Here is a 288358-nt window from a genome sequence, read left to right on the forward strand (position 1 = left end):
TCATTCTTCATCATTAATGCTTTATTATACTAACTCCAATATCTAGCAGCCTTCCTCACCCCACCCCAGCGGCCAGACTGCCCCTCCCCGGGGCTCGCCCGTCTCCTTGCAGCGCCTTCATTAGAGCACTTTCCCAAGGCTTTAGGTGATGGTGTTTTGGTTGTTGCACTGGTTGGTTGGTTGGTTTAATTTAGTTTTTTTTTTTTTTCCTGGAGGAAGTAGGAGGACGTTGTGTGACCTTCACCACACCCCCTCCCCCGCCAGCTCCTTGTAAGGAGACTCTGGCTCATTTCTTCAATTAAAATGAGACATAAATTCTGTCCCCTCCCCAACCCTTTGTCTTCTCGCTGCCAGTGTGCCCACTCATTACTGAGACAAGCCAGGGCTGCTTCCTTTTCAGGAAGCATCATTTTCCCAATTAGCCTTTGATTGGAAACAGTACCATTGCAGCTGGGCAGCTTTTCGTGCCTGCTGCTGACGGGCAGCCTGATCATATGGAAAGAGCACTGGCCCCAGGGCAGGAGTCCCCGGTGCTAACCCATCTCTGCCTCTACCCAAGGGGCTGAATGTGGGCCACTTCCTTTCCTTCCCTGGGCCTCAGTTTCCTCCTCTTCTGAACAATCAGGGGTCAGAACGTGCTATTTTGCTACTTAAAGTATGATCCGTGGACCAGAAGCGTGGAGCATCTGTGGGTAGCTTGTTAGAAATGCAGAGTCTGAGCCCCACCCCAAACCTTATAAATCAGATTCTGCATTTTGACAACATCCCCAGGTGACTCTATCCACAATGAAGTTTGGGAAGTGCTGGGCACTTAAGAATTTAAGAATCACTGAGGCTCTTCTTAAACTCCACTGTCCTGGAGTCCTAATCAAGTGGGACTGACAAGGGTTCCCAAACTGGTACTTGTGACAAGTACCCCAAATGAATCACACCCCTGGGGAAGTTTGGGAAACATTGGACAAGCTGTTTATTTATTTCTATTTTTATTTTTTGCTTTTTAGGGTTGCATCTGTGGCATATGGAAGTTCCCAGGCTAGGGGTTGAACCGGAGCTGCAGCTGCTGGCCTAGACCGCAGCCACAGCAATGCCAGATCCGAGCCGCGTCTGCAACTTACACCACAGCTCACAGCAATGCCAGATCCTTAACCCACTGAGCAAGGCCAGGGATCAAACCTGCATCCTCATGGATGCTAGTTGGGTTTGTACCGCTGAGCCACAAGGGGAACTCCTGGACAAGCTGTTTATAAGGGCCCTTCCAACTTTGCCATTCTGCAATTCCATATGTAAACTGGGTCACTCTTTGTTTGTTTGTCTTTTTGCCATTTCTTGGGCTGCTCCTGCGGCATATGGAGGTTCCCAGGCTGGGGGTCGAATCAGAGCTGTAGCTGCCGGCCTACGCCAGAGCCACAGCAACGCGGGATCTGAGCCGCCTCTGCAAGCTACACCACAGCTCATGGCAATGCTGGATCCTTAACCCACTGAGCAAGGCCAGGGATCAAACCTGCAACCTCATGGTTCCTAGTCGGATTCGTTAACCACTGTGCCACGACGGGAACTCCAGGTTCACTCTTAAGGATAGTAAATAGTGGTACATAGCGCACTAGGACTTAGCCCTCTTTAAACTGGGTCAAGTATTTTCAGAAGCATCTAGGGCTGGGCAGGTTGGGGGTGGGAAGAGGGATTACAACAATTTAAGCCAAGTCTTCTTGATTGGAGAAAATCAGCAGCCTCTGGGATTCAAAGAGAAATTACCTGCTTCCTCAAGACTGTCTCCTTGAAGCAATCAGGCTTGATATAATCAGACGATCCAAAAGACCCTCGTGGAGTATTGAGACGGGTGGATTAGAGAGAGAGAGGGCAGCGTCTCTGCATACTGGCAATGGGATCGAGGAGACTGGGCCAAACAAGCTGACAAGGAAACCCGGGGCAAGCCTCTCCCAGAAGGGAGTCCGATTTTCCAAACCCTCAGTGCGGATGTATGTCCTGAGTTGGGATGTTTTCCCATTTGTTTAGTGTGTGTATATATATAAAACGGACATTTTAAGAAAGGTCTACAAACGACATCACATTTAGTTCTATGTTTAACAAATCACCTTTATTTGGAAAAAAGAAAACAAAATTTACTTACGATCAGGACGGCCCTGGAAAGTCCAGGATAGAAAGTTGCCAGTTTTTCTCCATGTTTGGATTTGTTTTTCTTATAAATACGCCTTAAGTTCCGTTGCTGGTAGGTTTTGGCTACATCTGAGATTTAGACAGGTGGAGAGAATGTGGAAGGGCATTCAGAGGGTATTTTTCTGGGCAGAGAAAAAGGGTAGACTGTCAGTAAGAGTGAAGTGTGAATGAGCATGGCCTGGCCAGGGCCCCAGTCAGGGGAGGAGGGGGGTGGGGGAGGCCACTGGACTGTCCGGAGCAGAGGGCCGGGTCTGGGGACAGAGGAACTGCTCCAGCTGAGTCGGGGCTTTTGTTCTTTCCCATTAGCCCAGCCACCAAGCCTGGCACTTCTGTCCCCAGCCCTCGCTCCTCTCTACCTCCACTGCTCTGGACTTACGTTCTCTTCACATCCCCATCTGGACTCTTTTTTTTTTTTTTAATTTTTTACTTTTTTTTTTGTCTTTTTGTCTTTTCTAGGGCCCCTCCTGCAGCACATGGAGGTTCCCAGGCTAGGGATCGAATTGCAGCTGTAGCCGCCGGCCTACACCACAGCCACAGCAACTCAGGATCCAAGCCATGTGTGCGACCTACACCACACAGCTCACGACAACGCCAGATCCTTAACCCGCTGAGCGAGGCCAGGGATGGAACCCGCAACCTCATGGTTCCTAGTCGGATTCGTTAACCACTGAGCCATGACGGGAACTCCCCCATCTGGACTCTTGCAACAGATGCAAAGACCCATTCTCGGTATGTCTTTATCTAGGCAAGTTTTATTTTTTTCCCTCAAACTTGAAAAGGCAGTCTTTGGAAAACTAAATACATAGGGATCTCACCAGTAGGAGGTGCCTCTTGAGTCCCTCTATCTACTGGGCAAGATGCAAACTCGGATTCAAATGGCCCATGAGATCATGTAGGTCTTCACTGGGTCCTGGTGAAAAGGAAGTGGGATTCACGAGAGCAGGGGGTTCTCCAACAGGAGAGGTTCTCAGACTCCCCCGGAGGGCTTGTCCAAACATGAATCACTGGGCCCCACTCCCCCGTTTCTGATCCAGTGTAGGTGGTGTGGGACCTGAGGATGCGCATTTCTGCTAAGTTCCTGGGTGGTATTGATGTGCCGTGAGCACCTTGAAGGTAGAAACCCTATTTTATCTCTATATCCCCATGGCCTTTGCCTAGAGCCTGGAGCATGGAGGGGGGGAAGGTTCCCATAGATACTGTTGAAAGAAACCATAAAAGGAGAAAAAAAGAGTAGAGAAAAAAAAAGGGGAAGAGAAAGAAAAAGAAATTGAGCAAGAGAGGGAGGAAGGGAAGGAGAGGGAAGGGAAGAAGGGGGAGGGAGAAAGAAAGGGCAAGAGAGAAAGAAAATGAGAATTTAGGGCTCCTAGGAAGAACTTCCTTTCAATACCAAACACGTTTTGTCTTTCAACTTAGTTCATACTGGTTTCTCCATTTCTCTACTCTTTGAGTCTAAGCCAGAGGTTGCCAAACTTCTAGAGTTCACGGATTAGCCAAATTATAAAAGGAAAGAACTCTAGATTGGAGCCTCCCCTAGGTTTACTCCCCTGTTATCTTGCTAGGACACTAAAAGACACACACATATGTCTTCCACCATGACCAACATCTCATAAAAGAAAGAACATCTTTCATAACAAAAAGGTTGAATGCATATGATCTCAAAACAAAAGATAGTTCTTTAAATGGAGTACATTTATTTCTATGAAAAAACATCCACACTGTATTTCCTTAGTTATCTCTTTCTACCACATCTGGTGAACGTTTTTTTACAGACGACCATTGGGCGCTATACCGGCTTCTGAGAATGCCTGGTCTAACCACCCAAACTGTAATTCCAGACTACGCACTTGTATTTTCCTCCCAGAACCCTGTGTATGGGGCTTAGAACCTTGCCACTTCAGGTAATTTTCAGTTCCCAGACAGGGCCTGGGTTTTCCGGCCATTTCTCAGGCTATTCCATCTGCTCGGAATGCTCGCCGCCCACCTGGAAAGCCCTTAATCTGTTTTCAAATGCTGCCAGTTCCGTGATGTTTTCCTGACCTTTATCATCCCGGGATATTAATTGTCTCATCATCAGTGTTTCCGTAGCATCTGCTCTTTTGCACTGGACTCATTTATCAACAGGTTCACTAGGCTAGAATTCCTGGGGAGTCCTAAGCCCGAAACCTTGGTTTTGGCAGGTACCTTGGCAGGGTATCTGGAACATAATGCTCTAGAGATGTCTTAATAAAAACCATGAAAAAGGAATTGGACTTGATCTGATGGGCAATAGGCAAGTACCATGAGTTCCTGGTCAGAGGAATGACATACTCGAACCCATCCTTTAGAAAGATCTTACTTGTGGTAGAGACCTAGATAGACCAAGGTGAGAGAAAGTGACCGAGAGAAGTCAGCAGTGACAAGGGCCTGATAATAGTGGGGATGAAGACTGGCCTGGTCGGTCTGATTCCTATATCCAACTTTCCTTTGGATGAGGAACACTAAGAAGTCCTCCCCACAGACTTTCTCTGTTTCCACCAGAGTGATGGTCATGGGGCTAGTTGATATAATACTGTATGGAGGGAGCATCCCTAATCATCTCAGTCCTTGGGAATACCTAGGATGCTGGCATCTTTGCTTCTCCAAACACAGGTCAGGTGGGAGCTGCAGGGTTGACCCTCATTATGAGGTGGGTCAAACTCTTCCAGGATCTCAGCCTCCTCTTTCAGTGCCCTTTCCTCCCTCCCTCTCCATCAACTTCATCACATGCCCATGTACCTTGTCCTCTGTTAATAAAACCTTATCTGATGACACTTATGCCTGAGGGTGCATAAGAGATTTAGGTGTTCCCTCTTCCGGAGAGTAGCTGTGCCATCAACCTATGGAGGGAGAGGAGCTACACCGTCAAAGGAATTGCAGGCAGTGGGTAGAGGTATTTTCAAGGAACCCACATGGAGTCTTTCTTGGGCCTCTGAAGTCATAGTACTAGAAGTGACCACCTCTTCTGATGGCACAGACTGACCTCGGCCAAAGCATCATAAGCATAAAGAGGCCATTTGATTCCTGCTCAACTCTGGAAGGGAGCGCTGAGATCTTAGATGTTGCAAATGTGCCGTATTGTTGATTATGGCGTTTCCATCACACATGGATCCTCAGCTTCCTCATCTAGAAAATTAAGGGGTTCGACAAAATAACGTCTACGTTTTTCTGCCAACTCGGACATTTTGTGGTTATATGATCATTGGTTCGATGCTTTAAAAAAAAAAAAAAAGGAGAATGTCAGCCAGAAATATTGAAATCAAATTTTATTTTTGGAAAATGACATTACACACATCTTGCAAATGTACACAGAAATGAGAATGAGATGAAGAGCAGAGCTTGAGAGCCAAAATGATTGCAAGAGCAGCTCCGTGGCTGCCCGGTATCGAACGCTGTGAATCCGCAGCGTTCACAGTTCACAACACGCTATACACATGGGGAACTTCTCTAGACTTTGAAGTCCTCTGACCAAAGAAAGCCCTCATCAAATTGTGAAGGGAGGAAGAGGGATATTAACAGGCACAGGAGATGAAAAGGGTCTGCTCCAGCTGGTTTACGTGGGCCTCACCAAACCTACCAGTCCAAGTGGGAACAGCAAACCAAAAAGGGGGCCGCCTTCTTGCTTTTGAATCACAGCCTAAGAGCAGGCGAGGCACTGCCTGGGAAGCCGACAGCAATACATATAAACCCATGTCCTTGTCTTTTCTGGCCATAACTATCCTAAAGGGGCAACTACAAATCCCTAAAATATCTGTTGTCTTGCTCTGCTTTTCTTTTCTTTTTAAAAAATAATTATCGATCATTGATCGAGCAGAGCCTTCTGCGGGCCCCTGAATATCTCAAAACTGTTGCAGGGCTAAGGGACATCTTTGTCCACTGACTTTCCATTAGGTGTGATCCTGAGAATTATTTAATTCTGCAAGGCCATCAAATAGCCCAAGAGGCGCCCAATCTGCCCCTGATTTTTATGCAAAGGGGAACGGAGTCTTTGATTACAATGCCATTCCTTGAGAAATGGTTAATAACTGCTAAGAGGCTGTTGAGAAATGCCTCCCCCCTTTTTGGTTTGTTTGTTCTTTGCTGACTTTACTTGGCAAAAATTATTGGCCCCTAAATCAGTTATTTACAACTGCAAGACACCAGGGAGCAGGGGGAGGGAGAAGGCGAGGGAGGGAAGAGGGACCACAAGGAAGAATATATTCTTTTCAGAGGTTAGAATGAGTTATTTAAGAAATGTGATGTACAATACCATGCATTTACTCTCCAAAGCTAGTCACTAGCAAGCTAACGCCTCTAACACTACAACCACCAATTACAGCTGTTTTGCTACAGTTACTGAGTTCTAACTACAGCTATAGGGCAGAAAGGGTGGGCTGTTTCCATTTTAAACTTTCTCCCTTTGAAAATGGCCATAAAAGCGTTTTCTGTACAAGTTTAATGGCACCAAAAGGTGAGCGAAAACGTTTTAAAGAACTTACCACACATGAGAAATGCAAAATTCAATTAAAACATGCATTAGTTGTATACAAGTCATAAGGGATCATTGGCTTCAAGCTGCAATATATTACAGGACCATAGACTGGAGACATGTAGGTAAAACCTCTTGCTTGCTCAGATCCCTTTAAGAGAACTTACAAAGAAATGGCAATGGAAAGGGCATTCCATATGCTATTGCTAAGCAGTGACATTCCCAAGGGCTGTGCACCCTGATGAATAAATTAGCACCTGCAGGATGGCTTCTTTAGGTCTAGTATTACTCTTATATGGACCACGTGCACAGGATCATGAACAGTTGGTGTCAATAGGAAATGTTTAGCTGAATTTAGTAACAGAAGGAAAAGCACAAGTCAATTAAGTGAACGTTTCTTTTTATGGAATTGCTAAATACCCTGAACATTTAAAGCAACCCCAATTGCCTATCAGTTCAGCTTGAAAAAGTCAACACTCGGCAAGCCCCAAACATACTATAGAGGGCTTATGGTATAATGGTCAAACTTTAAAGAAACTGTCCCCCCCACCCCACCCCCAGCTAAACCAAATGACAGGAGACATTACCTCTGGTCTCTCCTTATATTATATTGCAGCTTTTTAAATTATGAGCAAATTAAACAAAATCAACCACTAGTATTTAGCTGATATGAATCCCTAGGTGGATCTTCCAGTTCAGCTGATTACTTCTCTGAGCACGTTTCACTGCTCCACAAGGTATTCTGTACAATACTTGGAAGGCGATGACCCAAAGATACGTGAGCAATAAGGAACCTGCTTGGGAGGATCTGCTTTGGGGAATTACAACTGAAAATGTGGAAGAAAGGGCCAGGATCGGATTGATCCCCACGAACATACTTCTGACTGGACGTGGGCAGGCTCGGGGCTTGCTGAGTCTGGAAACAACTCCTCATGACCAAGGCAAGGTCAAGGGGCTAAGAAGAGGCATAGGCCTAACACCTCAATAAGGAGGAAGGTAAAACATTAAAAGGGAGAGAAAAAGAGAGAGAGAGAGAGAGAAGGATTGCAGAGGACAGAGGAGAGAGGTTTGTACTGCAGAAAGAGAGAGGGATCAAACAGAGAGCAAATATGGTGAACCGGAGAGAGAAAGAAAAGACAAGAGATACAAGGGGAGGTAAGGAAGAGAGTGGCAGAAAGCCGTGGATTTCCTCGTTGTTAACCCCTGAACGAAAAGTTCCAATCCCTCCCAGTCTTTGCCTTAGTTCACAGGATGTCTGCTCTGACTTCTGTTGTGCCACTGATCTCTCCCAACTAGCCTGTCCTGGTAATCAGGAGAAGAAGATGCCTTAATTCCCAATGAGAATTCTATACTCCCCTAGCTTCAGGTATCCAAGGTAAGACAAGACTGCTTCTGATTCCAGAAGATGGTGAAGCCTATGAGCTAAGGAATAAAAAGTTGGACAGTTAGAAGGGGAGGTCCTAGAGCCTTGTCCTATGACAACAAGCGTCTCACTGCCTAGGCCAGATGGGAGGCCTACATGGCTTCTTAACAGAAAACAGGCAGGAAGCAACACCAGGAGGCTGGGTATAAAGACCACCCCAGGTCTTTTGGGGATGGAGACAACCTTGGGGACCAGGGTGGGAGAGACAGAGGAGGAAGTCATCCTTTCCTGAAAAGATAGAAGGAGAAAATTCTCTAACCAGACATACTGAAAGACAGGATGATGGAGAAGGAGCCTCCTTGTCTCTGGAAAGAAAAAGTGGAAGGGCTAGAAGAATCTGCTAAGTCTGAGCCCACAGTAGCTTGCCCATTGGAGCCAGGGCTCTGTGGGTTTAGAAATGCATTGTCCTCCCTGAATATATATTTTGGCTGCTGTGTGGCAAGAACCTCCAGCCTTTTCCCTGCTAGGGAAGTGAGTTTTGATAGCCAGAGGAAAAATAAAATCAGGAATTTATTTTTAAGAAGTGATTCGTGTTGTCTTGGTCTATGATTACAGTGTTCAGGGCCAAGGCAATCCATTGAGTGCTCATGGCACTGGACTGGATCTGGGCCACCAAAAGTCAGAGAACCTGTTGGCATGGTGTACCTCCAGCCAAAAGGTACGCAAGAGGAATCGATGCAGTCTGCTTGCTCCAGGTGGTCACACCTGCAAGGAAGTGGAAACCCCAGATGGAATCATAAAAGAGTGGATAAGGCAACATATGGCGTCCCCTTCTTGGGTGGAGGCAGGAGTGTGACAGCCTTGAACTTCCACACCTGGAGAGAGACCCAGGAAGCCCAGCAATGGCAAAGCTCCAGACAAGAGGTCCCGGATCACTTCTGGCATATCTATGGCTAGGCCTTTATCCTCTCTAGGTTCCTGGTTCCAAAATAGAGAATGCTAACTCCTCTTCAGTCCCAGATAAGCTTCAAAACGCCGACGGTTTACTTAGGAAACCAGCCTAGGCCTAGAAGCCAAATCCTTTCATGCAGTGAAGGCAATATACGAGTGAGGCCTGGTCTTGGAGATGCAAGTGGCCCCATGTGGCCAAGGACAGGATCCAATGGCCTTTTTTTCTTTTAAAGAAATTGCCAATGCTTTTTATTTCCATAGCAAACTGGACAGTGAAGGAGGTCATTCAAACCCCATTGTCTCAGTGCCTCTGTCTGGGGAGGTCTCTTGGCATAGATGTGTTTGAGGTACACTGCTCTTTGGGAACATTCTCATCAGTGGGCTGGAGCTTGTTTTGGAGATATGGGCATGCTTGCTCCCTTGTCCAAGGAAGATGTATTTTTTTTTTTTTTTTAAAATAAGCTCTTTAGAAACAAATCTGAGGGGGACTAGGGACAGGTCCATCCAAAGTACCAAAAGTTCTAAGAAGTAAACAGAGTGTTGGCCAAGGTAAGCACTGGACTGCTGGTCTGACTTGGGTTGGGTGATTCAGTGAAGGCTCTAGAGGCTCAGACCCCTTCTTCTTGCCTTCTTCAGATACAACACATCCCCTTGAAGGTTCCTTGGTTACTTCTGACTGAGGAGGAGAAGGAGGAGGGAGAGCGAATTTCCTGAGGAGTGGGGTAAGCCCAGACGGAGGTCTTTTGGAACTGAACTAATGAATACTGGTTCCCAGGAAGAAACCTTGTTGCCCTGTTTCTGCCCTGGAAGGGCCCCGGGAGCCGTGTACACAAGAAGACGGACATGGTGTGTACAGCACGTAGCTTGCTATTTTAGTGCAAACTCAAGGAGCCAATGTTTAACATCAGGCAGGGAACATTTGAGTCACAAAGCCCCTTGCTTATACCTGGAAATTGTTCCCATTAGGGCAGGACGACTATGGACACATTGCGGATGAGGGCAACCACAGTAAGACCAGGTTATTTTCTCTAGCTAGTCTCACTCCCATATTTTAAAAGAAATCACTGCCAGCGGAATGTTAGGCACACTCATTTAAAAACTACTGAAAAGTCATCTCAGAAAGTCTGGATGAACAAAGCTACTGTTTCCTTCCTTCCTTCCTTCCTTCCTTCCTTCCTTCCTTCCTTCCTTCCTTCCTTCCTTCCTTCCTTCCCTCCTTCTTCCCTGCCTCCCTGCCTTTCCCTGCTCTGGGAATAAGAAACCTTTCCTTCAGCCTACAAAGACCAACCAGCATGAGATGAGGTGAGCTGACAGAGGAAAGCAGTCTTCCCCATCCCATTCGGACAAGGTAGCAACACAGGGGGCTCTGCTCTGAGGGCGCCTCAAGGTGGGGCAGTGATCCCCTGTGTTGTATGGACAAGGTCAGTGACCCCCTTGTTCCAGTAGGTCCTCAGTGCCTCCATTTCTCTGGGGACATCTGCAGTCCATGTGAACGGGAACCATGTGAATAGAGGGAGAAAGAGCCGTATTAGGTTGCTCGGTGGATTTCCCGCTGACATCAGGGCAGCAGCATATGGCTCCAAGATGCAACATGACCCTGGGAAAGAATTCTCAGGAGCCTGGTGGAAGGCAATACAGTTCAATGGGAAAAGGCTTTGGAATAAGAGCCAGGAGCTGTGGGTTCTAATCCCAGCCCTGCCCCTAGCCAGCTGTGTGACCTTGGGGAAATTACTTTACCTCTGCATCTCCGTTCCTGGCCTGAAAATGAGGAATGTGGAGTAGATGATATGATCTTAAGGTTCCTTCCAGCTAGAAAACTCTATGATTCAATCTAGGCTAATACTAAAATCCGTAAGGACACAAAGCAGTCATGCTAATGGCTATCCTTTCCAAAACAGTGAAGAGAAAAGGAACTTTTCTCTCAATTTACCCCTAGTTAACACTACTTATGAAGTTGTTCAGCCCAGCCCCCATATATACATTTTCCCCTTCTTTGTCCCTATTTCTATTCCTGTAAGGGAGAAAAATCAGGAGGTAGGAACAAGCAACAGATGGATGGTGTGTGTGTGTGTGTGTGTCTCCGTGTGTGTGTGTGTGTCTCTCTCTCGTGTGTGTGTGTGTGTGTCAAAGAGGGAGGGAAAATGGAGAGAGTGACAGTAAAAACTTGCTGAATGGCTCGCGCATTACTGACTATGTAGGAGAAACATAATGGGACTTTTGTGGTAAAACTGGATTGGGTAAGATTGGGAACGAAGGATGGGGCCGAAGGTGCTCAGTTTCAAACGAACTTTTTTTTTTTTTTTGCCTTGAAAATGGGCCAATTTAAAATGTAATCATTAAAGGCTTGAATTTTGAACTATACCGAGTCCCTCTGAAGCGGGACTGTCCCTCTGAAGAAGAAACAGTTCCTTATAATCAATTTTTTTAAGAAGGTGGAAATCCTATTATCATTATAGAAGATTGTTGGTTGAAGGATCATTCTAAAAAAAATATGTCCACTGAATATTTTCCTGGTTTTTTGGGGATTTTTTTTTGTCTTTTTGTCTTTTCTAGGGCTGCAGTGGTGGCATATGGAGGTTCCCAGGCTAAGGGTCTAATTGGATCTGTAGCCACCAGCCTACGCCAGAGCCACAGCACTGTGGGATCCAAGCCGCGTCTGCGACCTACACCACAGCTCACGGCAACGCCGGATCCTTAACCCACTGAAAGAGGCGAGGGAACGAACCTGCACCCTCGTGGTTCCTAGTCAGATTCATTAACCACTGCTCCATGACGGGAACTCCCACTGAGTATTTTCTAACGGTACATATTCCACAAGCAAGGAAATGCTCAGAGTGGTAGCATAGGGCCTAGACATAAGGAAATCTGAGTTCCTGCACTGGTCCTGGTCTTGATCAGCAGGTCATTTAGCTGCCTCAGCTTCGGGTTCATCTTAAATAGAAGGAATTAGACTAAATGAGATCTAGAGAAAGACAATGGGCGAAATCTCTGGGGATCTGGCCTGAAGTCTGTTTCTAGACTTCCTACTACTCTGTACATCCTTCATCCCAAGTACCACTTTTTCCCAATTAACTAAAAATTGCTCTGGGAGGCACTAAGCAAATCTTGAGCTTCTAGGAAATAGGGGGACGTAAAATGGACTTCTCAATGGTTTCTAATAGCCTACAAATAATGGAGAGGGGCAAAAGGAGCTTCTCACAATTTGGGGTTCTTTAATGACCAGTTTTACCAGGAATCAGTACTACCATCAACTAAACTTTCCTTGAACCAAAAAATGTTTCTTGTAGCTAAGCATCTCTGAAGCTTGTCTAGGGGCATCTGGTCTCCCCTTCCACCACTGAGTTTCCTCCTACACAGTACACATCAGCAATGCCAAGTTGCCACTGATCTATATTGGGAGTGTCCTGTAATATCTCCTAATTATGAAGCAGATGCACACACACACACACACACACACACACACAAGTGCACGCACGCACGCATGCACACGCACACACACAGTGCAAGCTCATTCCAGTTAAAGTGGAAGAACAAATGCAAGTCATTCAATAGCCAAACAGAAGCTTGGCTGCGAATGTTGCACTGCTCCAACTATTTGAAAAATTACAAAGAAATAAGGACATCTTCATTTTATCTGCTAAAAGTAAACACGGAATTGGCATGCATGGCTTTCACTTAAATTTAGTTGTATTTGCCATTATGGGCTATGATTAGAGACAAAAAGCAGTGTTATAAACCTGTACCTCAAAGACTGAGAACTATTTCAAATGATCAGTCCTTAGCAAAGAGAAATCCTTTCTAGTGTTAAAGACAAGTGAAAGGACTCTGTGTCTTCAGTATGAAATATCAGGATTATAGATAAAAAAGAGCTGCTTAAAATATGCCATAACATTTCATTTAAAATATAATTAGAATGTCTGGTCCACACTGAAATTATTAATGTAAGCATAGCTGTTAAAAAGTTATCAAAAGTCTGATTCTATTGAATTGGCCTCTGCTATTCATTTTGATTTTTCTGGAGGTTTCTGTTTGGCAGTGACAGCATGATTTCTAAACTACGTTATTCTTCTGCATTTTTTTTTTTTGGTAAATTTTCTGCATGTGTTTTTTAGACAAAAGAAAAATCACCAGTTTATAAAAAAGGAGCCTGAAGAGTATGCTCCTGAAATACAGACACGAGGTTTTATAAAAAGGATATTGGTTTCTTGCTATAAAAAGCGACCGAAAGGTGTCAGACCTGAAAACAAATTCTCACAGTGTTTTCAGTGTTGGCTGTTTACAAGGCATTCAATAGAACAGAGATAGATGGATACCGTACAGTTTGTGTCGTAACTCGCTATGTGAGACAGCCTCCTAGAGGAATCAGGCATATGAAAAGCCCCTCACCTCCAGCTCTTATTAATTGCTTATTGATTCTAAATTGCCCCAGTGGAGATGCCGACAAGGAATTCACTGTGCTTTATAAACACTACTGAAATGTCTACAGTGTTTTCCAATTTTGCCCAGGCTCTTTCAGTTAGCCCTGCACCGAGGTCCTAAGCATCTGGTGTCAGAATGACAAGTTGCTGGTGTTTCTCCCCCTTGACAGCCAGAATTGGTGCTAGACAACACACTGGGGGCTCAATCAGGAGTGAAGAGCCAGGCTGGGGAGATGCCTTGCCGTCCTCTCAGCATCCTCCAGCATTCTTGAGATGGGGAGGCAAGGGACACTTGTGTTTGTCACTTTTGGATTTGCCAATGAGTTTTTTTTTCCACACACATATCTTAAGTGCTATGTATAGAAACAATCCTCTACAGAAGGAAGACTGTCGTGAGCAAAGCGAGGTGGGAAAAATAAAGCAGGTGCCTAAGCATTCAATAGAAAGGTCATGGACTAGCATAGTTTGCATCCCTGGAAAAGTTACCCCAAAGGATGGTTATCAATCTATCTCTTCTAATTGGTAACTGTGGATCAGTGGCCCAGAGGAGATATCACAGGAAAATAAACCCAACCTATTACAGTGTGTTTTAAAAAATAACAACAACAACAACAACAACAAAATAAAAACTTGAAAGCACCAATAGCCCTGTTGGACACTTGAGCAGAAGTACCCTATTGTAATGGTAAGCTTGGATTTGTACTCTGGACTCTGAACACTCTCCTCCTTCACATGGAATCTCCAAGTGAGTCTGAGTCATCCAAGGACAGAGGCAGGTACAGGTCCTGTAAGAAAATAAGGGATAAAGTTAACTCTCCTTTTCTTTTCTTTCTTTTTTTTTTAATGTGTGTGTGTGTCTTTTCTAGGGCCGCTCCCGCGCGCGGCATATGGGGGTTCCCAGACTAGGGGGCTAATGGGGGCTGTAGCCGCCGGCCTACACCACAGCCCCAGCAACACCAGATCAACACTTCGACCTACACCACAGCTCCCGGCAACGCCGGATCCTTAACCCACTGAGCGAGGCCAGGGACGGAACCCGCCACCTCATGGTTCCTAGTCGGATTGGCTAACCACTGAGCTACAATGGGAACTACCTACTCTCTTTACATCTTGGGTTCTGAAATGGGCAAGACTATATGATTGCTATTTTTTAACTTTTAAACTAATATTTTCTCTAATTTTTATTTTGAAATAATGATACACTCACAGGAAGTTGAAGTACATGGTGAAATGTACCCTTCCTTCAGCTTCCCCCAATGGTAACATCTTAGTTTTTCCAACACTTGTGTGTGTGAGAGTGTGTAGTACAGTCCTATGCAATTTTAACCATATGTCTATATTGGTGTGACCATCATCACTGTCACGTTACAGAACTATAGGCTCACCAAAGGGCTCCCTCGTGCTCCCCCTTTGTAGTTACACCCACCCCTCCCCCATTCCCTAGGCCTTGACAACCAATATTCTGTTTCCCACCTCTACAGTTTTGTCATTTCAGGAATGTTGTATAAATGGAAGCATACAGTATGCAATCACCTTTTGTGATTGCCCTTTCCCATCAGCATACTTCCCTGGAGATCCATCATGTTGTTGCCTATATCAGTAGTTCACTCCTTCATATTGCTGAGCAACATTCCATAGCGTGGTTGTATCCCAGTTTAACCATTCATCGCGTGAAGGCCAGGTGGGATGATTTCAGTTTTAGGCTATTACAAATAATGCAGTTAGAAACATCCACGTACAGGTTTCGGTATGAACAGAGTTGTCATTTCTCTGGGATAAACGCTCAAGAGTATAACTTCTAAGTTGTATATTAATGGCATGTTTAGTTTTATAAGGACGGCCATATTGTTTTCCAGAATGACTGTGCCATTTACATTCACACCAGAGAATTATTAGTGATCCAGTTTCTTTATATCCTCACCAGTATTTGGTGTCTTTGCTACTTTCAATTTTAGTCAGTCTTGTTGGTTTGTAGTGATATCCCACTGTGGTTTTAATTTGTATTTCCTTGATGACTAATTACATTAAACATCTTTTCACATGCATAGTTGACATCCATAATTTCTCTCACGTTCAATTGAAGAATATTCCTCAGTAATATTTCTTCATGTCTTTTGTCCATTTTCTAATTGGATTTTTCTTATTGTTGAGTTTTAACAGTTATTTTTACATTCTATAAATGGTATTGCTTAGATATGTGACTTGCAGTCTGTAGCTTGTCTTTTCATAACCTTTGCATGGTCTTTGACAGAGCAAAAGTTTTTAATTTTGATGAGGTCCAATTTATCCAGTATATCATTTTTTTTTCTTTTACAGATTGCATTTTTGTTGTCAAATCTAAGAACTTCTGACCTAGCCAAAGATCAGAAGATTATCTCCTATGTTTCCTTTCTTAAATGTTTTACATTTACACCTGCAATCCATTTTTGAGTTAATTTTTATGTAGGATATGAAGATTAGGTTAGGGGTCTTTTTTTTTTTTTTTTTTTTTGCCTAGGGATATCCAATTGCTCCAGCACCATTTTTTGAAAAAGCTATCTTTCTTCCATAGACGGACTATTGTACCTTTATCAAAAAATCAGTTGTGGGAGTTCCCAGTGTGGCACAATGGAAATGAATCCGACGAGGAACCATGAGGTTGTGGGTCTGATCCCTGGCCTCACCCAGTGGGCTAAGGATCTGGCATTGCTGTGAGCTGTGGTGTAGGTTGCAGATGTGGCTCAGATCTGGCGTTGCTGTGGCTGTAGCATAGGCCAGTGGCTACATCTCCAATTTGACCCCTACCCTGGGAGCCTCCATATGCCATGAGAGTATGGCCCTAAAAAGCAAATAAATAAATAAATAAAATAAAAAAATAAGTTGTGGATATACATATGTGGGTTCATTTCAGGCTCCCAGACTGCTGCCAGGCCCTGAATAAATAGCTAACCCAGAAACTGTACCCCATTATCTAATTCCAATTTATTTCCTGATGCTTCCATATCCCACCCGGAATTAGGATTAATGAGTCCAATACTGCCCCAAGAGCCTTGTCTATGTCGGGAGGAGATGAGATGGTATGGCATTGGTTTTTTTCCCAATGTTCCCACAGCTCTATTTGGAGATCCTTATGATTACTCTTGGATTTACTTCACCCACTGTCTAAATAAGTACTTTTCAAATATCTCTCTCAATTTCTCTCTTGCTTCTCTTTAAAATTCTCCATTCAGGAGGTACCTTAGAAATCTATACATAGAACTACCGTATGACCCAGCAGTCCCACTCTTGGGCATATATCCAGACAAAACTTTCCCTAAAAAAGACATATGCACCCGCATGTTCATTGCAGCACTATTCACAGTAGCCAAGACATGGAAACAACCCAAATGTCCATCAACAGATGATTGGATTAGGAATATGTGGTATATATACACAATGGAATACTACTCAACCATAAAAAAGAACAAAATAATGCCATCTTCAGCAACATGGATGGAACTAGAGACTCTCATACTGAGTGAAGTAAGTCAGAAAGAGAAAGACAAATACCATATGATTTCACTTATAACTAGAATCTAATACACAGTACAAATGAATATTTCCACAGAAAAGAAAATCATAGACTTGGAGAATAGACTTGTGGCTGCCTGGGGGGAGAGGGAGGGAGTGGGAAGGATCAGGAGCTTGGGGTTAGTGGATGCAATCTATTGCTCTTGGAGTGGATTTACAATGAGATCCTGCTGTGTAGCATTGAGAACTATGTCTAGATACTTACATTGCAACACAACAATGGGAGAAAAAAGTATGTATACACGTATGTATAACTTGGTCCCCATGCTGTACAGTGGAAAAATAAATAAATTAAAAAAAAATTCTCCATTCGCTTGGAAGCCAAATACATGAAATAAAGAAAAAAAAAAGTGCAGCTGTTTTGAATGAACCAGACATGGGGGAGGCAGAATCTCACTCATCTGCAAATGAAGCAGGGTTTGAAATCACTGTTTTCATTCACATTATCAGCAAGGCACTAAAGGAAACTGGAAAACTTAGGGTCAAATCTGTGGATATTTAAGAGACTCTCTTTAGAATCATGGAAACAGAGAACTTCAGTAGAGGATTGTTCATGAAAATTAGAGAATGCAGCTTCTCCCTGAAGTAGAGTTCGAAGTGAAAATGAGGAAGGAGCAGGAACTATGTTAGGCCACTTAGAATGGAAAGAAGAGCAACATATATTCAGAAACCTGAGGTTTTAGTCCTGGTTAAGTGGTACTGGCACATTGCACGAGTCTTTGAGTCTTGGTTTTCTCATCAAGAAAATGCAGAATGTACAATCTATAAGGTCTACCAGCTCTGAGGATGCTCAAAGAAAGACTGAATCATTAAAAACCACAACAAAGTAACTATAGCAAATAGACTCACTTCTCACCAACCTACCATCCCTACACTGTAAATCAGGGGTTGGCAAACTTTCTGTAAGGAGCTACACAGTAAATATTTTAGGTTCCCTTTGATGGACACATATTTTCTTTGTTACACAGTTTATTTATTTGGGTTTTGTTTCTTTTACAACCCTTTAAAAATGTAAGAAACATTTTTCAATCTTTATTTTTAAAATTTTTATTATAGATGATTTATAATGTTGTATTAGTTTCAGGTGTCGAGTAAAGTGACTCAGTTATACATATACCCATTCTTTTTTCCCATATAGGTTATTAGAGAACATTGAGTAGACCTCTCTGTGCTATAACAGTAGGCCCTTGTTAGTTATCTATTTTATACATAGTAGTGGATATGTGTTAATCCCATCCTCCCAATTTATCCCTTGCCCCCACAGTTTCCCAATTGGTAACCATAAGTTTAATTTCGAAATCCATGAGTTTAAGGAAATATTTTTTTTTTTTTACATTGGGTGGCTGTCCAAAACAACCAGGCCATACACAGGATTTGGAACTGTAGCTCTATACAACCAAACAAAATTTCTTAGAAAACTGATTTGAAAAGAGATCAGTAACTTAAAATAAGCACATGTAATTACAGACTCATGGTAACAGCAAAACAAAAGTTTATAATAGATATACACACAAAAAAGAAAAAGGAAACCAAACATAACACTAAAGATAGTCATCGAATCATGAGAAGAAAACGAAAGGAGGAAAACAGACCTACAAAAACAAATCCAAAACAATTATCAAAATGGCAATAAGAACATACCTATCAATCATCACCTTACATGTAAATGGACTAAATGTTCCAACCAAAAGATATAGACTGGCTGAATGGATACAAAATGAGATCTGTATATTTGCTATCTACAAGAGAGTCCCTTCAGATCTACAGACACATACAGACTGAAATTGAGGGGATAGAAAAAGGTATTCAAGCAAATGTAAATCAAGAGTTACAATACTTATATCAGACAAAATAGACTTTAAAATAAAAAGATCAAGAAAGATACAACACGATGATCAAAGGATCAATCCAAGAAGAAGATATAAATACATCTGTACTCAACATAGGAGCACCTCAATTTATAAGGCAAATGTTAACAGACATAAAAGGAGAAGTTGACAGTACACAACAATGGTGGGGGACTTTAACACTCCACTTATATCAATGGGCAGATCATCCAGACAGAAAATTAATAAGGCAACAGTGGTCTCAAATGATACATTAGATCAGATGGACTTCATTAATATGGACAGAACATTCCATCCCAAAGCAGCAGAACACACATTCTTTTCAAGTGCACATGGAACATTCTCCAGGATAGAACTCATCTTGGGCCAAAAAGCAAGACTCGGGATAATTAAGAAAACTGAAATCAAATCAAGCATCCTTTCTGACCACAATGCTATGAGGCTAGAAATCAACTGTAAGAAAAAAAAATTTCAAAAACCCCCCAAAAACTAGTGGAGGCTAAACAATACGCCACTAGAGAACCAAGGAACAACTGAAGAAATCAGAGGAAATTAAAAAATACCTAGAAACAAATGAAAATGAAAACACAATGACCCAAAACCTATAGATGCAGCAAAAGCATTCTAAGAGGGAAGATTATAGTGATACAAGAAAAATATCAAATAAACAACCTAACCTTATGCCTAAAGTAACTAAAGAAAGAAGAACAAACAAAATCCAAAGGTTGTAGATGGACAGAAATAAAAGATCAGAGCAGAAATAAATGAAATAGAGACTAAAAAATAACAGAAAAATCAATGAAACTAAACCTGGTTCTTTGAAAAGATAAACAAAATTGATAAAACTTTAGTCAGATTCATCAAGATAAAAAGAGAGAGGGCCCAAATCAATAAAATCAGAAAAGAAAAAGAAGTTACAACCTACACTGCAGAAATACAAAGGATCATAAGAGACTACTATGAGTAACTATACATTGATAAAATGGACTACCTAGAAGAAATGGACAAATTGTTAGAAAGGTACAATCCCCCAAGACTGAACCAAGAAGAAATGGAAAATATGAACAGACCGATTACCAGTACTGAAATTGAATCAGTAATTTAAAAACTCCCAACAAGCAAAAGTCCAAGACCAGAAGGCTTCACAGGTGAATTCTATCAAACATTTAGAGAAGAATTAACACTTATCCTTCTGAAACTATTTCAAAAACTTTCAGAGGAAGGAACACTTACAAACTCATTTTATGAGTCCACCATCACCCTGATACCAAAACCAGATGAAGGAATCACAAAAAAAAGAAAATTACAGGTCAATATCACTGATGAACATAGATGCAAAAATCCTCAACAAAATATTAGCAAGCTGACTCTAACAATACTTTAAAAGGATCATACACCATGATCAAATGGGATTTGTTTCAGGGGTGCAAAAATTTTTCAATATCTGCATATCAGTGTGATACACCACATTAACAAAATGAAGAATAAAAACCATGTGATCATATCAATAGATGCAGGCAAAGTTTTTGATAAAATCCAACACCCCTTTATGGGGCATAGAAGGAACCTACCTCAACATGATGAAGACCATATATGACAAACCCATAGCTAACATCATACTCAATGGTGAAAAGCTGAAAGCCTTTCCTCCAAGATCAGGATCAAGACAAGGATGTCCTCTCTCATCACTTTTATTCAACATACTTTTGGAAATCCTTGCCACAGCAGAGAAGAAAAAGTAATAAAAGGGAACCAAGTTGGAAAAGAAGAGGTAAAACTGTCACTCTTTGCAGATGACATGATATCATACATAGAAAATCCTAAAGATGCTGCCAGAAAACTATTAGATCTCATTAATGAATTTGGTAAAGTTACAGGATATGAAATTAATACCCAGAAATCTATTGCAAATCTATACACTAAACATGAAAGATAAAAATGGAAATTAAGGAAACAATCCCATTTACCATCACATCAAAAAGAATAAAATTCCTAAGGAATAAATTTACCTAAGGAGGCAAAAGATCTGTACTATGAAAACTATAAGACATTGATGAAAGAAATTAAAGATGATACAGACAGATGAAAAGATATACTGTGTTCTTGGATTGGAAGAATAAATATTGCAAAAATGGCCATACTACCTAAGGCAATCTACAGATTCATTGCAATCCCTATCAAATTACCAACGGCATTTTTTGCAGAAGTAGTACAAAAAAATTTTAATATGTATGGAAACACAAAAGACCCTAAGTAGCCAAAGCAATCTTGAGAAAGAAGAACAGAGCCGGAGGAATCCAGGCCCCTGACTTCAGACTATACTACAAAGCTACAGTCAATATATATTAATACAATGGAATATTACTCAGCCATAAAAAGAATGAAATAATGCCATTTGCAGCAACATGGATGAACCTAGAGATTATCATGCTAAGTGAAGTAAGTCAGACAAAGACAAATATAGGATTTCACTTATATGCGGAATATAAATAAATGATACAAATGAACTTATTTACAAAACAGAAATAAACTCACATAGAAATAAACTTATTGTTACCAAAGGGGAGAGGGAAGGGTTGGGAGATAAATTAGGAATTTGGGATTAACATATACACACTACTATATATAAAACAGGTAAACCAGAAATAGCTACTGTAAAACACAGGGAACTATATTTAAAATCTTGTAATAACCTATAATGGAAAAGAATCTGGAAAAGAATATATATATATATCTGAATCACTTTGCTGTATACTTGAAAGTAACACATTGTAAATTAACTATACTTCAGTAAATAATCAAATAAATTTTAAAAAGTAGTTTTTGTTAAGATGTTAATTGCAATCCCTAGGGCAACCACTAAGAAAATAAATCAAAATAAAATTAGTAAAAATACTAAAATGGTACACTAGAAAAATATCTATTTTAGGCAAAAAAGGCAGAAGTCCAGGCATCAAGGGATGAAAAAGACACGACATACAGAAAACATCAAATGGTAGATCTAATTCCTACCTTACCAATAATTACATTAAACATAAGTAGATTAAGCACTCAAATGAAAAGGCAAAGATTGGCAAAGTGGATTTTTTTTAAAAAAATACATGAATCAGCAATATGCAGTTTAGAAGAGACATAATTTAGATTCAGAGATGCAAATAGGTTTAAAGTAAAAGTATGAAAAAGATTTACCATGCAGTTAGCAACCAAAAAAGAGAGATGGCATGGCTATACTAATATCAGAAAAATTAGACTTTAAGACAAAACTTGTTACTAGATACAAAGAGAGATTTTATAATGATAAAATATTATATATATGTATATATATATGCCTTGACAACAGAGCACCAAAAATACATGATGCAAGAAATGATTAAATTGAAGAGAGGAATAAACAATTGAACCATAATAGTTGATAACTTCAATTCCCCACCTTCTGTAATGGATAGAATAGGCAGAAGACCAAGCAGGAAAGAGAATGTCAGACACAAAAATAATTACACATCTAATCTACTGCATCCAACAATAGCAGAATAAATATTCTTCTCAAGGTCCTATGTTATGCTCTGCATGACAGTTCATATGTTAGGCCATAATATTAGTCTCAATAAATCTAAAAGTACTGAAATCATACAAAGTACATTCTTTAACTACAGTAGAATTAAATTAGAAAGCAATAACCTAAAGATATTTGGGAAATTCACAAACATGTGGAAATCAAACAACATACTGCTAAATAGTCAATGAGTTAAAGAAGAAAATCACCAAGGAAATTAGAAAATACTTTGAGATAAAGGAAAATGAAATAACAATATACCAAAAGTTATGGGATGCAGCTAAAGCAGTACTCAGAGGAAAATTTATATGAAATGTTCAGACTATGTAAACTCATAGAAACAGAGAGTAGATTAGTAGTTGCCAGGGGGTGGGGTGGACAGGGAAGGGGCTGTGACTACTAATGGGCAGAGGATTTCTTTTAAAGGTGTTGAATACCTTCTTGCACATCTTTGTGATTATTCTAAAAACCACTAAACTGTACTCTCTGAAAAGGTGAATTTTATTTCAATAAGATGTTATTTTTAAAAACAGTACCTTTGAAAATCCTTTATATTGACAACTGAATACTGTTTATAATGATTCCTGAGCTGGTAACCCTACACAGCAATATGCCTGTAGCAGTGTATAGTGTACACAGTAATAGTATGTAATGATGTGCACAAATGTAAGAGATAGTTTTGTAGTAGTTTTATGACTAGATCATGACCATTGATGAATTCCGTAAGTTCAATCTACACATAATGCAAATCCACTGTAGTAGAAAGAGCACAGGATTAAGAGTCAGGAGACACAGGTCCTAAACCTAAATTCCCCTTTCAGGGTTTTTGCTTCTATATCTGAAAATTGAGGAAGATGTAGACTATAATATCTTTAAGGTTCCTTCTAGCTCTGAAATTCTATTAAAGATAACTTGGATCATTGCATTTTGTTCTTTCTCCTTATACCAAAGCAAAGGAAAGAAGGCAGGCATTGCCCAGTCAGTGAATTCCCTGGGCATTTTTCAAGCAGCACACAAGGCCCTTTTCATTACCGAAGCCACTTTGAGTCTAACCACACCAAACCATTGGCCTTCAGGATTCACCCTTGGTCCTTTTTTTTTTCTTTTTTCTTTTTATGGCAGCACCTGCAGCATATGGAAGTTCCTGGACTAGGGGTTGAAAATTGCAGCTGGATCTCAGTTGCTGGCCTATGCGACAGCCCCAGGAATGTAGGATCCGAGCAGCATCTGCAACCTGCACCACAGCTTGTCACAACACCGGATCCCTAATCCACTGAGAGAGGCCAGGGATCAAACCTGCATCCTCATGGACACTATGTTGGGTCCTTAACCTGCTAAGCCACAGTGGGAGCTCCCACTCTGGTCTTAGTCATTCGTGTAACAGACCCTTCAGTGCAATTCATTGGTTAGTGGAGATAATTATCAGAGAAGACTGTTATCTCAGAGGAAGAGGGGACAGGCCTAGGGGTAGAAGTGGGAGAAGACTTCACTTGCAGCTGCTTTGACTTGGAATGGGTTGGATGAGACACAGGCTAAGGAGAGAATCCAGAGAACTAGGCCCCTAGGTATGAACTTTTGTACGTCTGCCCTCCATTAACTTAGTATTCAAAAGCTATTTTCTTCTATGGGTACCACAATGTTCAACATTCTGTTTTTGTTGATTGATATGTAGAAATACAGAAACACACATATTGCTTAACAATACAAATAATTTGCACCTGAAATTCATTTGCTTCGTCCCCTGGAGCCTTACAGAACAAAATGTTTGTAACAGATACAGCTGTGCTGGCGATACTATTGCGTTAGAGAAAACAAAAACTTGGTCTCTGGTCCAAGAAGCTTATAGTCCAAAGGAAGTCAGAGAGAAATTTTGAGAAACCTGGCTTCTAGTTTGGGTTTGCTTTTTCCCAAATGTGCCCTGTGCTTTTCTGTTGGTGTGGCTTTGTTCTTGTAGATTTTTTTTTTTAAAAAAAAGCTGGAATGCCTGTTCTCTTCACCAGCCATCAAGAGCCTACCCAGGCTTGAAAGTCCCACTTAAATGTCACCTAATCTGTAAATCGTTCCCCATCTCCCCCCCTCCCTCAGTCAGATGTCTTTTCCACCCTCTCTGTGCTCCTACAGTTCTTTTGTTCGCTCTTGATTACTCTACCAAAATCCACTTAGACGGGTGCCTGTGATTTAAGGATCAGGACCCTGCTTTGTTCATGAAACTACCTCTCTAAGCACTTATAGGAGGGCAGAAAAAAAGTCTGGAAACCCAGAGGAAAATGTCTATTTCAATAATGTTAGGTATGTTTTCAAATAATATGTCAAATATATTTTCCTTCAATCTCCAAGCAACTTTGCAAGCAAAATGCCTCCACGCTTAAAGCCATGAGGGTAATCACTAATCTGGAAAAAAATTAAATAAATCAGAAATTTCCCTGTATTTCTAGGCATCTTGAACATCTTTAATACAGTACATTCTCCAAATCGTTGAATCATACTGGGGTCTTTAACCTCAGCACCTTCTTTTTCTCATCTGTAAAATGGAAACATTAGCCTGTCCTGTCTCTTTCACAGGGTTATCACAAGGGGAAATGGGAACATGGCTATGCAAAAAGATAAAGCAGTACGGAAGTGCAAAATGTTGTTTTCATTAACTATACAAGGATTTACTTCGTGTCCATATTGTAGCACTTGAGTATGCGGACTTTGGCTAACCTCGTTGCAGCTGCATTAAAAAGGATTCTCCATGAGTTGCTTAAGAGAAGAAGCCAAGAGGCTGATTACAGCCTAGGGCCCTGCCACAGCCATCAAAAGTTACCAAAGGGATGCTGGGACTTCAAGTTTGTTTCCAATTGCGCAGGAGGAAAGTCATGGCCTTGGCCACCTGCTTCCTGTCTCCACCATGACTCACACCTTTCAGGTCCACTTGGATGGGAGTTCAGCTGAGATGTGCTTAGGCCCACTGCCCAAGGACCTTGATTGTGCTAAGGCTCAGGTAACTGTGTGAAGGGAGAAGCAAGAAGCGGAGCCTGAGCCCCAAGGGGACTGAGCCAAGGTCACAACACACTTTCTAGCTTATTCAGGAAAGCCAGTTCATCCTGCATCATTGGCGGTGTCAGCATGAGGCTACTGCCTCCTAATGGGATGCACTAGGAGAGACGCAACATCATTTCTCTGATACTTCTGTCCCAGATGCATGATCTGAATTTAACCACAAGGAGACATCAAACTTAAATAGAAGGATATTTTACCGAATAACTAGCCTGTGCTCTTCATTTCTACAATACATTGTTCTAAAAGATAAAAAAAGACTCAAGAACTTTTCCAGATGAGAGAAGACTAAAAAGATAGGACCACTGAAGGCAATGTATGATCCTAGAATGGATCCTGGACCAGAAAAAAGAATGCTTTTAGGGCAACTGATAAAATTTGAATATAGACAGCAGAGTGTATAATAGTATTGAATCAGTACAAATGTCCTGATTTTGTCATTGTACTTTGGTTACGAAAGAAACTGTCCTTATTCTCAGGGAATACATACTGAAGTATTTAGAGGTAAAAGAGCATGGTGTCTGCAGCTTAATTTCAAATGGTTAAACAAATTTTAGTAACGTGTGTGTGTGTGTGTGTGTGTGTGTGTGCAAGAGAGAGCGAGAGAGAGCGCGAGAGCGAGAGAGCTCAAAAATAAATGGGGAAAATATAAGCAGCTGGTCAATCTTTATAAAAAGTATACAGAAATTCTTTGTATTATTCTTGCAACTCTAAAATCGAAACAGCACAGTTAAAAGTTAAAAATTAATGAGAATTATACCAAAAACCTCAATATTTTTATTTTTAAAATTTTTATTTATTTTATTTTTACTTTTTTGCTATTTTAGGGCCGCACCCACAGCATATGGAGGTTCCCAGGGGTTGAACTGGAGCTGTAGTTGCCGGCCTACACCACAGCCACAGCAACACGGGATCCGAGCTGCGTCTGCGACCTTCACCACAGCTCACGGCGACAACGGATCCTTAATCCACTGAGTGAGGCCAGGGATCGAACCCACATCCTCATGGATCCTAGTTGGGTTCGTTAACCACTGAGCCTAAATATTTTTAAAGTTTGCTCCAGAAAATTATATAATTTATTCCTTAATGTTTGTTTGCTTAACTGTCGTAAAAAGGGTAATATGAAAGATAAAATGATACACCCCAAACTCCACAGTTAAGAGAGTGAAGCTCTGACAAGGCTGTCACCTGTAGCTTGTTCTAGTCCTTCAGTGGTTAAATCTGTGTTTTATTTTATTTTTAAAAATTTTTTGTATTGTTATTTCCCCAACACAATTTTTTTTTCCTACTGTACAACATGGTGACCCAGTCGAATTGAGTCTAAAGCCAAACCAAACCAAACCAACCTCCCCCCCAAAAAGCCTGCAAACCCAGTGCCAGCTCTCATCTCGATGGGCTTATGGATGGCGGGGCCTCAACCTAAATGAACTATGTCCACTGAAAAGTGGAATGACTCAAGTGTGCAGGCTAAATACATGCCCAGGCTGCCCCCAGCTCCCTGGGGGAAGGCACCAGGGTAGGTCACACTGCCCAGAAGGAAACTCAGGGCAGAAAGGCACAGGGCCAAGCCGCAGGAAGAAACAGCGTAGCCTCCATATGAGGTTCTGTGTGGAGAGTAGAGCAACAGAAGTAGGCTATTCCTGTCTTCGAAGGTCCACATTAGCAAGCTTTGCTGCTCAGAAGAATCACTGAAAGCTGATTGCAAAAGCGATTTGCATCCATCTCACAGTCTCTGGGTAATGTTGGTTACACAGTCCATTGAGCAGACCCTCCTTTGGGGAAACCAAACAGTGCAACAGAACAATTCGAAGGTTCTGCTCAGGGTCGGTACCGGAAGTTGAAGGAGTCATTAAAGGAGTGGAATGGGCATTAAGAATGATGGGGCACGCTGTACAGCGGGAAAATAAATAAATAAATAAAATAAAGTGGGGAAAAAAAAAAAAAAAGACTGATGGGGCAGGTAGTGGTCAGGTTAACCAGAAAATTAAAATCCTCATGTAGAGAAAAGGAAATGAAAATGCGTGGCAGGCAGCGGTGTGCCCTTAAATGTGTAACTTGACTGACTTTCTCAGGGAGAAAACAACAACCTCGATTTGTAGAATCTGCTGAATTCCATGGTGTGCATATTCCCCTCACCATGAGTTCTAGTTGCCAATGCGATGTCATTAAACGCAGGGTTGGGAAGCCACGTAACACAATCAGCTCTCATGAGCCAGGGTGAACTGGCTCCAGCAGACAGCTGGTCGTAACCTGGGTGCCAGTCTTATACCTGCTGCTACCTAGCTGTGTCACCCTAGTAGGTAATTTCACCCTTCTGGGTCTCAATTTCCTCACCTGTAAAATATCAATCTCACAGGATTATTGAGCGAATCAAACAAAGCTACTTTATCTCCAGCTAAGATCTCTTCTAGCTTTCACCATCCCTGGCCACACTGGTGGCTTTTTGCTTTTTTCCATCCCGTGCTAAGTCTCATGAGCCGGGCAAAAACAAGAGGCTCGGAGAGGAAGCTGCTCTAGGGTGTGGTAATCAGAGCAGAAACCACATTCATATCACCTCAGAGATGCAGTTAGAGGCAGTGGGCACTCCAGCTTTTTGACAGGGAAGAGACTTCTGGGTGGGAATCAGTTTGGAAAGCAGGGTAGAGAGTTTACGCCCTTCCATTATTTTAGTGATATATTGACTTGGGATGACTTAGAGATGTAAACGTGCCCAGGGCCCATGCAATGTCTATATGCCCTCTGCATGCCCTCCCTTCCGACACCGGACCTTCAGACTCTGCCTGGTAATGAAGACTACACAAAGAAACTAGGGGCTGTTCACATTTTGATGTCCCGCAGACTTAAAGGGAGCAACTTCGGGCTAACTTTCTTTATGTCACTTACTGGAGCCTGGAGACATAAGTTGCCCTCGGCTCTTTGCCGTCATGCCTCTGAACTGGAGGGACGAGTGCTCAACTCATGCCCTGAACCATCCCTGGGTGATGCTATTAGCTCACCATGGGTATTTGGGCCTTTGTACCCCCTCCTTTTGGTTCAATATCACCAGAAGTACAGAAACCTGGGGGCAGAAGAATAAATAAAAGGGACTGGAAGCTCGGCCCCTGCTGGGATTCCCAGGGCGTCAAGCTAAGGGACCGAATGAAGGGACATTCTGGCCTTGATGTGCTGCTGAGGGAGACGGAAGAGAAAACCCTCACCAGCCATTCCAAAAAGTCCGAGTGCAAAGGGGTTTAGTAAGGTATAAGAGACATAATACCTTGTGCTTCCGGAGGCTGCCAGGACTGGTGGGCGTAGAGATGGGAGACTGCTTAGACTTGGGGGTAGAGAGCTGGCTGCTGGAGGTTCCGTTTGCTAGCCCGAGGCAAGAGAAAAGGAAGGGATAAAAATCAACAGCATACAAAGGAACACGTTAGCCTTCCCCTCCGAAGCCACTAAGAACATTCACACGAGGTACACGGACAACCAAGCGATTTGATGAGTAGAACAAAGGTGAAAAGAAACACATTCCTCAGAAAGGCAAGAACAGCAATCCTCAGTTAATTAGATCCCCTCGCAGTGCAAGGCGGTAATCCACCCACCCTTTTCGCCGGAGTGCTTCCAATTACAGAGGTCTGGTTCTTTTCAAACCCTTTTCATATTCATTCCCAAGTTTGACCCTAGCAACATCTCTGGGAGGTAGTCTGGGCACATATCACTTTGTTTCAATTTTATAAGTGAGACAAAAGTGAGGCACAAAGAGGTTCTGTGCCTTACCTTAAAGGGGAAGAAATACGGGTGATTTGGACCAGGGCACATCCCCCGTGGTGGCAGATGATGTGGCAGCTGCAGGATAGCCAGCACCATTGTCTATCTCCACGTCCCCCGCCCCTTCCCTACCTCATTCTTGGTGAAAAGAACAGAAGGAAAGAAAGAGCAAGGGAGCTCATTAGGAAGAAGAATGAAAGAGAAAGTGGAGGAGAAACTGTATGAAACACAAAGTGAGGCTCAGACAGCAAAATGGGCAGAGGAGAGAATCAAAAAAGAGGGAGAGAAAGAGATCAGGAGTGGAAGAGAGAGGAGATGAGATTCTCGGGAAGAGAAGGACGAAGTTTGAAAAATCCAGAAAAAGGCAGAGAGAAAGAGAAAGAATGACAGGGTGAGAGTACACTTCCACTTGTCTCTAGTCAGTAAAATTCTGAAAATGAGATGCTTTCGTATTTAACATCTTCATAGTCCACTGTGTTTGCAAATTGTCTTATATTCCCTGGCTGACAGATTTTTTTAAAGACCCAATCATGTAAAAAGAAATGAGGTGCACTGATGTGGAACAATTAAACAGCTTTCAAAGGGGATTCACGTTCAGACATCTCATGCTAGAGTTAATTTCTTTTAAAATCTAAGGATCCATATTTTTCATCAGATTTTCTGAAATGTGCTTGAAAAATAAAGGCAAATAGCCCAAGGCTGTGGAAGGGGAGAGAGAGAGAGAGAGAGAGGGAGGGAGGGAGGAGGCAAGAAGAAGGAAGAGAAGACAGTAAGACTGAGAGGAGGGAGGAAGAGAGAGAGAGAGAATAGAAAACTGAAAAAGTTAAGCAGGAAGACGGCCTGAGTGTGTTGCTGTTAGTCCCACAGGTAAAGCTTAAACTGGTATATCATGAATATTTTCTGAGGCTATCTTTTCCCTGTACCACTTCCAAGGTAATGTTTTCCTAGGTTCTGAGCCTGTATATCAACTGTAGAGTTGAAAGAAACATCACTATGGTGGTTGCCGAGTTTATCCAAGTGCAAGTGAGCTGAAAAATGGGCACTTAGGCATCCACCTTCTGGCTTTGTGTATTCACTCATCTCTAAGCCACTCGCCGAGAGGCCTTTCTCCCTGTCATCGCCTCCTGAAGTCACTCATTCATCTAATCAGTAGTTACAGAGTATTTTCTCTAAGCTAGGCTAAGTACAAGACATTGAGGTTTCAGAGATAAGTCACTTCCAGTGGGGAGGCAGGTAAGAATACGCCGGGAAAAGTGTGATGACAGAGCCATACAAGGGGTACTACCGGAGCCCAGTGGAGAGGCTTTGAAATCAGGAGCGGGGGGGGGGGTGGGGGTGGGGGGGGGGGGGGGGGGGGGGGGCAAACAAGAGGAGGTAACACCTGAAAAAAAATCTTGAACAATGACTAAGGAATAGCCAAATCTATAGAGACAGGAAGTAGATCAATGGTTGCCAGGGGCTGGCCAGCAGGGGGCAGGGAGGAGTTGGTGGGGGGAAACAGAGAGGGTCTGCTAAGAGGTACGGAGTTTCTTGGGCGGGGGGTGGATAAAGATGCTCTGCTGTTAAATAGCGGGGATTGCTGCACAACTGTATGACTAAACTAAAATCCAGTGATCTGTACATTTTAAATGAGTGAATTTTTTGTTATGTGAATTATTCTCAATAAAGACGTTTAAAAAAAGATGAATGGAGCGAGTTAGGCAGAGGAGGTAGAAAGTGTCTTCGAGATTTTGGAATTACACCAGCAGGGGCAAAGACATGGAAGTGTGAAAGAACACAGTATGTTTACAGAAGTGCAAACAGTTCCAAAAGGCTCAAGCATAGGATGCCAGCCATGAGTTCTAAGACGTGAGACTGGAGATGGGGGATAAAGACCAGACGCGGAGGATGGGGGGGGGTGACTTTATGGGGCCTTTTGTGAAGTTTGGCTTCGATTTGTGAAAGAAATCTGGGACTGCTACCATCAAATTTGCATTTAAAAACGATTACTCCAGTTGCTGTGGGCAGGCTGAGGTGGGGTGGGGTGGGGTGGGAGGGGGTAAGGGTAGAAGCAAAGAGATTGGTCCAGGTGAGAGGTGGTGATGGCTTCAATGAAAACACTAGGGAGAGAAGAAGGCATAGGTAGAAGATAGGGACCTGGAGGCCAGACAAGCTTAGGATGTTCTGTGCACATACCACGTAAGCCACCCAAAGAGGAACATGACCTGTGCCAAACAGCACAGAGACTGTGGGAGCTCGGCTTTGCCAGGGTGCCAGGGTTTCTGGTGAATAAAGGAGGCACTTTGGAAAAGTCGAGAGTCTGTGGAGCCACAGTGAGGCAAAGTAGTCAATTGCTCTGCCGGAAAAGGAAGGAATTACTGGACCACCCACAGTGCCTGAGGGTATCCAAGCAGGACCTGGCCCCTCGTATTCCAGACAGAGAGCAATCTGGGTGATCAGTGTGAGCCGACGACATAATGCAAGTCTTCCAAAAAGCCCTGACCTCAGCCAGGAAGTCTAACAGATGGCGGGCATCTCCAGGTACATTCTGGCATTTTGTTCCATGCGGTCGCTGTATCCTTCGGCAACAACAGATTCTAGTTTCCCAGCCTTTGTCAGCCATGCTAACAAAGGGATGGCTACTATACTTCCAACGTGAAAACTGTTTTTCACCTACCCTCTCACCTAGCTTCTTATCAGACTGAGAATGAACCCACTGGTCTTGCCAAAATGTGGAAAATCGTTAACGACAGCATGCCTGTATGTGAGTCAGTTTCCACCCCTTGGCCATAGATCTGCGTATACAAGTTTCGTTTGCAATTTCCAGTTCCTTTCTCAATATTCTCTGTACCTCTCTTACTCCCAAACTTTAGGGGTAATGAACAAATACATATGCCATCTGTACTTCTCCGTATTCTCCGTTTGTGCACGTATGTTTACATATATGTCACTACCACTCCCCTAGCTAAGCAATATTAAGCTACCTGTAAATAAGATTTAATGTTGTCATCAACATTCAATAAGCATTTTGAAAATCAGTTTTTAACCATTGAACTACCACTCACTGCATTGTTGAAAACATGCAGACACTTTCCCAGACTTCCTTGATGGAATCAAACCCAAAGACGGACATAGAGAAACGAGAAAATGTAGACACGTACACGCAAATGTCAATTCCTTACAAGCTGAGGGAGCGCCTACGTTTACAGGCTAGATAAAAATATAGTCACATATGCATTTCTTCTATGGGTTCTGTGAGAAAAAAAAAATCTGGGAGGGTGCCATTTGATATGGATTCTAAAGCCAATTCGCATAAATGTCAAGCAAAAGAAGTAGCAGGAAAGGATGAAAATAGGGTCTGACGAACTGCAAAGTCTTGGATTGGCAAATCCACATGGACAACTGTCACAGTTCATTTTGTGAGTGGCTTTAAAAAATAACACCAGTTTGATAGTCCTCATTTTCCTTTATTCTGCTTTACATCTTTAGCTTCTGTCTGTGAGTTTCCATTTCTCAACTGCAATTTGAGAAGGTATTGGGAGAATCTTTGCCCTGTTTTACTTGTCTCTCTTTCTCATTCCCTTCTGAGAACCACAGCACTGTCTCACTGTTGTCACCTTTTGTTTACTCTTATCCTTGTATTCCTGTCTTCTCATTGTACAGTTCAATCCCCCCACCCCCCACCCTGCCACAGACACACAACAAGGTACTTCAGGAACTTTCTAATCTCCTAGGCCACCTTATCAATCTTATCAATAAAAACCAGGCTAATGAGATTTATTGAGTGTCTGAGATAAGCTAGGCACTCTTTTCTCTCTTTCCATGTTCTCTCTCTCTCTCTCTTTCTCTCTCTCTCTTACACACACACACACAGAGCCTTATTTAATTGTATTCTTTCTGATGGGAAAACAGCCTTGCTCCAGTCAGAGGTAGCAAAGTCAGGATTTGAACACAGGTCTCTCTGATCCCCAAGCCTATGTGGATGTTTATCAGGTTTTGATAAACATCCACATAGGCTTGCTCTTCCTATTTTACATGACCTGCTTCTGGGACTCTTTCCTATGACAACTTTCTGAGGAGGGTAGGAAGGAGGGAAGGAGAGAGAAGAGTTGGAGCAGAGAAGAAAAAAGAAAGACACGGGAGCAGGTAGAAGCAGACACCAGAGCCCATCTTCTAGGCTTTTATCTTGCTTGATCTGGTTTAGATTAGAAAGTGATTAGCAAGAGCTATCTTTCATTCACACAATCAACTGGGTTTCATAGATGATGTCATGAGACAACAGCAGACAGAGAAGCCAGCCAAGCATGTAACTACCTTCATGCCACTGAGCCCTCTGGGAAGATGGTATCTGTGCCCTGTCTGTCACTCCCCTCAGCTATGCAGCATGATTGCCAAGCTTGGCCTGGCACAGTCTTGGCTTACAGGCTTCTCTGAATACTTCTGCCTGCCCATTCCCCAGAGCTTGTCTTTAAATCCTTGGCTCTATCATCATGGAACAGGACAAGCCCAAACAAAAGATAGCTGGTACGTTAACTAGGTTGACTTAACTAGATTTATAAAAATTTCAATATATGGGGAAATAGGGGTTCCCAAGAGTGAGGAATAAGATGGAGGGAGTCAGCTCCCCAAGAACAAGAAAAGAGTCCAATTTCTGGCATGTGTGGTCAAGAGCAGAGTATGGTCACCAGCCTGGCAGAGGTGATGCTGAGCATTTAGATGATAAAATTCCCTTGTCTGGAGACTGGACTGATCCTGGAAATCAAGATGCAACTATGTGTAAGGTGGGTGTAAGTAGCCACAAGGAAAGCAATTGAACTGTCTTAGACAAAGCATTATACTTTCCGGGTTCAAGTTCACATGGCAGAGGAAGACATACTTTTCACCGGACCTTTGACTGGAGACCAAACCGATTTAGTAGTCATTCACTTAGCTCTGGCTTTTCCCTTCCTTCTAATTCCAACACTTGAGCTCAACTTAAATAAAGTCTACTGGTTTTGGTTTGATGTCTACTTTGAAATATTGCTCACTGAAAATAAATAAGCCCATCTACCAAAAAAAAAGCCATGGCAATAATTTCAAAACCACCTTAATAACTGCAGCTATATTTCTACTATTTTTTAAAAGCATTTGCCATATATGAATTCACATGATTCTCCTGATAACCCCAAGAGATGATAGCCAAGAATTAATGGTCTTTTTTTTTTTTTTTTGGTCTTTTTTGGACTGCATCCGCTGCATATGGAGATTTCCAGGCTAGGGGTCAAATTGGAGCTACAGCTGCCGGCCTACACCACAGCCACAGCAACACCAGATCTGAGCCAAGTCTGTGATCTACACCATGGCTCATGGCAACGCCGGATCTGTAACCCGCTGAGAGAGGCCAGGGATCAAACCCGAAAGCTCATGGTTCCTAGTCAGATTCATTTCCACTGTGCTACGACGGGAACTCCTAATGGTCTCCTTCTGATCACAAGGATATAGAGGCTCAGAGAGAGCAGGACTCTGTGGACTTGAGGATTTGCTCACAGATTCATTTCAAAATTTCCTCAAAATTAGCATATCTCATACCTTCCACTATGACTTTTAGTGGCTCGTTCTCTGTCTTGTCTTTTCTAATTCCGTAATGCCTTGCTGAGGGGGATCTCAATACGCAACTCAGCAACTTTCTTATTTTTTCTCACATTGAGATGCTCTCAGTGTTCCTTCATTCCAGTCCAAAGACACCCTGTTTTCTCCTTACTTATACAGGGAGTTTTTCTGGAAGCCCATCCAAGTAGAACCAAGGTGGTTTCAACTTACTTCAGAACAAGGCCAAGAGACAGGGCCTGTGGTTTTCACACATTCATTCCAAAGAGCCCTTGGGCGGAGTGTGTGGATTGGTTTGGCTAATTGTTTCTGCTCAGTGGAAAAGCTTTTGTCCTTCACCACAGAGCCATCTAATAGGGAAGCAACAACTAAGGGCTTAAGAACAGTTCTTCACTGATTTGATCATAGGGCTGGCTCTCAGGCCAAATGCAATCATAGGCTGTGAGATATTGTAGCTTCAGAAGTTGGAATTTGAATTTTAAATCTATTCCCTACAGAGTCTTGGACAGCATGTAGTGGTGAATCTATTAAATAAAAGAGAAAAGTAAGAGTCTTCCCTGTTGCCAAACAAATATGTGTACCCATTTCTGCAATATTTTGACACGGATCAATTTCCCTCAAGAGGAGGACATCTGTAAGAAGGTGGAGGGATATGCCAGGATTGTTTTCTCAGGCTTTATAATGCTGACCACATTTATCTCCAGTTTGAAGGTGGTTCTGTGGAGAACATGTTTCTGGTGGAGTAAGCCTGTTGTCAACCCTCGCTACCAGTTTTATGGGGCAGGAACTAGAACAAATGCCATGGCTCTGAATTTGTGGAAAGAACATATGTTCTGGAGCAGTCAGGGTTTTAAACCCTGGCTTAGCCATTTCCTAGATGTGTGACCTCCGGTGGAGCCTACCCTCTGTGTTTGTTTCCTCATCTGTAACATTTGAATAAAAACAATGCATGTGTCAACGGTTGTTGTTTTGAGGATTACATGACAGACTAGATACACAATGCTTAGCCAAGTGCTAGTAATGACATCTTCTTTGCTATTACTACTGCCATTACTAGAAATGGAAGGAACTGAAGCAATGAGTTAGAAAATCCCCTTCCACAAGGGATAATTTATCAACCCACACAGGCTGAGGTCAGGCAGTAGAGGACTGAAGTTTTCCTGAGTGAAGCCCATGACTCCTGGTTTTGGCATGTTATTGCCGTGCCCCCCAAAACAGTGCCCTTGGTTCTCTGCTCTTCTCTCAGCATTACCATGGGGGCAGGGGCAATCAACGAACTCAGTGTGGAACCATTGACAGTTTGGGAGCAGGAAAGTAACTCAATGGCACCAGATGTATTAAGTGGATAGAGATTTGAAGCAGAGATACTACGTAGGAGTGTGTTCAGTCATCCAGGCACCAGGTGATAAAAGAAAGGAAGAGACTTCTGTGTGAGAAATGTGGAGATGTTGCAAAGGTTCAACAACAACCACAGTAAATGGTGGATGGAAATTAAACAGTGGGAAGAGTCAAAGATAATGCCAAGGTGTCGGGCCTGGGGAATAGAACAGAATCAATCCTGATGTCAGGGAGTTGGAAGGAGGAAACATTTTTGATCTTTAGACACACTGCAGTGGGCACATATAAACAGAATTGTCTGGTAAGCACTCATGGCGCTGACATCCAGAGAGAAGGTTGGGGCTGGAGATGTAGATTTACCAGCAGCCTCTCTGCACCCTGATACACTATATTCATCACCACCTCTGCTCTTTTGTTCATGCTTTCTCTGTTGCCACAAATATCCATTTCCTTATCAGTTGAAATCTAATCTTCCTTCAAGCCCCAGTTCTTCCAGGAAGCCTTCCCCTACCGTCTTACCCTCTGATGAACTCTCTCATGAACTCTAAAACTTCTAAGAGCACTTACCACCTGTATCTCTCATGCACTTGGATTTAAACAAATCATTATCATTAACTCTTATTTAGCACCACAGTGCAATGGTTAAATTGTGGACTGTGGAGTCAGATTCCCTGGGTTCAAATCCCAGCTCTGCCACTTCCTAGCTGTGTGATCTCGGGCAGATCACGTAACTTTCATATGCCCTGGTTTCTTCATTTGCAAAATGGGGCTAACAGTACCTACCTCATAAGGTTATTGTAAAGATTAAAATACTTAATGCATGTAAAGTGTTAGAATGGTTGCTTGTTATGTAAGAACTGTCTTTACATAATTGTAAATAAAATTTTATGTTAAACTTACATGCATACTGGTTCCCTAAATAAATCACAAGCTTCTTGGTGACAGGGAATTCATCTTATTCTTTTTCCTCATACCACCTAGCATTACTAGGTACTCCACTAAAACCTTGGAGAATCAGTTGTATTTTAAACATAAGTCCCAGGCTGTTGCAGGTTGCCAGCCCTTCTATTGCAGGCGATGAGTCAGCACTACCACCACATCCCACACCCTACGGAGTGTTAGTATACTGCTTGCTCCAACCGTTTCCTAAGCGGCTCGTCAATGAAAATGGAAAAGTTGCCTTAGTTATAGGACAGTTCTTCCACTTAAACTAGACATAAGCTGTGGTCTTAGAAAGAATCAGAATTGGGGAGGACACAAGAAGTTTTTCTCTTCCCATAGATTCACCAAGGGCACCACTTCCCCTCAGATTGACAGTAGGGGAGCAGATAGAGTGGCTAGGACTGGACACTAGAAACAAAGGTGCTTAATTACTCACGGCTGTGCTCTATGAAGCACCAAGAGAATGACAATTACTGCCCCACCGCCCTGCCTCCCAACATTCCCCTTGTGGGAGAAGATGGAAGGAAGCAGAGAGGCAAGGATCCTCCAACAGAGACCGTCTATTCACTATTCTGGAGCTTCCACATTCTGCCACAAGGACAAGGCAAGGATTGCCTGCCTGGAAGTCAGTACATCTGGGCTCTGGTTCTCGAGTACTAAATAGACATTGGAAAGACTGCAACGTTACATCTTAGTTCTCTAATCTAAAACAAACAAACAAAAAAACCCCAAACAAAAAGCAAAACCAACTGGATAACTTTCCTTTCCCAACTTAGTTCATGGTGCTCTTACCAGTGACAACTGAGATGATGGATTTGGAAATATTCTGCAAAGTAAAGATCATTTAATTCATGTAAAAGATCATTATCTTGAATGTCTCTCAGATGCAGAAGGGTATTGTACTGTCTAATACAATAGCCACTAGTCACATATGGTTATTGAGTATTTGAAGTGTGGCCAACCAGAACTGAGATATAAGTGTAAAATACAACCCAATTTCAAGGAATGTGAAATATCTCATTAATCATTTCTTATATTGATTACATGTTGAAATGATAATATTTTGGATATATTTACTAAGATAAAATATATTATCAAAACCAATTTCACCTGTTTCTTTGAACTTAACTGTGGCTACTAGAAAATTTAAAAATTGCATACAAGGCTTGCACTTGTGGGCTTGCATTATATTTTTATTGGCCAGAGCTTGTCTAGACAGTCATATTTAGGAAGGTCAGAACAGCCAGGTCCCTCCATCTTGGGCAATCCAAAGCAGCCTGTTTGTTTCAGAAGAGAACAACTCCCAGATACAATTCTCCCATGGACACCCCCAACCCGGCTGTTGTGTGGCCCTTGACCTCCTTTTTCAAAAGCTGTATATTTTGATAGAGAAGATATTTGTTCTTGGGAGTTTGGGAACAGAGAAGATCTGACTGTCAGGAATAGGTGCACAGAGGTTGGAAGAAGGAGGGTGGGCAACTTTGGGTTGCTACAACAACAAAGACTTACTGTTGAAGAATAGCAAACTAATTATCACATTACAATCCTCTCAGCCTACCAGGGTGGGTAACTAGCTTCCTTGGAGACTCCTTAAAAAAAAGGGGGAAAAAAAAGATTCCTTCCCAGCAGCTAGCTGACTTTGTCCTTTTAATTCAATTCAATTCAATTCAATTGGGTAGTTGCATAAAGAGAAAAATTAACACATTAATGGCTGAAATGGAAATAGAGACACAGAAATGTCTTCCTTTAGTTCTGAAGCCAGGCTTATCTTTGCCCATCAAAATGGCAAGTCCTGGGTTAATCAAAATGGAGCACTGCACAAACTTTCTTCAAACATTCCATAATGTTTCTGGGCTCAGGTTTCATCTGTTTACCACACAGTCGCTTGTCCTACTTTAAAGACAAACTTGGCTAATGGGACTTGGATTCCAAGAGTCCATCAGCTCGGCACAGTGAAAATGAGAGCTCCATATAGCAATATTATGTAGACAATCAAATTCTTCCTTAAGTTGGGGGCTTAGCAACAGACATTCCATTTGGGGCAAACTCAGTATTGGCAGGAGTGGCGATTGAAATCCAAGGGAATAAAGCAGGAGATTTTGATTTATTCATGGGCAGAACAGGAAAGAGACAACTTAAGGACTAAGGAACAAGAAATCAAATTATGACGCAAATTACAGACCAAATAGCATCAATTTACTAAACCTCAAGTCAAGCTGAACCCAGATATTAACTGAACCATGAATTGGACCAAATATATATATATGAAAATCTAACAAACTTTTTCAAACCAGAATCAAACCTATATATTTTCTAATGAATTGAACATCAAAACATTCCTTTAACTGAACCTGAACTGAGCCAATGTTTCATTTGGTTTGAATTCTGGCTAAAGATTAACATTTCTGGCTTTACCATCAAAGGAAGGTAGTTAAAATTCCCTGGAAATGGCCTATCTTCCACAACCTTTAGTTACTCAGGTTGAATGAAGAAATATGGATCCATCCACAAGTATTAGACCCAAGACAGATATACACAGAATGAAAACAGGGTAGTACTATTGTATACCAGAAAAGAACAAAGAATTTCAACCCTCCTCAAATGCCATTATTCTTTTTCTTTTTGGCCGTGCCCAAAGCATGTGGAAGTTTTGGGGCCAGGGATTGAACCCGTACTACAGTAGTAACCCAAGCCATAGCAGTGACAATGATGTCTCCTTAACTCTTTGAGCCACTAGGGAATTCCAATGCCATTATTCTTTGGCTAAATGCATATTAACCTGTACATGTCCCTTGTTAATAGCTTGGAAAACTTTGACATTTTGTGAAATAATTCTTTTTCCATGTTTGTAAAGTGAAATTTATGCTAATGCAAAACTGTGCATTGTCTGTGGCTCATCCTTTTGGTGATCTGATTCTGATTTTGTGGAGCTATTATACAATGCTGGAAATAAGTGATAACAATGGAAAATGATTTTTGTCTAGACATACAAATTTGGTCTTATCCAAAATGGAAACCAAGACTTAGAGAATGTAAGAGACTTGTCCCAAGTCACAAAGCTGGAAAGTGGGATAGTTGGGTTTCCTAGAGAGATATCTTTCTATTTCCTCTTCTATATCATATCCCTCTACACATTCCAGCTTGGAAAGGTCAAGAGTGAGGTGGGGGTGGAAAAAGGAAATGGGTATGTCAAATCCAAAGCTTACCTAAAGTACTGTTTTGCCTGAGATCAGCTTTGTCCCTGTGGAAAGTTCACTGAACGGATGCCCTAGACTTGGCCCTAAACTGCCATGTAACGGGCAAGGTTGTGTTTCATGAATCCTTTTACCCTTTGGGGCTGAAACCACGTGGGGGCTCTAGACACCTCATCTAAGATCAGCTCAAATGTTTTAGAACTTGTCATGAAGTCTAGCTAGACTAGAGTTTGACTTTGTTTATGTTCCTGAACTATCTGAAATGAAAATACAAATTCTCTCGACTTAGATTTATTTACTAGTAGGGAACAGGGGATTTGCCTTGATCTGCCAATTAAAATCTCATTTTCCTACCTTAAATTGGTTACTGTGTTTATCTTGTGTGTGTGAATACATCCTCATTCCTTCTCATTAGCAAGGGAATTCTGAAGGAACAAGAGTGGATCTTACCTGTCTAAGCCTAGAATGGGATCCATTATAACTCCTTTCAATTTGACCAATATTCATTGAGTTCAAATGCATTCCTTCTCTGTTTCTAACATCTTAGAATCAGTGAAGTGCATATATTTTAGAAGGGAAATTCCATAGGTGGCATGCTGGAGATCAATTATTTGACATATGCTAAAACTGTGTTTAATTACAGGTAGTTGTATTCATGTATGCTGGGTAACCCAGTTGGCGAGAGTCTGCAAAGAGGATCTGTTTACTTCAGACTGCTGCCACCCCAGCATATCTAACGAATGGGTTATACGGTGGTTGAAAAACAGGTCCACAAATTCTTTGATACTCCTCCCTTCAGGAAATGGAACCCGATTCCCCTCCCCTTGAATGTGGGCTGGCCTTAGTGACTGCTTCTAATGAACAGACTAAAACCAAAGTAACTGTGTGTGGCTTTGGAGAGTAGGTTATTAAAGGCACTACATCTTCTTATTTATTCGCTCTCTTGAATTGTGAAAGAAGATCTGCCAACAGCCATCTCGGAAGTGGATCATTTAGTCCCAGTTGAGCCCAGTTGACTGCAGCCCTATCTAATACCTTGACCTCAACTACATGAGAGATCTTGAGCCAGACAGAACCACCCAGCTAAACCACCCCAGAATTCCTGCTCCACAGGACCTATGAGATAATAAATGTTTGTTACTTTAAGCTACCATGTTTAGGGTAATTTGTTTTATAGCAAAAGATATGTAATACAGGTTAGAAATCCCAGAAGTAGCCAGTGATACTTCTGAACAATGACCAGCTAATCCATTATTGCCAGACTATGAATCTTGATCAAGTGTTTAAAGTCCATTTTTTTGGTAAGGCCCTGCTTAGAACCTGTACAAACAATTTCATTCTCAGTCCAAGTGTTAAAACCTAGGTCTTTGTAGTTTGAGCAATATACATTTGCTTAGATAGACTGATGTGCTGTTTTGTATACTTAACCAAAATATTGCCAAATGCATGCATTTTTATTCCTTCAGCAAATACTACCTATGTGCTTGGTGGGTCTCTAGCACCATTCTGGATGAAATAGGTGCTCTTATGCATCTATTCATTCACAAGCACTATTTGAGCGTCTACTGGGACCTGAGCACTCTGCTTAGCACTGAGGATTCAAAAATGAACATGACACCTTGCCCTTGAGGGACCCAGTATTTAGTTGAGGAAGTAAATACATAGAGTAAATACATACTTTACAACACAGTTGTGGTGAATATTACCCCAGAGATATGAATAACATGCTATGATATTGTGGAGAATGGGACAACTATTTCTATCTGAGGTATTGAAGGATGAATAGGAATTTTCAAGCAAAGAAGAGTGGTAGGTTTGGGGGGCGGCATTCCAGGTGCAGGAGAACAGAGTATGCAGAGACATGGATATATGAAAAGCCTGAGCTCCCTCTTCTTCACAGTTGAGTTCCTTCTGCCTGAGAATAAAGAGATGGCCAGTGAAGCACACGGTAGTATGAGGCCAGCAGGACTAGCTGTTTTTCCAGGCCACAGGCATGTCAAAGCCAACAAGCCGGTCAAGCTGCCTCAAATTGAAGAAGCGATAAGAGTGTTTGTGCTCTCTGCCCCAAAGGCTCTCAGGCTAAAAGAATTCTCATGGTGAATCCTGAGCCTTGGGGGGACAAATGTGTAAGTTTTCAGAATCATATAATTTCTTTACCATGAAGAACTCAAATGGTCTGTGCATGAGTCTCCAAAGCTTCTAAATTTGGACATCTGGGGCCTTTTGTCCTTTAGATCAGTGACACTAAAACTGCGGGTGCAAGGCCTTGCACCAGAACATAAACCGACACACTGCTGCCTTTATCAACATCGTGCTATGAAAAAAGTCGGCTGAAGTAAATGGTTTGCTCAGTGACATGATTTACCTTTTGGCGCAAGCTCCTAATCTCATCACAGACTGATAAGTAGTTCATGGGTCAGTAATGATCCCTAGACCACATTTTTTAGATTGCTAACTAACTATCCACTAAATAAAATCCTATATGACCAATTTCTTTCTTTTAGACCCTGACCTATACTACCTTTTCTTTGTGAGAATGATACAATTTATTTTGTTCCTCTTTTTTGTTTTGACTTCTAAAAATTTCAGAGTCAAATTTGAAGCTCAGGGTCCTCCACTGTTTTGACACCTTAGAGTACGAACTGGTGTTTTTTTCTTTGTCTTTTTAGGGCCGCACCTGCAGGATATGGAAATTCCCAGGCTAGGGGGTGGAATCAGAGCTGCACCTGCCAGCCTATGCCACAGCCACATTAGATCCAAGCCACATCTGTGACCTACACCACAGCTCATGGCAATGCCGAATCCTTGACCCACTGAGCGAGGCCAAGGATCGAACCCGTGTCCTCATAGATACTAGTTGGGTTCATAACCAGGTGGGCCACAATGGGAACTCCCTTTTTTTTAACCTTCTGACTTTTTATTCTGATTTTCCATTTCAAATTTATGCTTGACTAGATTTTTTCACTGAGTATGCATTTGCTGGATGATGTCGAGAATGATGGCAATGAGGACGACCATGACAATAATCATTACAGCCAGCATGACAGATGGGCCACATTTATGATCAGCAACCACTTGATTAGAATCAGGGTTGTAGCTGTGTCTCCATGACTCCAAACAAATTTAACCGGTTAGTATCTGAATGGAGAGCAGTGGTGTCATGGAGACACATTGGCGTTCATGAGGAACTCATTCCTCTGCATGCAGAGGGTACTGGTCTCCGTGAATGAAGTCAGCGTGCACAGTTAGGAGAAGAGCACTCACCGTCTTGGTCGTTACCTGAGTCAGCTGGAGACTTGCTCCGGCGCATGGGGCCAGGGCTCTTGGCTGAACTCTTCTGAGGTGTGGGGGATGCCTTTGGGCCAGCTGCGGCCGACGGGTTTCCCTTCATGACTCGGCATTCTGGTGGAAAAGGACATAGCTGAGGAGAGCTGGGGAGAACCAAGACTCAGCATATCACCACCTTCTGCAAACTGCAACAACCACTACATGCCAAAGCATCTTATGGCTCAGGACGACAGGGTGGTCTTCACCGTTTGAAGGAATGATGGCACTGGAGAGGGAGCCATGGGAGAAACTTTCAAAAGTCACCTGGGCTAAGCCAGGTGTTTAAATTCCTGGATTATGGGAACAAGGGAAGGAGTAGGAAAGCAGTTCGGGCAGGTAATTAAAAAGTCGACTCAATCACTTTTTGGACTCACCCAGTCATGTCTCAGAATAGCACCTGTTGACATAATTAATTTCCTTGGAGAAGAGATTGACAGCTCAAAGGTTGCAGCCACACAGATGAAACATTCATGGGTAATTTAAAGGAGGGGGGGAGAGCTACTCTGTATTATTCAGCACATGACCTGTATTGTAATGGGCATATTAGGGATGTCATGTCACTTTATAAATAAGCACTGCGACTACCAGCACCATCTTGCATTTATAGAGCTCTTTCAATTTGCGATGTATGTTATCATGATCCTCTATGCTGGTTTAATGAATAAGTAGACCAGCAGTGACTATGCTACAGAGGACTTACAGAAAGCTCATGGGTGTGTAGTAGAGTCTGTCAAATGTTCTGCTACTTCTCCAACCCCAGTCTGCCATGCTCAGAGCACCTTTTCGATGCAGGTCACTGAGCATCTCTACCATGGTAATCTGGGGCACTGATTGTGCTGATGTATTAGGAAGATTATTATACTCATTTTGCTGATGAGAATACAAAGTGCTTAAGTTTCTTACTTAGGGCAACAGAGCAAGAAAATGCCAGCAGAAGAATGAGTGGCCAAGTCTCCTGAGTCCCACTCTAGAGCTCTTTCCACTATACTTTTCCCAACCCTGTGCTATCACGCTCAAAGTGGAATCAAACAGCTAGGCAGAGGGTAGTCCCTTCACTGGACACCTCCTTGTCATCTTTTTCTTAAAGATACACTGAAAATATCAGTTACCCAGAAAGATCAGGGGCTCTTTTGCGGAAAACTAAATTTTCTAGGAGACTGAGTTAAGCAGAAAGCTCCTTTTTGTTTGTTTTACCTCTTACTGTGGTGAAACGAACTGTAGTGATCACTGTCCAGAGCTGGAGATGTAGAAGATACAGAGAACTGGACACAGCCTGGGATTTGTTTCATTACTTTATGGTCATTTACCTCTTCTCAAAATGAACACGTCAGAAATGCCACCTCTTTCAGGGTCCTTGTCACTTGAGTTGTTTGTAAAAGCCTATATTGGTACTACTTGATTTGTTTTTTCCCCACACTTTACCTCTCATGATTGGGAAATATGTTTTGAATGTGTCAGGATCACATCCCAACCCTCTGGCTATGTGAGCTAATTCACCATGAACTTACACGTGGAGCTTGGACTCAAGCAAAGGGAGATGGGCAGATGTTCACCTCCTTTCTGAGATTAACAATCTTCTGGAATCTTGAGCTACAAAGCCGGGGGCAGCAAGCCAGGAGGTGGGAAAAAGGAACATGTTTGACACTAAAGAACACAGTGGAAAATAGTTCTAAAATGGAACCATCAACATGGGCCAAATAGCTGAAGGATATTGACTAGAAAAAAAATATATATGCATACAATATCTAAATTCTGACTCCAAATGTTCCTTCCTCTAGTCTGATTGAGCCTATTGGCCCATGTGACATAATGCACAGTTCAAGAAATAAGGTCACTTTGGGGACAGGTAATGAGTTTTATTGAGTTTGGAGGCTGAGCATCTGAGATATGCAGTCAACCTTCACTTAGTGATGCCTGTATCCAAATATACAGGAGAAAGGGAGCCTGCTTGGATGTTCTCTAGGCCATACAAACTCTTGGAAATCCTAAGGAAGAGAAGGAAGGAGAATAATGAAACAATAAAATCCAGTGTTTGTCCTTACCATTTTCATCCAGAGAAAAGTCATCCTGAGCATAGCGAAATTTTTCAGGACCACAGGCAATAAACACATCGTCGTCACCAAAAAAATCATGAAGACAGGTTACCTATGGAGAAAGCAGAAACACTGGATTGATATTGGACGGTCTTATGACAATGAATTTCATGCCATGCTGGCAGGGGGGAAGAGCTTCACATCTGGACCATCAGTTTTAGCCCCCAGGGATCTCTTTGTTCTCAAAATACCAGGCTTATAGTCTGTACCACAGCCCCTAGTGAGTGAAGATACACGGAGCGCCTTTTCCTTTCCACGTTGTATATATGGTTTCTTGTTTCCATTTCACCAAGAGTAACTTTAAGATCATGTCCAAATGGAATGCTCCCCTCTGAGTAAAAGTCAGCAAGCAGATAGCCCTCTAAATGTTGCCTTTCCTCAGAGCCTCAAAGACAAGAGTACTGCTAGCCTAACTCTGGGCTAGCAAGGGCGTAGGCCAAGGAAGGTAAGGTCTTCTGCAGTCTGAGGTGGACAGTCTATGGCTGACCAAGATGTAGAAGTCCCCCTCTTCATCTTCATGACTTTTAAAGGAAGGACACCGGTTCTTAACTGCTTTGGATCCACAAAAACTGGACTTTTTGCTAGAAATGGACCAAAAACCTGGTAATAGCCCAGAAGACCATTCCTCCCCGAAGAAAAAGCAGGGGAAAACTGTCCTGACCACTTAAAATTTAATCAAGAGCAAGGGGTCCCCAAAGACTTGAGGTTCTGCTGGTAAAGCCATGTTCCCAGGATCCTTCCCGCCCTCTAGTGCCCTATGCATTGCTGCTTCTCCATAATAGAGAGACAGTCTCCCCAACCCCTTTTCTGCACAAAGAAACAAGGGTCCCTGGGAAAGGATGCTACTCCCCGCGGTCTCCCCACTTCTCAGCTTTCCTAATTACAGCTGTTAATTAGTCCAGCACTCCATGGAAACCCCAGGAGAAATCATAGAGTCAAAACATTCTTATCCCAATTCTTAACTTGAAAGTGTTCAGAGCTTCTAATTGTCCTAAGCTACCCATTCAAGCTGCCAGCAATGGCTTTCCAAAGGCACAGTGCTCACAAACTAAGAACAGCTTGCTGGGTGCAGAGAGCAATATGTTACATTTGAAAAATGTTTATATTAATAACATCATCCCACCCCCTTGGGTCTATTCCATCCCTGTTCCCCCAGCCAATATGATTGCAAGTCTTACACAAAGCGAGAGATGCTTAAAGATTATCCCCATTGTCTCAGCCTCCCAATCACCCAAAGGATGCCAAGAGAAGGGAGGGAGACTTGGAGGGCTGCCAGGTTCACTCCTATTAAACCTCTTCCCAGCCCTGGGTCCTGACCTCAACAAATAGGCCACCATCCTTCTTCAGCCCACTTGTCCTCACCCATTCATTCCACAATCATGTAATGACAAACAGAGCTACCACTAATTGAATGCTTACTCTGAACAGGCACTTCCACTAAGTACTTCCAAATCTGTCATCCCATTTTACTCTCTCAACAAATCCTAGAAGTCGGCATTATTGTCATCACGATTTTACAGATGAGAAAACTGAGGTCCAGAGACGATAAGCTGATTACTCAGGTTTAAAGTCATGAAGCCAAATAAATGGAGATCTATATTACTCCAAAGCCTGTGCTTTTAGCCACTCAGGAATACAAAGCACTTACATATGGTTCAGGCACTAGGGAAACAAAATAAATAAGGCCAAGGCCATGACTTCTTGGAGCTCATAATCTGATGGAGTGAGATACATTGAAACAGCGCATTTCAATGTCATGTCATGAATGCTAGGAGTATCTGTAGGTGCCATGGGAGCTATTTAGTACCACATCCAAGTGACCTGGTCACTAACTGGCACTGTTAGTTCAATAAGCATCCTGGATATTGCCCTGATAGTGGATCCAATGATAGAGGCTACATACATGGCTTCGATCCCTGCTGTAGACTCCCACTGATATCTCAGACCAATAAATGTAGAGCCCCTAAATTTGATAGGTTGCGTGTCTCTGAATTGTTTATTCCCTGTCTTTTTTTTTTTTTCTTTTTTAGGGCCGCACCCGCAGCATATGGAAGTTCCCAGGCTGGGGTCGAATTGGAGCTGCACCTGCCGGGCTACACCACAGCCACAGCAATGTGGGATCTGAGCCCCGTCTGCGACCTACACCATAGCTCATGGCAGTGCTGGTTCCTTAACCCACTGAGCGAGGCCAGGGATCGAACCCACATCCTCATGGATACTAGTCAGGTTCTTAACCTGCTGAGCCACAATGGGAACTCCTGTTCCCTGTGACATCTTGACCCTGAAGATCTCTGCCATGCTCTGTGTCAGGAGTCACTCCTGACCCTAACTGCCTTCATTTAGTTTTGGTCATGAGTGAGGGAAGCCTCTGCCTTGGACATCCCTCCACTAGTGGTCTCTAGCATTTAGCACTTTATTTCAAAACCTGCCTGTATTTTCATGAGTACTCACTGAGTCCTCCCCATTAAATCACAAGTTTCCTGAATGTAAAAATCAAGTTTCTCCCTCCCTCTATATCTCCCCGTGGTTCCTGGTAGAGTGGTTAATCACAGCCAGGGCTGTTTTTGCATCAACTGACTGTGAAGAAAATAAGAAGGAGGTTTTGTAAGGGTATACAAAGGCAGAAAAGTAGAAATAAGAAAGAAGAAATCAATGGCGGCAGACCATAAGACCTAGCATTTGAGGATTTTTGAAAGGTAGCACAAATACATACATTTAGGAACAAGATGGGAGGAATGACTGTGAATTGAGAAGTTATTCTTTGCATAACTACGCCAATTAGTTTGAAAACAGATGAAATGGGTCGTTTTTTAAGAAAAATCTAAATAAAGAAATTAGCTCAAAAAAGAAATAGAAAACCTTAACCAGCTACTGGCCATAAAAAGAATTTAGTAAATACTTCAAACAGCAATACTTCCCCCCAAGGTACCAAACCATTCATTTCAGAGGTATTTGTGGAAATCACTTCCCAAGAAGAAAACCCACAAGCTCAAAAGCAGCCACCGCAGTGATGTGCCATGCTGCCCTATTGTAGGACAACAAAGCCTTCACAGATTGCTCTGGGGGCTGCTGTTACAATGACCCACCCTCCTCCAACTCCAGGCCTCTCTGCCCCCACCCAGGCTTTGGGAAAAGCCTTTGGATAACCCCTTCTCTGGGGAGCTTCTAAGAAAGGCAAAGCCCCTATGCTTCTGCCAAACTCACAATGGTGTGGCTGGCTTCAAATACATTCATTGTGCAATCCAGCTGTTCAGCATCAGGTTTCTTGTATGAGCCCACCCCACATTTTACTGGCTCCCAAATGTAGACAAATTCACATTGTGCATGTGGATACCCAGCTTTCCCAAGTGCCTTGGATATTGAGACACAACAGCCCGCCCCTGCTTAGTTCCAGAGTTGGGAAAATAGAAAGACCTCCATCTTAAATACGAGGAACCCAAAACCCAGAGTGTCAAAGTGGCCGAAGGATACGCAGACAGATTATGGCAGAGTTGAGACTAGGGCTCAGGTGTCCTGATTCAATTCAGGACAGAACAATTCAATTGCCTAAGAGAACATGCCTTCTTAAGCCCTGACTTCAAAGGCTTGTACGGAGCTTAGGCAGGAGAGTCACCATGTGTCCTCATTGATGGCCGATAGGCATTAGAGAATTTTACTGGACTGGAAAAAGAAAACACCTTTATGGATCACCATTTCAATCTATGGAAATCTCCTACTCATTCCTGTAACTGGTAACTAAGTATGCAGTGGAGAAAGAGGATGAGGAGAAGGATGTGGATAAGGAGGAGGAAAAGAAGAAAAAAAGAAGAAGGAAAAGAGGAAGGAGAAGAAAGAAGTATATAAAAAAAAACAATTCCCCAATGAAACTCACACTCACATCTGCTTTTTAAAATTCCATTTGGTGAACACGATACAAAGCCCACCTTAGGTTATGTTGCAATGTATAATTTTTCAAATCGCTTTTTTGAGATAAAATGTGTATTGGGAGGTGGAAACGAAAGTGGTAAAAATAATAATCATTAAGATACCACTTACAGCATCCTCAGCAATCAAGGGTCTTGCTGACATCAGCCTTTGTTTGAGCTGATGTCAGAGGAGAGAACACAAAAGCCTGACACCTGTCTTTGTAATTAATCAACTGCCAGCACAAAATCAATAAAATCAATCAACTCACATTAACATTGAACCATTAACTCAATGGTCTTCCTTTTTTTAAAAAAAAAAAAAACACAGCATGAGCTGGGGGAAGGGAAGGTAGCTTGGTTGCGCCTTAGCAGGAGCAATAGATTATATGGACCATCCAATGGCTTAAATGTCAAAGTACAAATGGGAAAATGGAGACAACCGATCACTGTGTGCAGGCAGTTTGAGTCCATTAACTGCAAATGGCAAATTCACTCTCTGACTTGATTTAAGCTTGATTAGACTCTGCAGCCACATATTACAGATGCTGGCAGTTCTCATACGTGCCTGCGGCTGGTAGATTCCATGTTCACAATCTGTTCAGAAAGAAATGTTACCTCAGGAAGTGAGATCTTGCTTATATACCTCTGAGACTCACTTTCAATGTGCAAAATATTTTCATTGAGAGTTCAGTTCCACTAATATTCATTCATAAAGCACTTACTACGGCAAAGGAACTATGTGAGGGATACAGAAATGTACAATAAAAGGCCCCTGTCTTCAGAGTTGACAGCATAATAAGGAAGTCAGAACTACACAAATAATTGGACTACAAGGCAGACTGTTGTTAGGACTATTACAGAGGCACAAAGAGCCAGAGGAGCACAGGAGACAAAGAACAATTCTAATCAGGAGAACTGGGGAGGCTGCACAGAGAAGATGACACAAAATCTGCCTCTTGACAGACCTGTGGGATATAGGATGATGGAGATAGCAATAAAATGTATTCCAGGTAATTGCATAATTAAAGGCAGAGAAGCAGGGAAAGTGCCTTTTTCTTAATAGCCCTGAAAAAAGAACTGCATCTTGTCGACTACAGTTACAGAGGTTTTTACTCTTCCATAGCACAATTGCTTGGACCCATCTGCCAGCCTTCTGCACAGACAAAACATACAGGTGCCGGGAGTTCCCCTGTGGCACAGCAGGTTAAGGATTCAGTGTTGTCACTGCAGCTGCTCAGGTCGGTGCTATGGGTGTGGGTTGGATCCCTGGGCCTGGAATTTCCACTTGCCATGGGCACAGCCAAAAAAACAAAAGAGTACAAAACATACAGGTGCCTACTGGTGGAATTCAGGGTGAAGAGAAGGGTAGAGTGTGTCTTTGAGGAGAGGAGTGGCCCCAGTGGTGAAGAGGGAACCCTGTGGCAAAGAAGACAAACCACACTGATTTCCCAGCCTTGCCCACGGTGTGCCCTGCCTATGGAGTGCAGCTGGCAAGCTTTGTAAAAGGAGTGAATGAAAGCTTCAAGAACATTATGGAAGAGGCTTTTTCTCAAAGTTATGGCTACTCTCATTCTGGAATATTTCCTGCCTGATTGCCCTGGATGGGTGCCATTCAGAGGCTGGCACAGGGTTGGTGAGGTGAGCGAAGATGCTGTTTCTTATCTTCAGACTCACATACTCAACTACCAGCTTAACAGCTCTTGGGCATCTTGAATCTGTTGCAAATGGCAAAATCTCATTTTTTTTATGGCTGAGTAGTGTTCCACTACTATGGATACGTGATATACTATATATACCACATCTTCTTTTTCTAATCTTCTTTTTGTTTTTTAATGATTTTTATTTTTTTCCATTATAGCTGGTTTATAGTGTTCTGTCAATTTTCTACTGTACAGCAAGATGACCCAGTCACACATACATACATACATTATATTTCTCATATTATCATGCTCCCTCATAAGTGACTAGATATAGTGGGGTCATTTTAAAATTAGCACATGTTTGGCCTTCTTTATTTTCCATATATCAATCTCGCCTTCATATTTTCCATCTTCTTATCTCTTAGTGCTACATTCTGGAGAATATCTTTAAACCTGCCAAGGTGCTTTTTCTTCAAATGTATTTAATTTGCTGTTTAACCCAAAGAGCTTTAAATTTCAGCGATTATAATTTTGATTTTTAGGAATTCTATTTCTTCTTCTTCTTCTTTTTTTTTTTTTTTTGCCTTTTTAGGGCCGCGCTTATGGCATATGGAAGTTCCCAGACTAGACATCCAGGGCTAGGGGAGCTACAGCCACTGGACTACACCACAGCTCATGGCAACGGCAGATCCTTAACCCATGGAGCAAGGTCAGGGGTCAATCCCATCTCTTCATGGATCCTCGTCGGGTTCGTTAACCACTGAGCCACAAAGGGAACTCCCTATTTCATTTTTTTATCTGAATTTGCCTGGTCATAGCTGATAGTCTCTTTTACTTATCCCACTTTGATTACATGTTTTGTTTATTTAAACAATCCATATTAAGTTGTTTTAGGTCCTGTATTTGATCATTCTAATATCTTATATCCTTGAGAATCCGAATCTGTTGTTTCTGCTAACTCTTCCTCATGGTGATTTGTTTCCTTGTGTGTTTGATAATTTTTAAAATTATGAGTTCATATTTGATTAAACTAAATCTTTGGGAATCCTGAGGGGTCTAGGATGTAGATGCTTTCCTCTGAGAAAGATGTGTTTGTTTCTTCCAGGTGCTGGGGGAACTAACAAAGTGGGAGGCACCTTTTTTCAGCTATGGTTTCCCTTGTGACATGAGCGATATAAATTCGAATTCCAGACCTATGTTAGAACAAGCTCTGGGTTGCAAACTCTCAAAGGAATACTTGGAGTAGCACCAGCCACAGCAGCAGTAAGAGTAGTGCTCTTGTTTAATTTGTTTCCTCCTTGGAGGTCATGACAGAGACAAACAAGTTTACAGGTAGGTTTTTGGTGTATTTCCTTTTAAGAGTCCTGGCTTATTACAGAGGTTGCAGCTTCAGCTCCCTCATATATTTTTTTTTTTGTCTTTTGTCTTTTTAGGGCAGCACCCAAGGCATATGCAGGTTCCCAGGCTAGGGGGTTGAATCGGAGCTGCAGCTGCTGGCCTACACCACAGCCACAGCAATGCGGGATCTGAGCCAAGTCTGTGACCTGTACCACAGCTCATGGCAACGCCAGACCCTTAACTCACAGGGAGGTCAGGTATCAAACCTGCAGCCTCATGGATACTAGTTGGGTTCTTAACCTGCTGAGCAACAATAGGAACTCTAGGTCCCTTACTTTTCAAAGATCCTGTGTCAACTGAAGGAAAAAAAAAAAAACCTTGCACAATGTAAAAGCTTGAATCAAGTTTATTCAGTGTCTTACTAAGGACTACAGCCCAGGAGACAGCCTCTCAGACAGCTCTGAGCAACTGCTTTGAAGAAGTAAAGTGGGAGGTCGATATATATGTAATTTTGGTGAAGGAGGTACTTAATTGCATACTAAGTACACATCTTGGTAGCTAGTTGCTGCTAGTCATAAGGAACAGATATCTAAGTTAATGGTTTTAGTGCTTTTCTAGATATGGGAAGATGCAAGAATCCAGGTTCATAAAAAATTTCTCCTGAAAATATCTATATGAAGGCCTGTTCTGCCAGTTTTCCCAGAGCACTGAGTGCCTCATTCTTGATCTCTGTCATGAACTCCTTTCAGGGTGGGTTGAAGGTCAACGACTGAAATGGCTAATGACTCAGTCCTTGTAGAGCTGGGTGATGAGTGACATTCTTTAATTGGCACTTGCATGCTCTGCATTTCTGATAATATACAAAGCACCAGGCTCTCATTATGGGGTTTTGCCCTCAGGGAAGCTCAAACTTTTACATATTGCCTGCTGCTCTAGTTCCAACTTCTGGTTCCTTATTCCCCCATACTGCCTTTCTTTTCTGAAAGCTTAGAAAAACATTTAAAAATGTTTGTTGTAAGTTTTTCAAAACACTACACATAGAATTGCCATATAACTGAGTTCCCGGACCCAATTTCAACATGTTGAGAGTGTGTGGTTTCTTCACACCTCCAGTAAACAAAGCTTGGGTACTAGCAGGGTATCCCACAATTCAACTCAATTCTGACACTATCTATCTGGAGATCGCATCAGATTCCCTGGGCTAAAGGTTCAGTCCCACAAGACTGCCCTTCACCTTTCAGAGGTCAGTCACAAGCCTAGGTTGTTGTTAACTGCACTTTTGGCCAACTGGCTGTAAGTCAGAGGTTAAATTTCTCCAAATTGCAGTAAATAGAACAGACTTGTTTTGGGTCCTTTAATGTTGGGGGACCAGAAGGAGGACATTTTGTACCATCCAACCTTTGGTAGTGCTGTATTAAAACCTTTATTTTAACCCCATCAATGTCTAACCCCATTTCTTAATAACCATCTAAATATTTCCACCTTGCTGGGATGAGTCCTGCAATTCTTCCCTCTCTGTCTCCTCTTTGTTTCACTCCTATCAATATTTTCTTTATTCATCTTATTTCTCAATAACCATCTCAAAATTTCATCTTGTTGGAAAAAGTCCTTCCGCTCTTCGCCTTGGCCCCTCCCCATTCCCTTGTTAATTAAACTAATGTTTTATCAGCATCTATGAGACCCCTGAGAGGAAGCTAAGATAGCAAGTTCAGTAAATCTTCCAGAACCATTTTTATGTTTTGCAACAATAAAATTACATGGGGTGCCCATGTGAAAGGGGCCCCCCTTAGCCGCAGCATTTACCATGAGCTAGGTAACTGGTATATTCAGTGGGTGAATATCTTAGTCATCACAAAGCCAGTCCCACATGGCTCACATCAAGCATCAGCTGCTTCATCTGGGGTGCTCTACTTGGCATTCATCAGGGGAGACAGACAGCCTCTCTTTTCAGGGTAAACAGACCTCACAGTGGCGTTTATCCAGCCCACCAGGCTGGCTGTTGCCTCAGGAATAACCTGCTTTGTGTCTGGATCACATATAGCCATCTGTGATGGTTCAGTGGTGAGCTCTAGGTCCCGCATCAACCCAAACATGGTCTTCCACCAAAGCCAAAGACACAGCTCCTACATTAGTCACTCTCATGATCCATTTTGGTAAAGGTTCTTCAGGAAGCTGATGATATTCATCCACAAACAGAAACAACTCCTTCACACTATACTCCCTGCTTTCAGGAGTTTCTTAGTTTTACCCTCTTCCCATGTTAACTTCTTGGTAACCAGAGATCTTAGAGGTACTTTCTGTTGTCCCTGCATTCTGAACCACTGAAATCTGCTTTTGGTCCAGCACCAAGATCTGACACATTATTCTTTTTTACTTTTAGTTTATCTATTGTAGATCACAATAACCAAAGGAGTGAATATTTTGCCTCTCTCCTATTAGCTTACATTTCCTTATGCATCCAGTGAACTAACTCTCCAGGAGTTAGATCCACCTCTAACTTCCTTGGTAACTTTTACCTTTAGTAAGTGAAGGCAGCACAGCTGCTGTTCCATATCATGGGTGACCACGCGGCCACCGAGGAATCAAAGGTCCTTTCATCCTTTCTCTCTCCAAACCACACGTTTCCATGAACCAGGACTATTCTAACAAATCCCACTTCATTGACACAGTCATCAATTTCAATGTGAGTGTGTGTGTGTCTGTGTGTGTCTGCGTGTGTGTTGGGGGGAGGGTAGGGGGTGGTTCTTTACACCGAAAAACAATTCTTGGACAGCAGCTCAGTGTCCTACAATTTAACTAAATTGTGATACTACCTACCTAGACATAGTGTCAGATCCCAGAAGTTAAGCCCTGGGTCCCCCAAGACTGCCCCCCCGCCCCTCCAATTTCAGATGCCAATTACAAGTACAGGTTTTTACTTTCACTTTTGATTGTCCTTCCTTGAGTTTAATTAATTTGCTGGAGTGGCTGAGAGAACTCAAAAAACCCATTTACGCACTAGATTACCAGTTTATTATAAAAGGAAATAAGTCAGGGACAGCCAGATAGAAGAGATGCTTAGGGCAAGGTATGGGGAAAGGGCATGGAGCAACCATTTTTTTTCTCCTGTGTGGGTTGATCTCCCTTGTTGTCCATGTGTCCACCAATCTGAAAGCTCTCCAAGCCCTCTCCTTTCGGTTTTCATGGGGCTTGAGTATATAGGCATGATTAATTAAATCATTGTCCATTGGCGATCCATTCCATCTCCAGCTCCTGTCCCCTCACAAGAGGGCCAGGTGTTGGACTGAAAATTCCAATCATCTAATCACATGATTGATTCCCCTGGCAACCAGCCTGCCTCATTAGGTGCTTTCCAAAAGTCCCTCATTGACATAATAAACACCTTTATCACTCATCACTTGGAAAATTTCAAGAGTTTTTGGAGTTCTCTGCAAGAAACAGGGACAAAGACCAAGTATATATTTTTTTATAACAAATCACAATACCACATCATAAGACCCAGCAATTCTACTTCCATATACATATATATATATACACACCAAAAAATTAAAAGTAGTGATTCAAATAGATACTTATATGTAATATCCACTACAGCATTATTCACAACAGCTAAAAGGTAAAAACAATCCAAGTGTCTACCAACAGATGAATGTATAAACAAAATGTCATTATACATACAATGGAGTTGCATTGTATTCATGTATTCATTGTATTCATAAAATTCAGCCACAAAAAGAATGCATTTTTGATACAGGCAAATTGGACCTTGAGAACATGCCAAGTGAAGTAAACCAGACACAAAATGACAAACATTGTATGATTCTACTTAGGTGAAATATCTAGAATAGACAACATATTGAGACACAAAGTAGATTAGAGGTTACCAGAGGCTAGGAGAAAGGGAGCTGGGGAGTTATTGCTTGAAGGTTACAGAGTTTCTGTGTAGGGTGATGAAAAAAACTTTTTGGGGGGTCTTTTTAGGGCCACAGTGGTAGCATATGGAAGTTCCCAGGCTCGGGGTCAAATCGGAGCTATAGCTGCCAGTCTGCACCACAGCCACAGCAATGTGGGATCCAAGCCATGTTTGAGACCTACACCACAGCTAATGGGCAGTGCCAGATCCTTAGCCCACTGAGCAAGGCCAGGGATCAAACCTGCATCCTCATGGATACTAGTCAGGTTTGTTGCTGCTGAGCCATGACAGGAACTCTGAAAAATTTCTTGTACTAGGTGGTAGTGATGGTTGATCATTGTAAATATAATTAATGCCACTGAATTGCACACACAAAATGGTTAAAATGACAACTTTTGTCATATATATTTTACCATAATTAAAAACATTTAGTAATGGAATATATGGAAAACCACTGAATTTCACTTTAAATGGATGAATTGTATGTTTATGTGGATTACATATCAATAAAGTTTTTTTTTTGTTTGTTTGTTTGTTTTTGTCTTTTTGCCATTTCTTGGGCCGCTCCCGCGGCACATGGAGGTTCCCAGGCTAGGGGTCCAATCGGAGCTGTAGCCGCCGGCCTACGCCAGAGCCACAGCAACTCGGGATCCGAGCCGCGTCTGCAACCTACGCCACAGCTCACGGCAACGCCGGATCATTAACCCACTGAGCAAGGGCAGGGACTGAACCCGCAACCTCATGGTTCCTAGTCGGATTCGTTAACCACTGCGCCACGACGGGAACTCCCAATATAAAGCTGTTTTAAAAAGAGAAATGTAAAGAAAAATATTGCTATAATTTATCCAGGATTTACTTGTATTGTATGAGGAAGACATTTTAGAAAACTTAGTTTGCCATATTGCAGAAGCAGAAGTAAAATTTCACCTATTCAGTGAGGTCTTCCTTATCTCCCAATCTAAACTAGAACCATCACCACCACCATCACCATATAAGATCCAAGAGAGCAGAGTTCTCATCTGTCTTGTTCACCATTGTATCTCCACTAAATTTAAGTGTAAAAAGTCAAATAATTTAAAAATATTATTATCATCAGTTGCGACAAGAGTAGGAAGAGTCTAAGAACCATAATAATTAAATCTTGGTTTCATAATTAAGGATGTTACATTATAATAAGTTACTTTACACCACTAGTGATCATTGTCACTGTGCCACATATTAGAGAAAGTCATGAGAGATAAAAACTAACTTGTTACTAAACTCTGGATCTTTTTGTTTTCTAATTATATGCTTATTAAAAAGCGCATTGGCAACCCCTCCTCCACTAAAGACCATTTCTTTAAACACATTGGTCACCCTATGGGTTTTGTCTTCTCTCTCTCTTTCATCCATCAGAGCTTGCATTTCTTCAAAGCACTGACCTTGATTTGCCTCCTAGTGCCTTAGGAAAGGTCCCAGGACTTTAGGAAACAGAGTTGACTGGCTGATAGCACAGGGAGGGATTGATAGTCTCTTCCCACTACCTTGCGCCACCCTCTGGAAATTCTTGGCTACTCTGAAGGCTAGTTTATTCCTATGGCAAGTCATGTAGAGGCTGACTCCCTCTAATCCTCTAGTACTAGAACTGATTGTGTCTCTTTTTTTCTTTGTCTGGTGAAGAGTGACTAGTCCTTATAAGTTCTTCTCATAGATTTCTAGGATGTAAAATGCCATTTGGAATATAGTTGGCTTACAAAGTTGTGTTAATTTCAGGCATACAGCAAAATAAATTAGTAATACATATACATATATCCGCTCCTTTTCAGATTCTTTTCCCATAGGGTTTTTACACAGTACTGAGTAAATTTCCCTGTGCTATATAGTAGGTCTTTATTACCCGACTATTTTATGCAAATCAAAACTACAATGAGGTTTCACATCACACCAGTCAGAAGAACCATCATCAAAAAGTCTACAAACAATAAATGCTGAAGAGGGTGTGGAGAAAAGGAAACCCTTCTACATTGTTGGTGGGAATGTAAATTGTGTGCAATCACTATGGAGAACAGTATGGAGGTTCCTTAAAAAACTAAATATAGACCTACCATATGATCCAGCAATCCCATTCCTGGGCATATATCTGGAGAAAACCAGAATTTGAAAAGACATATGCACCCTGATGTTCATTGCAGCACTATTTACAATAGCCAAGACATGGAAGCAACCTAAATGTCCATCAATGAAGGATTGGATAAAGAAGATGTGGTATCTATATATAATGGAATATTACTCAGCCATAAAAGGCATGAATTAATGTCATTTGCAGCAACATGGATGAACCTAGAAATTAACATACTATGTGAAGTTAAGTCAAAGAAAAATACCATATGAGATCACTAACATGTTGATTCTAATAAAAATAATACAATGGAGCTTATAAAACAGAAATAGACTCAAAGATTTCAAAACCAAACTTAGGTTTACCAAAGAGGAAACATGGTGGGGGAGGGATAAATTAGGGGATTGGGATTGATATATGCATACTCCACCGGTCTTCTTAGTCTCAAAGCCAATGGTGACTTTCCTTCCCACTTCATTCTTGAATTTCCCCTAGAAAATGCAGTTAGATGGAAATCTAGGCAGCCAGATTGCAGCTGGGCTATTGGCTCTCAAGGTTATTTTTTTTCAACATTTAAAATAATTTTTTCTTATTATTTTAGGAAATAAAGACAGTGGTGAAAGGTCATAACGACCCCACATAGCTTTTGTTGTTTTGCATGTGTCAAATGATCTCACCTCCATTATCTCATTTGGTTCATTAACCCTATTTTTTTTATTAATGAAGCATGAAAGCTTATCAAGATTAAGTGACTTGTACAAGATCACATTGCTAGTTAGTTACAGAGCTGATGCTAAAACTCAAGGCTGCTTCTTTCAATCTGCCACATTGGGTACTGAAGCTATACAGCAAAGGCACTCATTTCCTAGATGGGGAGACTCAGGTAAGGAAATACAGTAGGGGATTCTGGGTAGTATGAAAATACCTGTGACCTGGGAAAGAGAGGCATAGAAAGGGGGATGGGAAGGAATAAGACTTTCTACCCTATTTTACCAGGAGCTAGTGTGATTTCATAACATGAGCGAGGCTGCACCAGCTTCCCTGGAAGCCTGGCAACCCCTCAGTGCTCAAGGGTGTTTTTTCCTTAGCTTTTCTTTGCCATTTTCCAAGAGTCTCTGTGTCAGCTCCCACTGGAGGCCTCACAGGGATGAGAACAGCTGCAGAGGCGCTGGAGTTGGGCTGCTGAGTCCATGCCCAGGACCGACACCTGCCCCTCCACAGGGCCCTGGGGACAAGTTGGCTCAGAGAAACAGGGACGAGACAGAACTCCATTCATCAGAGAGAACTGGGGTGGAAAAAGCCTGCTTGATCCCTTGGCACCACTGAGCTCTAAGGTTGGCCCTGAGCCCCACACAGCTCCAGATTCTATTTAGTAGGGTCAATTAAAATAAGCAAGTGTGCCTATAGGGCCCACTGCAGTTATCGATTGCATTTAACAGTCATCTTGTATCTACTGTGCACAAAGTATAGTAGGACTATGGCTTTGGGATTCAGAAGAAGGTAGCGGAAGGAAAGGTTTGTTTAAAAAAGCAGGGGAGTTACCCTTTACCATTGTTCTAGGTTAAACCCTGCCATTGCCATACTGTGAAACTTGGATAAGCTGCTCTCTCTGGGCCTCAGTTTCCTCTGCTGTAAGGTAAGGGTGCTGTCCTAGAGCCATTTAGGGTCTACGTCTCCTTTGTGTTAGAAACCCTTTTGAGAATTTAATGAAAGCTATGGATCTTCTTCCTAGAAAAATGCATATGTGCACATAGATAGCTAATTTTCCATGTAATATAGAGAGTTTAAGGACTTCCCTGAAGCCCATTTATAGACCTTAAGTTAAGAACCTCTGGACTAGCTGATTTCTGAGGTATCTTCTAGCTCTGACAGTCTATAAAACATTCCAGGTTGGACACAGTTAACAAGCAGAGACACCCGGGCCAGAATGCTGGCAGCTGTCATGGAATCCCAGAGGCTTAACTGTACCCCCCTTCCCAGGCTTCCTGAGACTCTAGTCCAAGGGAAGCAAAAGGATGTAAGCTCATTCTCTGCAAACTTAGTCCAAGGGAAGCAAAGGGGTGCAAACTGATTTACAGCAAACCAGAGACTGGAGTGTGCATCAGACAGTTGCCTCCCAAGTTGCTGGAATTTAGCAAAGATACAAACTTTGTGGGAGAGAGCAGGCATGAGAGTCCTGGCCTCTAAATGTTCCTCAATGGTTGGTTGGAGATAGGACAAAGAGAATGGACTACCCAATTGGTAAGGAATATACAGCTTGATCATAGATGTGCAGAGGTGGTGACATGGAACTAATTCTCAGCATGACTAGACAGAATACTAATGGCCCTAACTTACTACATTTCCTTACACAATGTCCCCTCCTTTATAAATATATATTTTACTACAATAAAAAGGTCAAGGGAGAAGAAAAGAAAGAGATTTAATAGGTACATCATTCAGGATGCTAGTGAAAACATGTGACATACTTAGAGTGGATTAATTGAGTAGAGTTTTATAAAGACAGCTGATTAAAAAACCATGGGCAGGGTATAAAGAAACCACAGGAAATACTGAAGTATCCCAGGACTAGTAATAACAGGGTCCATTACCACCCTTAGGCCTGAAAGAGGGAGGAGAGGTAGCAGAGGGAGGAGAGAACATGAAAATTATATGAAGAGAGCTCCCTGATAGGAGCTGTGATCTTTGGTGAAGGGATGCCCAGCAACCTTGCAGACAGGGTTGCAGGGAATAAATAGCCTAAACTCATGCTTCTTTTCTCTGCTAGTGCTCCCCATTGGCCAAAAACAACTGGTAGACAAAGGAGTCTGATGATATGAATCAGCCTCCCAGCACACAGAGCAGGGTGGAATAGGGGAGAAAGCAGAGAACAGATCTGGAGAGGAAGGCCTGGTAGGTTTATCACTGGAGGCAAGAGAAAGGAACGGTCATTGTGGCCTTGAATATGCCATCTATCCAGTGGACATTGTGACACTTGGTCAAGAATAATTGAAGAGGTGTGAACTGCAATTAAGCAATAATAATAACAATATTATTCTGTATTTGTAAAAAGCCTTTACATTGTTTCATGCCGCTTTTACCCCCTTGTCTCTTTTGAACATATAGTCACAATGGAGGCAAACAGGTAGTTCTATTTTACACATGAGGAAACTGAGGTTCAGCCAAGGTAAGGTGATTTGCAAGATCAAATGTCTATAAAGAGGGAGAGACTAGAATTCCTGGTCCAAGGCCATGTCCATTATATCCTATCTTTGCTCTGTCGTGTTTCAGTCCACAAAACTGTTCTGACAGGCCTTCGGAGGACTCCTACTTCTGACAGTCATAAAAATCCACCGTAAGAGCAACAGTGATGAAAAAGAGTACATAGACTTCTTCCTCACATTTTAAAGAAAGGGTCAATATGACGGGTGCTAAGAAAACAGGCTGAGTTGGAAGAGGGGTAAGTGGGTACAATATTCTTTGCAAGTATTTCCCGAGAGCAGAAGTTCTTGCCAAATGGCCCTAGTCAAAGTTCTCTATCTTTCCTTCTTCTTCTTTGCTCCTGGCCTCTGGGTGCCCCACCTCATCAGTACAATCAATATTGTAAAGGACATGGTTGAATGAAAGTAGAAACGAAATGGAAGTGAAAAACATAAAATTCAAGGTAAAAAGAAAACAGAAACTTAGCATGTTTTTTAGAACTCAATTGCAAAAAGTAAAAAGTATTTTCACATTTGTCCCAATTTGCATGTAAACCAAGAATGAAAACCATAAGGAGATCTTCCCATTTGGTTTGCAATTAAGTAGGAATTGAGGAAAATTCCAAGGGCTCAATGTTTTTAGGAACTGTAATAGTGCCTAATGGGAGAGATGAACCAGGCACTGGATGTAAAAGAACATTTGGGAAGGATGGGATTACCCTCCCAACAGATGCCTATAACTGCTACTTTAGATGCCCTGCTGTCAAGGTAATTTAGAAGTTCATGCATCTCAGAAGGCTCAAGAATAACAAGCTTTCACAATCTACAGCTTTTAGAGCAATGGTTCTCAACCCAAGGCCATTTTACCTTCCCCTAATTCCCCAAGGGACATTGGCCATTATCTGGAGACATTTTTGGTCGTGACAACTTGGATAGGTGCTACTGACATCTAGTGGGTAGAGGCCAGAGATGCTGTTAAATGTCCTACAATGCACAGAACAGTGTCACACAACAAAGAATTGGGCCAATATATCAATAGTGCCAGGGTTGGCCACTCCCTAGAATTATTAGCTCCACTTCAGCAGGCTTCTGGGCAAAAACAGAATTTATCTCATTTTCCAGGGTGGTATCATTGTTGTTACTATTATCCATTGCTATTTAGTTTTTGACCCTTGGCCTTGAGTAAGAAGCTTATTTCCTAGTTCCTAACTGCTTTGTTGGTTAATGACTCATAGCCTGCCTAGACCTCTGGTTTTTGCAAAGCCCTTGGCTCTTCCAGTCCTGGCATCCTTCCCAGGCTCTGAGGTCCAACTTCATCCATGGTTTCAGCACAACTCTGCCTTACTCATTCCATTCTGGGACACCAAATAGGGTTTGGGTTGGTAATTACACTAGACCTGCTGCCTCTTGAATCTGTGTGAGAAAGTTGCCAGCTGCAGGAAGGAAAGGACTCAATGAAGTAACAGCCCATATAAGAGGTCCTCGTGCTGTGACTGTCAGAGAAAGCTATAAGAGGAAGAGAAGATGCATTCTAGGGCAATACATTTCAGAAGACTTCTGGATCAGCTGGCTTAAGCAGAGACAGAAGGACGTCCTACCCAAAGTTGTTTTAAATTTAGTTAAGCTTGCACTTCATATTTGAAGGAAAAAAAGATGAGGATAAACTGAGACCCCACAGTTAAGATACTGTCTGATCTGGCCATTTCTCAAGTGTCTGCCTCGTACACCTAGAAAAGAATATAAAGAAGGAATTCAAAACAACATAAAAAGTATGAGGATTATAACCATGAAGGCAGTAGGACTAATTGTTTTCCTAACAAACCTCTCTTCCTGAATTTTGAGACTGGGGTGATATTATGCCAAGGGATTGACTTCTGGTTCTGGTTCAGTTCCACATTGCTATGTGGTCCTGAGCGAGTTACTTAAACATTCTACACCTCTGGTTCCTCATCTGAAAAAGTGGAACCACTACTACTATGATTGCCTCATCGTGGTTTTTTTTTTTCCAATTTGGAACAAAAAAAGATAGGGCATATGAAAGAGCCTTGAAAAGCATTAGTGCCGTTTGAATGCAAATTATTATAATTACTTTGCAAAAGCAGTGTGACCTAAGGGAGAATGAGGTGGATAAGGTGGGACCAAGAAAAGTTGGTAAAGTAAATCAGGTTTTGGCAAAGAAAAAGACACAGAGACAGAGAGAAACACACACACACACACACACACACACAGAGTGAGAGACAAAGGGAGAAAGAGAGACACAGAGAGAAACACACACACCCACACCCCCCCCACACACACACACAGACAAAGGGAGAAAGAGAGAGACAGAGACAGAGAACCTGTCTTAATATAAGACATCTGAATAATCTTCATCCTGTTTCAAAGCCCCCAAGGAGTAGAAGGAAAACCCGTAGTCCTTCTCCGCCCCTGTACTTCCACATCCTGGGCATAGTAGTATCTACTTTACTTCCTAAACCTTCCCCCCCCCCCCGCCCACATTATTTGGTAATGTACTCCAGAATCCATCTTTTAGTCAAGAAATTGTTCTGAATTTACTTATTGAATAGCTTTCCCTGAGTACTTCTGAGAAGTCAGCTACCATGGTAACTGTTAGCTATATAGAAAGAATAAGACACAGCTCCCATCCTCAAAGGAGCTGCTAGTTTGGTGGACTTTTCTTGGTTGAGTCCTGTCTGTCACAATTTAATTCTCTTCTTGCATCTGACCTACATTAAATAGTCTGAAAATTTGACTTTTGGACCTTGTTTATACAATCATCTAAACTGCTTAGCCTTTCCAAGGTTTGACTCATACCAGTTGCTTTTTGAGCCGGTTAAGATTGCGAACTTACACAATTAAATTAGCTTCCCTTAAGAATGGGGGAAATGATCCAAGTCAAATGTATTGGCAGGCAACGCCAACTGGTTGCTGGGAAAGGATCAGTTGACTGCAAATTTCTGATAAGCTAAATCATGCTAGAGTGCTCATAGTTTAATCTGCATCCCACGCAGGGTTGGAGATAATGCCTAGAGATGACCATAACTGAACCCAAAGAAATAAAGCTCTAATAGTGGACATCTCATGTCCCTTACAATTTGGTGAAAGATAGTTAAAGGTTTTTGATGGCCCCTTCAAATCACTCTCTTCATGTAAACCATCTTTAAAGTTCTGTTTCCTCTTTCTTCTTGCCATTCACCTTCCCATTATGCCAATCACTATTTTTTTTAATGAGCCACATTGGTTCAAATTCAGCTAAAAGTCAGCTACACAAAGAAGTAAAACTGATGTCTGTGCTAAAGGAGAGCTTCTTTGACAACCCTCAAGGAGGCCAGGGGACAAAATGCTTCTCTGAAGATATCCAGGAGGAATAGCTAGTGAAAGTCCTGTATTCTCCCCCTCCTCACAAAAAGGCCTTTCTTTCCCGCTTTTCAAATCCAATCCACCTCCCACACAGTGAGGCAGGACTAGTGGCAAGTTTAAGCAGGAATGCAAATTGAGGGATGTGTACAGGAAGACAGAAATAGACTGTATAAAATGGCAGCCAGTGTGATCGCCTGGAAAGAACTCAACTCAAACCTTTCCACTGAGAGCAAAGCAGCTCCTGTTTACATTTATCCCTTGCATGGGCTGCTGGATCAGGAGTCAGGCTTTCAATGGTTTATAGCAACAGGACACAACCCCTTGGAGGGCTGAAGGCCCACTTCTCACTGTACCTCTGACCAAATAAGTGGCAAGATCCACACTGAAGGGGCAAGAACCTGAGGCGGAATGGATCTGCATGATGAGATTCCCCAGTCCCAATAAAAACCAGGCTTGCTGCAGCTTCTATGAAGCAACCCATGGCACTGGGTGGGGTTACAAGCTGCAGTCAAATCCATCTCATTTTCTTTGCATGTACAGTAGATCAACGGTCATTTAACTAATGCATAGTTGGAACAGAGAGTTTAGATGAATTTCATTTTCCGGTTATTAAAGGTTAGCCTTTTTAAAAATTCACTTACATTTTGGTTCCAATCTTGTTAAAGAAGAGGCTTTTTTTTTTTTTCCCCAAAAAAAGTCTGAACACCAGATTTTGGCTATTTATCATTCTCTCATTAAAGTTGAAGGTTTTAAAAATTATTGCAACATCTTTAGGATCATGTCTTTGCATCCTCTCAGTGTTTAGCATGGGACTGGGCACATGGTAGGTTCACAAAAAAATCTGTTGCCTTTAGTATTCTAATGAGTCGTCATTTTACTGTATTCTTTATGTGTCTCCATACATATACACAGCCGCAATGTATCTGTTATTAACCTAGTAGCTGCAGTTTCTTGAAATTGTTTCCTGTTTTGTTTATTATCTCTGTCACTAGCAGTCACTGACCTAGGTCCTCATCAGGAACTCAAGGGCAGATGTGCATTCTTCTGGTCATTTTTGTGCTGAGGTTACACTTTAGCCATCCAAATTCAGCTCAGAGGAGACAAGCTAGAGCAAGAGGAGAACATGGAGCCAAGAGAAGGCGAAGGGAAGAGAGACAGGAAGAGCCATCTGAAATGCTTGCTGGGCCATGGTTCAGAGAAAACTGCCTCCTTAGACTTGGCTGTCTTTCTAGGCCAGGCCTCTGTCAATAACACATTTATTGGCCATCCTGACTTCAGCCTCTGATTTGCCCAATTCAAATAGACTTTTTCCAAGAAACAGCTCTCCTAGTCATGGCCCCTGACCATTACAAACAATGCTGTTGAAAGGTCCGAGTGAAAGGGGCCATTTTCTCCAAATGAGTCACCACCACCTGGAAAGTTCTTGGAAAATGGAAGAGGCGCCAGAAGGCTAAAGACAAGGAAATGTTGTCCTACTTTTTGAAAAGGGGAAGAGGTATATCTCAGAAAATATAAACTGAGAATTAAGTTGATGCTGATACCCAGAAAAAAATATCCAAAAAGGGTTATTAAAACATTGTTTGTGAATTTTCAAGAGAAATTATGATCAGTGGACACAAACAAGGGTTGACATCAACCATCGCAGCTTACTTTTCTTTTCATAAAGCTACTTGACATCTCAGGGTGGAGGTGCGAAAATACATTTAAAAACATATTTTGTGTACTGACTGTGCGCCGGGCCAGGATTAACGAAATACTTGGCTCCTGAGCTCATGGCAGAAATCATTAGCTCATAATGATCTTTGCCCCTGAGTTCCTATCTGACCTCACAGCCCTCCACAGGAGATAGTCCCTATAGTCCACCTGCCATCCTAGGCTCAGGTCCTAGGGATTCAAGGAACATATAAGACCTTGAAGGAATTCATAAAATAGCAGAGGAAGTATGTTAGATATTACAATTCTATTGTATAGAAATGGAACCTGTCAATACTGTTTCAAGGATGAGGAATGGGGACCCAGTAACACTTCACAGAGGAGGTGACATTTGAAATGGGTCTCAGTAGATGAGTACGAATTCTCCAGGTATAGGAGGGGAAATGCCATAAAAACAATATATGAGTCAGAAGTTTGTAAAGTTAGGTCTTGGTTATAGATTTGTTGGCAAATTGAAGGACTGGGGGTTGAATGTCAGTACAATGAGTCTTACTTGAAAAACCCTGATAAAATAAATTCATTGATGTTGGACAACAGAAAGATTTAGAAAGTTTTTAAAAGGCAGGACTGATGGGCCAAAACAAAAGATTTTTAATGTTCCTTTGAGTCCTAGGGGATATATATTTAATACATTTAATAAATATAAAGTTGGAGTTCCCATGGTGGCTCAGTGGTTAACGAATCCGACTAGGAACCATGAGGTTGCAGGTTCAATCCCTGGCCTCGCTCAGTGGGTTAAGGATCCGGCATTGCCATGAGCTGTGGTGTAGGTTGCAGACGTGGCTCAGATCCCACATTGCTGTGGCTGTGGCGTAGGCCGGTGGCTTCAGCTCAGATTAGACCCCTAGCCTGGGAACCTCCATATGCTGCGGGAGTGGCCCAAGAAAATGGCAAAAAGACAAAAAAATAAAATAAAATAAACCAGTAAATATAAAGTTCCACATTAGATCTCCAAAATTCACACAAAAAAAAAGACCAAAAAATGGAGTTCCCATCATGGCTCAGCGATTAACGGACTAGCATCCGTGGGGACAGGGGTTCCATCCCTGACGTTGCTCAGTGGGTTAAGGATCTGGTGTTGCCATGAGCTATGGTGTAGGTCACAGACATGGCTCAGATCCTGCATTGCTGTGCTTTGGAGTAGGCTGGCAGCTATAGCTCCAAATGGACCCCTCGCCTGGGAACCTCCATATGCCGCAGGTGTGGTCCTAAAAGACAACAACAACAACAAAAGAAAAAATTCAACTGTATAAGATTGAACAAAAGGGATATTAACAGTGGCCTCAGGATTTTAGTTGATCCCAAGGTTAATATGAGTCATTAAAGTGGAGGGTTAATAGAGAGGAATACTATGAAACAGTGAAAAGATCTCTGGAATGGAAGTTAGAAGACCCAAGTTTAGTTCTATCAGTTTTGCTAAGTAACTGTGAGACCTCAGCAAGTCATTTCTCCTTTCTGAGCCACATTGTTTCTGAAGGAGTTTGACTCAAGTCGTGGTTTTCAAACTATATTCTTCAGATCGTCAGGATTCTCCTTGGGCTACCTTGGAGACAAGAAGAAAATTGAAATGATAAATGTTCTATAACCTCTCACGCTCCTTTCATTTGAACAAAAGAAACTTCACTCTAACTGTTTTAAGGCTTAGAGTTCTGGCTAAGATTTCTTTTATAAAAGGATTCCATCACAAAAAAAAAAACAAACAAACATTTTAAAACCATTCAGCTCTAACATTGCAATATATAGTTTCTCTATGTCCTGCAATGGTCAGACAATATCTGAACTCTCTTCTACTCTGGATGCCATGATTTAAGAGATACATTTAAAAAAAATGGAGTGCATTTCAGGAAAGATGACTCAGAGTGGGAGAGGCCTATATACTGAAGATAGTAGAGTTGCTTATCTTGGAAAACAGATGTGGGGAGCATGATAAACATATTTAAATATTTGAAGGGTTATCCTGGAGAAGAAGGATTTATCTTATTCTGTTTAGCTCTAAAAACTGAATTGGAACTACTGGAGAAAAAAATTTCAGAAGAGATTTTGACTCATAAGAAGCAGCTTTTAAACATGTAGCTTACAAAAAGTGAGATTACAGTACGAGTAGAAAATGAGGTATACATTTTGGAAAATAAAAGCAAAATTATCACTATTTTCATAATGTATGATTGTCTACTCAGAACATTTCAGAAAAAGAACAAAAAAACCATTTGTGGTCCTAAAAAGCAAAAAAAAAAAAAAAAAAAAGGAAGAAAAACAAACAATCCTAAATAATCCAATGGAAAAATGGATTAGCAATGAGATCCTGCCGTGTAGCACTGAGAGCAATGTCTAGTCACTTATGATGAAGCATTATAATGGGAGAAAAAATAATGTATACATGTGGAGTTCCCCGTTGTGGCGCAGCAGAAACGAATCTGATTAGGAACCATAAAGTTGCAGGTTTGATCCCTGGCCTCACTCAGTGGATTAAAGATCCGGTGTTGCCATGAGCTGTGGTGTAGGTCGCAGATGTGGCTCAGATCCTGCATTGCTGCGGCTGCGGCATAGGCCAGCAGCTGTAGCTCCGATTTGACCCCTGGCCTGAGAACCTCCATGTGCCGCGGGTACGGCCCTAAAAAAGAAAAACCCAAAAAACAGCATTCTTAAATGCTGTTGATGGGAGTATATATTTATAAAGCCTTTGCAGAGGGAAATTTGGCAGAATTATCAGAACAGAAAATACATGCAATCTTTGATCTGGTAATTCTCCTAGGAATCTATCTAACAGATGATATATATACAAAGATGCTTACTGCAGTACTGTCTGCAGTCACAAAAATTGGAACCAGACTAAATAACCACCAATAGTGGGATTGTTTAATAAACTACAATATATCCATACTAGAGAATACCATGCAGCTGTTAAAAGGAATGCATTGGAAACATACATACTCACATAGAAAGAGCTCCAAATAGTGCAAAATCAGGTCAAAGAAAAATGGAGATTATGAAGTCCTACTTCTTTAAGAGAAAAAGTTATATTTATAATCTCCACCTCCATCTTTATGTATAACTCAGGTTTTCTCAACCTTAGCACTATTGACTTTTGGAGCCAGATCATTTTTGTTTTGTGAGGTGCTGCCCTGTGCATTGTGGGATGTTGAGCAGCATCCCTGGCTTCTACCCACTAGGTGCCAGTAGCATCTTACCCCCAGCTGTTTAAACCATAAATGTCTCCAAACACTGCCAAATGTCCCCTAGGGAGCAACATCGCTCTAGTTGAGAACCACTGATAAAAATGTGTAAATATGAGAAAGGGCTAGATGAAGAGAGAAAGAGGGTATGGAGAAGGGGAGAAGAGGACTTTCATGTATTCTCTATATGCTTTTAGGTTGACTGAACCACCTAAAAATGATAATGGACTGATATATTATGTGTGTGTTTTTAAAAAACAATACAAAGCAATGAGTTTCCTACTCCAGAGGTGTTCAGAGTTTAAAAGGTCATAAGGAAGAAGAGTTTTTATTTTGCATGGGAGATGAGACTGGTTGATTCCATAAGGTTTACTCTTTGGTCTGAGAAAGCTTCATGCTTCTAAGAGGGGAAATTGTCAGTATCTTTAAAATAGCTAGACTTCAAATTCTTACTTTCATTTCAATACATTTCGAAGTTCGGTTTTATTAATTTCACCTAAGCTCCGAAACTGTTATTATAAATCCAGTCTTCAAGCCTATTGGGAACTATCCCCTTATAAAATGTGAAAAATAAACCAATCCCGAATACCCATCTAAGGAAATAACTTAGTTATTTTCCATCAAAGGCTCATTCGTAGCTTGTTTCCTCTATAACTGAACTCAAATCATCCGTACATTTCATTTACAGTAAAATTTACAGCTACAATACACAATGCTAATCCAGGGTTTACCCTTATCATAGCTGACTTGTTTTTGTCCCTCAGTGAATGATGGCAAACATAAGCATGAAAATGAAATTAGCGATACCCAAGCCAACTGCTTTATCTTCATCTTGAGTTTATGGGATTAGCAATGGTCTCTCTGGAAATCTGAGTTTAATGAATAAGAGTTATTCCAGTTAGTAGCAACTGTGGAGCCGATGTGGTAAAAGCAATCATGCTTTCAGTTTGCTCTTCATTTCTGTGTCAGGATCCTGGGTCATATGGGAGAGACTGGGGATTCTGCTAAAATCTTATTTTTGCTGTCAATGGGCAGAAATATAACAAAGGCCTTGCAAGAATTCAGGATGATAGGTAAGAGGTCAAGAGAAGGATTGTGGGAAAAGAGTAGGGTTTTAAGAGGTATAATGGGATGGTTGAGAAGAGGTGGTGAAAGCATCACTGCTTCAGTTCATAAGAATTCTCTAGAATCAAAGTTTGAGTCAAAGTTTGTTCAAAATGCCATATTTATTCCATTGCCAGCATCTTTGCACCACCCTTCATCTTTTTCTCCTTCCATGTCAATCCTCTTTGAGAGGCAGTGAGTGATAGATTGGCAGATTCCAGGAGCAATTATGATACAAGTATATCAGCATGTTCTTGTTTCAGATTTAATGGAAATACAGTCCCCAAGCTATTCTCATCCCCTGAGGCAGAAGGATGGCAGTCAAGCAACATGTTGGTAGCAGTAATTTGAAATATTTTCCATTCACAGTCCTCTAACAGAGATCAGGGCCCCAGGGGGCAGAGTGGGCCGGTGTATGGGATGTGGCAACAAAAGAGCCCAAGGAGACCAGAAAGGCCAAGGGCCAGTTTTGATTGAGTCTTTGGAATCCCTTTTTTGTGATCTTGAAATTAACAGGACTAAATCAATCATCTTCTTCATCACAAAGGGCCATGGTTTACATGTGCTCTGGTTTCCAAAAAATGCCTAAGAGCCTTGAAGAAGCCTTACCTCTAGTTTTATTCCTTAGCCATTAAATATCACAGGTTATATTTTTCCTTCCCACATCTCTTTCAGTTTATGCCTGGGGGGCAGGAAACTAGTTGATACAACTACTTATTTGTAGTAGTCACAATCACCCAACCCCATCTTTGGTTTTCTCATGTAGGCTAGACAACAGATGTTCTTAATGAAGATTAACTGATATTTAATGGTCCTAATTGCCATTTGCACGGGCTGCAGATACCATTCAGTTCACATACTGCCTTTCATGGTCCTTTATGCTTCATCACATATCAGATTTGTATTTGACTGGAGTGAATCTGACTGGCAGTACCTGCTGGCTATTCAGTGTCAAGATGCTGGCATAGCAAAGGCTCACAGTCCAGGGAACGGTAGTGAGAATGGGCTTCACTAATTCGTTTCCTAATATAGTTGCTTTCTTGGGTTCTCAATAACAGCAAGATAGGGTCATTTTGGTGTAGGTGGGACTCAGGATCTGTCTTAGGAAGGATAGACAAGACACTGGGTAGACTGACTTCTGTGTTTTTATACAACCTGGTCCTACTCTTTTCCATTTTTTTTTTTTAACTACTGGAAAAATCTCATAATACAAAAGTGAGCAATGGATGCGAATACCACTGAAGAGAATATATGACAGGTTCAACAGATACATGGAGAGGTACGTAATCTTATCAGTAACAAGGGAAACGTAAATTGAAACAAAAGCAAGATACTATTTCCCAACCACCTGATTGGCAAAATGAAAAACAAAGTAAATATCCAATGTCGATGAGGTTTTCAGGAAATTAAATTTGTGGACCCTATGGAAGGCAATTGGTAGTAGATGATCAAATTTTAAATGTGTGCTTTTCATAACTCAGCAATTTTCATCCCCTTACCCACTTTTGGAAACCCCGGCAAGCATGTTCAAGGAGGCAGGTGTGATGCAGCATTTGTCATAATAGCCCCAAACAGGAAGTAAACTGAATGTTCATCAGTAGGGAAATAGATAAACTACAGAATACCATGAAACTGTGAAGAACAATGAGATAGTATATTAATTTCCATAGTTTCATATAACACATGTTTATACATGTGTAACTAAAGCTCTGAAAAGTCATATCCACAAAACTGATTATCTCTGGGAAGAGGGCTGAAGTGGAAGACACCAGGTTAGTCAAATACTATAATATTTTACCAGGAGAATTTGTTCACGTATTATTTATGTAATTAAAAATTAGGAGTTTCTCAGTGGGCTAAGAACCCAACACAGTGTCCGTGGGGATGTGGGTTCGATACCTGACCTCCCTCAGTGGGTTAAGGATCTGGCACTGCCACAAGTTGTGGGGCATTGAGCAGCATTCCAGGCTACTACCCACTAAATGACAGTAGCACTCCCACAGTTGTGACAATCAAAAATATGTCTGGACATTATTAACTGGCCCCTGGCAAAATGGTTGAGAGCCACTGACTGACTATATCATTAGCATAATATTATGATATGAATCTTCATCACTTATCCTGTGCTTCCAAACTTAATGCCAACGTGCTGCCTGTATTCTACTCTCAGATCCTGGCCTGTGGGTCTCAGTCCTGGCCTTGATAACCTGACCTTGCCTTCTGACGGCTCTTGTTCTAGGTAAGTTGACTTGGGATTCCTTAAGCCAGAACCGTACTCTGACTTTTCACCACGAAAGCAATTAGACAGTAAAAGCCAAGCCTCTTTCCCCGACATCTGTGGACTCATGTTCAGCTCATGGGTCAGGGAACAGGGGTAGTAATCAGGAAACTCAATAAGACTGCAGCAAGCAATCAGTCCAGAGACACAGCTGTGGGTCAAAACCACCAGGCTAAGGGCCAAGGCCGAGAAGAGGAAGCCAAGGAGATCTCACCCCAGAATCAGCTCGCAGAACAATTAAAATCATGGTTGCTTGGCTAACAATGCTTTTCTCTTCCTGTCTGTTTATTATATAGACATTGTCCAGGCTCCCAGGGCATAATCAATTCAAAGGGCAGATAAAGGCCTTGGAAGGGATGGCATCTGCCTGATGAGGTCAGGAGACAGAGACCCTTATGCTTAGTATTCCAAAGCCACAAGGAGCGGTTAGTGCCAGCAGTCAGGGTTATTCTTTAAAGACATTTACTGAGCACCACATATCAAACACGACGAGGTGTTGAGGATGCCAAGATGACTCTGGAATGATTCAGTCTAAAATCTATTGCAAAATCGCCAGAGAAAAACATCTCTCAGGAATCAAAATGTGAAAATAGTCAGAACTCCTCTCAATCTGAGCCCTTAGACCACATATCATGCCAGCCATGCCTAGACCCTCAGTATTTCACTTTACCTCCTACAGGGTATGGGAGTGAAAATTGCATCATGAGGCTCTGAGGCCCCGAGACCCCAATTCAGAGAGAGGACTGAGTTCATTTCCAGAGCATGGAGAGGGTGGTATCAGATTTCATCGTGCTAGCTTACAACATGGATGTGTGAATTTCCTGCTCCCCAAACTCCAGAAATGCTCGTGGGGCCCAGGTTCCTGGAGCTCCGAGCTAAGTCGGAGGTACCCTGTCCTGCATCACTGTCTGTCTGGCTCCTCGCCCCAGTGCCCGGAGGGAGTGGAGATAGGTTGAGCATTTTATTTCCTTGGAGGCTGGATCTCTTCCCTGCCTGTCCATCTGGCCTTTTCCTGACAAGATGTTCCCTGACAGTTTGAGATCTACAGACACAAAGAAAATAGAGCCAAGTGAGGCTGACCCTGGTGTGAAATCTGGAGAGATGATAAAAATCTCTTCTTAGCAGGAAAGGGAACATCACAGGATATCATTAGGCCTTGTAAATAACCCACTCTCCTCTAAAAAGCAAGATGAGTTCCATCAGAGGAGTTTCCACAATGCTTTCTTAAAAATCAGGCTTTTATTGTACCCAGGGTCAGTCACAGGCCAAATGCTGGACTACCTCTAGTTGGTGTCCCATAGAGATCATCCTTGGATGTGAAATACATATTTATGTCTTTTATTTTTAAGGGCTGCACCTGTGGCTTATGGAGGTTCCTGGGCTGGGGGTCTAATCAGAGCTGCAGCTGCCAGCCTACACCACAGCCACAGCAACATGGGACCCAAGCTGATCTGTGACCTACACCACAGCTCAGGGCAATGTCAGATCCTTAACCCACTGATCGAGGCCAGGGATCGAACCTGTGGCCTCATGGATACTAGTAGGGTTCGTTAACCACTGAGCCACGACAGGAACTCCAAAATACATATTTAATAACTCTAGTGAATGCCTTTTCCCTTTGTCTTCTTGGAGTCTTTCCTTTGTCCTGGGTTTCTTTGGCACTAATGGGGCCTAAGGGAGTGACAAATAACAATGTGCTGTGTGGCCAGTGCCCAGTGGCTGCTGGAGGCAGATTCACAGTCCTGGGTCCCAGTAAGAGCCCCTTTCTCAATTTATATTTCAAAGTCTAAGAATTGCTGGTCACAGTCACAGACAGGGGAAGCCTAGAGCAAAACTGAGAAAAACACCAGTTTGTTTTGTTAGCCCCCAAATTCCTAATTGTCCTTCCCTCCCCCCCCCCCCCGGGAGGGGGCTTTTTTTTTTTTTTTTTTTTTTTTTTTTTGTCTTTTTGCTATTTCTTTGGGCCGCTCCCGCGGCATATGGAGGTTCCCGGGCTAGGGGTCCAATCGGAGCTGTAGCCACTGGCCCATGCCAGAGCCACAGCAACGCGGGATCCGAGCCGCGTCTGCAACCTACACCACAGCTCACGGCAACGCCGGATCGTTAACCCACTGAGCAAGGGCAGGGACTGAACCCGCAACCTCATGGTTCCTAGTCGGATTCGTTAACCACTGCGCCACGATGGGAACTCCGCTTTTTTTTTTTTTTTTTTTTTTTTTTTTGAGTTGGCCAAACCATCATGCCCCACTCCCAAGACTTTTTTTCATAGCAAGATGTAAACATTAATAATAGCTAAGTGTGCTGTTTTTCCTCCCAAGGCAGTGGGGGGTGGGAGAAGAGCTCTTTACTACATTTAAAACCATACTACTTGTGTGTTCGACTAGCCCTAGGAATGGGGATTCAAGGTACCAGGCCCTGCCATTTCTGTTTTTTCAAACAGATTTATTGAAGTGGCCCTGCTATTTATGCTACCATTGTGCCATGCCAAACTATTCAAATTACAGTGGGTTCATGGAAAGCCACATGTGGAGAGACAGGGGATCTCCCTTTGTGGTTTTGGAGCCTTTGGCCACAAGGCTATAGGAGATAATTGTGGTTTTAACCTCACCTCTTCCAAAACCATAGTCTCCATTTCAATGAAAAAAAGTCCATTTTTCTCAGGCCTCAGGTCCTGTAGCTCTCTGCAGAAAGCAACAGTGGTTTAAGGGGCTTGATCTAATTTAAAGAGCTTCCAGAACCATGGGACAGTGCCAAACCCTATGCTTTATTCATTATGCCATGATTATGTTATCTTAGGGGACCTGGCTCTCTTTGTTGACTGCATTCAAATATTTCCTGGCTGTTGTTCCAAGCTATGAATCTAATGTTGAACAACTTGATAATGGTTGGGATTATTGGCAATTGGATTCAAAAGGGTAGAAATGGGTTCATGGAGAGTTGAAAACTGAAGAATCCAAATTCCTATCCTGTATCTCTTGTTTCAGTGTTTCCTTCCCTGTTGATGGAACCATCCCTTCTCCCCTCTCATGTGGTTCTCCATGGCTCCCCCCGTTATCTCTTAGATTAATCTGTCTCCTAATTTAATCTACATATTTATATATTTTATAACAGTTTAAGACATAATTTATATGCCATACAATTGCCTATTTTAAGTAGACAATTCAATGGCTTTAGTGTATTCACAGGGTTGTGCAATCATGACCATAATCCATTTTAGGACACTCTCATCGCTCCAAAAAAGAAACTTTGTACCTATTAGCAATCACTTTGTTTCCCTCCAAACTCTCCAGCCCTAAGCAACCAATTGATGTACTGTCTATATATACAGTTCCATATATTTTAAACAAGAAGCTCTAGAAAACCTGCATTATCCAAGGAGATGGTCCCCAAAGGGGTGCTTTCATGTATGTGGCAGGCCCTTGAAAGGGAGCATGTGGATCAGTGGTGGCCCTATGGCTGGCTCACCTCAAATCACAATCAATTAGCACACATTTCCAAGAGTCCAAGGTAGTGGGAAGAGGTACACTGACAGATTAAGCCAGCCCAGCTGGATGATTCCCCTCTTTGGCCCTGTTGCATCTCCTAGGTCCTGGGTCTTCAATCCTTACCATAAAGCTTCCTTTCTAACAAAGGAACAGGTAAAGTGCCCCACCCCTCCCCACATACCACACTCACCCTGCTCTATAGATTTCTAACTTACAACAAAGGAGAGTAAGAACGAGAAACTTTTTAAGTGATCTTGCTGCCATCCAGAGGGTAAGAAGATGTATTCTGGGAGGATGCGTCCAATTTAGGGCTACCCATTCGAATAGAAAGATGCTGAAGGGCATTCTTTTCTGGCCTTGAAGGGGTTCACAACAGTGGTCCGCCTGAGTAGATACCTTCCTTTGTGGCTCTAGCAGCTATCTACAGACAGCTCTCTGTATTTGTGTCTGTATTTGTAGATATCTATAGATAACTTGTCAATCTGTTCAAGAAACACATTTTCAGTATCTGCTTTGAGTATGGCACTGTATTAGGTACAAAACATACGAAAATCAATAATAGAGCTTCTAGCAACCCAGCCTGGGTGCACCTGGTTTCTATTTAAAATTCTATTTTTCAAAAGGTATCTCAGAACAAAATGCACTTCCCTTTTTGGCTACACTTAGTTCCTGAAAATACCATCCAAGTTAATCTTTGGTTTAAGGCTTTGATGGCTCTGTTAATTGCAAGAAACACATTCATCTATTTTCAGTCATTATTCCATAGTAGTTTCTCAGTATACCTAAAGCCTGAGCAGAGCCTTGAGAGGATGGAACTCTATAGACAGGCAGGGTCTGGTAGAGGGGTAAAGAGGGAAGTTATGGGTTTTTGTTACTCAATGTGTGGTCCATGGACCAGCAGCACAGGTATCACCTAAGGTCTTGTCAGATGTGCAGAGTCTCAGATCTCACCTCAGACTTCCAGAATCAGAAGCTGCACTTTAACAAGATTCTTAGGTGACCCATATGCACTTCTGAGAAGCACTGATGTAGAGTTTCTGGTCTAACGTTTCTCCACTTTAGCATTACTGATATTTAGGATCAGATAATTCTTTCTTGTGGGAGGTAGGGAAACTGTCCTAGGCATTGTAGTATGTTTATTAGTATTCCCAGCCTATACTTACTGGATGCCAGTAGGACCACTCCCCGCTCAAGATGTGATAGCCAAAAACATCCCCCCAAATTGCCAAACATCTCATGGTTGATGGGGGGAAATCATCCCAGATTGAAAACCACTGGTCTACAGCAGCCTTCACTAATTTTCAGTCATTTGAGAATCACCTTTATAATTTTTTCTTTTTTGTCTTTTTGCCTTTTCTAGGGCCGCTCCCTCGGCGTATGGAGGTTCCCAGGCTAGGGGTCGAATCGGAGCTGTAGCCACCGGCCTACGCCAGAGCCACAGAAACTCGGGATCTGAGCCACATCTGTGATCTACACCACAGCTCATGGCAATACCAGATCCCCAACCCACTGAGCGAGGCCAGGGATCAAATCCACAACCTCATGGTTCCTAGTCGGATTCGTCAACCACTGAGCCATGACAGGAACTCCCACCTTTATAATTTTTAACCATCTCCACATATACTTTTTTAAATGACTATTTTTGTCTATAGAAATTAGCCTTATCTTAAGCTGTAATACTGATAAAATAATAGGATTGATGTGTCATTTTTTCCCTAATACATTTAAAGCCAAATATAACTATTAAAATATAAAATGCATTTCTAGGAAACCCATAAAAATATCGTGCACCACTGGTGGAATGTCTACCATATTTTCGAAAACTCTGGCCCAGGGTATAGTTCTGGAGGAGGGCAGGCCCAAGGCATTGGGAGAATCTGTGTTGCCAGGAATGTTAGCGGGATACGTGGTGCTTTGAAGTAGAGAGGAACCATTAAAAGCAAATTTATTTCTCTATTCAACTTTGTTTTTGGTCAGGCCAAGTAAGTAGGTTTAGATATTGGAATACCACACGTACCTACACTTTGGAGACTCCAGGAGTAGTCATTTTGACTTGGTCTAGTGTCTGGCTCTAATTTCTTTTCCCTCAGAACTACTGGTGACTGCACTGGTTCCCAAAATGATTACACTGTAGTCTGACACATATTTCACATAACCCTTCTCTGGCCATATATCAGTCTAATTAAGGAGTCCCCGCTTCTCCTGGCAGGGGAGAAACAATCCCCTCCATGAGTTTCATCAATGATAAAAAGACTTGGTTCACTGCTTCTCAGCTGAATCAGCAGCCTGTGACCCCTGGCACACTGATTGCTGAAGGAGAAATTTTTTTTTTTGTCTCTTTGTCTTTTTTTTGCTGTTGTTGTTGTTGCTATTTCTTGGGCCGCTCCCGCGGCACATGGAGGTTCCCAGGCTAGGGGTTGAATCAGAGCTGTAGCCACCGGCCTACACCAGAGCCACAGCAATGCGGGATCCGAGCCACGTCTGCAACCTACACCACAGCTCACGGCAACGCCGGATCCTTAACCCACTGAGCAAGGGCAGGGACCGAACCCGCAACCTCATGGTTCCTAGTCGGATTCCTTAACCACTGCGCCATGATGGGAACTCCTGAAGGAGATATTTTTATGCGACTTTAACTTATGGGTCATTTACAACATGAGTTCCTTCCTACATGCAGAGAAACAGGGAGAGGAAGAGAGAGAGAGAGAGATCCTGAGTAGGGTTAGCAGAAAATACATGACAGTAAAATACATGGCACTTAGGAGAGCCCACAGACTGAAACTCTGGGATCCTGGGGCTTCTACTCCTTTGGAAGAAACCTAAATAATGCTTGTTTGATAACACAATCCCAGACCAGCTCCTTATATACAAGAAGCAACAAGACAAAACTAAAAATCCAGGCAACCTTGAACTCTTTCTTCCATGGTCCCACACTCTGTGTCCCACTCTAGCTGTCTTCCAGCTGTCTGGTCTAGCCAGAAGATTGGCAGCTGCAAAGTAGAGGCCTAGAGGCGGCAGAACCTGGGGCAATGATCTACTAGATGGGAGTGGGTGACAGAGGTGGCTTCCACCTATAATTTAGCTGACACTGTTCATTACACTTCTTCCCAGGGCTGCTTTCGGTTAGAGGAAATGTTTGAAGCTTGGGAGTGGAGATATAAAAGTGAGAAGGAGGGATGGGCTATCACTGACTGACATGTCATCTTAGGACATTTTCAGTTTTGGACCCAGGGACACTTACTGTGAATTGGTTTTGAGACCCCAGAGTACACAGTGTTTGTTTTCAACGCCCTTTAATTTCATCTTGAGAGGTTTTTTTTGTAAAAAAAAATCCACACCTGGGCCCCCTACTCTAGACTAATTTATTTCTGAAACTCTGAGGGGATCATATACATTAGTTTTTTAAAAAGCTCCCCAAGTGATTCTAATTTATTTTTCCAACATTTTATTATGAACATATTCAAACATACAATACCGTCCATTTCTTCTAGATTCTACAATCAGCATTTGCTATATTGCTCATAACATACCTATCCCTCTATCAGCCCATCTCATTTTTGATACATTTCAAAATAGGTTGTTGACATCTTCACACTTAAACACTTCTGCAGACATCATTAATTAGAGTTCAAAATTTGTTTCAGGTTTCTTTTCATTAGATCACATTTACATACAGTGACTATAAATTGTAAATGTACCTTTTGATGATGTTTGACAAATGCATACACCTGTGTAACACAAACCCTTACCAAGATATAGAAAAACCCCCTCGTGCATCTTCCCAGTAAATACTTACCCCCACCTCTGAGGGGCAATCACTGTTCTGTTCCTGATTTTATTTCCAGATGATTTCAATTTGCAGCTTAAAGAGAGACAAATTCCAGCTATCCAGCCCTTCGTAATTGAGGCAGTTGAACTTGTTGGTTAACAGCGCTGGAATTAGCTAGCTTGAGGCCAAGACCAGCTCAACCAATTGCTATCTGTGAGATTTTAGGCAAGTTAACTTCTATAAATCCATTTCTTCACCAATAAAATAGGGATCATAATAGGAGCTAACACACCAGGTTGACTGGGAGACTTAAATAAGATAACATAAATAAATTAGTAACAACCTTAACATTTATTAAGTTAACGAGCTTACAACAGGCTAGGCACTAAGCTCACTGCATGGATTATCTCATCTAATCCTCTCTACTGTTAGGATCCCCATGACAGATAGGTAAAGAGGCTTAGGAGGGGTAAGTGCCTTGCCCAGAATCATACAGTTAATAATTGGAAGAGTTAGAATATAATCCCAAAGTGCTCTGATTTTAAGGACCACATTCCCACACTGTTAACCACCACACTTCCTTCTCTAGGCCTAACACACACAGTAAGAGCTCAAAATGCCATATATTTAGTACATACACATTGTATTATTATATGTATATGTAATTACCTATTATTTATAATTTACTCAGTTACAGAGTCCAAGTGAAGGCATGGGACCTTTGACCCAACAGAAAAAGCTTAAATATCTCAGTAGCCCAAGTTGCTGGGCTCTATACCTTGCCAAGAGCATCTTTATCTATTGTGCTCCTAATAATGCCTTTTCCGTCATGACTTTGAGAAACACCAAGACCAGCAACTGTACTGACCAACAAACAAAGATCCCAGTGACAAGATCCCTCTGGAAGAACACGAGGGGAAGAGCTTTTTTCCCATTAACACATTCAGCTCCCTGGCGCTCCGTTCCGCAGCTGTGCTGCAGTCACTCAGACAAAGGGAAAATCAGTTACATCATCCGCTTCGGCTCTGACAGATTTGCCAGGAGCTGCGCGATTAACATCTCCACAGAACCAGAGAACAGGCAGGGCTCGCTCATGCTACATTATGCTACTCTTCCTCCTAATGAAAATCCCATTAAATTGGACAATTATCCACACCCCATTCAAGGTGGCTTTTTATGTGCGTCAGAGCCCATTTTCTTCCTAAGCAAGGCAGCTTCACACAGAGCCATCTTACCCCTCAGTCTCCCTTATTGGGCCACTCATTTCTAACAGGCTAGATGATGCTAGTTGGTTGGCAAAGGGAAGAGAGTGGCATGCTCTGGGCAGGGTAGCAGAAGGGTGTCTACTAGTAAACTCTGTAGCTGAGCCTTAAGAGGAAGAGTGGTGACAGCTGAAAACAGAACAGTACTTCTTTTATCATCAGCGGCAAACCTATGAATGGCTGGTAAATCCATTTCAAAGCTTTGGAAGCTCTGTTCAGCAGGCAGGCAGCAAAGAGAGTGGAAAGAAGGCGAGGAGGGGTGCTGAGACTTCAACCTCAGTAGCTCCTTTGGAATCTCAGCTTGCCAGGCTTCTTTTAATCATATGAGGGCTATTAGGGACCCTTCTGCCAGGGAAGGGAAATAGCTGGCAATTTAGCTAAACGAGTGCCTGGGGTTATGATGAAGTCAGCAATCAAGAGACTCTTTCCAATACAATACAATGAAATGAGGTTCTCTGTTTGGAAGGTCAGTGTTCCATTATCATAACACTCATGGGGTTAATGTCTCCAGAGTAATCAGTAGTATGATTTGATACTATCAGTTACTGGACCTGTGGCCAAAACACATCAAGGCTGGCCTTTCTAGTCATTCTCTATCATCCTTCTAGTCCCAAAGCGGCCGAGCATTCCATTTGGGTATAGGGCTGAAGGAACCCAGGAAGCAAGTTCAAGGCACCAGAAATACCTTTCCTGGTTCCTGATTCCATAGAAGGCAGACAAGATATTTGTGTGAATATTGACCAACAATGATTGACTCAGTCCTTTAGGAGATTTTGCTTGCATGGATATTTTGACTCTCAACCTAAGGAGTCAAATATCTTAGGGATTACTCTGGTCCTCATTCAGGGTTATTAGTACACAAAAATGGTGTTTGCTGAGCCAAGAAATGGGAAGCATTGATTGTATTTACTCTTGTTTCTAGAAGTAACTACAGTTTCTGGGACATATCTGCCAAACCTGCTCAGTGCTGACATTAGGTGGCATCTAAAAGAGTCTGATACACCATGCATAGCCCAACTAAATCCAAGTCCTCTCAGATGTAAAGTGAATTTTTAAAACTAATAATAATATTAATAGATGCTATTTTGAGTGACCACTCTGCCTCTGTACAAGCTATATCTCATTATCACAAAAGCCTTATGAAGTAGGGATAATGTCTGACATATTGTAACTACTCAACAAATACTGCCTACTAAGTATCATTGTACCCATTTTACGGATGATAAAACTGAGGTTCAAAAGAGGCATAGTAACTTATTTAGGGTGACAAGCTATAACTGAATGTGACACATTAAAGGAGAGATTTGGAATTACATACCTTCTGCCTTGTTCTCTTCTAGACAAACCCTAATAGCAATAATTATGGGCTCCTTGCATCTGTCTTTTTCCTACTTCAATCCCCTAAGTGACTGTATAGTCCATAAAATTACACTGAAATTTGAGAGTAGGTGCCTATGTGGGATACACCACCACTTATGGACACAAAGGATTTTGCTTCCAAAGTGATCCATTACCATAGAGCCAATGCCATAATGAGAACCTTAAAGGAGGTCAAGAAAACCAAGGCCTATTGCCAGGGCTGGAAGGAGTGTTAGGGTTAGGCTAATCTCTTCTAATTATCTGGGTCCCACTATCTACCCATTCAAGTATAGCCCAGAGTAGATTTAAGAAGCTTTTGGTGAATAAACTATGCAGCACTAAAGCAACATCCTTGAATTTCCTTAACCTCCAGTTTAATTGATGGTGAAGATGATTTATGTCCTACTCTTATTTATTTATTTTTTAATTAAAATATAATGGATTTACAATGTTGTGCAAATTTCTGCTGTACAGAAAAGTGACTCAGTCATACATGATATATTCATTCTTTTTTTATATTATATTCTATCATGGTCTATTCCAGGAGAGTGAATATAGTTCCCTGTGCTATATAGTAGGACCTCGTTGTTTATCCATTCTAAATATAATAGTTTGCATCTACTAACCCCCAATTCCCCATCCATTCCACTTCCTCCTCTCTCCCCCTTGGCAACCACAAGTCGTTCTCTATGTCTATGAGTCTGTTTCTGTTTTGTAGATAGGTTCATTTGTGCCATATTTTAGATTTCATAAATAAGTGATATCATGTGGTATTTGTCCTTCTCTTTCTGACTTACTTCACTTAGTATGATAATCCATAGTTGGATCTATGTTGATGCAAATGGCATTATTTCATTCTTTTTCGTGGCTGAGTAGTATTCCATTGTGTATATGTATCATATCTTCTTAATCCATTCATCTGTCAATGGGCATTTAGGTTGTTTCCATGTCTTGGCTATTGTGAATAGTGCTGCTATGAATACAGGGGTGCATATAAATTTTTGAATTATAGTTTTGTCCAGATATATGCCCAGGAATGGGATTGCTGGATCATAAGACAGTTCTATAATTTAGTTTTCTGAGGAACTTCCATACTGTTTTCCATTAGTGGTTAAACCATTTTACATTCCCACCAGGGGTATAGGAGGGTTCCCTTTTCTCCACACCCTCTCCATCATTTGTTATTTGTAGACTTATTAATGACAGCCATTCTGACTGGTGTGAGGTGGTACCTCATTGTAGTTTTGATTTGCATTTCTCTAATAATTAGTGATGTTGAGTATCTTTTCATGTGCCTGCTGACTATCCATATGTCTTCTTTGGAGAAATGTCTATTTAGGTCTTCGACCATTTTTCAACTGGGTTGTCTTTTTTTCTTTTTGTTATTATTGAGTTGTAAGAGTCTGCATGTTTTGGAAATTAAGCTCTTAATTATCATTTGCAAATATTTTCTGCATCATTTGCAAATATTTTCTCCCATTCTGTAGGTTGACTTTTCATTGTTTTATGGTCTCCTTTATTGTGCAAAAGCCTATAAGTTTGATTAGGTAACTTTTATTTTTGTTTTTATTTCTATTGCCTTTGGAGACTGACCTAAGAAAACATTTGCATGATTTATGTCACAGAATGTTTTGCCTATGTTCTTTTGTAGGAGTTTTATATTGTCATGTCTTATGCTTAAGTCTTTAAGCCATTTTGAGTTTATTTTTGTGCATGATATGAGAGTGTGTTCTAATTTCATTGATTTAAATGCAGCTGTCCAATTTTCCCAGCACCACTTGCTGAAGAGACTGTCTTTTCCCATTTTATATTCTTGCCTCATTTGCCAAAGATTAATCAACCATAGGTATCTGGGTTTAATTCTGGGCTTTGAATTCTGTTCCATTGATCCATATGTCTGTTTCTGTACCAATACCACATTGTTTTGATTACTGTAGCTTTAAGAAACAGGGTTCGTCCAAAGTCTGGGAAAATTATGCCTCCTGCCTTGTGTTTTTTCCTCAGGATTGCTTTGGCAATTCTGGGTCTTTTGTGGTTCCATATACATTTTTGGATTATTTGTTCTAGTTCTATGAAAAATGTCATGAGTAATTTGATAGGGATTGCATTAAATCTGTAGATTGCTTTTGGGATTATGACCATTTTAACAATATTAATCCTTCCAAAACAGAGCATGGGGTATCTTTTCATTTCTTTGAACCTTCTTTAATTTCCCTTATTAATGTTTGATAGTTCTCAGTGTATAAGTCTTTTACCTCCTTAGTCAGGTTTATTCCTAGGTAACTTTTTTTGGTGTGATTTTTAAAAGGTATTTTTTACATTCCTTTCCTGACATTTCATTGTTAGTATACAAAAATGCAAGCAATTTCCGAATGTTAATCTTGTATCCTGCTACTTTGCTGAATTTGTTTATCAGTTTGAGTAGCTTTTGTGTGGAGTCCTTAGGGTTTTCTACATATAGTCATGTCATCTGCATATAGTGACAATTTTACCTCTTTCCTTCTAATTTGGATACCTTTTCTTTCTTTCTCTTGTGAGCCCTACTCTTGATTGCTAACTTCATATCTTAGTGTTCTCCCCACTCATATTTACAGTTCAACACTTGGGGAATGATCCATTGCTCTTAAGTAAACACACACTTTACATAGAGTCCTCTCTGTCAGAATAAAATATAGTTGCCCAAGCTAGGAGCACCTTTCTCTGCTACTCCTCTAGAAAAGCCTCAGGGAAAGACACTGGCCTATAAAACAATATAACTGCCTTGGTCATCTTGACTAAGTGGTATGATGTGATTACCAAATTCGTTAAGTTATCTCCAGTGGGAAATGAAACAAATAAAGGATAGACTACTACAACAATCCAACTTACTCTCCTTTGCCTACACTTTCCACAAAGATTTCCAAAGTTAGGATCCACGACACAATTCAGCACCATGGACAATACCACTGGATGCTCGTTTTTTTGTTTTTTGTTTTTTGTTTTTTTATGAGAAACAGGCTATGGGGCACATTTAGTTTCCCGAGTTTCTCTTCTTGATTCTCCTTCCCTCCCTTAGTAATCAGGTATTTATGAAGACAGTGTGTATGTTGAGGGGGGGGGGTGGTTCTGTACTGTTCTATAGGAAGAACCAGGAATGAGGTGGGGGGGGCTTTATGAAACAGGGTTTTGAGGAAAACTCAGAATTGAAGGCAGCCATGGTTCAAAACAAGTTGATTGAAATGTGTCCTTAGCCAGTTATTCCTGCATACCAATACTCCCATAGACAGAGCCTTTAGTCTAGTGATGAGATGGGGCATACAAGCAGCAGTTGGAAGCCTTGCTGACCCTTGCAAAAACTTTCACCTTGACATTGGCCTCCTGGCAAAATGGTCCTTAGAAGTCCTTGCCAAAGTTGTCTAAAGAGGAGAGGGAATGTATGAAAATAAGAGAGGCTACAAGGACAAATAAAAGTGGAACTATATAACAGAGACTTCTGTGCTATGAAGTAGAGCTCAAGCAAACTAATTTGGAATAAATCCCTAAGGAGGGTGGAATGAGAAGAACATGCCATTTCAAATAACCAGCTAGCCACTGGGACTTTCCAAACAGTAAACAGAACCAATGAAAGTGAGAGGTGAAAGGGCCCTTACAAATGCTCTAGCTCTGTGGTTCTCAAATGTGAGCTTATACCAGAATCACCTGTAGGGCTCGTTAAACCGAATTGAGGGCCCTACTCCCAGAGTTTCTCATTCAGAAGGTGTCGTGTAATCTGGTAATCTGCACTTCTAAAAAATTCCCAAGTGATGCTGATGTTACAGACGGAGGAGAGGGCACACTGAAAACCATGCTCTAGTCCACTGCCTTTTAGACTATATGAAAGGCAACTGAGGCCCTAAAAGAGCAGTGACTTGTCCAAGATGACACAGTTGGTTACGTCCATTCATCAAGTTCCATAACCCAGGTCTCCTGATTTATAATCATGTGTTTTTATCCCAGAGTGCCACAATCAGATTTAGTCACTATAATAGCAGTTGATAGAAAACTATAAGGGAAGGTGACAGCAATAAAAATGGATTCGGCCTTTTCTTTGTGTGACTCTATATAAAACTCCCTCTGACTTGAGCTTCTAACATAGTGCTCAAAGTGCTACCAAGCCAGGGCTGAGGTTGACCCTTCATAACAGCATGAGAATGGGCCTATCTATAATTCTATTACTCTTTTGGTATCAATCCCATGCAAAATTCAGACCAAATTGATTACTAGATAGGCTTGCCAGATTTAGCAAATAAAAATACAGTTAAATTTGAATTTCTCATCATTTATCTGGAAATCACATTTTAACTGGGTGTCCTGTATTTATTCTGGAAAATTTTACCCCTAGGAAACTTCTGGTCAATTTGAAAAAAGGAGAGATTTCATCAGCTCATGGTTTAGCTATGCCTCCCCACCCCAGACGCTAAAAGGATAAGGAATACCTGACCCTTCTACCTCCTGCCTCCACCTGCAGCCTGCTGAGCTGGTTGGGGCTCTATTGAGCCTGAGTAGAAAGGCTGTGATTTGAAGAACAGGAAAAAAGCAGCAGCAGCTGAACTGGTCTCCTCCAGCATTTTTCATTTCTATGAAAAGTTTGATTCTAGTTTCATGCCCTATGATTAACCAAAACAAGAGGAAGACAAATAAAAATTCTGTACAGCTGTTTCACACTGACAGACCTAACCTTCCCAGCTGAGGGTTCTTTGTGCTGGGAAATTGTTACCTAGCAACCAGGCCTTGCAGCTGCCAGACTCCAAACACTGAAAGCATGACTTATAGAAAAGAAGCCAGGAGAAGCAGGGTGGGGTGGGGACTGTATCAATCTGAGCTTTGTCTTAGGGTCTAATACCATATTCCAGTAAGAGAAGATAAGCAGGAATCAAAGCCCCTTCCTGTTGTGATTCATTTGCCAAATCAGGCTGCTTGCGCTCAGCTTCCCATTACCTCCACCTGCTCTAGCAGTCATCCCTGGGTGTGAAAATGGTAGGGTTGGGCAAGGAGTGGGAATGAAGATGCTTCCCAGAGGTGTCAAATATTTTGTGTGGTACATGTGGCTTTTACTCTTTGACAATGGAGCACATCTTCAGTCTTCAATACACATCTTCAATAATTGGGCATTGCTCTACTCCCCTTCCCTCTTTCTTCCCCCCTCCCTCTTCTTTCCCTTCCCCTTCTTTTTCTCCTTCTCCTTCCTCTTCCCCTTCCTACTTCTCCTCTTTTCCTCCTCCTCTTCCTCCTCCTCCTTCTCTCTCCTTCCTTCCCTCCCTCTTTCTCTCCCTTTTTAAAATACAAATGGAAGGGTACGCCATCCATATATTGTACAACTGCAGAAGGTGAAGGATTAGTTCAGAGGATTTCAAATATTAGAACTTATGTGAGTCACCTGGCTAGTACCTTAAAATGTAGAGTTCTGAGCCTCACCCACTGGCAAATCTGATTTAGTAGGTTTTGTGTGGAGCCCAGAAAATCTGCATTTTTAACGAGTTCCCCACATGGATTGGGTCTATGCACCACAAAACACTGGTTTATGGTGTCCTTTGACATAAAAGAGTTTTTTTTTTTAATTTTAGGTATTCAAATAATATTCTTCATACAACCATCTACCCTAATAAATAACCATCTTCCAAATTCATATGTCCAATTAAGTAATGGGCCAGTTTCTGTCTCTGGGCATGGAGAGCCTCTTTAGGGGGCATTACTAGCTTGTCCTAACTAGTATACCTACAGTTGTCTCTCTCTAAGCATCCATTTTGTCTCTGTCTCTAAGTCCACTGATTTGGATCAAGGTTGGAATTGACTGCACTGCCCATTCAGAAACTTCATGATGGTTACATTTTTGTTGGATTATTCAGCTCACAGACCTTTAGCAACAGCAAATGCACAAATTCAGATGCAAAACATATACCCCACGTGTTAACTCCATCTGAGCTGCACCATCCCATTCTCAGCACCATATGCAAAAAAATTAACTCAAAATGAATCAAAGACCCAATTGTAAGAGGTTCCCAGGCTAGGGGTCAAATCAGAGCTGTAGCCTCTGGCCTATGCCACAGCCACAGCAATGCAGGATCCGAGCCGTGTCTGTGACCTACACCACAACTCACAGCAATTCCAGAGCCTTAACCCACTGAATGAGGCCAGGGATCAAACCTCATGGTTCCTAGTTGGATTCCATGGATCTAGAGTCCCTACACAGCTTAACTGGGACCTGTCCTCAAGAGTTTCACAAGGCTGCGATCAAGCTCTCAGTTGTTGCAATTCTCACCTGGGCTGCTGGTTATCTTCCAAGCTCATTCAGGCAATCGTCAGAATTTAGTTGCTGTAATTGTAGGACTGAGGTCCTCCTTTTCTTGCTGACTTCAGTCAGGGGCCAATCTCAGCTCCTAAAAGCCACCTGCTCAACAGGCACTCTCACAAGAGAATGGTTTACTTCTTAACAAGCAAAGGAAAAGCTTTCTGACTTCTCCTATGACCTCCAGGCCCTCTTTAATATTTTTACTTCAATTCTGTCATTCTATGTGACCACTAGGAGATTTTATGTTTCAAATTTAAAACAGTGAAGCATTGAGAACTGTGATATGTAATATTTTTAGTTGATAAGTGTACATTATAATTTGTACATGAACTACATTACTGAACTTGAATATTTTTAAAATAAAAATTTATTTTTAAAAGTAACAGCTTTAAAGAGATAGTTTACATACCATACAATTCACGCATTTAAAGTGGTTTTAAAAATCATTGACTGGTTTTTAGTATATTCAGAGTTGTGCAACTACCACCATTAGAATATTCTCATTACCCCCCAAAATAACCCCATATCTGTTATGAGTCCCTCCACATTTCTCACCAAACCTCCAACCCTAGGCAACCACTAATTTCCTTCCTGTCACTATGAATTTGTCTATTCTGGACATTTTATATAAATGGAATCATACAGTTTTGTGCCCAGCTTCCTTAACTTACCATAGTATTTTCAGAGTTCATTCATATTGTAGTATGTATCAGTATTTAATTCCTTTGTATGACTAAATAATAGTACACTTCATGAATATAGCACATCTTGTTTATCTGTTCGACAATTGATGGGCATTTGGGTTGTTTCCACCCTTTGACTATTATGAATAATGATGCTATGAACATTTGTGTTTTTCTGTAGGCACATATTTTTATTTATCTGAGGTATTCATCTCACAGTAGAATGGCTGGGTCATATGGTAATTCTATGTCTCTACGGTTCCAGACTGTTTCCAAAGTGGATGCATCATTTTACATTCCCACAAGCAGTTTGTGAGGGTTCTGATTTCTCTGTATCCTTGCCAGAACTTTTCATTATCTGTCATTTTGATTATTGCCATCCTAATGGGTATAAAGTGCTATTTCTTTGTGGTTTTAATTTGCATTTCCCTGATGGCTAAGGATGTTGAGCATCTTTGCATAGGCTTATTGGTCATTTGTATATCTTCTTTGGAGAAATGTCTATTCAAATACTTAACATATTTTTAATCAGATTATTTATCTCTTTTTAACACTGATTTGTAAGACTTCTTTATATATATTCTAGATGCAAGTCCCTAATCAAATATATGCTTTCTAAATATTTTTCCCATTTTATGAGTTGTTTTCCCACTTTCTTTATGGGATCAGTTATAATACAAGTTTTTAATTTTGAAGAAGTCCAATTTGTCTATTTTTCTTTGGTTGCTTGTACTTTCGGTGTCATAGCTAAGAAACTATTGCCTTATCTAAATTCAAGATTTACATATATATTTTATTCTAAAAGTTTAATAATTTTTGCTCTTACAATTGGGTCTTTGATTCATTTTGAGTTAATTTTTTTGCATACGGTGTTGGGTAGGGGTCTCTTTATATTTTTAATTTTTGCACATGGATATCCAGTTGTCCCAGCATCATTTGCTGAAAAGAGTATTCTTTCCTCATTGAATTCTCTTGGTGCTTGTTTTGAAAACAATTGAGTGTAATTGTGAGGGTTTATTTCTCGACTCTCAGTTCTATTCCGTTGATCTATATGTCTGTATTTATGCCAGTACCACACTGTTTTGTCTTGTCTTGTTTTGTCTTTTCCTAGGGCCGCACCCATAGTATATGGAGGTTCCCAGGCTAGGGGTCAAATCAGAGCTGTAGCCTCTGGCCTATGCCACAGCCACAGCAATGCAGGATCCGAGCCGTGTCTGTGACCTACACCACAACTCACAGCAATTCCAGAGCCTTAACCCACTGAATGAGGCCAGGGATCAAACCTCATGGTTCCTAGTTGGATTCGTTAACCACTGAGCCACGACAGGAACTCCCACACTGTTTTTTTTTTTTTTTTGTCTTTTTGCTATTTCTTGGGCCGCTCCCTCGGCATATGGAGGTTCCCAGGCTAGGGGTCGAATCGGAGCTGTAGCCACCAGCCTACGCCAGAGCCACAGCAACGCAGGATCCGAGCCGCATCTGCGACCTACACCACAGCTCACGGCATCGCCGGATCGTTAACCCACTGAGCAAGGGCAGGGATGGAACCCGCAACCTCATGGTTCCTAGTCGGATTCGTTAACCACTGCGCCACCACGGGAACTCCCCACACTGTTTTGATTACTGTAATTTTGAGCTAGGTTTTGAAATTAGGCAGTGTGAGCTCTTCTTTTTCAAGGTTGTTTTGGCTACACTGGATCCCTTGAATTTCCAAATGAATTTTAGTATTAGCTTATTAATTTCTGCAAAGAAGCCAGCTAGGATTTTGATAGATATTTTACTGAATCTGTAGTTCAATTTAGGGATTATTGTTATCTTAACAATATTATGTGTTCTCTTTTTCTTCTGGACTGGTTTATAACATCTGGTTCCTCATTAATTATGGGTTAAATAAATAAAACATTTAACACATGTTCCTTTCTTTATCTGTGCAAGAGTCCTGACTTTACCCTTTTTTGAAAAATATCTTTTAACACTTGTGATTATAACAAAAATATTTACAGCAAAAATATTTCCTCCATTTCATAGATGTGGAAACTCTTATCCTGAGAGGTTAAGTGACTGACTTAAGGCTTGAACAGCAATCTAATGATAGAGCTACTACTGCAATCCAGATTTTCCTCTGACTCCTAAAGATGATTTTACCAGAACACACTCTCTTCCTTTCCTTTTTAAATTTTTTTAAAGGGCATAAATGATGTTGTTGAAATAATTATGTTAGCTTTCTGCTTGGAACAAATTCTTTTTTCCCTCTTTCCTTGTCCAAACTCTATTAAAAATAAGAACTTTCTACTGTGCCAATTTTGACGTCCTCATATTTTCAGCTACATATTTCTTTATTTATTTATTGTCATTTTGTTTTTGGGGGGCCGTACCCATGGCATATGGAAATTCCTAGGCGAGGGGTTGAATCGGAACAGTAGCTGCTGGTCCATGCCACGGCCATAGCAATGAGGGATCTGAGTCGCAATCTACACCACAGCTCACGGCAACGCTGGATCCTTAGCCCACTGAACAAGGCCAGGGATCGAACCCACATCCTCATGGATACTAGTCATGGTTGTTAACCACTGATCCACAATGGGAACTCCCTTCAGTTACATATTTATTATAGCCGAATGTATCAGGTTTGAAATATTTGTGTAGCATTTGCTTCCTGGATCAAAAGATATCTGTAGAATCCAAAATATAGTGCAAAGCATTGGTCAGGAGACAGTGTTGAATGAAAGTACTGGTGAAGCACAGTTCATGACACAGGGAACCCCAAAGGGATATATCCTTGGGTGGTGGATAATTATCTGTGTGTAGTGTATGGTGTAAGGTTCTTGTGTGAACAAGTGAGGAAGCTGGCATGGAAGAACACAGAATTGCTCTCAAGATCCAAGCAGGCAGTCATTTATTCTGCCTGTTATGCAGAGAAAACAACTCTGTCCAGAACTTATCTCAAAAACATCCTCTTGAGAGTTCCCATTGTGGCTCAGTGGTTAACGAACCTGACTGGCAACCATAAGGAAGCGGGTTTGTTAACCACTGAGCCATCCTCTTTAGAAAACAAGCATATTTTACTCTTCAGTTTTGTCTATTCGAGCAAAAATATTTCATTCTCTAGCATTTACTTGCAAATAGGAAATGTCTGCGCTGAGATATAAGTCCCAGTAACTGGTTGTCCAAAGCTGAAGCTCTTCAATACCCACTTACTCTGAAAATTAGGCTATGTGTCAAAAAAAGAAAATCAACAGAGGAGAAGAGGTCTCCAGTTTCAGCTTGTATTAAAGGATATAAGTTCTTATTTATAATCCATTCGATGATGCAAGAATATCATTCTGGTTTCCCAATGTAGATAATCTTATGCAAGCCTTTGATTCTTGAAATGTACATGTAATCCAACTGCCTGCCAGCAGTTGATAAGGCTTCTGATATACAGAAATTCAAAACAGAGGAGTTTAGCTATGTTTCTCTGACAGTTGCTGTGTGCTTTAATTCAAGCAGATGAATAAAAGCTGGACAGGTTTAAGATTTTTAAAGAAGGCTTCAGCTTGTTTCACATCTGTGTTTGCAGTAACCTAATTAGCATGGTGTGAATATCTGAAATGACTTTTACTCGATTAGTCAGCATGGTATGGGGGAAAGAGCACTGACCTGGGAGTCAAGAGGTCTGCATTCTAGTTTTGGCTTTGACATTGATCAATTCTATGACCTTGGCTGAGCCCCTTCTCTTCACTAAATATCAGATCCTGCATCTATCATATGGAGATAATCAGAGCCACACAGAGTTGTTGTGAAAATTAAACAGATAATAGAAGTGAAAGAACTTCTAAAAGCATGAAGTATGAGATGTGCAAAATATTTTTATTACTACTTAATTCGTGTCTTTCAACTTTTATCAGTGGAATGTCTGCTAAAGCTTAAGGCCTTTAGAGAACTACTTCAGAATGCAAGATGTTAGAAAAGGGAGGAGGATTTGATCAGAATCATAATTAAATTTGCAAAATCCCTTATATAGTTCACAGAGAACTTTCACATACACTAATCTCATTTAAGATCCACGATAACCTTATTTATTAGTCAAGACAACAGTGAATCCCTCAAAGGCAGAGAATTTATCTTATTCATCTTAATATATCCCCAACACCTATTGGAATGCCTGGCAAAATAAATGTTGAATTAATGTATATTATTTCTATCTCCACTTTATAGATGAGCAAACTAAGGACCAGGGAGAGTAGGGACAGGGCTGAGATTTGAACTCAGGTTTTCAAATACACTGCACCTCTCCCCTGTGCCTCACTACTAGTACTATTTATAATAGGAGTTCTCAGACTTTGGTGAGGATCAGAATCCCCCATAAAAATTGCTGGAACTCAGACTGCTAGGCCTCACCCCAGAGTTTTGGGTTTAGTAGATTCGGAGTGGGAATCTTGTTATTTTCTAACAAGTTCCCATGTAATGCTGCTGTTGCTGGTCCAGGGACCACATGCCAAGAACCACTACCTGATAGACTTGTCCAGTCTTCTGAACAGCAGCATTAATACCACCTGGGAACTTGTCAGAAATGCAAAATCTTGTATATAAATTAGAGTTTGAGAAGCACTAGAGAACAATGAGTTCAGTTCTGGCTGCACATCAGAATCGTTTGGGGGGGGAGCTTCAAGATATATAGAAGATATGTATATTAATTACCCTCCCTGGTAATTCCTGTTCCCAGGTGATTCTGATGTGCAGCCACTTTTGGGAAACACTGCTCTAGGCGAATGGTATCCCAACATAGTTTTAATCACAACTCCCCCACTCTTCCCATCCCCATCCCCACATTTTCTCCTCCCAGCAAAATGAGCCAGTAAATGAGTCCAGCAGAGAAGCATTTTACTGAGGTCCTGGAAGGCCTGTAGCAACTGGCAGTTGCCCAGATAAGTGGCCTAACCACTGATTCTTGCAAAAACAATATTCTAAATACTAGAGTATGCTCGGAGATAAAGCAAGTATAAGCCAGGATCTGCTGCGGAGACAGACCTAGCATACATTAAAATAATTACAAAGGAATAAATGACAAACTCCCTGGCATTCTCAGTATGATTTATATTGAAACAAGATATATGAATTGGAGTAGTCAAGAAAGCTTCACAAAGGAGGTGGGTAGTGGGACTGCATAAAAGTTTATCTTACATTTGTATTGCTTTTTTTCCTCCTTAGGAAATCATTCAACAAATAGTCTCTCAAAGAATAAATATAACTCAAAAACCCGGAGCTAAATAGGGGAAATAGAAAATGCACTTAACACCCAACCTCACACTCTTGTTTCGGATAAATTACAAAGAGTGGATCTGATTAAGGAAAGGGTGGGAATGGAGAAATATATCTTGAAAGGAAATTACCCTGACTTTTTAATCCTGTGCAAAGCAAAGTATCTTCAAGCTCAATGCAAACTGAAGTCTCTCAAGCCAGGAGCTAAAATGTCCAAACCTCATTCCTCTGACTCTAGGCATGACCATGATGTAGGCTAGAAATATGCTAGAACTAGGCTAAACAGCTCCCCTGCTATGGATCCACTTCCTCCTGCATTTATACTAAGCTATGTTTCTTCTTGAAAAACTGTGCATTTTCAGGGCAATGTATGCCATCTTTATTTACCAATAATTCAATCTAATAATCAATATTCTAGTTTGGGGAACGGAACATTTACTCATGTGCAAACTCAGGGAGACCTGGAAAATAAAAAAGAATGTTCTTCTAGTGTAATTTAATGACAGAGGGGATGTTTTGCCAAATGATATTTCCTGATTCTGTTGGTATGATAATCTCTTACAAATGAATAATGTGTTACGTTATTCAGAGCACTTTTGTGGCAATTTTAATATCTAAGGTCCCTTTTACCTCTGTAGTTTTATGATCTAATATTATCCTTCTAATGGCCCTGTGAAGTAGGTTGAACAAGATTCCTAGCTTGCTTTGGGCCTTAGTTTATTCATCTATAAAATGAGAGTGTTGGACTAGAAAACGATGGTTTTCAATCTTGGCTGAACATTGACTTGCCTGGGGAGATTTAAAAACACTGATACTGATACCTGGGCCTGCTTCCAAAGATTCTGATGTAATGGGTGTGGGGCCCAGCCTGAGCACTGGGCTTTCTAAAAGTTCTTGAAGTGTTTCTAATGAGCAGCCAAGGACTAAAACCTCCTGGACTAGATGAGGTCTAAGGTTTCTCCCATCTCACACAGTCTGAGTCTGGATGTCATTTGCACTATATGGATGAGGCAGAGAAGTTAAATGACTGCCAATAATTAAAAATTAAGTCAATTCTAAGGTGGAAGATAGAACCTATTTCTTTCTACTTCAAAACTTAGACCTCTGTTTCAGGCTGCCTTTAAGTTCACCTAATGTCCAAATGTCCTTAAATTGCCCCTGTGTATCTTTGTGTATAGAAATCCAGCCTTACAGAAATATCACCCTTGGGCTATTGGCTTCCTCTGTTGAGTTCATTATACATTCTCCTCCACTAGAAGGCCTTCCCAAATTTGCTTCCACTTGACCCTCATCTAAGTGTGCATGCATTCCTTTAGTCCTTACTACTCACTAAGTCATCTTCTACTCTTTCATTCATTTAACATATATATTGAGCATATACCATGGTCTAGGTACTGTTCTAGGTCCTGAGGATATCTCTATGAACAAGACAATGTCCATGCCCAGAAGAGTTGCTTGTATTTTATTCTATAAAATTTAAGATTTTATTCTAGGTATGGAGCATGACTGCCTAGCTAGATTGTAAGCACCTCAAGACTAGATACTCCGTTTTTGAGTACTTGCATAGAGTACTTCAAACTACCTTGTACAATACTCTACAAATAACAGATGTGTCTCTTCTTTAATTATAGAGGACTGTCATAGTCAGTTATCCTTGACAGAATCTACTATTAAGAAAACCAGGAGCGGAGTTCCCGTCGTGGTGCAGTGGTTAATGAATCCAACTAGGAACCATGAGGTGCGGGTTCAGTCCCTGCCCTTGCTCAGTGGGTTAATGATCCGGCGTTGCCATGAGCTGTGGTGTAGGTTGCAGATGCGGCTCGGATCCCGCGTTGCTGTGGCTCTGGCGTAGGCCGGCGGCTACAGCTCCGATTTGACCCCTAGCCTGGGAACCTCCATGTGCCGCGGGAGCGGCCCAAGAAATGCCAAAAAGACCAAAAAAAAAAAAAAAAAGAAAAAGAAAAGCAGGAGCTCCCGCTGTGGTGCAACGAGATCAGCAGAGTCTTGGGAGCTGCTGGGACTCGGGTTTCTTCCCCGGCCTGGCACAGTGGGTTAGGGATCCGGTGTTGCCACGGCTGCAGCCTAGGTTGCAACTGTGACTCTGATCTTATCACTGGCCTAGGAGCTCCATATGCTGCAGGGCAGTCAAAAATGAAAAAAAAAAAAAAAAGAAGAAAGAAAGAAAACCACCAATAAATTGGAAAGATCAAGTATTTTTTTTATTCTCTGTGTTATAGAAGACTAAAATTTACTGATGTCTGAGATTCTTGCCAGTGTGGAGTAATTTCTAGACATCAAAAGGAAGCAGCTTAAGCTTGTCTATTTGGGATATTTAAAGTTTGAGTTATAGAATCATAGAATTTTAAGTATAGAAAGGACTAAAGTGCATAGAATGTTTGCTTTGCAGAGGGAACTTTTGGGGTAATCTAGTCTACAAAATAGAAACTGAGATCTAGTGAGGAGCAGTGGTTTACTCCAGATGACCCAGGTTTTAGTTGCAGGGTGAGTCTCTGGGTCCCTTGCCCAAGGCACCTTCCCATTATTCCTTTTTCTATGTCATGGGTTCACAAATGTTTTCTGTAAAGGGCCATCAGCATCAGACTCCAGATTGCAACATCAACATCAACAGAGAGAGAGAGAGGAGTTCCCGTCGTGGCACAGAGGAAACGTATCCGACTAGGAACCATGGGGTTGCAGGTTCAATCCCTGGCCTCACTCAGTGGGTTAAGGATCCAGTGTTGCTGTGAGCTGTGGTATAGGTCGCAGATGTGGCTCAGATTTGGCATTGCTGTGGCTGTGGCATAGGCCGGCAGCAACAACTCCAATTAGACCCCTAGCCTGGGAACCTCCACATGCCTCGGGTGTGGCCCTAAAAGGACAAAAGCCAAAAACAAACAAACAAACAAACAAACAAACAAAAACAGAGAGAGAGAGATTCTGATATACATTCTGTTTCTCTGAAGAACTCTGACTAGCACAGGCCATATAATAAATATGTTAGGCTTTACGACTCCAACCGGTCTCTGTTGAATATTTTTCTTCCTTTTAATTTTTAAACCTATAGATTGCTGACCCTTGATCTATTGTATTGTGAGTAATGGAAAATCAAGTTCTCCTTTGTCTTACAAAGAGAAGTTTCCTAGAGACTGCAAACTCTGATCAACCTTAATTCTTTCTAATTATATTTCACTCATTACTCCTGCTTTGCATCCCCGCTTGTTCTGTCTTTTGTGTGAAGAATTCCAGGGTCTGTATTTTTGCATTTATGCTGTATGTGTTCCATGCGCAAACCAAGCTACCCCACACCATTCTGTTCTACTTCAGGCCAGGACTTGACAAGGGCAAGGCCACTAGGGAACAGATGCTGTCATCCTTGAAAGCCACATTCAGCTGAGGGGATGGAAACATACTGATTTTAAACAGAATTTTTGCTTTACAAGAAGGCAGGGAGAGAGATTGCTCAACCTGAACTCAAGGTCTTGGCAAGGTCCCTGTGGAGTAGCCCAACTCCTTACCACTCAGTCAACTGAACCAGAGCCAGAACTGTTAAGCCAAGTGGGGGTGCTAAGAATGTTTAGCCTGCCCAGTAACAACTATTTCCTCTGGAATCTAAGTCCTAGCCTTAGTCTCAGAGAGAAATCTGAAAGTAAGGGTGACTATGTAAAATAAACCCCATGGCGGGGAGCACTCTAACTTCTTATTTTCTACATCAGTTCTCCCCAATCCCAGCCACCATCACCTTCCAGGTGGGGCTTATTGGTAAACCTTTAGCCAACAAACTCTTTAGCTGCCAACATAACAGCAGTGGTTGCATTCAGAACCTCATTCCAGGGTGGGAGGGCTGTTGCTAAGGAAGATTATGGAGTTGAGATAGAGGTGTCTACATTGATTACCACTAAAAAAAAAAATAGACTTGGATTAAAGCCAGCCCCAATGCTGTCTTCTCTGGATGAGCTGCAGTAATCTATCTCATTGCTAATCAACTTCCACACCCACTTTCACTCAGTTGCCTTCTGCAGTGCCGCAGGCTAAATGACAGATGCAGTTCCAGCCTGGAAATGAATGATGCCATTTATCAATCCCAGAAGCCTCTCCTTGAAGATGCTGAGGAGGCAGATTCTTATTCCCATCTCCGAGTCCACCAAGCCAGAGAAAATGCTATCAACAGCATTTTATCATAGTGGGGAAAATGTGATAGAACCCAACTAGGAGAAGGGTCCTACTTGGTACTTCTCAATCATTACTTGGGAGGTCTAAGAAGCTACTGCTCTCTTGGATTGAATCCTCAGCCATAGCATTCTTATTCACTGCTTAGCGCATGTGAGCTCACAATACCAGCCCAGGAAACAGCCCATTATATCTAGGGCTGATTTATCTATTAGGTACAGTAGGCATAGTGCCTAGGGTCGACCATACTTTTATGGACTCATGAACATTATTTATTTCCTCTTAAAATCAGAAAAAAATAACTTTTAGGTTAAAGAAACTGGTTAAATACATAATATGTTCATACCAATAATATGGTAATTATTTTTTGAGTGGAGCAAGGGGTCCACAGAGGCAAAACTTGCCTAGGGCCCACAAAAGTCATAATGCATCTGTAAGTATATCAACTATTACTGAAGATCTGAAAGGGTAGGCTGGCCCACTAGAGATCCCACACTTCTTTTAGTCAGAGGAATCCCTAGGAATGCACAAACATCAATTCCCAGCAGGCGACAAGATGAACACTTAAAACTCCAAGCAAGCAAGGCAAACTCCATCCTCTTTGCAAACAGCAAGAGGAAGTTCACCATCAACTGCCATATTAAATAAACTGTGGAGGCAAAGATTGCCAGAGGGAAACTTTTTATCAAGGCTGTAATGTCTCTGGTGAGTAAGACCAGAAATGTCCTGACATATAAATATTTATATACGACTTCATCAGATGAGACAGCCAGAACTTAAAAGAAACAGGGGTATGCATATGCAGGCATAAAGAGACTTCAGGAGGTACTGTCTCTGGCCCCAAACCTCTTTTAAGGGATATTATCGTGCTGGGTGAGCCATTTAGACTCCTAGGGTCTGCCAAATTGTTGCCAGCTGGAGAAGCACGGATTTGGTGCAATAGAAAGTGTGCAGCCTACATAAATGGCAAGCCCTACTTATAGCAGTTAAGTCTAATCAGTAAACCTACCTGATTCGTCGAGTGAGACTCTGCAGCGTGGAGTAGTGGAAGGAGTGCTGCTTTTATATAGGACTAAATCTACTGTGAAGGTTCTAAACCTGGCAATGGAATTGATGTTGCTGCTTCCTTACCACCGTGGTTGGAGAAGCCAAACTTGAATGCCTATAACCAAAATGATTCTCCTAATCTCTCAACAACTTTGGGGGCCTCTTGAAACATATCAACAAACCTCCTCTTTTGACCAGTTTTTTCTTTTCCCTCTAAAGTCTATATCAGCGATAAGTGCTCTCAAGCCTTACCCTGAACATGGGTAAATAGCTGTTACCTTCGTAGTGACTGTCAACACTCTATCTACAAAGGTCCTCATACCCCAGTTTATCTCCCCTGTCAAAATGTAATGGTGCCTGTTTTCTTTCCATTTAATTATTCCTTTGGGCCTCAGAGGTTTTTTTTTTTTCCTTCTCAAGATTCTCTAATTAAAATGCAAATAAATACCTGAGGCAGAGGCCAGTGATTCCCAAAGTGCATTCCACCATAAGGTCATCATTTTTTTTTTTTTTAACATAGGTTTGGTGTTCAAACAAATTTGAGGAACACGTGGCCTAAACAAAATCAAGGAGGTTTCTCTTGAGAGTGCTTATTGGAGTTTTTTCCAAGAGGACAATATACTATGCAATGTTATTACACTTATTTAATCAAATAACATTTGATTGGACTTGTATTATATACAATATAATTTTGGAATGTGCGCTATCATTATACTGAGGATTGATTCATAGAGCCTTACCAACTGAATCTGTGAGCTGAGATGAAGGCTCTGAGAAAATAAGATTTAAAAAGGTCTGACTTATCTGGGAAGAAGGCTTTAAGTTATAAGATAGGACGGAACACATTGGACAAAGGGCTAGCTCTGCATATTAAAGTGCATACATGGCATGTTATATCAGAAGGGCATTTTCATAACTATGTATAACCCAGGAGCTTGCAGAGAGTAAAGCCTTAGGAAAATGAAACATTGGACAGATAAGTTATGATAGATCTGGAGCATGGGGAACTGCCAAAAAACATAAAATCCCATAGCCTAACCCACTCATGACCCCATCTGCCTGAGTGCCTCAAAGGCCTTCCTGAGCCAGCCCCTGCCTCTGATCTATTGGAAAAATTTGCCTCCTGTTCTCAGCAATAATGACTGTTCAAATAACCTGAATTTGACTAGTTTAATAACCTAAATCTCATTTGAAACAGACATTTTTCTATCACATTTCACATAGCTGCACACTCCTGTCTCAAAGCTTTTCTCTTGGCCTCTCTGGACACATCATCTAGTTCTCCATGGCTTTCTTTAACAATTTCTGGGTTCTTCATTCTATCTATCCCTTTAATACAAATATCCCCCATAGTCTTCTCCTGAAGCAACTTCCCCCATGAACCCTTGGTGATCTCATCTACTTGCCTGATTTTAGCTACCACTGTTTGCAGATTATTCCCAAATCTGTATCTCCAACCCAAACCTCTCTCCTGATTCCAGATCCATACATACCACTACATTCTGGAGACTTCATTTAGATGTAGCAGGCATTCCAAATTCACTATAGCTAAGCTTTGCTTCTTGCCCTGAATTTCCCCACTTTAGTGAATGGCTCTACCCAGAGACCTCAGACATAAACTTCAGAGTCACATGAATCCTCTTCCTCCCTTACCTAGGAATGATCCTTGCCCTTGTATAATCTCCTTCCCTTGAGTATAGTAGGAACCTATGAATATGATATGTTGTTTCTATGATTATGTTATGTTACATGGCAAAAGGGAGATTTTCATATGTAATTAGGGTTAATAATCAGTTGACTTCGGGTTAATCAAGGGGAAGATAATCCAGGTAGGAGCAAAACATTACATGACCTCTTTAAAAGCAGAGAGCTTGTTCTGACTGGTGGCAGCATGAGAAGGATTTGATATACCTTTTTTACCTTTTTTTTTTTTTTGGCCACACTCATGGCATGCAAAAGTTTCTGGGCCAGAGGTTGAATCTGTGCCACAGCAGTGACACAAGCCACTGTGATGACAATGCCAGATCCTCAACCCACTGTACCACAAGTGAACTTCAGGATTTGATATGCCTATGTTGGTTTGATGGAGAGAACTGTGTGAGAAGGGTGTTGGTAGCCTCCAGAAGTTAAAAAATGGCTACCAGCTGACAATCAGCAAGAAAATGGGGACCTCAGACTTATAGGTTCAAGGAACTGAGTTCTGCCAAAAACCTGGATGAGTTTGGACCTGGATTCATCCTCAGAGCCTCTCAATAAGAGCTGAGCCCTTTTGACACTGTGACTTTAGCCCTGAGAGACCCTAAACAGAAAATCCAGTCAAATCTGCTTTAACTCTGACCTTAAGAACTGTGAGATAATAACTGACTGTTGCCCTAAGCTCTTACATTTATAGTAATTTATTACACAGCAGTAGAAAACTAACACTCGATTAATCCCCAAATTCAGTTAATCACTGAGCTCTCCATTTTTTACTTCCCAAATATTCTTGAATCTCTTTCTCCTTTTCTTTCTTTCATTCTTTTTTTCTTTTTCTTCTTCTTCTTCTTTTTTTTTTTTTTTGTCTTTTTAGGTCCACACCTGCGGCACATGGAAGTTCCCAAGCTAGGGTTGAATTGGAGCTGCAGGTGCAAGCCTGCACCACAGCCACAGCAACGTGGGATCCAAGTCACATCTGTGACCCACATCACAGCCCACGGCAATTCTGGATCCCTCAACCCACTGAGCAAGGCCAGGGATCGAACTCTCATTCTCATGGATAGCAGTCGGGTTAGTCACCACTGAGCCATGATGGGAACTCCCCTTTTCTCCTTTTCTATGTCCACTACCACATGGGTTTAGATCCTTCTATTATCCTCCTTCCCATACCACCACACAACCTCCTACCTGGTCTCCCTGCCATTTCTGTCTTCCTTAAATTCAGAACAATAGAGGATTAGTACAAGATGGTGGAAGAGAAGGACTTGAGCTCACCTCCTCTCACAAACACACTAAAATCACAAATAACTGCAGAATAACCATAAATATAAAAGACTAGAACCTACCAAAAAAGTTCTTCTGCAGCTAAAGACATAAAGAGAAATCACAACAAGAATGGTAGGTGGGGCAAACTGGTGATATAATTAAATCCCATATCTTCCAGGCGGGTAACCCCAAAATAAGAGAATAATTATATCACAGAGGCTCTCCCATAGGATTAAGAATTCTGAGCACAACATCAGGCTCTCAGGCCTGGAAGTCTGGCATCAGGAAAAGGAGCCCTGAGAGAATCTGGCTTTGAAGGCCAGCAGGATTTAATTCCTCAGGATGTGGGGAAACCAAGACTGTATTCTTTCAGGGTGAACATATAATCCCATGCACACCAGGACCAAGGCCAAAAGCAGGAACTTCATAGGAGCCTGGGCCAGACCTACATGCTGGTATTGGAGGGTCTCCTGGAGGGACGAGGGTGGGGGGAGCCTATGGCTCACTCTTGGAACATAAAAGCTGGTGGCAGACATATCAGGGACTATTCATCTGCCTCTCATGGAGGCATACATCTTTCCTGGGACACTAGCACCAAGATCTGGCCTCACCCAACATCCTGTAGGCTTCAGTGATGGGACACCTTAGGCCAAACAACTAACTTGGTGGAAACACAGACCCACCCATCACTTCCTGAGCCCACCACTGCCTCTAGTCACAATTCTACACATGGCCCTGCCCACCAGAGGACCAAGACCCAGCTTTAAATACCAGTGAGTAGGCCAGGAAGCTTGCCAGGAAGCTTGCAAAAGCCTCTAGACCAGCTTCACCCACCAAGGGGGGCAGAAACTAGAAGCAAGAAAATTATGATCCTGTAGCCTATGGAACTGAGTCCACAAATGCAGACCAGACCCTACCCTGAGACCAGCTGGCCCCTGGCCCCTGGACAACAAGAGGGGAGTGTACTGCTAGGATACACAGGCCATCCCTTACAAAGGGCCACTTCTCCAAGGTTAAGAAATGTAACTAACCCACCACATACATAAAAATAAAATAAAGAATTTAGACAAAATGAGAAGGCAGAGGAATATGTTCCAGATGAAGGATCAAGCCCAGAAGAACTAAGTGAAGTGGAGGCAGGCAATCTATCTAAGAAAGATCTCAGAGTAATGATTATAAAGATGATCCAAGAACTCGGGGGGGGGGTGAGCAGAGATGCACAGAGTGAGAAGTTATAAGTTTTTAACAAAGATTAGGAAATATTAAGGAACACCCAAACAGAGTTGAATACAAAAACTGAAATGAAAAATACACTAGAAGGAATCAATAGTAGAAGGAATCAAAAGCAGAAGAAAGGGTCAGTGAGCTAGAAGACAGAATAGTGGAAATCATTGCCACAGAGCAGAAAAAAGTATGAAAAGTAATGAGAAAGGTTTAAGAGACCTCTGGAACAACATCAAGTACACTAACACTAGCATTATAAGGGTGCCAGAAGGAGAAGAGATAGAGACAAGGTCTGAGATAATATTTGAAGAGATAATAGCTGAAAACTTCCCTATCCTGGGACAGAAAATAGTCACCCAAACCCCAAAAGCTCACAGAGTCCCATAGAGGATTAACCTAAAGAACACAGCAAGGCACAGAGCAATCAAACTGACAGAAATTAAAGAGAAAGAGAAAATATTAAGAGTAACAAGGGAAAAGCAACACATAACAAGGGAACTTCCATAAGGTTATCAGCTAATTTTTCAATAGAAACTCTGCAGGCCAGAAGGAAGTGGCATGATATATTTAAAATGATGAAAGAGAAAAACCTACAACCAAGAGTACTTTACCCAGCAAGTCTCTTGTTCAGATTTGACAGAGAAATCAAAAGCTTACAGACAGGCAAAAGCTAAAGGATTTCAGCACCATGAAACCAGCTTTACAATAAATGCTAGAAGAATTTCTTTAGGCAGAAAAGGCCACATCTAGAAACAAGAAAATTATAAAATGGAAAAGTTCACTGGTAAAGGCAAACATACAGTGAAGGTAGGAAATCATCTACACATGAACTAGTAGGGTAGTTAAAAGACAAAAGCAGTAAAAATTATCTGTATTCACAATAAATAGTTAAGGATACATGAAACAATTAGATGTAAATATGATACTGAAACTAGAAATTGTGAGGGGAGAAGAGTACAAATGCAGGGTATTTAAATGCACTTGAGGAGTTTCTGTTGTACCTCAGCATTAACAAACCTGACTAGTATCCATGAGGATGTGGGTTTGATCCCTGGCCCTGCTCAGTGGGTTAAGGATCTGGCATTGCCGAGAGCTGTGGTGTAGGTCACAGACATGACTTGGATCTGGCATTGCTGTGGCTGTGGCATAGGTTGGCAGCTATAGCTCCAATTTGACCCCTAGCCTGAGAACTTCCACATGCTGAGGCCACAGTCCTAAAAAAAAAAAATGCACTTGAAAGTAAGAGGTCAGCAACTTAAAACAATCTTGTATATATAGACCACTATACAAAAGTTCATGACAACCATACATGCACAAAATCTATAATGGATATACACACAAAAAAGAAAAAAGGATCCAAGCATAACACTAAAAAATCACAAGAGCTCCAAATCATGAGAAGAGAAAAAAAGAAGAAAGGCAAAGAATGCCTTAAGAAACAAATCCTAAACAATTAATGATATGGCAATAAGAACATACATATTGATAAAATTACTTTACATGTAAATGGATCAAATGCTCCAACCAAAAGCTAGAGATTGGCTGAATGTATACAAAGACCTATATGTATGATGTGTACAAGAGACCCAATTCAGATCTAGAGATACATACAGACTGAAAGTGAGAAGATGGGAAAAGATATTCATGCAAATGGAAATCGAAAGAAAGCTGGAGTAGCAATCCTTATGTGAGAAAAAATATACTTTAAAGACTGTTATAACAGACAAAGAAGAACAGTACATAATGATTGAAGGATCAACTCAAGAAGAAGATATAACAATTGTAAATATATGCACTCAACATAGGAGCACCTCAATATATAAGGCAACTGCTAACAGCCATAAGAGGAGAAAATCACAATAACACAATAATAGTGGGACACTTTGATAACCCACTTATATCAATGGACAGATCATTCAAACAGAAAATCAGTAAGAAAACATAGGCCTTAAGTGATACATTAGAGCAAATAAACTTAATTGATATTTACAGAGCATTCCTTTCAAAAGCAGCAGAATACACATTTTTCTCAAGTGCACATAGAACATTCTCCAGGATAGATCACATGCTGGGCCACAGAGAAAGCCTCAGTAAAAGTAAGAAAACTGAAATCAAATCAAGCATCTTTTCCAGAAACAACACTATGAGATTAGAAATCAACTAAAAGAAAAAAGACTTGAAATAACACGAACCTGTGGAGGTTAAACAATATGCTACCAAACAACCAATGGATCACTGAAGAAATCAAAGAGGAAATTAAAAAAATACCTAGAGACAAATGAAAATGAAAACATGATGATCCACAACCTATGGGACACAGAAAAAGCAGTACTAAGAGAGAAGTTTATAATGATACAAGTTTACCTCAGGAAATAAGAAAAATCTCAAATAAACAACATAATCTTATGCCTAAAGCATCCAGAGAAAGAACAAACAAAAGCCAAAGGTGGTAGAAGGAAAAAATACATAAAGATCAGAGCAGATATAAATGAAATAGAGACTAAAAAAATTGAAAAGGTCAATGAAACTAAAAGCTGGTTCTTTGAAAAGATAAACAAAATTGACAAGCTTTTAGCCAGACTCATCAAGGAAATGAGGGAGAAGGCCTAAATTAATAAAATCAAAAACATAAAAGGAGAAGTTACAATTGATACCACAGAAATAGAAAGGATAATAAGAGACTACTCTGAGCAACTACTGGCCAATAAAATGGATAACCCAGAAGAAATGGACAAGAATGAACCATGAAGAAACAGAAAATATGAACAGACCAATTACCAGTATTGAAACTGAATCAGTAATTTTAAAACTCCCAATAAGTGGAGTTTTCTTGTGGCACAGCAGGTTAAGGATCTAATTAAGGATCTAATGTTGTTACTAAAGTGGCTTGGGAACTTCCATATGATGCAGGCACAGCCAAAACAAAAAACAAAAAACCTCCCAACAAGCAAATGTCCAGGACCAGATGGCTTCACAGGCAAATTCTACCAAATATTTAGAGAAGTGTTGACATATGTTTTTTTGAAACTATTATAAAAATTTGCAGAGGAAGGAATACCTCCAAACTCATTCTATAAGGCTCTCAACACCTAGATCAGGCAATCACAGAAAATTATAGGCCACTATCACTAATGAACATAGATGTAAAAATCCTCAACAAAATACTAGCAAATTGAGTCCAGTCATATATTAAAAGGATTATACATCATGACCAAGTGGGATTTATCCTGGGGATGCAAGGATTTTTCAATATCTGCAAATAAATCAGTGTGATATACCACATTAACAAATTAAAGAATAAAAACCACATGATCACCTCAATAGATGCAGAAAAAGTGTTCGATAAATTAAACGTCAATTCTTTTTTTTTTTTTTGTCTTTTTTGGGGCCGCTCCCATGGCATATGGAGGTTCCCAGGCTAGGGGTTGAATCAGAGCTGTAACTGCTGGCCTATACCAGAGCCACAGCAACGTAGGATCCGAGCCACATCTGCAACCTATACCACAGCTCACGGCAATGCCGGATCCTCAACCCACTGAGCAAGGCCAGGGATTGAACCCACAACCTCATGGTTCCTAGTTGGATTCATTAACCACTGAGCCACGACGGGAACTCCTCAACATCTATTCTTGATAAAAATAAAAAATAAAAAAAACCTCTCCAGAATGTGAGCATAGAGGGAACCTACCTCAACATAATAAAGGCCATATATGACAAATCCACAGCTAACATCATACTCAATGGTGTAAAGCTGAAAGCATTTCCTCAAAGATCAGGAATGCCCACTTTCACCATTTTGACTCAACATATTATTGGAAGTCCTAGCCAAAGCAATCAAAGAAGAAAAAGAAATAAAAGGAATCCAAATTGGAAAAGAAAAAGTAAAACTGTCACTGTTTGAAGATGACATGATGCTATACGTAGGAAATCCTAAAGATGCTACCAGAAATCCACTAGACTTCATTGGCGAATTTTGTAATATTGCAGGATACAAATTAATACACAGAAATCGGTTGCATTTCTATACACTAACAACGAAATAGCAGGAAGAGAAATTAAGGAAACAATTCCATTTACCATCACATCAAAAAGAATAAAATTCCTAGGAATAAATCTACTTAAGGAGGTAAAAGACATGTACCCTGAAAAGTATAAGATGCTGATGAAGGAAGTTGAAGACAACACAAACAGATGGAAAGATATACCATGTTCTTGGATTGGAAGAATAAATACTGTTAAAATGACCATACTTCTCAAGGCAATCTACAGATTGATTGCAATCTCTGTCAAATTACTAATGACATTTTTCACAGAACTAGAAATAACTTTTAAAAAATTTGTATGGAAACACAAAAGACCCCAAATAGCCAATGCAATTTTGTGAAAAAAGAACAGAGCTGGAGAAATCAGGCTCCCTTACTTGAGACTATACTACAAAGACACAGTCGTCAAAACAGTATGATACTGGCACAAAAACACACATACAGATCAATGGAACAGGATAGAAAGCCCAGAAATAAGCCCATGCTCTTATGGGCAATTAATCTGCAACAAAGGAGGCAAGAATATAATAATGGAGAAAAGGCAGTCTCTTCAATAAGCAGTGCTAGGAAAACTGTACAGCTACATGTAGAATGAAATTAGAATGTTTTCTGACACCATATACAAAAATAAACTCAAATGGATTAAAGACCTAGGTATAAGACCAGATGATATAAAACTCATAGAGGAGAACACAGGCAGAACACTCTTTGTAAATCACAGCAATACTTTTTTTGTATCTGTCTCCTAAAGTGATGGAAATAAAAACAAAAATAAACAAATGTGATCTAATTAAACTTAAAAGCTTTTGCATAGCAAAGGAAATGATAAACAAAAGAAAAGACGACCTATGTAATGGGAAAAAAAAACCTTTGCAAATGATGCAACCAACAAGGGATTAATTTCCAAAATATACTAACAGCTCATATAACTCAATATCAAAAAAAGGAACGGTACAATCAAAAAAAATGGGCAGAAGATCTAAATAGACTTTTCTTCAAAGAAGACATATAGATGGCAAACAAGCATGGAAAGATGCTCAGCATCACTAATTATTAGAGAAATGCAAATCAAAACTACAATGAGGTATCACATCGCATCAGTCAGAATGGCCATAATGAGAAATTTTACAAATAATAAATGCTAGAGAGGGTGTGGAGAAAAAGGAACCCTCCTACACATCATTACAACCACTATGGAGAACAGTGTGGAGGTTCCTTTAAAAAATAAAAATAGAGTTTCCATATGATCCAGCAATCCCACTCCTGGGCATACATTTGGAGAAAACTATAATTGAAAAGGATACATACACCCTAATGTTCACAGCAGAACTATTACAATAGCCAAGACATGGAAGCAAACTAAATGTCCACTGAAGAGAAATGGATAAAGAAGATGTGATTTATATATACAATGAAATAGTACTCAGCCATTAAAAAGAATAAAATAATGTCTTTTGCAGCACCATGGATGGACCTAGAGATTATCATGCTGTGTGAAGTAAGTCAGAGAAAGACAAATATTATATCATATCATTTATATGTAGAATCTAAAAGATGATACAAAAGAACTTATTTACAAAACAGAAATAGACTCACAGATGTAGAAAACAAACTTATGCTTACCTAAGGGGAAGGAGGGGAGGGATGAATTAGGAGTTTGAGATTAACATATACATACTACTATATATAAAATAGATAACCAACAAGGACCTACTGTATAGCACAGGGAACTGTACTGAATATCTTGTAACAACCCATAATGGAAAAGAATCTGAAAAAAGGATATATATAAATGTGTATTATGTGTAACTGAATCATTTTGCTGTACACCTGAGCCAAACAGCATTGTAAATCAATGACACTTCAATTTTTAAAACAGTACACTACAGAGTATTTTCCACACTGTTATTTTCTAAGGATCTATTTTAGGAAACTTAAGTAAATAAGACTATATTTCATATAATACCACAGCTGACACCTTATTTGTTCCAATTATTGTCAACATCCAGGAAACATATTTTAGAAAGACACACTAGTTTCGGTTAAACTATAAAATAGAATTTAAAAAAGAAAATTCAATACTTTAGGGGAAGAAAACAACTTTCTTGAATCTGTCATATAAACATATTTAGAAGAAACATACTGAATGAAAGAACTTATCACAGTTGTGATACTTTTATAAGCATAAATAAAATTACTCATTCTTGCCTTGTGTATTTTTTTAAATCTACTGTATTTACTGTGGCATTTTATCTTATATAAAACAAATACATTGATGTAATAAGTTCTACTGTCACACAAAATATCCAAAACGGAGTGACTTACTCAAATTGCAAATCTGATCATGTGTTCCTCTGCTTAAAAGCCTTCAGTGGCTTCTATCCCTACAGAATAACATCCAAACTCTTTAATGTAGTTTACAAGGTTATTCCTTGACTTCTTCTCAGCTTCATCTTCTGCCATATTTATCTTGTACTTTTTCTTGTAAGGCAGTTTCCCAACCACAGCACTACTGACATTTTGGGTCTGATAATTTTTTATTGCTGTTCTGTGCATTGTAGGATGTTTTGCAGCACCCCAGTCCTCTACTGTTAGTAGTACCTCACTCCCATTTGTGACAATCAACAATGTCTCTAGGTATTTCCAAATGCCCCCTTGGGGGACAAAATTGCCGTGGATAAAGACCACTGAGCTAATAATACAAACCTTCTGTGGATCTCTACACCCTAGCTTTTTTTTTTTTTTTTTTTTCCCCTCAGGAGCTAACGTCATAAGACTTGGAGAGGGTAGAGTCTGTGGTATTAAGAATAAAAGTATTCTGAATCTTGGAAAAATAGATGGACTGGGGTTCTGGAAATCCCTTTATATATACCTTTTTAAAGTTAAGAAACTGGTGGTTTGGGAGGAGCCTATAACTCTTTGTACTGGAAGTTCCCTCCTTTTATTTTTTTTAATTTATTTTACTTATTTATTTATTTTGTCTTTTTGCCATTTTCTTGGGCTGCTTCTGTGGCATATGGAGGTTCCCAGGCTAGGGGTCGAATCGGAGCTGTAGCCACCGGCCTACGCCAGAGCCACGGCAACGCGGGATCCGAGCCGCGCCTGCAACCTACACCACAGCTCACGGCAACACCAGATCCTTAACCCACTGAGCAAGGGCAGGGATCGAACCCGCAACCTCATGGTTCCTAGTCGGATTCGTTAACCACTGAACCACAACGGGAACTCCCAAGTTCCTTCTTTTGAGAAAGAATCTTTGACTCTGGAGAGTTAGAAGGGCCAGGGTAGAACTAATATAAAAAGATGAGGGGAATGGATTCTTTTCCTTTGCTTTAGCTTTACGAAAAGTTGTTAAAAGGACCTTCATGTTTCCTTTTAGCATATCATTTAGGTAAGAACTCTGGGCTAAATCTCTCCAAAGAAAAAAGAGTGTGAATTTGTTTGTTTGGAGCATCCTTTTGGGTACATGCTTTAGGAATATGAATTTGGTGGTTATGAGACAGGAGAAACCCCAGCACCCAACAATTCTAGTACTAGGTATATACTCAAGAGAAATAAAAATACATGTCCACACAAAAACCTATATACATATGTTCATTATTAATAATAGCCAAAAGGTGAAAACAATTCAAACACCCAACAACCAATGAATGGATAAATAAAATGTGATACATCCATATGATGGAATACTATCATCTATAAAAAGGAATGAAGTCCAAATACATACCACAACATAGATAAGCCTTGAAACATTATGCAAAGTGAAAGAAACCAGTTGCAAAAGACCAAATATTGTATGATTCATTTACATAGAATGTCCAGAAAAGGCAAATCTACAGATACAGAGAGTAGCATAGTGGTTGCTTAGGGCAAGGGGAAATGGGGGATAGGGGAGTGACAGATAAAAGGTATAAGGTCTCTTTTTGAGGTGATAAAATGTTTAAAAATTGGCTATGGTATATCTATGGATATACTAAAAAATTATTGAACTGTATACTTTGAATGGGTGAAATATATTGTATGTGGATTATATCTCAAGTTTTACCAAAAAAAAGTAATGCAAGCAATTATTGGCATCCCCCTAGTCCTATGCCCCAATCATGCTTAACACCACCGTGAAGGAATAGGACACAGAACAAGCAAGTTTGGATGGGTCTGGAGTGAGACCTTCAAGAGCCTAGAGCATGGGGGACACTGCCATGGAACGATAGGTCCTTTTGACTTCTCTTAAGCCCTCTTGTTTTTTCCTACTTAATAAGGCTTAGCCAATCTCACTGTTGTAGACTTGGATTGAGATACTATTCCAGAGCATCTATATAGGAGAAATTTCTGTGCTGTTAGTTCACATCACAATTCTTGGAAGTTCTAGAAAACTGCAGAGAATTTGGCTGTTAACTTTTGATTCCAGAGTACCAGCTGGATATGAGGATATGGGTCACTGCTATTTCTGTCAGCTTAAATTCAAATTTTTTAAAAACTTGTCATCTTTTCAACAAATGGTGCTGGAAAAATTGGATACACATTTGCAGAAATAAAGAAACAAACAATCAAACTTGACCCTTACCTCACACCATACACAAAAATTAATAAACTGGAGTTCACCACAATGAAAAAAATTTTTGCTCTTGAAAAATTAAGACAGCCATTAAAAAGATGAAAACAAATACTACAGACTGGGAGAGAATATTTGCAAATTACCTAAGTGATAAAGAACTTGTATCTAAAATATATAAAGATTCAATAAGGAGACATTAATAATAACGAGGACATTCAATAATAAGGAGGCAATTCAGTTTTTTAAATGGCAAAAATCTAAATAGACATTTTAACAAAGAAGATATACAAATGCCCAATAAGCATGTGAAAATATATTTGACATCATTAGTTCTAGGGAAATGCACATCAAAAAAAAAAAAAAACACAATAGGGAGTTCCTATCATGGTGCGGTGGAAATTAATCTGACTAGTATCCATGAGGTTTCGGGTTTGGTCCCTGGCCTTGCTCAGTGGGTCGGGGATCTGGCAATGCCATAAGCTGTGGTGTAGGTTGCAGATGTGGCTCAGACCCCATGTTTCTGTGGTTATGGTGTAGCCCAGCAGCTGCAGCTCCAATTCGACCCTTAGCTTGGGAACTTTCATATGCCACAGGTGCAGCCCTAAAAAGACAGAAACAAAAGAAAACCCACAATGGGATACCACTGTATACTCACCAGGATGACTCTAATCAAAAGATAAACAATAACAAGTATTGACAAGATGTGAAGAAACTAGAATCCTCAAACACTGCTATTTGGAACGTAAAAATGGTGCAACCACTTTAGAAAACCATCTGGCGATTTCTTAAAATTTTAAGTATGCACATACTATACAACCCAGAAATATTACTACTAGGTACCCAAGATAAATGAATATATATGTTCACATAAAAATCTGAACACAAATATTCATAGCAGCTTTAGTCATAATAGCCAAAAGATGGGAACAACACAAATGTCCATCAAATGATGAATAAATAAAATGTAATATATCCATACAATGTAATATTATTCAGCCATGAAGAGAAATGAAGCAGTTGTATGTTACAACATGATGAACCTTGAAAACATGCTGAGTAAAGAAGCCAGCTACAATGAATCTCATATGGCATGATTTCATCATATTAAAAGTCCAGAATGGGCAAATTGGTCAAGACAGAAAGTAGATGATTGCCTTAGATAAGTGATGGGAGAGTTGGAGGATTGGAGCATGATGTCCAAAGGGTGTAGGGTTTCTTTCCATGATGATGAAAAATTTTCTAAAACTGATCATGGTGACAGATGCATAACTGTGAAAATACTAAATATCTTTGGATTGTACACGTAAAATGGATGAATTGTATGGTAAGGGGGTTATAGCTCAATAAAGCTATCTTTAAAACTGTATTGGAGACAATGCTTTTTCCTCCACTTTGAGGGAATAACAATAATAGGAAAGATAAAAATAAAGAACTAAGAACAAGAGACCAGTTATTTCAATGCTTGCTAATGGAACAGCCTGCATCCCTGGATCTCTCCCCACTTGATGATCCTCTTCAGTTTACTCAAGACATCACTCTGATGCTAACCTCTCCTATTGGCAATGATCCTTCCCAGGACTGAAAATAGCATCACTGTGGTGAAGACACTTTAAAAATGGCACTGTCAAATGCTTGGAACAATTAGCAGGCTGGCTTTTATCTTGCTTTGTTTTGTGATTCCTCCATCTTCTGTTCCTCGTATCATCCACAATTGGAAAGAAAAGGATGTCAAATCAAAATTGCAAGTTCGAAAATATTCTTTGGTCATGCTATCATAGGTGTCAAGAAAGATCTGAATATAAGAACTATGCAAATACCTTTAGGGACCATCCTAGGAAACAATGTATCCACCAAGGTGAGTACTATATCAGGTTGGAGATCCTAGGAGCATAGAGAGGTGGGGGGCATTGAGAAGAACAGCAACTTGGCAAAAAATATCTAAACAGAAGCAACACTGTGAGATAAATACCCTGTTATCGTGGAGCTAGAAGTGCTTTTAAAGGTCATGTATCTCAAACTAAGGCCCAAAGAAGAGACATGATTGGCCCCATAATACATAGCTAGTGGAGAACGGAGTGAAAACTCAGGTCTTTGAACCTCAGTTTAGGGTTCTTTCCATATGCTGAATGTTGGATATCGACAGACTAGTCAGTGTGGGAGACTGGAATACTATGCCAAAGCTTTTGATTGAAATGATCAAGCCTCAGCTCTATCACTGCTCAAAACCAAGACCATCTCATCAACAATAAAACTCTAAGATGATTAATTATCAAAGAAATAACAAATTACCAGATTACACTTGGTCTTTTCTTTCCAGAAGAACTGTATATTTGATGTTTGACCACTTCCATCACAAGCCTTCCTTTAAAGTACAAAATCTACCTCAATGTGAGACATCTTGAAGTATATACTATATATGTCATGGTGGTTTGCAAGTTATCTCCTTTTGAAGAGCCCCGCCTGGTTTCCTTTCTTTGCTATTTTCAACTTCATGTTCAAGCCAATCCATTTCAAAGCCTGTCTCCAGGAATCAAATCTGTGGAAGGGCGGGGAGGGGGAACTTTTGATAATACAAACATTACCTTTCCAGACTTGGTTTTCTCAAGTGAAGGTCAATGATAAATGACCTTTGGGGGCATAATTTATGTCCATGTGGCCTTTTCTGTTGAGCCAACACTGACTGACAGGACATAGCACTAGGAGGAGAGAGAGAGGTTGGCTTTGGGAGACCTGGAGGCCAGGGAGTATAAGTAAGACCAGATGTGGCTGGAAGGAGCAGAGGTGGGGGCGGGGGCATGGAGAAAAAATGGCTACACAAGTAAAATAAAGAGACATCCACCTTGGGAAATGCACTCAATATTTCCAAGGTTAAATCCAACTTGTCTTCCTGCATTTCTTGTAATTACCACTGTGCTTATAGCACCCAGTTATGTAGCATAGCAAGATGGAAGGGGCAGGTCTTTCTTGGAATATTTAGTAGTAGTTCAAACACCCTTTGTGCTCTTATTTCCCTATTCCAACCTCTTATGGTTCAAAACATTTCTTACAATTCCTGTTCTAAGGCTAAGGGCAATCTTGGAATTAGCTCAAACCTCTTTTCTATTATTCTGAGACCTAAAGTTCCAGGTTCAAGTAGTTTGTACTAGGAAGATACAAACAGAAATACAAAATAAATTCATCTAATTGAAAACTGACCTAACAAAGCTAACACAAATAGTAAAGGCTATACTTATCCCTTAGGCGTAGATCTTGAGGCAATAGTGAATCTTTGCACAGAACCTGGATGTGGACAAAACTGAGACTAGGGATGCCAATACATATAGCATGAAAATGGAATTCCCCAGTGGCCTAATGGTTAAGGATCTGGCATTGTGACTGCTGTGGCTCAGGTCACTGCTATGGCACAGGTTTGATCCCTGGCCTGGGAACTTCCGCATGCCGTGGGCATGGCCAAAAAAGTGGATGATATGAAGACCAGCTGCACCCCTGTATAAGATGCCAAAAAGCTGAAAGTCTATTATTAAACCTCTGCACCTCTAATTGAAGCACCATGCCCTGTGCTTTACAGAAATGAATTTAAGGCTAGAACATGTACCTAGTGAGCCACTATGACAAAGTGAACCAGAATTTTGGGTTCCAGTTTTTATGCATCCATGACTTTTAAGCAGAAAGGTCAATGTGTGGCTTGATTACAGAAATTAATAGTTGGATAATTTTTTCAACACACTGCAACTGTTTCAGCTGTCAAGGAATCCAAAGAACACCCTCACCTGAGAGTGAACTAAAATGCATCATCATTCAACCCTTCGTTGTGTTTTCCTTGACCTCCTACAATTCCATTACAGCCCATGGGAGTAGCCAGTGCCCTACCGAGTATTCCTTATCCCATTAGCAGTTTCTTACTGAGGTAAGGAATAAATTGGGACCTCATCCTACTAGTGATGGCTAGCTTCCCTGTCTACACAGAACGACAAATATCTCAGAGGAAACCGGTCTTCTATACCAGCAAAACATAAGCCCTAAAAAGATCAAAGGCTCCAGAAGCACATCCAAACAAAATAAAAACAGAAAGAGATGAGAGCCACGTCCACAGATTGCTTGTCAATCAGCATAAGCCAATCAGTCATCAAATGGTACACATGAGAACAGAAGCAACAATAAATCTGGTACAATCAACTTGGCTGTTTTAACTGATCATTATTTAAACAGAGTGGGAGAAAACTACTTGATCTGGTCTACTGGGGATCTAGTTAGAGCAAGACTGAAACCAAGTGATGGCCTTGACTTCATGTTTAAAATGTTCCATAACAAATAGCCTTGACCATACTTTGTCCTTTCTGCATGGTGCCACTTTTAGCCAAAGACAGGCATGGGATCTCATCCAAGCAAGTCCAAGATATTGCAACACATGTGCCTTCAGCATGCACAGAGGAAGATCATATTCCCAAGCAATAAGAATACCCACCAGTAATCAAAGTGACTGACAGGTGTTAACATTAGGGCTGTCATCACTAGCACTGGGAAATGGGCTAGGCTCCAAAATGTTGAGTTTGGCACCAACTTTCAGTATACTCAGGACCTATTTTATAATTGGTAGGTTTTGTTACTGCACCCCCAAATTTTGTTATTTAATGTCTTTACTATAACCTTTGTTATTTAATGTCTTTACTATAACCACACAACAATGTTTGATTTGTGGATTACTCCATGCATACCAATCTTACCAGTGAAGTTAGAGTAGTTAGTCCTAATCATTCAGCATGCAAACAGCATTTTCTAGTGTGCTCCCAAGAGGGTGCGTGTGTGTGTGTGTGTGTATTTGTGTATTCCATATAATGCATTTCTGGTTAAATAAGATTGAGAAATTATATATTAAAAGAGTTTCCTTTCTGCAGGACTTCTCAGAACATTTAATGTGCCCGTGAGCAATGTGAAACTCTAAGAAAGGTATATAATTTGACCCCAAAACCCTATTATGAGGAGCTTCTGGAAGTGGGGAGACAAGGACAGTTCTTAGCATATACCTTGGGAAAAAATTGTTTTAAATCTGCCCTCAATGACTTCCAAGTAAGTAATAGATAGGAGCTGCCTGATGGAATATTCATGCCTTTGGAGGTCCCCTATCTCTTCTGATAGACCTAAAGGGCATCGAAAGCAGGGGGCTTCTCAAAGTATCTCAGAACATCTACCTAAGCCATGTGAGAATCCCCTTATGTCAGCCTACTCAATCAATAAACATTTATAGAACATCCACAATGTATTAGGAACTAAGCATTAAAAAAAAAAAAGGTTAAGATTACTTTAACTGGAGTTCCCACCGTGGCTCAGTGGTTAACGAATCCGGCTAGGAACAATGAGGTTGTGGGTTCCATTCCTGGCCTCTCTTAGCGGGTTAAGGATTCGGTGTTGCTGTGAGCTGTGGTGTAGGTTGCAGACATGGCTCGGATCCTGCATTGCTGTGGCTGTGGTGTAGGCCAGTGGCTACAGCTCCAATTCGACCCCTAGCCTGGGAGCCTCCATATGCCGCAGGTGCGGCCCTAGAAAAGACAAAAAAAGACAAACAAACAAAAAAACCCACAAACAAACAAAAGAAAACCTATTAAAAAAAAAAGATTACTTTAACCTGGCACAGTGAAGACAAAGAAGTTTTTGGAAATAACATGATATTTGAACCAGGCCTTAAAAGATGACCCTCCCTGGGGTCAGAGCAAGGAGAGAGAGACATTTTAAAGGGAAGAAACAGTTTGTACAGAGGTGCTGATGCCTGCCAAGGCATTGTCCTGCTCCCTCGCGTATTCCTCCTTGAGTTTCTGTATATGCACCATACCATACACTAACATTTTGTAATGTGTTCCCCAAAGACATGAGAACCAATGTTTGAAGGAGTTGGAAAGCTTGCTGTAGGATGAAAACCCACCCATCACTGACCTGGAGCCTGCTTACCTAAGAGGTGGAGATGTCCCTTTTTTATTAAGAGCAATCACAGAATGCCGAGGTATGGTATATCCCCACAAAATATTGGAAATTCATGACAAGAATGATGAAGGTAATGTAGGGGGAGGAGTGCTAACATGCGTTAATATATACGTAAATTATCTGGACATTTATATATTTTATCTCATTTAACAGTGAATTGCATGCATACATATTTACATTTTGTGTTTTGATTTACAGAGTGTTTTCATATCAATTATTCCATTTGCTTTTCATGAGAATCCCATGACCATGAGTAGGGCAGGTATGATTAGCCCCTTTGCACAGAGGAGAACTGTGAGCCTCAGGATAGTTAAATGATTAGCCTAAGGTCACATAGTAAGTTGCAATATTCAGATTAGAAACTAGGTCTGAATCCCAGGCTTATGTCCTTGATTTGTACTTGTTCTGTATTTCTTCAAGAGGCTGAAGGTACAAGGAAACAGAATTATGCCCAATGTAAGAAAAATCTTTCTAACGATCACTGCTATTCAACAGATTAGGCTGTTCTATGAAACTGAAGTGGTTGTAGAGTATATCCTTGCCATATGTGAGACATTAAATGTCATGGCTTCTAAGGTCACCCTCAACTCTAAGATCCACCGATTGTAAAATTCCTTGGTCCTACATCTCTGAGGTGAGGTTTCTGATGATTAATGCTGTTTCCAGACAGCTCCTGTTCATTATATACTTGGCCCTCAGAAAAGACATACTCTTAGAGGGATGCCCGGGAGTTAGAACATTTTCCATCGCAGATAATCCCATTGCTTTGGTACAACAAACACAACTCACATACAACTAATACCTCCAGGTTTCTCTCCAATCACAAAATGATGGGTAACAGATAGAAGCCACACATTTATCCAAACTACCATGCATATGAGTTTGCATTTTCCCAGAAACTTAAAATCTTATTTTTTATTTTATTTTATTATTATTATTATTATTTTTGCCTTTTTCTAGGGCCGCACCTCTGGCTTATGGAGGTTCCTAGGCTAGGGGTCTAATCGGAGCTGTAGCTGCCGGCCTACGCCAGAACCACAGCAACGTGAGCTCCAAGCCGTGTCTGCGACCTACACCGCAGCTCATGGCAATGCCGGATCCTTAACCCACCGAGTGAGACCAGGGATCGAACCCGCAACCTCATGGTTCCTAGTTAGATTTGTTAACCACTGCGCCACGACAGGAACTCCAGAAACTTAAACTCTTATAGCACACAGTATACATCAGAAATTATGGGAGGAGGCACAGTTCTGCATTTGAACACTCATCATTCTGATATAGTGAATCCATTTTTTTTTTAGAATCTATATAGTTGTTAAAGCACCAAAGGTATTTTAAGAGGTAGAAAGTATGGACTGATAATATTCCGCACTTGTCTTGTCTGACGAGGGACCAGGATTCTCTTTAGAGCCAAAGGAACCAGCCACTGTTCCAATTCCCTTGGAATGTTTTTTTTTTTTGTCATATATTTACAGCTCTCTATGCTCAAGAGAATGGTGCATCTGTCTGATGGAGACGCCTGGCTGCATTCTTTCCCAGATATTAATATAGGTGGCACTTTAGCAGCATAACCAATGACATGAAGAACCTGATTTGGAGAGGAACAGATGGCAGCATCTTTCCTGGGATAATTTTAGGATCCTGAAATAGTCCATTTCTCACACAAACCATCAGTGGAACCAAACTAAGACAGCTATGTCACATGGAAAAGGGAGAGAGAAAAAAAATGTGGTCTAGGGTGAGGCAAAGAGAATGAACCAGAAACCTCAGTGCTCCCCCCATCTATGACTCCTTTCATAGAAGATGAGGGTCACTTCAACCTCTTTTCACCAGAATGGATGCTGCATACCACTGTGAGAGTATCTAAGAAGAAATGAGGGGGCAAATCTCATTTCCAGTCACATACATTGAACAACCAAGGTTGCATCATGCAATAGCTAAATTCACATTCAAAAGAATGTATAGGATCTAAGTTCTAACACATCTTTTCTTAGCAGATAAGGAAGTTAATAAATGACCATTGTCCTTAGTAAGTCAGAAGCAAATTGAATTTCAAAGCCTCAGATTCCTGGTCCATTACTTTGCTGAAAAGCCCCTTCTTTCAAGTAAGACATAATATATCAGGAAGGGATGATGAGAAGTGGAGGAAAAGTCTCCCAACCAGAAATGATGCCTGAGGTCATTTCTGATGGTCATCCAAGGATTGAGAACAAATGAGAAAAGTAATTTGGGAAAAAAGCACCCACCTGTTTTCCATCCAGAGTGTACAGTTTTTTGACAACCCCGGTCTCTAGTTTGATGGCTTCAGTGATATCAGTAAGGACTTGCTCAAAAGAGTGGGCCGTCTTCTTATTCAGAAGCACACGCACAGCCTTCCGAGGCTTCACCCCACTGCGGATGATGGTCACCAGCTTGGGGCGCACAAAGTCCTTGTTCTCTCTGGCCTGGGCACTGTTGCTGCTAGCCAGGGACTGAGGAGCTTTCATATTGGCAGATGTCTTCACATTGACAGACCAGTTGGGATTGACATTCTTGGTGTACTCCACCTTTTTAAAGAAGTTGTCTGAGGAGCAAACATAGCTTTCCCCTAAGGGAAGAAATAAGAGATGATTAGTTTAATAGCAAGTATATGGGCTCTTCTAACCAGACGAATACACACTGACCTTGGAGTAGGACTTTTGGAGAAATGGTAATAATGGCTAACTTCAAGTGCATTCCTAATTAGGCTCTCTAACAACTTGGCTCATTCAATTCAAGGGCAAGTAATCAGCAAAATAGTCTTCATCATGATGGCGTTCTTAGTTGAAAAATCCTACAAAGCTAAGGTTCCCATGGACAATGAACATACCTAATCATAATCTAACAAGTGAGGTTCTCAACCTTGATATGGTTTTATTGGAATTGAAATGTTTATATTAATTTTTAGGATGTGTGTTTGTGTCTAGGAGCATTACTGGGAGTATTTTTAACATGCCTCTATTTCTTAATATTTCCATCCTATTTCTGGATTCATAGCCCCATTCCATCGTTATATTATGAACTGAGGCAAATTTTCAAAATGAACATATTTTAATCCCAAGTTAAAGTGACCAAAGTAACCTTGCCTATTGGGCATATAGTATATACTTGCCAAGAAGGCAGATTGTACTTTGCACAGAGTATATGGCTAAGCAGTGGAATACTGAAATGTGAAGTGTGTGTGTGTGTGTGTGTGTGTGTGTGTGTGTGTGTGTGCCCGTGTGTGGAGGGGTGAATACACGTATGTGTATATAATTTTGTCTTCTACTGCTCACCCCCATACCCAGGTGGAAAAACTGTCTAAATAACAAGCTGTATACACACACAAACACACATACGCGCACACACACACAATTCCCCGGGTTTGCAAGTCTAGCTCTTGCTTGAGACATGCTCTCCCCTATTTCCACCACCCACCCCTCACCTTTCCATTTTCTTGAATGCTACACACTAGCTCTGTGTATTCAGGGCCGTCTTCACCAGTGCTCACCCTTGGCTGCCACAAGTAATGAGGTGGAGATGTGAGAATACATCATACAGTCTGATTTATGGATTGGAGGGATCTAGTGTAATTTTCACATTTACTATGGGCTAGAGGAAATGACTAATACAGCGGAAGGAAGAAACACAGGGGCCAGGGGCAAAAGGAGGGGATTAGACACCTGGGACTAGAAGCTGGAGAAAAGAGAAAGAGAGGTAGGCTCAGTCTGGGGGAGAGACTATTGGAGAAGGTTGAATTTGTTGAGGAAAACACATTAGCCTCAAGGTATACAAAGTTCATCCAGAGGTCAAGCTGCAGAAAACCAGAGTGATTTAATCAGGCTTAACTCATCAGTAATAATGCTAAATAAATAAATAAATCAACCCTAGCCAGTGCAAAGAAAGCATTAGACACAATTATAATCTGATGGCTCTACTTCCTTTGGTCTCAGCAGGACAACGGCGCAGAGACATTCAGGGGCGCTTGGCTGATAATTCACTCCCTCTGCAAATATTGATTGCTTGGCTGTAGCACCAAATCCTTTAAGTCATGTTAATTAATAAATTTCTCTGTTAGCACTGAGAGAAGATTCAGTAGGATTCTCTAGGGCACCTTTGAGGGCATTTATATGTGTGGCGGGGGAAGGTAAGTGGTTATACAAGGTATGCAAAGTGGCTTCCAACACTGTTCTGGAAGCTGCTAGTGTTGTGTCTTGACAAGAGGCCCAAGGGATGATTTGTAGGTGAGCACAGGCACCCTCTTGCACACACACACACACACACACACACACACACACGCACAGCCAGGATGGGGCGCTCTAAGACCTCGGTCAAAAGAAACCCTCATTTCTCCGGTTCCCGCTGGCTAATCCAATCCAACCCAAGTGATTAGAGGGTGTGGTCTTTAATTTGTGACTTAAAGGGTGAAAGGGTCCTTTCAATTCCCCCATGTATGCACAGTCAATATTCCTCAAACCCTAGAAAAGGCCTCTTGCCTTAGCACTCTACCAGATGCAAGGGCACCTTCCAGGAGGTCACTGCCTTTGAGTCAGATGTTTTCCATCACTTGTCATGTACTTTAAAACTCTGTCAGACAACTGGTGGTGTGCAAATGTATGAGGCTATATATTTATGATTTCACTCATCTACAGTCTCCTCAGGAGAGTCAGCTGTGTCGCCCTATTAGGACTCCGGACTTTTTTCTTTGCTCCCATCTCTTAAACCTCTTAAGCCTCTGAACTATGAGTATGATTAAACACCTCATGAAAATGAACATGATGGCAGACGGCTATGGTATCATATGGCACCCAAGAACTTTTCAGAAGGCCCAGCTCTCAGCCAAATCTATGTTGAACACTTTCCAACAGTACATTTTAGTCTCTCCACTCTCTTTCCTTTTTGGCCCCAACATGGAGTAATGGAAAAAGAGCAGCTGAGGTGATGTCAGTCAGAATGGGGTTCCCCAATATTTCCTCGTTGTATGCCCTGGGGCAAACTTCCCTGGGCTTCAGTTATTTGTCTGCAAAGTGGGAATGATGATCACGATAGCTACCTTACAAGGTTGTTGTGAGGCTCCAAGCAGGTGATATATGATATACGGGGCTGAGTCCAGAGCCTGGCTCATAGTAAACACTTGATATATGTAGATATTGTTATTGTTAAGGCCCTAATCTGGAGGAACAGACAGAGAACCAGAAGTAACGAGCAAAGAGGGAAATGAGGAAGAAAGTGTTGAGAGAAAGGAGATGAAAAAGGAGGAGGAGAAGCTGAGGAAAAGAAAAGAAAAAAGAAGCGGAGTTCCGGTCGTGGCGCAGTGGTTAACGAATCCGACTAGGAACCATGAGGTTGCGGGTTCGGTCCCTGCCCTTGCTCAGTGGGTTAAGGATCCGGCGTTGCCGTGGGCTGTGGTGTAGGTTGCAGACGCGGCTCGGATCCCGCGTTGCTGTGGCTCTGGTGTAGGCCGGTGGCTACAGCTCCGATTGGACCCCTAGCCTGGGAACCTCCATATGCCGCGGGAGCGGCCCAAGAAATAGCAACAACAACAACAACAAAAAGACAAAAGACAAAAAAAAAAAGAAAGAAAAAAAGAAAAAAGAAGCAAGGACAGCCATCTTGGAACTGAGCTATAATTATTATATAATATGAGAGCTGCCCGGGACATACTGCTTCAAAATGAGTGTTTCCTGTTAGTTGAGAAGAAGCGTCCAGTTGCTTCAAATGTCAAATGTAGTAGCTTTATAGCTAACACCTAGCAAAGCCACATGCTGTGGCTGCTGATGCACACTGAGGGCAGGATATTTTTTTAAGATAATTTTTTTTGTCTTTTTTTTTGCCTTTTCTAGGGCCATACCTGCAGCATATGGAGGTTCCCAGGCTAGGGGTCTAATCCAGGCTGTAGCCACCAGCCTACACCAGAGCCACAGCAACGCAGGATCCGAGCTGTGTCTGCGACCTACACCACAGCTCACGGCAATGCCGGATCCCTAACCCACTGAGCAAGGCCAGGGATCGAACCCACAACCTCATGGTTCCTAGTCGGATTCGTTAACCACTGAGCCATGATGGGAACTCCAAGACAAATTTTTTTTTTTTTTTAAAGCAGTTCTAGGTTCACAGCAAAACTAAGGGGGAGGTACAGAGATTTTCCATATGCCCTCTGCCCCTACAGTACAGAGCCTCCCATCTGCAACCTCCACCAACAGGCAGGATATTTATGGTGGGTGTGAGCTACACTTGGGGAGTCAGACCTGGATTCAAATCCCAACCAGGCATTTATGAGCTACGTGACCTCAGGCAAATCATTTCATCTCTGAGCCTCGGCTTTTCTGTCTAGAAACGGAAGGTATTGCACTAGGTGACAGCTAAGTCCCTTCAAGCCTAAAGGTCTATAGGAAGGAATGTTCTTCCTTTTCAATTCCAAACAGGCTATAGTAGATAAAGTTGTTATGGTAACTACATGTTAAAGAAATAGGCGCCCACTATGGAGAACTCTCCACTTGTACTACTGTGGACAAGTACGAGCCCGTGGAAGCCGACCTCAGATGTGCTGCTTCTCTAGACCAAGGTTTCCTTATTCTGATGTTGCAAGCGTCTGCAACATGTGCTGCCAGAGCTCAGTGCTTCCTGCACGTCCAGCTGCTTGGCACTTGGAGCCACGTGAAGTGCGTTGCACCTTTACACAGATGGGTTCCCATCCTGCCACAGCTTCCAGGGGCCATTTCCCACTCATTGGAAGCCTAGAAGGAAAGCTGGCTTCAGAGCCAAGCAAGGTGACAATTTGCTGGAATCGACAATGTGCTTCAGGGCAAGGGGGTAAGGAAATGAAATCATGGAAGGCCAGCTGAAAAGGCAGGAAGGGAACAAGCTGTGGGCTCAAGATGATCTAATGTCTACCTCACTTCCCTTTCAGGAGGGCTCCATTTTCAAAAACATTCAACATGTTTATAGTTTCTCAGTGCAAAAGCATTTCTGACTGGGCTTGCTCCTTTTCCCGGGCTTCCTCACTCAAGAAAGAAAATATTAAATGGTACTTTGTTGTATTATCAGATCTATTGGTGATGTAGCACTCTCTCAGGTATCTTAAAATCCTCCTCCTTGACTATGTGCTTGCTTTAGTAGTTAGAGGATAAATTCGTGAGAAGGCGGTTTCGTCTCATTGGAGCAAATGAGCTATGGCAAATAAAGTTGATCATAGCTAGTGCCATCACACAGCTCAGATTTTCCAATGAGAGGGTCCCAATTGTAAATGTTCTGTCCCGTGGTGTACATAAATAATAATACTCAAAATGATATCCCTAAGAGTGATTGGGGTACTTACATACAAGGAAGCGGGGAAAGAATTAGGATGTGAAGGGAAGGAACAATTCTACAATGAAGGACTAAACAAGACAAAAAGAGAAATCACTGGTGGATTTCAATCACTGACCCACTGGGAAGACAGCTAATACATTTATGGCCACATTTCGTATGGCTTCATGAAAACCGTCTGTATACCCGGGGAGCTGTGGGAAAGCTGACATCAACAACCTGACTTTGACCCAAAATGGTCCCCTTGCTGTTTTCAGCATCTAGCAGTAGAGAGTAGACTAGAGACATTAGACAAAGGAGTGTCGCAAGGCCAGAGTGATTTCTAGCCAATTGCTATTTCATTTTATTTTAGGCTAACTATTGAATAATGTAGCCATTTGAAAGCAGAGTAGCAATACTCATATCGGAAACATAGTATTTCTAAGCCCCATTATTCATTCAAGATCTACAAACTAAAAAGAAACAAAACAAAACAAAGATTTCTCTATTCCTAGGAATTCCTACCACTACAGTTAACTGAATGGGGTCCATCAGGATCACTTAATCTAGTACTTCCCAACTTCAAATGCTCATAAGACTCACCTGGGGAAGTCTGTAAAAACAGATTCTAGAGCCCTAGCTTTGAAGATTCTGATTCAGCAAATTTGGGGTGTGGCTCAGGAACCAATATCTTTCTAAAGCTCTAAAAGATTCTGAAAGGCAGCCAGGTTTGGGAGCCACTGGCTATTCCAACCTCTCATGAGCATCATCCTTATTACATCATGAACAATAATAGTCCTCTGTAGCTATAGTTTTACCTCATTGATGTGTTTCCATATCTATTATCTAATTTTATCCTCACAATCACTCTAATAGATAAAGAAGGCAGGTGTTACTAGCCTCATTTTACAGATAATAATATTACAATAGATACACAGATGTGATCTATACAATGAAATATTATTCTTCAAAAAAAGGAATGAAGTGCTGATACTTGGGATATCATGGACAAATCTTGAAAACATTTCCTAAGTTTGGCCAGTCACAAAAGACAACACAGTGTGTGATTCGATTTCTATAAAATGTCCAGAATAGGCAAATCTGTAGAGACATAAAGTAGATAAGTTGTTGTCTAAGACTGGATAGAATGGGGGAAATGGGTAGTGACAGCTATTTGGTACAGAGTTTCTACTGGGAGTGATGAAAATATTATAAAATTAGTTTATAATAATGGTTTCACTACTTGGTAAATTCTCTAAAAATCATTGAATTTTGCACTTAAGTTGGTGAACTTTACAGTACGCAGGTTATACCCTAATAAAGTTTTTTTAAAGTTATTTTAAAAAGAGAAACAATTAGTCACAATGACGATAAAGACAAACCTATAGCCATGTAGCTAAGCCGGCTATAAACTGGGATGGCTCAAATAGTAACAGCTACCCTTTACTGAGTGCTATTCTATGTGCCAGGCAGAATACTAAACATGTCATATCCATTGTTTTATTTAATCCTCAGAGCAGTTATTCCCACTCTACAGATGAACAACTGAGGCTCAGGGAGTCTAAATGGTTTTCCCCAAGTTCACACAAACTAGCAGGTGGCAGATCTTGGATTTGAACCAAATCTGATTCCAAAGACTTCTTTTCCTATTATAATCTTCTGACTTTAAGACAAGAACCCAATGCCTTTGACTCTTCACCCAGGGATCTTTCCAAACTTTTTCAGTTGGAAGTCTCTTGGGAAGCAACATGTTTGAATTATTATTTTTTTTAATCTTTCATTCAACCTCTTTCAAATGTTAACAAAGTAAGGGACTTCTGTCCTCCATTCCTACATGAGTGGTTGCAAGGGACAAAAATAGGAGAGAAAAAGACCCTTTTTCTTTATCCTCTTCATATCTGTGCCTTTTCCCAGCTGGCTCTCTGGTAGTGGAAAAACTGATCACATTTCTCGGTGTTATTTGAGAGATATCCTAGGATTTCCTTGACTGAACAACGGGCAGTGCTCTGGACTGAGAGGGTATTGAGGGTCACTGCAGTTTCTGGTTGTGGATGACATATGAATAAATGCAACTGAGCCTTATTCACACTCTGCAAGGTCCAGAAATTCACCAGGAAGTACTTACTATTGCACCCAGGAGTGGTAGATGAGAGAAGTCCAATCTAGCAGGACTCAAAAGGATCAAGAAGAAAGAAAGTTGCAGTCTTCAAAATTGTATTTGTTACCTATACTGAACTAAGATTAACACAGGACACACACACACACACACACACACACACACACACACACACACACATCCAGGGTGAAAAAAATCCATATCAAGGGCTTGTCCTTGAACAAGACATGTTACAAAATGGATTGGCTGGGGGGATCTGTGCATGATACCGCTCTTATATCAGACACAAGAACATGCTAATCCTTGCTCCAAATACAATGTCACTTGATTCAGAATTTTGCCCAAGCATCTCTCATGGTCTTTGAAAGATCACAGCTAGTGGAAATGAGGACATATTGGGTGATTCAGGGTGCTTTGTTTGTGAAAATTATTACTGAGAAACCCCTCAAATTTGACGGAGATATGGCTTTTACAGTGACAAATGACACACACCCTAACGATTACTCTGTTGGACAGCTCCCTCTACCCAGCTTCAAGTCCTTTAAGTTTGCCCTGACTCTCCTTTATTTTAAAATATTCGCCAGTATGGCCAATCCTTAAATGTTCAGAAGAAGCCTGGGATTAACCTCTGCCTGGCCATCCAGCACATGATCAAATAATCTAAGTCTCCTCAGCACTGTTTTTCAAGGTCAGCTTGGAGAAAAAGCCTCAGACTTGAACCCTGAGACCCAGATCCAATAGCCATATGGATGCTGTCTCTTATTAGCAACTGGCCCCAGATCCTTTGACCTGACTTGAGAAACGGCAGCTACTTGGGAGAACATGGTCTTGTACAAGGGAAGCCCTCATGCTCCTTTGTCTAGGAACACAAGAAACCTAGAAGCAGTGATGCAGAGGCGGGGCACTCCCACACCAAGTCATTGAATGTGCTGTTCCTCCTTCCTTGCCGGGTGTTTCAGAATTTGGTTTCCCTAGAGATCTGCCTGCTCTAAACTCACCTTTGCTCAAGGAATGGAAAGAACGAGGAGGGACATCTGGGGAATGGGAAGAGGTCTGGGGGAGAACATTTTCATTATCACCACTCCTCAGGGCTGTCCTTTAAAGCATTGTCAGGTTAAACGGATCACATAGGTTCTACCAATTTAAAAGTGGGGTAGGGAGGCATCCTCAATATACTTGATTTGATAAAGCAAAATATTAAGACATTAACATTAAATTTCCAAGATCTATTTTCTAAATGACCACAAAAAAGACTCCATGGCTGAGTAAGTTTTGTTAACAGCTGGGATGTTCCCTATTTTCGAGTTGGGTGCACAGGTTGTCAGGATTTTCAGCACTCTTGTCATAAAATTCAATTGCAAAACCAAAATCTAGAAAGGATTTAAACAGATGTAGGTACAGTGAGTCAGTTTCTATTCTAATAGGAAGAGTCTTTATTAAAATACCAGACATACCTACAGCTTTCTTTGGTATTTCTCTCAATGACCTCAGCTTTAGGGACACACCCTGAAGTGGGCTTTTTAGAAGCAACAGCTGAGCAGTGACCACTTACCTAAAAGTATAATCCTTTGTGAATACGTCCAGGAAGTCCTGCTTTTAGGGTGCATATTTCCATGAGTGGCAATTCACAAATAGTCTCTCAGCAGTTCAAAAGATATTAGGGTATAATATTTTCTCTCTGTTAACTGAACCAAACTTCCTTCCTCATTTTAGATCTCTAATGATTTCATGGTCTGCCTCTATAGTGCTATTTAGCATGAATTATGAATAAAATCAAGAGTAAAGGCGCAATTCAGATTTTCCTTTGTATACCCTGGGAGATAAACACAAAGCATTCTCATCACCAGCCACGCTTCAACCCCAGCGGAGACTAAAGACCACGAAGGGTAATGGCTAATGATTCAGAAGTCTCAGCATCAGCCTCATGGTTTAACAAATATATTTCCCCATTTCTTTGAATAAAATAAATGCAACCGTAACTAATGATGCCACCTCCCACCAAGGGCCACCACCCACTCCTTGAATTACCTTCCTCCAGTTCATCCATGCTTCCGATTTTCCTGGATCCATCAATGGTGTAAATGTAACGCACTCCCTGAGGCAGGTTGATGTTGTCGGACAGAGATCGTGTCAGGTCAGCCAGCAAGGCATCGAAGCTGCGAAAACGGTCAGAGGACACAGCGTACACAATGCCCTTGAAGTAGCGGTCCCCATTGCGGTAGAAACGTACCTTCTTGGCTTTCTTCTCGTTGCTCAGTGCCTGCAAGGTTCGGGTTCGGTAGAAGCTACAATGGGCGCTGTGAGTGGGGCTGGGCAGCCCATTCATCCGTGAGCCTCGCATGTTCCTGGATGTCTTATCTCTTTCGTCAAAATGTCCAAAATCAAGTTCCATATTTTGGTGGAACCTCAGAGACCTGAGTGTTGGAGAAAAGGGTGGGGATGGAAAAAAGCAAAGAAAAAGGGGTGAGGAGTGGAGGGGGGAGGGAGAAAGAATTCAAATATTAGCCAGATCCAGATCTGCAATCTGCTGCTTGTGAAAAGAACTGGTTGAAAAAAGCCCGTGACCCATCTGCTGCTTGCCCCTGACCTGCAGGAATATTGATCTTAATAGAGAAGAAGGAGGGGCTGGGGGTGCTGGTGGCTGGGGGGTTGGGGTGAGCAATAGGGAGGGAGGCACTTTGGGCGCTGTTCCAAACAGAGGCGAGGGAGGGATTTTGAAATAGCTTAAAATCCTACTGACAGTGGCTCCTATCAAATTGTAACTTCGGGCTAAATACATTAAAACTGGCATCTGTTTCTTCACACATGCCCACATGACTAACAGTTGTAAATGAATCCATAGCCTGACAAAATTCTCCTTGAAGAGAACAGAAGGACCTAGCCAAGGTTAGCATCTCTGGCTGGGGAAGCAATCTTTGCACCTCAGTAAAATGACTAGGAAGGGGAATGTTTTAATTTTAATCCAAACCCTCTCTCCTGCTCTAATGTGTGCATCCCCTCCCCCCAGAATAAACTGGGATTCTCTTTTAAAGGGACAGCCTCTAGGGAATAGCCAGAGTCTTTGTGCTATTCATCAACCCTTTCCCCACCAAGCTGGTGCAGCTATCCAACATTCATAAGAAATAAGCTGGAAAAAAAGGATTAGAAAAATCAGTTATTTAGCAAATTATTAGTTCTGCTTCACCCCTGGTACCATTTAGCCACAAAATCTCCCTCCCCCACCTTTTCCTAGGCGGTCTACCTCCCCCCCCTCCCCCGCCACCTCTACAATGATGCAGCCCCACCTCTTAATGGAATAATTTAATTGTTGAAAGATTCCCAAATGAGTCCCTGGACAGCATATGGGACCTTTAGAAGCAAGCACACCTTTCATTGTTCTGGGTTTATATCCTGAATGAAGGGTCATTTTGCCCTCACAGCAGGAAATTCACCCCAAATTTGTCTATTCCCCAGGTGTGTTACTGAGGCAAAAGATGGTTGTCTATCAGATTTGATTTCCCCCCTTTTGCAGAAAGAAAGAAAGAAGGAAGGAAGGAAGGAAGGAAGGAAGGAAGGAAGGAAGGAAGGAAGGAAGGAAGGAAGGAGGAAAGGAAAGGAAAGGAAAGGAAGAAAAGAAAGAAAGAAAGAAAGAAAGAAAGAAAGAAAGAAAGAAAGAAAGAAAGAAAGAAAGAAAGAAAGAAAGAAAGAAAGAAAGAAAGAGAAAGAAAGAAAGGTAGATAGATAGATCACAGTATGAAACCAAATACAACAGAAGCCCCAAAGGCTAGCGAAGGTAGTGACAGCCTCGGAAACAAACTATTAACATGCATCACACAGATGGGGATAAAAGGACTCACAAAGCAAGCAGGGCTCAGCTGCTACACACTGCCACATTGAGATATTTGCAAGGGACCAGGAGGACAGGAGATAAAGGAGGACTGGTGCCTAGTAGATTTACCAGGATCGGTCCCTCTAATCTTCCAATGTCACCATGACCTGTGCTGAGCTCAGCATTGTCTCTGTCAGACAACCTGCAGCGTAAAAGACCCCACCTCCTCAAGACAAGTAGCAAGCATTTCCCCGGACGAGCGAGCAACGCTGGGCTCTGCTTTAGAATCTGGGGTTGTATTATTCTAAATCGACATCACAGTGAAAACAAAGGAACATCAAACTCACTTTTCCAAAGCAAAATCCCAGGTAGAGGCTTAGGGAAAAACTCCGATAGAATAAGGGGGGAAAAAGGGTTGGGGGGTGGGGAGAGAGAGAGAGAGGGAGAGAGAACACACAGAGAGAAGGAGAGAGAGTGCTTTGCCTTGTGCTTTCCAGTTTGACATCTGTTACATTCTGCCTGAAAATCACTCGAAAGCCCCACTCACCGGTTTTCTGCTGGTTGGGTGGAGATGCTGAGAGAAAGAAAACCAATCTCTCTATGCCTTTGTTGTCTGAGCTCCAAGCAAGAAATTCCTGCCAGGGTGGATAGATGCCTTCTAGGTCCTAGTGCCTTGTCCAGCTTCTCCCCTATAACTCAGGCTTAGTGAATCCCCCCAACCTCCTTTGATTAATTACATGCTTTTCTTTCAATTCACAGGCTGCATTAATAGCTAGAAAGGTTTCATTTATAACCAACAGGAAATTGCAGGGTAGCAAAAAGATTGCACAGGCAAGTTCAGAATGCTACAACGAGCAATGTACTAGCCTTTTCTTTTGGGGAAATGGCAATTTCACTTGGCCAAAACCTTGGCTTCATCTGCCTGGGGGCTAGACTCAGACACTCGAACCAGGCTTCTTAGCAATGGTAGCTCTCTTCCTTTCACCTTCTTGAGAGAAGAACGGCCAAATACGCAAATTCTTTAGGGCATTTTAGTTCATGCATTCAACAACCGGTTCTTGTGAAATAAGGTTAGTGGAGTAGACTAAGAGAGAGTAGGAAAGAGACAAGGGAAAATCGTTCCAGAATTTCATGGAAGATGATGTTGAAGAAGGATCCCAAAGACCTCTTAGCTTGGTGTAATAATTTTGTCAGTGGGATCTGCAGCATTTGCCTTCAAGAGTGGAAGAGTTCAGATCTAACCTAGAGACATTTCCATGTGATGGCTACAAAACAGACATTAACAGCTGTCAACTCAAACTGCCTATTTGTTACTAATTGGCTTCTTTATATCAAATATGTTCTAAAGGAGGCAACCATATTGAATTCAAGAAAGCAGGCCAAACCATAAGACAAAAGAAGAGAAAAGGTTGAGAAACTCCAGTGGGGGTGGCTACCATCTTCACAATTGAGGCTACATGCATTAATATGTAGCAACTTTGAGCTATCATGGTGCCATTTTTGCTTGGCTTTCAGGAAGCTCAAAGCTAATAGCATGAACATGAATTATCTTCTATCCGATTCCTAGTATAATTAACCCTCCTTTTTAGATATAATGCTAGATGATTTATAGTTAAGCACTCGCTGTGCTCATGTTTTACTGTAAGCTGCCTCAAAGTAGGATAAAAACATGATTTTTTTTCCTCTGGAAGGTGATGGCTTAGCAAAGTCTAAGCTATCTGTGTTACTGGGGTGGTCAGTGTCAAGTGTGCAACCTGCGAAGTCAAGTTCTCCCAACATTTTGCTGCTCTCCTGGTTTCGAAATGAGTACCTCAGGGGACAACATGTGCCTGCCCCATCTTCTTCATTTGCTTCTGCCCTACCCTGTGGCCACCTCTTGAAAATGCAAGGTTATTCAGGTCAAGGGCAGAGAAATAAGAAATATGAAGGAATAGAAGCAGGGAAATATGGAAATTCCAAATGAATGGGTGCAACTCCCTTGTCCAGAAAGGATTTATAATAGATCTTAAGAGAAATTTCCTCCTGATCTAGGCTTTGCAACACTACTACAGGCAAAATGTCTTTAGAAGACAATCTAGGATAGGTGGCTTTGTTTGCTTTATATATACCAGAAAACAGAGAGTGAACAAAATCAGTTTCCCAATGTGAGGTATGTGGATGTTAATAGGTATTTTTTAAAAACAGGAAAAAAAGGTTCTGTGCTCAAATATGTTGAAAAAGTGATGGCCTAAACAAAATTAATTTTCTTTATCATAAACTTCTCAGGGCCTTTAATATACTTAGAATATGGTGAAATTCTCCAAGAGAACAATTTAATATAAAGAACATCCTCCTTTTTCTTTTAACTCAGGATCTTTTCTTTCCCCTAAGCATCTCATAGACATATGCTTTGTGGGAAAACTTTTTACAAAAACTGGTCTGGTTTATCTCACCAACGTAATTCTCCTTAAAGACTTCTCAGCTACTAATCAAGACATTTTCTCTCTCTGACTTCCTCAAAGGAGAAGGATCACTGGCAGAAGTAAAGGTCTCAGGTACAAGTCCAGAGGGAAAATGCATCTTTCTGTTTGGAAGTCAACTTTGAAGGTCAAGGGAAAGTCATGATTGAGGGGTCAATGGAGTGAAGAGATTGAAGGAAAAGTACAGCAACCCCATTGTGGGAAATGTACCAGTAAGACCTTTTGAGTAATTACAATGTGCCCAGTACCACAGGCAAAATGCAGAGTAGAAGACATCAGTCACTCCCCCTGAGGGACTTGAAGATTCACTGAGGAGACAGGACAAGAATATATATTTTGCAAAAATCATGAAAAAGAAAGGTTGTGGTGTGGGTTAATCAAACTCAGCTTCAGGATAAGGGTCAGGAAACAAGACCCTCATCCATATCTCACACCACCCCCGCTCCACACATATATGCATACACACACATACGATCATCACCTATCAGAAACAGGGAGTAGAATCAGGGGGGGAGTGGGATAAGCAGACAGGAAGTAGGGTTGGAAATATACACAAACAGTATGTGGGGACCAAAAAAACTATAGAGTACATAGCAATAAAGCCAACAAATATGTGTATGACCTTTATTGATAAAACCATAAAACTATTAAAGAATATATAACAGAGGCTGTGAATAAATGTGGAGCCAGACCAGGCTCATAAATGGCAAGATGCAATTTTGTAAGGGCATCAACCCTCCCTAAAGTAATTAGTATATAAATTAGTGTATATGTATATATGTATATATGTACACACACATACATATATATACATATATATGAAAAAATCCAGTTAAAAAATCCAACAGGAATTTTTATGAAATTCACAAATATCAATTAAATATGTTATTATCCTGCAAATATTCACAGGCCACCTCCCTCACTTCTCTCAGGTCTTTGCCCAAATAGCTTCTCAACAAGACCAAACCAGACCATCCTATTTAAAGTTATAGACTTCCTTCCCAACCCAGCACTCCAATTTCCTTTACCCTGCTCCATTTTTCTGTAACACGTATCATCTTCTAACATGCTATCTAATATACCAATTTATTATATGATTACATATCCACCCAAAGTAGAATATAAGCTCCATAAGAGAAGTGATATTGTAACATATTTAATGAAATAGAATCCATAATTCCAATAGTAACATTTTGTTTGTTTGTTTTGTCTTTTTGGCTGTGCCAAAAAGTTCCCAGGCCAAGGATGGAACCTGTGCCACAGCAGCAACCCAAGCCACTGCAATGACAACACTGGATTCTTAAACCCGCTGAGGACACCAGGGAAATCCACATTTTGTTTGTTTTTAATACTATATGCAAAGTGCCTAGAACAATGTCTAGCACATAGTAGGTCTGAGTATTTCTTTTTCTTTCTTTCCTTTTTTTTTTTTTTTTTGTCTTTTTAGGGCTGCACCTGTGGCATATGGAAGTTCCCAAGCTAGGGGTCGAATCAGAGCTGTAGCTACCAGCCTGTGCCACAGCCATAGCAACGTGGGATCTGAGCCACATCTGTGACCTACACTGCAGCTCATGGCAACGCCGGATCCTTAACCCACTGAGCAGGGCCAGGGACTGAACCTGAGTCCTCATGGATACTGGTTGGGTTCCTTACTGCTGAGCCACGATGGGAACTCCCAGTTTGAGTATTTCTTTAATTGGATAGATTAAAGAAAGCATTGGACTATTCAATAGACGATATTGGGACAGTTAACTTTCATACAGTAAACAAATTGAATTAGATCCCCACTTCACACTGTACATAAAAATAAACTCCAGCTGTTTTAAAGACTTGAATATAAAGAATAGGACTTGGAAATTTTTAGAATTAAAATGTAGGTGATTCTCCAATTCCTTGTAGCAAAAAGATTTTCTTAACCAGTATGCAAAAAGCAGAAATCTTATAGGAAAAGACTGTAAATTTGATTACATGAAAATTTAAAGGTTCTGAATGCAAAAGAGCATTAGAACATTAAAAGATAAATAACAGACTGGGAAAAAGATATTTGAATCTTATATAACTGACATAAGTTTAATGTCATGATCATTCATATATACATACGTGTATGTGTACACACACACACACACACACACAATTACGCCATGTCAGTAAGAAAAAGGAAAAATTCCAATAGAAAAAAAATGAACAAAGGATATGCCCAGGTTGTTCATAAAATAGGAAAGCCTAATGGCCAATAAATAGGTAAAAATATGCTCAACCTCACACATAACTAGAGAAATTCAAGTTAAAACAAAGTGCATTTTTACAACCATTAGATTGGTGGAAATTTTTAAAGTATGACATATCAAGTATAGATGAAGACAAAAAGCATCAGGGACTCTCATACACTGTTGGAAGAAAAAGAAGTTAGTACAATTTTGGAGTAGTTTTTGGTAGTAGTTAGTATAGTTGAGAATGTGTATCGACCTATGACCCAGAAATTCCATTTCTAGATTCCATCCTAGGGAAATTCTGACACATGTGTTCAAGGAGACAGTTACAAGGATATTCATAAAAGCGTTATTGAAATGTTGAAATGTGAGAATAACTCAAGTGTCTATCAACAGTATACTAATTTAATTAGTGGTTATTCTTACATGGGATGTTACACACAGTGAAATGGAATAAATGAGTGCTAAGTGTAAGTGGTGGTGCACAGGTTTCTTTGCAGCCGTAAGTTTTCATTTCTCTGGAAACTAAATGCCTGGAAGTGCAACTGCTGAGTCATGTGATAATTGTATATTCTGTTTTATAAGAAACTGCCAAACTGTTTTCCAGTATGGCTTAATATTTTGTATTCCCACCAGCAATGTATGAGAGATCCAGTTGCTTTGCATTCCATCAGTATTTGGTATTTTTATTTTAGCCATTCTAATAGATGTGTAATGATATCCCTTTGTGGTTTAAATTTGCATTTCCCCAATGTGTAATGGTGTTGAACATCTTTTCATGTGCTCATTTGCTATAACTGTATATCTTCTTCAGTAATATGCCTCTTTGTGCCTTTTGCCCATTTTCTAATTGGATTGCTTGTTTTTTTAATATTGAGTTTTGAGAATTCATTGTATATTCTAGATCTGAGTCCTTTGTCAGATATAAGGGTTAGCAAATATGTTCTCTCACTCTGTAGTTTGTCTTTTCATTCTCTTAACATGGTCTTTCATAGAGCACAAGTTTTTAATTTATCCATTTTTTATAGTTTGTGCTTTTGATGTCACGTCTAAGAACTCTCCATGAAGCCTAGGTCCTGAAGTTTTTATATTCTAAAAATTTCATATATGTATATTTATACATTTATATTCTAAAAATTTCATATATGTATATTTTACATTTAAATCTATTGCATACATTGAGTTAATTTTTGTATCAGATGTGAGTTTTAGATGATAGTTCATATTTTTTGTCTATGGATATATAACTGCTCCAGCACCATTTGTTGAAAAGATCCTCCATTGAATTGCTTTTTTCACCTTTGTCAAAAGTCAACTGAGTATATTTTTGTAAGTCTATTACTGCATCCTCTATTCTAGCCAGTGGATTTATGTATCTATCCCTCCTCCAATATCAAACATTCTTGATTATTGTAGTTATTAAAAAAGGTCTTAAAATCAGGGAGACCGATTCTTCCCATTTTATTCTTCTTTCTCAAAATTGTTCGGGCTACTCTACATCCTTTTTTTTCCCATAAAAATGTTACAATAATCTTGCCTGTATGTAGGAAAATTCTTGCTGAGATTTTTGATAGGGATTGTGTTAAACCTATATACCAATTTGAAGAGAATTGATATGTTTAATATATTGAGCCTTCTAATCCATGTACATGGTATATCTCTCCACTTATTTAGATCTTCTTTGATTTCTTTCCTTAGCATTTAGTAATTTTCAGCATACACGTCCTATACATTTTCTATTGAGTTTATACCTAAGTATTTCTTTTAAGGATAGTAAATGGTACTGTATTTAAAATTTTGCTTTCCACATGTTCATTGTTAGTACATAGAAATGCAATTGATTTTTTTAAATTTATTTTTTATTTATTATTATTATTTTTTTGTCTTTTTGCCATTTCTTGGGCCGCTACCCCGGCATATGGAGGTTCCCAGGCTAGGGGTCCAATCAGAGCTGTAGCTGCCAGCCTACACCGCAGCTCATGGCAACGCTGGATCCTTAACCCACTGAGCAAGGCCAGGGATCGAACCCGCAACCTCATGGTTCCTAGTCAGATGCGTTAACCACTGAGCCGCGATGGGAACTCCGCAATTGATTTTTTAATATGAATCTTATTTTTGCAACCATGCTGAATTCACCTACTAGTTCCAGAATTTTTTTTTTGTAATTATCTTGGGATTGTCTACATAGATCATCATGACATTTACAAACAGAGATGGCTTTATACCTTTCCAATCAGAATGCCTTTTATTTCTGCATTTTGCCTCATTGCACTGGGCAAAACTACTAGTTCTATACTGAATAGCAATGGTAAGAATGGACATTCTTTTTTTTTTATTTTTTTAATAATTTTTTTTATTTTCCCACTGTACAGCAAGGGGGTCAGGTTATCCTTACATGTATACAATACAATTACATTTTTCCCCCAGCCTTTCTTCTGTTGCAACATGAGTATCTAGACAAAGTTCTCAATGCTATTCAGCAGGATCTCCTTGTATATCTATTCTAACTTGTGTCTGATAAGCCCAAGCTCCCAATCCCTCCCACTCCCTCCCCCTCCCATCAGGCAACCACAAGTCTCTTCTCCAAGTCCATGATTTTCTTTTCTGAGGAGATGTTCATTTGTGCTGGATATTAGATTCCAGTTATAAGTGAAATCATATGGTATTTGTCTTTGAATATAGATGCAAAAATTCTCAACAAAATCTTAGCCAACCGAATCCAACAACATACCAAAAAAATAATACACCATGACCAGGTTGGGTTCATCCCAGGTTCACAAGGATGGTTCAACATACGCAAATCAATCAGCATCATACACCACATTAACAAAAAAAAAGTCAAAAATCATATGATCATCTCAATAGACGCAGAAAAAGCATTTGACAAAGTCCAACATCCATTCATGATCAAGACCCTCGCCAAAGTGGGTATAGAGGGAACATTCCTGAACATAATCAAAGCCATTTATGATAAACCCACAGCAAATATAATACTCAATGGAGAAAAACTGAAAGCCTTCTCACTCAAATCTGGAACAAGACAGGGATGCCCACTCTCACCACTGCTCTTCAACATAGTTTTGGAAGTCCTAGCCAAAGCAATTAGACAAACAAAAGAAATAAAAGGCATCCATATAGGAAGAGAAGAGATCAAACTGTCATTGTATGCAGACGACATGATACTATACATAGAAAACCCGAAGGACTCAACCCAAAAACTACTTGAACTGATGAATAAATTCAGCAAAGTAGCAGGATAGAAGGTTAACATTCAGAAGTCAGTTGCATTTCTGTATACCAGCAATGAAATATTAGAAAAGGAATACAAAAATACGATAGCTTTTAAAATTGCACCTCACAAAATCAAATACCTCGGAATACACCTGACCAAGGAGGTAAAGGACCTATATGCCGAGAACTATAAAACTTTAATCAAAGAAATCAAAGAAGAAGTAAAGAAATGGAAAGATATTCCATGTTCCTGGATTGGGAAAATCAATATTGTAAAAATGGCCATACTACCCAAAGCAATCTACAGATTCAATGCAATCCCTATCAAAGTACCCAGGACATTTTTCACAGAACTAGAACAAACAATCCAAACATTTATATGGAACCACAAAAGACCCAGAATCGCCAAAGCAATCCTGAGGAACAAAAACCAAGCAGGGGGCATAACTCTCCCAGAGTTCAAGCAATATTACAAAGCCACAGTCATCAAAACAGTGTGGTACTGGTATCAAAACAGACAGACAGACCAATGGAACAGAATAGAGAATCCGGAAAGAAACCCTGACACCTATGGTCAATTAATCTTGGACAAGGGAGGCAAGAACATCAAATGGGAAAAAGAAAGTCTATTCAGCAAGCATTGCTGGGAAACCTGGACAGCTGCATGCAAAGCAATGAAACTAGAACACACCCTCACACCAGGCACAAAAATAAACTCAAAATGGCTGAAAGACTTAAATATACGACAGGACACCATCAAACTCCTAGAAGAAAACATAGGCAAAACACTCTCTGACATCAACATCATGAATATTTTCTCAGGTCAGTCTCCCAAAGCAATAGAAATAAGAGCAAAAATAAACCCATGGGACCTCATCAAACTGAAAAGCTTTTGCACAGCAAAGGAAACCAAAAAGAAAACAAAAAGACAACTTACAGAATGGGAGAAAATAGTTTCAAATGATGCAACCGACAAGGGCTTAATCTCTAGAATATATAAACAACTTATACAACCCAACAGCAAAAAAGCCAATCAATCAATGGAAAAATGGGCAAAAGACCTGAATAGACATTTCTCCAAAGAAGATATAAAGATGGCCAACAAACACATGAAAAAATGCTCAACATCGCTGGTTATAAGAGAAATGCAAGTCAAAACTACCATGAGATATCACCTCACACCAGTCAGAATGGCCATCATTAATAAATCCACAAATAACAAGTGTTGGAGGGAGTGTGGAGAAAAGGGAACCCTCCTGCACTGTTGGTGGGAATGTAAACTGGGACAGCCACTATGGAGAACAGTTTGGAGATACCTTAGAAATCTATACATAGAACTTCCATACGACCCCGCAATCCCACTCTTGGGCATCTATCCGGACAAAACTCTACTTAAAAGAGGCACGTGCACCCGCATGTTCATTGCAGCACTATTCACAATAGCCAGGACATGGAAACAACCCAAATGTCCATCGACAGATGATTGGATTCGGAAGAGGTGGTATATATACACATTGGAATACTACTCAGCCATAAAAAAGAATGACATAATGCCATTTGCAGCAACATGGATGGAACTAGAGAATCTCATACTGAGTGAAATGAGCCAGAAAGACAAAGAACGGACATTCTTGACTTGTTCCTGATCTTAACTGGAAAGCATTTGGCCTTTCATTAAGTATGATATTAATTTAAGTGTGAGAGTTTTTTTGTTTCTTTGTTGGTAGATGTACTGTATCAAGTTATGCAAGTTCTTCTGTTCCTAGAGTTTTTCCAAGGTTTTTTTTTTTTTTTTTTTTAATCACGGACGGGTGTTGAATTTTGTCAAATGGTTTTTCTGCATCTATTGATGTGATTGTGTGATTTTTCTTCTGTAGTCTGTTAATATGTTTGGTTACAGATTTTCAGAATCTGTAAAATTTTGCATGTCTGATACATTTCTTAATGATTTTTAAAAATCTGAATAAAATATGAAATACGGTATTTCTGTATTCTTTCAAAATAATTTTAAAAATTATACAGACAAATAAAAACTTAAGCAGAGTGTTAACAACCAGGTAATTAGGAAAACATTTGACAGAGGGACACATAGCATATATAGGCAAAAAAAAAAAAAGAAACAAGTTAAGAAGGGCATTAGTACTCAACTCTGGCTTTACAATTGAACCAGAAGAGTATTCTTGTAGCTAATAAGAGTACCCCAGGAGTTCTCCATACCAAAAGGTAAAAACTACCACAAAGGAGTGGTCTTAGAGGCTACTATTCATATTAGAGGCAACTACTCATTACGACAGGAAGAAAAGCCAGAAAACTCAACTCTTCTCTGTGCCTTTCCCCACCAGATGGACCAGCAAGTAGTAACAGAGGGAATCTGTCTTCAAGTGAAAGCAATGAGTATGGGAGCTAAGATAATGAGAGTCTAGTATCATGGGTGATGACCAATGGCCAAATTGATGAAAGTATTAATAAGAAATAGAGGGGCGGAGTTCCTGTCATGGCACAGTGGAAACAATCCAACTAGGAACCATGATGTTGCAAGTTTTATCCCTGGCCTCGCTCAGTGGGTTAAGGATCTGGTGTTGGTTGCCATGAGCTGTGGTGTAGGTTGCAGATGCGGCTTGGATCTTGTGTTGCTGTGGCGTAGGCTGGCGGCTTAGTTCTGATTCGACCCCTAGCCTGGGAACCTCCATATGTCATGGGTGCGGCCCTATAAAGCAAAAAAAAAAAAAAGAAATAGAGGGGCACACAGATCCATTTAGGTAGCCTTCTTAAGGCATGTTCTCCATCTTGTCCACTCTGATTGAAAACAGCCCCTCTATATATTCCCTCTATTCTCTGAAATAGGCTGCATAAACAGAAGGAGCAGACAGTCTAAAAAATCTCAACTATGGAGAGAAGCATATAATAAAAGAATCACCAAACATTTGAAACAAAGCAGATGCTGTGAAATAGAGACAATAAACTCAACAAATGAAAGGACTTTCATTTTATAGGTAAACAGAATCCTCAGAACATGAATACAAAGTAATAATAACCTCACAATGCTAAGAAATCACATCTATGAAAGAACAAGTAATTATGGAACAATAATAGGTAAATATGAAAAATAAGAGATTTTTAAAAAAATAAGTAACATAGGTAAAGTTAAAATGTCAACAGATGAACTAAACTAAGACTTGCGATGGATGCAGAGATTAAATCAGAGAGCTGGACAATTTAGGCTGAAGCATTTTCCCAGGGCATAGTATAAGGGACAAAGGGATGGAAAGTAACCTGGAACTTTGGCATGTAGGTGTGGCCAAAAAGTAAAAAGAAAAGAAAAGGTGAGAGGCATGAAAAATAGACAAATCAAGAAATTTCTACATTTGTCTAAAGGGAGTTCCATTGAGTAAAAATAGAGAGAATGGATGGGAATCAATATTTGAGGAACTGAAGTCTCAAATCCTCAAGCTTGAAAGGGCCCTGTAAGTGCCAAGAAGGATAACTTTTTTTAAAAAAAAATAGTAATTCCTTAAGAACCTCTAAACCTAGACACACCACAATGAGATTTTAGAGCATCAAGGAAACATGAAAATATTAAAATCTTTCAAAGATAGAATAAAGACCACGTACAATAAACAAATAAGTTTGACATCAGACTTTCCATTGGCAACATCAGATGTAGGAAAGCAATGGAGTAATACCTTCCAACTGTTGAGTGAAAATAGTGTTGAACCTCAGATTTAATGCGAAGCCAAACTATTATATGAGTGGGAGGGAGAAATAAAGGTGTTCTGGGCATATACTAACCCAGAAAACTTACCACCCAAAGAAACCCTCAGAAAGAATTATTAGAGAATATACGTCAGCAAAAAGAAAAATAATTTGTATAAGGTAATGACATTACAGAAATAAGGCTTAATCATTTATGTATTATTTGTATAATTAAAATTTACTAAAAAAATAAGATTTAAATCTAGTGCCATCTTGGAAAAAGTTTGGCAGGTATAATGTCAGTGAAAGGTGTTTTCTGTAAATTTTGCCTGAGCCAAGCAAAACATTGTATTTCATTCTATATTACAAAAAGAATGTGAATCCTTATGTAGTTTTTCCATAAGGTTAGAAGAGCATGAGTGATGCCTGTGGTCAGTGGCCTAATTTAAGTCCCAGGAAATAACTTCTAGGAAGTACTTGCTGACAGCCAGTCTCAGGGATCATTCCTGATCTAAAATACTCTTGTATGGATCAAAGCAAAAGAACAAAGAAAACTGACCTATATAATAATGTACTCAAGATATTTCATTCCACAAAATATTTTCTGAGTTTCTTCTACACACCTGGCTTTGTACTAGGTGCTGATGGGTACAACGATGAAAAGAAAAATAGGAAGTGAAAGATTCTTCTCTTTTTATTTTCAATGAAAATCTTGCCTAGAAGCCCCTTAGCAGACTTCCCTTCAGGTCCCACTGGCCAGCATGAGTCCCATTTCAATGTTAAAACTTATTGCTGACAAGGGAAATGAGACCACTGACTGGCTTCATTAATCATGATTCACCTCCTCTGGATGGGAAAAAATTCAGTCGCCCCCCCCGCCCCCATTATGACCACCCAGAGAAAGGTAAAAACAATTAGGTTCCACTAGTGAGGAAGAAGTGGAAAGTACCAATAAGGTTTGCTACAGTACTTAACATTTCTGAACCTCATAGTGGGATCCTTATCATGTATTTTTCCTCCAAGAACTATTTTGATTATTAAATGAGATAACTTTTGTTCAGTGTTCAAGAAATGTCAGCTAATAATGTTTTGGTTGACATCGTTATTTGCCTTTCAATTTGTTATCTCATCCATAGCCGGTTCTTTCCATATTTCCCTTATGTTCCCCACAGTTTGAAATCAGTGCCTCATTTCATGGCCGGCTGATGGCTACAGCAATTTTAGGTATCACATGCAGATAATGTTTCTGATTTTCATTTTCTCTATTTGTAAAATAGATATATTCATATTTACCTCAAAGATTTGTTGTGAGGATTAAATGAAATCATTCACATAAGAACTCAATAAAGTTAGCTATTATTGTTGCTGTTACTGACATTGAGACCCTCTTGACAGTGCATGGCATAATGTCAAGCTCAAAGCAAGTGTTCAACAAATGGTGGCTCTTGTTGTTAAACATGTGCACGTCCAGTATGTGCAAGAAAGAGTTAAAAAATCTCTCTGACCTTGGGTTAAGCCAAACCTTTTTACATACAACAGCAAAAACAGAACTGATCAAAAATTAGATACTTTGGATTTCATCAAAATTAAAAACACTGGTGCTTCAGATGATACCATCAAGAAAATAAAGAGACAACCCACAGAATAGGAGAAAATATTTGGCAAATCTATAGCCGACAAGGAATTTATATGTAGAATATATAAAGAACTCTTGCAACTCAAAAATAAACAAATAACCCAATAAAATATGAGAAAAGGATATGCGAGACATACCTCCAAATAAGATACAAAAAAGGCCAATAAGCACATGAAAAGATGTTTAACATCATTAGTTATCAGGGAAATGCAAATCAAAACCAAATGAGATCCTACTTCACACCTACTAAGAAGGAAGAGTCATAAAGGTGGATAGTGAAAAATACTGGCAGGAATGTAGAGAAATTAATAACCTATAATAAAAAAGAATCTCTCTCTCTCTCTCTCTCTCTCTCTCTCTCTCTCTCTATATATATATATATATATATATATATATATATATATATGAATCACTTTGCTGTACACCTGAAACTAACACAACATTGTAAATCAACTACACTTCAATACAATTTTTTTGAAAAGAATGTAGTGAAATTGGAGCCATTATGCACTGATAGGAATGTAAATTGGTGTATCCATTATGGAAAACAGTCTGACAATTCCTCAAGTGATTAAACAGAGTTAATATATGATCCAGCAGTTTCACTCCTAGGTATATACCCAAGAGAAATGAAAACATACACATACAGAAAAACCTGTACACAAGTGTTCATAACAGCATTACTAAAAATAGCCAAAAAGTGGAGATATCATAAATGCCCATCAATAGATGAATGGATAAACAAAATGTGTTATATCCATGTAATGGAATATTACACAGCCCTAAAAGAAGTCTAATACTGATACATGTAACAATTTGGATGAACTATGAAAATACTACAAGTGAAGAAAACCAAATACAAAAGGCTATATATATATCCATTCATATGAAATATTTATCTATTTATATGAAATATATATATATGTCCATTTACATGAAATATCCAGAAGAGGCAAATCCATAGAGACAGAAAACAGATTAATGGTTGCCAGAGGTGAGGGTAGGGGAAAATGGGATTTAACTGCTAATGGGTATGGAGTTCCTTCACAGGGTGATGAAAATGTTCTAAAATTAATTTTGGTGATTATACGACTCTGTAAATATACTTAAAAACATTGAATATTACAATTAAATAGGTAAATTTTAGGTATGTGAATTATATTTCAATAAAACTATTTTTTTTTAAAAATAATAGACCAAGATTTGTTAGAAATACAAGATGAGGAGTTTCCATCGAGGCTCAGCGGAAATGAATCTGACTAGCATCCATGAGGATGCAGGTTCGATCCCTGGCCTTGCTCAGTGGGTTAAGGATCTGGCGTTGCTGTGAGCTGTGGTGTAGGCCAGCGGGTATAGCTCTGATTTGACCCCTAGCCTGGGAACTTCCATATGCCATGGGTGCGGCCCTAACAAGACAAAAAAAAGAAAGAAAGAAAGAAATACAATATGAATAAAACAAGTCTTTCCTTATGGCACTTACATTTATCAGAAGGGCTTAAAAATGCACAAAAATTGCATTCCTGACTCCATTTTATGTCCCCATCTTCGTTTTTCTTTCATTCCATTTTTTGTATTCGATTATTCTCACAAATCACTTCAAATACTCTCTGGAACGAGGTGGGGTATTAAGTAAACAAGTGACTTTAAACAGTGATGATACAGGGAAGAATGTGTTCAGTGCCATAAAAGAGGCACCGCTGAAGTGCTATGGGAGGAAGTAAAGAGCACTTGGAAAGGGGGGGAACAAGAGTGTCTTACCTCCCAGTGCATCTTGGTGCCCCTGCTCTCCTTATCAGTCAAGGGAGAAAGAAGACATAAAAATGGATCCCAGAGGGACATGAGCAGAGTCTGTCAGTGGATATATATATACAAATATGATGAATTGTAAGAATATAGATTGTGTTAAAGATTTCATTCTCCCCTGGTTTGGGCTCTGCTACATTGTATCATGCACCCTAACCCTAACCCAATGGTAAGGTGAGGAAAGTGCTGCAAGCCTCTTAAGCTGGAATGTGCCTGCAACCTGCACCTGACTAGCACTGATCATGTGGAAATGTGAAATTCTTGGACCATTAAGCAGGCCTACTGAAGAAGAACCAGATACTGAGAGGTGAGTTTTCAGCACGGCAGCTTCAGGCTGAGCTCAGCTGTTGGTGCAGCAGGCACTGGGCTCTGTGCTCAGAAACTGTCAGAAGCATTATAATTAAACCTCCCCGCCTCCCCCTGACCAAGGCTGACAGCTGTGAGAGCAGAGCTGCTAGGAGAGGCACTTATATCCTTGAATCAATTCTGATCCAGGAAGGGGGTGGGAATCATTCCACCTCCACAATTTCCACAACAAAGGGCACTTCTATTCCTGGGAAACCCATGAGTCAGAGATGCCTAAGGCATCTTGGATGAAAGAAGTATTTCTTCACATTTGGAAAAAGATATGGCATTTTCATATATATATTATATATATATATATAATCTTATAGTAATTCCACTATTAGGTATGTATCCAAGAAGAATAAAAACATATATCCAGAAAAAGATTTGTATATGATTGTTCATAGAAGCTTTATTCATAATAGCCTAAACTGGAAACAGAACAGGTGTTCATCAATAGAAGAATGGATCAGTCCACTGTGGCCTATTCATAAAATGAAATACTACTCAGCAATTAAAAGGAAGGAACTCCTGATACATGCAAAATGGATGAATTTCAAAAATGTGCTAAATTAGAAAGTCTTACACAAAAGACTACATTTTGTATGATTTTATTTATATCAGACAAAATCTATGGTGGAAAAAAATCAGAATATTGATTACTTTAGGGGTGAAATTGGGTCAAGGAATAACTGCAAGGGACACAAGGGAACTTTCTGAAGTGATGACTGTTTTATCACTTCATAGGGGTTTAGTTTCCAGAGGTACATGCATTTTTCAAAACAGTGAATGTACATCACAAAGAAAAACTGAATGGAAAATAAAATGAGAGACAAGTGTCATGTTGGAGGGAATGAGAGATGTGGGATATTATCAGATTTAATTTTGTTAAATGTCACTCTAAAGCAACTGATTTTAAAATGGCAGAAATCTTGAATAGACATTTTACTAAAGGATATGCAAATGAGCACATGAAAAAAATGTTCTGCATTATTTTCCATCAGAAAAAATGCAAATTAGGGAGATCTCCTGTGGCACAGCAGGTTAAGGATCCAGATTTGTCACTGTAGCAGCTTGGCTCACTGCTGTGGTACTGGTTCAATCCCTGGCTCAGGAACTTTCATATGCCACAGACTTTGAAAAAAAAAAAAAAGAAGGAAGGAAGGAAGGGAGGAAGAAAGAAAGAAGGAAAGAAAGAAGGAAGGAAGGAAGGAAGGAAGGAAAGAAAGAAAGAGAGAGAGAGAGAGAGAAAGAAAGAAAGAGAGAAAGAGAGAAAGAAAGAAAGAAAGAATAAATTTAAAGCCACAAGATATCATTGTACATGTACTAGAAAGGCGAAAATTAAGAAATGATGAGGAGTTCCTGCTGTGGTACAGTCGGTTAAGAACCCAACTGCAGTGGCTTGGGTCACTGAAGAGGCATGGGTTCGATCTCCTGCATGGCACAATGGGTGAACGGATCCTGCCTTGCAGCTGCAGTTCAGATTCAATCCCTGGGCCAGGAATTGAATTGCATATGCTACGGGTGCAGCCACAGATTTTTTTAAAAAAATGATGACAACCCCAAGTGTTGGTGAAGATTGCAAGCAGTGGGAACTCTCATATATTACTAGTGAGAATGCAAAAGAGTTCAGCCACTCTAGAAAATAGTTTGGTAGTTTCGTATAAAGTTAAACATTCATTTACCACATGACTCACTCCTAGGTATTTATCCTAGAGAAACGAAAACTGTTCACTGAAAAATTTATGCATGCAGCAAGAGTGGTTTGTCTCTGCCTTATGATGTCTGGGGCCTCACCGTTTGGAAAGTCTTAAATGGCTAGGGATGACTCAGAAGGCAGAGGGCTGGAAGCATCTAGTGGCTTCTTCACCCACATGCCTGACATGTGAACTGGGATAACTCAAAGGCTGCTTAGTGGAAACTGCAGTTAAGTATAGCACCTACAATTGGCCTCTGCATGGGAGGTCCAGAGAGTGAGTGTTCTGAAAGAAGCAGGTGGACGCTGTGTGGCCTTCTCTGACCTAGCCTCAGAAGTCATACAGTGTCACTTCATCCATATTTTATTGATTACTAAGAGTCACTAAGGCCAATGCCAGATTCGAGGGGAAAAATATTAAACTCTACCTATTGAAGGGGGAGTGTCAAGGCCATACTGCAAAAGAGCAGGTAGGATAGGATATATGGTTTGAAGAGTATAATCTACCACACTGAACAAATAAATTCATCTAACAGCCATTGATTAAAAAATATCCAATGACGACAATAACAAGTGATTTGGGACGTTAAAAATAAAAGAGAAATTGAACATTAAATAACAATACATGAAAAACCTGCGCATAAATATTTATAGCAGCTCTATTCATAACCTCCCAAAACTGGAAAAACAAATATCCTTCAATAAGTGATGGATAAATGAACTGGGGTACACCTATATAGTGGAATATTGCTCAGCGATAGAAAGGAAGGAACTACTGATACAACAACAACTTGGATGAATCTCAAAGGTATGTTAAATGTTCTGGAATTAGTGATGGTTTCTGCATTTTGTAAATATGCTAAAATATTTTAAAAAACACTGCCTTCCATTCTTTAAAAAGGGTGAATTTTATGGTATGTAAACAATATTTTAATTAAAATGGGAGAAACATAATTTTCAGAAAAAGGTAAATTCACAGCTCTCAGACAAATATAAAAATGAATATGGGTAAAATATTTATTTTTTTATGAGGGACATAGGCAGATGTTACAACCAGTTTAAAAGGAATAGTGAAAGAAGCACACATTTATAAGAAGGAATTGAATTGCAAATAAGGGTAAAACTGGTTTTTCCACAGAAAGGAGGGAAGTCAATCAAAACTCTACTGGATAAAACAGAGTTTGAATATCTATCAGTTACCTACAATTTACAAAATCATTTTGCTTTTTGCAAAATTCCTCAAAGACAATGAACGGTCCTAAATCAGAAAGCCTGGAAGAGTGTGCTATAGATAATACATAGTTTTCCATTAAAGGACAAAGTTTTATTCTACAGTGTTACAGCTCATAGAAATTCCCAAGTCAATTTTACTTTATGTTAATTTTAAAAATTTTAATTAGAATTATTACACAGTGACTTGCTGATAATAGATGACCAGAATGGAACTGGAACACCCGGAAAGAGCCCTGTTGCCATTGTCTATACCAAACACAGTGGAAACCGGTGTTAAGGTGGAGCCCATGGACAATGAGAAAAACTGACTGATTTATGAGGGTTAAATCACACATCAAAAGAAAATTTTAATACAGTTAAACCTGCTCCAAGAGAGTAATCTATGAGTTGAGAGGAAGTGCAGTCAAGGACATAGATACTCCTTTTTTCAGGGTGGAGGGAAGGCTAGAGCCCAATGTCATCTCTGGGGACTAAGCTAAGGTCCAGTTCACCAGCCAACCACCATGTGAGACCATTACATTCCCCACCCCAATTCCTGCAACTAAAATACCCTAGGGCACTTTCTCAAATGGGAAACATTTATTAACACAAAAAAAAACAATGATAGCAGCTTTATGCATAACAGCATAAAAACTAGAAAGAGGGCAAGTGTCCATTAATAGAAGAATGGATAAACTGTAGTGTACTCAAACAAAGAAATACTACTCAGTAATAAAAGGGAATGAACTACTGATATATAACAATAAGAATGACTCTCAAATTCATTATGCTGAGTGAAAGAAGTTTTCTATAAAGAGTACATTGTGGTTCCATTATATGAAGTTCTAGAAGAGGAAGAACTAAGCTACAACACAAAAATGTCAGAACACTGGTTACCTCTGAAGGGTGTTGTGGGCAGGGAATGACTGGGAAGGGGCATAAGGGAAGTTTCTGATGATCCTCTTCTGTATCTGGACAGAAATTTGGATTACATGCTTGCATGTGTTATGTCAAAACTCAGCCCATATACCACTTTTTGTTGTATGCAAATTTTACATTTAAAAAAATCACTGAACTCTAGCTAATGATATGCATACTGAAATGTTTAGGGGGGAGTATACAAAAGTCAACAACTTGCTTTGAAATGCTTCACAGTGACAATACAACAGATTGATGAATCTGTAGAGTGGCTAGATGGGAAAGTATATTACAAAGCAAGTTCAATAAAATGTAAATTGTAGACTATAGGATGGGCATACAAGCGTTCACTCAAAAATTCTTTCAACTTGTCTGAGTCTTTGAAAGTTTCATAATAAAATGCTGGAAAAAAATTTAGCTGGAGTCGTCCCTTTAAAAAAAAAATATCCTTCAAGAATCTAAGCCAGCAGCTCTCAGTTAAAACTAAAACAAACCACATGCTTTCAGCATTAAGTAAGAACAAGGTGAAATAAGAAATTAATTAAGGGCAAAACTTGGTGTCTCAGAAGTGATTTTCAGGGCTTTGATTTATTGTTTAGGAAGGCGGTAGGCACTCATTCCTCACAAGACAAGAAACAACATTTTTAGAGGAGAAAAGGGAGCCAGGTGACTGTTTCTGGATTCATTTGTAGAGCTGTGTAGGAGAGTGAAAAAAAAAAAAAAAAGAAAAGAAAAGAAAAGAAAGAAAAAAAGAAAACAAGCACAACCATATCACAGGAGCTTTTCTCTCATTTTCTAGGTTATGTACTGTGTAATTTATCAGGGATGGAGCAAAGGGCCTCATGTTCCCTCTCTGAATCTTCCAAATTCTACCCCTGTCCTTTTCCACAGATTGAAACCTGAAATTCATTCACAGACCCTAGCCTAAAGGTAAGGCTTTGATCCCGGCTGGATGCAGAAAAGACTCTATAGTGTGAATGCAAGATCTAAATGCAGATATAGGGGTGTGGTGCGGTGGGGTGGGATATGAGTCTGGTAGGGAGGCTGCTTAGATAACTTGGGAATCTTGTGGGAAGGAGGAGAAGACAGAGGAAGGAAAACCACTTGGATGATCCCCATACATCTGCACAAATAATCCAAATAAATATACGATTAATGCAGTTCCTATTAGATGAATTCAAAAATTGTTTAAAGCCCAAAGGAAAAATAAAGCCAGCAATAATAGTCATCCAGAGATAGTATATTAGCATCCAGAATTTTTTTCTTTCTATGTATTCTGATTTTTTATTTTATTCTTTTTTATTCTGAGATAATTGTAGATCCGTATACAGTAGTAAAAAAAAAAAAAATCCTGAGAGATCTCATGTAACCATTACCCAGTTTCCCCAATGGTAACATCTTGCAAAAGTGTAGTACAATCTCAGCACCAGGATATTGGCACTGATACAATCAAGATACAGAACAGTTCCATCCCTGCAAAAATCCCTCATGGTGCTCATTTATAGCCTCATTCATTTCCTTCATATATCCACCCACTCAACCTCTGGCAATCATTAATCTATTCTCCATTTCTATGATTTTGTTATTTCAAGACTGTTATATAAATGAAGCATATAGTATGTAACCTTTGGGACTGGCTTTTTTTCTCTCAGCATAAGTTGCTGGAGATTCATTCAGGTTGTGTGTTTCAAAAGTCTCAGGATCTAAAACGAGTCACTTGTAGAAGTATATAGTTGGATCATTTTTTTAAAAAAATTATTCTGACTATTTAATGTTTTAATTGTAGAGTTTAATCCCTTACCGTTTAAAGTAATTACTGATAAGGAAAGGCTTCTGCCATTTTGCTTTGTCTTCTATATACATATATATTTTTTTGAGTTCTTCTACATGTTTACTGATTCCCTAATTGTTTTATTTTTGGGGGGGTGTTTCTGTTTTTGTTTTTGGCCTCACCAATGGCATGCAGAAGTTACCAGGCCAGGCGTTGGGATGGAAATGCTATAAAATTGGGTTGTGATTATCATTGTACAACTATAAATGTAATAAAATTCACTGAGTTAAAAAAAAAAAAAGAAGTTCCCAGGCCAGGGATTGAACCTGAGCCACGGCAGTGACAATGTTGAATCCTTAACTGCTAGGCCACTAGGAAACTCCTGTCTAATTGTTTTATCGATTATTGAGAGAGGATTTTTGAAGTCTACAACTATAACTGTGATTTTGTCTATTTTTCATTTTAGTTACACCAGTTTTTGCTTCGTGAATTCTGTGGCTCTTTGGGTTGGAATATATGCATTTAGAATTACTATGTCTTCTCGATAAAATAATCCCTTTACTAATATATAATTTGCCCTTCTGTCTCTTGTTCTTTTTGCTATGAAGTCTACTTTATCTGATACTTTCTTTTGATTAATGTTTGCATTGATGTATCTTTACCCTTTCTTTTACTTTCAATCTTCCTGTTCTGTTCTGTTTGAACTGAACTTCCTGCAGGAAGAATATAGCTTGGTCACTTTAAGAAAAGTCAACTCTGCCAAACTCTGTCTTTTAATTGGTTTATTCAGACCAATCACATTTAATGTAATTATTGGCATGTTAGGGCTTAAGTATATAATTTTATTTATTTTTGTTTTCTTCTTATTATTTTTTTGTTTTCTTGTTCCTGCATCTAGAACATTTCTTAAAATTCCATTTTGATTTTTTTATGGTGTTTTTGAAAGTATCTCTCTCTTTATATACCTTTTTATTGGTTGCTCTAGATTCTGTTATATATACATAACTTATGGTATCATCATTTTACTAGTTTATGTAAGGTATAGAAAACTAATGTCCCTTTCCTCCCTTTAATCTCTTTTTTATAAAATAATTGTCCTAAATATTTCATCTACATACATTTGGAAGCACATTAGAAAGTGTTATATTTTGACCTCAATTATCAAACATAATATAGATAACTCTAGAGGACAAGGAAAGCTTAGTGTATTTACTAACAATTTTAATTATCATTTTCTTTCTTTCCTCCTGGCATTCCTTTTTCTCAGAAATCTTCCTTTAGCCACTTTTCAAGAGAACAACTGCTACTGGTATCCTCTTCATTTTCCTCCATCTGAAAATGTTTTTTTATTTCTCCTTCATTCTTGAAGGATATTTTTGCAATACATAGGATTTGATTTTGACAGTTTTTTTCTTTCAGTTCCTCAAAAATATTGTGGCACTTCAATCTGGCTTCCAGTATTTGTTTGTTTGTTTGTTTGTTTTGTCTTTCTGTCTTTTCTAGGGCTGCATCAGCAGCATATGGAGGTTCCCAGGCTAGGGGTCTAATCGGAGCTACAGCTGCCAGCCTACACCAGAGCCACAGCAACACAGGATCCAAGCTGTGTCTGCGACCTACACCACAGCTCACAGCAATGCCGGATCCTTAACCCACTGAGCGAGGCCAGGGATTGAACCTGCAACCTCATGGTTCCTAGTCAGATTCGTTAACCACTGTGCCACGACAGGAACTCCCAGTTACTATATTTTTCAATTCCAAATTATTCACTTGGTTGGTCTTTATATCTTTTATTTATTTGCTGAGATTTTGTTTCTTGGCTGAGGGTTTCCCTCTTTAAAATTCGAGGAGTTCCCGTTGTGGCACAGAAAAAACAAACCCAACTAGTATTCATGAGGACATGTTTTTGATCTCTGGCCTCACTCAGTGCGTCAAGGATTTGGCATTGCCATGAGCTGTGGTGTAGGTTGCAAACACAACTCATATCCTGCATTGCTGTGGGGCGATGTAGGCTGGTAGATGCATTTCCAATTTGACCCCTAGCCTGGGAACTTCCATATGCCATGGGTATGGCCCTAAAAAGAAAAAAAATAAAAATAAAAAAATATAAAGTTATTTGATTTGAGAATGTTCATAATTACGTTTTAGAGTGATTCTATAATAGCTGCTTTAAAACCTTTGTCAAATAATCCTAACATTTCTGTCTTCTCAGTGTTGGCATCAATTGATTGTCCTTTTTCACTCAGTTTGACATATTCCCTGTTCTTGTTATTATGAGTGACTTTCTATTGAAATATGGACATTTTCATACTATGTTCTGAGTCTCTGGATCTTATTCAAACCTTCTGTTTAAGTTGACACTATTCGACCCTATTCCAGTGGTGGAAGGAGAGAATGCCACCTCATTAGTGGATACAGAAATCCAAGTTTCCCACTTGGCCTCTGTTGACATTCAAGTTAGGGGAGTGCTCTTCATTTTGCTAGTGTGGGGGTGGGAGTTCTGGCTCTTCATCCAGCTTCAAGTGACATAATGTTAGACGTGTTTCATTACTCTCCTTTAGGCCTCCTCTGACACCACCCAAGTAGAGAATGTGAGGGACACCTTGCTACTGCATGTGGGCATGGAGGTCCAAGCCCTCCAGGTGGTCTCCCTGACATCATAGTGGAAAGAGGGCTCATTACTGCCTGGTGGGAATGAAAGTCTCAGCTCTCTCCTTTGACCTAATCTGTAGGGGATGTTCATTTCAGCTTTGCAAGGTGAAAGTCTGTACGTCCCACTTGGCCTTTGCTGGTGGACATGGATTGAGGTCATGGTTTTTTTTGGTGGTGTTTGAAGAGTAGAACAATTATTTTATGAATGTTTTCTATCTTGCTAAACTGTTCCTCTCCTGGTCCTTTGCCTAGAGAAACCAGGGTTTTGTCGGGCTTTTTTTCCCATCTATGCATTGGTGTTCCTGGGTTGCTGGCTTCTTTATCTTCAAGTCTGAGAAATATAAGATAGAAAACTCAGGGAACTCACCAGTGTATCATTCTTCAGGTCCTGAGGTCCCTAACCAGTCTATATTCTTTTCTCAACCTTTTAGAAATTTTGTATGCTTGATTTATATACAATGTCCAGGGTTCTTAACAGTACTTAGTGAGAGTAATAGGGAAAAAAATATGTCTACTCCATCTCCCTGGACCTAATTTATGTTTACACTGCTCTAGACTCTTTCCGTCCTCCAGTGTGGTAGCCAGTGTTATTTCATGCAAGGACCACAGAACTGAAGAAGTAAGAGATCATACTTTGTTTCCTTGACTGTGAACCAAAGAGGGAAAGAAACACAGCTTGATCTATTTGCGTCCGTGTGTTTGTATAGACTGAACGAATCCAAGAGTAGTTATTCGCATTATCACTGCCCCCAAATTGATCAAGCTCTGTGGGGATGGGACACAGAATGAATTTTTTTTAGAAAGGACAGGGAATAATCAAGGTGGATACAAAGATAGGAAGAGAGACGTGATGTTTAAGTGATAATGCCAAAGGTAGTCCTCCTTTGATAAGAATTTACTTTTTCTCAATCTTTTTATACTGAGTGTACCACAGACAATCCCCCTGATAGGCACTGTCCCTTGCACTCAGATTGCTGCCCCTAAGCCTCTAACAATAAACTATTCTGGAACTAACACTGGTCCAGGGCATAGTCCAGAGCAAGCAGATACAGAAAGACTGTGAGCACGGGCCTATGGTAAGTCCAGTGCTAATTCAAGGAGGTTGCATTGGCCCAGGTGCTGCCTGAGTTTCAGGGAAGGGCAAACTATAGAAGATCACACTAAGCCAAATCTTTAAAGATGAATGGGGGTTATCTGGATAAAAGGGTGAAAGGAAGCAGGCTGAAATAAGCCACATGAGAATCCTCTCAGAGCCTTGCTGTCTTAGTCTGCTTCGGTTGCTGTAACAAAATACCATAGGCTGGGTGGCTTAAACAATAGAAATTTGTTTTCTCACAATTCTGGAGGCTGGTAGCCTAAGAGCAACATGACAGGTTTCTGATGAGAACTCTCTTCCTGGCTTGTAGATGGGTGCTCTCTTCCTTCTAAGAGCTCTATCTCCAAATATAGTCATATTTGGAGGTTAGGGCATTAACATATGAACTTTGAGGGGATACAATTTAGTCCATAGAACTTTCTAAAAATGAAAACCGTGAATCCAGCTGGACTCTCCTCTACTCCCCTACCCTGAGATTCTGACTTGGTGGGTCTGGGTTTAAACCCCATAAATCTGTATTTTGAAAAAAGACATCATACTATTTTGATGGAAAGGTAGGGTTAGAAAGAAAGTGGAAGATGTCAACACCCTAAAAGAATAAAGGGTGCTACAGCAGGGTGGCATGAGCTTTAAAGATACCAACAATTAATAGGGTGTTTTGTTCACCAACTCCAAAGCGTGTGTGGTGGTGGGGGGGGACTCCCCCCACCACCACCACACAATTCTTGGACACCAGCAGGGTGCCCTATAATTCAACTCAATTCTGACTTATTTACCAGAGTGAGCAGCAAATCCCATAGATTAAGAGCTCAGTCTTGCAAGACTGCCCCCCGCCCTTCAGATGCCAATAGCAGGTCCAGGTTGTCACCTGTGCTTCTGATCAATGAGCCCTAGATCAGAGGTTTTGACAACCCCCTTCTTAGGTTCAATTAATTTGCTAAAGCGGCTCACAGAACTCAGAGAAACATTTCACTTACTGGATTGCTGGTTTATTACAAAAGGATACAGCCCAGGAATATCCAGATAAAAGAAATGCATAGTGCAAGTAGGGAAAAGGGTGCAGGTATCTGTGCTCTCTCCAAGTGCACCATTTCCCCAAATCCACACATGTTCACCAACCCAGAAGCTCTCTGAACTGCATCTTGTGGATTTTTATGGAGGCTTTATTACATAGTCATGATTGATAAAACCACTGGCCATTGGCGGTTGATGTACTCTCCAGCCCCTCTCCCCTCCCTAAAGGTCAGCGAGTGGGGTTAAAAGTTCCAACTCTCTAATCCGGTTTTCCTGGCAACCAGCCCCCATTCTTAGGTGGGGGGGGTGTCTAAAAGTCACCTCATTAACATAATAAAAGGCATCTTTTATCATTTTCCTCACTTAGGAAATTCCAAGGGTTTTAGAAGCTGGTGCAAGAAGCAGGGTTGAAGATCAAATACATATTTCTTATTATAAACCAAAATAGCACTGTAAAGTTCAGAAGTCAAAATTGATACATGAAATAATGGGTGCCTGTTACAAGAATTCCACTAAATGTTAGCTTGGCTGGTACAAGCCCTAGTGGTAGCAGGAGGAAGCGGGGGGGATTCAGTGAATAAACAGAAGGAGGCGAGAATGAGTATAATATTATTCCTGGGGACCAAGGCCTGTCTGACAGAAGATCTTTACAAAGGAACAGGGAGAGAGAGTTGGTGGATTAAGGTGGGGCCAGATATAGACTTGGAGAATCAGAGAAAAGTTTTTTGTACTTGTTATGGTAAGTTGATGGGTCAGCACTTATTGAAGGGACCACATGAGAGAAACAGACTCACGGATTTGGAAAACAAACTTCTGGTTACCAAGGGGGACAGGTGGGGTAGTGGGAAGGATGGACTAGGGGTTTGGGATTGGCATATGCACACTGAGATATATGGAATGACTAGCCAGTGGGGACCTGATGCATAGCACAGAGAACTCTACCAATATTCTGTGATAACCTATATTGAAAAAGAATGGATGTGTGTATGTATAACTGAATCACTTTTTTGTACAGCAGAGATTATCCCAACATTGTAAATCAACTACACTTCAATAAAAATTTTTTAAAAAGCCAAGGTGCAGCCATGTTGGATTTTTGCGTGTTGGCAGCTGCAACCCTCTAGACACAGTAGGTGACAACGGTGAAGCAGAGAGACATCTCTTTGTGAGGGACCATACCTAGAGAAGTAGTAGGAGTCTGAAACAAGACTGACGACAACCAAAGAGCTCCAGGACTAAGGAATCAGATATAGAAAAATAATCTTTCTAGAGGAAAAAGGTAGTGATGCAAAGATAAAAGAAATAGTAAGATAAGGTCTATTATATATATAATGATCCACCCAAAGCCAGGAATTTGGGGGAAGCTATCAATGTCTTATTTCATATCTTGTGTTCCCCTAAATGCTTAGCATGCAGCTTCACGCACTGATGATGTTCAACAAATTTGAGCAGAAAAAAAATTTTTTATTTACCTTTCTGGTTCCTACAAAGCTCCTGGAGTAGGATAAAATAAGTCCATCATGAAAATATTTATTGAGCATCTGCTATGTCAAAAGCACTTCTACTGAGCTAGTAAAAACAAAAGACAAACAAATAACCCCCCCCCCCCGAACAAACAAAAAACCCCACCATTCTTCAGGGATGATGCGAGACCTTAACCAAAGTAACTCATATGTTTAATACTGTATACTGGTAGGGTAGGCTACATACCTTGATCTTCCTAGAAAGATGAATAACATCTATGATTCCAATTTTCTTGGGTAGATACGATCAAGAGAGACAGCATAGCATAATGGTTAAGAGCACACTCTTGAATCAGGCTGACTGTGTTTAAATCTTTGTTATATCAGTTACCTTCTCTATGCCTTATTTTACTCAATTATAAAATGTGATAATAACAGTATCTACTGCTCAGGATGTTGTAATTCACAAATTAAAGTAGGTAAAAAGTTTCATTACTTCCTTGCTCATTGTATGCTTTTGTTTAGAAGATATCATTATTATTATTACTTGGCCTTTCCTAAACAATTGGTGAGTTAGTTGCATATAGACTGTGAACAATTGACTATAAATATAATGTTTTTATAGCTTTATGATAACTGCTGCTGCCCCTGTTGCTCACTGAGAGAAACACCGAGAGATTGCCACTTTCAGGCTTTGGGGTCAGATTGCCTTGGTTCCAATGTAAGTTCCACTTTATACTAACAGTGTGAGCTGAAACAAGTTATTTCAGCTCAGCTGACCCTTGGGTTTTCTCACCTATGACTCAAGGATAAGTTTATACAACTCATAGGGCTGTCGTAAGGCCTAAATGAGATGAGTATAAAGTGGAACGGTGACTTGCACACAGTAAGTGATGGGCAATAGCTAAGAGGCACACGCTGTAACTTTTGGGAGGGAGAAAAGTCAGAGACTGAGACTCCTTCCTCCCACTCAGAGTAAGAGCTCTGGCGTGGATCAAGAGTAAAATGGAGTTCTGGAGTCCACAGTGCCACACAATTAGACCACCCTGTTAGGGTGGAGTATAGGAAATATAAATAGAACTGGCTTAAGGCAAACAAACCCTTGTTTTCTTTTGGCTCTCTTGGAGCCCTTCTTTTCTGCATAGTTTGCTCTTTTTATTCTTTCTGATCCTAGAGGGCTGGGGCAGTAAGACACCATCCCCCAGCTCTTGGAAATTTGAGCAGGACCAGTGGGCGGCCCAGGGGAAAGGAGACAGAGAGTAGGTGGCATAGCCCATCTAGGGCTTATAAAATAGAGAGGGGTGTTAGAGAGGGAAGGGCAGAACGCTTTTCCCCATGGCCTCACTTACTTCCTCATTTTGGGCCAGGTCCTAAGATCCAGTAATGGAAGACATGGTGTGGGCCATGGAGAGAAGGACCAAAGAGCATTCTCAGCATCCTGCTAAGCTTGACCTCTCCTATGGTCTCATATTGGGCCCATGCAGCATGTGAAAAGGGAGTCTTTGGCAGCATACAAGGTCTAATCCAGGACTGGATAAAGAGTATTCCCCAGTGCTATTTATTTCCTGAGTACTATAGAGTTTTTTTTTTTTAAATGGCCACAAATTCAGTGAAATTCCTCCCATCAAGATATGGAGTCTCTGTCCCCTCTCCTTGAATCAAGGTGGCCTTGTAACTTACCGCTTCACAGCTACAAGTAATACTATATTATTTCTGACATTAGGTTATTAAAAAGCCATGCAGTTTCCACATGTGTTTTTTAGGATAATCTCTCTGAGGAAGCCAGGTGCCCCTTAAGAAGTTAAATAACCCTGTGATCGCCATGCTGGAGAAGCCACATGTAAACCTTCCAGGCAACAATCTCAACTAACATCACAAGGAGAAAAGGAGTCACCCAGTAAGGTTCTTCACAAATTTCTGAACTACAGAATCCATGAGCATAATAAAACTTTTGTTGTGCCACTTAGCTTAGGATGGTTTATTATGCAGCAATCATTACTGAAACAAATACTTAGTTAAGATGTGAAGATGGCTAATTGAAGTTTGAGGGACCCAGGACACCCCACCCAGATCTTTCGCTTGCCATACGCCATGATCTTAGGTTTGTGGTGATGCTTCTCTTGCACTCATTTTAGCTCATTAAAGAAAATAAGTCCATGGCCAAACACTAACTGGTGATAGAGCAAACCTGACCTGATCCAAGAAATGGATGAGCAGAAAAAAAAAAAAGAAGAAGAAGAAGAAGAAGAAGAAGAAGAAGAAGAAACATTGGGGGTAAAATTAGTATTTCTTACATGATTTTGTGATAAAGGACTGGGATCAGCTTCTGAAACTGTCCCTAGCTCTCTTTATCCTGAGAATTTACCTCTGTCTGCTCCAGCTCCAGGGGAATAGCCACAAATGTTAGTTCCCTCCACTATCAGCAGAGTTGCCCTCTCTTGCTGCTTCATGTGGACTCATTCTGAAAAACTGAGAATGGTGATAATCATGACCCTCTCATCTCAGAAGTCCTTGGATGGGCCAGTGAGGTTTGGGCCAACTGAAAGCAGAAGTTGGAAACAGCCAAGGAAGCCAATGTCTTACCACTTGGGTTTTCGATCATAAACTTTGCTGATCTGATGGAAGTCAAGGTGTTTATGAGGACGCATCCAAGGTCAGATGTCTACTGTTAATCAGAGTCCTAGAATTTGGAAGCATAAAGACCCTCAGAGGTCTTCAATTCCCTCAATTGCACCCATGAGAAAAATGAAGCTCAGAAAGGGCAAGTGATTTGGATAAATTTTTTAAACAATAAGTGGCAGAAGTAGGATGAAAAACCTGGTTTTCCAAGTCCCAATCCACAGTTATTCTCACCATACTCTACATCAATGTCTCACAAACTTTCACGTGCACACAAATCACTCAGGGATCTTGTTTAACTTGAGATATGCCATGAGTGTCTGAGATTCTGCATATATAATGATCCCTCAGTTGGTACCAATGATGCTGGTCCTTGGACCACACTTTGAGTAGAAAGGCTACTGGGCATAATTAGTGGGAGAAGCCAACAAATTCTCTTTTTCTTGAAGTATAAACATCACAATCAGTGTTCTGTCATTTGTGTCTTTTAACCTATGACTATTTTTCATTTGCCATCTCCTTATATTCCCTCTTCCTTTTGAACCTTTTGCCACTTGCCTTGGTATTAGCACCAGAAGATGATGGAATTAACATGCACAAGAGAAAAGATAAGAAGAAATGTGATGGAATGGCTAAGTCCGTTTTGCTTCTCCTTAGTGGCTTTTTGCAAAAGGTCTGTTGAAGGTAGAGGTAGAAATTGGCTCCACAACAAGTTTGGGGGTTATTTCTGGATTTCCTGTCCCCTGTATTCATGGAAAATCCAGAGCATGCAGTATGAATATATAACAGTGTGCCCAGTTTTCTTGTGTGGTTTGTGGAAATTGGTCACATTGCTTTACAGCCGCACCACATATATTTAAAGGCTATAGCTATGCAATGGGGTTTCAGTCCAAATGATTCAGAAAATTGCTTCAATCCTTTACTTTGTTCATAGAGTTCTGGCTGGTACTTACAGAAGAAGTGGATGAAGAACGGAAACTTATGCCTTCTATTTATGTGAGAGAGGACCTTTAACTTAAGCAAGATTATTTCCCTTCCCAATTTTAGAAAATATATGCTCACACTTAAGCTGGTTCTAAGCCTTTCCAGCTCTGTGACCACTGTGATCATAAATAGTCCGCTTTCCTCTCTGGAAGTCAGTTGCCTCATCTGTAAAATGAGGGACTGGACTATTTCTAAAGTTTTAATATTCCAATTAAACCATCTTCAGACCTAGATAGTGGTCACTGATGAGCAAGACAATGACTAAGGCTATGAAAACATCTGCTTCAACCTTCTCCTCCAGGTTCTCTCACTTCCTAACTTCCTAGAAAAGAGACACTCACATTAGAAAGATTTTCAGTCGCAAGAATTGAAACAATGACTTTCTGTTTATGCTTGAGTTACTCAGAAAAATAAATAAACCAGAACGCTTTTCTCAGACATCCAGAAAAAAAAAAAAAAGGTTTGGAAACCTGAGGCCTCCCTCTGATGTGTTTTTCTGCTTGTGTCCTTTATGCTTGTTGGTGACAATAAGCAGGACTAGGGGTAGGACTGGGAGCAGCTGGAGTCTGGATTCACTGGGCCATAGGGCAAGATGACAATCATGTTTTCTTTTTTTTTTTTTTGTCTTTTTGCCTTTTCTGGGGCCGCTCCCGCGGCATGTGGAGGTTCCCAGGCTGGGGGTTGAATCAGAGCTGTAGCCGCCGGCCTACACCAGAGCCACAGCAATGCGGGATCCGAGCCGCATCTGCAACCTACACCACAGCTCACGGCAATGCCGGATCGTTAACCCACTGAGCAAGGGCAGGGATCGAACCCTCAACCTCACGGTTCCTAGTCGGATTCGTTAACCACTGTGCCATGACAGGAACTCTGACAATCATGTTTTCTTAAGAGGTGTCAGAAATGAACTTGGTCATATATGAAATGTGAGTGATGCCAGGAAATGTTTAGCAGTTCTTTTAAAGGAGATTCAGATTCAAATTCCTTCATTACCATTTTAGGAAGAGAGCAGAGAAGGACATATCAGGCTAAGGTTGACTCCCTTATCTTGTAACTTAGACTTGGGCAGTTCCCTGGGTAAGGTAGTATGAGACTTCCTAATACACACAAGCACTCATTGTTTTAAGAACTGATTTGAATGCTTCTGGCCTCAGAAGTAATTGTAAAGCAAAAGAATAAGATAGGGATTAGCTAAAGTGGAACCACATCATTTCTCTATGGGTCCTCAGCCTAGAGTTATACACTGTCTGATTTATTTGTGTTTCTCTGATGGTTTGTTTTTGTTTTGTATATGACTTGCATGACAAATCAGAAAGACCTTCTAAGGTGTGACATTATTTCACTGGGATCTAATTTTATAGAAAGCAGGGTTTCTCAACCTCGGCATTATTGACATTTGGAGTTGGGTGATTCTTTGCCATGCAGGCTCTCCTGTGCATTGCAGGATGTTTAGCAGCATCCTTGGCTTGCACCCACTAGAATCCAGCAGTACCTTCCTCCCGGTATGACAGCCAAAAATGTCTCCAGACAGGGCCACATGTTCCCTGGAGGACAAATCTACCACCCCCATTTCAATCCATCTGGCCCCTGTATAAAAAGCCCACCTTTCGAGTTCCCACTGTGGTACCATGGGTTAATGATCAGGCAATGTCTCTGTGGCAGCACCAGTTTAATCCCTGGGTTAAGGGTCTGGCGTTGGTGCCGTTGTGGCTTGGATTTGATCCCTGGCCCAGGAATTTACTTATGCTGCAGGTGCAGCCAAAAAAGAAAAAAAAAAGCTCACTTTTCAATGAGAGATTATCAAAGCAGATTTCTGTGCATATCTTCAAATCTGCTGATGCTCATCTTCTTCTGCTTGCCGATGTTCTCATCCATCAGAAAGCGTTACCAAAAGCCTAGGTTGTAAGGACAGAAATCTTTCTTCTTATCTTGATGCTTTCATCTGCCACATGGGCTCTCCTCTGCAAGTCCTTTGTAACAATGACAAATGAATCTTGACATAGAACTGAGGTTGGTCTGTTCTAGAAAGCCATTGCATTTGATTTTGAGTTTTTGGTTCTGAGAGGCATTGGGGGCTCCCGTATTAAAAACAGAGACAAGACACAGGAAAGACGGAAACAAGTAGGGAAGGAGAAGGGAGGGAAGAAGGGAGGAAGGAAGGGGGTGAACAAAGAACCAAGGAGAGAGAGAGAAGAAAAAAGACAGAGAGAGTGTCTAGTTTATCCTTTATAACTAAGGAAGTGCAAACCTAAGCCAGCTCAGGCCGACTTGGCCATATGATGTTTTAAAATATCCATATGGGAGTTCCCACAGTGGTGCAGTGGGTTAAGGATCTGGCATTTCTACAGCTGTGGCATAGGTCACAGCTGTGGCTCAGATTTGCTCCCTGGCCCGGGAACTTCCATATGTTGTGGGTACAACCAAAAAATAAAAATAAAAATAAAATAAAATATCCATATAAGGAAATTTTACACCACAGCCTGTCAAGACTGCCAATTCTAGTCATGAATTTTCCATTACATTTGAGACTTCTGTTCTCTGGTGTTATAAAAGGAGATGCACTTATTGATAATCATCTTTTTCCAGAGCATTATAGGAAGGAACCAGAGCTGCAACTATGCATTTTTAGTGTGACAAAGCAAGCTGATAGGCCAGAAACCTGGGTTTTCAGCCTAGGTCTTCTAATCAACAGTGTGATCTTGAACAAATTATCTTTCTATGGGACTATTTCTCTTAGGTGGAAAATTAGAGAAAGTTAGACTGTAAAATCTCTAAGTTCTCATCTTCTAAAACAATACACCAAATATTTGGTTCTTAAAATGTGCTGAAGAGAGCCTGGGAATTTTATTTCCAGGCAACTAATGCTGCCATCTTGTGGCAAAAAGAAGGTTTTCTTTTTGTTCTAAAGATGACTTTGTTCTTCAGATGGGGCACTAATGATGATTTACATTCACTCAGTACATTTTCTACCTATCTATCCACTTACATACCTATCTATTCATCCATCCAGTCTATTTTTTATTTTCTATTAAAGGATGATGCTATTCACAAGTGCGATCAATTTTGACGAACTGAGAACATATAGCATCCTGATCATGAAAGAAAACATTATCAGATCCCCGAAGCTCCCTTGTGTGCCACTTTCCAATCACTAACCATCCCCTCCTCTCCTCTCCACACACACACACACACACACACACACACACACACACACAGAGAGAGAGACATAATAAATTTCACAAATGTAATATTGAGCAAAAGGAACCAGATACATAAGTTACTACCTGCTCTCCCTCCAAGGGATACTACTATCCTGATTACTAGCAGAAAAGATTAGCTTTGTATGATTTTGTACTTAAAAAATTGAAGGTACTCTTTTGCATCTGGCTCCCTTTGCTCAACATTATGCTCATGAAATTTATCCATATTGTTGCATGTATAGCATTCCTCAAGAGCCCCTTAAAAATTATTCTCAGAGTTCCCGTCGTGGCGCAGTGGTTAACGAATCCGACTAGGAACCATGAGGTTGCGGGTTCGGTCCCTGCCCTTGCTCAGTGGGTTAACGATCCGGCGTTGCCGTGAGCTGTGGTGTAGGTTGCAGACGCGGCTCAGATCCCGCGTTGCTGTGGCTCTGGCATAGGCTGGTGGCTACAGCTCTGATTCGACCCCTAGCCTGGGAACCTCCATATGCCACAGGAGCAGCCCAAAGAAATAGCAAAAAACAAAACAAAAACAAAAAAAATTATTCTCTAATTAAGTTAAATGCTATTTTTTTAGTATCAAGGTAATTTTTCACATCATAGTTTTTTTTAAAGTTATTCATTACTCTCCACTCAAAGGCAACCATCATTAGCATTTTGGTACATTTCATTTCAGTATTGTTTCCATACATATATTTCAACCATATTTAATATAGTTGTATATAGAATCACATATATAAATTTTATTACCTTAGTATTGCAATGTAAAAACTTCACTATGTTGTTAAAAGTCTTCACGGATATCGGAGTTCCCTTCATGGCTCAGCAGTTAACAAACCTGACTAGGACCCATGAGGATGCAGGTTTGATCCCTAGCCTCCCTTAGGGCGTTAAGGATCCGGCATTGCCATTAGCTGTGGTATAGGTCATAGATGCAGCTTGGATCCTGTGTTGCTGTGGCCGTGGCGTAGGCTGGCAGCTACAGCTCCGATTCGACCCCTAACCTGGGAACCTCTATATGCCACAGGTGCGGCCCTAAAATAGAGCAAAAAAAAAGAAAGAAAAAAGTCTTCAGGGATATCATTTTTTTTTTCCATGAGCTTTTATTTTATTTTTATTTTTTTGTCTTTTTGCTATTTCTTGGGCCGCTCCCGCGGCATATGGAGGTTCCCAGGCCAGGGGTCGAATCGGAGCTGTAGCTGCCAGCCTACGCCAGAGCCACTGCAACGCGGATCCGAGCCGCGTCTGCGACCTACACCACAGCTCACGGCAACGCCGGATCGTTAACCCACTGAACAAGGGCAGGGACCGAACCCGCAACCTCTTGGTTCCTAGTCGGATTCGTTAACCACTGCGCCACGACGGGAACTCCAGGGGATATCATTTTTAATAAATGGCATTCTTTTACTGTTAGACATCTGAGGCATTTTTTGGTTTTGTTTTGCTTTGTTTTTTTTCTTTGTTTTGTCTTTTACTATTAACAAACACAATGAACATCCTTGACCATAAAATGTTTTCTGTTCTTCAGGGGAGTGTCCTTGTAATAAAACATCAGAAGTAAGATTATTGGGCCAAAGCCTTTAGCAACAGGAGATAAGTTTGTGCCAAGAATGCAGTGATAAGGAAATGGCTCACACTGAGTACATGTGTCAGACATTATGCTAGGTGCTTGCTGACAGTCTATCATTTAATTCTTACAAAAACCCTAAGAGGTACCTATCATCTGCATTTTGGAGAGAGAAAAATCAAGGCTCAGAGAGGTTAAGTAACCTGTCTAAAGGCCCACAATGAGTAAAGCGGCAGAGCCAAGATTTAGACTCTCCTGTCTTGTGATCTTTAAACTCTACCACACTGCCCCCCAGAGTGCAATTTCAATAATGCAATTGAAATGCATCCTCTTTTTCCAATTATCTTCTCCACAGGCCTGTCACAGTTCCTAATAACCTGCACATGTTCTCCAGGCAGGGGGAAATTCCACAGATTTCAGCCATTACACTGAACTGAGAGTATCAGAGTGGCTTTAGTCTTCTAGTGGGCGCAAGAGAGAGAGAGAGGTTTGGCACCAAGAGAGTGTGAGCAATATTTCTCACCTACGTTCATACTTCTTGAATTTCCTCTACAGGGAAATGGGAACTGCTTTGTCTGTGTGATTCCTTTCTATTAAACTATCTGAGTGTTCTCTCTTCTTTGCCCTACCCCTCTGACTTCTCTCCAGTTTGAATGTTGTCGTGTCAGGGCCAGCTGTTGCACCATTGAAGTTCTTCTGTTCCTCTGTCCCTCTGCTCTGCAAAAGCTAAAGCCTCACTGCAGGGTTTCTGGATGCCCTTCTTACTCATTCCCAGCTACTTTCTAGTTGCCCTAGTTCCCCTATTCCTCCCTCCTCCTCATTTCCCACCAAGTCCATCTTATTTCTTCCCATCTGTTCTTCTTTTTTTTAATTTATGGCCACACCTGTGGCATATGAAAATGCCCAGGGCAGGGACTGAATCCGAGCCAAGCCGCAGCTGCAATCTACACTGCAGCTGTGGCAACACTGGGTCCTCTAACCCACTGTATCAGGCTAGGGATCCAACCTACAGCTCTGTAGCAACCCAAGCCACTGCAGTTGGATTCTTAACCCATTGCACCACAGCGGCAGCTCCTCTCCATCCCCTCTTTTTTTAAAAAAAATAATAATTCAATAAATTGTATTATATTTATAATTGTACAACCATCATCACAACCTAGTTTTAGAACATTTCCATCCCCATATCTTCTATTATCACAAGAGAACTATAGACAAATATGCCATATGAGTACATGGATTCAAACATTCTCAACAAAATACTTGAAAACTGAATATATTAGCATATTAAAATGACCAGAAAAAGAGAGATTTATCCCAGGAATGTGAGGGTGGTTTACATAAGAATATTAATCAATGTAAATACCTCACATTAATAGAAGAGAGAAATAAAGCCACATAATTTTAAATCAGAAAAAAGTAATTGATAGAATACAACCACCTTTTCTTGATCAAAACTTTCAATAAAATTAGAAGGGAACTTGCTTAGCATGATAATGAACATTTATGAAAAACCATTGCTCGTATTATAGTCAATGAGGAAAGACTGAAAAATTTCCTCTAAGATTAGAAACAATACAAAGATAACTGCTCTCACTACTGCCATTTAAAATGTTGAATATACTAGAAATTATAGTCAGATCGATTAGGCTATTATAAAAGAAATAAAAGGCATCCAAATTGGAAAGGAAAAAGTAAAATTATCTCCATGCAGATAACAATATATTATGTTTTATATAACATTCAAAAGAATACACCACACACACACACACACAATTAGAGGCAATAAATATATTCACCAAAGTTACAGAGTACAAAAACAACAACCAAAAATTAGTTGCATTTCTACATACCGGCGATGAAAAATGTAAAAAGCAAGTTAAGAAAAACAATTCTATTTATAATAACATCCAAAAGAATAAAATACTTAGGAGTAAATTTAACCAAGGAAGTAAAAGTCTTCTACACTGAGAACTACAAAACACTACTGGAAGTTGGTGAAGAAGATCTGACCAAATGGAAACATATCTTGTTTGCATGGATTAGAAGACAAAATTGTTAAGATGATAATACCACCAAAATAATCTACAGATGCAATGCAATCCCTATCAAAATTTCAATGGCCTTTTTTATAGCAATGGAAAAGCAAATTTTCAAATTATTATGGAATTGCAAGGGGCCCTGAATAGCCAAAATAATCTTGAAAAAGAAGAACAAAGTTGGAGGACATCACACTCCCCAATGCATTCAGCTCTTTTAAAGGAATGAAGTACTGATACATGCTACAACATGGAAGAACCTCGAACACATAGTAAGTGAAAGAGGCCAGACACAAATGATCATGTAATGCATGATTCCATTTATATTAAAAAGTCAGAACAGGTAAATCCATGGAGATGGAACATAGTTTGGTGGTTGCCAGTGGCTAGAGGGAAGGAAGAATTAGGAATGACTGCTTAATAGGTACAGGAGTTTTGGGGGGGGGGGATGATGAAAATGTTTTGAAACTAGATAAAGTTTGTGGTTGCACAACATTTTAAATGCACTAAACATCACTGAATTGTGCACAATGGTTAATTTTATTTTATGTGACTTTCAATTCAATAAAAAACTAAACCCTTGTGCTTCAAAATATACGACCAAGAAAGTGAAAAGACAAATATCCAGAGTAATCAATTTTTACAACATAACGCTTTAAAGACAGACAATCCTTGGTGGGAATGTAAACTGGTACAGCCACTATGGAGAACAGTTTGGAGATACCTTAGAAATCTATACATAGAACTTCCATATGACCCCAAAATCCCACTCTTGGGCATATATCTGGACAAAACTCTACTTAAAAGAGACACATGCACCTGCATGTTCATTGCAGCACTATTCACAATAGCCAGGACATGGAAACAACCCAAATGTCCACCAACAGATGATTGGATTTGGAAGATGTGGTATATATACACAATGCACTACTACTCAGCCATAAAAGAGAAGGACATAATGCCATTTGCAGCAACATGGCTGGAACTAGAGACTCTCATACTGAGTGAAATGAGCCAGAAAGACAAAGACAAATACCATATGATATCACTTATAACTGGAATCTAATATCCAGCACAAATGAACATCTCCTCAGAAAAGAAAATCATGGACTTGGAAAATAGACTTGTGGCAGCCCAATGGGAGAGGGAGGGAGTGGGAGGGATCGGGAGCTTGGGCTTATCAGACACAAGTTAGAATAGATTTACCAGGAGATCCTGCTGAATAGCATTGAGAACTTTGTCTAGATACTCATGTTGCAGCAGAACAAAGGGAGGGGAAAAAATGTAATTGTAATGTATACATGTAAGGATAACTTGACCCCCTTGCCGTACAGTGGGAAAATAAAATAAAAAAAAATAAAGACAGATAATCCAATCTACACCACCCATCTTTACTATTTTACTGTCTTCATCATAACTCTACTATTCTAGGAAATCCTTGCCTAGAAAGATGAAAATTGCAAATAAACTTTACTGAATATTCCAGGAACTTACTGAGAGAATCATCAACTCTTCAACAGAAATCATTAATCAATAGTTTACAACCCCAAACTTTTTGAACCCCTCTCCTCAAAATCCTCATCTGCTAGGTCCACCAATCTTATGCATTGTGATCCTGAACTAATCATAATCAAGTCCCTTCCCTATTGAAAGATCCACCTTAAACAAGACTTCATAATCTCAAAAATATCTTGGCTTCACCCTCACCATATACAGGTGCTACTAAGTCTCTGCTAAGCTAGTACTCCCCCTTACACAGAGAGAATAAACTCAGCTTTGTCCCATCAATAGGTTGTTTTGGTGATATTTGGGAGGAACCAGAATCCCACATTTGTTTACATATTTATCTCTCTCTACTAAATGTTAGGTTCCTTGAAAGCACAGACTATGTCTGCTTCTTTTTGAATTCTCCATATCTAGCATACTGCCTGGAATATTGTAAGGATTTACCCAAGAATTTTACTGAATGAAAGAATGAATGAATAAAAAGTAAGTGAAACTGTAGGCTGCTAAAACTTTAGGAGGATTGAAATAACACAAGGTAAAAGATAAATGCTTAAATGAAGGCAGTCTAAATGGATAAGAGGATGAATACATTTGGAAGGTAGAATTAATGAAACTACATAACATATTTTATGCGGTAGGTTAAGTGAGAAGACAGAATTAAAACTAACTTTGAGGTTTCTGCCTTGGGTGACTGGATAGATGCCACAATAGCTCTTTTAATGTTGATAATGAATTTAGGAGGAAGAAAAAATGCTAGGGCAAGATAATAAAGTCTATTTGGACATTGAATTCAAACTCTGTAGTGTTTTTATACTTCTACATTGCCATTCTGACTAAAGAGAACTGAACTTGGAATCTAGAAGCCTGGGTTCTAGTTCTGGTTTGACTGATTGTAGGTACCTCACCATTATTTCTATGCTTTGCTCTCATCTTTAAAATGAAACAAACTGATCTCCATGTATCATTCCCACTCTAATAGTCTTGGATAGAATGATGATTTATACTTTGTTTCTTTTATGGTCTGAAGCAAAGATATACAAGAGAACAGCAGAGGGCATCATTATATAAAAGGTACACAGAATAAAAAAAGCAGTCTGAAGAATGGATCAGCATTTTCTGGCTCTAACAGATCTTTGTAAACAACCCTATATTTGTATAGTATTTTGTAAAATTAACAAAATAAAATCACATATGGGTTTTTAAATATGTGACTTCTCCTTACCATAATCATGTGATCTGCACTGGAAATAGATTATCCTATTTTATGGATAAGGAAACAAGCTTCGACAGGCTAGTAAGTTGTCTTGGCCCATAAAGCTAGGAAAAAGGAAAGGTAGGACTAAAGCAAGATCTCCCAACTCATTTGTTTCAATTCACTGGCTCAATAGTTGACTCAAAGAACAGGAAGAGGGTTGGAATGCTCTAGTTAAAACTAAAGATGTTAATGTTCTCTCTTCTGTGTGGTTAATGATTTATCTATTATATACAGGTATACAAAAATATGGCTTCTTTATTTACTGTAACTGGTCTAATCTTGTTCAAGAGCCCTCCACCCCAATGGAATGAGGTACCGTAGAAGAAAGTTTACACGTCCTCTTAAAAATTGGAGGATAGGTAGCCAATTCTCAGTGCCATCCCTCTCTGCTTGCTTCTGCTGGAATTTGCTGCAGGATGGCTGGTCCGATATGGTTTCTGACCTGGTATATATTTCATGCAAGTGGTTCCATTTGCCTTTTTGACATGAAATAGCATCCACTGTTGCTGCCTTATTATACTATTGTGGCTAGACACTGAGGTCCCACCTTCAGTAGCTTTGTCCAACTTTAGAGCCTCTGCTGGTCCAGTGGTCCTATCTGTATCTCCATCATCCTTCACTGAGGCACAGGATAGGTGGTCAGTTTGGGTCCTTCAACGAGTAGAAGCCAAGGTGGGTTTAGGTGTATAAAATATTTATTGGGGGCAATGCCTATGAGGGATAAAAGGGAGGAAGCAAAAATGATCAGGGAGGGTCTTCAGGCCTCAATGCAGGTTTGACCTTTGCAGACAGAGAGAGGGAAAGGAGGCTTGGGTAGAAAGACTTTCAGACTGTAGCACCATTCTAGAAAGATTCATTCAGGTCAATAGGGAATCTCTAAGCCAAAGTTACTCAGTAGAGAGGTCCTACAACCCTCAGGACTGGGCCAGCTCTAGTATGCCTGTAATACTCATTGGCTAGAAGCAACTTGGGAGAAATGTGGATTTTGTGCCATTGCAATGGTGTATCCAGAGGCATGTAAACTGGAGCTGTCAATTATACTTCCTACAAGAGATTCTCTTGAAGAATATCTGAGGAGAGGATTTACATGGCTGCTGCTATGGGGAAACAAACAAAAAACACATAGACAACTAGATGTAGAATATAATATCAAGCAGTGATAAGCACCATAAAGCAAATAAAAATCAGAGTAAGGCCATAAAATGTGACTTTTGCTTGGAAGGGGCAGGGTAGCCCCTATTTTAGATAACATGGTCACAGAAGGCCTCTCTGATGTAGTGACATTTGAGCAGGAGTGTAATTAAGGAAGGAAGTAAACCATGTGAAAGTTTGATAAAAAAGCATTCCAGGTGGAATGAGTAGGTAGTGAAGAGGCCCTGAGACAGGAATGAGTTCAGTGGTTTGCAGGAACAAAAAGAAAGCCAATGTGTGTAGAGCAGAGTGAGTAAGGGGGGGAAATGGTGGGACATGTGGTCAGATATAAATAGGGGCCTTGTAGGCTATGGTAAGCACTTTGGCTTTTATTCTAAGATGGGAAGTCATCAAAGGGTTTGAGGCAGGAGAGTAGCATGATCTATGATTTTTAATCACCACTCTTCTTTGTAGAGAACTGACTGCAGGTCATATGAGTGGCTAACCAGTTGGGAGGGGAGTTAGGGAGACCAGTTGGGAGGCTGTTACAACAGACCTGGCAGAAGAGATGGCTTGACTAGGATGGGAGTGGTGGAAGTGAAAGGAAGCAGTAAGATTTGTGATATGTTTTAAAGATACTTGCTGATGGATCTGATGAGGAGTAAGAGATAAAGAGAGGAGCTCATGATGAGTCCTAGGCTTGGGGCTTAAAAACTCTTGGTGAGATCAATAAGAGAGAAAGACTTTTCGGTAGTAAGGTGGAAATCAAAGTTCTGTACCACATCACCATGAATATTTTAAAAACGATTGAATTGTACATTTTAAGTGGGTGAATTGTATGGTATGTGAATGATATGAATGGGTGAATTGTATGGTATATGAATGAATTATGGTATACGAATGATATGAAAAGAGATAGTATTAAACATGCTACCAAAAAAGGAAAAAGAAAAATTCTGTGTTAGATCTGTAAGATGCCTCTTAACTAGCCAGAGAACAGTTAGATATATGAATCTAAAGTTCAGGGGAAAGAGGTTAGAGCTGGAGATATAAATTTAGGAGCCATCAGCATGTTGATGGCATTTGTTTTGTTATCTATTGCTGTGTTTAAAGACACCCCAAAATTTAGGAGCTTAAAGCAATGATGAATTATTATTTCTCATGATTCTGTGGGTTTCTCATGACTCATGGCTGCAATTATCTGGGAGCTCAGCTGCAGCTGGTACATCCACGTCTGGGGCCTTGGTGATAACTGTCATCTGGGGCACCTTAGTTCTTTTCTATGTAGCCTTTCTCTCCCCACATGGCCCCTTATCATTTACTCATGTAGCATAAGTTTCATACATGAGAGCTGGCTTCCAAGAAAGCAAAAGCAGAAGCTATTAGGTCTATTACAGGCCAGACCTTAGTTGTCACATTCTTTTTTTATTTTTCTTTTTTTAATATTTTTAGGGCCTCACCTGTGTAAGTTCCCAGGCTAGGAGTCAAATTGCAGATGCAGCTGCCAGCCTATGCCGAAGCCTCAGCAATGCCAGATCTGAGCCACATCTGTGACCTATACTGAAGCTCATAGCTATGTCAGATCCTTAATCCACTGAGCAGTGCCAGGGATCAAACCCGTATCCTCATGAATACTAGTCAGGTTCATTACCGCTGAGCCACAATGGGAACTCCTGTCGCATTCTAATTTCACTCACTGTATGGGTCAGACCAAGTTACAAGGCCAGCCCAGATTCAAGGAGGAGTAAAAATTGATTTCACCTCCTCATAGGAAGAACAAGGTACACACATAGCAATGGAAAGGATTATTGGCCATTTCTGTAGATAATGTACCACAATATTTATAGCCACGAGACTGAAATAGGTCATTAAGAGAGTGAATACAGATAGTTATAAGGTATGAGGATTGAGGTCTGGGACACTCCACTGATGAAGAGAAACTTGCAAAGGAGACTGAGAAATGGTAATCTGTGATGTATAGGAAAACCAGGAGCTAGATCTAAATTCAAAGCCTGGTATTACCTGGAATACCCACTAGACCCTGGGTAAGTTTCTTAACCTTGCTAAACCTTAATATTCTCATCCATAAAGTAAGGATTATAAGAGCATCTATAATGAAAAAAAAAATTTCCCTTGGATCCAACACAAGGAAGCCGTTGGTGACTTTGGGAAGTAGAATGTGGGGAGCGGAAGAGAAAATGACTGATGGAAATATGAGATATTCTTTCAAGAAGCTTATCTGTGCAGAAAAGAAAAGGCAGGGCTAGAGTAGAACAAAATGTCAACTGTGAAATTTTTTAAAAAGATAGTAGAAAAGAAGGAAAGCTTGTCATTTCTGATGACTCAAGGTCCATTGTGCTAAGTGAAATAAGTCAGACAAAGACAAATACTGTATGATCTCATTTATATGTGGAATATAAAAAAAAAACACAAATTGACCTCATAGATACAGAGAACAGATTAGTGGCTGCCAGAGTCAGGGGTGGGTGAATAGGTAAAAGGAGTCAAAAGGTACAAATCCCAGTTATAAAATAAGTCCTAGGGGTATAATGTACAGCATGGTGACTCTAGTGAATGAAGTCATATTATTTGAAAGTTGCTAAGATAGTAGATGATAGAAGTTCTCATCACCAAAAAAAAAAGATTGTAACTAGGTATTGTGATGGGTGTTAACTAAACTTACTATGGTGACCATTTCACAATATATACAGATATTACATCATTATGTTGCATACCTCAAACTCATATAATGGTCTATGTCATTTGTTTCTTGATTTTTAAAAATATAGTAGATATGTCAACACGTCTAAAATGCTGATGAGAATGAAAAGGAGCCAGTAGAGAGGGAGTGGCTGAAAATATGAGAGAAGGGATAACAGATGGGCATTGTCCTCAGAGTGTGAAAAGGATGGGATCCACGCAGAGGTGGGATGATTAAGTTTGGGCAAGAGGCAAAACTCTTCTTCTGCCAAATCCAAATGCAAAGAAGAGAATAAAGGAAGAGTGCAGATACACAGATACTATCTGCTTTCTTAGTGACTCAGAAAAGAGGTGGTCTGTGATGGAGAGAGGCTGGCAGTGAGGTAGAGACTAAACAAAGGTTGAAAGGGTATGGAGAATGAAAGACTGCTGAGAAGGAGGGACAGATCCAAGGGTGGTTCCCTTCTAGGATTCAGGTGAGCTTGTAGATCATGTGGCACTAATGAGCATGCTGGTGTGGTTATCTACAGAGCTCTGCAGTCCTGGCGAAGGAGTAGAGAGGGTGGATCCAAGGTTGGGATTTATAGGGCAGATGCTTTGCTAATTAAAAAAAAAATCTCATTCTTCAAAAATCCGCACCCTTTCTTTTATTTTATTTTTCTTTTATTTCATTTATTTTTGGCCATGCCTGTGGCATCTGGAAGTTCCCAGGCAAGGGATCAAATCCAAGCCACAGCAGTGACAACGACAAATCTTTAACCTGCTGTGCCACCAGGGAACTCTAGACACTTCATGAGTTTTAATGTTGCCTTTTAGAAAGACTCAGAATGAAAAATCAGGTAGGCGGTCTGTGCTGAGCTTAAATACCTATTAGTAATAACCAGGGACCTAGAAACACCCAGGAACTGAGGAATAGGAAACTGAAAATTTCTGAGCACCTACCATTTACCAAGGCCACAGGATACATAGGTGCATTTTCTCATTTAAATCTCACAACCATCATGACAGGTAGATAGAATTATCCTTGTTTTACAGATGAAAATCAAGGTTCAGGGAGGGAAGGAACTTGCCTGAGCTTGGTTTTCTTATTGTGTTTCCTTAGGAATGTGAAGGCAGACTGAATATTGATGGGGCAAAGAGCGCATTGGGGCATGATTAGCTTTCTGACATTATTCTGAGTCTCCACACATACTGTGTGTTTGGTATTCCTCTGGGAAATAACAGAGAGGAGGCCAATCACCAGGCCTCTTTCTGCCTGGATGAGGGGAATATACTCATTTGTAATTCTGTCTTTTAAGATACCAGTATTGCTGCTTGCAGACTCCATCTAGCCTTACTCTCTTGTTCATTATATTTTCATGCAGGAGACTGTCTCTCTTCTTTTTGCCAGCACTAGCTCAGACCCTGTCTTTTTAAACCTCATTCTTCAATTCCTCTGGTTCCCTTTATTGGAATGGTTGCTCTTAAATTTTCCTTTGACTAGGGCCAGGATGTCATTTCTAATCGCTATAGCTTTAGATCTGATTAATGACGTCACTGGTTCCTTTCCTTGTCAACTTCCTGACTTAATTACAAAAAGAATCTAACACCTTTTAGAGATAGAGAGACCAAGACACAGTGTCAGCCATGACCAGGTTTGTGGGCTGTCGGCTAGTACTAGGTCTCTGTTGTGCATAATCAAAGCAACCGGAAAATCTGGAGTTAACTTCTCGATAGAGCATCCTTTCACCTTTAGTGGAGGGTTGAGAGTCAAGGTAGGTTATCATCTGTATTAGCCTTCAGTAGACAATTAGCATGAACAATGGCTTGGCCCTGGAGCTCCTTGCTGAGCTGACCTTATCCCTTTAGTTGTTGGATCACAGGGAGCCGATTCCTTTTCCACTCAATGTCATTTCTGAGGTGTACATTAGACACTCTTAGAGGTTGTGCTGATCATTGAGATGACCCCATATACCTCTTTTAGATTAGGAAACAGATATTAATGTGCTACCCTGGAAATGGAATGGAACAGACCTTGACCTTACTTTCTATAGTCTGTAGTGCAAGTAGGCACAGATTAATATTCCTCTTGAGCTTTCTATTCCCATGAGAAGAAGGTGATATGACATAACACTCAGAGTGGTGGGAGAAGGGGCCGTCTGTTCAGATAGCCAGGTCAAGTCTGCCCTTGGAGTCCACTGGGTGAGAGGTAACACAATTGGAATGGAATGTCTGTTTGACTGGGCAGTGGGATTAGTGATTCCCTGCATTAAATAGTAACCTGTTACCTGTTAGACATAATATTTACTTTGCTGCAGAGAAGCCGCTTGCTGTCACAATAATCTATTTTTAGTCATAATTAGCATAATTTTTTAAAAAAATTGAGACAGTGAAATACCATAGAGCAGATTTGTGCTCTCGGGTTACAGATTTAAAATTCCAATTCCAGAGCAGTTTATCAAGAGTTTATTGTAAGATCCCAGTCAGGAATTATGATTTATAAACCAAGTCTAGAGAATCACAGGACAGGAACTTGGCCTTCAAATAGCCACAACAAACATTTTCCAATTCCCTCAACATTTACTGAGCATTTGCACACATATGATCTCCTTTAATGCTCACAACAACCCTGTGAGGAAAATGCTATTATCCCCAACTCACAGCTAATGAAAGCGAGGCTTGGAATGGTTAAACAACCTCAAAGTTATCTCCAGCTAGTATCGGGAGCAAGTCAAGACAAGCCTGTCTTCCTCCAAAGCACAAGCTGAAAGTTGAGTTGGCACTTGAAGTTAACTTGTGGAGGACATGAGATGGGGCAGATCTACCTACACAAGCTGATTTACCTCTTCATCCCTGAAGCTTGGAGTTGAGCAGTTCATTGGACACCTGTTTTCACAGAAATACCAAATTTCTTACAATTCTTGAAATTTGAACAGCAGTTGTCAAAGATGATAGTTTAGCTTTAGTGGGGCTGCTGATCTGCTTAAAAAAGTCCAAAAATCCAGCAGCATGAGGACACTTGAGAGAAGCCAAGTATCTGAAAAATCCACAACTTAGATCATTTGCTAGGCCAGAAGAATGATTACAGCTCCAGTTGTTTGGAGCTCATCATGGGGGGACAGATTCCCAATTAATGGAAAATTTTATTACATGAAACAGCTTCACTTCTAGGCACAAGGATTGCTTATATGCTTTCGAGAAAGTGTTCTTCTCTCTTAAAGGAAATCTGCAGAGTCTTTTTTTTAGCATAGCTCTGTAATTCACCATATTCTCCTCTGAGAGTGAAGATAGGAAACCCAGTTTTGTCATGAACTCTAGACATCAGGAAAGGAAGGGAAACAAGCCTGTTTGTTTTTTGTTATTATTGTTTGTTTGGGGGTTTTTGTTTATTTGTTAAGGCAACAACTTCTGACATTCCAAGTTGGACTCAGGACCTGGGTCCAAGAAACTCACACATTGTATGCTTCATTAGTGATTTGGGGACTTGGGGTCCAAGGAAAGCAGACTAGGTCTCTGTCTACTGGGACCTGATGAGAAAGATATGTTGTTTGGGTACTTAGCTCAGCCTAGTGATTTAACAACAAATAATAGAGAATGAAAAGGTCCCTGAGGGAGGTAAGATAGAGTTTGCAAAAGAGTCTGAGTTTCTAAGACAAGCCTCTGGGGCAACAATCAACTCCTGTGCATATTTGCCATCACACCCACATGCTGAGCCAGGGTCTGCTGAGGAATACACAGCCCCTGCAGGTCAGTACAGCAGAATCATTAAACCAAGGAGGAGACTATAAACACCGGTAATCAAATTAAACAAAAATAACCTTATTCATTTGTTAATCAAACATGTGAGTATGATTTCAGTTTTCTTCAACTATAATGTACATCAGAATTTCTTTTCCTAGTCTGCCCCATGTCATGCAATGGCTGCCCATTATCAACGACACATGGCTGCTGGTCGTTTGAATTCACTGAGAGTCTGGAATTGGCTATTTTACTTTTGGTTTACCTGGTGTATAAATTAAGATGCTCTTGAATATAAATAACAGAAAAACTTTGCTTCTTTTCTAATTGGGTGATTTGGCTTTCTATTGTTGAGATGTACTTGGTAACACTTTTAAACTGCTGAATCAACCAACCCTGAAGCCTGCTCTGACTTAAACAATAACATAGTGTATGAGTTTCCCATTGCTGCTGTAACTAATTACCACATACATAGAGGCTTAAAACAACACAAATTTATTATCTTACAGTCAGTTCTGGAGATCAGAAGACTGTAATGGGCCTCATAAAACTAAAATCAAGGGATGAGCAGAGCTGCATTTCTTCTGGAGGATCTATGGAGAAATCCATTCCTTCCCTTTTTCTGCTTCCAGAGGCAGCCCACATTCCTTGGCTCCTGGTCCCACATCATTCTAACCTTCACTTGCATTGTTACATCTCTTTCTCTGACTCTGACCCTGATGCCTCCTTCTCATAAGGATCCTTGTGATTACACTGAGCTTACTCTGATAATCCATGATGATCTTCCTATTTCGAGCTTCTTAACTTAATCACATCTACAAAATATCTTTTGCCATGTAAGGGGACATTTTAACAAATTTTAGGGATTAGAACATGGATATCTTTGATGGGCCATTATTTTGTCTGCCACAGGTAGTTTACTGGATTGCATAACTGGGAGTACAAAGTCAGAGCCAGCTTCAGAGTGGGTTGCTTCGATAATTTAAAAGTGTCATCAAGTACAACTCAATAATAAAAAACTACCTGATTTAAAAAGGGACAAAGGACTTGAATAGACCTTTATCCAAATAAGATACAATTGGCCAATAAGCACATGAAAAAGTGTTCAACATCACTAGTCATTAGGGATATGTAAATCAAAAACACAATGAGATGCCACTCCACATCAATTAGGATGGTTATTATTAAAATAAAAACAAAAACAACAATAAGAAAACACAAAATAACCAGCACTGGCAAAGATGTGGAGAACTGGAACCATTGTACATTGCTGGTGGGAACATAAAATGGGGCAGTTGCTATGGAAAACAGTATAGCGATGCCTCCAAAAATTAAACATATAATTACCATATGATCCAGTAATTCCACTTTTGGATATATACCCAAAAGAATTGAAAGAAGGGATGGGAGTTCCCTGGAGGCTCTGTGGGTTAAAGATCTGGGATTGTCACTTGCTGTGACTCTCTTTACAGCTGTGGTGCAGGTTCAGTCCCTGGCCTAGGAACTTCGCATGTCAGAGGCCAAAAAAAAAGAATTGCAAGCAAGGACTTGTGCACTCATGCTCATGACTACTTTATTCACAATAGTCAGAAAGTGGAAAAAACCCAATTGTCCACAAAATGTGGTATCTATATAGAGTGGATATTATTCAGCCTTTTTTTTTTTTTTTTTTTTGGCTCTTTAGGGCTACACCTGTGGCAAACGGGAGTTCCCAGGCTAGGGGTCAAATTGGAACTACAGCTGCCGGCCTACACCACAGCCACAGCAACATGGGACCTGAGCTGCATCATCTGCAACCTATGCCACAGCTCACAGCAACGCCGGATCCTTAACCCACTGAGTGAGGCCAGGGATTGAACCCACATCTTCATGGATACTAGTCAGGTTTATAACCTGCTGAGCCACAAGGGGAACTCCTTTATTCAGCATTTTAAAAGGAAGGAAATGTTTACACATGCTACAACATGGATGAACCTTGAAGACATTATGCTACATGAATAAGCCAGTCATAAAGGGACAAATATTTATGCTTCTTCTTATATTATGTTTCTAGAGTAATCAAATTCATAGAGACAGAAAGTAGAATGATGGTTGCCAGGGGCCAGAGAGAGAGAGAGAAAATTGGAGAGTCAGTGTTTAATGTGTACAGAGTTTCACTTGAGGAAGATATAAAAATTGTGGAGATGGATGGTGATGATGGTTGTGCAATAATATGAATATACTTAATGCCTCTCAACTGTACACTTAAAAGTAGTTAAGATAGTAAACTTTATGTTCTGAATATTTTATCACACTTAAAAAAAAAGTCACCAAGGACCCAGATTCTTTCAATCACCGTACACTGTTACTCAGAGGTCAGCTACTGTCTAAGGCTAGATAGAGTTTTCTCACAGTCATGAGAAATTTGGTAACAGCAATCAGAACAACATGCTTTCTTGTTCACAACCAAGGGAAGAGTCTATCACTTACAAACAAGGATAAGGTTTTTCAAAAGACTCCAATAAACCTTTACCTGAATTTTAGGCAGCTTGGGTGTCTGAGCCATAACTGGTGAAAGGGATGGGTTTATCCTCAGATCAATCAGGCTTATCCCTTGAGCTGAGATCAATTTCCCAACTTGCCTTGTTACAATTAATGCACTAGCAATAGAATGGTTCCTAAGGAGTCAACCAAAATGATAACTGTTGCTACTTGACAAATTTTGTAGCAACCTCAACTCAAGTGCACAGACTTGGGTGCACAACCTCTGGGCAAAACTCCAGCCATCTTCCCAGCTCCTTCCCAGATGTCCCCTCCCAGTGCAGCAACACTCCCCTGCATCTCAGTTCTAATGCCTCCCCATATTTCAGCCTATAGCAACAGGAGAGGTCACATCTATGGCGGACCAGGGAGTAGATGGAGAAGGTATCAGAAAGAGTCCATATTTACATTTATATCATTTTCACATAGGAGATGCCTGAAAATTAGGGATTCCTGACCCAACCCAAGAAGTCCTGAATCAGAACCTTAAATAAAAATCAAATTTAAATCATTTCTCTTTCATGAATCTACATTTTAAGAGATGCTGTAGGTAATTCTGATGCTGATCTGTGGAGTATGTTTTGAGAAGCACTGGTCCTATCTTTGGGAAGAACTTAGGTGCTGTGGATAGAGTAACTCTGGAGGTGTTCACAGTCTATTTAGGAGAACAGATACTCAAATAATTATGAAAAGACCTAATAGGTGCTAAAGCAGAGATAGGAATATAATTTTTGAGGTTGATACTGCCTAAGTGAGTCAGGGCAAGATGCACAAAATATTTGGCTATAGGGAGACAGCATTGCAGGGGTGCATTACAATGGAGAGAGAGAGAGAGAGAAAGAGAGGGAGAGGGAGAGGAGTAATAATTTTAATAACTCAGGGTACCAGGAAGACTCGGTGAGTCCCAGATTTAGGTGAGCATGACAAGACAGATGCACATCTGTGATTCCTTCACGGCATCTCAGTTCCCCACATCTCATAGCTTCCACATTTTATTCTGCTGCTCTGGATGTGATTCTAGTGTTTAATTGTAACATATTTTTTCGCATATATATTTATGTACAAGGTTGTATAAACAAAACCTTGTATGATGTGCTTTGGGATGGTCTAGTACATTTTCAAGGGTAGTTTTCACTATATGTAGTTAAACCTTATATTGCTGCCCTTAACCTGAATCCCACATCCTTATGCATACCCCATCCTAGTACCTTACTTAAACTGTTCCTGAAGAGGAGTGGCAGTCATCCAGATGGAAAAGCAGGAAGAGAGATTCCAGGCAGAGGGACCAAACTGTCAAATCACGAAGTTACTAAAGAACATGACACATTTGGTGAAATGCCAGTCAGAAGTTTGGCAGGGCTCTCAGAGGGTATATGAAGTAAAGTAGCCAGGGGTATGATCGGGCTGGTCAGGTGGGGCCAGATTATTAAAGACAAAGCTAAGGAATTTGTCCTTTAAATGGAAGACAATGGAAACCACTGAAGCAGTTTAAGTAAGTGAATGATAAGGTCAGATATGTGTTCTAGAGAGATCATACATTAGCCAGGTAGTGATTACTCTGAAGTGGCAGAGGTAGGACCTCACAGAGGTCCAGGGAGGCTCAGTCCAGTTCCATTTTACTAAGGCTCTTAGTATAATAAAGGCAACAGAAATGGCAGAAGTCACAAAAAGTATGTACTATTATAAATGATTATTTAAAAAATTAACATTTTAAACTCATACACACACACAATCTGGATTGGAATCCTATTTATTTATTTATTTATTTATTTATTTATTTATTTATTTATTTATTTATTTATTTATTTATCTATCTTTTTAGGGCTGTACCCGCAGCATATGGAAGTTCCCAAGCTAGGGGTCAAATCAGAGCTGCAACTGTGGGCCTATTCCACGGCTATAGCAACACCGGATCTGAGCCACAAGTGCACCCTACACCACAGCTTGCAGCAATGCTGGATCCTTAACTCACTGAGTGAGGCCAGGGATCGAACCTGCATCCTCATGGATCCTAGTCGGGTTTTTAACCCACTGAGCCACAACAGGGACTCCGGGATTGCAATTCTATTATCTCATTTGGAGATGCTGTAAATATAAGTTGGAAACCTAGGCCAAACCCCACCCCAACCTGGTTTTATTTCTGGACTCCATTCTAAAACCGTGAACAAGTCATTTCCTCTTTCTGCACTGGTTTTCTGACGATAGGAACACTAACTACTTCATAAAGACTAGGTGGGAGTACATGTGCACAGTGTCCGGCATGCTTGGTGCTCACCAAGTGTTTGTTAATATTTCTTCACAGTCTTAAAATATAATGAGCCTGTGCCCATGTGCACTCACACAGGAGCCCCCATGCATGTAACCATGTGCACTCAGACTCTGATATGCTCCCCTGGGGCCAAGGTCAAAGGGGGGTAGGTCCGTCAGACCCACCAATGCCTCTCCCTTCTTCTGTGTTGAACCCCCATCATTAAAGAGAGAATATAGCCTCCATCTCAGGTACTTACCCATTTGAGCCCCCCTCCTGCACATTCACCTCAGCGTGGTATTCCTTCTCCCAAGAGCGTTTACATAGCAACCTTTAGCTCTGACTGTAGAATTAACGAATGCCCTTTTTCACATTAAAGGGATCTGCAGTAAGTCTTTACCCATAGTCCTTACCAGAAATCCCTCTGAAGTAAGGGGGGGGGGCTTTCTCACTGCTCCTGACGTTACACCTAGAAGGTTTCTTATTCTCAAGTGCTTTGGGGGTACATGCCCTTTTTTCCTGCTCAAAGATCAGCACTCCCTTTGGGCTCAGTGTTTTTGTCTGGGGCATAGAGACCCGTAACTCACAGTAACAATTCCCTAGCTGAACAACAGCAATAACTCAGTGCTGCAATAGGCTTCCTGGGTTCCTGTTAACTTTTCAGAATCAAGTCATTGGGTTGGCATAGGACTTGGCACTCAGAAGCTCTGCTTCATAATCAGGGTGATTTCAGAACATAGCATCAGCTAAATGGGTCCCTGGGCCTGAGCCAACCTCCCAGGGCTCCAGCTCCAAGACTCACCACTGGCAAGATCTTGTCACTTAGAAGTCCTTGGGGATGGCATATTTTAAGAGCTAGTAAAGGACTATTCTGAAAAGAAACTTTGGAGGATTATTCACTGCGCTATGGAAAAAAAAACCCCACAAAAACCAAAAAACAAACCTCCACTTACCATCATTACATGCTGATAATAGGTAACACTTGATTGTGCCCTGATTATATCCAAATCTCCTACTAGTGGACATGGCAGAAGATTGGGATGAAAATATAAATGGTACCAGCTCCCATTCACTTCTAATTTCCATTCTCCCTTTAAAGAGATGTTACCATCAATCTTTATATCCTGTTCAAACGTGAGATGGTAGGATTTTTTGGCTGAAAAAGATGGCACGAGGTCATTTTGTCTATCCCCCTACCTTTAAAGAAATCTAGACTTAAAATCACCCCACATAGCTGAGTATCCAATCATTTCTTGGTGGCCCTCTTCAGAGTTTGACAATGTGGACTACCAATAGTGTTTGCAATATCTCTATCCTAAATCCCTCCAGCTGCACTTCAACCTTCTGTTCTGTAGTCTTTAGTCTTCCCATTGAATGTCTTCCAGTTTCTAAACGGTCATATTCCATCATCACTATGGGTTTTCTCCCCCACAGTGCTTGTTCATTTAAACATCCCCAATAAGCCCCGTGTGCCAGGCCTTTAATTGACTCTGTTAATCTTCATAAAAGCCTCTCCAAATCATTTTTGTCTTTCATGGATTGAGTGAATATGACCAACGACAAAAAAGAAAGAAAATTCAGAAAAGATGAGAAAAAGTACAACTAAAGGGCATTTTCCCCTTTTCTGTTATTTATATCACTGATGCTTCAAATATTACTAAGTGCTATTTTTATACAATATATGTCCACAGTAGAAAACTTAAAAGCAACAAAGAAGAATAAAAATAAGGAAAAAAGAACTCCTGGAGTTCCTGTCGTGGCGCAGTGGTTAACGAATCCGACTAGGAACCATGAGGTTGCGGGTTCGGTCCCTGCCCTTGCTCAGTGGGTTAACGATCCGGCGTTGCCGTGAGCTGTGGTGTAGGTTGCAGACGCGGCTCGGATCCCGTGTTGCTGTGGCTCTGGCGTAGGCCGGTGGCTACAGCTCCGATTCAACCCCTAGCCTGGGAACCTCCATATGCCGCGGGAGCGGTCCAAGAAATAGCAAAAAGACAAAAAAAAAAAAAAAAAAGAACTCCTGTCATCTGACCACCTAGCCCCAGGGTTAAGATTTCCTGTGTGTGTGTGTGTGTGTGTGTGTGTGTGTGTGGTGTATTTTCTCAAATTGGGATCATACTATATTTGATGTTTTGTGTCTTGCTTTGTTAAAGGTGTAGTTCACGGGCATTTTCCTTATCATTATTCACTCTTCCAAAATATGACTTTTTAATGACAACTTAATTCTCTACCTCATGGATGTACCTTGGCTCATTTAATGATTCCCCTACCACTGGGCATTTAAATGGTTTCTAACTTCTTGTCACTTATACATAATGCTATATCAATATTAATATACATAAATCTCTGATCACATTCCTGATCTTTTTGAAAAGCAGAATTATACATATAAATATATGTGTGTGTGTGTGTGTGTATAAATATATCTGATTTCCTAATACCTATGATTAGGAAAGTCTGTCATTCAGACTTTCAGATGAGATCTCTGGATAATTTTCTATCAAAGTTGTATTTAGACTCTGAATACCAAATGAGTACTCCGTGACTTTCAATTCTTAAATAACTCCCCCACAACTATAGGATAAAGCTCCAATTCTTTAGCAGACCTTTGAAGTTTCATCTTTTGATGCTCATGTCCGAAATTGTATACTGGTAATTCAGACTGTTCTAGTCACTTGCACATTTCATGCTACTTAATACCATTGATTACATTGTTCCCTCTGCCTAGAAAGCTTCTCTCACCTCTCCCCTCTTCTTAATCCTAAGCATGCCTTTAAGGTTCAGTTCATGTGTCATGTCCTTCAGGCAGTCTTCCTTGAATCCCTAGGTTGGGCTAAGCACACCTCTAATGTGCTCCTGTGGCACCTCATGTGTGTTTCTAACATATTATATTGAAATCTACTTTTGTTGCTGCTTCTGCCACTAAGCCTTAAGCATTCTGAGGACAGGGATTATGTCTAATTCATCCCCAGTGTGCAGTAGAGCATCTACTATATGGTAGGTATACTGTTGGACAGAACTGAGTACTTTGTTGTGCTCATACTTGTAATTGATGCTGACAGTTCAGGAAGAATTATTGAATGAATTATCAAAATCATAATCTAGTAGATTGGTTACAGAATATGTGGTCACATAATGACTATAATTCAATGCTGCAAATTACTCTGGGTTGATGGAGGAAGGAGCAATTGATTCTGCTTGGAGCTGGTCCATATGTTTCTTGTTTACTGCTTCTAAAACATAACAATCTCAAAAGTCCCAATGATTTTTTTTGTTTTTGTTTTTTAGGGCCTCACCTGTGGTATACACCACAGCCATAGCAACACCGGATCCTTAACCTATTGAGCAAGGCCAGGGGTCGAATCTGCATCTTCATGGATACTAATTGGGTTTGTAACCTGCTGAGCCACAATGAGAACTCCTCCCAGTGATTCTTGATTAGTTGGTATCTGTCTTCTTAAATACATCATTTTAGTTTTAGTATGATTTTTATTGTTGCCATTGAAATTTTCATACCTATAGTCAACTTGACTTGGCACTATTTTGCCTCCCCAGGAATGTATTTTGGAATGTGGAACTAGCAGAAGAAAATGCAAACTAGATACAAGTATCTCTAGACAGAATGAGTCATTTTTACATTTCTGAGAAATACTCTGCATCCTCTATTTCCCTTCTGACTCACCCTCATCCGAAAGAGAATGGCTATAAGAATAAGGCCCTGGTTTAGCTGCCTGGGGACCAAATGTTGCTTCCTCCTTCGGCATTAGTGTGATTTCCATCGCTGGTTAACTATCAATGAGCCCCTCAGGTGGCATAAAAAGCTACTGTTCAGGAGGAAGGGCATGGAGAGACCAGAGCCCTTTGCCAGGTGGCTAACTGACAAGGCAGGACTATAGAAAACTGTGGGTTGCCAGTAAGAGGACATTACAAAGGTATTTCATACATCACAGAGGGGTCCTAAATGTGTACTAAATGCCCAGTATGTTCCCAGGCCGGCAGCATGGCAACCAAACCAAAGCAGCCCTCTACCAAGTGACTCTTCCTAGGAGAAGGCAGTAGCTAGAGACCCAGGGTAAGACAGGTAATTATTAACGCACAGGCCTCCTTCTAGATGGGAGCCTAGGGGCTATGACTGAAGCAGCTAACACCTGTTTTAAAGTGCGTCACTTTGCTGTGCAGCAGAAATTGACAGAACATTGTAAATCAACCATAATAAAAAATTTTTAAAAATAAATAAATAAACCGAACAGGCATGATCTCTTCAAGAGCTGTGGATGACCAGGGCCCTTAATCAAGAGCAGATGGACTAGCAGCCAACCATCTGATTAAACTGATACTGAAGCCTCCACATGGAGAACAGATTTTTTTTCTTTATATGCTTTAAATACCATCAGCCTTTCTAGAATGGCTGAATGCAGTGAAACGTGATTATAACTCTGATTTTAACACAGGCAGTCCCCAGCATACAAATGAAATGTATTCCAAAGGTTTAACGGCTTGGAACTCAAAACACATTTTTCCTATAGAATTAATGTTATACATTAATTCTTGGGTTCTCATCCATCCCATTAAAAAACCTATTAATCCTCCAGCATACCTGAGTTATAATACTAGAGTAGTAATTGGAATGCTATATTTTTATTCTATATTAGTTGCTGAGAGGCATGTAACGCAGAAGTAAAGAGGAAAAGGAGAAGAAAGAGGAAGAAAATTCTACAACCTTTACTCCTCTCTTGGGAATAGTCCTGGCTTGCTTGAGGCAAATTTTCAAACATGCCGAATTGTTTCTGAAAAACACCCACCCTCTTTTTGGCACCTTGCCCAGGCAGGGCTCTCGAGCCTTTTAGGCTGTGCAAAGCTCCAACTTGACAGCTCCCTAAATTACCTTATCACCTCCAGTCCCCTCTGACTTCCAAATCTCTTATTCTCTCTCACTCTCCATAAAATTACTATTTCCTCACAGAAGTCCAAAATTCAGCTCATCCATTCCCATGCCAAACCTGTTCTGCCTCCTGACCTTCTAGGCTCTGTCAATAGCAATAAAATTCCTATTCAGTTACGTTCAACTGAATAGAGTCTTCTTTGACACCTCTTTGACACCTTTTTTCCTTATCCATCAAATATCTTGTTGAATCCACTCTGGAAAGTCTTTGGTTATCACCATCCTTGTCTGGGATCTCATCAGTGTAAGACATCCTTTGACAGAGGCAGTTTGGGACTCAGTATATGTGATCTCTCACTTGAACTATAGCAGAAGCCTCCTGACTGCTTTCATTACCCAGCTCCTCCCTTTCCCTTTTCATAGCTTTAATCACCTCCTCTATCCCTCCCCGCCAAATCTACCAATGGTTCTCCTAACACATAATAACTACTCTTACTACATTTAGTTTTCACAACCAACATGAGGTAGATATCCTTATTCCCTTTTTGAAAATTAGGAACAATCATTTACTGAAAGTCACCAACCTGATCAGTGAGGCAGCCAAGATTTGAGTTCAGGTTTCCAAAGACCATGATCTTTTTCACCCCATATCACATCCTAGTGTAGCCCAAACACATTGTGTTGGCAATGAAGATCTTCCATGATCTGGCTCCATTTTACTTTCCTATCCTCTCCCACACCACTCCTCTTTATATCCACTCTCTTCCACCTAATCAGACTACTTGCTGTTTCCCAAACCTGCCCTGGATTGCGGGGTGGTGACTCCATTCCTTGTAAGGGGCCAACTCAACTACTACTTCAACAAAGCCTTCCCTTCTACTTGCTTCAACTACAAATTCACTCAAACACCAGCCAAAAGTTCTCTCCTTCTTCTGAGTTACCACAACACTAATTGCAGCCTATATTATAGTTACAGGGGTTATCATCCGAACTACGACTTTAAATCCTTGAGGACAGGTACCCAAACTTTCTACTCTCAATCCTACTAAGTGGAGGTGTCTATAGCAGCGATTCAGTATAAGTGTAAGGAATGCATTATTGGTGGAAGTAAAGATTGCAAGGTAAAAACAAAGCTGATGTTATGATGAGGAGTTTCTATTTGATGAGGAAGCCCCAGGAGGATTTTGATCAGAGGATGACCATCACAGAAATTGTGTTTTTTGGGTAACTAATGCAGATTCAAAATACAGGTTAAAGGAGAACAGTGCTGGGTGAAAGTCTCAGCTTGGTTATACGTTTGCTCTGTGATTGGGCAAGTCACTCCCTTAATAACAGCCTTACTAAAGTATAATTTACATTCCACAAAATCATCTTTTTAAAGTGAAAAACTCAACATTTCACAATATATTCAGAGTGTCATTCAACCATTACCACTCTCTAGTTTCAGAATATTTTCATTACTCTGAAAAGAAACTCCATACTCACTAGCAGTTGCTCCCCATTTTTCCACAAACTTGCCAGCCTGTGGCAACCACAAATCTACATTCTGTCTCTGTGACTTTGTCTATTCTGGACAGTTCATGTAAATTTCATACAATATGCATTCCTTTGTGACTGGCCTCTTTCACTTAGCACAGTGTTTTCAAGGCTTGTCCATGTTTGGCATCTATCAGTATTTCATTTGTTTTTATTGCTGAATAATATTCCATTGAATGAAATGAATATGCTTATTTTGTTTATCCATTCATCAGTGGGTGGGCATTTTGATTTTTCCCATTTTTTGACTAGTATGAATAATGTTGCTATGAGTATTCATGTACAAGTATTTTTGTGAACATATGTTTTCAACTCTCCTGGGAAAATACCTCAGAGTGGAATTGCTGGGTCATATGTTTAATTTTTTTGAGGAACTGATGGGCTGCTTTACAATTCCCATCAGCAGTGTGTGAAATTTCAAGTTTCTCCAAGTTCTCACCACCACCACTTGTTATTTTCTATCTTTTTGAAAAATTATAGCTACCCTAGTGGGTGTGAAATGGTATCTTGTGGCTTTGATTTGCATTTCCCTAACGACTAATATTGTTGAGCACATTTTCATGTGCTTAATGGCTATATAACTTCTTTGGTCAACTATCTATTCAGATCATTTGCCTATTTTAAAATTAGATTATTTGACTTTTTATTGTTTAGTTGTAATTGTTCTTTATATATTTTGGATACAGGTCCCATATCAGATAAGTGATTTGCAAATGTTTTCTCCCATCCTGTGGGTTGTATTTTCACTTTCTTCATGATGTCCTTTGAGGAACAATTTTTTTTTTAATTTTGGTGAAGTACAATTTATCTATTTTTTTTCTTTGGTTTCTTGTGCTTTTGGTGTCATATCTAAAAAATTTCTAATCCAAAGTTTACGAAGGTTTGCATTGCTGTTTTCTTCTAAGAGTTTAATAGTTTTAGCCCTTACATTTAGTTCTGTGAACCATTTTGAGTTAATTTTAATATGCTGAGAGGTGAGGGTACAACTTCATTCTTTTGCATGTGGATATCCAATTGTCTCAGAATCTTTGTTGAAAAGACTATTCTTTCCCTACTGAATTGTCTTGGCATCCTTTACAAAATTCAATTAGCCATAAATGCAAGGTTTTATTTCTAGATTCTCAATTCTGTTCCATAAATCCATATTCTATGCCAGACCATACTGTCTTGATTACTGTTAACTTTGTGGTTAGTTTTGAAATAAAGAAATGAGTTTTCCAGCTTTGTTCTTTTTTTTTTTTTTCAAGACAATTTTACTATTCTGGTTTCCTTGTATTTCCTTAAGACTTTTGTGATCAGCTTCTCAATGACTACCAAAGAAAAAGAATAAAAAAAGAAAGACAACTGGGATTCTGATAGGGTTTATGTTAAATCTGTAGATCAATTTGGGGTGTATTGCCATCTTAACCATCTAATCCATGAATGTGGGATGCTGGGGCAAGCCATTTAAACTTCTTGAGCCTCATCTGCTTTATTTCTCAAATGGGAATAATAATAGCCACTCTATCTATCTCACAGGGTTGTTGTGAAGATTGCATGAGAAAATTCTTCTCAAAGGGATTATTTATGAAAGCATTATAGGAATCACTATAGCCTCTTGAGGTGATAACTCAGAGGAACACTAAAAATATCAGTTTATGTTCATCTTAAAACCAGTTTAGGAGTTCCCGTCGTGGCTAAGTGGTTAACGAATTCGACTAGGAACCATGAGGTTGCAGGTTCAATCCTTGGCCTTGCTCAGTGGGTTAGGGATCCGGCGTTGCTGTGAGCTGTGGCGTGGATCGCAGACGCTGCTCGGATCCTGCGTTGCTATGGCTGTGGGGTAGGCCGGCGGCTACAGCTCTGATTAGACCCCTAGCCTGGGAACCTCCATATGCTGCGGGAGCGGCCCTAGAAAAGGCAAAAAGACCAAAAAAAAAAAAAGTTTAGTTTCTTTACAGCCACATTTTCTTTTTCAAAAGTGCCTATTGTGTGGCTGGTGTCATAATCGGCTCTATGACGTAGTATTAAAAATGCAGCTCTAGAAACAGACTATTTTCAATTCCCAGCTCTACTACCCCATTTGACCTTAGACAAGTTACTTGCCTCATGGTCATTCAGTCTTCTCATTTGTCAAATGAGGATAATGATAATACCCAGTTCATAGGGTTCTTGTAAAGACTGAATAAATTAATTCATATAAAGAGCTTGGAAATATGCCTGGCACAGAGCATTCAATAAATGTCAACTATCATTATACCATCACATAGAAGTACTTCAGGGCTCTACTTCCAGTGGCATTTATAATGAAATACTTATGACATTGCCTCCAGAGCCTTGGTTTGCATAATTTGAGAAAGTCCAGCATTCACTTGTAGCTGGAGTGAGTATTCTCCATAAAGCAGACTGCAATGGAAATTCTCACATAATAATTTGGAGCCTACAATTTCCTGAGTGAATATATGAATAAATAATTGCTTTTAAAATGCATTTGACATTGTGAAATGTAAAGCCCTTCTTAGTTAATTAAACAGAAAACACGGAGATTGCTTGGGATAATGATTTAGTGGGAAACCAGTGCAATGACATTGCATCATTTTTTTTTTTTTTCCTTAGGAGTTTATTTCTCTCTGCTCCTAGGTTTAGCTTATTAGAAACATCTAGGGGAGGGAGTTAGAGCTGTATATGCACATCCATGCTGTGCCTGTTTCCAGTCCCCTCAGACATAGTCTGTTCCCTGATGGCATCTGGTTCTAGGGAGGTTGTTTTGGATTGATTGCTAGTGAAGCACTCTGCCTGCTGCCAGTCTTCTCGAAGCTTGAGCTCAGGGAAATCATTACTGAAGCTGCTGCAGTTAGGAGCAGATTGGGAATCAGGGCATCCAATCTCATAGTGACAGCCTGAAAAGGAAACAGCAATTTCTCCTGGAACCAAAGGATCAAGGACAGTGGGGCCCTCAACAGGCCATCCTCATTCATTCCTCAGCCCCTAGGAGGACCCATGGTGAAACCATTTAAAAAAAACTGGTGTGTAGCCCCCCTATCCCTACACTCTCTGCTTTTTAGTCCATTTCTTAATTCAAGGGGTATGGACTTTAGGACATTTGAGCATTTAAATGAAGTTTAGGAGATAAAGTCCTAAATGGGAACTCTTCCCTCCTCAAATCCCTTGTTCCCCAGCATGGAAAACATAAGACACAAAAGGGCGGGGGAGAAAAAGCCAAATAGCAACAGATCCCTTGTGCCGGCCAAGTGTTGCTTAGCAGAGTAACCTGGGTATTGGATGTGGGGACAGCTATATGGAAGCAGTAGAGTAAGTCAAAGGCATGGAAAACTAGCAGGAGCCTTATGTCCAATGTTAAAGGAAGGCTCTGATGCTCTTATGAATATTTGAGACATTCTGATGGAAATGATTTCCTCTGTTTGTTGCTGACAAAATAATTTATGGAGTCAAAAGCTGGTAAATACTGGTAAACCTGAAAAGAATGTATTTTTTTCTTTTAAAAGCCAGGATTGTGCATTTAACTTCCTTGTTCTCCTCTCCTAAATTCTCTTCTCTAGTTGGCTCCATCCCTCATGTTTACAAATTCTCTCTGCTCACCCTTAAAATTCCTGGTTTTTATAGTACAAATCCAACTAAATACAAGGTGGAAATTAATCTGATCGAACTAGTTTGAGCTAAGTTAAGGATGACTGAATGCTCTTGAATGATATCAGGACTCTGCATTTTAAAAGAAGACAGGATTCATTTAAATTAATTTCTGATCGTGGAAAATTTTTAAACTAAGTGATGTGATAATTTTCTCTTTTTTTGAGAGGTTTAGGCGGAAAGAGGAGCTTCTTGGTGCCCTTCACATCACACACTACTTTGCCCTTACTGTTTTGGCTACATTTTAAGTGCAAAGTCATCCATGACAAGGAATATTGTCACAACCTCAAAAAGCCCACCCACTCAAAAGCATAAAGCCTTGAAGCATTAACTTTTAAATGAAAGTGAGAATCAGAGCTTAGGAAGTTGTTGATTGAGTCTCTGTAAGACTTCCTAGTTGGTATCTCCCTGGAGTACGCCCCCTCTCTCTCTGTCATATCTACAGAGCAGTCTGACCAGGACTAATGATTGTCCTGTCTTGATGTTTCTTTGCCAAGAGAACAGTAGGTAAAATTTGAATGAGGCGTTCCTGCTATGGTACAGTGGGTTAAGGATCCAGCATTACAATTGTGGCTCAGATTTGATCCCTGGCCTAGGAACTTCCATACACCTTGGGTACAGCCAGAAAAAAAAGTTGAATGAGAAGGTAAGTATCAAGATGAAGTTTAAAATTTGGGATGCTCTAAACTAATTAATGGAGAAAGAGAGAGATCCCATTGGTGTATGGGTCAGCCTCAGCCAAGTGGCTAAATGGTGTTTTTCTTGCCCTCTCGATTTGATAGTTGGTGAAATTCAGCATTGGGCCAATACACCATTGTGAGATGGACATGCATTGATCCACAAGCAAACCCACTACACAAAACAGGTGATAGATTCTGCAGTGAGGTTCCACCTGGCTGGCCTGTAACTGATTTGCAGATGCATGGCTCTGCTTGAGCTGTTGGAAACACATTCCTTATTCTAAGCTTTTCCACTTAGGGTTCCCAGGTAAATTCATACAGAGAACTCTCCAAAGTCCCAAGGATCATCCAGTTGGGTTCCATATCATCATAGGCACCACCCTCCTACTCACACACAAAGACACACTCTGCCATTTTCAGGGATGGGAAACTATACTTACTGTTAAGTATCACCATCACTCTGAATGACAGAACAGCCAAACAAGACCCAAGAGAAAGGGAAAGTTAATGAGCTGAAATATTGCAAAACTTTCAAAGCAGGCTGCCTGAAAACATTGAAAAGCTCTTTAATGCTGATGGATTTAGCTGTTTAATATCTTTAACAGATATTAATCAGTGATGTCTATTGTTTATAAATAGTTGATATTTTTACCTCTTCATTGACACCTACCCTGCTCTTCAACCTGCCCAGAAAACCTACCAAGTAGTTCTCAATCATGACTGTATACCAGAATTAGGAAAGGAATGTTTTTAAACATATAGATGCACAGTTCCACCTCCAGAGTCTCTGAAAATGGTCGCTAATGGCAAGACAGCTCATTAGAAAAATGTGAAATTGTGAAATACAAGACAATTTAGAGTGGTGGGTTCAGCAGTCAGTTCAAGAGTGTGAGCCCTGTTTAAAGACATTCAAATTTGAATTTTAAAAAACCCCAGCATGGGAGTTCCTGTTGTGGCACAGCAGAAATGAATCTGACTAGTATCCATGAGGATGCAGGTTTGATCCCTGGCCTTGATCAATGGGTTAAGAGTCTGGCATTGGCGTGAACTGTGGGGTAGGTCTCAGATGTAGCTCCAATCCGGTGTTGCTGAGGCTGTGGTATAGGCCAGCAGCTGTAGCTCTGATTTGACTCCTACCGTGGGAACATCCATATGCCATGGGGGCGGCCCCAAAAAGCAAACAAAAACAAAAACAAAAACAAAAACTGAACAAAAAAAACCAACCAAGAAACCAAAAAAACTCCTCAGCATGCTTATAGAACAAATAATCAGGCTGCTTTTTTCCATGCCTCCTCTATAGGAGAAAAGCCAAACCACTTAGCAAGGCTCTTTATGATTACCTGATCCCAGTCTTATCTCCTGGTTCCCCTCCTGCTTTTTTCCTCCCTCCTCCTTTTCTCTACTACTCCATGCTCCAGCCACATGTTATTGGAAGGGCTCAAATTAACCCTTTGTACTTTTGTGCCTTTTTGTTCCTTCTACCTCTCTTTCCAGAGAGTTAATTCTCCATCCTTCAAGATCCTGCTTAAGGAGTTCCCGTCGTGGCGTAGTGGTTAATGAATCCGACTAGGAACCATGAGGTTGCGGGTTCGGTCCCTGCCCTTGCTCAGTGGGTTAACGATCCGGTGTTGCCATGAGCTGTGGTGTAGGTTGCAGAGGCGGCTCGGATCCCGCGTTGCTGTGGCTCTGGCGTAGGCCGGTGGCTATGGCTCCGATTCGACCCCTAGCCTGGGAACCTCCATATGCTGCAGAGGCGGCCCAAGAAATAGCAAAAAGACAAAAAAAAAAAAAAAAGATGCTGCTTAAATGTCACCTACTCCACCACCCTTTGAAGTACACTTCTATTATCATGCCTACCACACTGTAATGGAACATCCTCTGTGCAGGTCAATCTCCCTTATCATACTATGAGCTCCTCTAAGGCGAGGATGTTGTTCTAGTGATTGTTGTATTTTTAGGGATCTATCAAAATACCATTGAAACTCTTGTGGTAGGTTGTTGGATTTCTTGTCCCACAGCTAGTGATGTTCTTCAGCTAATTATTGTCTGGGTACAGATAACTCTTCTCTGTCCAATTGCCCACAAAGAGACAGCTCCTACTACCATATTTGGCCATGAAGGAGGGAGATACTACCTTCCCTGCCTTCCCCTTGAGTAATTATTCTCTGAATCCCAGGGACAGTTTAAGAAGTTCTTGGTCCAAAGTCATCTGAAATGGGTTTGATGAAATTGGACATTGTGAGTTTCATATCACACAAGGGATGCATCTTATTGTCAAGGCCTGGGAAATGGGCCCAACTGGAAGATCCCTGGGACTTTGGAGAGTTTTCCCATATGAATTTACTTCATTCTTTAGCACCCCCTTCCTTCTCCCTTTCCACAGCCCTCAACTGTTTCCCTCTTCTATATCACTTAGCCCTTCTCTCAGTCATTTCTTCCCACAGCATAATCAAGCCTCAACTTTTCCTCTGACTTGCAAATTTTGCAACCTCAGGGGTCCACTGAATGTCAATATATTTTTTCCTTTTGTCAATTCCTGCCGGTCTGCAGAGGTCAGGGAAGGCTGTCTCAGAGGTGAACATTGGTCACAAAAAGGATGGGGTACACTAATGATTTTTTACTCATGTCTATGGTCTTGTTCACCTCCATCCCCCAAAAATGTCTGTGATTAAACAGACCCTTCTCTGGTTCTGAGAAATTCACTTTCCTCCTTAACATAACTAGTACTATTTCTTGTGAAAAAGTACCCCTGCCTTATTATGCTAAAAAAAAGTCATTTCCTAGCCCAGAGTCTTTCATTCTTCCTACCTCCTTCCCTCCTTCCTTCCTTCCTTCTCCCCTACCTCCCCTCCCTTTTTCTTCCTTCCCTCCCTTCCTCTATTTTTCTTTCTCTCTTTCTTTTGTTTCAGAAGCAGTGGGAAGGAGAAGATGGGAAGATAGTTAAACCTAGCTTGTTATATATTTTATTCATCCAAAGAAAAGGTTTCAACAAGAATAATTTCTATTACTGAAATCCAATTGTATATACTTTTATTGAATGGCTTCTATGTGTCTGTCAAGGCAGTAAGTATTCTGATTGGAATTTGTTTAAATGAGCTAGTAGTATAAAGTTTCCCCAGAACTGGTTAAATCCAGGGACTTAAGATTTGGTGTCAAAACCCAGGATTTGCTATAATGAGTAAGTTTTATACAAGATGAATTGCATTTGCCAGAACCAAAAGTTGTGGTTATTTTGATAGCAAGTTAGAAATACTGCTCCCAGTGCTTTCTGCACCAACATTCATCCAATGAACCAGCTTGGATTGATCACATAATATGTTTCTGGCACTGTGTTAATCATTGTGGCTACCACGATAAAAAGGATATTCATGTCTCATGGAGGAGGCAAATGTATATATTACCAAATGCATTACAGTGTGTTGGGTGATGTAATCAAAGTATGAACAAAGTGATTTGATGCAGAGGTTTGCAAACTATTCACCATCAGTTTTTTGTGAATAAAGTTTTATTGGCATGCAGATATATCCTTTCATTTACTTATTGTTTATGAATAGTTTTGTGCCATAATGGCAGATTTGTTATAATAGAGACCATGGCCTGCAAAGCTGAAAATATTTACTACCTGGCCCTTTACAGAAAAAGTTTGCCAACTCTCACCTTAGAGAAAATGTCTTTTTTGAGTAACTTGAAAAAGCATCAAAGAGATATCATTTAAGCTGGAACTTTTAGAATTACTGTTACATTTTCAGGTGGACAAGAAAGGAGATTTTAGGCAGCGATCACAGGTGGAAGTTGAGCAGAGGTATGAAGGTATAAAAAGCAAGGTCTCTACTAAAAACCATTAAAACACACACTTAAAACGTGTGAATTGGAGTTCCTGTCGTGGCGCAGTGGTTAACGAATCCGACTAGGAACCATGAGGTTGCGGGTTCGGTCCCTGCCCTTGCTCAGTGGGTTAACGATCCGGCGTTGCCGTGAGCTGTGGTGTAGGTTGCAGACGCGGCTCGGATCCCGCGTTGCTGTGGCTCTGGCGTAGGCCGGTGGCTACAGCTCCGATTCGACCCCTAGCCTGGGAACCTCCATATGCCGCGGGAGCGGCCCAAAGAAATAGAAAAAAGACAAAAAAAAAATGTGTGAATTACATAGTGTATGAATTACATGTGAGTAAAGGTATTTTTTTCTTTTTTCAAAATTTGGAATATAGTTGACTTAAAATGTTTTAGTTTCAGGTGTACAGCAAAGTGAGTCAGATATAGATAGATAGATTTTATATATATATATATATATATATATATATATATATATATATATATATACACACACATAGGGTTAGGGTTAGGGTTTTATATATATATATACACACATATATCTCCATTCTTTTTCAGATTCTTTTTCTATATAGGTTACTACAGAATATTGAGTATATTTCCCCGTGCTATAGAATAGGTCCTTGTTAGTTATCTATTTCATATATAGTAGTGTATATATGTTAACCCCAAACTCCTAATTTATCCCTCCCCTACATATTTCTGATCTTTCATTGTTAGTATAAGAACGTAAGAGATTTCCATGTATTAATTTTGTATCCTGCAACTTTACTGAATTCATTGATGAGGTCTAGTATTTTCTGGTAGCATCTTTAGGATTTTCTACATATAGTATCATGTCATCTGAAAACAATGACAGTTTTACTTCTTTTTCAATTTGGATTCCTTTTCTTTCTTTCTTTTTTTTTTTTTTGGTCTTTTTTTGCTATTTTTTGGGCCGCTCCCACGGCATATGGAGGTTCCCAGGCTAGGGGTCGAATCAGAGCTGTAGCCGCCGGCCTACACCAGAGCCACAGCAACGCAGGATCCAAGCCGCGTCTGCAACCTACACCACAGCTCACGGCAACGCTGGATCGTTAATCCACTGAGCAAGGGCAGGGAATCGAACCCGCAACCTCACGGTTCCTAGTCGGATTCATTAACCACTGCGCCACGACAGGAACTCCAGATTCCTTTTCTTTATCTTATCTGATTGCCATGGCTAGGACTTCTAAAACTATGATGAATACATTTATTTTTTCTTAATGTTACCTTCTTGGGAACTGGTCCAGTGTGTCCACTGTGGTACAATTCTATGTTATACATTACCAGATGTTTAACCTCTCCAGTTCCGACCCATAAATTCTAGTAGGGTCCTCCAGGCTCTATGACAACCCCAATCACTACTACACATTTCCAAACACCCCCTAAGAAGGTGATAACAGGCTTACTGAGAGCCACTGGATAATCCAGTGGCTCCAGTACAGAGTATATGGAAAAAGCAGCAGGAAGTATCAGGCTAGGAAGTTTAAATGTTATCTAGCAGTCAAGCCTCCTCCACATCTGTAGTTCAAGGACTAAGATCTTTCCCATTGGGAAGAGCCGCTCCCTCCCTTTGAAGGAGGCCTTTCTGCAATATCCCAATGCCAGTTTAAGGCAGAAAGCCCAGAAAAAGTAGATGACTTTCATAATTCCATTCTTGGCCATGGCCCATTGAGAAGAATGTTGACCATCCTACCAAGTCATGGTCAATTGAACAAATCTACTACAATCATATAGACACAGCTGAAATATGCAGATCCATTTTTGTTTGTTTGTTTGTTTTGCTTTTCAGGGCCACACCTCTGGCATATGGAAGTTCCCAGGCTAGGGGTCAAATTGGACCCCTGCTGGCCTATGCCACAGCCACAACAATGTAGAATCCAAGCAGCTTCTGTGATCTACATCACAGGTCATGGCAACGCCAGATCCTTAACCCCCTGAGCAAGGCTAGGGATCGAACCTGCATCCTCATGGATACTAGTCAGGTTCGTTACCACTGAGCCACATTGGGAACTCCTGGAGCTCCATATTGAACAAGCTGCCTCATTAAACATACATTACCATTACTGGCTGGGAAGCTGCCCTTTAAAACTGCTATTAACATGTTGATAAGACATTTAAAATACTCAATAAACAAAAGGCACCTTAAGAATGGTGTGAATGCATATGTTCCAAAGCCCCACAAAGTGATCAAGATTTATTTTCATCATTGCTTTTAATCCTTGCAGGTCTGTCCTTTTTCACATTTATTCAACACTCATTTTAGAACAAGCAGGAAGAGGCATTCTCAGGAGGGAGTGGGTTAGCCGTGTTCAAATAACAACATTTCAATATTCTACAGGTATCACAAGGTAGAAGGAAAGATCTTTCTCTTCTCCTCAGCTCTCAAGGTCAGCCAACTCTAAACAACAGTAATGTTTCCTGGACTTGATGAGAAGGGAATATGAGGATTTTGAACAAAATGACAGCCACACTATTCTATTGGTTATGTTGTTTTGTCTGAGAGCACTCAAGGACAAAGTTCATTTCCCCAGCATATTGGAGAGGAAGAGTTTGTGAGGTTTTTAGCTGCTTCAGTTTTCAAGACCCTTTCCTGAATATGTTGCAGATTAGACTCCAATCAGCCTACCTTCTCTTTGTGCCTCTATCTCATTCACAAATTAAAACAACATTTTATGGGGTCCAGTTTACTTAAAATTGTTGTAATTATTGCTTCATTGATTGCAAACCAGGAACCACCCCCTTCTCTTAAATAGAGACAGCTGGGCCATCTGTTCCCTATGAATCATGTAAACAGAGAAGACTTGAGAGAAGGATTTAAACACTTTCCAACCTGGCTCTGCCTTATTTCAAAAATGCAATCAACTGTCCAGAGACTTAACAGATGCAATGCTTAATATTTGACCTGCCAACTTGATCATCTTGTATAACATAGAAAGTTCTGGTTAGAATATGAGGTCAAAGCCTCCAACCTAGCTATATTTGTCCTGTTCATTTAATTAAGTTTTTTTATTATATAGGAGGTATATAAACATAAAATAAAAATTTAAGCAGTTCAGAATGGTACAAAATAAAAAGTAAAATGTTCCCTCTCTGTCCCTTGCTCCCAGACACATTCCTTCAGACCTTTGACTTTCCTGTGTTTGGGACTTTGGAGGTTAATTCCATTCTTCTAGTTCTTGGCTTATCAACTTTAATCTGTATCCATTGAGACTAACCATGAGGTAAGATGATGAATTAGGCTCCTTTGTCTTCTCTCTTGAGAAAACCAAGACCCCAATTCATTAATCCTACTTCTTCTCTCTACCTTGAAATTTTTGTTATAGTCTTTCATTTCAGCTTTTTTACAAATGAAATTTAAAATTCAAATGATAAATAATCATCTTCATTTCTTAATCCATCTACTTGGTTTTTATTTTATTATTATATTTTAATGCCATCAAACTTAATATTTTCCTTTTCATGGTGTAAACTTGTCCTGTTGAAGAAATCCTTCCCTTCCACAAGATCACAAAAATATTCCTCTATATTTTATTCTGAAATTTTGTCTTTTACTTAAGCCCCTAAAGCATCTAGAGTTAATTGTTGTATATAGTGTGAAGTAGAGATCCAATTTCATTTTTCCCATGTGGGTAATTATTTGTTTCAGCACTATTTCTTAAATAGCCCAAGCTTTCCACACTATTTTGTAATGCTACTTCTGTTATAGCGTTCTGTAACACTTTCAGTATAAGTGTTGGTCTGTGTCTATAACACTTTCAACATAAGTGTTGGTCTGTGTCTGAGATCTCTAGTCTATCCTACTGGTCAGTTTGCTTGAACTGAACAGCAAGCCTTGGAGTCCATGCCTTGGAATTGTGTGCTTTAGTTCCCTCACCTTTAAACTGAGAAATAGCAATATTTTGCCTTAACTACCCCAGAAAGTTGTTGAGAAATCAAATGGAGTAATGCATACACAATGGAATACTACTCAGCCATAAAAGAGAAGGACATAATGCCATTTGCAGCAACATGGATGGAACTAGAGAATCTCATACTGAGTGAAATGAGCCAGAAAGACAAAGACAAATACCATATGATATCACTTATAACTGGAATCTAATATCCAGCACAAATGAGCATCTCCACAGAAAAGAAAATCATGGACTTGGAGAAAAGACTTGTGGCTGCCTGATGGGAGGGGGAGGGAGTGGGAGGGATCGGGAGCTTGGGCTTATCAGACACAAGTTAGAATAGATTTACCAGGAGATCCTGCTGAATAGCATTGAGAACTTTGTCTAGATACTCATATTGCAACAGAACAAAGGGTGGGGAAAAAATGTAATTGTAACATATACATGTAAGGATAACTTGATCCCCTTGCTGTACAGTAGGAAAATTAAAATAAATAAATAAGTAAATAAAAATTAAAAAAATAAACTACACAATCAAAATATGCTAGCATCACTTAGCTAAACACTTTATATTTACTGAAGTGGAAACTAGGGTTTAGAACTGACAAGTGATCTGCCCATATAGAAAATATCTTTATTTATCATTATTATGCTCCTAGGGTATGCTTCTGGACTCCTCAGCACAAAGCAAACGGCACTGTAATCTGATTCTACTAAAAATCAAGTCAAGGACTTCATCTACTAGGGCTGTCTCTTGGACAATGTTTATATTTTCCCCAAAATGTGATGTAATCTCTGAAGTTTGACATATTACTTCCGTAGGAGCCTGAGCCTTAGGGCCAACTTCAAGGCTGAATGGTCCAAATGCAATTTTGCAAAGGCCACCTCTGATTTAGCAGCAGAGATTGATATATATCACAGCCACTTAACAAATGGCATCTATCCAGTTGGTACCTGTCACACAGCTATTATGTGTTAAAATATAAGGCACAGTTAGGTGATTCATATCTATGCTTTATATAAAATAAGAACATCAACTTATAGAACTGGTGCATCTGAAATTTGGCAAACACACCTAAATCAGAAAACAAAAGTTTGATTTCAACATTAAATGGTAATAAATATAATTAAAAACTTTCATTTTCTTTGAGTATATAATTATACTACAAACTTTTGTTCATTATCTGAAATTCAAATTTTACTTGGTGTCCTGTATTTTATTTAACAACACTAGGTGTGAGACAGAATTACTAAAACTATTTAAATGAACATACTTCTTTCCCTATTTCTGTTCTTTCTTTTTCCTTCTTTTCTTCATACAGTTGTAGTATAATTACTATATAGAACATACTTACGCTAAAATATATTGGTTGTTTATCTAATACTCAAATTTAGCTTGGCTTCTATTTGTTTTATTTGCTAATTCTGACAACCTATCCTACCTTATTCAATGAGCCTGCACCCAGATTGACTGGCATATGGAAAATGTGATTCTCTTATTTCTTTTCAAATATCATTTGACTTTTATAGAGTGATAGTTTCACAGCATTGTGTGTAAATCCAGTGCTCAACCATAGGAATAATAATGCTGGAGGCAAGACTGGCTTGTTGGAAGATATGCTGGTCTCTAACATGATACCTTTCCAGGTTTTTTTTTGAAGGTAATTTTGATTATACAGAACTGTATCAGGAAGTGGATTCAACTACTAATAATGGAGACTTAAATATAGCACTTTAAAAATAAGAAATTACACCCCTCATATGAAGGTAGTCTAGAGATAGGCAGTGTAGAGATGATATAATGACCTTAAGTATCATCAGGCATTAAGGCTCCTATCTTTCTGCTCCACCATCCTTAGTGTTGACTTCCATCCTTAAGGTTACTTAATAATCCAAAATGGTTACTAGAGCTCTAGCCATCAAGTTCACATTGGGTGGTAATTAACAGTGCCACACTGATTTTTGCTTTATCTACTGAATTAAGAATCCAACTCCTGAGTAAGGAGAACTCCATTGTGACTATTTTCATGGGAAACTGTCTAAACTCTCATTCGTAACTTTTTTTTTTCTGCTTTTTAGGGCCACACCTGTGGCATGTGGAAGTTCCCAGACTAGGGGTCTAATCAGAGCTGCAGCTGCTGGCCTACACCACGGCCACAGCACTGTGGGATCCAAGCCGCATCTGTGACCTATACCACAGCTCACGGCAATGCCAGATCCTTAACCCACCAAGCGAGGCCAGGGATCAAACCCTCATCCTCATGATTCCTAGTTGGGTTTGTTAACCACTGAGCCACGAAGGGAACTCCATTCATAACTTTTTTGATCATAAAGAATCTGTCAAATTATATCACCATGTTCAAAATATACAATCTGTCTATAAATTTGATATACATTAATCCAAACTACTACATTGCTGAATAAGAGCCCCTTCATTCAAATACTCACTTGATAAGCAATATTCTATAATACTTAAGTATTAATAGTTGGCACTAATGAATGCACTCAATCTTCCTAAAGAACACTTTAGCTTTATTGACAAATCTAACATTGATTTTTATTTTTATATCAAGAATCCATATTTAAAGGATCTTGCAAATAATCCAAGTGCAGGTAAAATCATAATGTTTTCTAAACTCTTTGGAGGGTGATGAGAAATACACTATTGAGCCACACTTCTGGTCTGATACAGGTGTGTGTTGGATGCTACATCTATCCCCTTTGATGCATGGGCAAACCATCATATACATTTTGTGAGTTCCCAGAATCTTTGTTTTTCCTCCGAGCCACCATTTGATCCTTTTACCTTCACTTGAAAGGTGTAGGAGGATGCAGTGTAAACAAAAAACAAAAAAAAATGTATTTTTCTTCTAAGAAGTTACAAAAAAGTCAAGCAAGGAAAGAGTTTGAGATAATGAGATAATATTTAACTTTAGAGCCATTTAAAATATTCAATTTACTAGTGATTTCCTACATAATCAAGAGTTTATCCCATGGCAAAACTGAATATGTTCCATAGGATGCCTGCCGGCTCCCTAATCCTCAACTTTTACAAGGGTAAGAGCATTTCTGGGAATAGAAGCCATTTCTGGCTGCTATAACAAAATACGAATTTTCACTGTATCCTCACATGGCGGAGAGCAGAGACAGGAAGAATACTCTCTTGTGTTTCTTTTTATAAGGACACTCACTAGTCACATTCATGAGGGCTCCACCCTCTTGATGTAATTATCTCCTGAAGGCCCCACCTCCAAAAACCATCACATTGAGGGGTTATAAATTTTGGGGGGACAAAAACATTCAGTCCATAACGGAAGGGCTGCCAACTACTCCATCATGTTCTTCCCCATTAACCTCCAAAATAAATTCCAGGAATAGAGAGATAAGTATTACTGAAGTTCAGTGCTTGGCCTCCACTTCCAGACCCAGACTCATCTACCCCCACAGGTGGCTGCACACACTACACAGCTATTTAGCTATCTAATGCCAAGGGAAAAAATTAAAATGGCATTACCTTCCGCTTATTTGTGTCTTTGATCATGAGATTCCTTCAGCCAGGAATATCCTTCCTTACATCTTCTTTATCAAATCTCAATTCATTTTTCAGGGCCCAAGTCAAGGGCTAACTCTCCTGTGAGGCCTTCCCAGTGTCCTTAGGCAGAAACTAAATTTTCTTTCATAGTTTCAAATCACTTTACTGATAAGTCTGTCTAGCATGCACTTTACTCTGCTTTGTCTTAAACAAACTGACATGTTTGTCTCTTTGACTAGTGATCTGGGAGCAAATGTTAGTTCATCTTTGTTCATGATGTGGAGCCTCTCAGTCCCTGTAGCTTTTGGTTCAAAGTGTTCCTCATCCATGATATTATTTGGGGAAAAGGTAAATAGTCATTCTTTTTTTTTATTCATCACTGATAAAGCATGCATTGGAATGAAATCACAAAGTCCTCCCAAAACATAATACACTATAAGCCAGTATTATATTTAACCAAAAACCATCTTAAACTCCATCCCAAGGAACGTTTATATTGCAAGAACAGCAAGCCTTCCTTAAGATACACCTCTAAAATCCAACCTGTTGAAAGTATTATGGAAAGTCTTCACTGTACTCATTGGAAAACATGAGCCAACCACCACTAAAATCTATGTCTATGTCTATTACCCACTTCTCAAATCTGTTCTTAGTGTCTCCATAGAAAGGAATACTTTTTAATGTATAGAGCATAATTTTCCCCATCTTATCAGCTAATTTCACAATCAACTGGTGTCTAGCCTCAATCACAGAGGTGAAGTTAGATATATAGTCACATATTTCCAACACACAGTTGTCAGGAGGAACACTATGTTGATTTGGCACTTCTTCTAGTCTCATAGGACCAAAGGGAGGAACAATCAACCCAGTCATCAATTAGGTTTCCTTCTTTCATTTCTGCAGATACATCTGTGCAAATACCAAACCTCTAAAATCAGCAGTTTGAATCAGAGTTTAGCCTACTGTTGGGGCCCAGATGGGACTCTGGGAACATACATTTCAAAATGAATATCAGGGTATTTACCACTACAGTCCTTTTGGCTGAATAGGGCAAGAGATGGGCCAGGGAGGCGTAGTAATAAGAAAAATGCTCAATAGTCTCTCTGCTTCTTCAGCCAGGCTACCAGACAGGCCTCTAAATCCCCAAACTGATTTGTAATCAGTGACACTGTGTTCTGAGAACAAAAACTCTTTAAATGTGGTAGAACAGAAAGATCAGGAGATTTGAAATTAGCTAAACTTGAGCTTAAATTTTGGATCCGTCATTTATGAGCTATGTGGACTTGGGATAAATCAACTAAACTTCTTAAAGTATATACCTATTTTTTAAGAATGTAAAATAGCATTCCTGCTGTGGCACACAGGTTAAGAAGCCAGTGTTGTCTCTGCAGTGGCTTGGGTTGCAGCTGTGGCTAGTATTCGATCCCTGGCCTGGGAACTTCCATATGACGTAAGTGTGGCCAAAAAAAGAAAAAATGTAAAATAGAGTAAATGCCTCCCACATAGGATTGGTGTAATGCATAACTGAGCTAATGTAGGGCTCAGCACATAGGAAGCACTCATTTAATAGCATTTATAATCTGTGTTGTTAGTTGTCAACAAACCTGGAGGGTAACAGGCAGTCCCCTCTATTGGGCATTTGGTATGTGCACAATATTTTTGGATTTTTGCATCCTAATAGCCCACTTTTTTCTCACAATAACTATGGAATACTAAATAAGACATGTCAGGTTGACTTCCTCCCCAAAAGGCCCATGGTCTTCATTCATACTCAGTCTGAAATCTGAAATTCCGTTCGGTTCCAGCTTATACTTCTGCTAAACTGCAAAGCCTCAAGGGCAACTAAACTTATATGCGGCATTTAAAAAGGACCTGAAAGAAGGTTTTGATAAAGAAAAAGAGAAAAAAACAGTGATGAAGATACTGGACCTTAGAGGATGGCTAACACCAAAGGATAGGGATGGGTAGAGCCAGTATAGGAAAGCCCTGAATATAATAAACTTGGCCTATGTCAAGACTCTTGGAGAAAAATAATAGTTAATTATTGACTACTAATTATATAACTGGAATGCATTATGTTAATACTTGCAATAGTCTCTGAAATTTGGCATATGAAAACACTGAGGTTCTGAGAGGTTAAGTAATTCTGCAAGATTATTTATTAGTAGGGCTAGGATTTGGGTGCAGGCTGGCCAGATCTTGAGTTGAGCCTGTGATTTTAAGCATCACATATGATAGCAGCAGGCATTTTGTAAGTGTTGATGGTAAAATGTGTGAGGCATAGTTCTAAGCACTTCATATTAATTATTTCATAATAATCTTCCAACAACCCTTGGGAGCCAATGTCATTGTTATCCCCATTTAACAGAATAAGTACCTGTGGTTCAGAGTTAAGTTTCTTGCCCAAGGTCACATAAGTGACAAATAAGTCAAGGTTCCAACCTAAGCACTTATGTTCTATGGTCTGCATTCTTTTGTTGTTGTTGTTGAAGTATAGTTGATTTACAATATTATATTAGCTTCAGGTGTACAATACAGTGTCAATATTTTTACAGATTATACTCCATTTAAAGTTTTATAAAATATTGGCTGTATTTCCTGTGCTGTACATTACATCCTTTTATCTTATTTTATACCTAGCAGTTTGTACTTCTTAATCCCCTTCCCTTATCTTAACCCTCCTCCCACCCCTCTCCTCACTGGTAACCATTAGTTTTTCTCGATATCTATGAGTCTGTTTTTGTTTTGTTGCATTCATTCACTTCTTTTATTATTTAGATTCGTGTCTTATACTCTTAACAAATACCTTATACTACCTCTCCAGGTAAAATGGGTATTTACTAACCACAAGTAGCAGATGAGAAACTGGTGTCCAGTGCCTGAGGTCTCATAGCCACTTAACAGAAACAGATCCTAAATCCAAGGTCTCTGAATCTTTGCTTTTATGAAGCTATCTGACCACTTCCCATAGAGACTATTTTATGGCTTGGGATTTAGTTCGCAAGGCCTTTCACAATTCTGCCTCTGCTAAATAGGTAGCTCAAAGGCAGCATCTTAGGCTTTGGTTATTCTACAACAGTTTGGTAGATTACTTGCTGTTCTTTTCCGGTGTTCTAAAGCTGAAAATTCCTAAAGAGTTGATCTAAGAAGATTATGAAGAATAGCCTTAAAATGTTCTTTCCTAACAGGCTGCCTCTCCTTCTTCAGGCCTTACAGGAAACACACTGGCAATTATCACAGGAAAACCAATCATTCAACCAGTGCTACCTAACCAATTGCCTTGAAACTATTTTAGAAGTGACAGATGAGTGTAAGGTCCTGGAAGGCACATGTTCTTGCTTCCGTAATTGCTGCCTGACTAAAAGCATAAGGAAAATAATATTGAGAATCTTATCTCTGAAATGCACTACCTCCTGTGGCAAAAGAAACTGTACATGTACCTATTTAATAGGCCTACTGAAACCTGGGTTTGCTCAATATTAATTAAGAAATGCTAATATAACCCAGCATCTGTGAATGAGCCAAGAGGACATCTGTGGATTACCAGGACAATTATTTCATATTTTTATAACATTTTTAACAGCTTAAGTAGCTCAAGGTACTTTTATAAACACTGGAATTTAGCCTTCTAATACCTCTAGGATATAAGAAAAAGTTGAATGTTTAGTTCTTCCTATTTGAATAAAAGTATTGACACAAAGATTAAACAAGACAGTTCTTCAGATTCTTAATTCATTTCTATGTCCTTAAACTAGAGGTTCCACATAGCTGTACTCATTTTAGGCAAGAATATGAGGGTAAAATTTGGTTTTTGGATCCTTCTGCATTTTTCTTTATCCACTCAGCAATCTTCATGCCCTTTCTGTGATTCTCTCTTCCTCCCACTCAAATGTCCTACTGCTAAAAGACTTTTATTATGACCTCTAATATGGACCAAAGCCCTACTCTATGACTTGTTCTCCACATTCCCCACTTGAAAAATTACTTGAGTCCCATCTAATAGAATTTCCTACAAAGTGTAATGTATAAAAGCAATCATATGGCCTCGAAACCCCAGTTCTGGGAAGGTATGTGACACAAAGTGCCAATAGGTTAAGAATAGATGTAGGGGAGTTCCCGTCGTGGCGCAGTGGCTAACGAATCCGACTAGGAACCATGAGGTTGCGGGTTCGGTCCCTGCCCTTGCTCAGTGGGTTAACGATCCGGCGTTGCCATGAGCTGTGGTGTAGGTTGCAGACGCGGCTCGGATCCTGCGTTGCTGTGGCTCTGGCGGAGGCTGGTGGCTACAGCTCCGATTCGACCCCTAGCCTGGGAACCTCCATATGCCACAGAAGCAGCCCAAAGAAATAGCAAAAAAAAAAAAAAAAAAGACACACACACAAAAAAAAGAATAGATGTAGGAAGATAAAAGAGTGGGGTCACCAATTGTTCCAGTTTGCCCATTACTGAGGAGTCTCCTGGGACATGGGACATCAGTGCTAAACCCAGTAAAGTCCCAGGGGGACTGAAACAAGTTGTTGTCCCAAGGAACATCGTGTATAGTGATCAAACAACTAAAATAACTCTAAATGTTCATCAGTAGGGTAATGGTTGAGTAAATTAAGGGATGTCATTTTGTAGAATATTACCCAGCTATTGAAATGAGGCTAAATCTCTATGTATTGAATAGAAAAGATTACTACAAATAATTATTAAAGATCAAAGTATACAATAATATGTGTGCATGATACAATTTTTAGAAAGTTTTTTTAAAGGCAGCTAACATACAAAAGTGACATGTCCAGCTTTGCATGTTAGATTCAATCGTAATAATGAAAAGAAAATAAGTTGGTATTTAAAAATCCGATTTTGTACTGGGTAACACAGGGAAGATCCACACATTTGAAAAGGTCCTTAAGGCAATTATTTTTTTTTTTGGCTGCCTGGCGGCATATGGAGTTCCCAAGCCATGGCTTAGATCTGAGGCACAGTTGCGACCTATGCCTCAGCTGTAGCAACACTGGATCCTTAACCCACTGTGCCAGGCCAGGGATCAAATCTGCATTTTGGCACTCCAGAGATGCTGCCGACGCCATTGCACCACAGTGGGAGTGCTCCCAGGGCAATTATTAATAGTCTTTATTACCTCAGGCCTAGGAATTTTGAAAAATGTATCCTAAACACATCAAAGAATAGAGCAAGAATTAATATTGTTAAATCACCATACTACCCAAGGCAATTTACAGATCCAGTGGAATCCAAAGGGCACCAATGGCATTTTTCAGAGAACCAGAACAAATAATTCTAAAATTTATATGGAAACAGAAAAGACCCAGAAAAACCAAAACAATCTTAAGAAAGAAGAACAAAATAGGAGGTATCATGTGCCCTGATTTCAAACTATGCTACAAAGATACAATGATTAAAACAGTATGATAACAGTACCAAAGCTTGATACATAGATCAATGGAACATAATAAAGAGCCCAGAAAGGAACCCACACTTATGTGGGCAATTAATCTACAGCAAAGGATGCAAGAATATACACTGGAGAAAAGAGCCTCTTCAATAAATGGTGCTGGGAAAGCTGAAAAGCTACATGCAAAAGAATCAAAATGGACTACTATCCCACACCATACACAAATAAACTCAAAATGGATTAAAGACTTAAATGTAAGACCTGAAACTATAAAACTTCTAGAACAAAACATAGGCAATACACTCCTTGACATCAGTCTCAGGTTTTTAATATGTCTTCTCAAGCAAGAGAAACAAAAGCAAAAATAAACAAATGCAGAGTTCCCTTGTGGTGCAGTGGTTTAAGGATCTAGCATTGCCACTGCAGTGGCCCAGGTTGCTGCTGTGCTGCAGATTTGATCCCTGGCCCAGGAACTTCCACATGTCACAGGTGCAGCCCAAAACAAACAAACAAACCCCAAACCAAATGAGACTATATAAACCAAAAAGCTTTTGTACAGTGAAAAAAAACTATCAACAAAATGAAAAGGCTACCTACTGAATAGGAGAAGATATTTGCAAATGATATATTCAACAAGGGGTTAATATCTAAAATAATACAAAGAACTATACAACTTAACATCAAAAATGAAACAGGAGGTCCCATCGTGGTGCAGTGGTTAACGAATCCGACTAGGAACCATGAGGTTGTGGGTTCGGTCCCTACCCTTGCTCAGTGGGTTAACGATCCGGCGTTGCCGTGAGCTGTGGTGTAGGTTGCAGACGCGGCTCGGATCCCGCGTTGCTGTGGCTCTGGCGTAGGTCGGTGGCTACAGCTCCGATTCAACCCCTAGCCTGGGAACCTCCATATGCCACGGGAGTGGCCCAAGAAATAGCAACAACAACAACAACAACAACAACAACAACAAAAATGAAACAACCCACTTAAAAAATGGCCAGAGGACCTACATAGACATTTTTCCAAAGAAGCTAGACACATGGTCAAGAGGCACATGAAAAGATGCTCAATATCACTAATCTGTGAACTGTGAATCAAAACAACCATAAGATAGCACCATACACCTGTCAGAATGGTTATCATCAAAAAGACAACAAATACAAGCATCAGCAAGGATGTGGAGAAAAGGGAATCCTTGAGCATTGTTGGTGGGACTGTGTTAGTGAAGCCCCTAAGGAAAACAGTATGGGGATTCCTTGAAAAATTAAAAACAGAAACACCACAGGATCTAGCAATTCCACTCCTAGGTATTTATCCAAAGAAAATGAGAACACAGATTCAAAATGATATATGCACCCCTATGTTTACTGCAGCATTATTTACAATAGCCAATATATGGAAGCAACCTAAGCACCCATCAATAGATAAATGGATGAAGATGTGATACATGCACGCGCGCGCACACACACACACACACACACACACACACATACACACAATGGAATTTTATTCAGCCATAAAAATGAATGAAATCTTGCCATTTATGACAACATGGATGGACCTAGAGGTTATTCTAAGTGAAATAAGTCAGACAGAAAAAGACAAATACTGTATGATTTCACTTATTTGTGGAATCTAAAAAACAAATGAACAAACATAAGCAAATGGAAAGAGAGTCATAGATACAAAGAACAAACACGTGGTTGCCAAAAGGGAGGGGGTTGAAGGGAGGAGAGAAATAGGTGAGGGAGATTAAGAAGCACAAATTTTCAATTGTAAAATAAATGAGTTACGGGAATGAAGTGTGCATTGTGGGGAACATAGTCATTAATTATGTAATATCTTTTTTTACTTGAGAATTCATAAATAAACTTTGGATAATAAATACAAAATATGCAATATCTTTGTAAGGTGACACATGACAATTAGACTTATCAAACGATCCTTTTGAAATGTATAGAAATATTGAATCACTATGTCGTGTACCAGGAACTAGGATAGTGTTATAGGTCAATTATACTTGAAAAACAAACAAACAAACATGCAAGCAAACTCAGAGAAAAAGAGATCAGATTTTGGTTACCAGAGGCAGGCAGTGAGAGGAAGGGGAATTGGATGAAGGCAAGCAAAAGGAACAAATTTCCAGTAATAAGATAAATACTAAGGATACAATGTACAACACGATAAGGATAATTAACACTGCTGTATATTATAAATGAAAGTTAAGAGAGTTAATCCTGGGAGTTCTTATCACAAGGAAATTTTTTTTCTATTTCTTTAATGTTGTATCTACATGAGATGATGGATGTTCACTAAACCTACTATGATAATCATTTCATGGTATATGGTAAGTCAAATCATTACGTTGTACACCTCAAACTTATACAGCACTATATATGAGTTAGAGCTCAATAAAAACAGGTGAAAAGACAACTCAAGTAGAAAAGGGACATGATCAGATTTGCATATTAGACCCAGCCCTAAAAATGAGGAAAAAAAATAACTTGGCATTTAAAAACCCAATTTTGTACTAGATAACATAGTGATGATCCATATTTTTGGAAAGGTCATTTGGGCAATAATTAATAGTCGTTATTACCCCAGGCCTAGGAATTTTGAAAAATGCGTCCTAAATACATGAAAGAATAAAGAAATCTGAAATAATTTCATCATACCAGAAAACATGAATGTTCAAAAAGAAATAGAAAAAAGTAATAGAATGAAAGCAAACAGAGATTATTTTCAATTTTAAAAAAAATGGCCTAAAAGGAAAAGCCAAATGAAATTACTAGCAATGGAAGTGGAGAGAAGGAGTATAAACATGTAAGATAATGCTTAGCTAGTAAACAGAATTATTTTTTTCTTTTTTTCTGCCCCATAGAATATGGGGGTTCCCGGGCCAGGGATCCTTAACCCACTGAGCCAGACCGGGGAGCAAACCCATATCCCTGCTGCTGCATAAACACCATTGATCCCTTTGTTCCACAGTGGGAACTACAGAAATTTTAAATAAATAACTGCTTAGAGCTGTTTTATTTTCATGTGGCATAGATCTTTGTTTGATAAGAACAAATTCACTATATAATATATATGAAGATAAAAGTGATTAGAAAACTGTTTCAGTGAGTGGACTACAATCACTACAAAAATTCTGTTTTGTGAGTGAAATATGTTATAGAGGTATTCAAGACTGGGGAGTTGTCAATGTCTGAGGACATATTTCCCTTGAGTGTCAGTGGTCATTAACATATGAAAAGAAAGAAGAGTATAAATTAACTACACCAAATAGGTAATGATGATTCTTACTGATTAATATAAATACAGAATATTTTAAATTTTTCTTAATACTCTTCTATGTTTTCCAACTGTTTTTTTTTTTCTTTTTTGGCCACCCCTCGGCATATGGAACGCCTGGGCCAAGGATCAGATCCAAGCCACAGTCAAGACCTAAGCTGCAGCAGCAGCAATGCCAGATCCTTACCCCACTGTGCTAGGCAGGGGATCAAACCTGCGTCCTGGCGCTCGCAAGACATCACGATACTGTTGCACCACAGCGGGAGCTTGGGTTTTCCAACTTTACCTGCAAATGATATGTAGTCATTTTAAAATCGGAAAGAGAACCCATTTATTATTAGCTCCTATCCATCACTGGAAGGAGCATGAGGAAAAGGACTGTGCCAATGAAATGTTGGTAGGATTGTAATGTAGGGAAACAAAACATGCCACCCCAAAATGTCTCTTTGGCATGTAGATTATTTTGAGCTGAAAATAGTCAAGGCACAAAAAACTCAGGAAGAACCTTTGACTTTCCCCCCAAATGCCTAAAGAATGTAGACAGAGGACCTGTTCCAGGAAGGGAGCCCTCACCATAGATAATTTTAGTAAATTAGGTGTTTAGACAGAGAGGAACCCCTCAAAGTCTGTTAAAATTCCTCTCTGTGTCCCATTGTCTCTGCTTGGTCCAGTGAGACAATGGGACACAAACATTTGCTTTTCCAACTCCGAGTGAATTGCCTTCTTCCCCCTTGAGGCCCCAAACCCCTACCGCCAACATCTTCTTTTGTCTTTAGCCGAAGATGGTATTTAAGGTGACGGCTTTAGCCACTTTGGTGAGTTACTCAGTTTTCTTGGGTCTTTCTCATGTGTACATGTTATTAAATTTTTGCTTGATTTTCTCCTATTTGTCTCATGTCAACTGAATTCTCAGACCAGCCAGAAGAACCTAGAAGTGTAGAGAAAAATTTTTTCCTCCCTGATAGTAAATTGGTGACCCCACTTTGGAAGGTAATTAGCTGTATCAACAAAATATTTAAGATTGAATATCTTCACTCTAGCAATTTCTCTTTTCTATGCAGGAATTGTATATATAAGGACAATCATTGTGGTGTTATAATAGCAAAAGTGAATAATCCAGTGCTCATCAAAAGGATATTGGTTAAACAATTTAAGCTATATACATACTAAGGAATAAAGGGAAGACATTTAAAAGAATAGATAAAAATGCAACAAATGACATGGTTTTAATTTGCTCAGACATCCTGGTTTTCTTGTCCCATAGTATGTGGTTGAATGAAAACAAACTGCAGAACAATATATTTGTAACCCTATTCCTTATAGGTGTATGTGTGTGCATGCATGCACACTCATACACAAGCAATCGGATAAACTCATTCACATTAAAGTGTTAGAAGTTGATTGAAACCATAAAAATCTGACCTGAGGAGGCAGATGCAATTTAGCTGAGGGTCTCTAGAGATGAAAAATCCTACCACCAAGGAATGAATGAATGAGTGAATGGCGTTTTAGATTTGGCACAGTAGAAAGAAATAGGGAATAGTTTTGGTTGAACTGAGGGCAAGGGATGTTCCTAGTGTTTCCACATTACATCATAACAACAGGGAGCAACTAACATATATTCTCCTAAAGGGTTTAGGGAGTCGAAGACCATATTACAAAATTTATCTTTACGGCTAGTACCAGGAAACCAGTCTAAAGTCTTTTCCGACTCCACCCAGGTCTATAAAAGGCTTCCAGGATGACCAGTAGAGTCTAATAACTTGGCTAAATTTTCCAATGAATTGAACCTAAATATTTGAATTGATAGCCCTATTACAACATAGTTTTTGACATCTACATTTTTCATGGAACATTATACTGTGAGTTCCTATTAATTAAATTTAAACTAAACATCACTAATCACCCTACTACCTTCACTCTCCCCCAGCAAGCAGGAAAAAATGGGAAAGGAAAAAAAAAAAACAGTTTTAATTTGCTCAGACATCCTGGTTTTGTTGAAAGGATTTTAAATCCTTTGTTTCTTAATTGATACTTTTCCCCCAGTAATTAAACTATGGCAATAAATAAGGATGAAGCCTTTTATATTACTTGACAATGACGGGGTCAGGCTCTCAGTCTCATATTCATCAGTCTGAGATGAGAAGCAGCAGCATGATGGGGGAAACCCATCTGTCTTTATTAAGACTTGGCACCAAAGGAGCACAGAATAGAGAAAAGCTCATTTAGTAAATGGCAGTTCCCTTTCTGCAAAGCGACAGAAAATTTACTGCACTGTCAGCAAGAAAAAAAAAAAAATCCACTCAGAGAAAGTTGTTATATTAGGGAGATTTAAAGAGAAAGAACATCTTAGTGATATTAGAGAGGATAAAATTTTCTACCTACATAGCAAAATAGAAAAAAAAAAAATCTTCACCAGGCCATTGCTCATGTTGCCATTCTCTCCTCCGAGGCCCTTACCTTCTAGGCCTGTTCCTATCTTTTCCATCATTTAAAGCCAGGAACAAGCCCCAGCTCTACCCAAAGGCCTCCCTAATTTCAATCCAAATTGACTTCATCTTCCTGCTGCCATATTTTTTAGTGGGCATAGTTTAGCATACTAACAGTTCAGCACTTTACTATGACTTTCATTCTCTATAATTACATAACAATTTTGATTCCTCTATCAATTACCTTGATTTTATATATTATGGGTGTAGTACTTTTATTACGTGTCCCTTCAACTGCTGTTTCTTTTACCTCCCAAATGTTATCATCTGTACATTTGTTTTGCATTCATTACATAATCGTAATTGTCTTCTGCACTTTGTAAGTTAAATTCAAAAATCTGTCACCAGTTATTAGTAATCTCATATGACATTTGTCTTTCCATGTCTGACTTGCTTCACTTAGTATGCTAATGTCTAGATCCATCTATGTTGCTGCCAATGGCATTATTTCATTCTTTTTAATGGCTGAGTAATACTCCATTGTATATACATACCACATCTTCTTTATCTGATCCTCTGTTGATGGACATTTAGGTTGCTTCCATATCTTGCTTATTGTAAATAGCGTGGTAATGAGCATTGGGGTGCATTTATCTTCTTGAATTATGGTTTTCTCCAGATATACACCCAGGAGTGGGACTACTGGATCATATGTTAGTTCTCTACTTAATTTTTTAAGGAACCTACATACTATTCATCTAATAAAAATGATACAATATAACTTAGCAAACAGACTCAAAGATTTTGAAACCAAACTTAACGTTTACCAAAGGGGAAATGGGGGGAGGGATAAATCAGGAAGTTGGGATTGATAATATATATACACTGCTATATATAAAATAGATGGGTAACAAGGACCTACTGCATAGCACAGGGAAATTTACTCAATAGTGTGTAATAAACATATATAGGAAAAGAATCTGAAAAGAAATGGATATATGAATATATATATATACGTAAATGATTTACTTTGCTGTACACCTGAAATTAACACAACTTTGTAAGTCAACTATCTTCCAATAAAATTTTTAAAAATTTAAAAAATAGGAGTTCCCATTGTGGCAGAGCAGAAACGAATCCAACTAGGAACCATGAGGTTGCAGGTTCGACCCCTGGCCTTGCTCAGTGGGTTAAGGATCCGGCGTTGCCATGAGCTGTGGTGTAGGTTGCAGATGCGGCTCGGATCTGGCGTTGCTGTGACTCTGCTGTAGGCCAGCAGCTATAGCTTCGATTAGACCCCTAGCCTGGGAACCTTCATATGCTATGGGTATGGCCTTAAAAAGACAAAAATAATAATAATAATAATAATTAAAAAAACAAAATCAGTCACCACTGTTTTGTTTTGTTTTTGTCTTTTTAGAGCTGCACCCATGGCACACGGAGGTTCCCAGGCTAGGGGTCGAATCAGAGCTGTAGCTGCTGGCCTATGCCACAGAAACATGAGATTGGAGCCAGGTCTGCGACCTACACCACAGTTTACAGCAACATCAGATCCCTAACCCACTGAGTGAGGCCAGGGATGGAACCTGTGTCCTCATGGATACTAGTTGGGTTCATTTCCACTGAGCCATGACAGGAACTCCAGTCACCAGTGTTTAGATTGTTGTGACTTTGTACATAGCATTAATTTCAGGGCCAAGAATTATACCATACTTATTGTTCAGATTTAAAATTTGTTTCCTGGAGTGAACTTTTTTCCCCATCTTGTATTATTTGTCTGTACCATATTCTTAGTTTATTGGTTGGTTTCTTTTTAGTGTCTCCATCATAACTGATGAATGGTAACTTTTTCTATAGACTTTCCTACAACCTCAAGCTCCACTGCGGGCCAATTTCTCTCTAGATTTACTCCACAGCTACGATCCTGGAACTTCACTGCTTCCCTGGGTTGGGTCCACTCTTCTCAAGGATTCATGTCTTCATCTTTCTTGGTTTATTTCCTCTACTTTGTTGGACTAAATCCTCAACTTCCTTTGAATGTATTTGATGCAAATTAATTTTAAAGTTACCTCATATCTGAAAATACTTTTATTCTATTCTCACACTTGAATGGTAATTTAACTGGTTATAGCATGCTGTGTTGAAGAAAGTCACTTTCCTTCAGAACTCTGGAAGCATTGCTCCAATATTGTCTCACATGTGAGATTGCTGATAAGAAGTCCAATGTTGATACCATTCTCATTTCTTTGTAGATTACCTGTTTTACTCTCTGGAGGCTTTGAGGATATCTTTATACTTTGTATTTTGAAATTTCACAAGAATATACTCTGACAAATTCTTGTATTATTTCTTTGCTAATTCTCTCTACTTTGCTTTTTCTTGAATTCCCATTAGTCAAATACTGGATCTCCTGAGTTTTCCTTCTATGTATCATTTTTTTTCTGTCTCAATTTCCTTCTTTTAGTCTTTTTGTGATACTTTCTTTGATATTTCCTCAACTCTACCTTCCAACTCTTACCTAGAATTTTATCTCAGCAATCACATTTACTATTTCAAAATATCTTTCTTGTCTTATTATTTATTTTCAAAAATCCTATTCCTGTTATATAAATGCAATGTTTTCTTGAACCTTTCTGAATATACTAATTAGGAAGTTTTGCCTCCCTTCTCTTTTTTTTTTCTCTCTCAAGGGTCCTTGATTTTTTTAAAAAAAATTTTTTTCATCATTCTTTCATGTTGAAAGTTTTCCCTCAAATATTTGTTGATCATTGATTGTTTTGTTCACATGGAAGAATAAGGCAGTAGTAAAATGATTGGGATCTTCATATACATGAATGGGGAGCTGGCCATTTTGTTAAGGGATTTCCTAAATGCAAAAATGTGGAGGCTTTTTCTCTTGGACCTCTCAATCTCTTTAAAGAATAACACTCCAGTTTTTTGGAGCTCATGGAGGATATGTCTGACTACAAGGCATTCCGTCCACCAGACTGGGGGAGGGGATAATGGGGGAATCAACTCTGTAAAAATGACTTACTTTATCTCCACCCCCATTACGTCTTACATCTCACTCACGTAGGGAAGGGTAACTTTCTCTTATAGTGTATCACCCCTCTGCAAGACTATAACTACTTTATCAGTTACTACACTTCCATCTGGAGGTAATATATCGTATAATCTGCCTGCTGTCTTTAACTTATTGAAATACATAAACCTGTTTTGATTACAGTTTGAGCTCTCACTTTGCTATTAGTTTCATTTCTTCTGAAAGTATAGCACTAAAGAGCATCATACTCATTGCTGTAATTACATCCAACTAATTTAGTAACAAAACCCCATTTTACAGGGTACTGAAAAATTATAACAGTAAACTTCAATATACTCCCTTCTTAAACAGAATTTTCTTCCATTTTTTAGCTTTATTAAGACATAATTGACATATAACATGTGTAAGTTTAAGGTATACAATGTGATATAAATGATTACCACTATAGGGTTAGTTAACACATCCATGACTTTATATAGTTGCTACCTCATGTAGTTACTTTTCTTTTTGTGGTGAGAACTTTTTTTTGGCCGCATCTGAGGAAGTTCCCAGGCCAGGGAATGAACCTGTGCCACAGCAGCAACCCAAGCCAATGCAGTGACAATGTTGAATCCTTAACCCACTGTGCCACAAGGGAACTCTTGTGTGGTGGGAACTTTTAAGATCTACTCTGTTAGCAACTTTCAAGTATACAGACACAGTGTTATTAGCTATACACATAATGTGGCACATTACATCTCCAGGACTTATTCAGCTTATAACTGGAAGCTTGCACCCTTTGACCACCCACTTGCACTGACTTCCCTCCCCTCCCCCCCACCCACCCCCACGCACTGACAACCACCATTCTACACTCTGTTTCTATGAGTTCAGGTTTTTTTTAGATTCTACACATAAGTAATATCATCAGCACTTGTCTTTCTCTAACTGACTTATTTCACTTAATGTAATGCCCTCAAGATTCATCTATGTCATCACAAATGACAGGGTTTCCTTCTTTATATGACTGAGTAATATTCCATATATATATATATATATATATAATGTATATTTCCATTCATCCATATGGATACTTAAGTTGTTTCCATGTCTTTGTTATTGTAAATAATGCTTCAATGAGCATGGGAGCACAAATCAAGACAGTAATTTCTTTTCCTTTGGATATATACCCAGAAGCGGAGATTGCTGGATCATGTGGTGGTTCTTTTTTTTTTTTTTTTTTTTGAGAAATTGCTATAATATTCTCCATAGTTATTATACTAATTTACATTCCCCACAACAGTGCACAAGTGTTCCATTTTCTCCACATCATTGCTAGTGCTTAACTCTTGCCTTTTTGATAATAGCCAAACTGACAGGTGTGAGGTGATGATCTACATTTAACTGATGATGAGTGATGCTGAACACTCTTTCATGTGGTTTTTGGCACTTGTATAGCTTCTTTGGAAAAATGTATATTCAGGTCCTTTGCCCATTTTTAATTGGATAATTATGATGTAATGATGATTTTGCTATTGAGTTGTATAAGTACCTTATATATTTTAGATATTAACCCCTTATCCAATAGATGGTTTGAAAATATTTTCTTCCATTCCATAGATTGACTTTTCATTTTATTGATCATTTGTTTTGCCATGCAGAGCTCTTTAGTTTGATGTAGTTCCACTTTAATATTTTTTACGCAGTTGCTTGTGCTTTGGGTGTCATATCCAAAAAGTCATTGCCAAGACCAGAATCAAGGAAATTTTTCCCTATGTTTTCTTCTAGGAGTTTCATGGTTTCAGGTTTTACATTTAAGTGTTTAAGCTGTTTCCAATTAATTTTTGTGACTGGTATATAATAGGGGTCCAGTTTAAATCTTTTGCATGTGAAATAGCAGCAACAACAACAACAAAAAAAAAAAAAAAGAAAAGAAAGAGTTCCCTGGGTGACAAAGCATAGTCTGGTTAAGAACTAGTGGAAGGCCAGCATTAGTAAGTCTGGACCATTCCCACTCCCTTTTCCTCCTCATTTCAATTTTTTTTTTTTTCAGGGCCACAGCCATGGCATATGGATGTTCCCAGGCTAGGGGTCAACAATCAAATCAGAGCTACAGCTGCCAGTCTACGCCACAGCCACAGCAATGCAGAATCTGAGCTGTGTCTGCAAACCATACCACAGCTCACAGCAATGCCAGATCCTTATCCCACTGAGCAAGGCCAGGGATCAAACCCACATCCTCATGGATCCCAGTTGGGTTTGTTAACCCCTTAGCCATGAAGGGAATGACCTCATTTCAATCTTTATTCTTGCTTTCTCCAAGTGCATGGCAGGCTTTAAGGTATTTTCAGGAGGTAGTTGCTGCATGACTAACCTAGCTTTCCAAATCATGCTACCTCAATAAAAATTCACCCAAGCAATCAATAAAAAATTGACGGATTTAATCTGTGCTGAGTAAACTCATTTGACCAAGGTCATCAATGTGAGTGGTATAGATAGGAACAGTACTTGGACCAATCAGTATATCTAGTCCAAGCCAGAGGGTACAATTATCTTATTATAAATCTATAACAAGAAGGTAAGAAATTACATTATCACAGTGCAAGAGCTTAGCAAACAGGAGGGAGGGGAACCCTTCTTGTAAGGATGAAATAAGCAAATTCTGAATTTGAGCAATGTGTGCTAGGCTTCATTGGGTGGAAGGGTTATTTTTTAAAGGGAGAGATATTTCTCTTGTGGTGCAGTGGGTTAAGGATCTGGCCTTGTCACTGTAGCAGCTCAGGCTGCTACTGTGGGGTGGGTTTGATCCCTGGCCTGGGAGCTTCCGTATTCCATGGGTATGGTCAAAAAAGAAAAAATAAAAAAAGGGAGAAGTGGAGTTGTAATCATGAAAATCCAACATTATTGATTCACTGTCTTATTTTTAAGGTCTTGCAAGCCCTCTAGAACTTTGACATTTTCATCCCTAGAAGAATTAGAAGTGAGGCATACAGAGCTGCTGATTTGCAAAATTAAGTAAGAAGCCTATCTTAGACACAGCTTTAGTACCAGGACAGGAGTATGAGACAGTGGCTAAGGGCATAGGTTTACACTCAGGCACACCTGGGTTAAGATTTTAGGCTCCATCTCTTACTGGTTGTGTGACCTCGAGCAAACTATTTGATCTCTGTAAAGTTCAGTTTCTCCTTCTGTAGTTTCTAAAGTGAATCAAGCTCTGTCAAGCTTTGGTGCCTCTGTATAGGCAGCTCCCTCTGCCTTGAATACCACTCACCTCATTTAACCCTGACCAACTCTTACTTATCTTTCAGGTCTCAAATCAACATTGTCAATTCCTGGAAGCCACAATTCCCCAGTTAGGTAATGCTCTTCTGTGTCTCCTCCCAAAGTGTTCTCAACACATCTTCAATCATAATAAAGGTATGGTAATTGGTAATATATTTTTTTAACTTGCTCCTTTCACACATTAGGCACCAGCAAACTAGGGTCTATAGGCTAAATCTGACCCATGAACTCTTTTTGTACAGCCTTCAGGGATGTTTTGCCTTTTTATATAAACTGTTTTAAAAAAAGAATATGCAACAGAGATCTTAAGTGTCCCTCAAATCCTAAAATGTTTACTATCTGGCCCCTTACAGAAAAAGATCAGCCTTTGCTGAACCCTACCATAGACCATAAGAAATTTGAGGACAAGGACTATTTTTCATTTCATTGTATGTCCTATTCCTAGCACAATGCCTAGCACATAACAGGCACTCAGATATTCGTTGAATGAAGGAATGAATTGATATTTATAACCAGTATTTTCTCAAGTATAGTTTATAATAGAATTAAAACATAGTTCTGTCTCCCAATTTGCAAATAAAACATACTCCTTTGGGGTAAAATTTCTCTGACCTTGAATGGAAACTTAGACAAATCACATGACTTCACATAACTTTTCTATTCATTCCTTCAAGAATAAACAGTCCTGGGAGTTCCCATTGTGGCTCAGTGGTAACAAAGCCAACTAGTATCCATAAGGATGCAGATTCGATCCCTGGCCTTGCTCAGTGGGTTAAGGATCTGGTGTTGCTATGAGCTGTGCTATAGGCTGGAAGCTGCAGTTCTGATTTGACCCCTAGCCTGGGAATTTCCATATGCCACAGGTGCAGTTCTAACAAGGAAACAAACAAACAAACAAAAAAGTCCTAAAATTACTCACAGTCCTAAAATTACTCAAAGTCACAAAACATAGTCTTGATTCAGTAATCAAAACATTTCCAGTTGAAGATATTAATCAAATTCTTCAGGCTTTACTGAGAAATAAGGTCCTCCTCCCACTCCATGCTGAGGCCTATGGGTGGTGGCCATCTGCCTTAGAGAAGTGGGGGATAAAGGTTTTCTTCTTTCTTTCCCCACTTGCCTGCTCCTATTTGGACCCTCACCCGGATAGAAGCAGGAGCAGGAAAGAAAGGTAAAGGGATTGGTCAGTTCTCCCTTGGTAGAATGAAGGGCTTCCCGTTCTCTTGGTTTCTTGGCTCTTTTCTGGGTTTTTTAAATGTCTCCATCATCTGGAGTTCCCATCGTGGTGCAGTGGTTAACGAATCCGACTAGGAACCATGAGGTTGCTGGTTCGGTCCCTGCCCTTGCTCAGTGGGTTAAGGATCTGGCGTTGCCGTGAGCTGTGGTATAGGTTGCAGACGCGGCTCGGGTCCAGCGTTGCTGTGGCTTTGGCGTAGGCTGGCGGCTACAGCTCCGATTCGACCCCTAGCCAGGGAACCTCCATATGCCGCGGGAGCGGCCCAAAGAAATAGCAAAAAGCCAAAAAGCCAAAAAGCCAAAAAAAAAAAAAAGTCTCCGTCACTGAGAGCCTGTCTCCCGCAATTTGGGAGACATGAGTTTATAATTTATATTCAGGTTGGTAGCCTACAACTCTTTCCTTAATCAACTTCTAGGAATCTAACAGTTATACCCAGTTTTGTTTTGTTTTGTTTTGTTTTGTTTTGCTGGGGTCTCTACACTCATCGAGGTGGCTCTATTGGACAGGGTCCAGTGTGACCCTACCTTGGCTCTCTGTCTTTCATGGCATCCTTTGATTCTCAGGAAACACTCAAATATCCCTTGCCTGATAAATTCTGGGAATGCTGGCCAATCCCAACACAGTCAACCTTGTCCTCCTGCCAAGGGCCATGTTAGCTTTCTCGGAATGAAAATGCAGCTCCAGTTCTCTGCCCCTACTGCAAGGAACAAATGTCAAGCTCTCTGAGTGGTCTGGTGAAACCCCTGTCACTAGGGGTGAGGTGAAGGAGGTAATACCCCTACCTCTTCAGCACTCCTGTAGAAGGTAGAGTGGAGTCTTAGCCTGGCAAAAGATCTCTGCAAAGAAATGTTTTCACAAATCTTCCTCTCCACTCTCCTTCACAATCTGGCTTATTTCTTGGAAGTTCTTCTGGAGCATTTCCTTTGTAAATTCTGTGTATCAGGATCTGGCTTGGGAATTGCCCATCTACTGTAGGGCATCTATTATGTCTTTCTGGAAACTTGAATTTTAATATCATATTACCTAAGACTTTTATTTCTAATTAGGTGGGAAATGTTAGACTACTCCTAGGGAAATCTCCAGTTTCATTCAAGTAGCCTCATTCTCTTTTGACATTTAAAAAATTGAGATGACAACACTAACATGTAGTGTAAGCTTTAGGGATGTTTTCTTCTATGATCCTCATGAAGAGAGTTTTTCCTCTCTTTTACAGATGATAAAACTGAGAAATTAATTGATTTCCTCAAGTAACCCAGAAAATGTCGATCAAAGTTGAGGCTGAAACCCAGGTCTAGCTGATTGCAAAATCCATGGCTTTCTGTTACAACATGATCTTCAGACTTTTCCACCAAAATATCCCAAATGACAGAATAGAGCGAACATATATCCCTGAAAAAGGCTGGGTAGCCCAAAGAGGCACCACCACAAGTGCGACATTTCTCTGAAGTCTCATGCTTGATTGTCAAAGTACGTACACAATTTGCATTTTATTCTACAATATGTGTTTACTGTCATATAAACTATGTTAAAAATTATCACTCAAATTGCCTATGTTCTCCCTATCTGAAATTTCAAGTAAAATTGATCCTCTAGAAAAATGTACTATCTTTACCCTGTAGTTTCATGAATCTTGAGCATATTACTCCAGTTTGAGAAATCCCAGCATACTCCACAAGGTATTAGACTATGCTGGTGAGATATTAACAATTTCAAAGAAAGCCTCAATCCATTGTACCCACTAGAATGAGGGAAATGAAAAGATAAAAGATTCAAGACTTGTGGAGTTCCCTGGTGGCCTAGTGGTTAAGGATTTGGTGTTGTAACTGCTGTGGCTTGGGTTTGATCCCTGGCCTGGGAACTTGCGTATGCTACGAGTGGGGCAAAAAATTTTGTAAAAAAAAGAATGCAAGACTTAAGGAGAATTTGGTGATAAAGGAAAAAGCACTGCAGTAATTTCATAAAGATTGTCATAACACTTATTATTACACTATTATATTATATACTACTATTATTATTAATTCCACAATAAAAATTGTGACCATGAGTTTTTGGACAAACAATGCACTAATGATGTTATAATATTGGAAAAGTAACATGAGGACATTCAGCTGCTTTTAACCTAGAAGCCATGGAACACAGAAATTAGATGCCTATTTCTGATGAAGGGGACCGTCCATAGCTTTCATTAAATTCTCAAAGGAATCCAAGACCCACAAAACGTTAAAAATGACTGCAACAGAGAAAAGAGCAGAGACTTTGAGATCACACTGCCTTTTTTTTTCAAATACTGGCTACAAGCTTAATAAACTATATGATTTACTTTATCTCTGAGCCTTTGTTTCCTTATTTGTAAAATGAGGACAATAATATCCAAATCCCAGGGTTGTTGTGAGGATTAAATGAAATTCTCTACATTAAATGCTTGACACAGAGTAGGCAATCCAAAACTCTTCATCTCCTTCTTGCCACTATATATAAAACACAGTAAGGGCATTTAAACTACAGTTGGGATGAATCATTTATCATGGAACATGTAACCTGGATAGATATAACTTCTTTAACGATATTATACTTAAAGCTTAGACCCCCCCCCAACCAGAAATACAGACCTAGATTCCAAGACTGATGTTAAATCTCCACAAAAAATTCAAAATAAAAGTATTCAGTTGGTGCCTTAAAAAAAAAAAAAAGTTTCTCAAACCTGGGAACATACATATGCACACATTCTGGTCATAAAGATGAAATTATTTAAACACCTCTACATTCTGGTATGTTTGGTTTCAATTCTAAGTATATATTACTATAAAACCTAGGATTAAAAAAACCTCTTGAATTGAAAAGGAGATCTTAAATGTCAAATTAAGAGGCTTTTACAAAAACTGGGAACCTACCCTAATCCTTCAGATTCATGAAGAAGCCTCGAAGGGGTTAAAGTGGAAGGCTTATACAAACTTTGCTTCTCAGCTTCTCTCTTATCTCCTCCCTCTCTGGCTGCACACTCCACACCGCTAAAGCAAAGCCGAGCTGAATCACTACCTTTCCCGCACACTCTCAACTGTTGCCTGTGAGAAAGAGGAACTGGAGACTTAACTATTCAGGCTGCTTCCATTCAAGTGTTCCAAACGGTAGATACACATCCAAACGGACACTTCTCTTGGCTCTTTGGAGTATATAAGGAGCAGGCATCTGAAACTGCAATCTGAAGCTGTAAGTGGCAACTGGCATTTTAATATCTAATAGAGGGTGCTTTTCGATTTTGCGCTGGAAAAGTCTGACTCTTTAGGAAGATGAAAGAGAAAGCATACTTTGCATGAATATAGTCCTGCTTCTCTGGAAAAACAAGGCTTTCATTCTATTTTCCAGATATTCCAGAGATGTTCTTGAACAAGTTGCCTGTCGGTGCAAGCTTCAAAAGGGGTATTTAAATGGCCAACCCCGTGCATCCTGTGAGCCAGGAAAGGTAAGAGAGATTTGGAAATATTATGATGTTATTTACAGTGAAATGAGTGGTATTATTTTATTTATCAGCAGGTGTGACAAATAGGCACCATCTGCCGCAGAAGATAAAGCAACTCCCACTTGAGAAGCGTATTACTTAATGGCTTCAGCCATTGAAGAAGCGCTTGCTACTGAAATTGTTTTTTCACAGGGTGCTATAGAACTAGATACTCTAACAGCTCCCACTTCCCCTTACTTTTCTCCCCACCTACACTGGGCAGATAAATACAAAGAGAATGTGTAAACTCCTGAAGGCTGTTGCAATTGATAGTTTTGACTGTCTCCTCTGAATTGTTTCACTGATCATTTTCCTTAACTATGTCATGGGATTTCATCTCTGAAATTATGTAGGCAGGTGTCACTCAGAAAAGTGTAGAATTATCAGTGAATTGTTTTCAGAACTTTATCATGTTAAAGAAAAAGCAAATGTAACTACTTTGGGGAGCTCCTTGAGGACCAAAACAAGAATCAGGTTACATTTATCTCTATCTCCTCAGCACCTGGCAGAGTGTCTGGTACTTCGTTGGCACTCAGAGCTTTGCTGAATAAACTGTCAATCTGATTTTGCAAGTTCACACAGAACTTTGTTTCTCTTACTAAACACACGTTTCACCCTAGGAATCCCTCTCAGGGTTGATGGATGGAGAAAGCTCTACATTCCTTTCTCATTTTAAGGAGCAAAATTCATGATCTGGGCGTGTGTGTTATTTTGCTTCTGTGAAATTATACATGTAGTATGCTGATGTTGAACATTACCAAAGACTTGGCATTTCAATGTTCATACCAAAAACACAGATTTTTTTTTTACCATGAGTTTTATTTACGAAGTTAATGATAAAACATGCAATCAGAAAAATCAGAGGCCCATTCACATGGCTTGCTTGTAGGTGTTTTGATTTACATTAGAATTGAAGGAAAGCGGATGCTCAGGCTAATGTTAGACCATGGCCATTTTCACTTCCCTCAAACTTTCCTCGCTCTTTCCTTTCTTCCTCTCTTTTCCAATGTTTTCCTACCTCTCTGTCTTCACCTCTACCTCTTAGCCACTGACCACATTGCTCATCACCTTGCTTCTCACATTTCCTTCCTTCCCTCATCTTCTCTTCCCTCCATCTTCCTTCCTTTCTTTTCCTAAATCTTTACCCTTTTTCCTATCCCTCACTCTCCTCCTTATTCCTCAACAGCTTTCCGTCACTTTTACAAAGACTACAGACTGATTTTCACTTTATGAACTTTGCTTTCCAGAGAAGACTGTAGGAAACTTAAATCCTATAAGGGTCTTTCCATAAAAACCAGATTCTTTAGAATTAATAGCATTTTGATTTCTTTTTTTTGTTGTTGTTGTTGTTTTTGTTGTTGCTATTTCTTGGGCCGCTCCCGCGGCATATGGAGGTTCCCAGGCTAGGGGTTGAATCGGAGCTGTAGCCACCGGCCTACGCCAGAGCCACAGCAACATGGGATCCGAGCCACGTCTGCAACCTACACCACACCTCACGGCAATGCCGGATCGTTAACCCACTGAGCAAGGGCAGGGATGGAACCCGCAACCTCATGGTTCCTAGTCAGATTCGTTAACCACTGCGCCACGACGGGAACTCCTGATTTCTTTTGAAATTGTATGGTTATTTTCCCTTCCATATGGTCCAGAGTTTTAAATGGAGCAATCATTATCTGTGCAATTCATTAATTAGTTAGCAGAGAAAGCTATGGCAATAAATTCTGTTTGGAAAGCTTTTATGAGACAGTTGTCACAGATACAGGAATAGAGTAACAAAGAGGACCCTCCAATACCTAACTTTTTGTTTACTCATTTCAAAGTCCTTAATGGATTTAAGGAATTAAATCGATAGACCTATCTGAAATGACCAGAACATTTGGTGTTCTGCAGGCTATAGAGATTTTAAGAAATATATGATTAGTTTTCCAAATGCTCAAATGAAATGTTTAAAGAAACTGAAAACTGTACATGAGATCACTGTTCTCTGTCCAGCTTCTCTAAGCTTCACATAATTCTAATAAATTTTCAATAAGTATTTAGACCTAAGGAAGATTCAGGGTCACCTGTGCTGGAGGCAGTATTATCAACTGTTACCGAAAAGCATCTGTAGACACAAATGAACTTTCTAAAACTTAAGGCTGTAAGCCCATTCCATGTAGTTTTCCTTTAAAATCATGTAGCTGAAATGGGAATTCAAAAGCAAAGTTTCCAAAAAGTGATTATTCCTTAATTCCAGATTATAAGCAGGAATTTAGTGTCCTTTGCACAATAAGACATGGGGAGAGGGGGAGGGTAATAAAAATACAAGGGAGTTTCTGAAAGTGATCTAGCTATCAGAACAAAGATAACACTGTGCTTCTCTCCAGTTGTCAGTGCTAAATGCACTTCTTCAGTCATACCCATGCATTTATTCAACAATTATTGAGCAGGTACTGCAAGCACTGAATACAGGATAGAAGGTTGAAAAAGATTCTCAGAGGGTTTATAAATTACAATTTTGGGGAAAACACAGCAATAGATACTTCAAAGATTAGGGAATGTAACTTCTCCAGGAGAGATACAAAGCCTGTGGGAATCAGGAATTTGATGGGAAATCAAGGTCAGTTTCATGAGCTGAACTATGAAGAGTGGTAGAATTTCCCCAAGCAGAGATGTGCGAAGATGAAAGAAATTGATCAAACAAAAACACAGAGGCAGGGAAGTATGTGATGTTAGCATTACAGCTTGACTGGAAAGGAGGATGGTGGAAGAAATTAAACTCAGCCAGGACCAGGGCATTGACAGCCTTGAATGCCAAGCTAAGTCAAGAATGGAATAAAGTCCAAAGGCAACAAGGATCCTCAAAGGCAATACGTGGGCTACCAAATATTTATTCGTTTTTCATCCTATAAGAGTAGTTATGAATGAATTATATAGTAATGGAAGGTAAAGGAGCAAATAAAAAATATGACCTATATAGCTTGATGCTTTTTTCCCATAAATTTCCAAATAAAACTAAACAACATAGTGTTCAGAATAAGGGTGTTATGTGTGTAAATAAAAGCAAGGTAATGCTTAGCAGAATTCAGAATATTGATAATTTCTGGGGAGCAGGATGAGATAGGGAGGAGCATAGGTAGATGTCATGTAATTATTATTCTCCATCCTAAAGTTGGTAGGTGCTTGTTCACAGGTGTTTGTCCATGGGTGTTAGTAAATAAATAAGATACCCTGGATACACAGGTGATGACAATGTGCCAAACCAAGGAGTATGACTGATCCAAATCCATGCGTATGGAGGTCCACAGGAGACTAAAATACACCCTAATACTGTCAAGGCTTTTCCCACTTGGATTGCACTAGCAGGGAGTGTTTATTTTCCTCCTACCTGTCTCTTGGAGGCCAGGTGAAAAAGTAATGCGTCCGTTTGGGCTGCCCTGGACTGTCAGAGACCTGTATCTCAAGCATTCTGTTCCTTAGTAGAGCGGTGCTTCTCAGCCCTGGCTGCATATAAAAATCACCTGTGGGGCTTTAGGCACTACTGCTGTTCATGTCCCACACAAACCTACTGAATCAGAACTTCGGAAAGAAGAACTCAGGTATAGATATTTTCGAGAAGTTTAATAAGTGATCTTGAGGGCAGAAGAGACTGGGAACCATTCCTTGCAGAGTGTACTTAGAAACTCTAGTTGGGTAAGCTTGTCACAAATGCAGATTTCAGGGTCCTATCCCAAGAGATTCTGATCTAGGGAGCAAGGGGAAAAGCCCAGAAATCTGCATGTGTAATACAAATCTTCCAGGTGATTCTGAGGCAAGGACTTCCTTGAGAAACATTGCCCCAAAGGTTCCAAAACACTAGGGGCCCAGGGTGATTACTCTATGCATTCGTTTCCTAGGGCTGCCATAAACAAAGTACCACAAACTGGGAAGCTTAGAACAACAGAAATGTATTCTCTTAGGTCTGGAGGCTGGAAGTCTGAAATCAAGCCTTCAGCAGGGCCATGCTCCCTTTGCAATCTACAGGGTAAAATCCTTCCTTGGCTCTTCTAGCTTCTGGTGTTTATTGGCAGTGCTCAGCATCCCTTGGTTTGTAGATGCATCACTCCAATCTCTGCCTCTGTCTTCCCCCTTCTCATAAGGACACCAGTCATACTGGATTAGGGCCAACTTAATGACCTCATTTTAACTTGATTACATCTGCAAAGACCCCTTTTCCAAATAAGATCACATTTACAGGTACTGGGTGTTAAGATTTCAACATATATTTTTTTTGGGGGGGGACATAATTCAACCTATAGCACTCTTTTAAATAGTTTTTTAAAGTGGGGTCCCCAAACAACTAATAAGACAGATTAGCTATGTTCTTTACCTGGGTTATCTAGATAGAAAAACTAATACTTAATCAAAGCTCAATATGCAAAGAATCACCTGAAAATCTTGTGCTTAGAATACTTATTCCTGGGCTTTGAGCCAAGCTAGGAGAGTGCATTCAGCCTGTGGAAGGGCCTAGGAATCTACATTTTAAATGATGTAGAAGGTCCATGCATCACACCCTTGAGAAAAACTGGACTTGGGAGCACAAGCAAAGCCAAGAGCTGAGTTGTCGGGGGAGAAGGAGCTCCCAAGAGCCGACCTTGAAATCTGCATTTGTAACAAGCCACTCAGGTGAATCATTGCTTTGGGGGCTGGTATTCATAGGGAACAAAAGGAAACCTACTGTGATTATCTTTTCCACTTGTTTGTTAATCAGAAATCAAAATAGATGTACCTTTAAGTACTGCAAACACATTTCCTAGACCATAGCTCCAAAGAAAGTCGAAAGATAGCCCTGTCTCTTTGCTTGTTTCTTAGGAACCAGTTGGCTCTGCATGGGTGGCAAAGGCAGAGGTAGGTAGGCTAAGAATCATACAGATTACAGAAAGTATAGTGCCATGAGCTAGGGAATATAAACTTTAAGCTGAAGTGCTCCCAGGCTGGCAAAATTCAAGATTATAGAAGAGTAACGTGATCGTTGGAGCTATTTCTATTAACTCTCCTTGGGCATGTTAACAAGCGACAGAACTAGGCTACATTGTCAGCTCTCTGCCACTATTAACACATAGAAGTTTGACAGGTGATGGTAGCTTATATTGTTTATTTTAGTCACCCCTATTCAAAATTCATGTTCAAAAAAACAAGCTAAATCATTTTGGAAGCCTTCAACAGCAAATAGTTGACCCTATTTACATCCTGGAATGTTTTGCCAATGAAGCCAAGATTCTGTCTTTACCAATAATGAAATATGCAGTTATTTGCTCACAACAAATATACTCTTTCAATTACTTCTGAGTGAGGGGGAGTATATTCTCACCCCACAGACCTAAATGAGAGAGATAGAACACAAAAAGAAAATTGGGGGAAGCCTGTATTCCTGAAAATTCCATGATCTGTTAAAGTGACCCGTGGCACTGGGATCTGGGTTTGAAAAAAAAAAACAAATCCTTAGATTTAGGTCTTTATTTCAGTGTTAGGCTTTCCTGGTTAAACTAGCAGTGGTTCTCAGTCCTGGCTGCACTTTAGGGTCATTTGGGGAGCTTTTTAAAAATAACAGGCCCTGGACCCCACCACAGACCAATACAATCTGACTCTCTAGAGTGGTAACAAGGTCCCTACTGTGAAGATTATGATTCACAAATGTCTAGATTGGGGCCCAGGGTCTGTATTTTAATAAGTACCTCTGGTAAATTTTATGACCAGTTAGTTTGGAAAACACTGTTCTAATCTAGCCTAGTTATTAGCTGCAGTTTTGTGAACTGAATTTTTTTTTTAACCTTGTAACAGGTATTTATCACTTACAGGGGAAAAAAAAAAAAAAAAGCATTCAAAGTGATGAAAATCCGGCATACCATTTTCAAACTAATTTTCCCAGAGCAAACCATTGTGCAATATATCAGTTAATTTTTATTTCAAAAGAAATTGCCATCTGTTTTTCTTAGATACTCATTTTTTGTTTTTGATTTTCAGGAAAATAAATCTGTTGAAGAATTTTAAGAGTCAAATCTTCTGAGCCTACACCTGCTGCTGTCAGCATCTCTGAGACCTACTCCATCTGAGAATTACCAGGTCTGACAACACGTTCCCTCCAGCCTACAGTGAGGGATGTCAACAAAACTGTAGAAAAGTCACATCCTCTAGACTTCCAACCCTCAAGCTGTGGCAGCTGGGAAGAAACCCTGCAAGCTCCATCCTTACGGGAGATTCAGAAAGACAAGAAGGGTAAAAACTCAGATATGCTGAGCCTGAAATAAACAAAAGCTTTTACAAAGTCTCCTCACAGAAGAACCCAATTAGATTCATATAATTAATGCACACATTAGATGAGCTATAGATAAAATAGAGCCCTTCCACCCTCTACGAAAAGACAGTAAAAGTCCGATTTAATACTCTGAGACATTCTTATCTACATACCAGTATTATAAAGCAGTTTCACCATATTTTAATCAGTATATGAGTAGGACTGGGGAAAATAAAATATTTTATTTACATTTTTAAAAAACGATTAAAAAGTTCTGATAAAAAAAAAACTATTTGGGAAGGGCACGGTGTGCTGGAGGACAGAGAGGGTGTGGCAATTGCCAAATTAGAACATCACCATTTTCTTACTTGTGCACTACTGACTTGGCTCTGGTTGTGACTGCTCCGTATGACATTGTTAGAACACCTCCATCATATTCAGAGACAGTCTAAGTGACTGTGGAATGCCTCAAGGGCAATAGCAATCAAATAGAAACAGGGACCAACTCAAGTCTTGAGTGATGACGGAGGTGCATTTCAAGTACCATGGAAATCTCACTGGGCGGGCCCATTTCCCCACCCTGGCAACTGAGGTTGACACTACTTCAGATAAGTATTCCAACCTATATATGTATGTGGGCTTATTCCTGAGCCTCCTGGCCATTCTCCTCATCCTGCTCTTCACGATGCTCCTCCGGCTCAAACATGTCATCTCACCCATCACCTCTGAGAGCACAGAAAGTGTTCCTCAGTTCACAGATGTAGAGATGCAGAGTCGAATCCCCACTCCTTAAAGTTAGGATAAAAGTGTATTTTAATGGATCTCAGTGAACCCTTGAATGTTGATGTTCAGGAAAGCTTACTGTGTTGCACGTAGCTTTCCATGTAGGAATCAACAAGTTGCTCACTTAACAAGTTGGTTATGTTCTCTTTGTGTTATTCTTTATCTTGATTCTGCTTGTGGGATATCTTTGCCAGGAATATAGAAAATGGCAGCTGGTTGGGAGGGCAGGTTTCCATAGTAACCAAAGAGTGCCTGGAATTTGAGCAAACCTCAGACCACAGAAATTCATATGCAGCTGTTGTAAAAAACACAGGATCCCTGGAAGCTCCAAGAACAAGGAGAATTTGCCTTCAAAGGGGCTGATTATTCAAAGAGGGTACCCCAAGACAGGAACAAGTTTTAATTTAGCATTTGGACCCTGAAGAATCACTTCTGTGTAAAGTGAAGCTAAATAATGTCAGAGATTAATGAAAGGGACCACGAGCCCTTTCCCAAAGGAGCAGTGATTTTATCATCTATGGCCATCAGGTCTGTCCCAAATGAAAGAAGAATTTTTAAAGAAACTGTTTCAGTGTAAAGAAGTTTCTAGTCAACAAATTCATCTAGAGAAGGAAAATGTGCATTCTATACCTGTGTTATTACTATTACTGGACTTTTAAAAACCCAGATAATGGCAGATGTATTACAAAAATCTGGAACAATGAGCTCCACCCAAACCAAGGGAAAATTAAGTCAAAATGTACTGGTAACAATGAACCTCATATTATACATGCAGCCTCTTTGCCTTTTTCTCCCTCTTCATCATGTTCCAGGATTGAATGGCACTCAAATATAAGCTTTGTTTAAAGACGGCCTTGGCAAAGAAGACTCAACTGCACTTTAAAGCAGAAATGAAATAATCTTGGTATTCTGTCGTTGAATGATTGTGGCTTTGGACAAAACATTCGAGCCTCTGGGTGCCAGGTTTTTCTTTCTGAAAAATGATCTGAGAGCTATTTAGTCATCACTAGACTCCTTTTAGAGTGTAAAAAAACCCAAAGAAACAGAGGAGAAAAGGACTAAACAACACCCTCCAACAAATCTTTGTTGAGATCAATGTCCTCAGATGTCACATTTGTCTTTTCCAGAAAATGCCCCTCTCTCCCTGCTCCCCGCCAAAAGATGAAGTGTTTCACTTATTACCTATAAGAGAAATATATTTTAAAAATTCCATTCTCATAGGTAGCCCTAGTATGAGAGTAGTGGAGGAAAAATTGGATTCTTTAAATATTAACATTCCAAAAGGGAACCAAAGGAAATGATTACTGTTTACAAATTAGAAATTAAAAGGCTAGTCATACTCTTGCCACCAAAGAACTAACACCTATGTTAAATTCTGCCTGCTTAAGAAATTAGTTCTCTCTTGCACCTAAAAAGTGGTCATCAAGTTTCAACCAGGTGTTCCCTCAAGAAGTGCAGTGGCAGTGAGAGAGAAGTGGAATGGATATTAGGTTAATGAAATCTCTACCAGACATGCAGATCTCTCTAGTTTGTTACCAATTTAGATTGGCCCCTTTACTCTGGTCTAAATCTAGGATGGAGGTGAAATTCCCAAGTGCGTTCTACTTTTATACACAGTCATTTGCCAACACTCCCCTCTCCAAGGGGCTGAAAAGTGTGAAATCCCCACATGCAGAGCTAAACTTAGCAAGACTGACTCTGGCACACCTGTTACAATAGCGCACCGTAAGAGATGGCAACTGCATTCTGCACCATTCAGAAGAGATCAGCATCAGCAGGTAGGCTAAGACTCGGAGAGGGTATGTGCCTATCCTTTCGGCATTGTATTTTCCAGCATGCAAAGTGATTCATATTATTACATTTAGTGGTTTAAGTTATGTCTTTATTCAACACCCCAACTCCATGTACCCTTTAAAATGTCAGTTCTTGGCAGTCACACATGAACTTCATCAAAGGCTGCTAACCCAGAACTTCTTCAGGACACACATCTCCCCTCACTCCGGGCTTTGCTTTTTGTGCTCACAGTATTTGAATGAACTGTACAGTTAAGAAGTCAGTGGCTGGATAAATGAAGGAACTGATTACACTTTGAACAACAGTGAATAGCAAGATACCCACTGCCTCGTTGCTGAATCTGATGAAGAGACAGACTGTGAATCTATTCCCTGCCCACCTGACGTCCCCAACCCAGATTTCAGGAGTTTAAAACTGCTCTTTAATAACTGACTTGGATGAAGATTCCTAATGTATGATTAGGTTACTCACCTGGAAAACAACGACTCTCTTTCATCACAATTACCCCATGGGATCTGGACCTTCACTGAGCATTAACCAAAATACACAGCACAGATTGCACTAAAATAGCAGCATAACCCCTCACAATTTCCAGTGATAACATAAATGGAGATGCATGTAAGCAGATGTGTCATTATGGTGACTCACATGGTATTTAATCTTTAGGAAAATAAACTGAATGTTTTCATCATAGCAAACCTACTATAAAGAAAACAACTTTTCCATTTACATTAAATTTATTATATCCCCCAATGTATTAATTAACATATATTACTGCTCAAAGAGGCAGCTAGAGCAATCAATGGGCATAATTTGAACTTATCCACCTATCCAAAATGCTGACTTGACAATTCCCTCCCTCACTCCTACTCTCCAAAAAATTGCACGTTAGCCTAAAATGTATATAAACATGTAGGTTATTTATACATAAATGTATTTTATTTTGGCCACACCTGTGGCATGTGGAAATTCCTGTGCCAGGGATTGAACCTACGCAATTGGGACCCGCGCCACAGCTGCGGCAGTGCCAGATCCTTAACCCACTGCACCACAAGGGAACTTTCTAGATGTACTTTCTTTTAAAGTAAAAGACTGCGTCTTCACTTTTTATTACACTGAATCACATGAAATTGCCATTTCTGTAGGTAAAAAATGCCAAAATATCAGCAATTTCATATAATTCAACCAAATACTCACCACATGAATTCTTTAAATAGTAAATTCTCCTAATATGTTTAAAATAACTTAATTTCTAAAAATGTACTTGGCATACATTTCAGGATCATGGGTTGTATAAAACAAGGTTTATTGTAAAAGACTTTTGTGTTATGTATTATGTATTAGGCAGGAAATATTAAAGGTTAATCAAGTAAAGACGGGTTCATCCAGCCTAACATTTCCATCTATGCCAAATCTGAAGCTTTGGACTCATAGCTCAGTTTGACCATTACAGACCCCATCAAACTTACTAAGTAGGTAAGAGGGGTCCATTTAATGCAACTAACTGGTTATATTTAATAATACATCTTATTCACCTGCATTTGTACAAAGGAAGCTCCTTTTTTTTTCCAACAAAATGAAGAATTATGTGGAAGAAAACATTGGATTTCTTTATATAAAATCATTAATATTTGAAATAGATTGTATAAACAGAAATATAATATTTGAATTAATATTTAGCACGTCATTTTTTTAAATGATTTTTTTTCCATTATAGCTGGTTTACAGTGTTCTGTCCATTTTCTACTGTACAGAGAGGTGACCCAGTCACACATACATATATATATAGCATGTCATTTTTGATCCCTGGGAAATAAATTCTGTTTGGTTTGGTTTGGTTTGCTAGTAACAAATATCTATTCTCTGAAAAATATAAAGAGCATTAGTCTCTTAATTTCAATATAAATTGTAATGATTACAAATTTGTGGGATTTATAATTTTGAGGTGTCATTATTCCGTCTTATTCCCTGATTACCCAAATTTTATTTTCTCCCCATTTGTAACCTTATTGGTGTGTTTGTTTCTTTAGTAATAAGATGTGAAAAACAGGTAATGACTACCAGTTGCCAATGAAAGTGATCTGAGGTGAGAGCAAGATAAGGTATCTAAAGTACCGATACCTTTCTTTTTGTCTTTTTAGGGCTGTACCATAGGCATATGGAAATGCCCAGGCTAGGGGCTGAATCTGAGTTGTAGCTGCTGGCCTAGGCCACAGCCACAGCAACTCAAGATTTGAGCTGTGTCTGCAACCTACACCACAGTTCATGGCAATGCCAGATCCTTAACCCACTGAGTGAGGCCAGGGATCGAACCCACGTCCTCATGGATGCTAAGGTTCATTACCACTGAGCCACTATGGGAATTCCCCAATATCTTTCAACATTACCCAACTTGTGGGATATTTTTATTTCCCACTTCGTACTTTCTTCACGTGACCCTCACAGCAACCCTGTGAATAATGAATGGAGGTATTATGAAGTCTGTTTTACAAAAGAGGATGTTAGCACAGAGAGATTGGTGAGACATTCATGGTTATACAGAGTCCAAGTCAAGAGCACACTGCCAGTCTTTGGACTCCTAGTTTAGTACTCATCTCAAAAAGTGCTTTGCTTTCTGAGCACTGAATAGATATTCCAAAGCTATCCATTCCATAACACCCAAGTTCTGCAAAAATTACTGAGTTCCATAGGTGATTAACTCCCTGTGCCAAAATTCAGAACAAATAAGCAGAATTATGCTATCTCTTAAAATCATTTCTTTAGCTGTGGCAACACATATTTAACACACTATAGGGAAGTTTACACAAAGGCAGATCCTACAGCTTTAATTTACATGGAAGAAAAGAGGCAGAAATATGCATGGATTATCAACCCACAATGCAAATCCCAATCCTCTGATAATTTGACTTAATATTCACAGTCGATGCCAGTTCTTCATATATAGGATTATGATCTTTCCCCTCCTAGAAATGAGAACACCTCCTCTTATGTAAAAATAGTGTTCTTATTTAAAATTGTACAGTGTTCTAAGTGTACACAGCTATATCATTTGTGCTCTTTAATAATTACAATGGCATTAAAAGAGAATTACTGCCTAGAGAAGCTTCCTCTAGCCACACAAAAAATGAATTGCTGTACCTGTAGAAAGAGGAGACAAAAAATGTGAAATACACATAGAATAGGAAAAGGAAATGCACATAATAAATACAGATGAGGAGGTTTTGAAGAATAACGAGTAACTCCAAGAATTTCAATTCATTTTTCATAAGTATTTATTGATTAGATCATACACACATGGTGGAGAATAAGAGAGAGATTACATAGAGTACTGAGCTAGACTTTGTGGGGACCTAAAGTTTGCAATCATAAAGTTTACAATCTGGCAAAGATGATAAGTACCTAAATTCATTCATGCATGCATGCATTTAATATTTATTCAGCACATACTGTGTATGCTAGCAGTGAAAACAGGACACTATGCCCTGGTGAAAGTTATAACCTACTGGGATGGATATCTCTGATCATATAATTGCAAGAATACTGCATTACAGAAGAGAAGTATAGGGTACTTGGGTACATAAAGTGGAGGGGATGCTGACTACCTGGCCTAGAGTGTCAAGAAGATTTCACTGAGATGATATCTAAGCTAAAATCTAATGGATGCATAAAAGGAGAGAACAGAGCAAGCATTCCATAGACAGAACAGCACGTGCAAAGATTCTGAGGTCAAATAAACTTGGCACACTTAAAGAAGCACAGTGAGTGAAGAGAAGTCTCCAGAATGCTGGAAAGGTTGACAAGGACAAGAACATGCAGGGCCTTGTGGGCAATGTTGTGGATCTTTAACTTTATCTTAAGCATGGAGAAGAGGAGAACTCTGGCAGCAGTGTGGAGGATGGACTGAAGAGGGGCAAGAGTGGATGCAGGGAGACCAGGCTATGGCAGTTGTTCAGGAGAAAGATGACTTACCTTAGACTTAGCACCATCCCATCGAGTGGTAGATTTAGTAGATAAAATTAGCATTACTTGATGACTTGGATAAGTGGGGTAAGTAAGAAGGAAGGCTCTAGAATGAGTTACTAGGGTCTAGTGGCTCTATCCACTGAGATAAAAATCACTGGAGGAAAATCAGATCAAGGGGGAGATGAATTTTGTTTTGGACATGTTTAACTTGATGTCCCTTTGAGACATCCAAGTGCATATGCTGAGGAGGCAGTTGAATATACAGATCTGGAACTCACAAGGGAGCTTAGGGCTGGAGACAGAAATTTAAGAGGTGTTAGTGGATGCAACTGTCCAGGGAGGGGTTGTAGACTGAAGAAAGAATGACAATAATGTAACATAGAATCTGCCCAAATATGTTTCTCCCTGTTTTTGGAAGGCTAGTCACTTGCCAAGCAGGTTGGGAAAGAAGATTAGGCTTAAAGATCCTCAAACTGAGGCAGATTGCCTGGAGATACTTGGTAACAGGAGAAGAGTGAGTCAGGGACAAAGTCCTCTGGAGAGGGAAGACTCCAACATGAGGAGACCAAAACAAACACTGAGTACAAAAGTTAGGAGTAGGACCATAAATAAGAGGAAAATAGAACCAATAATTTGAAGCCAGGAACTAATGCAACAGTGTTGGTCAGTACAAATAGGGTCCTGAGAGTTTGCAATGAACAGGGGTGGGCTGTCAATCACAGGTATATGATTGTACTTATCATGTCCCTGGCAGGAAACAGATAGCATTCTCAAAAAGGGTGAGTAAAGAAACTTTAATGAAAGGACTATTTACTAAAGGGTGGGTGGGTTTAGGAGTCAAAGGAGATGACAAAGCACTCAGCTGCAGGAAGCTACAACCACTCTTAGGTTTGAAAGGCGAAGGGGAGCGAACTGTTTTCGGAATCTGGCATGCCCTTGCAGCCTTGAGAAAGAAACTAACAATCTACGACTTTAGGTAAATAAGCAAAGCCTAGGAGGCTAGAAGATTAGATACTCCACTTTCTCCTGCACCGTGTCTACTGATGAATATTGAATCCACCTGGAAGCCAGAGGGCAAGCTAGTCAGGTGATGCAGTTTATAAAAAAAAAAATAAAATTAAATTAAAAAAAGGCCAGTTTCTTAAAGCAAAAAGCAGGGTGGAGAAGGCTTGTGAAATTGAATCTGGAGAAGACAGAGAATATACAGCACAGAAATAAGTTGGCATATTGGGATGGCTTAAAGATCCAACTTGAGGTTTACTGAATATGATTTTACTATAGAAAAGATAAAACATACTACAGATTTTCAGAGTTCCCTGGTGGCCTAGCAGTTAAAGGACCCAGCATTGTCACCACTGTGGCTCTGGTTACAGCTGTGGTGTGAGTCCATGAGAGTGGCAAAAAAAAAAAAAAAAAAAAAAAAAGGAAAAAAAAAAGCACCCTAGCTATTTCAAATAGAGGAAATTTTAAAAAAGGAATTGATTATGCATGTAATAGAAGACCAATGGGGTCAGTGAAACAACCTTGAGATTAGCAGAAGCAGAAAGCTACCACTAATCCTAGGGCTTGAGAAACAATGGGAAGAGGTAATATTACCAGCACCCAGAAGCAGGGACCCTCTTTGGTCATAGAATCATGGAGGGGCCTCCTAGCTGATGAGACCACAGAAGGGGCTACCTGGTGGACTCTGGGACCTTAACAGAAAGGGCTCTCTGGTAGGAGCTACAGCCATGGAAAAGAAAGATTTTGAGCCCTTTTTTGGTAGAGCATGCTGTGATTGATTAACAATGTCTTTTATGGTGAAGAGGGTAATGGAGGCATACATGCCACATATCTTTCATTATCAACATAGATTATTTATTTCATGACTGTGTAGCATGAAGATATAAAGTGTTAGGGTAAGATCTAGCTGGGGACAGAATTTCTCAGGAAGAAAAATGGCAAAATACCCATAGTCCATTTTAATTGTGGAAATCCTCAGATTGTAGCTAGGCTGGAAGCAAGCAAAAGATGGATAAACTGTATCATAACAAGTTAACATATATTTGAAGGGTTGCTGGGTATGAACTACAGATGGAAGGTAAGGAATAAAAAGTAGAGAGAGGACCTAGCCACATGGCAAGAGGCTAGAGGCCAAGCAGAAGACATAACCAGTGAAGATTTTTCTCTCAGAAGAACTTTGGAGAAAAGCAGCAGTTAATGTTCTAGACAACCCATGTAGTCTGGATATATCAGTACTTTGGTAAATAAAGGGACTGTGATGGTGGCTTGCATGATGGCATGGTGCAACAAAGAGACTTCACAGAAGGCAAAACATAGAGCAAAGATGGTAAAGTTGGTAAAAACAGGAACTTGGATCCAAAGGTAAACAGAAGTATAAGGCTTTCCCTTACCCCAAACCTTAGATACTGTAACTCATCAGATGCCTGGAGACCCACTAATTTTCACATCTAAATCAAACCCTTCAAAGTTTAACATTTCAAACAAATGGAGTATCCAATACTTATTCACCAATCTACTATATATTTGTAGGTGATGTTGAAATCTGCTAGTTTATTCTAACATGGTTTATACTCTAGAGTTCTGACTTGCGGCTAGAGAATGTTCTGAGGAATAAGAAACACCAATTTCTAATTTTTGAAGAATTTCCACACTGAAGTGGTAGAGACTTAATCTGTGTACTTTGAAAAGACAGAACTCAGATCAACAAATAGCATTTAAAGAGAGTAGGGTTTATAGGAAAATAACTTTGACACCTTGTGTTTCTACTAACAGAGATTCTCCCAAATAGAGCAGGTTTTCTCATACAGTAGAATACTGTTGAAACAATTCAAGCAGGGGCCGATAACCATATCTATCAGAGATAATGATAATAATAATCACTAGCATATTTTGAAGACTTATGTGTTAAGCTCTATACTTAATATTCTTTCTTTTTTTTGTCTTTTGTCTTTGTTGTTGTTGTTGTTGTTGTTGTTGTTGCTATTTCTTGGGCCGCTCCCGCGGCATATGGAGGTTCCCAGGCTAGGGGTTGAATCGGAGCTGTAGCCGCCAGCCTACGCCAGAGCCACAGCAACGCAGGATCCGAGCCGCGTCTGCAACCTACACCACAGCTCACGGCAACGCCGGATCGTTAACCCACTGAGCAAGGGCAGGGACCGAACCCGCAACCTCATGGTTCCTAGTCGGATTCGTTCACCACTGCGCCACGACGGGAACTCCTATACTTAATATTCTATATGTATTCTTTTTTTTTAAATTGGTTACACACCACACACACACACATATATATATATTTTCATTTTTTCCCAGATAGGTTATTACCAATTATTGGGTAGATTTCCCTGAGCCATACAGTAGGTTCTTAATAAATCATCTATTTTATACAGTAGTGTGTATATCTACATGTATTCTTATTTAAACTTAAAATCCTACAAAGTAGGTGTTACTATTATCCTCATTTTACCTACAATATTGAGGCTTAGAAAGGTTAAATAACTTGCCCAAAGTTACATCGCTAATAAGTGACACAGAACTGGGATTCTAAACCAAAGTTAACTGACTCCAGAACCCATATGCTACCATTATGATCTACTGCCTATGTAATGCTATAAAAGTAATCCATATATTGGCTAGGAAGGTGACCTGGGGAACTTCTAATTCTAAGGTTCTATATGTGTATGTATATAAATATATATATATATATAATATGATCTCTGTGTATGTATTTATGTATATACATGTTTGTGGAGGGTAGTGGAGGATATATATATATATGTATACATACATACATATATATACACACACATACATACATCTTAATACCTAGAACACTAGGCAAAGAATTCTTTAATCCATGAAAAAGATGAGTAAAAGATGCCCCCTCTATAGAAAAAAAATCAATACAACTTGAAATCGATATAAACTGAGAGGTGGTCTGTAAAATTTTGGTTGACAAGACATGGGAAGTGACCATATTCTATGAAGTTGACAAGGGAGATAACCTGGAAACTATGACTAGAATGTAATGAAACATCAGTCACCTCAATTGTAATTTAACTGGACCATCTGTGATAGTGAATTAGAAAAACCGAGGTCTACCTGGCATCTGAAAAAAATGGAGACAAAGAATCAGTCATTGCTTATAAAGCAACAGTGCTATTTTAAAAAAATTATTAAATATTTTAAGCCTACAGAAAAGTGAAAAGAAATATTAGGAAAGGTAAATCATTTTACCTATAATCTATTACCAAGCTTAACATTTTCCCATATATTAGCTTCAGATTTTCTTTTTCATGGCTGCATCTGTGGCATATGGAAGTTCTGGCCAGGGATTGAATCTCAGCTGTAGCTGTGGTAACACCAGACCCTTTAACCCACTGTGCCACAGTGGGAACTCCTAGCTTCAGATTTTTTTTTTAAGAGAAATAAAACATTATAGGCAGAGTTGAAGCCCCTGTGTATTTCTCCTTGATTCTATTCCTCTGCCCTAGAGTAAACTACTAAAACCATCAACCCCTACTATCAGTTTGGACACTAAGGACTGAAATTACCTACCTTCCATCATATATACCTTATTCTCTTTGTTAATATGACTACTCTTCCAGTAGATTCTTATCCAAGTGAATGGCTTGACTGTTCATTATAGGAACTTCCTGAAAGATTCTTCAGCTTTTCAATGGAAAATGTTAATGTTTGTGCCCTAAGACTGAATACCTCTCCTCAAAATCCTGCAATTGCTGTTTCCACCAATTCTGGATTACTATATCATTACCCCATCCAATTCTAAATAAGTCCCCACATAAATTAAAAGTTAACCAAACTTCCAATTATCTCTCTCTCTCTATATATATATATATTTTTTTTTTTCTTTTTTTTTTTTTGCATATTGGAAGTTCCCAGGCTAGAGGTCAAATCAGAGCTACAACTGCTGGCCTAAGCCACAGCCACAGCAATGCCAGTTTCCAGCCAGGTCTGTGACCTGTACCAAAGCTCACAGCAATGCCGGATCTTTAACCCAATGAGTGAGACCAGGTATCAAACTCACATCCTCATGAATACTAGTTGGGTTCGTTACCACTAAGCCACAAGGGGAACTCCCAATTCTCAATAAATTCTGGTCACCTTCAGCTCTCTGATCTCAATACCAAATGATATTGCCAAAGCTTTGGGGAGGTGCTTTTTTCCCTTTTCATGATAAGTAAATAAACTCAAGTTGTGTTGGTGATATATAAGGAATCAGCATTCAACATTACCATTCGCAACTTGGTATTTATCATTACAATATATGATTTAATTTGTTTCACTACATATATATGTATATATAATGATACGTAATATTATTTTGAAATGCATGCTTCTAATCTTAGTTCAGATTTTTTTTCATGGAAAATCTGAAACTATAGTTATACTAAGTTTAGAAGCATGCATTGCAGAACACTATTACACATCATATTTATATTTTAGATATGTATCTTAGAAGTACAATATTAGTTGGATTTAGCATTTTTATTGAATTTATTATCTGTATGTTTTTATAATTCAAAAAGATACATGAACCCCTTGTTTATAGCAGCATAAGCAGCACTATTCACAACAGCCAAGACATGGAAACAACCTAAATGTCCATCCACAGATGAATGGATTAAGGATATGTGGTACATATATATAGTAGATTACTACTCAGACAGAAAAAAATGAAATAATGCCATTTGCAGCAACATGGATACAACTAGAGATTCTCACACTAAGTGAAGTAAGTCGGAAAGAGGACAAATACCATATAATATCACTTATATGTGGAATGTAAAATATGGCACACATGAACCTATCTATAAAACAGAAACAAATTCACATAGAGAAGAGACTTGTGGTTCCCAAGGGGGAGAGAGGAGGGAGTAGGATGGACTGGGAGTTTGGGGTTAGTAGATATAAACCATTACATTTAGAATGGATAAGCAAATGAGGTCCTACTGTATGGCACAGGGAACTATATCCAATCTCCTGGGATAGGCCATGATGGAAGATAACATTAAAAAAGAATGTGTTCATATATGTATGTATGATGGAGTCACATTGCTATACAGTAGAAATTGGCACAACACTGTAAATCAACTACACTTTAATTTAAAAAAAAGCTTTTAGACAATTCTAAAACTTTGAATAACAAGTTATAAAATTTGAAAAAAATTAAATCTGTAAGTTTTAATTGGTATGTTCAGCCCATTTACAGTCACTGGGATTACCAATATATTTGAACTTATTACTATCATCTTATTTTGTTATTTCTCTTAGTTTTTGTTTGCTTTTCTCTCCTTTCCTACGTTTCATTCAGTTGCTTAATTTTTTAAAAAATTCCCTTTTATTTCATCTATTGATTTGGAAATTAGGTATTCTACTTCTATTCCTTTAGCTATTAACCTTAAAATATTAAGATATTTTAAGATATTTAGAGTAAAGGATAAAGTTCATCAGCATATCTAGTCTTCCCTTTCATAATACAAGGACTGAAACGTAGAATTATGGGCAATTTATTTCCCCTCATCCTCTATATTACTCTTGTTGAGCATTTATTTCCATTTTGTTTTAGTTTTAATTTTGTTTTTATTAAAACAATGCATGAACTGATCTTAAAATTTTGAAAATATCATGCTGAGTAAAAATGTCTTAAGACAAAGGGAACTTATTTTGTGATCACATATTAAATGCTAGAACTACATTGTCCAATATGGTAACTACATATATGTATGTATACATATGTCCAATATGGTAACTACTAACTACAAATAGCTACTAAGCACCTGATATAGGATTAGTCCAAATTAAGATTTACGATAAGTATAAATTGCACACTAGATTTCAAAGACATACTATGAAAAAAAGTAAAATATCTCATTCATAATTTTATACTGATTACATGGTGAAATGATAATATTGTGGACATATTAAATAAAACATATTATTTAAATTAATCACCTCTTTTCACTTTTTGTAAATGGCTAATGTAAAATTTTAAATTACACATGTGGCTCAATTTTTAATTCACATTACATTTCTATTTAGTAGTGCTATTTCAGAAAAAGCAAAACTTATCTGTAGTGAAAAAATCTAAACTGTGGTTTCCTTTAGAGAGATGAGAGTGGAGACTGACTGGAAAAGTCAGGAAGAAACTTCCTGTGGTGATAACTATGTTTTATGACTTGATGGAGGTTAGCATTACACAGATTATTAACTTGTCAAAATTCTAAATGTTATGTTCTAATTAATCATATGCATGCTGAAGGGTTTAGAGTGAATTATATTGATATCTTCAATTTATTTTGAAATGCATTAAAATTATTATGTTTGATGGGTGAGTAAAGGTATGAATAAATAGATATATGATAATACAAATATTATAAACTGTTAATTGTAGAATCTAGGAGGTGGGTATACATACAATGTACACTATACAATGCTTTTGATTTTTTTTATGTTTGAAAATGTCCATTATGAATGATGAATAAAATTATACATGTAGATAATTTTAAAAGTTAAGTACATGAAACAATGGCTTTAAAGACACTGGCCATCAGGCAATGAAGGACACTGTAATTTGTAGATATGAGAAACAAATGAGGTGACCCCTATGATTGCCCTAGCTAAAAGAGCTCTTCCAGGCCATGGCATAGGGAGGAGGTCTTCAGGTAAAGGCCAGTGGATTCTCTCTGTTGATGTTATGGAGCCAAAAATCTGGGGAGACCAATGCAGCTAGAGTTAATGAGACAGAAACAGAACTCCAGAGACTTGCAGAGGTTTCATCTCAAGTATTCAGCAGTGTAACTATCAGTGTGCATCTACCTGAGGCCAGGGAAAGAACAATAAGAAAGGATCAGATCAAAAGGAATGGTACCTGACACAGAGAGCCAGAAATAGTACCTATTTCCACCAGTCAGACTGGGAAAACTCATAATTCACAAGACATTGGGTAGGGTACCTAGGAAGGTCTGGCCTCAGTGGTGGGAAAAATTAGCCCTAAACTGAGCTCTTCATTGGACTCACCTAACCATAAAAATGAGACCTGAAAGGTTCAAATTGTTTCCAGGTAACTTAGCTGCATCTAAGAACAAAATTCACAAAGATTTATAGGAATACAAGTATATCCAGCACCTGTCAAGGCAAATTTCATAATCTCTGGCATCCAATCAAAGATTGCCAGGTATGTAAAGAAACAGAGATACAATTCATTCATTTGCATATATGTGAGTCTTTTGAGGGAAGATATTTATCTTTACATCCTTAATGACTAGCACAGAAACTGGCACATAGTAGTAAGTTCAACAATACTGAATGACTGACTACACAGCTAAATATCATATTGTGACTCACACTGCATTTCCTTTGGTGCCTACAGCTGAATTTGCTCAGTGGAAAAATCTAATTCCATGACCTGGCCCACGTACTCTGTTCCAACCAGATGCTGTTTACTCCTAACTGGATACTGAAATATATGAAAGACTATAGATACTGTGAACATTTTCTTTGTCATTACTGAAAAAGAGTCTAGGCCAGATTAATAGTTGGGAGGTTGCTTTCAGTAAACAGGTTATTTACTTACATAGCCCGAATATGATACTAATATTGTTCTTTATATATGTCCATTTACTTATCAAACCTTTTCCTCAGTATTCTTCACATGTTGAATTCTGAAAATGTCTGATTTAGTAGAGCCTAAATTAGTGGGGTTTTACTTTACATGAGGAAAACAGATAAACATAATAATTTTGGAATAAAACTAATGTTTTCTTCTAGCATATGCTTTTAGCAGCACTTTGTGATCTCTTTCATTAGATAGTAGGAATTTAGGTTTGAGTGCTTCCATTTATTCTTAGGTTTTCATTTTGCTTGATCATTTATTAAACTGTATATTTGCTATTACTATCAGAATTGGTTGTTTTGGGAATAGTAATGATGTCACAAACTCAGCACTGTAGCATCATTTTGAAGGGAGAAAAAAATGAAAATGTAGGTAATAAAACTCTTGCCTCCATTCAAATATATATGATAATTAAAGAACCATATGAAGTTTTTTAAAAGCAAAATTTTAACATACTGGGGACTATCTTTAGAATTTAATGGAAAGAAAATTTTCATGATAGCCACACTCATTTATATTGGATTCACGTATACAGTCAATCAAAACAAAGCAGTTACACAGTAATGACTAACATGATAATGATGAAATTCTGAAACAGGGGCAACTGAATATGCATCACTTGCTTTTCATATGTAAATTCCATTACTAAGAGAGCATTACTGTTCCCTTATATTTCTATATAACACTGTAGCTAATAGGAGTATCATGATAGAATAAGGGGAGAAATGGTCTTCATGTTGCATTTGCAAATTTACAAGAAGTAAAAAAAAAAAAAAAATCCAGATTTAAATCACAGGATAAGACCTTCCTTACCTGGGCACTTAAATAGTTTAGCATGAGAATGCAACTAACAGATTTGTATCTAATCTACAGTTTAGCTATAATTCTCTGGTGGTTACTGATCTGCTTCCTTTTCTCCAGGAGCAAAATACACAAAATAATTTTTTTTAAACTCTGGATTCAAATGAATGTAACTATCTGAATTCTTTCAGATCCTGTTAAAGCATCTAGCCACTGTGCCTAGAATGACTACCTCAGTAAGCAGGTCAATTTATCTCCTGAAGAAAAATGTAGATTTTCAAAATGTTCTGCATTTCTTTTACTTAAGTCTCAAGAGGGTGGGGAAAGGAATAGAATAGAGGCACCCTAATTAGGAACTGCCTGTTGGCCTAGCATCAAAAACATTTTTTTTTCAACTTATTTAGCAGAATCAATCAGAAATATTCACTTTAGTATGTCCTGGGTATATAATTCTCTAATAAGCATAGTGGAAGGAAAACTTGACAAGGCTCCATCTTTAGCCTCAAGTAGCATATGTGCGTCATCTGGATAAGTAGATAAGATTTAATGAAGAAGCATAAGGCATTCACAAAGGCTTTCCTCATCTTACTAATGGCAGCACCATGTCAAAGACATTAGAGATACTGTATTCTTGATTACTTGCTCACTCCACATGCAACCCAAAGTTGGCTCGACTTTCCAAACATGTCCAGAATCCACCACTTCTTACCACCTCCACAGCTACTACGGTGGGTCTGAACACTATCATCTGTAGGGAAGGAAAAATTTGTCCTCTTAGAGTCTCCAGCTGGGCCTAAGAATTAAACTGATGCAAAACAGCCTAACAGAAGAAAAACATTCAAGTTTTACATTTTTTTTTTTTTATAACATGTACATGGGAGTCCTAATGGAAAAAACGAAGACCCAAAGAAGCAGTTAGAGTTGAACACTTATGGACTGAATTGGACAAAGAGTAGTAAACTACGAAACTGTGACAAGGCAAATGGGCTTGGGATCAGGGTATTTAATTGGGTGAAGAAGTGACCAGGATGGGGAGTTCCTGTTGTGGCTCAGTGGTAACAAACCTGACTAGTATCCAAGAGGATGCAGGTTTGATCCCTGGCCCTGCCCAGTGGGTTAAGGATCTGGCATAGCCATGAGCTTCAGTATAGGTCACAGATGTGGCTCAGATCTGGCATTACTGTGGTTCTGTGGTGTAGGCTGACAGCTGTAGCTCCTATTAGACCCCTAGCCTGGAAACTTCTATATGCCCTGGGTGCGGCCCTAACCACACACACCCCCCAAAAAAGTGACTAGAACAATGAACATTATATTTTGTATATATTTCTCTTAGCCTTAACTCCCCATCCTTGCAGGCAGAATTCTCCTCCCTTCTATAATAGGGAGGACCGTGTCAGGGAGGAAGAAATTTTCCTCTATCCTTCTAGGTTCTTCTGGCTGGTCTCAGAATTAAATTGACATGAAACATATTAACAGGAGAAAAATCAAACCAAATTTAATAACATGTACTCATGGGAGAAACCCAGGAGAACTGAGTAACTCACCAAAGTGGCTAAAGCCCTCACCTTAAATACCATCTTCAGCTAAAGACGAAAGAAGATGTTGCGGGTATGGGCTTGGGGCTTCAAAGGGGAGGAATGCAATACACATGGGGATGCAAAAGCAAATGTTTGGTAAACAAATGTTTGCTGGGCCAAGCAGAGATTATGGACACAGAATGAAAGCTGATCTCTAGGCCTTGACAAGTTTGTGCCACTATACCTGGCCCATACCCTTCAGATATTTCTGGGGATAGTTCTGTTCCAGGCCCTTTATCTAAATTCTTTCAGGCAGTTGAAGGGGAGGCAACAAGAAAAACCTCTCAAGTCTTCTGCTGTTTAAAAATAATCACCCTAAATTAATCCTCATGCCAAAGAGTCACATTTTGGGGTGACAAAATTTGCTCCCCTACAGCACCTCTTGCATGGGAAGTTCATCTCCTGTCTTCTTTCTTTTAAAGGTCAGAGTGTCCTTTTAATCTGTTGTTTTTTTCAAGTGCCTTTAACTCAGAATAGTTGAATATGCTAAAGTGGTATATTTTGTGAGGCATCTTCTGAACTCCTTCACTTCTCTTACCTAAACTGTGGCAATAGCCTCCTTGGTGACCTCTCTGATTCTACTCTTGTCTCTCTATAGTCTCTCTAGTCCATGTAACAGCCAAAGCAACCTTTTGAAACTATAAATCAGCTCACTTCACTCCCTTAATTGAGAATACTCCAAAGGGTTCCTATCACAATGGAGTAAAATCAAATGCATCACCAGGGATTTTCGAGGCCCTACCAGACCTATTCCCCACCAATATGTCTAACCTCATCTCCTGACACTTTCTGCTTCTTCCCTCCACCGCAGCCACACTAGCCTTCCTGGTGTTCTTCAAACGTGCATCCTTGGGAAACCGAATACGCAAACAGAAAATGGCCAGACCATATATAAAAATATATACACAAATCAGCTCAAGAAACCAACAAGTCAAACTTGTAGAAAGTCAGACTACTACCTCTAGTAACCAATGTAGGAAGTCAAACAATAATCCTTGTAACAATCAGCCCAAACATCCAGGACTTAATGAATAACTGACAGCTTCCCTAATTTTTTTTGTTCCAGCTCCCAACTTAGGACCAGAGAAAGCCAAATGTGGACCAATCAGATAGGATGCCCTGCTTCCTGTTAGCCTGCCTATAGTTTCCCCAGCCAACAGTCTTCAATCAAGGCATATTTAAAGCTATCCCTTTTCTCCATGATGAAGCTTCCCTACTCACCTGCCTTTGAGTCTGCCAAATGCAAGTAATGGTGCCTGACTCCTTTGCTATAACAAACTCTGAATAAATAGCCCATGGCTTGATCTCATTTGGGTGGTCTCATTTATTTCTTTTTTTTTTGTCTTTTTGTTGTTGTTATTGTTGTTGTTGTTGCTATTTCTTGGGCCGCTCCCGCGGCATATGGAGGTTCCCAGGCTAGGGGTCGAATCGGAGCTGTAGCCACCAGCCTACGCCAGAGCCACAGCAACTCGGGATCCAAGCCGAGTCTGCAACCTACACCACAGCTCACGGCAACGCCGGATCATTAACCCACTGAGCAAGGGCAGGGACCGAATCCGCAACCTCATGGTTCCTAGTCGGATTCGTTACCCACTGCGCCACGACGGGAACTCTGGTCTCATTTATTCCTACATACTCATTTGTACCTCAAGGTCTTGGCAGTTTCAGTTCCTTCTGCCTAGAACACCTTTCTGCTTTGCAGGGCTTGCTGACTTAATGAATTCGGGTCTCTGTTCCAAAATTACTTTCTCAGACAGGACTTACCTGGTCATCCTAAAATACTCTTCTCAAAACAGTTGGTTCTAATCGGTGATGCTCACAAAACATGAATTGACTAGAAATATTCTATAGGCAGGTCCACCTTTGTTCAAAAATGGATATAAGAACCAGAGGAGCCCAGCAGCCTAACACCTTCTAAGGAATATCTATGACAATGCTGAATTTTATCTGAGCCCTGAGCTCCTGGAAGGCAGTATAAGGGAGGAAAAATATCTTTTTCTTTCAACCCTTCTAGGTTCTTGGCTGAGTCTCTGTAACAAAGGACAGATTAACAAGAGAAAAGCATACATGTTTACTTAAGTTTTAGCTGACACAGGAGCCTTCATAAGGAAAGGAAGACCCCAAAGAAACAGTTAAGCCTGAGTATTTTTATGAAAGGTTGGATGAAGAGAAAAAAGTCACAGGAAAATGAGATAGGACAAAAGGGTATGAGCTAAAGATAATAAACAGGGAAACTCAGCAAGGTTTGTCAAATTCCCTCTCTCTTCAGAGATAAGGATACTCCTTTCCTTTGGGTATAGGGTAGGGACCTTTTTATCTGTGGTCTTATGATCTGCTTCAGGGAAAGGTCAGAGAGTTTTTCCTGTAGCTATCATTTTTTAAACTCCTTCAGCTCAAAATATTCAATATGCCAAGGCACCATATTTGGGGGGTAATGTGTTCTGAAACTCATCATTAGCAACAGTTAAGAATTCTTCCCACTCCTTTATACTCTGGCTAACCTCAAAGGACCATTCTGTTCTCATATCTTCCCAGACAAGACCCATCTTCATCCTTCTTTATGATTCCCGTATGCTTCATGGATAACCCCCTTGTTTACCTGCCTCTATAAAACTTCAAGCTCCCTTCCTTTTCTTTGAGATGTTCCTCACTAATGAACATTCTCCCAATTGCGACAGCCTGAATAAAACAATCTTTAATTGTCTGGTACATTTTGTCTTTTGCCGGTTACACTTGGAATTCCTTTCTTTTCTGTACCCTCACCCATCCACCCACCACACACACACACACACACACACACACACACACACTCAAAAAAAAAAAAAAAGAATTTTGTTCCATAATCCAAATAGATCAGCTAAGCCTTCTGTCAGAACATTTGGTTTGGAGTGAAACTTCCATGCAAGATGCTTGTTAAAGTGCTCAAAAAGATGGAGCAGTGACTTTTCCAAGCTTACTGTAACAGGGTGTAAGACTTTCTTGCCCCTGTTTACTAATAACTGTATGTGTGGGATAATTCAGTTTTAGACTTCCATTTGTTGTAATATGCCAAGCAGCAGCAAAGTTGGGCATTCGAAGGTCTATATATAGTCTACAATTTAATTCAAACCTAATACTCGTGAAGGCCAAATTGGTTTAAGTCAGATTACAATGAAGATAGGATAATAAATGGAAATTAATTGTTCAATATTCAATATTATTATTATTTTTTGGCCACACCCTCAGCATATGGAAGTTCCCGGGCCATGGCTCAAATCTGAGCTGCAGCTGCACATACATCACAGCTGTAGCAATGCTGCATCCTTAATCCACTATGCCAGGCCAGCAATTGAACCCCTGCCTCCACAGCAACCTGAGCCTCTGCAAAGACAACACGGGATCCTTAACCTGCTGTGCCACAGCGGGAACTCCAATATTCACTGTTATTAATTTAACGTACAAGTATCTTTTAATCCCTTTCCTAATTTCTTTTTATTATCTTTATGTGAAAACTGAGACCATCTACACCCACACAGCTTTCTGCCTACATGACTTTACTTTTCCGTTGCCTTTATCAGAATAATTTTACTATTCTAGGAAACTGTTCCCCAGAAAGATAAAAGTTGCAAATAAACTTATTGTACATTCCAGAAACTTCCTGAAGGAATCATCAGAAGAATCCTGAAAGTCCATTGGTGGCCTGCTGGGTCTACAAATCTTAAACTGTTGTATCATGATCTTTACCCATCATAACCAAGCCCCTTTCCCAATTGAAAGGGCCACCTTAAATCAAGACTTTAAAATTTCATAAATATTCAACTACACCCTCTTTACTTATAGTTGATACTAAGTCTCTGTTAAGATAGTGCTCCCCTTTACTTGGAGAAAATATGCACAGCTTTGTCTCAAATTGTTTTGGTGATGTTTGAGGAGTCAGCATTTAAAATTAGAACTTTCATAGAATGATATATAAGCTCATTTCTCTTAGCTTGATATTTCTCACAGGGTCTTTGGTTCTGCAACCAAGAAATATCCCTTCAAAGTTTTTATTGGTAACTTAAGCTGTTTAAGTGGCGATAGTTAACTTTTCACACATCTCTATCAAACACATACCCATCTCTAAAAATTCACTTGTAGACACAAATCTGAGGACCAGTTTGGAGCCCATGTCAATAGTCCAGGTGAGAGATGATGAGGACTGTGACTAAAGTAGTTGCTCTAAGAATGGGGAGAGCCTGAATTTAAAAAACACTGATGCAAAATCAATAGCATTTTGTGATTAACTAGATTTAAGAGTAATGAGGAAAAGCTAAGAATTGTACTGAGGTTTCTAATTTTCAAGAATTACAGAATTATGTATTGTTCAAAATATCAAGAATATTTCCAATTTAATTCAGACATTTATTGAGCAGCTACTATGTGCAGAGCACATGTATGGTGGAAGAATGGACAGTGGTTAGGTTAAACAGTAGGTTACTGGAGGACAGTCAAATAGAACAATTAATGAGTAGTTGATAACATGGGTCTGAAATTGAAGGAAGAAGTTGGTATTGGAAAAAAGAGATGTGAGAATGATTAGCACAGAGTTTATCACTAAAGCTATGGGAGAACACACAGAACAAGAGAAAAAAAACTAAATAAAAATGCCTGGAGAGACAGGAGGAGAACTAGGAAAAAAAGTGCTATCACAAAGGTTAAAGTAGAATACTTTTAAAAAGGAAAAGAATTTTTTTAATATTCCGCATACGAGTGAAGTCATATGGTATTTGTCTTTCTCCATCTGATTTACTTAAGTTAGTATAATCCCTCAAGAATAAACCAATGTTACCTCAATTTAAAAAAAGAAAAAAATGAAAAATTGGTTAACAAGGACAAATGTTGCAGAGAAGACAATTAGGGCTTGCATTTGGCAAATTAGGACATCCTTGGTGGTTTTAGCAAAAATAATTTAGAAGAGTGGTGGAAGGAAGAATAAATTATGTAGTCCTCATAATTAATTGATTTCAAAGGAAGCCAATAGATTTCAATTACCTTATGTTACTGGCTGATGAGTTTCACTTTGAAGGATTAAAGACATTTTGATTGGAACTTCTCAAGAAGACTCTCTTTAATGGAATGGATGGCCTTTGAAAATGTATTTATTCAACTTGCATTAACCAGAATCTTGGCCATGGAATGCATGCAATAAATGTTACATTGAAGATAACATTTATTTATCTTTCTCTCTCTCTCTCTCTCTCTCTCTCACACACACACACACACACACACACATATAACTTTGAATAAAATATATTCTATATTTTAATATATGTACTTTTTATTTTGAAATAATTATGGATTCACAAGAGGTTGCAAAAGAAATGTACAGGGAGGCCCCATATACCCTTTCCTCAGCCTACTCCAATGTTAACCCCTTGTACCACTATAATACATGATCAAAATCGGGAAGATGACCTTGGCACAAACCATAGAGTTTATTCAAATTTCAATGGTTATACATGAACTAATTTGTGTATGGGAGGGGCCTCTATGAAATATTATCACCTGTGTAGCCTTGTGTAACCACCATCACACTCAAGATATTAAACTGTATCATCACCACAAGACTCTCTTATGTTACCCCTCTACAGGCCCATTTGTTCCCCTCCTTCCTTGGCAACCAACCATCAGTTTGTTTTCATGAATGTTACATAAACGAAATCATGCAGTATCGTTTTGTGACTATCTTTTTCCACTAAACGTAATATCCTTGAGGTTCATTTAAATTACTGTGTACTTTATTTATTAATTTATTTTTTAGGGCCACACTTGCGGCATATGGAAGTTCCCAGGCTAGGGGTCCAATCAGAGCTGTAGCTGGCCTATACCACATCCAGAGCAAAGCGGGATCCAAGCTGTGTCTGCGACCTACACCACAGTTCACAGCAACCCCAGATACTTAACCCACTGAGTGAGGCCAGGGATCAACCCATGTCTTCATGAATACTAGTCGGGTTCATTACTGTTGAGCCACAGTGGGAACTCCGAAAGTACTGTGTACCTTAATAATCCAACCTTTTTATTGTTGAGTAGTATTCCATGGTATGTATGTACCACAGTTTGTTAACTATTCACCCTTTGAAGGACATTTAGGCTGTTTTGAGTTTTTGGCTATTATGAATAAAACTGTTATGAGCCTTAATGTGAAAGTTTTTATGTGAACATGTCTTTATCTGTCTGGGATAAATGCCCAGGATTTATGTTCTATGCTTAGTTCTGTAAGAAACTGCCAAACCGTTTTCCAGAATGGCTGCAACATTTTACCTTCCCACTGGCATGAGGTCCAATTTCTCTGCACCCTCATCAGCATTTGGTGCTATCAATGTTATTTCCATTTAGTCATTCTGATAAGCATGTAGTGATATCTCACTGTAGATCTAATTTGCATTTCTCTGATGGCTAATATTAAACATATTTTCATGTACTTATTTGCCATCCATATATCTTCTTCAGTGAACTGTCTCTTCATGCATTTTGCTCATTTTTTAACTGCTGAGGTTTTCTATTTGTTTGTTTTTTGTTGCACTTGCAGCACGTGCAAGTTCCTGGTCCAGGGGAACTTGGCAAACCTGTGCCACAGCAATGACCCGAGCCATAGCAGTGACAATGCCAGATCCTTAACTCACTAGGCCACCAGGGAACTCCCAACTGTTGATTTTTGAAAGTTCTTTGTATATTCAATATACTAGTTCTTTATCAGATATGTAGTTTGCAAGTATTTTCTTCCACTCTGTAGTTTATCTTTTCATTGCTTTTAACAGTCTTTCACAGAGCTAAAGTTTTTAAATGTTGATGGGCTGATATATCAGTTTTTTGGATGCTTTTGGTATCAAGTCTGAGGACTATTTGCCTAGTGCTTGTCCCCAAAGATTTTCTATCATGTATTCTTCTAAAAGTTTTATAGTTTTACATTTAAATTTGTGATCCATTTTGACTTAATTTTTTTATATGATGTGAAATTTAAGTGAAGGATCATTTTCTTCTTTTTTGCTTATAGATGTCTAATTGCTTCGGCAGCATAAGTGGAGAGAAGGCTATTCTTCTCCATTGGATTGATTTTATTTCTTTGTCAAAAATTTATTGGATATATTTGTGTAGATCTATTTCAGGGTTTTTATTCTGTTCTATTGACTGATGTATCTATCCTTCTGCCAGTACCATACAGTCTTGGCTATTGCTAATATATTATAAGACAACATCAGGGCAAGGGATTCCTCCCAGCTGTATATATTCTTACTTTATTGTTTTATAGTAATTGCTCTGTGGTATGAATAACTATTTGTCTCTAACATAGACATACCAATTTGCAAAGAATTAGAGTATAATAAAGTATACTTTAAACTATACATACATGAGAAGTAATTTAATATTCATTCCTGATGGACTGATACAATGGAAGGAGCACTGGACTAGGAGTCAGGATACCTGTGTTTCATAGCTAGTTTTGACACAAGTGAGCTATATTACTTTAAGCATATCTCAACCTCTCAGAGTCTTAGTTTCCTTATCTGTAAAATGAGTAGGAAGCAGAGAGTCCCTAAGGATTTTTCTAGAAAGAGGAAAATTTCTTGAGTTTATTTAGTCTATATGATTGTGTACATGACTACCACACTGCACAACTTCAAGAGGTACCATTCACACTGCATTCTGTGTCAGGGTTTAGAAAACGACAGCCTGAGGGCAAAATCCACACTCCGGCCTGTTTTTGTAAATAAAGTTTTACTGGAACACTGGCATGCTTATTCATTTACATATTGTCTGTGCTACTCTCCACACTATAAATGGCATTATTCGTTAGTTGCAATAGAGACCCAATCAGAAAAGCCAAAAATATTTACAGAGAAAAATTGCCAAATCTTGGTCCATATGAATGCTGCTTCCTGGAGTTATGCAACTATGGTTGACCTAATTGTTTAAATATCTGTAAATGAGGGAGAAAGCACTGATTTGATAAGAATTAAACTCTTCTTTTATTACTTTATCACTATAGTTAGAAAGTAGTCAGAGTGGCAAAGATAATATTTCCAATTTTAGTACCATCATTATCATATTAATATATGGTAACTAAGTCCTTTCAAATAGTAGCATAAGTTTAGCCTAGGAGAAATAGGATTTGATGTGTTGATTTATATAATTTCTTCTCATTTAAGTGCTTTTCAGTTCAAAAATCATGTAAGCAACACCTCTGAGCATCATGAAATATATGTGTGCTGTGAGGTAAGAAATGAGCAAGACAAGGTCCTTTCCCTCAAGAAACTCACAACCTACTTGGGGGGTAGGGGGAGAAGATGATATACCAGAGAAAAAGCCAACATAATTAAGATACAGAGTGATAAGATATATAAAAGGGAGCCAACGAGGCTATAGGAACATCAGGGCTATGTTTTCCTTCATTTATTAGCTTGTGTGATGATATGCAGGAGAAGAAAAAGTTTCCCTCAACTCTCATAGGGTCTCTGGCTGGATCTGAAAATTAAACTGACAAAGACAAATTAACAGGGAAAAAGCATACAAGTTCAATTAAATTTTTACATTTAATGAAGAAAATAAAGACTTGAAGAAGTGACCAGAGCAGAAAGGCTTTATACCTTTCAGACAAATAATAAATTTGTGAAGAATTGACAAAAGGATTTGGGCAAAGGTAGTTAACGTTGAAGCAGTAAATGGGACGATAAGGGTTAGTTTAACAAGGTTTGTTTATGCAGATTTGTCTGGTGCCATCTCTGGGAAGATTAGAATCTGTCTTCAGTAAAAGGAGAATTTATTTCCCGTGCTTAGGCAGAAAAGAGGAGCTTTTTTAGAGTTTACTGCTTCTTAAATGCCTTCAGCTCAAAATAATTTTTATGTTCAAGAGATATATTTTAGAGTGCTAGTTAAGTGGTTTCCTTCAACATTCTGTCATTCCCTGAGTGCTATCACAGCTTGCACTAGAATGGCTCATTTAAGGTATGCATTGTATGAATTAATAGAAGCTTAAAAGTATTATCCACTCTTGGCACTTTTGAATTTCGGAGTTTTTAGTTATACTACACCAGAATGTCTGACCTGAATGGATAAAGAAAGTGTGGGATCTATATGTATATATCCCGTGGATTACTATTCAGTAATTAAAAAGAAGGAAAATGTTCCATCCATGATAGCATGGATGGACCTTAAGGGCCTTAATTATCCTAAGTGAAATAAGTCAGACAGAGGAAGACAAAACTACATGATCTCATTTTTATGTTGAATCAAAAAAAAAATCTCATAGAAAAAGATATCAGATTTGCAATTACAGAGGTAGGGGTAGAGGATTTGGATAAAGGTGGTCAAAGGGTACAAACTTCCAGTTACAAGATAAATAAGTATTGGAAAATGTAATGTACAGCATGATGACTACAATTAACACTGTCTATGGTACATTCGGAAGTTGTTAAGAGAGTAAGTCAATTCTCATCACAAGAAAAAATTTCTGTAACTATATGAGGTGATGGATGTTAACTAAACTTATTGTGGTAATCATTTAACAATATTTAACAATATATGCATGTCAAGTCATTGTGATATATACCCTAAACTTATACAGTGCTATATGACAATTATATCTCAATAAGACTTAAAGAACAGAGAAACAAAGTGAAATGCCTGACCAACACACCATCATATATATGTTTTCTTTCCTTCCCCCAAATACTTCTGCTGATTTCTGTATCTCAGTTAATGACCTCGTCATTCTCTTAATCACAGGGGCTCAAAAGTTTGGGCTTATATTTAATTCTTCGAAGCAATATGATTGAATAGTTAGGATTTTGTAGCCATATTGACTGGGTTTAAAATCCCAACTCTCTGACCTTTGGCATGGTGCTTATACTCTCAGTATTTCAGTTTCTTCACCTGTAGAACATCTAGCTCATAAGGTTTCTGTGAGGAATTAATGACAATATATCCAAAATACTCAGAATATGCCTGGCACATAATAATCTCTAAATACATGATTGTTATAAGTATCATTCCTCCTCCCTTTGCTCCCTACTACATTTATTAGTTTTTGAGCCATGCATATTCTTTCTCTACCATGCCTCTCCAATTCAACCTCTTTACTCCATTCTCACAGATACCATGCTTTTACTACTTTTCCTCTGTAGTATTCTTTCCCCTATTCAATTCATTCTACATTCCAAAGTTCCAGTGATGTAAAACCTCCCTTCTCCTCATATATACAACAGTGATTTTCAGACTGCAGACTACGGACCCTGGGGACCCTATGAGTTTACTGGGTTTCTGAAATCCAATACATATAAATGTTTTCTCAATCAGTAAAATCTACTAAAAATATAAGATGTGATTACCTTCCAGGGGCAGAAATCTGTTAGCCTTTAGTCTGCATTAGGCAATAGAAAGTCTCCAAACCAAAGGCTTGACACTACACCCCATTTAGCTTTGAGTCCTGGTATTCCTGATGGTAAAGGCCATGGGCTTCTCTAGATATTTTTGCCCTACTCATATAAGAATGAGGTGTGTATTCGAAGTATTTTAGTCCATCACATATTTTCAATACTTTTAATGTCATTTGTCAGTAATGAAAACTCATTTCTAATGTTCATTGTGGTAATTAACAAGCTACAAAGTTCACCAATAAAAACCAACTTCTGACATTCACAATGTGAACTAATAAAGCACATGATATTGTTATAGTGTAGCTATAAATAATGAAAGCACTTATAGTAGCCACTTCATGGGTAGATGCCTCTTGATTAAAATAACAGTTGGCTGTCTGGAATGTGAACTCCTAAGTATGAAGCCATTGAGCAGGACCCCGTGGATCTCTCCCAGGCGTGCCTTTCCAGGTCCTCTGTTTATGTTTGTAGGAAAAAGGCTTTCAGCCTTCTAGACCTTCCCTGAGTTCCAAAGGGCATATTCAGACAGTTACTAATTGGAGTGAGGGAATGCAGAAACAAAGGAAAGGCAGTCAAGAAACAATAGTGCAGCAAAGGAACAGGGTCCAGGTTCCTCCTCGAGGAATATACATAAAAATCTGGTACACATCTCTGAGGTCTTCTATAGGAACTAAGTCCCCCACCCAGGTGGATGATGGCAACTTCAAGCTGAGCAAAAGCACATGGACCCCAGACTGGTTGGAACCAGAGGCTGATGACTGAGATTCCTAGACCACCACCCTGTGACCTCACCACCAACTAATCAGAAGAAAGTCCCACACACTGCAGCCCTCGCCCCAGATTTGCCTTTAAAAACTCTTCCCTGAAACCCATCAGGGAGTTCAGGTCACTTGAGCACAAGCTGCCCATTCTCCTTGCATGGCCCTTGCAATAAACCTTTCTTCTCTAACTCCTGACATTTCAGTTTGGCATCTTTGTGCATCAGGCACACAAACTTGGGTTTGACAGGAGCTCCCATCATGGCTCAGTGGTAATGAACCTGACTAGTATCCATGAGGATGCAGGTTCGAACCCTGGCCTCGCTCAGTGGTTAAGGATCCGGCATTGCTGTGAGCTGTGGTGTAGGTCGCAGACATGGCTCGGATCCCACATGGCTGTGGCTGTGGTCTAGGCAGGCAGCTGTAGCTCTGATTTGACCCCTAGTTTGGGAACTTCCATATGCTGCAGGTGTGGCCCTAAAAGGCAAAAAAACAAAAACAAAAACAAAAAAACTTGGGTTCGACAACAAGTGAAATACTAGTTGAGCCTGGGTTGTAATTTCAGCTAATACAGATGCACAAACAATGTCACATTGTCTATGCTAATGTGTTTTAAATGATAACCTAACACCTATGCTCTCATTTATGCTTATAACTATCCTTTTATTCTTCCCAGGTCATCTCAGAGGATATTTCCATAAAGTCTTTCTACAAAACCCCAGTGAGCTTCCATAGATCTTAAAACTTCTCATATGATACCCACCACATACTCTTACAGTCCCTTTCCTCTCGCTGATCCTCTGAGGCAGTAGAGGATAGCAGTTAAAAGCATATAAGCTCTGGAGTCATGCTGCCAGAATTTGAGTCCTGATTCCACCTGCGACCTTTGCAAGCCCTTACAAGTTGCTTAGCTCCTCTGTGTAATTTCCTCACTTGTAAAATGGGGATGTTCCAAATTATTTGTAATCTGCATTTGCTGTATTGACTGAGAATATTCAATTTTACCATGGGAAACAAGAAAAGTGGGAGAAAAAAAAAGAAAAGTGGGAGAGATGAAATTCATATATATGTTAAGCAGAGACAAGTAGACTAGTAACCCATGAGACATTTTAGACATAAAATAGATATATCTGTGAAGAACGTAAATCAGAAGGGATAGAAGAACCAAGTAGGCACTAAATATTCATGAGGCACAAGAGGTACCTGATATTCATGATATAGCAAATATACATCAAGCCCCTGAGGCACCAAATATTCATGGTACAGTAAATATATGAGGCACTCAGTATTCATGAGGACCTAAATCAGCCACCCATGAGTGTCGTGTATTCTGGGCCCATGTATCCTCTGGCCAGGAAATGAAAAATAAAAATCCTTAGCTGCTCATTGGGCTATGGCAAGCTTCAGCTGTGGACAGGCATACTTGTCCCTATAACTCTCCAATAAAGTATGTGTGTGTAATTGGCTTCAGGTTTCTTTCATCCACAAAGGCCCTTTGCTCAAACCTCATCTCTGGTCGTCCTAACCACACCGTCAGTGGAAAAGGCTAATGTGCACAAGAGAAACAGGACCCAGGTGTGGTTCAGCCTGCTGGCATCCTATTCTAAGTGTGTTAACATACTGAGTCTAATTTCCTACTGTAAATATTGAATTGATTTAATACATCATATGATTTGAGTAATCTGGGACTTATCTGAGTTTCTAGGAGCTCACTTATTTTCCCCCCCATGCTTTAGGGTTTTTTTTTTAATAGCCTTATTGAGATATAGTTCACATATCTTACAATTCAGCCATATAAAATGTACAGTTCATTGTTTATTGGTATACTATGCTAAGTTTTTTATTGTAAAATATATATAAAACATAACTTTTGCCATTTTAACCATTTTAATTGTACTATTTAGTGGCATTAATGACATTCATATGTTTCACTACTTTGAAAACTTTTTAACCACACCCAAAAGAAACTCTATAACCATTAAGCAACAACTCATCATTCCTTCTGCCCCCAGTCACTATAACCTTTAATCTACTTTTTTTCTATGAATTTGCCTAATCTAGATATTTCATATAAATGGAAGCATACAACATTTGTCCTTTTGGGTCTGACTACTTTCACTTAGCATAATGTTTTCAAGGTCCATGTTCTAGCATGTGTCAGTACTTCTTCTTTTTATGACTGAATAATACTCCATTGTATGTATATACCATATTTTGTTTATTCATTCATTTGTTTACGGACACTTGGGTTGTTTAAATCTTTTGGGTATTGTAAATAATGCTACAGTGAACAATGGCATACAAATATCTGTTTGAGTCTCTGCTTTCAATTCCTTTGGGTATATACCTAGGAGTGGAATTGCTGGGTTACACGGTAATTCTATGTGTAGCTTTTAGAGGTACCACCACCAAACTGTTTCCCACAGCACTTGTGCCATTTTACATTCCTACCAGAAATGCACTAAGGTTCCAATTTCTCCACATTCTTCTCAAAACTTATTTTCATTAAAAAATTACAGCATCCTGGAAGGTGTGAAGTGGTATCTCACTGTAGTTTTGGTTTTCATTTTTTGAATGCCCCCACTTTAGTTTTGCCTAAACATACCCCTGGAGCAGATGTGGAAAACACTCTTTTATATTTTATTTATTTATTTATTTATTTATTTATTTATTTATTTATTTATTTATTTTTGGCCATGCCTGCAGCATGAGGAAACTCCTAGACCAGCGATCAAACCTGCACCATAGCAGTAACTAGAGCCACAACAGTGATGACACTGGGTCATTAACCCACTGAGCCACCAGGGAACTCCTGGAAAACACTTTCTATAAATGGACAGATAGTAAATATCTTAGACTTCACAAGACATAAAGTCTTTTTCACAATGATTAAATTCTGCTGTTGTAGAATCAAAGCAGCCATAGGTAAGATGTAGAAAAATGAGCATGTCTATGTTACAATAAAACTTTATTTACAGAAACAAATGCTGGGCCAGATTTAACCCATGGGCCACAGTTTCCAGGCTCATTATGTAGAGTCATTGTGCCTGAATTTGTTTCACATGCAAAAACAGGAATATGAAGGATTCACATTTTTCTGTTTTTTCAAAAATATCCAAACAATATTTACTAAGTACCCATGATATGCCTGCATGTGCTAGGTGCCAAGTGCACAATAGTGAACAAGATGCAGTTCTTGCTCTCAAAGAGCACTTTGGGAAGTTCTGAGATACTTTCACTGAGATGGCTTTTTATTATTTTTCTGACACAACTGAACACTTGGCTCTGCTATAGAGATATTATGGTTTTATTACAACAGGGAACAAAATACCCCACAATTAAAGGTTTAAATTACCCTGGGAAAAGTCTTTGGCTCAATACATTTGCTCATTTATTTTGCTTTTTTTAAAGCTCCCTTTAATTATTTAAGGGATCAAGAGATGCTCTAAGCCCATACAATTTCCTTGACTACTTTTACACATAAATGTTAAGTTTCATGTGTTAAAAATCATAAGTATGTTTTAGGATGTGAAGTTGATAACCTTTTAAAAAATTTTCCATGTTTAATCCTTTCTGTTATGCCTCTCATACTCAATGATATCACTGAGGTGAATAAGAACTGACTGTACAAAAGAAAATTGAAAGGGTGAAAAAGACAAAGATCAAGTCAAGTACAAATAGAGATAATCATGTTTTAAATCTTATAATTAATTTAACATGTACAGTCCACAAAAAGAAGCTGGCAGCAATATAATCTTCCTGGTTTAGATCAAGAGAATCCGGGGATTAGAAATGACATTTAATAGAATTATTATTATAAGCATAACTTATTAAGATGAATGAAATTCACATTTTATCTGAGTTTCTGAGCACATACTGAGCAATTACAAGAATGTTTAAATAAATAAATCATCAGAAGTCTTCTACCTAAGTTAATCCCCTTTAATTAGGTGAGAGCTTAATGGAAAAGATTAGTCTTTACAGAGCTATCAGTATTTGAAAACTAAAATCAATTTGACAAATGAAAGAGATTAAACTCAAGGCAGAGCATAGGGCAGGGTATAGCAATCAGGAGGTCTATTTGTACACCTGATCCTTTGACTAAATCCGGGAAAAAGTACTTTATATCCTCAATTCCAGATTGATGGCTGGATAGAGGAATATGTGATAAATAAATAAGCTAAATAAAATGTTAATTATAGAATATAGATTGTGAGAATATGGGTATTCACTGTAAAATTCTTTCTCCTTTTCTGTATTTTTAAACATTTTAGTAATAGAATATTGGAATAACAAAAATCCTCAGTTCTGTGTGATTAATGACAACAGGATTATAATTTAATTTCATTATAATTAATTAAAAGACAGTTGTGTGTGCGTGCATGTGTGTGTGTGCATGTTACCTGCAGTACCTGAAATACATTTTCCACAGATTCAATACTTTATCTCTAAATTTAGTATGTTAGCCTGGAAGGGAGAGTAAAGATGTTATTGCTTCATCATCTCCATTTATACTCATTCCCCTGCTGTTGGGAGAGCAGCCATAAGAACAACTGGAAAAAACTGTGCTTTAAGCTCCATATCATCAATCTTTATGAAAATGATTCCAATGATATAGTTGTCAGGCCATCAACCCAGAACAATGGCTGACTTCACCATCTGTATGGATTACAGATGGACCATATTTCTTAAAAGAGAAAGAAAATGTTCCTGAAACAAATACTTTTTTTCCCCATTTTTGGCCATCCCATGGCATATGGAGCTTGCAGGCCAGGGATCAGGTCCAAGCTGCAGTCATGACCTAAGCCACAACTGTGGCAAATACTGGATCCCCAACTCACTTTGCTGGGCTGGGGATTGAACCCCAAGTCCCAGCACTCCCAAGATGCCACTGATCCTCTTGCCCCACAGTGGGAGCTCCCTAAAACAAATACTTTTATTTAGTGCCAACTTTTTCAATTTTATGTTCATACCTTTATGAGAAAAGGGAGACTTTTTCCCAAAAAGGAAATAGTATTACTAATTCTTAATCACCAAAGGAATTAATATTCAGGGCCCTGCTTGGAAGCAGACTGGCTGAAAAGGAAGAAGAAGAATTTAATGAGGGAGTTCCCATCGTGGCTCAGTGGAAACAAATCTGACTAGTATCCAAGAGAACACAGGTTCAGTCCCTGGCCTCGCTCAGTGGCTTAAGCATTGCTCAGTGGATTAAGGATCTGGCATTGCTGTGAGCTGTGGTGTAGGTCACAGACGAGGCTCAGATCTGGTGTTGCTGTGACTGTGGTGTATCCAGTGGCTACAGCTCCATTTGGACCCCTAGCCTGGGAACCTCTATATGCCTCAGGTGTGGCCCTAAAAAGACAATTTAAAAAAAAAAATTTAATGTGTGCTAGATGAAAGAGGCAAACCATGAGATGTAGTCAGGTATGAAAGTTCTGTGAGGCAGAGACTTTTTGGCTATTTCTGCTCACTACTATATCCCCAGGTCCTAGAACAGAGCCTAGCACAGAGTAAGGACTCACTAAACAGTGACGAATGAGTTCTGTCCAATTGATGAGATTGTAAACCCATTTAGGGCATAGACCATGGCTTGTCAACGGTCATATTAAAACGAACCAGGAAGTCTAACCCCAAACTAAATCACCACAGGTTAAAATTAGTATACCAGTGGGATGCAGTGTTTCTTACCATACATGTGCTATGACCCCTCTTTCTCAGCTTGTTCATTTACTAACTTTAATAGCTTACCACTTGGCATGAGATGAGGTATGTATTTTGAAAGGGGAAGAAAAACTATAAACCAGCTACAGTATTTCATTTTAAAAAGTAAGATAGGTTTTATATGATTATTTGGTTAGTTTGTTAGCTCACAGGATCTTTAAAAAGAAAAATATGAACAATGAATTATCATAGGGGAAGTACGAGCTTTAATAAACACCACAATTTTCAAATAACTTTCTTGAGATGTAATTCACATATCAAGTTCACCTTTTAAAGTGTATAATTCAATGTTTTTTAATATATTTGATAATTTGTACAACCATCACCACTATCTAATTCCAGAATTCAACCTTCCTGAAATCCCATTCTCCTTAGCAATCATTCCCCATTTCTCTTCAAAAGACCCCTCCCAGCCTTAAACAAGTACTAATCCACTTTCTGTCTCTGTGGATTTTCTTATTCAGGATATTTCCTATCAGTTAAATCACATATATCATCTTTTGTTTTTGGCTTCCTTCACTTAGAGTAATGTCTTTAAGGTCCATTCATATCTAGAATGTATCAGTAGTTCACTATTTTTCATAGCTAAATAATATTCCAATGCACATGCACACACATGCACGCACACACACGTACCACATTTTTTCAGCAACTTATCAACATGAATGATGCCGCCACGAATATTTACGTACGAATTTTTGTGTGGACATACATTTTCAGTTCTTGGGGATATACCACAGAGTACAATTGCTGGATTATATAGTAACTTTATATCTAACTTTTTGAGGAGTTGCCATATTATTTCCTATAATGGCTGTATCATTTTACATTTCTACCAGCAGTATTCCAAGGTTCTAATTTCTCCACCATCTTACCAACACTTGTTTTTACATTATAGCAATCCTTGTTCCTATGAAGCTATAATTCACTGTGTTTTTTCTTTTTAATTTTATTGGAGTATAGCTGACTTACAATGTTGTATTAGTTTCAGATATATGACAAAGTGAATCAGTTATATATATCCATTCTTGTTTCCCAAATAGATTTTTACGAACTATTGAGTAGACCTTCCTATGCTATACAGTAGGTTCTTGTTAATTACACAGTAGTGTGTGTAAAAACTGAGGGTTAGATTCCACCTAGTAGGTGGCAATGCCTTAACCATATGTATGTTGTCAAGGCCTGAGGACCTCTTCTGTCTTTGTCAAGGGGAATGCTAACCTTCTCTACTTTCATACAACACTCACTGTGGTTTTGATCTATATTTACTTAATGATAGTGAACATCTCTTTTTTTTATGGCCTCACCTGTGGCATATGCAAGTTCTTGGGCCAGGGAGTGAATCTGAACCATAGCTGTGGCAATGCCGGATGCTTTCATCCACTGCCCTGGGCTGGGGATCAAGCTCTTGCCTTGGCAGTGACCCGAACCACTGCAGTTATATTCTTAACCTACTGTACCACAGCGGGAACTCTGATAGGGAGCATTTGTGGTTATTTAATTGGTCATTTGTATATCTTCTTTGCAAAAATGTCTTTTTATATCCTTTGCCCATTTTCAATTAGATAATTTTTCTTTTTATTATTGAGTTGTAAGAGTACTAAAGAACTCCTGTATATTCTAGGTACAAGCACCTTATTGTACATGTAATTTGAAAATGTTTTCTCCCATTCTATGGGTTGTCTTTTCACTTATTTGATGGTATCATTTGTAACACAAAAATTTCCAATTTTGTCTAAATTCAGTCTAATTTATCTGTTTTCCTTTTGTCACTTTATGCTTTTTTGGTGTCATAACTAAGAAATCATTGCTTTAATCCAAGGTAACAGCATAACTTTTAAACAACACATCAAATATAACCAAGTACTCAAAACAATGGTACTTTTATGACTACGTATGGTTAAATCATTAAATCATATTTATTGAGCATTTTAATCTTTTTCAAAGCACTTTTTATTTTACCTGGAGACTCAACCTAGCATTTAATTCAATAAGATATCAGAGAGCTAATATATATCAGGCACTCTGATCCCCAGGACTCAAGGATGATTAAAACGGTATCCCTGACACATTCAGTACTTAACCTACAATATATTATATGTATTAGAAAGAAGCAATATACAGGATGCTATCAGAACACTGAGGAAATAACTCTATTTGCAGTGGTGTTGGGAGTCAGGGAAGTTTCCCTAAAAGAGTTCAGCCAACTCAACAAATATGTATTAAGTATTGATTCTACGGCAAATATAGTGCTAGAATCCAGAATGTAATAGCAAACAATTCTGACATGGTTGTGGCTTTCTGGGAACTGATAGTCTAGAGCAGATATGGCCTGTGAACTAAGAATGATTTTTACATTTTTAAAGGCTTGTGAGTTCCCAATGTGGCTCAGCAGGTTAAGAACCGGATTTGTATCCATGAGGTTACAGGTTTGATCCCTGGCCTTGCTCCGTGTGTTAAGGATCTGGTGTTGCCACAAGCTGCAGCTCGGATCTGGAGTTGCTGTAGCTGTGGCGTCGGCTGGCAGCTGCAGCTCCTATTTGACCTCTAGCTTGGGAAACTTCCATATGCCGCAGGTGTGGCCCTAAAAAGACAAAAAATATATATAAAATAAAGGCTTGTAGCACAAACAAATGAGAATATACAATGAAAAAAGATATGCCCACAAGGCCTAAAATATTTACTATCTGGTCCTTTACAGGAAAGGTTTGCCATTCCTTGGTCTAGAGCTATAATTCTCAACTTTGGCTGAGCACTGGAATCACTTGGGAGGCTTTAAAAAATTACAGATGCATGGGTCCCAAGCCGAGATTCTGACTTAACTGATCTGTTGTATGGCCAGAGCTGCAGGATTTTTAAAAGTTTCCCAGTTGACTAATGTGAAGGCAAAACTGAGAAACACTGTTCTAGGTAGGTGGTGCTGTCAAATAGAGCTTTCTGCAATGATCAAGATATTCTATAGAGTTGGTCCTCCCTCTCCACAGATATGGAGACCTTGGATAGAGGAGGCTGACAGTACTATCTCATTTTATAAAAGGGACTTGAGTATTTACAGATTTGGGTATCCACAGGGGTCCTGGAGCCAATCTCTCGTGACTATAAGGGATGACTAGTGATATGTGGCTACTGAGCATTTGAAATTCAGCTGCAGTTGTTGGCTAAGGGACTGAATTTTTAATTTTATTTAATATAAATCAATTTAAATTCAAAATAGCCACATGTGGCTATTGACTACTGTATTGGACCTGGCAGCCCTAGAGGGAAGGCTGATGTGAAACAAAGATCAAATAATAACCACATTAGATACCGTTTACTGAGAGGTTGTATTTCTAGGTACTGTTCTAAGTGCTTTACATATAACAGTTTCTTCAATCCTCATGACAACTCTATGGGCTAGGTACAATTATCTTCTGCATTATCCAAATAAAAAAACTAAGAAATAGAGAGTTTTAAAAGAGAGGTTAAGTAATTTGCTCAATGGCATTCCTGCTGTGGTGCAATGGGTTAGTGATTCGGCTTGTCTCTGTGGCATTGCTGGTTCGATCCCTGGCCTGGCGCAGTGGATTAAGGATACGGTGTTGCTGCATCTCTGTGGCTCAGATTCGGTCCTCAGCCCAGGAACTTCTGTGTGCCATGGGTGTGCCCAAGAGAGGAAAAGAAAATTTAAAAAATAATTTGCTCAAGGTCACACAGTTACTAAGTGGCAGAGATAACATCAGAACTCAAGTTATTTGGCTCCAAAACCCATGCTCTTAATAATTCACAAAACTACCAATTAGTTAAATAATAAGGGCACAAAGCAAAACTGTCACAGCTGGAGGATGGCATGTCTAAGACCCACGGTGGGCCCTGTTAAATTTATCCACTATCTTTGACAATAACGAAGGGGAAACTAAATAGCAGTAGCTTTTTCAAATGACTTACATTTATTATGGAATTACTAAACTTAGCAAAAGATTTTCCAATACAAATCCAAATCTAAATCAATTCTTCCTATTAATATACATCACAATCAGGTATATATATCTCAGGGGTAGAGGAAGAAGGCCACAGTAAATTAACCTTTAGGGGGGTACCTGCAATGGTCGATTAGTTGCTTTGCAGGTATGAGTGGCTCTTCTTCTCTGATGATTACTTAAGTCATTACTGTGGATGGGCTCTGGTACAAAGGCTCTTTTCAAAAAAAAGTGTCTTCAGGCAGACTATAAAAATAGGCAAGAAATATCAAATATTGGAGAGGATGTGCAGAAAAGGGATGTCAGGGGAGAAGAAATTTTTTTCTACCCTTCTAGGTTCTTCTGGCTGGTATAAGAATTAAATTCACATGAGACAGGTTAATAAGAGAAAATCTAACAAAGTTCAGTAACAGTTATACATGGGAGAGACCCAGGAGAACTGAGTAACTTGTTAAATGGCTGAAACCCTTACCAATCTTTAGCCAAAAGAGGATATTGGGGGTGGGGTTTAAGATTTCAAAGGGGAGGAAGGCAATTCACATGGAGATGGAAAAGCAAATGTATGGCAAACAAATGTTTGCTGGACTATACAGAGACAGTGGGACACAGAGAGGAATTTTAACAAACAGACTTTGCAGGGTTCCTCCCTGTCTACACACCTAGTTCTACTATAGTTGTCTATGGCGAGGGCTGATTTCCTGGAACAGGTCCTCTGTCTGCATTCTTTAGGCATTTAGGGGGAAGGTCAAAGGTTCTTCCTGAGTCTTTGGGGCCTTGATTGTTTTCATCCTGAAATACTCTGCACGCCAAAGAGACATTTTGGTGTGGCATGTTTTGCCCCCCGATAGGGAACCTTCATATACTGTTGGTGGGAATGCAACTTGATGCAGCCACTACAGAAAATAGAGTCCTCAAAAAAAAAAAAAAAAATAAGACTAGAATTACCATACCATCCAGCTATTCCACTTCTGGGTATTTCTCCAAGGAATACAAAAACACTAATTTGAAGAGATAGGCACCCCTATATTCATCACAACATTATTTACAATAGCCAAGATAGAGAAATCACCCAAGTGCCCGCTGACAGGTGAATGGGTAAAGATGGGGTATATATGTACAATGGAGTACTATTCAGCCATTAAAAAAGAAGAAATCTCACCATTTGGGACAACATGATTTGACCCTAAGGATATTTTGCTAAGTGAAATAAGTCAGATGGAGAAAGATAAATATGATACAATTTCACTCATGTGTAAAATACAAAAAAAAATTAACAAAAAACATTAAAAAGCCAAACCAAACAAAAACAAATGCATAGATAAAGAGAACAGAGCAGTGGTTACCAGAGGGAAAAGGAGGAGGGTGAAATGAGTAAAGGGGGGTCAACTTTATCGTGACAGATAGAAACTAAACTTTTGGTGTTGAGCATGCTATAGTGTATGCAGAAATTGAAATATAATGTTGTACACATGAAACATATATAATGCTACCAAAAAAAGAGTCTACAGCCAAAGACAAGATTCAAGACTTAGAAGACTAGAGGGGCTGCATATAGTCCTGCAGTGGGAACAAGAACCATAAGGCTATGCACCCTCAGGGTTCTTATACCTATAAAACCTTAATATATTTGTCTCAGGATGCTGATTGAGAGCACAACTAGCTCTGTTATTCCCATACTTCTTGCACAGGTTTTACATACATACGAACCACACAAACTTCTTACGCTAATCTTACATGCTCCTCTGGCTACAGGTTTTACAAATAGGTAAATTAGGAAACCCTGATTATATATAATGACCCTTGCTAGGATCTTGGCAGCTCTTATGTGTTGGTACTGATGAGATTTTTTTTTTTTTGTCTTTTGTTGTTGTTGTTGTTGTTGTTGTTGCTATTTCTTGGGCCGCTCCCGCGGCATATGGAGGTTCCCAGGCTAGGGGTTGAATTGGAGCGGTAGCCACCGGCCTACGCCAGAGCCACAGCAACGCAGGATCCGAGCCGCGTCTGCAACCTACACCACAGCTCACGGCAACGCCGGATCCTTAACCCACCGAGTGAGACCAGGGATTGAACCCGCAACCTCATGGTTCCTAGTTGGATTCGTTAACCACTGCGCCACGACGGGAACTCCCTGATGAGATATTATACAGATCTAGGACTTAAAATCATAATACTCTCTCTCGTCTCTCTCTGTCTCCATCCCTGTCTCTGTCTCTGTCTCTCTCTCTTTCACACACACACACACACACTATAATTACCAAGGGAGTATAGGGTTCAGAAAATTAGGTAGTTGATATATAGGAAATAAAGTATGTGATAGTTCCAGCACAAATGAGTTTTTGATTGAGAATCATATCCATTCCAGTTAGAAAAATAAAACTAGAATAAACCACAGCCCAAAATATATGTGAAGACCACTGTGTAAACAAGAGTAATTTAGAGATCTTCAAAACCAGCATCAATGATGTAAAGAGCAAAAAGGAGCCTTTGGGAATTTCAGCATAATTAATGAAGAGCTATATTCAAAGCATTTTGGATAACTGTGCCTCTGGGGGTCAGTTCTTATACAATGCTTTAGTCTAGCGACAAATTCTGCTATTGCTTTTTGCTGTGAATAAGTATCAATAGTAGTTAGCTGCCACACCTAAAAAATAAACCACTGGCACACTCCATCTAGAGCTTGTTATGATTCTTCCCCACAATTAGCAGCAGGATTTACTTTTACAAAAACAACATCTATAGACAGTCTAGTAAGGAATCTCAAAAACTGAGAGAAGTGAACAAGAAACATCAATTAATATTTGAACAACAGACATCATGTAAGAAACCAGAATTAATAAACAGAAAAACTAACACTGGAAGAAACAGGATAAATAATAGCAAATAAAACAGATTTTAAAATAACTATAAGTAATGTTTTCAGAAGAATAAGAAAAGCTATCAAGCCCATAAACAAGAAAATGCTGATGTAAAACAAAACCAATAATAAATACTGGAAACTACATAAATAAAGGGAATCAAAATAAAGAATGCAATGGATATCTGTAATATCATTGAGGAACAGCAGAAGAGAAAAAAAATGTTATAACATCAAACTAAAAGATTCTCAGAGAACATTGCAAAATGAAAATGAAATACAACTTTTGATAAAACAATAATATGCATAGAGATTAGACCCAGGAGTTCAACATCCATGTAGCAGGAATTCCAAAAGAACAGAATGTACAGAGAAGAGGAAGTTAATAAGTCAATAACAGAAGATAATTCCCCCCAAATGATAAAAGATGGAAAGAGAAGTACTAAACAAGGTAAATAAAGAAGACATATATAAAATGCATTGTGGTGACATTTCTGAACACCAAGAATTAAAATAAGGATTTTTAGGAGTTCCCGTGTGGCTCAGGGGGTTAAGAACCTGACAAGTGTCCGTGAGGATGTGGCTTCAATCCTTGGCCTCACTCAGTGAGTTATGGATTCAGCATTGCCACAAGCTGTAGCATAAGTCGCAGATGTGGCTGGGATCTGGTGCTGTGGCATAAGCCAGCAGCTGCAGCTCTGACTTGACCTAGCCTGGGAAATTCCATATGCCAAAAGTGCAGCCAGTTAAAAAAAAAAAAAAAAAAAGATTTAAAAGAAATCCCAAAACTTCCATGAAGAAGAAAAAAATCAACAAAAATCAGTCTAGTCTGTAGTTAAATCTAAATAAATGTAGATACATAAGATCAAAATATTGTTTTATAATTATTTAGAACTAAAATCTCAGGACATCTCAACTTAGGATACAACAGGAAAGAAATTGTAAAGTTGCAAAAGTTGTTGTTGAATAAAGGGAAATAAAGAGATTCTAATGAAATTTATATTTTGATTTACAAAAAAGAACATTAATGTGTATGTATTGAGAAACAACCAGAACAATAGAAAGAATACATTCACCTTTGAAACTACAAGAAAAAAAATAAATCAAATCATCAATACAGTTAACAGTATGAAAATAAAAATGAAATAAGAAAAATGACAAATTGGAGTTCCCGTTGTGGCGCAGCGGAAATGAATCCAACTAGGAACCATGCATGAGGTTGTGGTTTTGATCCCTGGCCTCGCTCAGTGGGTTAAGGATCCAGCGTTGCCATGAGCTGTGGTGTAGGTCACAGATGCGGCTCAGATCTGGTGTTGCTGTGGCTGTGGTGTAGGCCAGCAGCTACAGCTCTGATTCAACCCCTAGCCTGGGAACCTCCATATGCCGCAGAGGCGGCCCTAAGAAGACAACAGACAAAAAAAAAAAAAAAAGGCAAATAGAAAACATAAAATAGGATAGCAGTATAAGGAAAAACGTACCAGTAATTACAATAAATATTAATAGTTTAAATTACTCTTTTGAGAGAAGACCCTGTGAATGAAAATTTTTTTTAAATTTTAATTATGAAATAATTTGAATATTATACAAAGTTCCAAAACTAGTTAATTCTGGTATAGCATTCACCCAGATTTCCCAAACGTTAACATTTAAACCACTTCTCCTGGAAATGTTTCAGAGTAAGCTGCAGACAGGATGCTCTTACACAGTCTTACAAAAGATCACCTTTTTGGGACAAATGGTGAAATTCGGATAAGGTCTGCATTGAGATAATAATATACCATTGATTGACAATTGTACTGTTGTTAAAAAGAGCAATCTGTCTGTAACTTATCTTCCCCATGATTATTTTGAAACCTTCTTTACTTCCTAATACTACAAGATGTTCCAGAATCGGCTTATATTTTACCCGCCCTAGCACTGCAATCAGTAATTTCTTTAAGGAGCCCTTGTTCCTATATTGTAGAATCATATTTAGAAATCAAGATCTGGGATTCAAGGTGTGTTCATTGGTGCCAGAATGTCACTTGCTTTCGTCAGTGGACAAAACTAGGATATACATGGATGTATACATACACACATACACATACCCATATTTCTGTATCTATCCAATCTATCTTTCAAAAACTATGAGTTAACACCGATACTTCTAATTCAAATCTGACACTGCACAGTTTGTCCTAGGCGTCCCTCTTTCCTTATTTGTAGTTCCCTTCTCCAACAGTGAGAAATCTAGCTCTCATTATGGACAACATACTTACTTAGTTGCTCAATCTCAGAATACATATCTTAGTTGCAGAATTTCTAATTCATACCACCTGCAAAATCAAACCTATCAACAAGAATACAATATTTCTTTCCAATTCCATCTTTAGCCTTAATTTATGTTATAACAACCTCCGTGTGTCATGGGTAAGCTCAAATGTTAGATTCAAATGTTGAAATTCATGATGATTCTCTTTTTATATGAAAAAAATGATTATTAAAACAGGTGAGAAAGTCTCAAGGCAAGGGGCAGGGAGAATAGTGCTCCGGGACAAAATCCAGAACTGAGAGAGAACAAATAGCAATGTGCAGGCATTTTGTAAAGAGAAAACTTGGAACATGTCGTGTTTGTCTTTGCAGCATCCTAATGAGGTACACAGAAGACATAATGATGTGACAGATAATTAAACTGTGGTCCTGTATGAAGCTGTGATATGTCCCAAATTACAGAGCTATTTAGTTGCAGGCTGAGGACTAGGACCCAGGTTTCCTAACAGATTCTAGTCTTGTGTTCACTCATTCTAGCACTATGCCAAAATGAGCGATTAACACAGATTATTAATGGTACTAATGGCTCTTCTCACTATCTATCCATGGAGGTTATTTTACCCAGGAGTTCCCATTGTGGCTCAGTGGTAACGAACCTGACTAGCATCCATGGGGATGCGGGTTCGATCCTTGGACTCGCTCAGTGGGTTCAGGATCTGGCTTTGCCATGAGCTGTGGTGTAGGTTGTAGAAGTGGCTTGGATATGGCGTTGTTGTGGCTCTGGCGTAGGCCGGCAGTTTCAGCTCCGATTCAACACCTAGCCAGGGAACTTCCATATGCCACAGGTGCAGCCCTAAAAAGCCAAAAAAATAAAACATTATTTTACCCAATGTAACACATGACTGCATCATTAAAAATTAATTTTTTAAAAAGCTGAATGTAAAAAAGCTTATATCTTATCACACTCTAAAAATCAAAAAAAGTGCTGAAAATTCTCATAGAAAATGAAGATTCTAAGAGTGATGCTGAAATGGAGAGTATTAATTGTGACCGTAATATAACAAGACCATTTTAACAAATCAGAATGTACATACATCTGAGTATTCTCCTGAGAGAAAAATAACATTTATTCCACAAACACCACTATCACTTGCAAACCTTTTACTCTTTTTCAGAATTGCCCCTAAGCCAGTTTATGAGTCATAGAAGGAAAATTAAAAAGAAAATTTATAGTCGTACCGCTTATTTAACTGATGGGAAATTTTTAATCAGTATGCAGCTAGTACTTGTGGTTATAAAAGCTATAGATATGGGAACTGATTCAATGAAAATGATTAAAGTGCACAATTAATTCTGAGTGAATTAGCAAATACCTAGTTTGGGTCGATGATAAATTGTGTTACAAGAAGTTGGCATAGAACCTAGCTGAGTAATGCACTTAAGTGAAACTTTACAGTACAATGGTGGTTGAAAAGGGCCACCAAGCTATACAAAAACCCTGCAGGCTGACCTTGTGAGATGAAAACTCCTGAAAGTGACCCTTAAAGCAAGTAGGCTAGGAATTATACCTGTATTTTGTTGAATTTTACAGATAGCATCATACCAGAGACCAGAGAACAATGAATGGGGTGTTGTACTTAATCAGCCTTAGATTGTGATCTTAATGTTCTCACTATGATGCCATTGGCCTTACCACCCACTGGGTGCAAAACATTTCTTGAGCTATAAAGGAGCAACCACCCTGGGTCTCTTTTGGCCATGATGAAAATGTTTGGAATTAGATAGAAGTGATGGCTGCACAACACTGTGAATGTAGTAAATATCACTGAATCATACATTTTAAATGGTTAATCTTATGTGAATGTTGCCTGAATTTTAAAATACGAGCTACCATTTCTTGAACATTTGCTTCAGGCACTTTATGTGGCCTTCACATCTCACCCTCCCAACAACTCTGTGAGATAAACATTATTATCTCCATTTCAGGATAAGCAATCTGAAGTTGAGTGGTTAAGTGTTTTGGCCAAAGTAGTTTAATACAGGAGTTGGGGTTCAAACTATGTCTATCTGATTCCAAGATTTGAACGCTCAGGTTTGAACATTTATAGAAGTCCATAAGGGGGGGGGGGTGTCAGTCACTTAGATGTAAATCCTTGAAGCAATTTAACTAACTGTAAGAAAGAAAGTTTCAACAGACATATCCTCTTTTTATAGTTAGGCACACTGGTTGGGGGCTGCAGTGGCTAATGGCTTTATGGCTGCAACATCCTTGGCTTAATGAAGTGGCTAGTGACATTCTTTGCCCACAACCCAGGGTCATGGAAAAAAGAACTATTGTGAGAATTCCTTAGGAGGAGGATTTAGTTACTTAAACTGGATTATAAAGTAGAAACTTAGTCATAAGAAACCAGGTAATAGCTCATTTATTAGACTAGAATATTAAGTCAGAAAGAGACCAGTAGGAAGGCTGACTTTTGTTGAACGACTGAGCTGTGAAGCCAGGGTTCTTTATGTGCCCCCTGCCTGACAGTCAGATGGCTCCTAGAGATGAGCAAGGCTGAGCCTGTGTGTCTTCGCCAAGTGGCAGAAGCTGTAGGAACTAAAACAGAACTGATCCTTATATCTTAGAAGCTCATGTCTAGGAGACACTTTCTTTAAATGACCAGTTCCTAAATTTCTCCTAGGGCAGAGAATCTATACCTGTGGCCCCCCAACACTTTACTTCCTTCTCACTTTGTTCCCTCTGTGTATTTAATGTCTGATAAAATGGGACTATAATATCATGTGCTTCCTATATTGGTTTTGCCAACTTACATATATAATCTAACCCAAAAATATTCACTAAAATTGTGAATTCAAGGAACTGTTCTCCATTTCAACTCTGAATATATTTTCTTGAATAAATAGTACAGACATAAAGAATAAGCTGTATTCCTGTGTTTCCGGCAAGGCAACATGGTAGAGCAGAAAGTCCACAGGGCTTTGGAGACAGATGTGGATCAAAATCAGCCTCTATTTGCCAGCTGTGTGACTTTGAGCAAGTTATGTATTCTCTCTGAGCCCTAGTTGCTTCCTCTGTAAAATGTAGATACTATCTGCCTCAGGGTTATTATTATTATTATTATTATTTAGGGTCACACTCATGGCATATTGAGGTTCCAAGGCTAGGGGTCTAATTGGAGCTACAGCTGCCAGCCTACACCACAGCCACAACAACGCAAGATCCGAGCCGTGTCTACAACCTACATACACCACAGCTCATGGCAACGCCAGATCCTTAACCCACTGAGCGAGACCAGGGATCAAACCCGCAACCTACTGGTTCCAAGCTGGATTCATTCCGCTGCACCACAATGGGAACTCCAGAGTTATTATTATTTTTAAATGATATTATGTATCACTGTATATGCAACAGTGTCTAAGATATGTTCTCAATAAATGATAGTTTCTCTTCTCTTCCCTCTTATAACAATAATTAGAAAATGCCTGATTTTATGACAAGTACCGAAGAGGAAAACAGAGAGAAAATGGAGTAGGAGCAGACAATATTTCTGAGAAAGAGAAAAGCAGGTCCTGACATCCAGGAGCTGGCCCAGCATTCACAACTAGATCTTGGTATTCTCCTACAAAACATAAACTTTTACAGATCATGAACATCATATAAGACCACCTAAATATAATGTATCAACACTAACAAAACCAAACATTTTATAATAATGTTTGAACATAGACAAAATGTGAACATGGTCCAAGCCACCAAAATGACTAACTAGTCCCCTATTCTAGCTGATATTAGTGACTGCTGCTTCTGTACCAATTACTGCTTTATCCTCAGGCTAGTCTTCCCTTCTTCTGGGTAAGATTTATTGAGATATCCAATCATGAAATTACCCCTGCTTCCTGATAGCATCTATATCCAGAGAAAAGAGCTCTTCCTTGAATCCTTCCCCAAATCACCTAACATGAACCCCAATCCTATATACTATGTTTTCTGCTCTCTTTTAATGAAGTGCCACATGGATCCCCACGACATGCATTGTCCCTCCCTGCAACAAGCAATAAAACCAATTACAAGGGTGTCCCCAGTGGCCTTTGGCTGGAAGGCATTGACATAACTGATTATGCAGTATCAATTCCAAGGTCTGAATAAAACCAAAACCACCTCCATTTTGGTCTTTCAATATAAGTTCCTCTTCCTCAGCACACACTTTTTAAAACTACTTATTGCATGTAATCTAAATATGTTTAAGATATGTTATTTAATCTGTACAGAAGGTACTCAAAATCTTCCTTGAACTCTGCTGTAGCTTCCTAATTCTTTGCTTACATAAACAGACTGATGCCTGGGTTACTGATTAAGAAGGCACAAGATGGGTAACTCCATACCTTAACAATTAGGTTTAAAGCCATAACTATTGTTTTCTCAATTTGAGCAGTAGTTTCTGATTAATAGCTCTTTTCCACAGTATTTGTATATATATATATTTTTTTCGTCTTTTTGTCTTTTGAGGGCCGCACCCACAGCATATGGAGGTTCCCAGGGTAGGGGTCAAATCGGAGCTGTAGCCCCCGGCCTATGCCAAAGCCACAGCAATGCCAGATCTAAGCCACATCTGCGACCTACATCACAGCTCACGGCAACGATGCATGTTTAACCCACTGAGCGAGGCCAGGGACCGAACCCGCATCCTCATGGTTCCTAGTTGGATTTGTTTCCACTGAGCCACGATGGGAACTTCTCCACAGTATTTGTAATACATAAATCCCCTTTTTTCACAGTTTGTCAAGAAATCTTTTGTGACACGTTCTATGCAAATGTCATTGTTAGTGTGAAATTGTCATCATATCCACTACTTACTGAGACTTGGAGGAAATTACACAATCAAAACAGATCTTTGCATACTGTCCAGGCGGGGAAAATTTCCCCTGCTACCCTTCTTGAGTTCTTGTGGCTGAACTAATAATAAAATTAACATGAGGCAGATTAACAGGAGAAAAAGAAACACATTTTAATTCATGCACGTGGAGAGTTCACAGAATTGAGACCTAAGAAGTGGCTAGAGCAGGCAGCTTTCATACTTTTCAGACAAAGAAAAAATAAATTTGTGAGAAATCGGCAAGACAGAGAAACAGGTTTTGGGTGCTCAATTAGTGCAGAATCTAAACAGAATTTGGGATTAGGGTAGTAGATTAAAGAAGTCTCCAGATTTGTTTATACAGGTTTCTCAGTCTGAATTCCCTATCTCTGGTGATAAGGAGATCCTTCTGTCCCCAGATGTAGGGAGGGCACCTTTCACATGAGAGAAGTATTTCCTGATTTCAGGGAGACTGAAAGGAGAGTCAGAATGTCCCTCTTGAGTTGGCTGTTTTTTAAGTAATTCAAAATAATATTGTATAAGTTAATTCAAAATAATCAATATGCTATTGAGGCACATTTGGGGGCAGCCTATTTTGGTCCCCAACAGTACCCAAAGGAAGGAAAAAACTGAACAAAATGAAAGGAATAGTAAGGACCATGAGGGAAGTAAAAGTCAGAAGCCTTGTAAGTTTTAAAGTCAGTAGTGCCTTTGGACTTAAAGAATGAGAAGAATTAGGGCAAACAGACCATTTCACCCGAACTGGGACAAAAGAACAAAGGACCACAGAGAGAAAGTGAAAGAAACTAATGTTTATTGAGAATCTGTCATGTACCAGGTTCTGTGCTAGCTATTTCATTTAACTTCATACAGTTTATTTCTTATAACACCTTGAAATAGATTGAGTCCCATTTTACAGATAAAGAAACTGAGTTTCAGAGCAGTTAAGGTCACACAGCTGATTAAGCGACAGTAGTCAAATCTTGGTGATACTTCCCCCTCCTCAGGTTAATTTCCTAATATAATGTCACTCGTGGAAATAACACTCTAACTCAAGAAATTCATAATCTAACAGGGGAAGACGTAAGTATGACAAAATCAGCAAAAAGCGAACTGAAAAGACTGAGTTCAAACAGGGCTTAATGGTAGAACCATAGTATTCATGGAAGAGAATTCAGACTTCTCTGAATCAAGTAGAAAAATACTTGGACTAGGATGGGTTATGCTCTAAGACTAAACTGAATATATATCTCCTGTGTAGACACTGTTGTTTGCTAACTCATCAGCTTTTCTTCCTGCCTTTTCTTTCACTAGTTCAAAACTAAGTATATCTTGCTACATATTGCCATTATATAATGAATTTACAATATCACCACGGCATAGTTCTTCCTATTTCCATATAATTCTGATGTTGATTTTCTTATTTTGAAATTGTTTCCATAGACAGATATATTGAGTGAAAGTGGTCTACATTTGTATTTATACATTTTTCCATGTGCTGATTTATTGTCTTTATTTCATTAGACATAAACTCTCTATTTGCTACTTTGTTCCCTAGTTTTAAATGGCTTACTTGGAATATAACCCATATACTATACATTTTAGCCATTTAATATGTACAATTCAATTTTTTGATATATTTAGAGGGTTATGCAACCATCGTCGCAATCTACTTTCAGAACATGTCTGTCCTCCCAAAAAGAAACCCTGTACCCATTAGCAGTCACTCCCCATATCCCCCAACCCCTCACCCTAGCCCTAAGCAGCCACTAATCTACTTTCTGTCTCTATGGATTTGCTTGTTCTGGACTTTTCATAAAGAATAGTACAATATGTGATTCTTCGTGGCTGGCTTCTTAGCATAACGTTTTCAAGGTCCAACCATGTTGTAGTATGTATCAGTGCTTCATTCCTTTTTATTGCCAAATAATATTCCCTCTCCCTGCTAACTTTTGCCTGCTAACAGAGCCCTGGTTTTGCTCAAATACAAGAAAAATGCTCGTACCCCAAGGTAGGCCACATCACAGACTTTCAATACTAATTATTCTAAGCTAGAATTTTTCAAAATCAAGTTGTGACCCATTAGTGATTCATAAAATTAATTTAGCAGGTCATGATCAATATGTTTTTATATTTACTATCTTAACCATTTTTAGGTAAATAGTACATTAGTATTAAACTATATGCATATTATCATGTGACAGATCTCTAGAACTTTTTCATCTAGCTAAATTGAATCTCTCTACCTATTAAATAATAATCCCCCATTACGCAATCCTCCACCAGCCCCTGGAAACCATCATTCTACTTTCTGTTTCTATGAACTTGAATATTTTAGATACCTTATACCACAGTGGAATCATGCAGTATTTGTCTTTTTGTGACTGGTTTGTCTTTTTGTGACTGAGCATAATGTTCTCATTTGTTGAAGTATGTGACAGGATTTTCTTCTTTTTAAAGGCTAAATAATATTCTATAGATTGAATTCTCTTTCTTTCTTTCCTTCTTTTCTTTCTTTCTTTTTAATTTTATGTCTGCATCCATAGCATATGGAAGTTCCCAGGCCAGAGACTGAATCCAAGCTGCTGCTATGACCTATGCCACAGCTAAGCAACACTGGTTCCTTTAACCCACTGCACTGGGCCAGCAATCAATCTTATACCTCTGCAGTTACCTGAGCAGCTGCAGTCGGATTCTTAATGTGCTGCACCACATCAGGAACACCAAGACTGTCTTTTTTTTAATCCATTCTTCTTTCGATGGACGTTCAGGCTGCTTCCATTTCTTGGTTATTGTGAATAATGTAATGATCACAGGTGTACAATCAATATAATTTTGAGATCCAGCTTTCAATTCTTTTGGATATATACTCAGAAGTGGAATCACTGGATCATGTGCTAATTCAGTTTTTATTCTTTTGAGGAAACTCCATACTGTTTTCCATAGGACTACAACATCTTACATTCCCACCAACAGTGCAGGAGGGTTCAGTTTCTCCACATCTTCACCAACACGTTATTTTTGGCTTTATTTTTATTTTTGATAATAGCAATCCTTATGGGTATGAGATAACTACATTGTGGTTTTGATTTGTATTTTCTTGATCATTAGTTGATCTTTTCATGTTTGTTTGCCATTTGTGTATATTCTGTGGAGAAATATTTAAATCCTTTGCTCACTTAAAAAATTAGGTTATTTGTTTGTTGTTTTTGAAGTTGAATTGTAGGAGTTCTTTATATATTCTAGATATTAACCCCTTATCAGATGTGTGGTTTGAAAATATTTTCTCCCATTTATAGGTTGCCTTCACTTTCTCTCTCCCTACTTTTTTTTTTTTTTTTTTTAAGCCACTCCATGGCATATGGAGTTCCCAGGCTAGGGATCAGATTTGAACTGCAGTTGCGACCTACACTGCAGCTGTGGCAATGTCAGATCCTTAACCCACTGTGCTGGGCTGGGGATCAAACCTGCGTCCCAGTGCAGGTAACAGATGCAGCTCGGATCCCGAGTTGCTGTGGCTGTGGTTGTGGCTGGCAGCTGCAGCTCCCATTAGATCCCTAGCCTGGGAACTTCCATAGCTGTGGGTACAGCCCTAAAAAGACAATTAATCAATCAATCAATAGGTACAGGTCAATAGAAGAGATACAAAGTTAAATCTTGTTCAGTTTAAAAGATAATGCAGGATTCCTGCTGTGGCGCAATGGGATCAGCAGTGTCCAGCTTTGCTGCAGGTACGGTTTAAGGTTGCAACTGTGGCTTGGATCTCATCCCCGGCCTGGGAACTCCACATGCTGTGGGGGAAAAAAAAAAAAGGAGAAAACCCATGTAGAGTGAGTTCCTTCAGTCAGTGCCCTAATCTAGTCTACTCTTTGTCTAGAGTTGTTTTTTTTTTTCCCTCTGAAGATTCTGTAATCTTGCTCTTTCTTTGCATGAATCTATATATGAACTGTTTTATAAGTCTGAATCTTTTCCAGACTTTAGACCATTATTTTATCAAATGTTTTTATTTTTCTTCATTATTGACTTCTGACCGAATTGTCCTCTTAGAAGTGTGGTTAAAAGTGTGTATGTTGGAACCAGTTTGCCTGAGTTCATAATCCCAGATCCCCCAGTTATTAGCCATATGACTCTGGTTAACCTATCACTCAGTTTCTTCATCTGTAAAATGGGGATATTAGTCATTGTGAGGGCTAAGCAAAATGATACTTGTTGTATATAAGTATTTGCTATTATTTTTAGTATTATTGTCATTAACACCAGTCAATTCTCTATTAAGAGAATGATAAAAGTATTTAGGTTAAAAAAAAAGTGTACTTAGAGGTCGGCAGGTAGTAATTTTCAGGATACCCAATAATGGGGAAAGTA

The 288358-nt window shown here is 39.7% G+C and overlaps 2 protein-coding genes and 1 non-coding gene across 5 annotated transcripts; 1 reads left to right on the top strand and 2 right to left on the bottom strand.

The window, feature by feature from the left end:
• Positions 1 to 12972: 12972 nt before the first annotated feature.
• Positions 12973 to 133147, bottom strand: DCX (doublecortin). Of its 3 annotated transcripts, none has more exons than XM_047765018.1 (7): positions 133117 to 133147; positions 130790 to 131175; positions 121608 to 121948; positions 45531 to 45633; positions 43441 to 43563; positions 28635 to 28729; positions 12973 to 14175 (listed from the first exon to the last, which is right to left on the bottom strand). In XM_047765018.1, exons 2-7 carry the CDS (start codon positions 131151 to 131153, stop codon positions 14119 to 14121), a joined length of 1083 nt encoding a protein of 360 aa, XP_047620974.1. In that variant the 5' UTR covers positions 131154 to 131175; positions 133117 to 133147; the 3' UTR covers positions 12973 to 14118. The 3 variants fall into 3 exon arrangements, with proteins under 3 accessions (XP_047620974.1, XP_047620973.1, XP_047620972.1); XM_047765017.1 differs by having other exon boundaries at positions 43426 to 43563; positions 133117 to 133130; XM_047765016.1 differs by lacking the exon at positions 133117 to 133147 and adding an exon at positions 131498 to 131687 and having other exon boundaries at positions 14068 to 14175; positions 43426 to 43563.
• A 95717-nt stretch (positions 133148 to 228864) lies between these two features.
• SERTM2 (serine rich and transmembrane domain containing 2) lies at positions 228865 to 236562 on the top strand. The gene is made up of 3 exons (XM_047764910.1): positions 228865 to 229109; positions 229266 to 229362; positions 235381 to 236562. Exon 3 carries the CDS (start codon positions 236172 to 236174, stop codon positions 236442 to 236444), a length of 273 nt encoding a protein of 90 aa, XP_047620866.1. The 5' UTR covers positions 228865 to 229109; positions 229266 to 229362; positions 235381 to 236171; the 3' UTR covers positions 236445 to 236562.
• A 34631-nt stretch (positions 236563 to 271193) lies between these two features.
• On the bottom strand, positions 271194 to 271320 carry LOC125119022 (U6atac minor spliceosomal RNA). The gene has a single exon (XR_007132984.1). It is a non-coding gene; the product is annotated as a U6atac minor spliceosomal RNA (small nuclear RNA).
• Positions 271321 to 288358: the final 17038 nt, after the last annotated feature.

The sequence above is a fragment of the Phacochoerus africanus genome, chromosome X (assembly GCF_016906955.1).
Source record: "Phacochoerus africanus isolate WHEZ1 chromosome X, ROS_Pafr_v1, whole genome shotgun sequence".
Taxonomy (NCBI): Eukaryota; Metazoa; Chordata; class Mammalia; order Artiodactyla; family Suidae; genus Phacochoerus; species Phacochoerus africanus.

Excerpts from the sequence above, each read along its gene's own strand:
- SERTM2 (XM_047764910.1), top strand. The coding sequence starts at position 236,172 with ATGACGGAGGTGCATTTCAAGTACCATGGAAATCTCACTGGGCGGGCC.
- DCX (XM_047765016.1), bottom strand. The coding sequence starts at position 131,655 with ATGCTAACCTTGGCTAGGTCCTTCTGTTCTCTTCAAGGAGAATTTTGT. Across the intron at positions 45,634-121,607 it reads ACACTCTGGATGGAAAACAG|GTAACCTGTCTTCATGATTT; the intron begins GTGGGTGCTTTT and ends CTTTCTCCATAG. Across the intron at positions 43,564-45,530 it reads CTTTTCTCTGGATGAAAATG|AATGCCGAGTCATGAAGGGA; the intron begins GTAAGGACAAAC and ends CTTTTCCACCAG.